A 263844-nucleotide genomic window follows, 5' to 3' on the forward strand; every position below is an offset into this window, starting at 1 on the left:
TAGCCATTCCTAAACCAATTACTTAGGAAAAGATAGAGAATTATCGTTAAACTAATTGGGCCGCATGGAGGCAGGATGATGCTGAAAAAATATTGGTTTCAGATTATTGGATAGGAAACAATATTGGATAGGAAAACAAATAGCAGATTGGCTCTTTGTTTTCCTCTGGTTGTTGGCTATAAATGAACAGTAATGGTCATTGCAACCAAGATATCAATAAAAGGCAAACACAGGTGTGTCCAAAGTAGGTGTTCTTAATTAGTGAATTCTACCATATGGTTGGTTTATGTTCCACTGTCCAGATAAACCAGGGGTCTTTATCCCAGTACTATCAACCCAGAGACACTGCAAAACTCCTGTTAACTGGTCATCTTGGGAGGCAATCAGTGCTTCTAGACATAGATCCGACTGTGTTAGCCTTCAAACTGAACTACTTGCTTCTGTTCTTGCCACCTTCCAGTCTGTTTCTCATCATGGCTCAAGGGATCTGATTCAAATATAAACCAAGTCATGCCATTTTATGTTTAAAATCCTCAGCAGATATCTATAGTTATTGGGATAACGGCCAACACCTTGAACGTGGCCCACAACCATGCATGTTTGCCTCCTGCCTTTCTCTCCAGTAGCCTCTCTCTGTGCTCTGGCCACATTGGCTTCTTTCACACCATCCTCTCATGATTTTCACATGCTAGTCACTTTCTTGGGAATTCTTCTTCTACTCTCTTTAGCAAATCGACTCATTCTTCTGATCTGGGATAAACCATCTCTTCCTCAGAGAAGCCTTTCCTGACCCTTGATAATATCAAATCGCCATCTTAGAGCCTCTCATAGCACCACGTTCACCTGCAGCGAACTTACTACACTCAGCGTGAACTATTATACTCACTTACCAGTTTCATTTTCTATTTATTTGAGAGGTTAATTGATTAATCATATGTGTCCATTAGTCTATAAGCCCACTGTCTTAGTCCATTTTGCGTCACTATAAAGAAATATCTGAGGGTGGGTAATTTATAAACAAAAGAGGTTTATTTGGCTTGCACTTCTGCCAGCTGTCCAAGAAACATGGCATTAGCATCTGCTTCTGGTGAGGGCCTTAGGAAACTTCCAATCACAGCAGAAGGCAAAGAGAGAGCAGGTGTGTCATGTGGCAAGAAAGGGAACAAGACAGCAAGGGGAGGAGAGTGCCAGGCTCTTTTTAACAGTCAGATTTCACAGAGACAAAGAGTGAGAACTCACCCAATCTTATGAGAATGGCACCAAATCATTCATGAGGGATCCATCCCCATGACACAAACACCTCCCCACTTGGCCCCACCTTTAACATTGGGGATGAAATTTCCACATGAGATTTGGAAGGCACAAACATCAAGCCATATCACCCATGAAGGCAGGGATGGATTCTGTGTTTGCTCATTTGTATCCCTGGTTTCTAGCACATTGCCTGGCATACAGTGAGTGCTCAAGATATACTGGTTAAACTAAAAACAAACTAGAGAACCTAACAGTCCCACTCTCTATTGCCTTAGCCTCTTCACTACTGTAATTCATCTCCATTCATTCTCCCTCTCCACTTCCACCTAAGCAGATTCACATCTTGACCCCAACCTCCTCACTCCCAATCTCTCTCTGTCTTTTTTGGCTCTGCAAACTCTAAGGAGTTGGACTCACCTCCAGGATCTTTATAACTGATGCATGGTGTAGCCTGATCTCAGTAGCTGGATCTAGAAAGCAACTAAAATGTTCTCAAGTTCTTAAAATGAATAAGCAAACAAGTAAATAAATTAGCAGTACAGCGTATGATTAAAAGCCCAAGCTTTGCAACTTACAACAGTGAGAGATCTTAATATACTAAATGTATACCCAGGTTAGCTACATAACCTCTCTGAGCATCAATTGTTTCAGCATAAAATGGGGATAATGATATTGATTTCACAAGATTTTCATAGGTATTCAATAAGCTAATGTATGCAAACATTTAGCCCAGAAATGGGAGCTATTGTTAACAAACCGAATTTCCTATAATGACAAAAATGTTCCTCTCAGAAAATTTGTCTTTATAAAGAGCAAAACTCTTTCATAAAATGATGGAATGAATTAAGGAAAAGGGGGTTAAAAACTATCGCTATACAGATTTCAGGCAATGGATATAGTTAATATAAATTATTCACAAGGCAAAGTGCTTGACTTTTTGAACCCAGTTAGTCCATGCTGTGCTCAGAATCCCAACAAAACTTTTAGGTCCAATAGAGTACTGAAATCCAGGTCAATTGTTCTGTTTCCCAGAGTCCAATCCTAGATTAGATTCTCTGAATTAAAAATTTTTCTGTATTAATTAACTCACTCCCTTCTGCTCTGTTAAACTTGGTATTATTCTGCCACTTAGTTTTGACAACAAAGAGCAGTTGTCAACAGCAGTTTTGAATGTTTGCATATTCTAGTTGTCTTCTCTGTCACTTTAGCTGTATGTCAAAAGAAAAGGCAAGAAGAATGTTTTCCAGCAGCTGTGGCAGAGTCTATGGCATATAAACAATTCACCAGCATTCGACATCCACAGCAGACATCATTAATCAATTAGAATGTTCTTTCCCACTAAAACCCACATGGAGTTTCTTATTCCTTTTTAATGCCAAACTACAGAAGCTGCACCACTTAATTAGAGTTGATACGTAAGATATAACCTATTCTCCATGCTGGACTTAGGAAAATGTTCTACAAGAAACCAGAAATCTAGTTATCATACCAAGAAATGCAAGTGTAACCTTATAAAGGTATCACCCATGAGGAATAGCTTTGGAATGTTATTGCAATCAAAGAACTACAGCGTAGAAATAAAAAAGAACTGCAATTCAGAAACAAAAAATTATAATAATGGTAAAATTGCCCAAGTGCTTTACTTTATTTTCAAACGCCTTGAATGGAATACCAATGAGCTCGGACATACTCTATTTTAAATTTTCACTTTTCTTTCTTCTCCACTTCCTTTACACACTTCTTCCATGGCTCACGTGTCAAAATCCTCAAAATATTTGTCACCAAGCCCTATAACATCCCCTCTTGCCCTTGTTCTGCTCCCAATTTTCTCTAAATTTGTATCACTGAAGCACAAAAAGCTAGTCTGGAATTATATAGAAGGGGGAAATAGTGAAAAGGGTCATATCAGCATCATCTTTCACAGCAGGGTTAAAGAGAGGATTCAGAATTCTCACACATTAGAAATGTTTGGATAGACCTAGGCTGTAATTTGGGGGCCATTACTTCACCCTTCCTCCATCTTGGGAATCAACAGTCCCCATTACCAGTGCCGGCATTCGCAAAAAGGATCCCAACAAGCCAAATCTAAGTGCAGCTTTGACATAAGGAATGGCTTTTTTGAAGCTAATGCTCAGAATTCCCCACGGAGCTTGTGGAAAAAAAAAAAAAAACAGCCACTTCAAATGATGAGAGCCTATTTCCTCCTGTATAGCCACCTTCTGTCTCTCTCATCTCTTCATCATGTAACAGAAAATGTGAAATGAGAGGAGACTGCTAAGAAGGAGACAGCCTTGATTTCATTCATTAAAAGAACCAAAAATTAGAAACAAGTAACAACTTCATTGGCTTCTACCTCATCTCAAAACATAAAGGCCCTGAGCAATAAAAGATCCAATAAAAACACAAAAAAGGACTGACAGAAAATGCGACCCATCACCATCAATTCCCTAACTTTAAAGGAATCTTGATCTTTCCACTGAATGCAGAATTTTTCTTCTAGCTTTGAGTCATATAAATTTTCATTACTGACATCCAATTTTATTTGAATTATAAAACTTTTTTAGAATATATACCTCACACAGCTATGAAACCCAGGATAGCACAGCTTTCCCTAGGGCCCTCTGTAGTTCAGGACAACCAAGCACCTATGTTCTGATTCTATGAGGGATGAATAAGACAAAAGTCTGGAGGAAATAGAGTACCAGAAAAGCTCACAGAAGGTCAGAAGCAAGTCTTTAGAAGAGAGAGAACCACCTGAGTCAGAGATTCTGAAGTCCACCAGGCCTACTTAGAAAAGACATATATTCAAATCAGCAAAGTGCCCAGTATGCCTCTTCCAACCCAGGGGTTGAAGGCAGCCAACCAAAAGCCCCTATGGCTACACTCCAGCACCTCAGGAGATGGCTTTTAGGTATTAACTGCAGCAAAATGATATCCCATCAGCATCAAATTACATTAGATGTTCTGAGAGAGAGGAGGGAAGGGAAAGAAGGGATTGCTGGCCAACTTCATAAGTGTATGGAAGTATCAGGCACTATTCAAAACAGATAAATGTTTTGTATAAAGGTATAATAAGGGTAACCATTAGACAGAGCATCCAGATCTTCCTAAATGCTGATATACCAAGAAGAAAAAGGAAAGAAAAGAAAAAGAAAAAAAGAAAGCAATAAAATAAACCCATAGTGAAACACTATTGAAGTACACACACCCCACATCACATAAAATAAAACAACATAACACAACTGAGATCAAAGCTCTCAATCATATCAATAAATATAAATGGGCATAATAAATCTATTAAAAAAATTTTTGATTTGCTAGCAAACCAAAATTCAACACATCTGAGACACACATGCAAAACAAACAAATTATGAAAGATTAAAAGTAAAAAATGGATCTATAAATAAGCAAAATCCAATTTAAAGGCATCATTGGAAGGGGAAAAGCCTGTTTACAAGGACAATAACTATTATTATTATTACAGTAATAATAACACCCAAGTAAAATCCACATGAGAAAAAGTATAAAATATTTCTGAAAAACACAGAAGCAGACTTGAACAAATAAGAAGGCTTTCTTTCCATATTCTAGGCAAGGAAGTAACAACATCATAAAGCTGGCAGTGCACACAAAGTTAACTTTCATACTTAGTGAGTGCCAATAAAATGTCATCAGGTTTTTATTTTCCTAAATATAAAGTTGATTATACCATTAATTTGGAAAAACACCAAAAAATATAAGAAATACAAGGGGGAATCCTAGCCCTGCTTGGTATTAAGATGGTTTTTCAAACCTATAAAACTTTTAAAATGTGGTTTTGGTATTTTTTTATTATACTTTAAGTTCTAGGGTACATGTGCACAACGTTCAGGTTTGTTACATATGTATACATGTGCCATGTTGGCATGCTGTACCCATTAACTTGTCATTTACATTAGGTATATCTCCTAATGTTATCCCTCCCCGCTCCCTCTACCCCATGACAGGCCCGGGTGTGTGATGTTCCCCACCGTGTGTCCAAGTGTAAAATGTGGTATTGGTATTTGAACAGACAGAAGGACAAATGGAACAAATAGAAAATCCAGAAATAGATCTGATCACATATGAAAATTTAGCATTTAATAACTGAAAAGTGTAAAATTAATATTTTTTATTAATTCAGATTCAGCATCTGAAATTAGTTGGGAAAAGATGAATGTTTTAATAAGTGGTATTGAGATACCTGGTAAGTCATATGGAAAATGATAAAACTGGATCTATTCCTCACTCCATATACCAATATAAATTCCAAATGTGTCAGATTTAAATGTAAGACTATGGCCAGGCACAGTGGCTCATGCCTGTAATCCCATAACTTTGGGAGGCAGATGCAGGCAGATCGCTTGAGGCTAGGAATTTGAGACCAAAAGCCTGGCCAATATGCTGAAACCCTGTCTCTACTAAAAATACACAAATTAGCCAGGTGTGGTGGTGCACACCTGTAGTCCCAGCTGAAGCAGGAGGATCACTTGAACCCAGGAGGTGGGGGTTTCAGTGAACCATGATTTCACCACTGCACTCCAGCCTGAACAACAGAGTGAGATTCAGTATCAAAAAAAAAAAGATACAATAAATGTAAGACTACCACTATATCAGTACTATTAAAAAATGTTTGAACTTGGGAGTAGGAAACACTTTCCTATGACTCAAAATCTAGATGCAATAAGAGAAAAGTTAGATAAACTTGACATACAAATTAAAATTATAAAAACTATACAGCAAAAAATTCTTAATTTAAAATTTTTTAAACCCAGAAAAAAACACTTGCCACTTTCTGCAGGAATAATGAGTTAATATTATAAAAATAGAGGAAAGAATAAATCAATTAATTATAGTAAACTGGGCAAGAGATATAAAGAGATATTTCACCAAAAAGTAATGTAAATGGCTCTTAGTCCATATGAAAAGAGACTTAATCTTACTAATAATAAAATAAATGCAAATTAAGATTATATACGCTATTCACTCAGAATGACAAAAAATCTAAAAGTTCAATAATCCACTCTTTTGGCAAGGTTGGAGGAAACATTCTCATACACTGCTGGTACAAAACAGAACAAACCCATTGAGAAGAGATTGACACTATCTAGCAAAACTAATAAGCATTTACCCTTTGACTCAGTAATCTCACTTCTAGAAGTCCATCCCAATGGCAAAAATAGAAAAAGATGTATGCAGAAAATTATCTGTTACAGCACAATTTATTACAGTAAAAGTCTGCAAACACACCAAATAGCTACCAATAGAGAACTGGTTTAGTGGTCTGCAAACCACAGTGCACAGGCCAAATCTCCAGGCCTGTTTCTATACAGCCTAGAAGTTGAGAGTGGTTTTACATTTTTAAAGGATTATAGAACAAAAATGTGACAAATATGTTATTATCTGGTTCTTTACAGAAAATGTTTGCTGAACTCGGCTATGAACCAGCAAGGTACATCCACACAATGAAGAACTACACAACTGTAAAGAAAAATAAGAACTAAAAATAACAACTGCAATAGATTGAAACACAACAAATATGTGAGTTGATACCAATATTAAAAACAATAATGTGGGGCTGGGCGCAGTGGCTCACGCCTGTAATCCCAGCACTTTGGGAGGCCAAGGCGGTTGGATCACCTGAGGTCAGGAATTTGAGACCAGCCTGACCAACACAGAGAAACCCCGTCTCTACTAAAAATACAAAATTAGCCGGGCGTGGTGGCACATGCCTGTAATCCCAGCTACTAGAGAGGCTGAGGTAGGAGAATCGCTTGAACTTGGGAGGCGGAGGTTGCGGTGAGCCCAGATCGCACCATTGCACTCCACCCTGGGCAACAAGAGCGAAACTCCATCTCAAAAAAAAAAACAAAACAAAAAAACAATAATGTGGCTCACGCCTGTAATTCCAGCACTTTGGGCAGCCAAGGCGGGCAGATCATGAGGTCAGGAGTTCAAGACCAGCCTGGCCAACATGGTGAAACCCTGTCTCTACTAAAATTACAAAAAATTATCAAGGCTTGGTGGCAAGTGCCTATAATCCTAGCCACTCGGGAGGCTGAGGCAGGAGAATCACTTGAACCCAGGAGGTGGAGGTTGCAGTGAGCCAAGGCCACACCACTGCACTCCAGCCTGGGCAACAGAGGGAGACTCTGTCTCAAAACAACAACAACAACAACACAACTCATTGCTCACTTTTGGAGAATTCCAAGAAACAGGCAAATAAAATGAAAGAATTGAGCATTTAACCCACTTTTCTTGAGAAACCAGTTGCTACTATCATGACAGAAAGAGGGACAATAAGGGATATGGCTCCTTGATATAAATAAACACCACCATCCATGAAATAATGTGGAAAACAAATCCAATCTTAATCTGAGTAAGCTCTTAAATCTGGTTATCAATTTATAGAATATACAGAGGACAGAAAAAAATACTTTTAATAACACCACAGGAATAAAATTAGCAAAATTTAGACTACAAGAAACTCTACTGACAAAGTGACCAGATTTTTCAACAAATAAGTTGCAAAGAAAGAAAGAAAACCTTAGATCGAAGGAGGCTTAAGAGACCTATTAAACAATTAAAATATATGAGTCTTATTTTCATTACAAGTCAAACTAATTTTGAAAACAAATTGTGAGAAAGCATTTCTGTAGCAGCTGAGAAAATTTTAACACGGTGTAATATTTGAAAAAAATTAAGAAATTATAAATTATTTTAGTATAATGATTGTATTGAGATTATGTTTTTTATGTTTTTGTTTTTTGGTTTTGGTTTTGTTTTTGTTTTTTTTTTTTTTGAGACAGATTCTCGCTCTGTCATCCAGGCTGGAGTGCAGTGGTGCAATCTTGGCTCACTGCAATCTCTGCCTCCTGGGTTCAAGCAATTCTCATGCCTCAGCCTCCTGAGTCGCTGGGACTACTGCCGTGTGCCACCATGCCCAGCTAATTTTTGTATTTTTAGTAGAGACAGGGTTTCACCATGTTGGCCAGGCTGGTCTCCAACTATGGACCTCAAGTGATCCACCTACCTCGGCCTCCCAAAGTGTTGGGATTATGGGCCTGAGCCACCATGCCTGGCTGAAATTATGTTTTTTAGGAATTGTTATTTTTCAGATTGAAATATTAATGGAAGAAATGATATCAAGTCTTGGATTTTCTTCAAAATAATCTAGAGGTAGAGGGGTTAGCAAGTGCGGCACAGATGAAGTCGGCCAAGAATTGACCATTATTGAAGCTGGGTGACATATTCATCTAAACAGGCACAGGGGTTCATTGTGCTTTCTTCGTATATAATTGAACTTTTTCATAATAAAAGTATTATGTTTAAATAAAACCAGAGAAAAAGGAAATAAAAAACTGAAGCACCACCATTCACCTCAAGCACTGGGGATAAAGTGTGAATTATGAATTTTGGGGTCAGCAACTGTCTGTGGTTTCATTAAAAATTCACCACTGAGGCCAGGCACAGTGGCTCATGCCTGTAATCCCAGCACTTTGGGAGGCCGCAGTGGGTGGGGTGCATTTTACAGAAAAGGAGAAGTTGTGGGACAGGCATTCACATAGGTAACCATATATTTGTAAATCAATGCTGTGACATGGTTTTATCTTTTCTTGAGAGTCAGTGCAACATGCTAACTATCTATATGAGGGCAATGTCTGTAGAAGTTCACTCTTGCTTCTTGAAACAAATGGAATTCACTTGTGCTGTGTAAAGAGGACTAATGAAACTATCCATATAATCCAGGCAAAAACTTGATGCTGAGGGTAAAGAGGCTTGGGTTGTTCTGAACTAATTAGGCCAGCTAATATTATTCAAATACACAAGATAATTGCTTAGGCATCCTCGTGAAAGTATGAGTAAGATTTGGGCGGTTCTCACTGGCATTGAGAACATAAAACTACCTCCCTGTCCCATGCCTTTTCTGTACAGATGCCTCTTTGGTATCCCAAGGCAGAAGTGATCTTTCCCTCCTACAAACATCCAAAGAAATGCTTCGTACTTCTCTTCTAGTTTATTTAACTTCCTTATATTTGTTTGCATGCTTTTATCTACTGGTAGATTGTTGCTTGCACAGGACAGTATCTGTCTTATTTTATTGCTCCTAAGACTGATTATAGTGCTTTCCCTATACACAGTAAATTCCTAAATCATAACGCTAAATATGTAAGTCATTCAGTGACCCATAGTAAACCAGACCAACTTATTATGAGTTCAAAACTCTTTGAGCCAGAGGTTTTTCAACTGGCCAACTAATAAATAAAATAAATGTACTAGTACTGTCAATATACCCAGCACAGTGTTTAGTACCACTAGGTAAATGATTTTAAAATTCATTTGCTAAGACCTTGGGAAACCTTACACCGAGCCTCAATGTCCTATCTGCAAACTGGGGGGTCGAGGAGGAGTAATACTACTTCCTTTGTAAGATGATTATAGGAGTTAGAAATTATATGTAGAAAAGAGCAAGTACAGAGTAATCTTTTCTGTTTAATTGTAGTTATTATTCATTGTGGTGGGTATGAATTTTCAGGCATAACTCTCAAGTGCGAGAAAATTCACATTTCTTTATTGCTCATGAAATTCATGTTGTCCTCGCTGATCTCTCCACTTTCCTTGGACAGAAATTGAATTTCAGTTGTATTCTAGAGATCTCTAAACAGTCCAAAGATGTGGAAAGTCTCCATGTGTTTTATGCAGTCCTCTGCATTTGGGAAAGGCTCTCTGGACTTCAGTCTACTCTGCTTATCACTAATAAACTCTTCCAAGCCCTTCTTGGCCCCTTGGGATTGAAACTGTCTATCTTTGGTTCCCAGAACCATAATTTCTATGTTCCCTATTCCCCTTGGGCTGAGGAATCTTCCACTCCTTTAGTTTGAACTTTTCTGCCCCCACTCCCTAACTATAGAAGCCTGAGGCCAGGTGGGAGGGTTGTCATGTAGGAATCTGGAAACTTCTGCTTTAGTCTCTGAAACTCAAAAGTTGAGATGTCATTGAGTCTTAGCTCAAATGTTATCTCTTTGTAGAGATCTTTCTAGAATATCCCTTGTAAAGTAGAGTCCACACTCAATCCCAGCCAATTACATCACTCTATTTTATTATTTTCATAGAGTTCATCACTATCTTGACTTATCATAATCATTAATTGTCTTTGCATGCTAGGATATAGTCTTCCAAGGGGTGGATATCTTATTCACCATTGTATCCTTAGCACTATGTCTGGCACATATCAGATGCTCAGTAAATACTTCTTAAATAAAATAATTAATTATCCTGCCAAATTGTGAAGCTAATGGTGATGAAGTTGATGAAAGAAATATGACATAGTACTTATTTTAAGGTTGCTTAAACTATTTTGAGTTAATAATCAAGAAATAATTTGAAGGCTGACCCAATGCTTGAGTGGAGAGTTTGGAGAGGTGAGGTAGTTAGAATAAATATATATATATATATATATTTATATATTCATTTATACAAATTCATAATACATTTATACAACTAATTTTATACAAATAATATATAAAATATGTAAAATGTATACAGTACACATTACTTATAAATATGTATAAAATAGAAGCTTTCTATATAGTTAGAAAAAGTTCTTAAAGTTCCAATGTTTGTATTAATAATATGAAAGGTAGATACAATATATTTATGTTTAGCAAAAGGGGACATGGATTATAAAAGCTTGAGCAATATTGGTTTAAATTTTAGTGCCACAGTGAGTCGTGAGCTAACTCCACCTGAATCACTGGAGCATTTAAAAAATATAGAATCGAGGGCACTACCCATAGAGGTCCTGGTTCTGTAGAACTGGGATGAGACTCAGAAATTTGTGTTTTTAAAAAAGAATCTCTAGATGATTCTGCTTCTTAACCAAACTTGGGAGCCAGTGATTTATGTGAAAAGTCTATGGAAAGGAAAGAAAAGGAAAGTGAATTTAAAGAGGGATATCTTTGTGGATGATGTAGAACTTCAGCTCAAACACTGTGCCCCCTAGGGGCTGGGGAAAGAATAAGGGCCTTTCTCTACTACCTGATCCCTGCCACAACCACAGCTGATTGGACCCAGCCTGGAATAAATCAGGCTTCTCTCTCCCAGCAGTAGAATTGGGATCCAGTGTGAATTTCTTTTGTTAGCTCAAACTGAGAAGACGGGTATTTGGGCGCTATGGAAAGCCGTATTCTGGCATGAATCTGTGAGAACAGACAATTTGTTAATAGGGAAAAGTAGACAGAGATGCAAAAACAATCAGAAACACAAGTCCATGTAATTAAGAGAGAGAATTGCCAAGAGGGTAATTAATTGCCTTGGCTTCTGATGTTTTTGGTTCCTGGGTGTAGCCCCTGAGATTCTTATAATAAATTCCCTTTTATTTGCTTAAGATAGTTTTAGTGCTTCTGCTACCTGCAACCAAAATACATTTTCAGGAGGCCAGAAGGGAAAAAAAAAAAAGCGTATAACAAGACTGGGTATGGGAGAAAGTACTTTGTTCCATCGCCGAGGAAGGCTATGGTTCATGGGATGTCACGTTCCGACACTCAGCAGAAGGCCCTGTGCTGTCTTTATGAGGAGTTCTGACAGCCTGTATCCAGCCAGGGCTGGGAAGGCGCTGTGACTTTCACACCCTCACGACCATGGCAATTTGACAGCAGAGGATAATGAACCCCACAGCTGGGGTTGGGATGCTTCTGTCTGCTTCGGCAATGGCCTCTTCACTCCGGTACTGGAAAAAAGTACTCAGGGGGAAGCTGCTTCCCAGGTCAAAAATGATCCTTGAAAAATGCTATCCAGGGGCCACTTCCAAAATCATAATGTCCACAGTAGGCAGGAAACAGGGAGGCACGAGCGAAAATGGAAACCAGTGCTCCTCTGAGGATAAAATTTTCTCTCTACTGAGATGGAAATTTTTCTCCCTTTCCTTTGCTTCTGCTACCATGGAATGGCCCTCTATTTTTCTTTTTTCTGAATTATCTTGGCTACATGATATGGTTGTTTGTCTTCTCTCTCTTCTACAGGAAGATAAACACTCTGAGAGTAAAATCCAGGTCAACTTCATTTCTAGACTTACACAGTGCCTCACACAGAAAATGTGCTCCAGGATAAATGTTTATGAAGGCTCTGCCACTTACTACCTGTGTGATCTTGGGAAACTTTCTTAACCTCTTCAAGTCTTATTTTCCTTACTTATAAAATAGTGATAATATTCCTTTGCTTTCTGGATTATGTGTAAGTGAAGATTAAGACATCCGTAAAGTGTCTTGCATGGGATAAGCACACCATAAACGGTAGCTATTATTTGTAAGCTCTGGGCATGAGCAGTGGCAAAACCAAACTGCACCCCCTTCTCTTCTGCCTTGACTATCCTATCTGGCTTCTGTTTCAACCCCAGTGTGCCCCAGTAGCAATAGTGCATCCATTCATCCAGCAGAGGGAGCTAGGCTAGAAAGTAACTACACTAAGTGAACCATAAGTACACAGTAAATATTGCATCATACCCAGCTTTGAAATGTGCAAAAAATTATACCTGCTCATGCCAAATTAGAAATGGCTTTCAAGTGCCTGATGCTACATTCATCACCATGTCCCAGAAAGATGCTGACTGAAGGTTTTCAAAAACTTCAAAAGACTCTTGCAATAATTGCATATTCATTAGACAAATTAGTTCTAGATTATTTTTAAAACCATAACTTGGAGAAAAGAAAAGACCAACAAAGAATTGAATAAAATTATGCAGGAGTGGTGTTTAGAATATAAAAATGTAGAATACTATTCATTCTGTATGAAAGCATTAAATGGAAAAAAGTGGGGAGAGGGAGGAGGAAACCTAAAAATAAAAAGCCACAAAGAGAAAAATAATCTGTCTTTACAAAATTCAGTCCTTGGGAAGTAGATAGAATTTTTCTATTAGTTTTGGTTGGGAGGAAAATGTACAGTTTCCACCTCTGATGGGGGAACCTCATTGGGAAAATAATAACCACTATCATCATAATACGACATTGGCTGAAGTACGTGATTAGCACAGTGTGACGTCTACAGTAAGTATCTGCTGGGATCTTGTTCTTTGAGGAGTCACAATCTGGTATAACAGACCTGGCTTCATTTTTTGTAGGCTCCGTTATATCCAAAATAAGCTGCTGCCACTTCGCCCAGATGTATTAACAGGGTAGAAGGTCAGGAAAAGCAGAGAAAAGCCACCAAGGGTGCACCCAGTGGCTCACAGCTTCCTGCCTTGAAGTGCATTTCTAAATGGAAAAACAAGTCCGAGAATGCCAGACCAGGCAGGGCTCTTCATGACAGCAGCCATGAGGAGGGAAATGCTGGTATTCACCATGTGGGAAGGTTAGGTGACACGCTCCCTTCCTGAGGCCACATGTGTACAATATCAAGGTATAAATTAAAGAGCCCAGCAGCGGTTCCTGTTACTTGCCAATGACCATCGAGGTTGATCATTTCACCATATGCAAAGGGCTGGCTGGCTTTCACTTGGCATAAAAATCAAGAAGCTTTTCAACACCGCTGGTTCCAAAACTAACATCATCTTCATGATTATAAGCACAGTGTTACATCATGGGACTAGCAGGGGAGGAAGGCATTGAGAAAATAATCACATAATTAATTTATGATTCTAAATTGTAGCTCATGCTCCAAAGGGGAAAAAAGACCAGAGAGCCATAGAGAAAAATACAGAGCATTGTTTATATTGGGTGAAAGCAGTCAGAGAAGACCAGTATTTCTAGGTAGTATAGAACAGTTAAGAACCTAGGTACTGGTGTCAGAAAGATTTAGATTTGAGCCTGAATTTGTCCTTTACTAGCTCTGTGACTTTGACTTTAGGTAAGTCATTTTCTTCTTCAAGCCTGAGTTCTCCCATTTGCAAAATAAGGATAATACCTAGATAGTAACTAAAGATGTAATGATGTGTTCTATACTACCCCTAGGATAGATTCAGCAATCAACAAAACTGTTATTATTGAACATGATAGTCCAAAAAATATCATAACCAGTATACTAGTGTGCTAGGGCTACTGCACCAAATACTACAAACTGGATGGCTTAAATAATAAAACTTTATCTTCTCATAGTTCTGAAGGCTAGAAGTCCAAAACCAAGATGTCAGGATGTTTGGTTTCTTCTGAGGACTCTCTCCTAGACTTTCAGATGGCCACCTTCTTGCTATGTCCTCACATGGCCTCTCCTCTGTGTGCATGCATCCCTAGTATCTCTCTGCATATCTACATTTCCTCTTGTTAAAAGCACACTAGTCACATTGGATTAGGGCCCACCCTAATGCCCTTATTTTACCTTTATCACTCTTAAAAAGCCTTATCTCCAAATACAGTCACACTCTCAGATACTGGAGGTTAGGGCTTCAACACATGAATTGTAGGAGAGAGGGAGAACACAATTCAACCCATAACGACCAGTATGGCATGGAGCTGACCAATCACAAAGGGGGCTGCTTGGTCACTGGCCAGTAGAATGAGCTGCTGATTGTACAGAAGAGCGGAGTGCACTGATGCACATTGCTTATTGGTATTATTATTATTACTGAGTTTTAATAGCACTGCCTCTACTCAGGGATATACCAGGTTTGTAAGCAGAGCAACACAAAGTTTTCTAGAGGGGAGATTCCAGGAAGCAAAACAGTCTCCAACAAATGTTAACTTCTACATCCTGCCATGCCTGGAACCGGACAAATACAGAGATGCTTTAGAGCTACCTTGTGAAAAGAGACAAAAGGGGAAGAGCAGGAGGGGGAAGGATAAGAGAGTTAATGGTGACTGAGATTTGAACAAAGACAATGAGGAAGAACATGTATGTAGAGGAGAAAAATGACATGAAAAGAGTCAATAGTCCAGGGGTGAAAGAAGCCTCGATGGGCTGGGCCCTAGCTTTGGTTCTAGTCCAGGCTCAACAAACCAATCTGAACTTTTACGCAATCAGAATAAACTCTTCTTTGCGGACCTCCTTCATGAAATCCTGCTAAAAGAGATTCTTCCTCTTCCTCTCTATCCAAATGGATGCTTTTGCTATCCTGTGTTGTTTCAGACTGTAGGTCGTGGGAGGGAAAGGAAAAAAACCCCACTAAAACCTATCAATCTCTTCTTAGTGTTTCCTTGTTCCTCTCTTTGGTTAGCTTTCATTTTGTGCTTGCCCATGTGCAGGCACTGTGGTTCACATTCACGCTTTCATTTAATCCTCATAGTTGTTCTGTTATTATTTCACAGATGAGAAAATGTGAGGTTCAGAGATGTTTAGTGACTTGCCAAAGGTCAAACTAAGAGTAAGTGAAGAGCTGGGACTTGAACTTAAATCCATCCCACTTAAAGTCCCTGCTCTTAACCACCATTATCATCCTGTGGCTGTATATTCAGGAAGCAAACACATGGATGAACCAATCCTGGGGGCAGGTAATGACCAGCACCAGCATTTGGAGTACAGATTGTAGTCATGGGTGCTGTTGGCACCACTAAGGCAATAACAGTCATCATGGAGTCTAAGGTCAATGCCAGGATTTGAGGTCACAGCTTTAGGAAAAACTGAAGATGGAGGGAGGCTTCAAAGTCCAGACCAAGGTTGGGGTATAAGACAGATATGAAGAAAGTTGGGCTGTTGGTCTCTGATTTCTCTTCCTCCCTCACTGTCCACATCCAATTAATCATCAAGTCTTGTTGCTTCTACTTCCAAAATATTTCTGCCATTCTTCTGCCTGTCCCCATCCTGACTGCCACTATCCCAATACATTGAGAGAACCAGTTGGTCTCTCTGTTTTCAGCTTTGCCCCTAAACCTTTTATTCCACTGCAGTCAGAATTCTTACTCTGAAATATAAATCTAATCCTACCACTTCCCCACTTATGTGGCTTCAGTAGCTTCCCATGGCCTCAAAGGCTTCCAAAGCTTTCAATTACCAAAGCCACCTCTTACCTCCCTGTTTTCACTCTTCCATAAGGCATACTGAACAACTTCCGGTTTCTCTGATGTAATACGCCACGTTCTCTCCAGTCGCTAGGTCTTTGCAAATGTTATTCTTGCTCTCTAGAGCCCAGTTTCTACCCTAATGTTTTCAAGTCTCAGCTTGGACATTGCTTCTTTGCAGAAGCCTTCTCTGGCATAGATAAGAATTTAGAGGACAAACCTAAACCTCATCACATTGAATTTCCTCCATGACCATTTTTTTTCTACTCTCAACACTCATTACAAAAGCAAGTATAATGCTTCATTGCAGTCCCACATCTGTTTCAGGAGTGCTATAAAACATTGTCTATGCGTGTAGAGAAGGAAGTTCTATATATTAATCAGAGAGAGAGACAGAGAGACCAGAAAACAATTGCCTGTAGTAAATATTAAGTCAGTACCACTGTAAAAAGCAGGAATCCCAGTGTATAGAGAAACGAGGTAGAAAGCCGCTGACCCACAGGAGAAAGTAGCCTTCCTCTGCAGAGGGCCACCTAGAAGAGAAGGTAAACAAACTTCAAGCTCTTCAGCTTCCCTATCCTGGACAGTTTCTGTCTCTGAGTTCTGTGAGGAATCTCCTCCAAGATTTTCTGAGGAAGGATCCAAAAAAGCTGCTTGACTTCTCTGTTCACCCTGGTCCCTGATATCGCCATTCTTTGAAAAGCCCTTTGTCATGGGTTTCCCATGTTACATGGGAATGAACAGCATGGTGATGTATAAATTGTTCACCAAATCAAGCTTTTCTCTTCTGCCTTTGTTCTTCATCATAGGTAAAAGTGTCTGTTACAGAGGAAATTACACATGTAAACCCACTCACTTTACCTCCCTCCTAAGTCTGTTACATGCCTTCCTGTAGCATCCTGTGCTCAGCCAATAGAATTGCCTCACCCAAACCCTACATACACAAGATTATAAACTCCCTGTAGGTAGGGACCACATCTGAGTTATTCATTTTAAATCCACTGCCTAGCACAGTGCCTGGCTTATAAGGGGGATTTTCAATAACTAAATTTGAATGAATATTTATAATATAAATAAACAGTCTAACAATATGTATGCCTTCTCATTAATAAGATGCATAATAGATGAAATTTCCCCTCACCACCCAGCCCCACCATGCCCTTAGCAACAAGATCTAAACAGGGGAAGGGTCTTTCCCCAGCCCCATCTAAAAACGTCTTCTAATCCCACTTTTGGAACAGCAGAAGAAACATTCAACCAGAAATAAGAAAGCTGTGAAAAGGCAGAGTCATTTAGGGTTAGTTTGAAGACTATTTGTGTGCGTGTTTTTTTAAAACAACATCTGGACAAATTTTAAAATGTACTTGTGGTCCCATTCATGAAACGGGAAGCAGACCATGGGCTCAGAGCACCAATTACTTGCCCTTTTGTTTCCACCATTTCTTGGAGAAAATTTAGTGAGCTAACTTGCAGCTTGTCAATATAATAAAGTACCCAACATCTGGGTAAATTATAGGTTAGCTGCAGTAATTGTTCAGCTTTTAAAAAGAATTTTCCAAATAAAAAATTTTTTCTTTAATTTTAATGCATTTTGTTCAATGTCCTATAGTTTTGAAAAATGCATCATAATAGAACTGAAATGATCTTATGGCATTTTACCCACATTTGATCTAATTTCCCTAATGATTTTTCCAGCTCTTCTATTAAAGCAGGACAAATTGTCATCTAGAGAGATGATGACAAAAAAGTACGAAAATAATTATAGGTTTTTTTTAATTTGTCATTCAGACTTGGAGATGCTAAATGATGACCAAGAAGATCACCAGGTTAACCTGGAAGAAGGTGTTCTCTCTGGTTATTACCATGTCAATACTGCTGTTATTTAACAACCTGGCAGTGTTAATGGGACTCTTCTTCTGGGGATGAAGCTATGGGGGGTCTTCTGACCTCCAAGTCTCTTGGCAGCTTTTAAGAGAAAAATGCACAAGACATGCGGTCAGGAAAGCCGGGTCCCAGTCTTAGCTCTGCCATTTGCTTCCTGCATGGCCTTAAAAAGCACATCGTCAAAAGACAATCAGACAAACCCAGGTTGAGATTCAATCTACAAGATAACTGGCCTGGACTCTTCAAAAATATCAATGTCATGAAAGTCAAGGAAAGGCCTAGGAACTTATTCTTGAATAAAGACAAATAAAGAAATATGACCACTAAAATGCAACATGTGATCCTGGACTGGATCCTGGATCAGAAAATAAAAGTGCTATAAAGGACATGATTAAATCAACTAACAAAATTGTCATTCTTTTGTTTATCGATGTGTTACCTCTTAGATTGTCTCTTTCCAGTAGAAACTCCATGACAGCATGGACATTTTCTAATGTATTTGCTTATGTATCACTAGCATTTAGGGGATGCTCAATGATTTTTTTAATGACTAAATGAATAAATGAGTAGAATCAGATCTGTCAATCCAATCATTGTCCACAAACTACCAGTATTTCCTAACCTTAAATCAATTAAATATTTAGATGCTTTAAATCAATTACCTCATTTAAATAAATAAAGTCAGTGCTATTAGTCCCATTTTACAGATTAATAAACTAAGAATCTTATCAAGGTTTCTATCTCCCAGTGAAACTAGAGGCAAAGCCAAGATTTAAATCAAGTTCAGACTCCCAAGTCTTTGTTTCTTCATTGCATGGTGCAGCCTCAGAAAAGTACTCACATTCACAATCTTCTCCTCTGATCCAATGCCTCTCATTGGCATCCTGAAATCATATATGCAAGGGCTTGACAAGGTTTCATTTTCTTCTGCCACTTGTCTTTGACACGATGCCTTCAGCTGCTGTGGGTGATGGGAAGGCTTTTAACCTGGTGAATCAGTAGCTGATCCCTGTCCACCTTCATCAGTGGTGTGACACATGGCAGCCTCAGAGACATCTCAGGTCTTTAAGGCATCTTGTTTGTTGCCCTCCAGTCTGACTTTGGCAATTTTCACAACATTAACTTGTCCTTTGGATGAAAGATAAAACCCTCGGTAGTCACTTAGGGCGTGACTTGCATCAGCAGTAATGGTAGCTGGAGTTTTGTCCTTACTTCATAAAAGTAAAAAGAAAGCATGGAAATTTTCTAAGGAAGTCCTCGTCAAATATTTATTCAGCTACCTATTGAGTTCTAGGCATTGCTCTCAAGCAGCTTGCAGTCCAGTGACAGAAACAGATAATCAAACAATATATGCCATCAGAAAGCAAGTACAGCATACCACAGGAAAGGGGGAGAAGCCAAAAAAGGTTTGGGACATGACATCTCTGCTGATGCATAAATAATACAGAGTTACCCAGTTAAAAGGGTAGAAGATGTCAATGTTCTTAGCAAAAGAAACTGTACGTTTAATGGCCTGATCATGACAGAGCATTACACATTGGAAGAACTTAAGGAAGACCCATGTACCTAGAGCATAAGGTGCAAACTTGCAAACGACGCAACTATAAAATCAGGCAGGAGGCAAAGGTATGGACCTTCTTCTAAAGGCAATGGGAAGCCAATACTAATTTTCTATCAGAATGATCTTCAGGCTTCATTGGAATAATGGCAAGACAATTCAGGTAGACTGAGACTGTTTCAATCAGTCTAGTCAAGAAATAAAAACTGCACCAGTTATTTTAACAAAAATAATTGAATGTAAAGAATTGTTAGCCAGGTATTGGACAACTGGGAGATCCAAAAGGAGATACTGAGATATCATAAGCATAGCAACTACAGGAAGCAGCTACTACTTCAATGGCTGGGAAAACAAAGAGAAGAGGTTGGTATTATTAAAAAGTACAAATTTGGAAAAGGGCCGCTGGAGAGATCGAGCCCAAACCTCTGAGGAGAGGAAGCTGCCTGGCTGGTGCTTATTTCCCAGGAGTTCAGAGGGTCCAGCAAAGCTGGGATTTAGGCTTCCCAGGAGAGGCCAGTTGGCAAGAGCTGATGTCTCCAAGAGACCTCCGTGAGGCAGGTCCTTAGAGTGCTAAAAAAAAAAAAACTGCAAATAGGAACCAACTGCTGCTACTAGAAGCAAGTGACACTGCCAAGGAGAAGAAGCATTGCTACGTTACAGAAACAGAAAGGAACAAGGCCCTGTTCCTCCTCTAGTTTCACATCTTCTTCCAGCTTCCTCTCTCTCATTGGCAAAGCCTACCGGGGAGCCAACCAGCAAAGGAGAAATGTGGTTTGCAGAGTTCCAGCCCCAGTATCAAAAAGCCAAGTAACAAAGATGACTTTGAGCTGAGAAACAATAGTTTAGTATTCATCTCATCAGAGGTTTGCAGGCTTCTGTCTCCATAAATACCTTCCTGACAGCTCTGGGGATAGGACCAAACTGAGAGCCATGGATTTAAGCAAGCTCCAGGGAGAGGGGAGCAAAAAAAGGAGATGAAGCCCACCCAACAGTCAGAATAAGAGGGAGGAATCTGAGCATTCAGAAGATCATGGCAGCCCTATTTCTACTGCCCACTGGAAGGGCACAGCCCAATCGGGGGCAGCCTGAGGCCACATAGAGCAAAGGACAATTTATCCTCAGGGCCTTGCATCTCCATTTACAACTCCCAGTGTGGGGCCCCTTACCAAACTCCAGCTTTTCTAAACAATGGCTCTTTGGTAATCCTGGAATACTTTTAAGTGCCGTTCACCTTACTTCCAGTTTCCTTCTGTGGGGGTCTTTTTTTTTTTTTTTTTGAGACAAAGTCTAGCTTCATGGCCCAGGCTGGAGTGCAATGGCGCAATCTCCACTCACTGCAACCTCCACCTCCCGAGCTCAAGCAATTTTCGTGCCTCAGCCTCTTGAGTAGCTGAGATTACAGGTGCACACCCAACAACGCCCGGCTACTTTTTGTATTTTTAGTAGAGATGGGATTTCACCATGGTGCCCCCGGCCGGTCTTGAACTCCTGAGCTCAAGTGATCCACCCACCTTGGCTTCCCAAAGTGCTGGGATAACAGGCCAGAGCCACCGCATCTGGTGAGGGGATCATCTTCCCTAACCCTTCATGCTTAGGGTGAAGTTCCAATTCAGTTTAGCAGTGGAATATATGACAGCCTTGAGCCAATCAGAACGCCACGTGTTTCTGGCCACCGTGATTGGTTCAGGGTGTTTAGGTGATCCAATGAAACCCAATGAGACTAAGAAAGGGACTGTTCTCCATCTGAAACTTAAACTGGCATTAAAGAGTAGGGGAACTCCTGCAGCTACATGACAACCACAAGAGGCAAGCTTGTTTGAATTTAGGGATGCTACATCAACATGGAGAGCACAAAATCCAGAAATGGGTCCTGGTGCCGTCATTTGAACTCCAAGCTGTAACTGAAGCCAAACGTACTGTCAGGCCTTTTCAGTAGGGTGATTACTGCATTTCCTTTTTTATTTAAGCCACGTGAAGTGAGATTTTCTTTCACTCACTATGAAAAGATGCAGTCCAAAAAGATATATCCCCTGTTTCTTGCACTTGTCTCTCTGCTCTTTCCCTATGTGCAAGATAACCTTTTCTTGCCCTGCTTTTAGATCACAGTGCTAGCAGGAACATGACTTCATGCAATAGGAAATAACAATATTAAGCAAATGAAAATTGTTCAGCCTCACTAGCAATCAAAGAAATGCAAATTACAATGATCTCATCCTGATCAGATTGTCTCCCTAAAAAAAAAACTTTAAAAATTATAATAGCCAACTCCAACAAAGTTATGATGAAATAGGTACATTTATGCACTGCATGTGATGGTGTAAATTGTGACACCTATTTTGGAAATTGTTTATAATAATCTTGTCAACTCTCTTTTGCCTATAACTGTTACTTAAATCTTGCACTGTGAGTTCTTTACATGTTTTTAGCTCATCTCCCCAAAAAGACAGGAAGTTCCTGGAAGCTCTCATTTTTATAACCATTCAACAACATTTCAGCCAACAAATATTTACCACCAACTAGAAAGTGGAAACTATGCATAGCAGCTAACATAGGACCAAGCACAGTTGCTGGTGGTCTTGCTGGGAATATATACACTTAAAGGAATGAGAAGTAGAGCCAAGGCTAGCCACAAATGAATCAATCAAGCCTAACTGTAGAATCCCACACAGCTTCAGTAATTATCTAAGACTCGGCCGGGCGTGATGGCTCACACCTGTAATCCCAGCACTTTGGGAGGCCAAGGCAGGGGGATCACGAAGTCAGGAGATCGAGACCATCCTGGGTAACACAGTGAAACCCGGTCTCTACTAAAAATACAAACAAACAAACAAACAAAAAATTCCAGGCATGGTGGCACGTGCCTGTAGTCCCAGCTACTCGGGAGGCTGAGGCAGGAGAATTGCTTAAACCTGGGAGGCGAAGCTTGCAGTAAGCCGAGATTACGCCACTGCACTCCAGCCTGGGCAACAGAGTGAGACTCCATCTCAAAAAAAATTACCTAAGACTCCTGGGTTTTCACAGAATCCAAAAATCTTAATCAAAAGACAGCCAGTGGTTGGCCTCAGTTGTCCGTTCATGGAGCCCAAGATTGACCAGAAGAAGGGCTACTTCTCTAGCACCTCAGGATCCTCTGTCTCCAGCGGCACAGAACACCCTACTGAATACCCTGAACACTCCATGCTGTTTCATGCCTCTGTGCCTTTGACCACTTTCTTCTTTTGTCTGGAATACCACCCTGGCCACCTGATGAATGCATCCTTCAAGACCTATCACAAGCGAGTCCTTCTCTATGAGGCTTGCTTGAATCCCCTCCCTCCCTGATTGCAGTTGATGCTGTTACCTGCTCTTATCGTTATCTGTGACACTATCTCATGATTCCAAATACTCATTTACCTGGCTCATATTTTCACAATGCCACACACTCCTTGAGGTTCTCATTCATCTTTCTATGCCGGCATTCAGAACAGTGCTGAGCACATAGTATGCTCAATAAATGCTTATTGAGTTGATTGGTAAATAGATTTTAAACTGATCGTACTTGAATGTTTTTGAGAGTTGCAGTCGATGGGACAGGAAAGGTTTATATGTATTTTTGTCCAGCCAATTCTACAAGCTTATGTGTACATGGAGGTACACACAAACACACAAACACACACATACCCCCTGGGCCTCATGTGTAACCCTGCTGTGTGTTTCTGAATATTAGCAAAGGGAATACTTGACCAGCTGGAGCCTTTCTCCAGGAACAGCTCCATGCATCAATCAGAAGAGTCTGAGTTGACACCAAGAGGTAAAAATGCTCAGTGTTCTCACCCAAAAGGTGACATTTTGTCTAATGATGTTAATTTTGCACCATAAACACTTTTTATACTACAAAAAAAATCAAAGTAAATGCCTGTCAGGTCGACAATTACAAATGGCAAAGGAGAGATTAATTCCTGCGAGAGTGAACTTGAATTATACCAAAAGACAAGTATTTAAAAAACAATTTGACATAGATTAATTAGCTCTGTGTCTTCATAAAGCAAGATCTTTGTTTGGCTTCAAATGCACTCCAGTTTCTTTAATGTTAAGTATACAGATTTGCTTTATTTTACTTGCTCAGTTTTTGCCTGAATTTTTCTCCTGAATTTTCCATCATTATTTATAGCTCTTCCCACAGTCAAAATGCCTCAGTTTAGGAACGCATTTTCACTCATACACGGTTACCAAGTGGATTTCTAGCAGAAGCAACCATTTGAAAATAAGAAGGGAAAATACAGGTGTACGTCACCTAAAGAAATTCATGAAGGTACTGCCTCAAACTACAGCTGTACAGGACTAAAAAATTATGCACTTTTAAAAATTGTTCCTCATAAATTCCTTAAATTACCTACTTTTGTTGAACTTTGTTCCTAGGGAAAAAAAATACATAAATCTTTTTTTTTTTTTTGAGACAGGGTCTGGCTCTTTTGCCCAGTCTGGAGTCCAGTGGTGTGATCTCAGCTCACTGCAACCTCTACCTCCTGGGCTTAAGTGATCCTTCCATCTCAGCCTCCCAAGTAGCTGAGACCACAGATGTGTGCCACGACACCCAGTTAATTTTTGTATGTTTGGTAGAGATCGGGTTTTACCACGTTGCCCAGGCTGGTCTCAAACTCCTGAGCTCAAGCAATCCACCTGCCTCGGCCTCCCAAAGTGCTGGGATTGCAAGCATGAGCCACTGCACCCAACCAGAAATAATTCTTAAAATTAAAAAAAAAAATAGACAAATTAGCCAGGTGCAGTGGCTCATACCTATAATCCCAACATTTTGGGAGGTCAAAGCTAAAGGATCACTTGAGGCCAGGAATTTGAAACCAGCCTGGACAACATAGAAAGATCCTGTCTCCAAAATAAAAAATTTTAAAAATTTGCCAGGCCATGGTGGTGTGCACCTGTAGTCCTAGCTACTCAGGAGGCTGAGGTGAGAGAATGGCTTAAACCCAGGAGTTTGGGGCTGGAGAGAGCTCTGATCATACCACTTCACTCCAGCCCAGTTGAAAGAGTGAGACTCTATCTCCAAAAAACTTAAATTAAAATTATAAAAATTGAAAAATTAGAGTATCTATGTACTGAAACACTATATAGACTTTACAAATGATGTTGGAGAAGAATATATAACAGTTGGGAAGATGGTCTTGATATAGTGATAGGGAGGGAGCAAATCACAAGCAATATTTTGAGGCAGCAAAAACCATGATTATGAGCATGAATTCTCAAGCCACACTGCCTTGGTTGAGATCCCAGTCCTATCACTCACTAGCTGTATGACATCAGGCAAGGTAGTTAATCTTCTAGTGCCTCTGTTTCCTCCTCTGTAAAATGAGGGCAAATACTAGGACCTAGAGCATAAATTTGTTGTGAGAATTAAATCAATATAAATAAATACACACAAATAAAGTACTTAGTACCCGAAACATAGTAAGTGCAACAAAACTTTGGTTCCTGTTAACATTTACAGTATATTTCTGTTTTTAAACACAGTGTATGAACATATTGTACATAAGAAAAATATGTTGGAAGTATATGCCTCAAAATATTAGCCAAGATTGTCTCAATGGGATTAAGGGTAATTTGGGGGAGGGGGCGGTCTTTATGTTTATTTTTCACTTTTCTAAAATAAAGATGCATGATTTTTAAAATATTTTAATGTTGATAATTTTTAATGAAATTTATTTTTCTTATGTGCTTTTGCTTTTAAAATATGTTATTAATAAAACACCATGTTTAAAAAGATGTATAATGTATTACAATAAAATATAATGTACAGCTTCAGACTTTGCTGGAAATTAAGTACAAATTTATTGTATTTGAAGAATTTGAAGTCCACGGTATGATGTAAGGTATGACTGTAGTTTTTGACTGTTGTTTTGTTTTGTTTTTTAATAATTTATTTCATGGATTCAACTTTCCTATATGACATTCAGAAATGTCATTCGTTTGTTCACTTCACAAATATTTTTAGTGACTACTGTGTGAATAGAATGCACAAAAATCACGCTTTCATATTATGTAACATACTAGAAGACAATAATTGGGTCCAAAGGAAAAAAAAAAAAAGGAAAGAGTGGCAGGAATTGGGCAGAGGGACAAAGGGGAACAGAGAAGAGCCAGCTACAATGTTTAAAGGGTAGTCATGCTAAGCCTCAGTGAGTACTCACTAACGCCAGAACTGATGAAAAGCCCTTTGAGAAACACAAAGACAAGTATTCCATCACCCCCCACATAGTTATTGGACACTTAGAACATGTCAGGTCCTCGGCTGGTTACTACGGATTCAGTAGTGTCCTAAAAAGTCATGGGTCATGCCTTACTTTGCAAAGTATAAAATCTTATGGTCAAACATCACTAACAAGTAAAGAAAAAGATATAAATAATTACAGATTATCCTAAGCATGTTGAAGGAAACAAAGAGGTACAGGGAGGGGAGCTACACCTTTAGAGCAGTTGGAGATGCTCTCTCTGTAGAGGTGACGTGAATGCCAAGACCTGAAAGATGAAAATAAGTCAGTCACATCAAGAGCCAGAAGAAGAGCTGCTTAAGTACAGCAAAGAGCATGTGCAAAAGCCCTGAGGCAGAAAAGAGCTTGGTGCATTCAAAGCCCTGAAGGAGGCCTGAATGACTAGAGGCTAGTGGACTAGGAAGCAATTGGTAGGGAAGGGAGAATAAGGTAGAGAGAAGCCAGCTAATGCACAAAATCAGACTATATCACTTTTTTAGAAGAGAAATGTGGTCTTGGTCAATTTCCAGTGCCACCTCCAACCTGCTCTTCTTCCTTGAGTTGTCCCATGACATCACCCTTGCCCAGGAGAATTCAGGTTCTGGCTCAGAGTCTCTTGTAGAATTGCAGTGAAGCTTGCAGGTAGGCTGCAATGATCTGAAGGCTTCACGGGGTCTTGGGCATCTGCTTGCAAAATGGCTCGTTTACACAGCTGGGGGCACAAAGTCTCTGTCCCTGCTTAGGTGGGCCCTTCCACAGGACCCTCACAAGATGGCAGCTGGCTTCTCCCCAGAATGAATGACCCAGAGTGAGCAAGGAGGAAGCTGCAATGTGTTTTATAACGTAGCCTCAGAAGTAACATATCATCACTTCTACCACAGTCAACTGATCACATAGACTGACTCTGATATAATATGGGAGGGGACCACACAAAAGCATAAATATCAGAGGGGGGAGAATCACTGGGGTCCATTTTAGACCCTGGCTAGCTAATTAACTATGTTAACATATGTGAAAGTTTAATCTTCAAGCTTATATGTATGTGTGTGTATGTGTATCTCGATATAACTCTTTCTAAATATGCATATATAAATATAACTCTATATATATCTAAAACTTGAAAATCATGTATATATGGCTTAGTATAGTTTCTGGCACATAGTGAGCAATAAATAATAGCTATTTTTTTTTTTTTTTACCAGTGTTGCTCATAAAATAGCCATTTGCCAGTTTAGCAGCCACTTCTGTGCCTCTCCCTTCTCAAAGTATTTCACCTCTTTAAGAGGGCTCCTGAGACAGGCACTGCTTGACACAAAAATATCACACATCTAATGGTGAAAATTTCACAATTCCAAGATTCAGGAATTATGGTCCCTTCCAAGCACATACCCCTCAGAGACACCTTTCATTCGTTCATTCATTCATTAATTTATTCACCAATATGTCTTTGACCTACCTAAACATTCCAGAATTACTTCCTTATCTCTAAAATATCTTTTTGAGATAGGGTCTCACTCTGTCACCAAGGCTGTATTGCAGTGATCTCTGCTTACTGAACCCTCGATCTCCCAGTCTCAAGTGATGTTTCCACCTCAGCCTCTTGAGTAGCAGGGACCACAGGGGCATGCCACCACACCTGGTTAATTTTTTTGTATTTTTTGTAGAGACGGAGTTGCACCATGTCGCCCAGGCTGGTCTGGAACTCTTGAGCTCAAGTGATCTGCCCACCTCGGCCTCCCAAAGTGCTGGGATTACAGGTGTGAACCACCACACCCAGCCATCTCTAAAATATTTGAAAAAATCATTACAGTTCTTAACATTCCCAGCAATTTGTTGAGAACTCCAAGACTCATCAATAAAAGAATTAATTCTTTAATTTTAAAAATAGAATGCATACAGTATGTACTAAAAAATAGTATATATTCAGACCACTTTTGGTAATAAAGGCTGGAAGAAGCCAAGACAGGAAGAATAAATCAGAGTAAGCAAATGATGGAGGCAGGGGGTACTGATTAAGCAACAAAGTGGATGTAGGAAAGAGAGGAAAATTATATATATATATATATATATACACACACACACGCACATATATATATGTGTACATATACCTGACATATATATATACACACACATAGGCACACATACAATATAAATAAATACCTGATCAATAATATAAGACATATATTTGACTGGTATGGTATACATATGTGTGATATATGTAGATAGATAGAGACATAGATACAGGCATCCCTGTGTGCAAGTCTTGCCTGGAGTGCTATTCATGCTTCTCCTCATTTAATCTCACAGCAACCCTGGGAGTCAGTGCATTCACAGGTGAGCAAACTCAATGAGGCTAAGAAACTTGCTGAAGGTCTTATAGCTTGGATTTGAACCCATATATGTCTGGCTCCAAAGCCTATGTGTACCAGCAGGGGTCAGCAAACTAACCATCTATGGGCCAATTCTCTCTGCTGCCTGCTTTTATAAATAAAGTTCAGTTGCAACAAGCCAACAGCATTTCTCTACGCCGTGTTTATGCTGCTTTTATGCTAGCAGAGTAGAGGTCAGTAGTGACAACAGAGACTCTATGGACTGCAAAGCCTAAAATATTTACTTTCTGCTTCATTACAGAAAAAGTTTCCTGACCCTCTACTCTTTATCATCATCTTATCTGAAAAACTAACTTGAAGATTTGGGGGAAATTGTCATAAATGCAGTCCATTTCAATAAGAAAAGTCTCTTAGGTGTGGTTGTGTCTCCTTACACAGTTTAAATCTATGGTCAGTTGGGAAATGGAGACTGTGCCTTTAAGGTTTAAAGCATTTAATGCTTGAGAATTACAAGAAGACATTTTGTGACATTTGAAGCTGTTTCGATTTCAGCTGCCTGTTATCTGACACTCCAAAATAAAATCACTAAAAATTTGCAGCCTACTTACTTCAAAGCTTACATATGAGAACTGTGATTGTCCTAATGTCCCTCAAAAAAAAAAAAAAATATATATATATATATACATGAAGTTATGGTTTGCAAGGCAATTCAAAACATAAATGCAAGATCTTTGGTATTATTATTAACTAAAAATATCATTCAGTCCTCTTTGCAAGCTCCAAAATATGAATTTCTATTATAAAGCTATAGAAAGTTTAGATTTCAATTCCAATTCATAAAACCTCATATATTTATTCATTCAGAAAATTCTGACTGAGGACCTACTATATATCAGGCAATGCTATTGTTTACAGAATGGTTATTTGTCAGGTACCAATTGCCTTACCTGTAGTATACATTCATCACCAATGATATTTTAACTTTTAAATGAGATTTAAGAACAGCTATGTCCCTCTTATCTTGGTGCTTATAGTCTACAGGAGAAGAGAGAACTCAAATAAACACAAGTAACTAAATATATCATTACAAAATTGTCTTAGTCAGCTTGGGCTGCTATAACAAGTACTAGAGATGATTGGGTGGCTAACAAGCAACAGAATCTTATTTCTCACAGTGCTGGAGGCTGGGAAGTCCAAGATCAAGGTGCCAGCCAATTTATGTCTGTTAAGGGCCCACTTCCTGGCTCATAGAACAGTGCCGTTTCGCTGTGTCCTCACCTGGTAGAAGGGGCAATGCAGCTGTCTGAGCGTTCTTTTATGATGGCATGTATCCCATTCAAAGGAGTTTCATTCTAATGATCTAATCACCTCCCAAAGGCCCCACCTGTTTGTTGTTTGTTTGTTTGTTTGTTTGTTGAGATGGAGTTTCACTCTTGTCACCCAGGCTGGAGTGCAATGGTGTGATCTCAGCTGACTGTAACCTCTGCCTCCTGGGTTCAAACAATTCTCCTGCCTCAGCCTTCCAAGTAGCTGGGATTACAGGCATGCGCCACCATGCCCGGCTAATTTTTTTATTTTTAGTAGAGACGAGGTTTCGCCATGTTGGCCAGGCTGGTCTCGAACTCCTGACCTCAGGTGATCCACCCGCCTCAGCCTCCCAAAGTGCTGGGATTATAGGCGTGAGCCACCGCACCTGGCCAGCCCCACCTCTTTATACCATCATCACCTTGGGGTTTAGCAATTCAACATAAGAATCTTGGGAGAAACACAAACATTCAGTCCATACCAGCAGAATGTGTGAAGAATAGAGTTCTAAGAAAGATAGTAACAGCATACCTAGTTCCTTTTGGAAGACTGGGAATGCTTCCTGGGGTAAGAGACATCTGAGGTGGGACCCAGAGACGGAGCAGGGAAAAGCTATGTGAATCATTTGAGGAAGAGGAGCCTTGCTGCAATGTTCACATGTCAGAACGCTGAGGATTTGGGAAAACTGGGACCAGTGTATAATACCTAACATTTCCAAGTTGGATATTAGTATTATTATTACACTTCTGTACACACACACATCACACACGCACACACATCCCAATTTACAAATGGGCAAACTAAGGGTAGGAGAACTGCAGAGTCATCCATTTGCCAGGTAAATGACAAATCTGAGGGTCATACCTAGGCTGACTCCAGGGGCCAGAGCTTTCCACTGACCCATGATTTGCATCTCTTCCCTGCTCATTGACATTGATGAAATAGGAAAACCCTTGCACCACAGCCTTCTTCCCATTTCAGTTTGTGTGACACTGGGGTATTTTTAAAAGAAACTGATTTCAGAGCCATATGATTTTGCTTTAAGATTTCCAAATTCAAAGAGAAGAAATGTCAAAAGCTGTCATTTAAACTAAGCGTGGCCCCAGACTCTCCAGCTCTCCAGCAACCCACTCACCCTACCCTTAATAGCACAGCTGCCGCACAAATTTCTTTTCTGGAAAGAAAACATCACCATCAATCCTTTGTATTCTTGGGGATTCCAAAAACAGACCCTGGTGTTTGGTGTTTCTCGCTTCTTTTGGTTTCCTGGTCCCAAAGGGGTCACTAACTTCCTGGGGATGTAACACCAAGTTCGGAAAGCTGAATATAAGTTCTGCAACTTCCTGAAATTTCCCAACTGAAAAACAATTTTCCTTTTAGAGCAACCACAGACATGGATAAGCACAGTCACATATCTCTCTGTGGTCACTTAATTCCCTCTTAATAGGTGAGGAAAAATGGTTGGAGTGGAGTGATGTAACCTCTGCAAGCCTAACAGACATTTAGACTATATTCTCAAAGTGTCATCAGAACCCAGTGGTTTTTCTGGTCATCAACAGCATCCCCAACTTTCCATCTCCTCTAGACATCAACCTGTAATGATTTTAGGACCCACAGACCTAGATTCAAATCCCCAATCCTCAACACATGAACTACATGACCTCGGGCAACTTCAGTGATGTATGTGAATCTCGGTTTACCAAATCCATGTACTCAAAAAAATATTAACTTACTTTCCTAAATCCCCCTTTCCCCCCCACCACTCTCAACATGGAAGATTGATATGCTGCTGGTTTTCACCAGCAAGGTAGAAGCATTTATAAAAATATTAAATATTATCTGTAGTTTTCATAAATAGCCACTGCCAATATCACCAGAATCTCTCCATAATCTAGCAACAAAACGGTTAATAACTGGCACATCTGGGACCTCTAGGACCCACAGCTGGTATCATTTCTTATTGGTAGATGCCCAAGACAGTCAAAGTACCCAAAAGTATCTGTCCTTGCTGCCCACCACAGGTTCTCCCAGGGGTCCCCAAGGACCAGCCACGCTCCCTCTATGTATTCCTCTCGGCCCTGGGGATCCCTGAGTGAACACTATCAGACTATATGGGAGCATCCAACTCACTGTAGCTCACAAACACCAATATCGGTTCCACCTGCCAGAGTGTGTCCTAATCTGGCAAAAGCAGTATGGGGAATACCTTTGGCAGTGCATCTAACACCCAGGTGAGCAAGCCCCTCCATGGCCATACAGACCACAGAGACTATGGCTGCCCATCTCAGGCCAGCATGCCATAGAATTATCTCTGTGTGACCACTTGTGGAAATTACAGCCACTGGGAGCCAGGCTCTGAGAGGACCAGAGAAAGATGAGGACAGCAGATGGTCAAGTCAGGAGATATTAGGTGCCACTGCAGGCTCAGGCCAGTGGCCGAAGGCTTCAACTCCATGGATGGCAATTCCAAGAGAGAAGAGTACTTTTTGAGAGTCCTATAATTACTGTGATTCTCCCCATCTCACAGACTAAGAAACTGAGGAACAAAGAGATTATTTAAAATGTAGGTGACAGAGTCTGAATCCAAACCCAGGCACCTTGGCAACAGAGGAAGCATGCTTAACCTTCACACCGACTGCACTGCCTCTCATTTGACCCAAAGTATACTTTCAACTTAATTAAAAATGACATTCCAGTAAATGATTTTCATGGCATAGTTGATAAGAGAGAATTTGACCATATAAAAATTTTAGACAACATTATAAAATCTAGAAAAAAAATTAGTGTAATTGCTTAGTTCAGCAGAAGCTGAAAAAGGCCTCAGGACCCTGAACAATAGTATTGATTTTAAAAAGAAATTCTCTATTTTTTGAGAATGCAAGTCTCCTAATGACTATCGACCAACAAATGAGCAAAGAGGTTGGTGGAGGAGTTTGATGTAATTCCCTGTGTCAAACCACAAAGTGTCACTTAGCATTTGACAACTATGCCATCAACAAATCACAGCAACAATTTCTAAAAATCAATAAATGACCTGTAAATCATTATCTTTTTAATGAACTATGTGCATTTCAGCTTGTATCACTTGGTAAGCAGTTTAATAATTTAGATTAGAGAATTATAAAATATACATTGAAGGCCGGGCGCAGTGGCTCACCCCTGTAATCCCAGCACTTTGGGAGGCCAAGATGGGCAGATCACCTGAGGTCAGGAGTTCAAGACCAGCCTGACCAATGTGGTGAAACCCTGTCTCTACTAAAAATACAAAATTAGCCGGGCGTGGTGGCACATGCCTGTAATCCCAGGTACTCGGGAGGCTAAGACAGGAGAAATGCTTAAACCTGGGAGGTGGAGGTTGTGGTGAGCTGAGATCATGCCATTGCACTCCAGTCTGGGCAACGAGCAAAACTCTGTCTCAGGAAAAAAAAAAATATATATATATATATATATATATACACACACACACATATATATATATATTTAATGTTTTTATTAATATATTGATTTATACATTAGCATATTACTGTAATGCTTATTAAGTATTTTTAATGCCATCCCTATAAACACTTATAAAAAGGATATTTTCATAAGTATGTATGAGAGTGAGCTAGCAAATTTATGATCATCTGAGTATGGTGTTCAAGCACCACTACTTTGCACAAAACAGCCCTTCAAATCTAGTAATCACACAGACCACTCCTTGTCTCATCTGTGTCTGAAGGTAGAATCATGCACAGAGAAATAGGACATCAAGATAAAAGTAAAGGAACTATAGTAGATGGGTTAAATGTGTTTTTCTTTTCTCTGTTTCTTTTTTCTTGTTTTGGCTCTTGGATCCCTCCTTGGGGAAATCAACAATTCCCTACTTCATGTGGTCCTAGCAAAATGCATCAGGATGCTTTCTTTGACATAAATTAAGAAAGAAAGAAAAAAACTCGACAACTAGCTGAAAATCTCACACAAGAAGGCAAGAGGTAAAGCAATTCAATGACATTCGGGTCTCCTGTTTTCTAACTAGTTAAGAAACTTGCCTGAAGCACCCCCATGCCCAGCAGACTTCCAATTCATGTTTTGTGTCAATTGGCCAAAATGAGGTCACAAAAATTTGGCTGCTTCTAAACCAAGGAGCACATAGGGAAAGGAATTATCTTAAGTGATACAGACTAATCAAGACTCCCTACCTACCAGGGCACCCCTAATAAAACTTCAGCAGCCAAAAGTCAGAGAAGATACCACTTCTATGTGGGCTTGAGTTCCACAATCACTAGAAAAAAATGTTAAAGGTAGATCTTAAGGAGGAAAGAAAGTCATCTAGCAGATTGATATATAATTATTTCCCTTTCTATTAAAACACAGCAAATACTATCAAATAAAGCAATTACTCAACTCTCAACCCTAACAAAAATGTACACTAGACATGCAAACAGAAAGCTGGGTCCAAGTTGGAAGCTAGATTCACCATTTACTGGTCTGTGCAGCACCCATTGGCCATCAAGTATCAAGTATACTAAGTCTTTGGAAGAAGCCAGACAAGTTACCAAGCAAACACAATCTATTCAGAGCAGAGAGTTAATAATATTAATTGTATCAGATAGGAATTTTTATGCAAATTATTTAAAACTCAGCTGAAATGCCTTAAGCAATTGATCCAGAGTCAGAGTGGGCTTTAAATGAACTTTGTCGATTCAGCAGTTTAGACATTATTACCAAATACCCTTGATGTCTCATCTTCCTTCTGTCTCTTAGCTCTCCCTTCCATAGGGATTGTTCCATCATCAGATTCCATGTGGTAGACATGCCCCCAAATACACACAGTAGCTTCAGCTTTACTCTTATGACAACCAAATAGCTGCCCCAGTTTCAAGCCACACATGCTAACCCTAAATGCTCCAGGGAAAAGAAAATGTCAGTTCCAATAGCACATAGCCAGGTCTTGGGATCCCTTTCATTGTCTTGAAATGGGACATTTGACTAAACCCAAACTAATAACTGCAGCTAGGGAAAGAAGATATAATTTGGCTTAGGTCCGTTACAGTCTAATCCTTGAACTTTGTGACAGATCAACTCCACACCAAAATCACATAGAAAAGAGAGATGTTCAAGATATAGTTAGAGGGAGAAAGGGAGAAGACAGGAATGGGTACTGGAGCATCATACAACAAATTTTCCCTGCACCTGTCCTCCACACCTGAGTGCATAAAGAACTCTTCCCAGCAAGCCTCAAATTTTCAGGTCTCTTTCACAGCTACATTTTACAAAATCACATGACTCATTTTACTCATGCAACTTAGAGAGAAAATAAATCCATAAAGTCATGGCATATTTTATTCAACAACTGCCCCAGAATTAGAGTCACAGTACCTGAGGTGTCTTCCTCAGTTGGTTCAGAAGCAGGTTTTGTGGCTAAAGTTCTCCCTGATGAAACATCATGTCAAGGGGGTTTCTGGATTTGAGCTCACTGGGCTGTAACAATTGCTAATCGAGCTTGGAGATTTAGTTGCTGGCATTACACACAAGATGTGAGACAAACGCTGGGCTAAGCGATGAGATGCCAGCCCAGATTGGCATGTGGATCATTTTCACTCAATTTCCCTCCACTGATGGATCAAAACTCTAAGCACAGCAGTCAACCAGGAGAAAATTCCAAAATTTGCATCTGTCCATCCAGCTTCCAGCTGCAACCTGGAAACAAAGTAAAAGACACAGAGGAAATTCCCAACTTCCAATGATATACCAAGCAATGAGATGAGAAATGAGCAAAACACAATCTGCAGCCCAAATATGGTGTTACTGGGGTAACATCCCAAGTCCACAGCAATCCGTGAGCAACAGTCTGGTGTACTCAAAACACACTTGAAATCTGGAGTCTGCATACTCATATTTGACAAAGTACTACTTGAGAATCACTTGGTGTTACTAAGGTTTAATTTCTTCCTCTGTAAAATAGGAAACAATATAATGAAATAGATAACTTTTGAAATATCTGCCTAAGCCACAACTGTTCCTCTTAATGTCCCCCAGTGTATAGAGGAGCCATTTTGTAAATAGTTTTCCGCAGGAGCCATTTTTGACAATGGCTGCAGTTGATTGAACCAGGAGTGAAATCTGGAGAAAGCTGGGCCACCTATGTTTCTCTCCTAGATAAAATTTAGAATTGGGCCCGAAAGGGAATATAGTCTCCTTCAGAGTGGTGGGACCAGTAAAACAGAGAATTGGGCTGTTAGCAGCCAGATGCACTTGTACTGACAGGCAGAGGCAGATGAGCTGTGCAAAGAGATTAAAAAGCACACACAGGAAGGAGCTGAGAGTCATGGCTGCTTTCCAGGCCCTTTCAGAAGCCCAGCTGAGCCCAGGGGTTGCAGGGCAAATCCCCTATTTTTAAAGTCAGTCTTTCTCAATTCCATTTTCTTGTGTAAGACACTCAAGGTGGTTTCCGTTACTTGCAAGCTAAGAGTATTTATGAACATATAATGTCTAACTCACTCGGAGGGTCTGAGAATTAAATAAAATAACGATGCTTTACAAATGGAAAGCACTCTAACAACTGATAAAAAAAAAAAACAACAGATCTGAACCCAAAAAGTACCTTTTTTTTTTTTTGAGATGGAGTCTTGCTCTGTCACCCAGGCTAGAGTGCAGTGGTGCAATCTCAGCTCACTGCAACCTCCACCACCTGGGTTCAAGCAATTCTTCTGCCTCAGTCTCCCAAATAGCTGGGATTACAGGTGCCTGCTACTATGCCCAGCTAATTTTTTTGTGTGTGTGTGTATTTTTAGTACAGACGGGGTTTGACCATATTGGCCAGGCTGGTCTTGAACTCCTGACCTAGTGATTTGCCCGCCTCGGCCTCCAAAAGTGCTGGGATTACAGGCATGAGCCACCTGCCCAGCTAAAAGTACCATTTTTAATGAAAGACTAAGAAAGATGATTTTGGAGATGATATTTATTGACATAGAAAGATGTTTATCAATAAGCAAATAGTTAGGCTACCAAAATAGAAATTGTTTATACCGGGGTCAACAAATACTTTCGGTAAAGAATCAGATAGTAAATATTTTAGGTTTTGCGGGCCATATGATACCTGTCACAACTAATCCATTTTACTGTTGTTTTGAGGAAGCAGCTATAGATAATATGCGAAAACAAAATAGACTTGCTTGTGTTCCAATAATATTTTATTTATGAACATTGAAATGTGAATTTCATATAAATTTTACATGTCACCAAATAATATCCTTCTTGTGATTTTTTTCTCACCATCAAAAAAATATGAAGTATAAAATCCAATCTTAGCTGTGGGCCATACACCACCCATGCACACATGTGCGCCTACACACACACACACACACACACACACTCCCCACAACTTTGATTCAAAATGTTAGAAAGAAAAAAAGTTTATCTTAAGGTAGTGGATTTCAGGATACTTATTTTCTTGTTTTTGTAGCATAGACATATATTACTTATGGAATTATTTTTAATTAAATGGGAAAAAAAAGGTTAAGTCATAAAGTGTAGATGAAAGACAAAGAAGGAGGCAGGAAAAGGGCAAAGTTGGAGTGCACAACTCCACCAAGGTCCCCTGGAACTCTAGCATTCTTCCTGCAAGCTAAGCTAGCTCCGGGTCGCACTGGAAGCCACAACTACGCCACTGGCACAAAGCAGGAATACTGTCTGTATCATCACAGAACCACCTTACGAAGGAACCCAGCATCTAATTCCAGAAGTTATAATAAGAACCACGGTGTTTTCCAGAAAGAAAGAAACAAAAATTGATGAGCGTAACTCCTTTTTTTAGGACCCAGTTGATCGATGGATAGTTGGTTTTCCTTTATAGAAGGGAGTTCAAGGGAGCGCCCACTCAAACTGTAACCACGGCCTGAATATTTCTATGGAGCAGCTCTGCCCGGTCTTCATCTAGCCTCCACCCATATGAACTTCATAGGGGAAACACAACTCAATGTCTATGGGTCACCTCCTGTGCACTAGGCACTATGCTAGGTGATGTTCGAAAGATTTGCTCACTCTGCCAATAGCTGCAGTTCACTATCTCAGTGTCAGCATTGTTCAGTCTAATATGACTGAAATATAAAATAAAATAATAATAACAGTGTTATACTTGTGGCACCATTAAAATATTGTCTCATTTTAAGTCTTCATGTTACCTATGAAACATAAATAACCCCAGTTGAGAAATGAGGCTCAGAAAGACTCAGTGTCTTAATGAAGATCATCCACCTGGCAGCTGGCAAAGCCGAGATTCAATCACATGCCTGGACTTCACAGTGACTAAACATCCTTTCCTAGGACCTTGCATGCAAGTTAACACTTGGAAGCCGGTTGGAAATGCAGTGTCTCAGGCCTCATCCTCAGGCCTGCTCATTCTGAATCTGCATTTGACACAATCCTTAAGTCACTCGAGTGTCCTTCAGATTCAAAGGAAATGAGGACGTGAAAAAATTTATTAAGCATCTGTGGGTGAGGCACTGTGCCACTGTGATACGATTATTTTTCTTTTAATCTCCACAATGACTCTGATTTTATACTCATTTTATTAATATATTGGTGAAGAAGCTGAGGCTCAGGGAAGCTAAATAATTTGCCCAGGACCCCTAGCAAGCAAGTTGCAGTGAGTGGCAGAGTCAGGATGTGACCCCAATGATCGTGACTGCACTCTCCCTCTTGATTTTGTGTCAGGACTGAAGGAAGTTGAAGGGCCAAGTGGCCAACCTGCAAAAGGCTCAGCTGACCTTTGGAATCTGAGTGCGCCAGTAATGTCGGAAAGAAGATAATTTCTGTATTATGAGCTCCAAGCTTATAATAAACCACAATAGAGAATAAGGTATAGGATCCTTAAGTGTGTCCACCAGGAATGAGACTTTTAAAAAAATCTCCGCTAAGTTAGTATGTTTAGTTTCCTTAAGAAGCTTATCCATAAGGTACTGAAATGGTGGCCTTTAGAATTGACAATTTTCTCCTCTCTGATTCAACTGGAAATAGAAATTAGTCTCAGGGCAACTACCAAGTCCACTACCAGCTGAGCAGAAATAAAAGGCTCTGAACGAACACTGAGAAATATTGGATCTTTTCAAAATAAAGACAGACAAAAAAAATTACTCAGATCAAGTCAAATCCAAATCTTCCTGATTTGGAAGTTCCTGGGATTGTTTACATTGTGTTGTCCCTATTCAAATTATGAAGTACTGTATACCCAAAACCACAAGGAGAGCATGCAAAAGGCTGCCACAGACAAGAAGGAGAGAGAGCCTGGGAGACACCCAGCATGCTGCGTGACCTCAGCCCCCACCCCACACAATCTTGCCTTGTTCAAAGCTGTATTCTTTTCACCTCAAAAGATGCCTGGCACATAGCAAACACTCAATAAATACCTGTTGAATAAATAAATGACTGAATAATATAATGCAATGATTATTCCATGTATCTGATGTTGCTCTAGGAAATTTGAGATGTGCTATTGAGGTGTCTCCAAAGCATTCTTGGGGTGGTTGGGGGTAGAGAGAACAGGCCCACTCTTCCCCTCCCCACCAGCTTCCATCCAACTGGAACATCCCTGTTTTATATGTTGGGCTTCAGAGTAATATTTGACCTAAAGAAACAGTCTCATCACTAAAAAGGAAAAACTAAATTTTGGAAAACCAGTAGTACAGTAAGAAAATGATGAATCAAGAAAAAAAAAGGATAGATTCTAACTATTATTGGCTGTGTGACCTTAAGCAAGTTGCTTAACCTCTCTGGGAACCAGTTTGATCATTTATAAAATAAAATAGTTTATTGAGTTAGATTATTTCTAAGGTCCCTTCCAGCTCTAATGTAATTTTATTACATCATTTTAATTGTCATCCAATTGTATTGTTTTTTCTTGTATGTATGTTTTCTGATTTATTCTAATTTCTTTACAATAAGCATTATTTTTGTAGGAAAAAAGATTTATTTTCAAAGACATATAAATTAAACAGAAAATTTTTTTCAACTATTCTCTACATTTGCATTGCTTTTAACAAAAGCTAGAAGATGTGTTTTCCCCCATTCTTGCCTGGGGAGAACAACATTTGAAGTCATGCTGTAGGGAGAGCTGAGCCTTCAAAAGCAAATAATGCTTAATCTGTTCTATTTCTGAAGCACAAAATAAAACCAAACAAAAAAGAAAAATAAGCTACCGCTATGCCAGTGCCAAGCTTCCTCATGCATAAATAGAGATCCATCCAGAAAAACAGCATTCTCAGTCGGGTGGGACAAATCCTCGTGTGCTTTTGTGGAAAATTCCCCCAGCAAGCTGGCATCAAAGACACTGTCTACAGCTGCCTCTATATATGGCCAGAAAACTACACAAAGGTTGTGAGATGCATGAGCTTTGCTGTGGCAAGCACCTGGGTGAGAAAGCTGCTCCAGCCCTGATCCTATGGCGTAAACATGGCTGACAGCCCTAGACCTGATTGCAAGACCACCTTGAGCAAAACTAGCATAGGACAAGACCTACAGTTGCTATTCTTGCGTCTTTTCCTGGACCGCCTACCAAACCCTACCGAAGCCCACCCACTGATTATCTCAGTAGTGCTCAGCTTCCCTTCCCCAGGGACCTACAGTTAATCCTCTCTTCTTGCTTCTTCACCAACACCTCTCTTAGGAAGGGACCCATAGCCACAATCATTTCAAAGTGCAAATAATTAAGTGGCTTTCTGTGCTATCTCCCCCAGGTGATTACACTTTAATGGAAACCAAGGAATAGTTTTCTACTTGTGGAGTTTCTGACTTTGGTGAGATTGGTGGGAGACAGCAGGAGCAGGGGGAGCTTCCAGATCCACCTGCAGTTATACATCAGAATTGCTTCATCATGCAAGTGCAAGACTGGCCTTCGCTAATCGCGTTGTTGGATTCCATCAGGTGGAATGAACATTCTGATGGGAATAAGAAAAAGCAGGTTCTAGTCCTTGATCTGTATTTAAAAAAACAAAAAACAAAATGAAGTGTGTCTGCTCTGTTTGGGCTAGACCATTTCTCAATTTTTTAATAATAACAAGACAGGAATTTTAGAACATCAAGAGATAGGAGCCAATCATCAAACTAAAGATTTTCATACTTCTTATTCTCTTTCAAATACAATGCTCAAATAGTATGTAGATAGTAACCATTGCCAACCCCATTTTTAGCTCCTCATTCAGAAGGCCCCAGATCCCAAAGCTGTGGTCACTCCCTTAGAGACTGGAGCAGATGAGATCGGAGGAATTGAATGTGATCTTGCAATAAAACTTCTGGAGGTCAATTCCAGTTTTCTTCTAATAAAGAGGGATTATTCCAACCCATTTAATTTCTGTCCCTGGAGAAGCGAGATCTAATATTTAAATCTATTTATGGGGTTTTTTAATTGCTTTTTTGGGGAAAGGGACAAATTTCTTGCCAATCTATTTCAGAATCTATACTTACTAAAAGGATGATGGAAGAGGATTTCTAATCCAAAGGAACTTTTTCCAAGCAATTAGTAGGTACTATTAATTTTTCCTCCATGAAGGTTTGGACGTGTGCCAAGACACTGTCTACTTTGCTTAAGGCATAATATTTTACTTATCTCTGATATACATAAATATGTTATATATATGATAAGTATAAAAATACTTACTATCTTTAGTACTACTTATGTTTCTATAAGAAGAAAATTGTGTTACATAGCTGTACTAATGAATCCTAGAGGTCTATGTGGGATATTTTCCCAAGTGCTATCTAAAGCAAACTGTCATTAACCTTGGGAAAACAATTAACCTTTCTGGGCCTCAATTTTTCCCTTTTTTATAAAAGTAGGAAATGGAATTAAGTGCTATTAAAAGATTCTTCTAGCTCTAAGATTCTGATTGCATGATTCTAGTTTACCTACCAAATCAGTCAGACATAGGTTTAGCTTCATATCAGAGGAATTCTTCTCCCCTGAACTATGGCTAAAACAGAGACTGAACTATTCTCTCCCATAAAAGAAGTCAGGAGGCAGGCAATCCAGACATAGCGTAAGTGTCCATGATGCCAGGGCTCAGACACTTTTGTTCTTACTGTTCTACGAGAGTGACACTCACTCTTAACATCACTGCCTGGTCCAAAATGTCGCTGAGGCTCATGCCATTTCATCTGCGTGCCAAGTAGCAGAAATGAATAAGGGATAAAAAAGAAGGTTCTTTACAGAGGTTTCCCAGAAGCTGTCATAAGACATCTCTGCTTACAACTCATAGACCAGAACTTAAACACATTGCTGCACCTCTCTGCAAGGCAGGTTGAGGAACAGAGAATTTATTCAGGTGGCCATGCATTCAGCTAAGCACACAGGGTTCTGTTTCTAAGAGGATAATATTAGAATAGACAATAAGTAATCTCTGCCACACATACCATGAAGCTATACTCTGCAATTTCACTTATCTTTGTTTACACCCCTTGACCCTCAGCTCAAACCCTTTTAATTTCCTGAACCCAAGCATTCAAGAGGATCGATGTCTACTATCTGCCCGCTTTTAGAAGTAATTTTCCAACTACCAGTACACAATTTAACAGAACAAAAATCATGCTTAGAATTTGAACCAAAAAAATTTCATTTTCACTTAGAAAGTAGGAGGTCATAGAAGAGTGTTGTTGCCATTCTAACAAAAAGAATAGGACAGTGACCTACAAAATCGCAGTTTTGTTGAGGCCATTAAAAATCTTGGGTTGCAAAGAAATCCAGAAGAACCAAAGTCCGGAAAATAGTGAGCTCCTGCTAGGAGAGAACATACCCGTGGCTGCTTTCATCCTTGGTGAAGTGGAGAAATGAGGAGGAAGCTGCCATTGATTTGGATAAGACCATCTGAACCATTTTAAGTTGTGAAAGGCTAAGTGAGCGCTATCATGACTGCTTAGTATCTCCAGGAGCCCCAGCCACAAATCTGCAGCCACCTGCCAAGTCTCTCCCACAGACCTTCACTGGGTGCTTACATGGAAATCTGGGGACAGAGTGGAGAGCTGTGAGAGACTTTCCCTGAGTTTGCAGGTGTGTAGTGTTTGCTGAAGGCTGAGGGCAGAGTAGGAGAACTGAGAGAATCCCTCCAATGCACTCCAGTCCCTGAGTACTTACAGCTGTGTGTTGGGTGGGTTGGGGGCGGGGGCAAGAGGACTGAGAGAAATTGCTCACAGGCACTCTGGGCTTCACTGAGTGCGCTACCACAGGCAGAGGCAGGGTAGCACAGTGGGGCACAGAGAGCCAGGGGCAGGACTGAAGACCAAGGAGAACGCCCCAGTGACCCAGTAAGTTGGCAGCCAGACTGCAAAGCAAAGTGAGCTCTCCAGTGGTTGAGAACGCTGGTAGCTGCAATACAAAACACAAAGATATCTCCAGAAATTCCCTCTACTCAAATCCCAAACCCTACTGAAGGGAGACTCCTGATGCTGCCCATAGATCATCTGAATCCAGTGGTGAACAAAATCTAACTAAAACAGCAAAGCCCTGATACAATCAGCTAACGCTGGTGTGCTGGAGCCATCAGGTACTGGCTTGAAAGAGCTGATTGTCAAATGTTCAGCAATTTTGTGAGTCAATGTTAAATACTTGCACTATTAAATTATATACACTTAAATAAATGAATTACATTTTAAAAGGTAACAAACACTTAAAACTCATCACTTCCTAATGATTTTATGGTATTTTATAATTTTATATATATTCTTGAAGTTATAGCTATTGTATTTGTATATTAGAAATATTACATAATAATATATTACTGTGCTTCTCCCAACTCTCTGTTCTGTGACATCATGTTGATAGTTTGAAATTGGCAAGGGTAGAAATCAGTAAACGCTGTAAGCCAAGACTTTTCTTTCCAAAGATCCAGGTGTTAAACATCAACTAGCACGCCACTGATAAATTAGATTGACCAGCCCTCTACACTAGCAGCCTAGCATACAAAGAAGCAATACCCTTTTTTAAGGATAAATAGCATTTATTTCAGCTGCTACTGTTCTTTTATATATAATATCCAGCATACAATTTTAAAAAATACAAGGCATGTGAAAAAGCAACAAAATGTAGCCCATCAAGAGAGAATATAGTATATGGAAGCAGACCCAGATATGGCTTACATGTTGAAAATATAAGACAGTAAATTTGAAAGAGCCGATATAAATATGTCAAAGGACCTATGGAAAAGGTAGACAACAGTGGGCTATTTCAGCAGAGATGAAAGTTATTACTTATATATATAAATTCAACACATATATGAAAAAATGGAAACATGAAAAGTGAAAAATGAAATATCAGAGATGAAGAAAATATTTGATAGGGTTATCAAAAGACTGATCAAAGCAGAGGAAAAGGTCAGTCAAGCTAAAGATAGGTCAATAGAAACTGTCTAAATTGAAATACATACAGAAAAAAGAATGAGGGGAAATAAAGAAGAACAACATAGAACTGCGGGACAATATTAGATTAACAAACATGTAACTGGAGTTCCAGACAGAGAGAATGAAGCAAAAGAAATTAATATAATGATTACAATCTTCCAAAATTAATGACAAATCAACTACAGATCCAAGAAGCTTACCTAACCCTAAACAAGCTGAACAAAAATAAAAAACATACCTAGACACATTATAGTTAAACTACTAAATGCCAAAGATATAGAGAAAAATCTTAAAAGCAGCCAAGGTGGTAAGTGAGAAGGGGAACATTGCATACAAGAGAACTCTAAGAATGATATCTGACTTTATATATATATATATAATATATATTATATATATATACTTTACATTATATATATAATGATATCTGACTTTCATATATACTTTATATATATCTGACTTTATATATATACATATATATGTATACTTTATATATATATACACACACTATATATATACTATATATATATGCCAGAAGACAATGGAATTACATTTTTAAAGTGCTTTATATATATATACTTTTTATATATACTTTATATATATACACTAAAGTATATACTTTATATACAAAAAATATATATAGTATATAAATATATAATATATATTTATATATTATATATACTATATATAAAGTATATATAGTGTGTGTATATATATACACTATATATATATACACACACTATATATATATAAAGTCAGATATCATTCTTAGAGTTTGCTTGTATGAGAGTTCTTCTGGCACATATATATATGCCAGAAAACAATGGAATTACATTTCAAAGTGCTGAAAGAGGGGGAGAAAACCTGTCTATATTCAGTGAAATTGTTCTTCAAATATGTGTTCTATATTCAGTGAAATTGTTCTTCAAATATGCATGGGGAATAAGCACATTTTCATATAAACAAAAACTAAAAAAAAAAAGTCTATAGCAGACTAAGAACTGGCTAACTCTAGAGCCAACATTTTAGGACAAGAACTGAACTGAGCTCCTGATGACTGCACCTGTAAACAATAAACCTTTATTTTTACCCTCTCGTCACCCCCCCCCCCAACTCCCAGCAAGATGTCCTCAGGAAGAGAGCATGAATATAGTAATGAAATAGGCTCCTCTGTGGTGTTTGGTCAAGTTTTAGGCACAACACCAACCACTTTTAGCCTCAATCCACTCTGTTTATGTTAGAATTAAATAAGTGTGACAGATTGGCATGAAACTTCATGACCGAGATTTAACAGGCACAAATGCCCAAGGAACCAAACAAGAGCTAAGAAGAACTCCCCATGGGACTTCAAGGGAATAAGCTTGTATTAATATCCTTCTTGGACAGAAGTAACTTCCCTGAAGTATCTTCCCTCCAGGTCAATAAACCCTATTCCCTGCTTTGAAAATAAGAATCAAATCGTTTTTGAAGCCGGAGCTTCAAAAACAAAACACCAGGAAGCTAGGACCTCTTCCCTAGAATATTTCAAGAATTCTGCCTTTCCAGGAAATAATATGTGTTAAGTTCCTATTAAGTGCTAAGTAATTTCATATATTTTACCTCATTTAACCTTTATAACCGATCTTTGAAGTTCAAATTCAAATCCAATTTTGTCTGATTCTAATATCTGTGTCATAAGTTCACAAGTCTCCTTGTTGCCAAATCCAAACTCCCTTTCTCTCCTTTCATTTTACCAGGCCTTTCAATAAGCACTTAACAGTTAACTCGCCTGCACTCTTGAAGCACTTTCTTCTTGTTGCTTCTGTGCCATCCCTCTTTCCTGCTCTTCTTTCTACTTCATTATCTTCTCTCAGTCTTTTTGCTGGGCTCCGCTACTTATTCCTAACCACTCAGCAGCTAATCCTGGGCCTCTTTCTCTATTTTATCTACATACTCCATCTAGGAGTATGTCGATAACTTAATCCTGGACCTCTTTCTCCATTTTATCTACATACTCCATCTAGGCAAGCCTTCCCAATGCCATGGATTTAAATACCACATCTGTATTGAAGACTTCAAAATCTCTCCTGGAAATCCACACTCATAAAATCAACCCTTTATTTGTCATTTCTGTTTGTACTTCTGATAGAAATGTTTGCTTTTTTATTATCGAAACAGAACTTTTCTATTCCCCAGGAATTCTTCAGTCATCTTCAGAATAAATAGCATCTCCACTCACCGAATTACTCAAGACAAAAATCTAGAGGTTATCTTCAGTCCCTTTCTTTCTTTATCCCCCAAAATCAATGCAATAGCAAATCTAGTTAACTTGTCTTCAAATGAATCCCAACAGCCATTTCTCCTCTTTACTTCTACTACCCTAATCTGAGCTGCCATCACCTCTTGCCTAGACCATTGCTATACTTTCTAACTGATCTCCCTGATTCCAATCTTACTAAAATCCATTTTCTGCAGAATACCCAGTGAACTTTTTGGAACTTAAATCCAATCAAGTTACTCTCCTACTTAAAAATCATCCAATGCTTCCATCCCACTTAGAATGAAATCCAAACTTCCCACCCCAGCTTACAACCACCCACATGATTGGATGCCTGTCTTCTTCTCTGACCTCATTCTGCTCCCACTTCACTCACCACTGCCCATCCACACTGGTTTCTGTACTTCACACCCACCACACTGGCTTCCACCTTAAAGCCTTTGCGTGTGCTAGTCATGCTCCAGAAATGTTTCTCCCTATGAGTGTCCCATGGATGGCTTCTTCTTGTCATTTAGGCCCAGTAGATAAACTGTTACTTCTGCAGAGAAGGCTTTCTTGACTATCGATCTAGAGTAGTCACCAAGTAAAATATCATCACATCATTGTATTTTAATTATCTCCATGGCAAGTATCATTGTCTATTTTCTTGTTTATTTATTTGTTTAGGTCTAACCAAGCTTGTCCAACCCATGGCCCTCTGGCTGCGTGTGGCCCAGGATGGCTTTGAATGTGGCCCAACCCAAATTTGTAAACTTTCTTAAAACATGATGAGATTTTTTTTGGCGATTTTTTTTTAGCTCATCAGCTATTGGTAGTATTAATGTACTTTATGTGTAGCCCAAGACAATGATTCTTCTTCCAATGTGGCCCAGAGAAGCCAAAAGATTGGACACCCCTGGTCTAAGTCTTCTGTTAGAATGTAAAATCCAAAACCTATCCTGTCTTGTTCGTCATTGTATATGTAGCGACTAGAATAGTGCCCAGCACATGGTGGGCTCTCAACAAATGTCTACTGAAAGGATCAGTCGATGAATAACCAAGGAGACAAAGCAAAGATGTTTATCATAAAGGAAGAGAAAACCACCAGGAATCCTTCACTGAGAAGAAATCGTGGTGAGCTACCATGTCTTGACACTTCTATATCAGAGCCACCTTGTTTTGGGGTGGGTGCTCAGAAACCTCTTTCTCATCTTCAAAGGCAAGTCAAGATTTCTTCTTCTATCTATATATTTCTTTTTAATTTTTTACTGTTATAACATTAAAGACATTTTGAAAACATAAAAAGGCAATCTATGATACCATCATAACAAAGCAGCTTTCATGTATTAATCTTTCCTTCGAGTTTTTATTCACAAGCAGACATAGTTTTCACACAGTTGCAACCAAAGTATATATGCTATTTTACTGGCTTGATTTTTACACTTACTATTATAACCATTTTCTATGCTACTGAAGATCTGAATATTTTTGTAATATTAATAACAGCTAGCATTTATTGAGAGTTTGCTATGTGCCTGGCATTGCTCTCAACACTGGTATTGTCTTGTTTTATCTGCACAATAACTTTTTAGAGTGTGTCCTATTAAATTATTTCCATTTTGTTCTATTTTCTCTTCTGGACAAGGCACTTGCACCCGCACACTATATGTATGAACACAAAGTTGATTGTTGATATTGACTGACACAACTCATATACCCATCAATAATGGAATGTGTGAATAAAGTATGATACATCTAGTCTGTGTGCACTATACTGCTATTAAAAATAAGTATGTGAAACTATATAAGAAGATATGGAAAAAATATTAAGTGAAAAGAGAATCAGAAAAATATGCTTATTATGATCCCATTAATGCTTATTTTAATAAATCATGCATACCTACATTAAAGAAAGTCACATATCATTTTATTCTATTTCTCTGAAATGTCTGGCCCACACAAATCCCTATTAATGGTTGACAGAGGCTGGGGAGAAGGGGAAATGGAGAGTGACTACTAACAGGCATGAGGTTTCTTTGAGGGTGATAAAGATGTCTGAAAATTAGACAGTAGTTATGGCTGGTTGCTCAACTTTGTGAATATACTAAAACCCACTCAGCTGTACACTTTAAAATGGTGAATTTTATGGTATGTGAGTTATGTTTCAATAAATAATATGTTTTTAAAATAACTGAAGAAAAAAGTCTTATCATATATACGCATGTATTTGAGTAAAGAAAGGGTATAAAACGATGCACAGAAAATTGGTAGTGGTAGAAGAAAGATGAGGTGGAAATATGTAAGACAATAAAGGGAGTTTCTTTCTGCCTAGTTCTATTTCATTTGAATCATATGATTTGAATACAATTACAATTTTATTTCTTGTATTATTTAATATAATAAATTAGATTTAAAATAATTATAATAAAATTTAAAACTTCAAATCAAGTAAGTAAAATTATAATAAAATATTATAAATTAAAATCAAGTAAGTAAAATGGGCCCTAATATTTAATTTTTGTTAGCTAACCAAAGTGCTAAGATCAATACTATCAACAGATGTAATATAAATGAGAGGATTGCAGGGTAGTGTTTCTCCTTCTTAGTTCATTTGTCCTTCAGAGGCTGAGTATTTTCTTCTCCATGGTAAGAATAACTTTTCTGGATTCATAATGGGTTTTGACATTATACTACATTAAAAATATATATAGCTACTGTCGACTCTTAAATAGTCACCCTGGAGAGTGACAGTAAGGATAATTGAAGTTCGTGGAAAGCAAAGAACAAATCTGACACTGCTATATTTTATTTTTGTTTCATCCAAGAATGCAAAGTAAAATGCTCAAATGCAACAGTGAAAAAGTAGAGGCATTATCTGTAGATTACATATGGTCATCTACTTAGATGATCTACTCAGAATCTAGAGACAAGCTATTAGAAAAAATAAGAGCTTAGCAATGATGCTGATATATGATTGACCTACAAAAATCAATAGTATTCCTCAACACCAGCAATAACTAATTAGAAAATATAATAAAAAATAAAATAAGCAACAAACTATGAAATATCTAGGAATTAACCTAAGTGACAAAACTGAATATCTCTCCAGAAAACAATCCTAAAATCTAATAAAGAATGTAAAAGATGATTAGAATAAATGGAAAGATCTTCCATGACTTGAATAAAATTAATAATAATTTTAAAGACATAAATTTTCCCATAACTAATGTATAAATTCCCAGTCAAATTTCAACTTGAATGCATTTGAGAAATTTATCATATTTGCTCTAAAATTTACATGGAAGAATAAAGACCCATGCTTAGCTAAGTAAATCATAAAACAAAAAACTAAAAAGCAAGCTTCTAGATATTAAGATATATTTATTAAGCCATAAAAATTAACAAATAGACCAACGGAACAGAATAAATAGCAGAGAAACACACTAGTGTGTTTGAATACTTGACATACGACAAAATGCAAATAATTAAGAAAAGATTTGATTGTTTAAGAGAAGGTATTGGAAAAAATGTTTATTACATGGAGAAAAATAGAACTGGTTTCCTCCATAATATTACATGAAAAGGGCCACTCTTGATAAGTGTAAGATGTGAGGGTAACAGGTAGAACCATAAAGTTAACTGAGGAAAATGTCTTGGACTTTATAAATAAATAAAATAAAAGCATACACTATATGGGAAAAAGAAGGTGACTGATTTGATGGCATCAAATTTAAAGAGTTCTGCTTTCTGGGTATCCTGAGGATAATGATGGCCATCTAAATCTGAATCACTTGACAACATTTCCAAACCATAAAGATTAACAAAAGTACAAATAAAACCACAGGAGACACAAACCTTCAGGATAACTGGAAGATAGAGAACACTAGCTCCCCCTGAAAGCATTTGTAGAGAATGTGGGAAGTCCAGGAAAACTGTGGGAAGAGAAAAGGGGGAGTAGCATGTCTAAGATTAAATTAAAATCACCCTGAGAAAGAGAAGGCCTACACTAATCATGAAAAAATTTAACAAGAAGAGTGACTGCAGGCTTTAAGATGTGTAGGACTCAAGGTGGCGGCCTCAGAAGGGCACAATAACTTGAGAAAAAGACAGTATAAAGAAAAACACTTCGGAGTCTTGATGGTGAAGAGAAGCATGTAAAAGAAACAAAATCCTACAAGACAAAAGGTAGTAAAAATATTGGGAGATAAATGGTAACTTTCCCATTACGAGAGAGAGAGAGAGAGGGAATACATACATATGTGCATGCATATATATATTTATACATAATGACAGATTGATATCCATTGAAGAAGCTCCACTTCATTACACAGATAGAAGAGGGATCTCTTGAATTAAATGCTTATAATCTCCCCGGATTGCCAACCTGATACACAAAATAAAGACTGAAAAAGAATCTACATTTATACAAACCTACCGGAAGGATAAAATGGAAACTTAAAATTGAAACATTCAAAATGATACAATTCCTCCCCCTCCAACCTCCAAAACAACTACAAAGCCAAAGAAACTATAGTGCAATACCCCAAACTAAATCCAGTGTCTTCAAACAAGTATGTAGGAATATGAAAAACACCTTAAATCAGATCATCAAAATCTAAGAACAGAAATGTACATAAAACAGAAAGAAATTAAGTAAGAGTTGATTGAAAAAAAGAAATCTTCTCAGAAAAATGAAAAATTAAATTACAAATTACCCAAGGAATATTATATGCAAATGAACATGTGATAAGAGGAAATGAAGAAAAGCAGAAAAATGAGACAATAAAAATAAAACATTAAAAGGGTCTAAAAGGAAGTGATTTAAATGAAGGACAAGCAAAGAAGATCCAATTACATGTAATTGAACTCTCTGAAAAAGAAAAAAGAATGTAATAGAACTAATATTTTAAAATATAATTTCAGAAAATGTTCAGGAAATTACAGAAAATCTAAATCCACATACTAAATGGGCCCACCAGATACTTGAGAAAATTCACCCTCAGTAGTCAACCCTCAGATATATTCCAGTAAAATTATGAGACATTAAAGATAATTTAAAAAAAAAAAACCTCAGGTCTCCCAGAAGGGAAAAAAAAATCTTACAATGGCAACAGAATTGTTAGCATCAGACTTCTCAAGAGCAACATACAGATCAAGGCAAGAAGCAAGCAGTATTTGCAAGAAATTCAAGAGGAAAAAAAATGTGAACCAAAGATTTTATATTCAGCTAAGCTGTTCTTCAAGATCAAGGTCTAAAAAGATAAATAAATAAAAACTAGTTTTACATATGTAAAAACTTGGAGAGTCCTGTATTCATGACTCCTTCTTGAAGAAACTACTAAAGGACTAGTTTCATCCATCCATGTTATCACTGTGAAAATTTAGGTAAAAGGGTTAATAGTGAGGACTTAATACATATAATTTTAGATTTAAGACTAAAACAGAAATAGAGACAAAGGTAGAAAAATAACATAAAATGTCAAATGCTCCCATAAAATAAAAATAATCTGAAAAAAATGTGAAAGAAAAGGGAGAGGGGAATTGGAAAGGAGAATAAATGCATTGATTGTTGTATAGAAGCAGTTCTCAAATGTTTTGGCCTCTGAAATCTTTTACGCTTCTAAGTTTTTGAGGACCTCAGAAAGTTTTTGTTTAGGTGAGTTATATCTATTATGAAGTAGATATATCTGCCATATTAGAAATTAAATTTGAAAGGTTTTAAAATATTTTTTTATTTTAAAATAATAAACCCATTACATAATATAAAACTTTTTCCAAAAAATATAGCAGCAAGAATTATTTCATATTTTTGCAAATCCCTTTAAGGTCTGCCTTAATAGAAGACAGCTAGATTTTCATATGTGTTTCACACTTTCATTAGCCATCAGAGCAATGATATCATCACTTACCATATAGCCTCTGGAAAACTTTCACACGCATTCATGAGAAAAGGAGAGTAGAAAAGTGAAATGATGTCTTAGTATTATTATGAAAATAGTTTTGATCTCGCAGATTCCATGAAAGCGTTTCAAGGATCCCCTACTGAACATTTTGAGAACAGCTATTGTATAGATCAAGGGGAGGAGTCAAGGGTATGTCAGAAACTGACAAACCAGAGAATAAAGGCTAACCAGCAGACAAGGGAATTTTTAAAAGGTGTAAATACAAATGTTATCACTAAATACCTAATCCTAATACCAAAAGAAATTTTAAAAATTAAAGAGCAAAGCAAACACATCATATAGAGGAACAGAAAATGTAATAAAATCACATAGTAATTTTATAAAAACTACAACTGAAATAAAGTGACAGAGTATAGATCAAACATAACAAGGATATTAGTTAATTGTGGATTGGCTTAACTCATCTTCTAAAATAAAAATATTTCTGAATCAACTCACCAACAGGTATCAAAGCCAGGATGTATATAAGACCCACACCTAAAAACAGTGATTCAGAAGAGCTAAATCTAAAGGGATGGACACAGACTTAACAGGAAATAGAATTAATAAGAAGGCAGGGTTTGCAATCCTGACATAAGACAAGGTAGAATGCCAACCAGAAAAACCTTTTAATGTAACAAAAAAGCACTTTAATGTTAAAATCTGTAATTCAAAATAGAGATAAAACATTTAGGAATATTTATGCACCAAATAATAGAGCAACCACCTGCATAAAGCAGAAACTGTAGGAGAAGCAAGCAGAAATATACAGAAGCACGCTAAAAATAGACTTTAGTATCCTACACCAGGTCAAGTAGACAAAACACTGATAGACTTAAACAGCATTCTCAATAAGACAGATCTTACAGATCTTATAGAAATGTATCAAACATTAAACCCTGATAATAGAAAATACATTTTCCTCTTTAGCACACATGGAGCATTTACAAAATTGATCAAGTATTAGGTAAAAAAAAATCGGCAAGTCACAAGAAGAAATATTACCGACAACACTCTCTGATTATAATACAATAAAATAAGGAATATGATAATTCAAAATTTAAAAACTCAACTGAAAATAATTTGGGATTTTTTCTGAGACAGAGTCTCGCTCTGTCTCCCAGGCTGGAGTGCAGTAGCACAATCTCAGCTCACTGCAACCTCCGCCTCACAGGTTATAGCGATTCTCCTGTCTCAGTCTCCAGACTAGCTGGGATTACAGGCGTGTGCCACCACACCTAGCTAATTTTTGTAGTTTTAGTAGAAACCAGTATCAAATTAATAATTTTTTTTTTGAGACAGAGTCTCACTCTGTGTCACCCAGGCTGGAGTGCAGTGGCACAATCTCTGCTCACTGCAGCCTCCACCTCCTGGGTTCAAGCGATTCTCCTGCCTCAGCCTCCTGAGTAGCTGGGACTACAGGCACAGCACTACAATGCCCAGCTAATTTTTGTATTTTTATTAGAGACGGGGTTTCACCATGTTGGCCAAGCTGATCTTGATCTCCTGTTCTAAGCTGATCCGCCCACCTCGGCCTCCCAAAGTGCTGGGATTACAGGTGTGAGCCACCACACCCGGCCCCAAATTAATAATTTATTTTAAAAAATACAGTTTACCAACATTGACTAAAGTAGAGTTTAGAAAACTTAAACCAACTTTTATAGAAAAAACATTGTATCAAGGCTATACCCCCCAAAAAGGTACCAGGAGCAGAAGTTTTCACAAGGAAATTTGACCAAACTATCAATAACCAGAGAGACCCGATGTTACAAAAATTGTTTCAAAACATAAAACATGAAGGAAAATTGTCAAAAATCATTGTATGAAGCAAGTATAATATTGATACCTAAATTTGATTGTCAAAAATTTAAATAAAATTACAGACCAATATAGCTTATAAATACTAATGCAAAAATAGTAAATATTTACAAGCAAATAGAATTCATCACCATACTGTGAAAATAATACATAATGACCAAGCAGAGTTTATTCCAGGAATGCAATGTATCATAAATATAAGAAATTCATGAATATAAAGTAAGCACACAAACACACCATGATTCTGTAGCCACAGTTTTATTTTATACAAAAACACTACAGAAACGTGCAAGACTTGTACCAAATATCCTATTGGGTGCACAGACCAGGACTATTCAATGTAGAGAGGTCTATACAAAGGAGTAATTACATGGAGATGGGATTATTGAGACCATTTTTGAACGTTTGCAAAACGTATCACAGATAAAAAGCTATTATCTTTAATATATTTAACAACTTAAAAGGGGGAAATAACTAAAGCCTTAATAAAACAATGAGTTAAAGGCACAAGCCAAAAATTCATTAAAAAGGCATACAATAGTCCTTAATCATATGAAACTATTTTAATTTTACTCATAATAAGAGAAATGCAAATAAAATGACACTGAGATACCATTTCTCTTCTATCACATTGGCAAAAAGTTTAAAAGCTTGGCAACACATTCTGTTGGCAAGGCTTGTGAGGCACTCTCATTCATTGCTGGTGGGAATGTAAATGACACAACTCTTACGTTGGGGGAATTTGGCAATCTCTAACAAATTGTATGTGCATTTTTCTTACAACTCAGCAATCTCAAATCTAGAAACTTACCCTGAATATATATCTCCAACAATAAGAAAAGACATTTGCATTAGGTTATTCATAGCAGCCTTATTTATAAATGCAAAATATTGGAAGTGACCTAAATATCTATATATAAAAGATTGATCAAGTAAATTCTGATGCATACACACAATGGAATGCTATGCATTTGTAATAAAGAATAAAGGATAGCTCTATGAGCTAATATGAAATAAGTTCAGCATATATTGATAAGTGACAAATGCAACATGCAAATATACATATATTTCGAACATGTCTATGTAAAAGTAGTTAATTACAAAGGGAAAAATGGTTATCGGCAGACTCGCCTTAACCAAGTGACCTAGGTTAACAGCTTCAGTAACGGTATAAATTGGTATCATGGTCCCCTTGATATGATGTTCTGAGACCACAATATTATCTTTATATTTCTGCCAAAAAATTATGATCATAAAAAAATCAGACAAACCTAAACTTAGAAGCCATCTACAAAATAAAACATTAAAGACATGAAAAATAAAGAATCCTGAGGGTCTGAGATAATGAAAGGAAACAAAAGAGGCTTAAGCAGAATCCTGAATTGAAGGGAGAAATATCAATCTATAATACCAATATTAAGGTGATTGGCAAAAGTTGAACATAGATAGTGGATTAGATAATAATACTGAATCAATGTTAAACATCCTGATTCCATACTTATACTTTTGTTATTCCTCGTTGATGTTTTTAGGGAAAACACTGAAATAACAAGAAGTAAATAAATAAATAAATAAATATATATATATATATATATATATATATATATATATATATAATGCCTGTAACTTACTTGCAAACAGTTCTTTAAAAGTATAAAAAATGAATGTATGTGTATACATATTACATATATAATATATAATATAAAATATTATATATTATATATATATGTGACAGGGTCTTGTTTTGTCACTCAGGCTGGAGTGAAGTGGCATGATCATGGTACACCATAGCCTTGACCTCCAGGCTCAAGCAATCCTCCCACCTCAGCCTCCAGAGTAGCTGAGACCACAGATGCACACCACTAAGCCTAACTAACCCCTGGACCAAAATGATCCTCCCACATCAGCCTCCCAAAGTGCTGGGATTAGAGGTATGAACCACCACTCCCAGCCAACAAATACTTTTTAAATGTGGATCTCTGTTTGACAATAATATGAACAAAGTAAAGTACTTGAAATGTCTAAAATTCATAAGTTATTGACTGTATGTGAAAGGAATTCAAAGCAACAAGAAAAGAGCAATCCCAGTAGAATAAAAGACAAAAGCAATTTACAGAGGAGGAAACCCCAAAAGTTATCAAACATAATAAGGTGCTCAGAATCATCATTAATTTGATAAATTCACATTTAAAAAACAATGAGACAGCACTTCACCTCTAACTCACAAACATTAGAAGTCTGAATAATTCTTGGAGTTGGTAGAAATGTAGGGATGTAAACCTTTAAGCATTGCTAACAGGTATACATGGAATAGAAACCAGTATAGCCATTCCAGATAACAAATGAGCACTACTTCATTAACTTAAATATATGTCTGCTGTTAAAAAATAAAAAAGTCACTGGATATATTTAAAATGGCAAGAAAGACCTTATTCAAGACTATTGCAATAGCAGAGAGAGACTGAATTCAACTCCACTGAAACAAAAGGCAGTAAGATTCTTAAACGCTGGGAGGAGCTAATAGAAAACTACTAGAGAGTACTAAAGGACATGAGTGTAGGGAGGGTGGCCAATGTGATTAGGTCATCTGTGTTTGCTAATTGTCACTTTCCAAGGGTAGGCTTTTCAAGAGTAGGCTTCTACCCTCCCATAGAGACTGAGAAATGTGGTTCTATTGCCTTCAATGATTATATCTCAACAGGCTGACTCCAAGATCCTTGAGCAAGACTTTTCTGGGTTGTAGAAGATTTACATATTCTATAGGGAAAAACTTGATAATTAGAATTAAGAATTTAAACAGAAAGAATTTACACGTGGGTGCAGTAGCTTATGCCTGTAATTCCAGCACTTTGGGAGGCCAAGACAGGTAGATCACTTGAGCCCAGGAGTTTGAGACCAGCTAGGGCAACATAGTGAGACCCTGTGTCTGCAAAAAAAATTTTTTTTGATAGCCAGAGTAGTCTCAGCTACTCCAGAGGCTGAGGTGGGAGGATTTCTTGAGCCTACAAGATGGAGGTTGCAGTGAACCCTGATCCTGCCACTGCACTCTAGCCTAGCTGACAGAGCAAGACACTATCTCAGAAGAGAAAGAAAGAGCAAAAGAGAGAAAGAAAGAGCGAAAGAGAGAAGAAAGGAAGGAAGGAAGGAGGGAGGGGAGGGAGGGAGGGAGGGAGGGGGAAAGAGAGAAAGAGAGAGAAAGAAAGAAAGAAAAAGAAAGAGAGAGAGAGAGAGAAAGAAAAAGAAAGAAAGAAAAAAAAGGGAAAGAAAGATTTTACAATTGCATATTTTCTCAAGTAAATGCTCTAAGCAAAAGGAGGTCAGGGAGAAATCAGTCTAAATTTTAGTCAAGCTGAGAAGAACATTAAGTCTGTCTTGGTCAATGCCTATTAGCAATTTCATTCCTGGAGATGGATGAATAGATGGATAAGTAGATGATTAACAGATGGATGGATAGATATGTAGACAGGTAGGCGAATATGTACAAGTATGTTCACTGGCACTATTTTTAGGACCAGGAGCAGGAAGTTGGAGTCCACCAAGGTGCCTATCTCTGGGAGAATGGATAGGCAAAGTATGATGGATATACAATTATGCAGGTTAAATATAAATTGCCTTGCATCAGTTCCCTCAGCCCAGTTCTGACACCAGCTGTAGCTTTTCACACTGACAGCTTTCCACCTCAACCTTCTGTAGCATGTCTATTAACTTTTCACACTTTGAACTTTCACTCAAACTGTGGGAGCTTGCTCTGCCCACACAAATTGTACACTAGCTCTTGAAGCTTCTGTCTGGAAGTAAATTATAACATTTCATTGTGGTAGGGTGATCAGACCCAACACCAGGTCATTGGGGTGATGAAGTCCAGTGGAGTCAAAGGAATGAGAAAAGACAGTTTGAGAGATAAAGTGGGTCCAGGGGGCCAACGTGAGTATGGAGGCTGTGAAGGCCCAGAGTTCTGGAAGCCCAGACTATTTATTGGTGATCAAACAAAGAAACAGGTGGTGAGAATGTGGGGTTGAAAGGGAGCACTGCGTTAAGCACCTGATTTACAGTTGTGATGGTTTAGCATTTATATGGCCAATTCCAAGACACAATCAATCTAGGAGACTGGGAGGGCTAGAAGTAAGGAGCCAGCAAGTCTAGACACATTCCAAAGCCATGAGGGGGTTCATGCCCTGAGCCCTGGATTCTATCCAACCCACGAGGGGTTTTATGCCCTGGGCTTAGATTATGGTGCATCAGGGTAGCCTTCCACCCTTTAGCACAGAGTTTGGTGTTCCAAAGGCCACGAGGGGTTTTAGACCCTGGACCCTGGACATGTTCCAAGACTCTTTTACATTATGTCAGACATGCAAGCCCTGCCTCAGCTTCTCCCAATACTCAGCTTTCCTCTCAACATGCCCCCCTTTTCTTTTTCATAAAACCGCCACAGCTATCATTGCTTGTTCTTGATGACGGCTTTCTCTTCAGAGGCAGCTTCCTCTTCAGAGGTGGCTTCTGCGTCTGTAGACTAAAAGGAGACAGCACAAGCACACAACCACCAGAACAAAATCCACAAATGTAGAGGCTCAGTTACAATACAAATAGATGGTGATGTCTCCCATGGTCTATTTAGAGACACAGGGATCCAAACTCCTTCCCTGGCTTTAATTATCAAGACAGTTTGATTCTTATCAAAGGTTGAATCAAGGCAGGTAAACAAGCAACATTCAGGGCATGTAATAAAGTGTGTATTTATATAAAGAGTAACATTTCTTATTGCTAGCACAACTTTGAATCCAAAAGGTCCCATTGGAGAGAAAAGAAAGAGCATTTTTATCCTTACCTCGCTCCCCTGTTCATTTTATATTTTCCCTCTCAGATTTTGACTGGACTTTGAGCCATAGCTAATTTCCATAATTCAGAATATTCCTGTCTGCCCCTGCAAATCTCTGCTAGTCTTTGCTAGTCTCTACATTTGTACCTCTTTAGGGCACTGACCAGTACCTCTCTAGGGCACTGACCGTATATTGCTAGTCTTTGCTTTTGTACATCTTTAGGGCACTGATCAGTATCTCTTTAGGGCACTGACCTTATATTGTTAGTCTTCATCTATCCCTGCCTGTCCCTGTCTGTCCCTATGATACCTGTTAGTTCCTGTGAGTTCCTGCAAGTCCCTGTCTATCTATCTCTATTTATCTCTATCTCTACTTACTTATCTCTACATCTTCCTGGAAACCTTTTTTATGGCCCTGGGTAGAGCTCAGAAATCCACACTTTAAGCTTCAGCAAGAGACAAAACAGGGACCCCGGATCTGGAACCAGATTGAAGGGAGCAGGAAGTGTTCTCCCCTCCCAAAGCAGGAAAACCAGAGTTTGGCCCTTGCAAATTTCTACTCCACATCAGCATCATCCTCAATTTCCTGGAATGAATTGTTGATCATGGCAATTAACACATTTAGCAAAACAATGACCACTGTAACATTATAGACTCCATAACGAACATAACCAATATTTTCAATGAATTTGTGGTTATAGTTGATGACCACTGATTTCACTTCAGCAAGTCCAAATATAGCCCAGAACAGTGTCTTAAAACTCTCTTCAACTGTTGTGAAGGCTTCATTTTGTTTTGCACCAATGTAGTAGGAGTAGAAGTTGAATGTTCCAATCATAAAGGCCACAAACACCATAATGAATATGACCACGAACCTGAAGATGTCTTTGACTGCTCCTCCAAGTGACATCTGCAGAGGTCCAAAGCTTTCATTTGCTGGCAAAATACAAGCTATCCCAGAGAAACTCAAAACCACAGCATCTGCACAAAGACCTTTAGACACAAGCTGAGGATCAGAGGGGTCCCACTCCCTCCTGGCCAAATTGTAGTATTTCACATTATCTCCCAATGTTACTTTTGTCAAGTCCTTCAAAGTATCATTTGTATCAGTGATGCTCTGGGTTTCGGAAGCATGCCAGAATGCCCTGAATCTTACAATGAATGATGCTGCAAAAATTGCTAACATACCAAAATCAAGCATATTCCACAACTCAAACAAATATTCCTTGGGGCCTTGAGTCCAAATTTCTTTACATTTAGCCCATATCATGCCTCTGTTCTCATTAAATCTGTTTTTCTCTAGCAGAGGCAGGTTACCCATGAAACTGAAGCTTCAAGATGACTTTACTTGCCCAGGTTCCTTCTAAGTCCTCACTTTGTCTTCTTTTTCTCTAAGTGGGGCCCTCTGAATAAACAAGCCTCAGATTCCACTGGGTCTTACACCCCATGCCTCACCCTCTACATAATAAATGCCTTAAGAAATTCAAGTAAACAGAATGTTTGCTTTCACTTCGTCCCATTGTTACCCTGGTTCTTCCGAGTACTCAGCTTTCCCACTGAGCTTCTTTCAGTCATCCTCGGGTGTCCGTTGACGATGCGTCCTCTGCCTTTACACACTCTAGCATTCCTTCACCGGGGTCTTTCTTGCCCCATGTTGGGCAGCCAGGAATGTTGGGGTGATCAGACCCAACACCAGGTCGTGGGGGCAATGAAGTCCGGTGGAGTCAAAAGAATGAGAAAAGACAGTTTGAGAGATAACGTGGGTCCAGGGGGCCAATGTGAGTATGGAGGCTGTGAAGGCCCTGAGCTCTGCAAGCCCAGACTATTTATTGGTGATCAAAGAAACAGGTGGTGAGAATGTGGGGTTGAAAGGGAGCGTTGCATTAAGCACAAGATTTACAGTTGTGATGGTTTAGCCTTTATATGGCCAATTCTAAGACATAATCAATCTAGGAGCCTGAGAGGGCTAGAAGCAAGGAGCCAGCAAGTCTAGACACATTCCAGAGCCACAAGGGGATTTATGCCCTGGGTTTAGATTATGGTGCGTCAGGGTAGCCTTCCACCCTTTAGCACAGAGCTTAGTGTTCCAAAGGCCATGAGGAGTTTTAGACCCTGGACCCTGGACATGTTCCAAGACTCTTTTACATTATGTCAGACATGCAAGCCCTGCCTCAGCTTCTCCCAACACTCAGCTTTTCTCCCAACACACTGGCCAAAGTAATTCTCATAGCCATGCCCAATTTCAAAGAAGAGAAGAGAAGTGTAATTCTACCCCATGCCCGTAATGTAGAAAGCAGGTAATATTTAACAAGCAGCACTAATAACTAGCACACTCTCAAAATGCCGAACTAAGGTGATTTTGACTATTCATGCATGGCATGAAGATCCATGACCAGGAGTCATTTGTAATTTTGCTGAGGCATAAATTTGAATCACCCATGCTAATGAGGATGAGGTTGGTTGGAAGAAGTACAAAAGCAAGTTTGTTACCTATGAGTGAGCCTAGATAACTACTCAGCATCCACATCACATCATATCACATCGCAACTTTGTTCCGACAGAGCAGGAGCATCGCCATCTTGGACAAGCCCCTCATTCTAAAGTTCACCTTAATAAAAAAAAAACTGCCTAAATCCAAAGGGCATCAGTCTAATGACTAAGGTCGGCATGACCATAAACCACAAATAACATCTCTAACCAGAAACATTCCAAACTCCTCCCCAGCCAGAGACAGGCTAGCCCCGAGATAAACCCCCTCCAGCTGGGAAGATGCCAGTCTCGAGATGACATCCCTCTGGCCGGAAAGATGCCTGCCCCAAGGCAAACTCCCCTCCACCCAGAGACATTCCAACCCCACCATAAAACTTCTCCCTCAAACAGGAACATTCGAAGCTTCTGATAAGCCCCCTCACCCTAAAACTAATACATACTCTTAATCTGTAAGAGAAAGCACTCCTGATAGAAATTGGCCAGGAGTGTCTCTCAGGTTTTAACTAAAGAAAACCTGTCTTTAACTGCCAGCTGCATTTCGTGTTTCTTTCCTCTTTAACTCTTACATGTTCTACATTGTTGCATGTGTACTAATGTTTAAAGCATATATTTGCATTTCACAGGGGAAATTATCTGCTGGGATTCCCAGAGTTCTTGGAACACACTCAGTTTTGAACATAAGGATCCTTTCATTGATCCATTGATCACAGCTATGGACCAAGGCAAATGTTAATATCGGCTTCTATTCTCAGCCATAATCCTGCTCCATTCCTAAAATGCAGAGTGACTAAGATGCATACTGACAGGGAATCCAGTGAGTCCAATGTGTCAGAGAGGTATTCACCCATCAAAGTGGTCTGAACACTGTGGAACTCTTCGTTCCAAATTGTTAGAGAGTACGACATGGGAAAAAGCACTGGATTTGGAGCCAAACACTTACTATCTGAATAATCTGGGGCATGACATTAAACCATTCTTAGCCTTACTGTCTTCGTTAGTAAAATGAGGCTAATTACAACATGGCAGGTCATTTCTCCCTTCCTCACTATACTTTGTTCCTTCTACCCCGCACTACTTTTGAAATTATGCTATGAGAAGTTGTCAAATTTAGCAAAGAAAAGAGTTTTTGTCTCCATTACGATGAATCAGAAATACCTGCGCCTCTTTCTATAAAAGGAGGCACAGGCCATAAAGATCTACCTTTCCCTCTCAGCAGGGACCAGAATAGAGGACTTCATGTCCCTGATTCCAGGGGGAAATCTGAACCCTCAGGAGTAGAAGGGAGATAAGGAGATTAAAGACAGCAGAAGCCTCTGAATTATCTCCTAGAGTACACTTTTGTAGACCGAAGGATAGTTCAATGAGGAAAGTAAAAAGCTGCTATATATCACCTTCTGTGTTTTCCTCCTGGTAATGAGCTATACCTGCATACCAGTCTGGACATTCTGTGACAATGGTTACAATAATTACAATAATAACACTATCACTAAAGGTAGCTATAAATAAATAGGTGCTCGAAATCTGAAGTGTTATATTTAAATTTTGGGGATTATACTTGTGGCCTCCTTGATTACAGTTTATGTCACTGTAGAATTCCACCAGAGAGCAACTGATTAGGAACACATTTTGCAGTCCTTTATCTTGCTGAATCTAGAACCATTGCTTACAGTTTTCATGTCCTGAGCCTGTCTCCCATCTACTTTATCAGAGACTCCCTAACACACTTTTGAGAAATGAGTTACTCCACACATGTAAAAAGGCATGACAGATAGAGAAAAGTTTTCCAACCAAAACTAATCATTAGTGCTAGAGGTGGAAGAGTTCATATAGATCACTAGCACAGTGTTGTCCAATAGAACTTTCTACATTGATGGACATGTTCTATATCTGCACTGTCCTGCACAAATGTGCCACTAGACACGTACAACTACTGAGCACTTGAAATGTGACTAGTGAGACCTAGAAACCAAAATTTTAATTGGATATAATGTTAAGTAATTTTAATTTGAATTTAAATAGTCACATGAGCCTGACATTCACTGTACTGGATAATTCAGATTTATGACAAAGTTTCTTGACCTGAGGCCTATAGATCCTCTAGTATCCAAAAATAACCTTCAGAGATGCATAAAATTACCAAAATTGTAGATGAAATGTTGAGTATGCAAAACAATACTAATTGTCTTTCAATGATACATAACTATCCAAGAGCAAGTATTAAATAAAACAGTGGGTATCTATGGGGAGGATAGTACAGGGGTAGGAGTGGAAATGGGGATGGGAAGTGAAGATTAAAATATAATAAATACAAGGACTAAAAGTGACAGTGGACCAAGAATTGAAGAGAATAATAACTCAACTCTTCATTATCCAAGGCACTAAAAATAAAGGAACACATTATTTGTATAGGTGTTTTTCAAGGTCAGTCTTAGCTTTCATCAAATTCTCGGTGGAAGAATGGTTGAGCCCAGGAGTTTGAGATCAGCCTGGGCAACACACTCAGACCCTGTCTCTACAAAAAAAAAAAAAAAGAAAGAAAAACAGCTGTGCATGGTGGCGTACACCTGTAGTCCCAGCTACTCGCTACTCGAGAGGCTGAGGTGGGAGGATCACTTGAGCCCAGAAGGTCAAGGCTGCAGTGAGCTGTGATCATGCCATGGCACTCCAGCCTGGAAGACAGAGTGAGATCTTGTCTCAAAAAGAAAAAAAATCTCAATGAAATCCAAGACTCCACCAGCACGTGAAGAATCACCAACATAAATCCATTCTCTAGCCTCAGAAACAAAAGGGATGGGAATGGATGTGGGTTGGATTAAATAATATAAAATCTGCACAATTAAGATTGGCAGTTGGCTGGTTAACTGAGAAAGTGAATAATTTTATCTAAAGTGGAAAAGCTTTAAAAAACCGCACTCATATTACTCTGCATTATCTTCCTTCCATAAATCAAAACCATACTGTACCTTCTGATTTACCATTTGTTTCTCTAGATGAAGCAAGGACATTAACATATTTCTGAAGCAATCTGAGTACAGAATCCTTCTAGATTTTCACAAGTGTCCTAAAATTTTACACTTAGCCAGCCCACATCTAACTCAAAAGCAATCTTTTTTCAATTTAACTTAATTAGTTTTTCAAAAGCAAGAAAGTAGGGTTCATAAAAATATCCTCTCTCTCCTCTCAAATGTCACCAGTTGTGGTGAGCAGAATAGTGGTCCCTGAAAGATGTCCATGCCCTAATCCTTGGAACCTGTGAGCCTTTTACCTCACATGGCAGAAGGGACTTCGCAGTTATAATGAAGTTGGGAATCTTAACATGAAGATACTATGCTAGATTATCCAGCAGGCCCAATCACAGGGGCCCTTATAAAAGAGAAGTGGAGAGCCAGACTATAATTTAAAGATGCTATGGGGAAGGACTGAAGATGGAGGTAGGGGCCAGCAACAAGCCAAGGAATGCAGGTGGCCTCTTGAAGTTGAAAAAAGAAAGGGGACAGATCTCTCTCCCTTAGAGCTTCTGGAAGAATGCATCCCTGCCAACATCTTGATTTTTTTTAATTTTTTTAAAGATGGAGTCTCACTCTGTCACCCAGGCTGGAGTGCAGTGGCATGATCATAACTCACTGCAGCCTTGAACTCCTAGGTTGAAGCAATCCTCCCACCTCAGCCTCCTGAGTAGCTGGGACCACAGGTATGAGCCACTGCACCTGGCTCAAAAACTTGATTTTAGTCCAGTGAAGCCCATTTCAGACTCCAGTACTTTGGTAAGGTATTACATTTGTGTTGTTTTAAGCCACTAAGTGTGTGGTGCTTTGTTAAAGCAGCAACAGAAAACTAGTGCACCAGTTTACATAATAGGTGATTAAATCAAATTATTATAAATGCAACGAGCATCAACTGGTTTGGGAACTAATGCAAATTATCCTTGGGAAACATATAACTCAACTTTTGAGACCAAAAGTCTACCAATGAATAAGTGAGGTGTACTAGCAGTGATTATTCAGGATGCTGTGGATATTAATTAGCATGTTTTATGAAAAAATTGAGATTACTCACTAATCCAGCCAGCCAATCTCTTAATCCAGAAAGAGACCATTTATTTTCATGGCTAACTTTTATTGAATCACTACCTGCCAGGGACTATGCTAATTATTTTTACAATGACTCTATAAATATATACCATTATCAATTATATTTTACCAATGAGGAAACTTAAATTCAGAGTGATTAAATAACTTGTCTCATCACATAGTAAATGGCAGACTAACTAAGGAACACATGAACTATGATCCACTAATGTGAAAGCTTAGGCTTTTAAGGCTCCTGCTGAATCTGAGTTTCTCTATTTCCCAGAAGCTAACGGAAATGTTTCATTTCACAGATAAAAAGCTACAGCTGGGCGCAGTGGCTCATGCCTGTAATCCCAGCACTTTGGGAGGATAAGGCAGGCAGATCATGAAGTCAGGAGTTCGAGACCAGCCTGGCCAACATGATGAAACCCTATCTCTACTAAAAATACAAAAAATTAGCCAGGCATGGTGGCGGGCACCTGTAATCCCACCTATTCGGGAGGCTGAAGCAGGACAATCGCTTGAACCCAGGAGGCAGAGGTTGCAGTGAGTTGAGATTGCGCCATTGCACTCCAGCCCGGCGACAGTGTGAGACTCCATCTCAAAAAAAAAAAAAAGCTACAATTAGTCTAACTCATCTTAACTCCAACAATGTAGTAGTCAAGATCACAGCAAGAAATAGAATAGCCATACCAGATAATTGGGAAGGAGTTTAATAAAGGGCTTTTACAAAGATGCATTTTTATACACACTCAGAAACACAAGTGAGTCATAACATAGTTTACTCCACCTCAGAGAAAGAGGGAAAATAAGATTTGTGACAATGACATGACATAGTGTAAAGAACATAGTTTGTGATAAGGAAGCATAAATCAAGAAGTATACAGATATTTCATGACTGGAGAAAAAAAGAAAAAGAAAGAAGTATAAAGACATTTATCTTTGGTGTATTTAGCATTACATGACATTACTATGCAATTACATTTAAGGCGTGATAAATATGTGGCCATGTAGTGATTCCTCTTTAGCCACTTAGTACCTGTGTGCTCCTGGACAAGTCACTTACCCACTGTGAGCCTTTGATCCTTCATCTTAAATCACCTGCTACCATCTTCACACGGTTGCTTCGGGGATTAAATGAGATAAGGCATGTGGAAGTGCTTAATCAACCAAAGCACCCTCTACAGATGTAAGGGATTGCAATTACGTGTGAACTAAGTGAAATGGATGATCAGCATGACCGACCACATTGTGAGACTAAAACAATCTTACTCGGCGCTCTCTCTGAAGTGAGTAGAATTTTAGCTCATCAGAGAAATGCCAGATTTTGTTTAAAACCTTGCTGATATTAAAGGTTTGTCACCCAGGACCTCTCATCACTGCCTCTGACATCTGGGAAATGCAAATTGAGCATCATTTTAAAATAAAACAAGATGACAAATTAAAGTCTGGGCAGGTTCCTTTGCAATTACAACCTAACACTGCAACTGGTTCTTGTTAAAATGGTTTCATTAAATCCAGCTCTTCAATTCCCTCTTGCAATGTATAGTATTTAACTGTTGCTATACAGTGGGATCACATATTTGTTATAAAAATAAAGTGCTAAAAATCACAAGCCTTTGGTCTTTGTGCTCTTTAATGTTTCAATTGAGTTCTTTGCATTTGTCAGCCTGTCTTATTTATTCTTCATTGTCAGAATGATGAGGAATCAAAGACTCACAGAGGGTAAGTAACTTTCCCAAGAACACACAGCTCTATCTAAGACAGTGACTACTAGCCTCAAGTGACTATTAGTCTCAAGTGACTATTTGAATTCAAATCTGAATTACTTAAGATTATATAAAATCAGTCATAATGAGTAGACTATTCAGACTTGTTCTTTGATGAAGAGGTTTTTGTTTGACTCTATGATCTATCTGGTGAGCCAGAATACATGCTAACTGAATAGGGGAGAGGATTTTTAAAATTTTTCATCTTCCATACTTCTGAGCAAAATATTTGTTAAACCCTGTAAAGGAACAGAGGGCAGCAGATAGATGAGCAACTGATGTGGAAGGTAATTCCCAAAAAAAATATGTAAATGATCAATAAATAGATGAAAAACTCTTCATCAGCTTCATGGGAAAACAGACTTTGTTTTGTGAACCCAGAGAGCTTGGCACATAGGAGATGCTCAATCGTTGTGGATAAGATGAATAAACATTCCTAGTATTCAAATAAGTGCAAGATAAAACCATAATTAGATGTCTTTATTCATCTAACAGATGATCAAAATTTCAATTTTGCTTTTCATGATAAAATCTAATGTCAGAGCTCAGGAGAAGACTTCAGGAACAATTTTATTTTGGGAATTATTTAGAGGGTGGTGGAGAAAAAGAGAAGAGAATTGAAAGAGGATACATGGGAGAGAGGAAGAGATAAAAGGAAGAGAGAAGGAAAAGAGGAGAGAAAGAGAGACCGAGACTTTGAGTTCATCTATTTCAATTGTCTTACTTTACAAATGAAGGTGTCACTCATTTATTCAAGTTGGGACCAATTCTTGCCCTCACGGAGTTTACAGGCAAGCAGACGAGACAGGCTCTGAACAGTTATTACAAGAAGAAGTATAGGGTGCTAGGGGGGAGTATAACAGGGGACCCAGACTCGTGTGCTGGCTCAGAATGAGCATCTCAGAAGAAGCAATGCTTCCGCTGAGAAATAAAGGAAAAGTGGAACTTAAATAGAGGAATGCACACAAAGATTTCAACTTACAAAAAGTCAGTGGTGGTACAACTAAAATCCCTGGGTGTTACTTATTTAAAAAAAAAAAAAAAAAAAAAAGAAGACTGTGAAATGTGGAGCGAAGAAGCTAGGAAACTTGGGACCCAAAGAACAACACTGCTGTAAGTTCCTTGAGTTTTATTTTTGCCTCACATATCCCAGGTACTAGAGAAGCTGGCAGCCTGAAAACAGCAACAAGCACAGATAATTTTTTAAAAAGGATGGTCTCTCCAGGCAAAAGACCAGGAAAGGAGCAGTCTCGCAAGGCAGAAATGTTTAGAAGATAACCTCTGTACTCCAGCTAAATACCATAGAAAAAAACTGACTCACCATAACCCACACTGGCAAGGGCTGAGTGGGGAGCCTAGACTTTCACCCTCACCAGGATGTAACGTCGGGGAGGGCGGGGGGCCAATCCTCCTGCCAGGGTGTTGCCAGAGAAGACCTAGTAGGCAGTTGGAAGTGTCATCCCACCAGCAGGTAATGAGCCCCACTGGAGACTCTGTGAGGAGCCTGGACTTCCACCCCACCTGGCAGAAGGAGATACCTCTTTCCTGCCCCACTGAGGTAGTTCTGGGAAAAGCCTAGTGAAGAGTTAAGACTTTCCCCAAACCCATACTGACAGTGGAGGCCAGATAGGGAGCAATAATAAGACACTTCTACCCTTCCCAGGGTGATACCAGTGGAGTCTAGTGGGAAACCAGAACTCCCACTCCCATCAAGTGGTAAAAGGAGAACCCACTGCCTCAGATGTCAACAGAGACTGCGTGGGAACCTTTATCTCCACATCTCAGTAACAACGTATTGCCCACCCTTCCCCAGCTGGAGTAATGTCACAATAACCGAGCTAAAACAGGTCATTTAAATAAGATTCATAACATAATACCCAAAATATCCAAGTTTCAATAAAAATATCACTCATATCAAGAACCAGAAAGATCTCAACCTGAAAGAAAAAAGGCAAGCAATGGATGCCAACATTAAGATGACAGACACGTTAGAATTATGTGGCAAACATTTTTAAGCAGCCATCACAAAAATGCTTTGGTAAGCAATTACAAACACACTTGAAACAAATGAAAGTAGAAAATCTGAGCAAAAAAATAGAAGATATAAAGAGCCAAATGGAAAATTAGAACTGAAAAAAGACAGCCAAAAATTTTAAAAACGCAAGAGATGGGCTGAACATCAGAATGGGGAAAGGAAAGAACTGGTAAACTGGAAGATACAACAATAGAAATTACTCAATCTGAACAACAGAGAGAAAATAAACTGAAAGAAAAAAGTAGACAGAGCTTCAAGATATGTGGGACTAAAATAAAAGATCTAACTCCTGTCATCATAATTCCAAGAGAGAAGAAAAAGGGTGAGGCTCTTTGAGTGAGTACTCAAAGAAACAATAGCTGAAAACTTCCCAAATTTGGCAAAACACATACCTTTACAGATTCAAGAAGATGAGTGTTTCTAAACAGGACAAACCCAAAGAAGTGCATATCAAAACACATCATAGTCAAACTTCAACAAAAGTAAAGACAAACAAAAAAATCTTAAAAAACTGTGAGAGGGAAACATCACTTTTCCTATAAGGGAAAAACAGTGGATTTATCATCAGAAACTATGGAGGCTACAGGAAGTGGCAAATTTTCAAGTGCTGAAAGAAAAGAATTATCAACCCAGAATCCTAAATATCCAGTAAAAATATCCTTCAGGAGTTAAGAGGAAATCAAGACACTTTCAGATGATGAAAAACTGAAAAAATTAGTCACCAGCAGACTACCCTAAAAGAATGGCTGAAGTAGATTCTCTAAACATAAAAACAATTTAAATAAGAAATTTTGAGAGGGGCTGGGTGCAGTGGCTCACGCCTGTAATCCCAGCACTTTGGGAGGCTGAGGCAAGGGAATCATGAGCTCAGGAATTTGAGACTACCCCGGCCAACATGGTGAAACCTCATCTCTACTAAAAATACGAAAGAATAGCTGGGCATGGTGGTGGGCGCCTGTAATCCCAGCTACTCAGGAGGGTAAGGCAGGAGAAGCGCTTGAACCTGGGAGGTGGAGGTTGCAGTGAGCCGAGATTGCACCACTGCACTCTAGCCTGGGCAACAGTGTGAGACTCCACCTCAAAAAACAAAAAGAAATTTTGGAACATCAACAAGAAAGAAAAGAATAAGGTACACAAAATATAAATAAATATAATAAACTTTCTCTTCTTGAGTCTTCTAAATTATGTTTAATAATTGTAGAAAAAAGTTACAACATTCTCTGATGTGGTCCCAGATGAATGTACAAGAAATATTTAAATAATTGATTATAAACAGGAGAGGGTAGTAATGCAAAGGGAGGTAAGGTTTCTACATTTCACTGCGAGTGATAAAACAACCATATCAATAGGCTGTTTAAAGTTATGTATATATAATGTAATATAGAGAGCAACCACCTAATTTTTTTAAAAAACTGTACAAAACAATTTACTCAAAAACATTATGTAAATTAATCAAATTATAAAATGTATCCAAATACCTAAAGAAAGTTTTTTAAAAAGAAAACAAAGAAAAAAATAGGACAAATAGAAAAATAAAAAACATAAGCCCTATGTCAATAATTACATTAAATGTAAATGGCCAAAATACACAAATTAAAAGTCAGAAACTGGAAGAGTGGCTTAAAAACCATGACTCAATCATATGCTATTAACAAGAAACTCACATCAAATATAATTACACAGGCAGGTTGAAAGTAAAAAGATTTAAGTGTATATATCATGCAAACACTCATAAAGGAAGTAGGAGTGGCTATATTAATACAGTTAAAGTAGATTTAGTGCAAAGAAAAGTACTAGGGATAGAGTCATTATATAATAATCAGAGGATTTATCAAATATATATATCTCTATCTATATAAATTCTAAATGTGTATGCACCAAACAACAGAGCTGCAAAATATGTGCAGCAAAAATTTATAGAACTGAAAGGAGAAATACAGAAATCATTATAGGTGGTGACTACAATAACATTCTCTCAACAATTGGTACAACACCTAGATAGAACATCAACTAGGATATAGAAGAATGCAATAACACTATTGAAAAACATCTAACTAGCATTTATAAAACATTTTACCCAACAACATGAGAATAAACATTCAAGTACCCATGAAATATATATATTATATATAAATATATATATTTTATATATAAATAAAATAAATATATATTTTATATTTAACATATTATTTATATTAAATATAATATAAATATATTACATTAAGTATTATATATAAATATATAAATATATTATATATTTATGTATTAATATATTTATACATATATTTCTACATATATGTATACACATTATACATATATACAAATATAAATATATTTATCTATAAATATATGTATAAATATACATTTATGTATAAATAAAATAAATATATATTATATATTTGTGTATAAATAAAATATATATTATATATTTGTGTACAAATAAAATATACATTATATATTTGTGTACAAATAAAATATTTATATTATATATTTATGTATAAACAAAATAAATATATATATTTTATATTTTATATATAAGTATATATAATATATAAATATATAATACATAAATATATAAAATATATAATATATATTTTATTTATATATAATATATATTTTATTTATATATAATATATAATATATAGATATAAATATATATTTATATTTTATTTATGTATAAATAATTTATATATAAATAAAATTTATTTATAAATAATTTATTACATATAAATAATTTATTTATAAATATACAAATATTTATATAATATATAAAAATTTTTTATAAATAATTTTAATTTAATTTAATAAATAAATTTAACAAATAAATAATTTAATTTAAATTTATATATAAATAAACAAATAAATTTATTATAATAAACAAATAAATTTATTATAAATAAATAAATTTATTTCTTATAAATAAATAAATTTATTAATTATAAGTACATAAATTTATTTATGAATAAATAAATTTAATTAATTTATTTATAATTACATAATTATATATAATTATATCATTATATATAATTATAATTATATCATTATATATAATTATAATTATAATTATATAATTATAATTATAATTATATATAATTATAATTATATATATTTATAATTATAATTATAATTATATATAGTTACATATTTATAATTATAATTATATATTTATATTATATATTTATAATTATAATTATATATTTATAATTATATATTTATATTATATATTTATAATTATAATTATATATTTATAATTACATATTTATATATAAATATATAATTATTTATAATTATTTATAATTATATATAATTATAATTATTTATAATTATATATAATTATAATTATTTATAATTATATATTTATAATTATTTATAATTATATATTTATAATTATTTATAATTATATATAATTATATATAATTATAATTATTTATAATTATATATTTATAATTATTTATAATTATATATAATTATATATAATTATAATTATTTATAATTATATATTTATAAATATTTATAATTATATATAAATAAAATTTATTAATTATAAATAAATTTATATATAATTATATATAAATGAAATATACATTTTTATATATATAAATAAAATATATTTTTATATAAATAAAATATATATTTTTATATAAATATTTATATATAAATAAAAATAGATATAAATATATGTTTTTCTGGCTACATCCTATGCCAGAAAACAAAGCTCAACAAATTTAAAGACTTGAAATAGTACAGAGTTTTTTCTAACTCAGTAGAATCAAACCAGAAATCAATAACAGAAAGACAGTTGGGAAATCTCCAAACATTTGGAAATTAAACAACAAACTTCTCATTAATCTAGGAGCCAAAGAAGTCTCAAGGGATACCAAAAAAAAAAAGAAGAACTAAATTTAAAAGAAAATATACCATATCATAATGTGTGGAACAGAATTAAAGCAGTTAGAAAGAGAATTTATAGCACTATATGCATACATTATAACAGAAAAAAGTCTCAAAACAATAATCTAAGTTCCCACCTCAAGATCTCGAAAAAGAAGAGAAAATTAAGCCCAAAGCAAGCAGAAGACAGAAATAATAAAGATAAGAGCAGAAATCAATGAGATATAGCAGAAAAGCCATAGAGAAAATAAAACTAAGAACTGCTTATTTGAAAAGATCAATGAAATTAAACTTCTAGCAAGACTGACAAAGAACAAAGACAGAAGATACAAATTGCCAATATCAGGAATAAAATGGGTTATCACTAAAAACCAGGCAGATACCAAATGGATAATAAGGAAGTACTATTTGACCAAAACTTGACAACTTAGATGAAATTGACAAATTTCTCAAAAAATATAAATTACTTCAACTTATCCAATATGAAATAGAACATTTGAATAGCCCTTTCAAGTATTAAGAAAATTAGGGGGCGGGGCTAAAATGACAGACTAGAAACGGGGGGTGATAGAGGCTCCTATGCAAAAGAATCTGGCCGGGCGCGGTGGCTCACACCTGTAATCCTAGCACTTTGGGGAGCCGAGATGGGCAGATCACCTGAGGTCAGGAGTTCAAGACCAGCCTGGCCAACATGGTGAAACCTTGTCTCTAACAAAAATACAAAAAATTACCCAGGCATGATGGTGCATGCCTGTAATCCCAGCTACTCGGGAGGCTGAGGCAGGAGAATTGCTTGAACCCAAGAGGCGGAGGCTGCAGTGAGCTAAGATTGCACCATTGTACTCCAGACTGGGCAATGAGAATGAAACTCTGCGGCAAAAAAAAAAAAAAAAAGAAAAAGAGAAAAGAAAACAACCATAATAGGCATGTGAATCCTTCACTGGCAACCAAGGTATCCAGGTTCTCTCATCAGAACTGACTAGGAGGCTGGCAGGATCCATGGAGAGCAAGGAAGAGCAGGGTGGTGTGGCGGACCACCAGAAAGCCACACGGGGAATCCCCACCCCCCCAGCCAAGGGAGGTAGTGAGTGAGCATGCTACCCAGTGTGGAAACCAGGCTTTTTCCACAAAACTGTGCAACCCGTGGGTCGGAAGATCCCACTGGCAAAACCACGCTACAGAAGCCTGGGGTCCCAACCCTGGAGCCATGCAGATTCTCAACAGCCTCTCAGCCACTCAGCTGGAATCTGCTTAAGCCTACCCAGCTCCCAGGGGGAGGGACAACCAGCATCATAGCTGCAGCTGCCTGCTGTCTAAGCCATTTGAGCTCCTTGGGGGAGGAGCAGTGGCCAGCATTGGGACTCACAACTGCCTAACACACTAAGCTCCCTGGGCCGGGGAAGGGCAGTGCCCATCTCCATAGCCCCAGGCCATGCTTTTCCCTGCTGCAGCCAGGGAGGCTGGACAGCTTGGTCCCAAGATGTATCCCCCATAGCCCAACACACCAGCTGTGGCAGACTGTGGCCAGAGTGCCTCTTCAGGCCTGACCCTGACTCATCCTTCCTCATTGGGCAGGGCTTCCCTGCAGGAACTCCAGTAACTCCATCCAGAGGCTCAGGGACAGAACCCAGATCTCCCTGGGCCTGAGCCCCTCAGGGGAGGGGTGGCCACAGTCTCTGCAGACCAGGAGACTTAGCCTTTTCTCCTGCGGACCAGCAGACTTAGTCTTTCCTCAGACTTAGTTCTGAGGAATCTGGGCAGACCAGACGAGGGGTTTCCCCCCAGTGAAGCACATCCACTCCACCAAAGGACAAAGTGCTTCATTAAATGGGTCCCGTTCCCTGTGCCACTCAACTGGGTGAGACCCTCCAACAGGGGTTGTGAGACACCCGGTACAGAAGGAATCCTACTGGCATCAGGTTGGTGCCCCTTGAGGTCAGAGATCCCAGAAGAAAAAGCAGCACCCATCTGTGACATTTTCCAGCCTTCTTGAGTGACATCGCCAGGCGCGGTAGTGAACCAGATGAATAGGGCCTGAAGTGAACCCCCAGCAAACCACAGCAACCCTACAGAAGAGGGACCTCACCATTTAAAGAAAAACAAACAGAAAGCAACAACAACAGTATCAACAACAACAACAGAAAGGCCGCACAAAAACCCTATCCAAGGGTCAGCATCCTCAAAGATCGAAACTAGACAAACTCACAGAGATGAGAAAGCATCAACAAAAAAACACCAAAAATCCAAAAGGCCAGAGTCCCTGTTCTCCTCCAAATGATTGCAACGTTTCTCCAGCAAGGGCGCATAATTGGACAGGGGATGAGATGGAAGAATTGACAGAAGTAGGTTTCAAAAAATGGGTAAGAAAAAACTGTGCTGAGCTCAAGGAGCATGTTCTAACCCAATGCAAAGAAGCTAAGAACCTTGATAAAAGGTTAGAGGAGCTGCTAACTAGAAAAACCAGTTTAGAAAGGAACATAAATGATCTGATGGAGCTAAAAACACAGCATGAGAACTTTGTAAAGCATATGCAAGTATCAATAGCTGAATCGACCAAGCAGAAGAAAGGATATCAGAGTTTGAAGACCATCTTGCTGAAATAAGGCATGCACACAAAACTAGAGAAAAAATAATTAAAAGGAATGAACAAAGCCTCCAAGAAATATGGGACTCCATAAAAAGACCAAACCTATGATAGATTGGAGTATCTGAAGGAGATGCGGAGAATGGAAACAAGCTGGAAAACACACTTCAGGATATTATCCAGGAGACCTTCCCCAACCTAGCAAGACAGGCCAACATGAAATTCAGGAAATAGAGAGAACACCACTAAGATATTCCATAGCAGATCAACCTCAAGACACATAATTATCAGATTCTCCAAGGTTGAAATGAAGGAAAAAATGTTAAAGGTGGCCAGAAAGAAAAGCCAGGTCACCTACAAAGGGAAGCCCATCAGACTAACAGCAGATATCTCAGCAGAAACTCTACAAGCCAGAAGATACTTGGGGCCAATAGTCAACATTCCTAAAGAAAAGAATTGGGCCAGGTACGGTGGCTCATGTCTGTAATCCCAGCACTTTGGGAGGCCGAGGAGGGCAGATCACCTGAGGTTTGGAGTTTGAGATCAGCCTAGCCAACATGGTGAAATCCCGTCTCTACTAAAAATACAAACAATTAGCTGGATATTGTGGTGGGCACCTATAATCCCAGCTACTCAGGAGGCTGAGGCAGGAGAATCACTTGAACCCAGGAGGCAAGGTTCCAGTGAGCCAAGATCACACCATTGCACTCCACCCTGGGTGATAAGAGTGAAACTTCATCTCAAAAAAAAAAATGAAAAAAATGAAAAGATTTTTCAATCTAGAATTTCATATCCAGCCAAACTAAGCTTCATCAGCAAAGGAAAATAAAATCCTTTCCAGACAAGCAAATGCTAAGGGATTTAGTTACCACCAGGCCTGCCTTGCAAGAGATCCTGAAAGAAGCACTAAATATGGAAAGGAAAAACTGGTACAATCCACTGCAAAAACACACCAAAATATAAAGACCAATGACACCATGAAGAAACCACATCAACTAGTGTGCAAAATAACCAGCTAGCATCATGATGACCAGATCAAATTCATATATAACAATACTAACCTTAAATGTAAATGGGCTAAATACCCCAATTAAAAGACACAGACTGGCAAATTAGATAAAGAGTCAAGACCCGTCGGTGTGCTGTATTCAAGAGACCAATCTCGCATGCAAAGTCACACATGGGCTCAAAATAAAGGGATGGAGGAAAATTTACCAAGAAAATGGAAAGCAAAAAAACAAACACAAAAACAAAACAGGGATTGAATTCCTAGTCTCTGACAAAACAGACTTTAAACCAACAAAGATCAAAAGAGACAAAGAAGGGCATTACACAATGGTAAAGGGAACAATTCAACAAGAAGAGCTAACTGTTCTAAATATATATATGTACCCAATACAGGAGCACCCAGATTCATAAAACAAGTTATTAGAGACCTGCAAAGAGACTTAGACTCCCACACAATAGTAGTGGGAGCCTTTAACACCCCACTGTCAATATTAGACAGATCAACAAGACAGAAAATTAACAACGATATTCAGGACTTGAACTCAGCTCTGAATCAAGTGGACTTAACAGACATCTACAGAACTCTCCACCCCAAATCAACAGAATATACATTTTTCTTACTGCCACATGGCACTTATTCTAAAATAGATCACATAATTGGAAGTAAAAAACTCCTGAGCAAATGCAAAAGAATGGAAATCATAACAAACTGTCTCTCAGACCACAGTGCAATCAAATTAAACCTAGGATTAAGAAACTCCCTCAAAACCACACAATTACATGGAAATTGACTGACCTGCTCCTGAATGACTCCTGGGTAAATTACAAAATTAAGGCAGAAACCAAGAAGTTCTTTGAAACCAATGAGAACAAAGAGACAATGAACCAGAATCTCTGGGACACAGCTAACACAGTGTTAAGAGGGAAATTTATAGCACTAAATGCCCACATTAGAAAGCTAGAAAGATCTCAAATCAACACCCTAACATCACAGTTAAAAGAGCTACAGAGGCAGGAGCAAACTAATCCAAAAGCTAGCAGAAGACAAGAAATAACTAAGATCAGAGCAGAGTTGAAGAAGATAGAGACATCAAAAACCCTCTAAAAAAAAATCGATGACTCCAGGAGCTGTTTAAAAAAAAAAATTAACAAAATAGCAGCTAGACTAATAAAGAAAAGAGAAGAATCAAATAGACACAATAAAAAATGATAAAGGGGATATCACCACTGACACCACAGAAATATAAATTACCATCAGAGAATACTAAAAACACCTCTATGCAAATAAACTAGAAAATCTAGAAGATATGGATACATTCCTGGACACATATGCCCTCCCAAGACTAAATCAGGAAGAAGTTGAATCCCTGAATAGACCAATAACAAGTTCTGAAATTGAGGCAGTAATAAATGGCCTACTAACCAAAAAAAGCCCAGGACCAGATTGATTCACAGCCGAATTCTACCAGAGGTACAAAGAGGAGCTGGTACCATTCCTTCTGAAAATATTCCAAACAATTAAAAAGGAAGGACTCCTCCCTAACTCATTTCATGAAGCCAGCGTCATCCTGATACCAAAACCAGGAAGAGATACAACAAAAAAAGAAAACTTCAGGCCAATATCCCTGATAAACATCAATGCAAAAATCCTCAATAAAATACTGGCAAACCAAATCCAGCAGCACATCAAAAAACTTATCCGCCATGATCAAGTGGGCTTCCTTCCTGGGATGCAAGGCTGGCTTAACATATGCAAATCAATAAACAAAATCCATCACATAAACAGAACCAAAGACAAAAATCACTTGATTATCTCAATAGATACAGAAAAGGCCTTTGATAAAATTCAACATCCCTTCATGTTAAAAACTCTCAATAAACTAGGTATTGATGGAACATATCTCAAAATAATAAGAGCCATTTATGACAAACCCAAAGCCAATATCATATTGAAGGGACAAAAGCTGGAAGCATTCCCTTTGAAAACTGGTAAAGACAAGGATGCCCTCTCTCACCACTCCTATTCAACATAGTATTGGAAGTTCTGGCCAGGGCAATCAGGCAAGAGAAAGAAATAAAGCGTATTCAAATAGGAAGAGAGGAAGTCAAATTGTCTCCGTTTGCAGATGACATGATTTTATGTTTAGCGAACCCATCATCTCAGCCCAAAAACTTCTTAAACTGATAAGCAACTTCAGCAAAAATCACAAGCATTGCTTTACATTAACAATAGACAGAGAGCCAAATCATGAATGAACTCCCATTCACAAATGCTACAAAGAGAATAAAATACCTAGGAATATAGCTAACAAGGGATGTGAAGAACCTCTTCAAGGAGAACTACAAACCACTGCTCAAGGATATAAGAGAGGACACAAACAAATGAAGAAACATTCCATTCTCATGGATAGGAAGAATCAATGTCCTGAAAATGGCCATACTGCCCCAAGTAATTTATAGATTCAATGCTATTCCCATCAAACTACCATTGACATTCTTCACAGAATTAGAAAAAACTACTTTAAATTTCATACAGAATCAAAGAAGACCCTGTATGGCCAACACAATCCTAAGCAAAAAGAACAAAGCTGGAGGCAACACACTACCTGACTTCAAACTATACTACAAGGCTACAATAACCAAAACAGCATGGCACTGGTACCAAAACAGGTATACAGACCAATGGAACAAAACGGAGACCTCAGAAATAACACCACATATCTACAACCATCTGCCCTTTGACAAACCTGACAAAAACAAGCAATGGGGAAAGGATCTCCTATTTAATAAATGGTGCTAGGAAAACTGGCTAGCCATATACAGAAAACAGAAACTGGACCCCTTCTTTACACCTTATACAAAAATTAACTCAAGATGGATTAAAGACTTAAATGTAAAACCCCAAACAAGAAAAACTCCAGAAGAAAACCTAGGCAATACTATTCAGGACATAGGAGTGGGCAGAGACTTCATGACGAAAACAGCAAAATCAATTGCAACAAAAGCCAAAATTGACAAATGGGATCTAATTAAAGAGCTTCTGCACAGCAAAAGAAACTATCATCAGAGTGAAGAGGCAACCTGCAAAATGGGATAAAATTTTTGAAATCTACCCATCTGACAAAGGTCTAATATCTAGAATTTACAAGGAACTTAAACAAATTTACAAGAAAAAAACAACCCCATCAAAAAGTGGGCAAAGGATATGAACAGATACTTCTCAAAAGAAGACATTTATGCAGCCAACAAACAGAAAAAAATCTCATCATCACTGATTATTAGAGAAATGCAAATCAAAACCACAATGAGATACCATCTCACACCAGTCAGAATGGTGACTATTAAAAAGTCAAGAAACAATAGATGCTGGTGAGGCTGTGGAGAAATAGGAACAATTTTACAGTGTTGGTGGGAATGTAAATTAGTTCAACCATTGTGGAAGACAGTATGGCGATTCCCCAAAGATCTAGAATCAGAAATACCACTTGACCCAGCAATCCCATTACTGGGTATATACCCAAAGGAATATAAATCATTCTACTATAAAGACACAGGCACATGTATGTTTATTGAAGCACTGCTCACAATAGCAAAGTCATGGAACCAACTCAAATGCCTATCAATGATAGACTGGATAAAGAAAATGTGGTACATATACACTATGGAATACTACACAGCCATAAAAAAGAATGAGATCTTGTCCTTTGCAGAGACATGGTTGAAGCTGGAAGCCATCATTCTCAGCAAACTAACACAGGAACAGAAAACTAAACACCGTATGTTCTCACTCATAAGTGGGAGTTGAACAATGAGAACACATGGACACAGAGAGGGGAACAACACACACCAGGGCCTGTTGTGTGGTGGGGGGCAAGGGGAGGGAACTTAAGAGGATGGGTTGATACGTGCAGCAAACCACCATGGCACATGTATACATATGTAACAAGCCTGCACATTCTGCACATGTATCCCAGAACTAAAAAAATTAAATTAAAAAAAAGAAAAATATTCCATTTATAATTTAAAATCTCCCCAAAACCGAAATCGCCAAGCCGAGATGGTGTCACTGGAGAATTCTACTAAACATTTAAGAATCTATACCAACTCTGCAATCCTTCTAGAGATTGCTGAGTGTTTAACTATGTGCCAGGAACTGCTCCAATTGTTTTACATGTCTCAACTCATTTAATCCTTTCAACAACCCCATAAAGTAGGCACTATTGTTACTCCCTCACATATGAGGAAAATGAAATCCAAACAGCTTAAATAACACAGCTAGTACACAGCACTTCCAGGATTCCAGTTTAGCTGCTGGCTCCTAAGCCCTTATTCTCACCCACCACATTATGCAATCCCTAAATTTCACAGAGCTTGGTTTATGGCCATTGCTCAAAAAATATTGGAATCAAATCAGATGCTAAGATTTCTTAAGTTTTCATCTTAATCTATTGCCAAATTTTCAAATTTCACTTTTATAACATGAAATTCAGATCTGACCAGGATATACTATTTCAACAAAGTTGGGATACTACCATATTTGCCATTCTTAATAGAAATATGTGCATTTTGTACATTTTTTAAAAGGTTATTCCTGCTGGCAACTGCCATACAATTCCCATTTCAGATAACAGTTAAAATATATCTGAGAGAATAAACCAGAAAAGAGGTGTTATTGGAAATGGTAAGAGCATCACTAAAGCAGAACCAGCTGCACCAATATAATTACAAGAATCAAGAATCACAACACAGCTTCATTAGTTTTTTCCATTGTGTTTGTTACTTTACCCCTTCAAGATTAATTATACCAATTCCCATTGATTTTAACAAGCACCCTGGATTAAACACTGTAGACTGACTGGTTAGAGATGTTGCGGTATATAGGTATATCTGAACTGCCTCCATTTAGGAAAAACTGGTATGTTACAAGCATTATATTGACAAATTACATTTTTTTCTGACCAGGAAAACAAAAGAGGAAACAGCGTTTCCCAAACACATACACTACAGGGAAAATCATCTAGAATTTAATGTTCGATAAATGCTCATTATACTGATATATAGGACTTCTTTCTCAACTAAGAGCTTTAGTAACTAAGAGCTCTATATTAACTCAGTATTCAAAATAACCCATGATGCTGCTGATGGCAAGGCTTACCCAGGCTTCCCGGATATGCTGCAAGAACATAGGCTGATTCTGCAGAACATGGAAATTCTAGGAGTTCCAGTGATTGGGGGTGGCCTCAATCACGGCTTCTCTAACTTTTCCAAGAGACCCCAGATCCCTACCAGCAGAACAGGGCTCTGGAGCATTTGGCAATGTACTGATCGCAAGTAATTGTATTAGGCTGAACCATATGCAATTGCCATTCTTTGGTATCTCCGTTACATTCAACCAACTATAACACTTACTGTGTGTTAGGCAGCATTCCAAGCATTTCCAGTGCCCCAAACACAATTAAGTCTCACTTTTTAAAAATTAACAATCCATTCCAATTTTACTTTCTACAAAGTTATTTGCCTGTTGTAATATAAAAATACCATTTTTCCACAAAGCTTTGAGAAAAATTAATGCTCCAAAAGAAGAGTTTTTGGGCCAGGCACGGTGGCTCACGCCTGTAATCCCAGCACTTTGGGAGGCCAAGGCGGGTGGATCACCTGAGGTCAGGAGTTTAAAACCAGCCTGGCCAACATGGTGAAACCGTCTCTACTAAAAATACAAAAATTAGCTAGGCGTGGTGGCGGGTGCCTGTAATCCCAGCTACGCGGGAGGCTGAGGCAGGAAAATTGCTTGAACCCAGGAAGCAGAGGTTGCAGTGAGCTGAGATCGTGCCACTGCTCTCCAGCCTGGGTGACAAGAGTGAAACTGCATCTCAAAAAAGAAAAGTTTTTGTCGGCCTATGCTGTAGCTTAACACACCCCTCACAGAGATGACTGCAGATCCCTAAGAGAACAAATATCCTGTTTTGAGAATTGCATGCAATACCCCCCAGAAGGAGGTTTCAGAGGTAGACCAGCAGAAAACTAAATGTCTAGCTGACTCCTCGCTCTTCCCCAATACTTCTCTGCAAAACCCTTTCCTTTAATAAGGCTCAAAAAAACATTGTTACCATTTATTTTTCCAAGAAGAAATGGTTCTCATAGCACTTGACAGAACAATTAACACCTAAAGAAACAAGTTACAATGCTGGCTTCTGAGTTGACACGTACAGAAAGACTACTTTCCATACTGGAATAGCTCCAATAGTAATCTGATGCATACTGTTTAATGCAATCTGAAACCATAAAATTGTGGCCATCTAGTGCCACCAATGCGACTCCAAGATTTTTAAGGTCTTTATGTCCAATCACCAAGAAACTAGCAGAAAAGCGTCATTAAACTTTCTTGCCATACCTAAAGATATGTTGGGGGCAGGGTTCGGGAGACGGATTGAATTGAACACTATAGACCTCCATGCTACATCTTCCAATTCTCCAAAATGTCATTTGTGAAAGAAAATATCAGACAATAGAGGTTTTCCTCCATCACCCTCATCTAGTCAGTGACAGCTATGACCTTGGTAGGGTTCTTAGTTTCTTTCTTCCTCTCCTCACCCCACATCCTGTCGCCATTTACAATAACTATATTTTGGGGTGATTCATTCATTAAACCCTTCCTGCCTGCTTTCTGTGAGCCTCCTGTCCTGGGGCCCAGGGAATTGTTTTTTGTTTTTTGGATTTTTTTCTCTGATTGACAAGAATGACTTTGGTTTCTGCAAGACTAATGACTACCTTCTTAAATAAACACAAATGAAAGAAGGGGCTTCAGCCCAGAAAATAATTTCCCTACAAACCACTGAAGAAACTGGCAGTGCAGTAATTTTAAAGTTTAAACAATTGATGAGTTTTCAAATGTAGGGAGACACCTAAACTTAAAATGGAAAAACAAAAACATGCAACTGGACAAGTTCGCATTTTCTCCTTTGTCATCGGATCTAAAAGTTTATCCTGGCACCGGCACAAAGAAGTAATGATTCCATCAGCAGCCTAACAGATGGCAGGCACGAAATGGCTCTAACCTTCTCTGAGAATGCTGGAGAATAGCTCCGTGGAGTTTAATTTAACAGGATAGTGGCCGCTATTTTCTCTCTGCTGCCTCTGGCACAGCATGCAGTCCACAGCTACATCTTAAGGTCCGGCCCTGCAGTTACTCAGGTTAACCCTTCAAGACAATCAAGTGTCTGGAGTTACTGTGGGATCCTTTTTCTGCAAGGGGTTGTTCCAACAAATGCAACTTAAACTTTTGATCATAACCAAACAGGCTGTGCACGAAGTAGTATTTTTAGAATCTCTTTTCTTCTATTAGCATTTAAGAGGCACTGAGGCACTTTTTTCTAGGACAGTGAATTGTATTTTTCTGAAGGACTTGAGGTAAAACACTAGAAAGGAGAGATCTTTTGTCTCAAACTTCCTTCTCCAGCAAGCTTCCTAAAGGTTACTACTGATAAGAGAACATCATGACTTCTGGCTTTGGTAGGAATAACTGCCCATGGCTTCAGGATCACCTTGGGAGCTACATGCAACCCTGATGCTGGGGCCTGCATCGGGCCAGCAACACTGACCAATAAACCAGAAAGAATCTCTGAGGGTGAGACCCTGGCATCGGTGTTTTTTAAAGTTCCCCAGGTTTTACCAATTGGCAGCTAAGGTATAAAATATTGCATTTAAAATTTTGAAGACAGCATTTCAAAATTCTGTAAGTTAAGCTTCTTTCAGTTAACTTCTGTCCTGAGTCGCTACCACAGTGACTTTGCCATTCTTAGGACTCTCCCTTTCCACCTTCCTCAGTCTTTCCAAGGCTTGTGTTGAGGTTCTCAGGCTCGCAGGACTAGCCCACACAAGTCAGCATGCTACCCTCCTGCCCTGAGACATCAGGGAAACACTGTGCTGATACTGCAGCCTGAATTCAAGGATGTCCTCAAACCAGGCTGTAACCATCAGAACAGCTTGAAGGTAAACATTTACACCTCAATGTCCTGTACCTTGCAATTTGTGTACTGCAGAGCTCCTACCTGACTCAGATGAGGTGGTCTCATGCAGCCAGCTCCACCCTTCTGTATATAAGGCTGGGCTAGAGAGAAGCTATTATCTCACCAAAGGTATAACATGCCCTTCTCTCACTCAGACATTATCATTCACAACCGTGCATTTGCTGGTGAGCTTTGGGGCCACAAACCTATGTGTTTCTGCTGATCTCTCCACTGTGCATCCTATGCTAATTTTTCTTCTGCATCCTTTAAAGAAGTAATCATTGTTTGATATACCCAAGAGGTAACTGTGTCTGGTCTTACCATCAATTGGTTCCCACTACTGCCATCTGTCAGTGCACGGAATCTTTTAAAAATTCATGGAAAATGCATATGATGAAAAACTATGCATGAATTTCAATTTTTTTCACCAAAATAAACTCATACTAAGTTGTTATAATATGTCTAAACAGGATCTGGTTTGAGGTACTAAGGAAGCTAAAACATTAGTTTGAAAAGAGCCCCTACCAGAACAACATAAATTTTGCTAAGATTGAAACAAAAACATCAAATCTATGGTGAAGCTTGGGATGAATGATGAAATCATTGATGTCTTACAATTCTGCAAAGAAATCAGCAGTTTACAAATGCATAGCTCATTTTAAGAAGGGACCAGATGATGCTGAAGATGAACCCTACAGTGGCAGGCCATCCACGTCAATTTCTAAGAAAAAAATTAATCTTGTTTGTGCCCCAGTTGAAGAGGATGGCAATTAGCAGAAGCAATAACCAACACCACAGACATCTCAGTTGGTTCAACTTATACAATTCTGACTGAAAAATTAATGTTGAACAAACTCTACACTCAATAAGTGTAAAAATCATTGCACCCAGATCAGGTGCAGACAAGAGTGGAGCTTTCTATGGAAATTTTAAACAGGTAAGATCAAGATCCTGAAGCATTTCTTCAAAGAATTGCACAAGGAGATGAAACATGGCTTTATTAGTACAATCTTGAAGACAAACTACAATCATACCAATGGCTACCAAGAGGTAGAAGTGGTCCAGTCAAAGCACAAGCAGACTGGTCCAGAGCAAAGGTCATGGCAACCGTGTTTTGGGATGCTCAGGGCATTTTGCTTGTTGACTTTCTGGAGGGCAAACAACAACATCTGCTTATTATGAGGGTATTTTGAGAAAGTCAGCCAAAGCTTTAGCAGAAAGACACACAGGAAAGCTTCCTCAGAGGCCTTCTCCACAATAATGCTCCTGCTCATTCCTCTCATTAAAAACAATTTTGTGAGATTTTTCATGGGAAATCATTAGGCATCTACCTTACAGTCCTGACTTGGATCCTTCTGACTTTTTTTGTTTTCTAATCTTAAAAGAAACCTTTAAAGGCAACCAATTTTTCTTCAGTTAATAATGTAAAAAAGACTGCATTGACCTGGTTAAATTCCCAAGACCCTCAGTTCTTTAGGGATGGACTAAATGGCTGGTATCATTGCTTTAAAAAGTCTCTTGAATTTGATAGAACTTATTCTGAGAAATAAAGTTTATATTTTTATCTTTTAATCCCATTTTCCTATGAACTTTTTAAAGCTCCCTCATATAATGATACATGCCTCCTAGTGACACACTGGATCAAGTCAAAAGAGAAAACAAATCCTGCCGTATTCCTGCACACAGCAGATGCTCAATAAATGCTGGCTGAACTTAGGGCTCTACCCCTAAAGGAAGGATCATCACCATACCTGGGCTCTAGCAAAGGAAGGGCATTAACAGGGTGTGGACAAGACATTCTGGTAACAAGGCACGGAAACCCACCCAAACACATTCAAGTAAAATGAGGACCAATGAAAGGATAAATACGAAACATAGAAACAAAGTACAGAAAATAGAGCTGAGCCTCACAGGCCAACAAGAAGCTACACTCTCTCTCCTTCACCCTTTGGAAACACCTGGCTTCATTCTGTTTGTCCATGTTGGGCTTCATTACTTCTCCCTCTGCAGGTCCTGGTCCTTCGTTCCATTAGCACCTGGCCCACCCAGGTCACTCAATAATGGTGGCCTCTGCTTATTTCTGGAAGAAACTCTAATGTCTCACCTTGAGGGAAGGCAGGGAGCTAACATCGTATGGTCAGGATAACACCCTCATCTGGGGCAGCTGAAAAGGACTAGGATTATTACTATAAACGATAACCACAAGCTTGGCTGAGAGATGGGATACCCCCCAAAATTAGAATGCACACATAAATATCAGCTGTAACAACTTTATTTCAGAATGACTGCAGGAAGGAATTTCATAGGTAAACAACTAATTTATAGCTCTATATCACAATAACACTGAATCAGAAACACTTCATCCCACATAAAAATTTGGCCTGATCATTTTTTGAGTTTTAATCCTCTTAAGTTTCACATTATAGAACTGAATACACAAAAACACTAACACAGCTGGGGGAGACAATGGTTTATTGATCAAGAGAAATTATTTCTAGCAATATCTCACTTGCCGCGAGGTCACAAATATGACAACTGCAGATGAGGATAAAGAAGTAAGTTAGAGGAAGAGAGTTGAGCCACTGAAATAATGTCACCAAGTCAATGTAGCAAAGTACATTCATTTTTATTGCTAGAACAGCCTCTCAAAACCTCATTCAAATCCTCTCTACTCTTATTCAACATATAGTATGCAGTTACACAATTTCCCAACCCCAGGGCAAATTAGAGAAAGCTTCCTAGAGGTAGGCACAGTAATGGGAGAGATAAATGACAGATAAAAGTGAGGGAAAAGAAAAACTCTAAAAACCATGGTAGAACTCAAAGAGCAAATGTATCTGGAGCCTTCAGTGTAGGGACTTTAACAAAACTAAGTAGGACCTGAAAGAATTAAAAACATATATGACGACTCTGAAAAGATTTAATTATCCCCAGTAGACTGTGTTTGCAAAAGCAGAGAAATGTATACTAAATTAAGAAATAGTTTGATGTAAATGATTGAAATAAAGTAAAAAAGATGTGCAAGTTAAAAGAATAACCTTGAGTTTTCTACACCATGCACCGCACAATGTCTGATAAACGAGTATCAGTACATATATACTGCTTATAAAATACACAAAGTAGTTCATAGAAAAAGAATACAGCACCTTTTTCATCCATATATGACTGAAACTATAAAAGCCCCTTCCTGGTAAAAGCACCTCAATCATATAGGGATAGTTCAAGTCAGCTTCTCTCTGCATAAGAACTTTATACTGTGTCCTGAATGATCAACTGAAATTCCACGAATCAGAATCGCTGGGGAAAGGGACTGAGAACCTGCACGTTAGCACATTGCCCTAAAGATTTCTGGTACATGTGAAGTCTGAGAATCACAGGGTAAATCATCGCCTTGAAGACAGGAGGAGACTAGCCAGGTCTGTGAATTAACCCTTTTCCACTCTTGTTTCTAGTGTGCCCAATAAGGCTGTACTCCTGGTTTTGACATTTCTTAAGCTACACAGTACAGAATAAAAAACATGGACTTCTAAATGTTCTATCACAAAACATATAATTAAAAAAAATTAACAAGCCCTAATTAATTCCAAAAAGAGGACAGACACAGTGGCTCAAGCCTGTAATCCCAGCACTTTGGGAGGCAGAGGCAGGAGGATCATTTGAGGCCAGAAGTTCAAGACCAGCCTGATCAACATAGTGAGACCCTATCTCAAAAAAAAGTAAATGAAAAAAAAAAAAGACCATAAAATTTCTAAGCCATGTATGTGAAGCTGGAAGCAATAGCTGCCTGCAGGGGGAAAATTACTGAGTGAGGAAAAGTAATCCCTGAGGATTATTTAGGAATGAGGAGGAAGATACATCTAAAGGTAGTCTTAGAGGAGAGGCAGAATACAACGTACATCCAGAGTACAAAAATGCAAATCTATTAAAGCTTGGCCAGGATGTTCAGGCCTGTCCTTAACACTCTGGAAGCAGAGGCTAAAAACTACTGGCTGGCAAACATATTTTTTGTTTTGGCCAGCACAATGTTTTAAACAATTCTGAATTGGTTGCCAATAAAAAACTAGGAGATTTTTTTTTTTAATTCTGTCTTTTCTTAGAAAATTGGAAATAGGAAATACTAAAAAAGACCAACGACACAACCGCACTGTGCTGGAACCGGGCACACAAGGCAGAAATTCAACCTCTCTGTGCCTCAGTCTATTTCTAATAAAAAAAATTCCTGCTACAAAGATCCTTTCCAACCACAGAGATATTAAGAAAAAAATTAGATAATGTCTGCAAATACCTAAAAGTCACTGTAGTGTTCTTAGCTGCCCACTGGAACTACCAAAGGAGGTTTTTTAAAAGCTGATGCCTTGGTTCCACTACCTGAGATTCTGATTTTTGGTCTGAGAAGCAACCCAGGCATCAGAATTGCAGAAAGCTCCCCAAGCAATCCTAACAGACAGCCGAGGTTGAGAACTCCTGCCTTCAGAGGATGGGAGTTGTTGAGTGTGAAGGGTTAAACTTACTCTAATGTCAACCTCCAAATACAAATTTCTTGCCTCTCACTTCCACAATAATTTGCATCACCCCTTATTTTTTGAAATAGGCTATTACTCCAAAAGCCTACCAAATGCCACTTACAAATTGGAAAAAAAAGGTCAAAGTGTGTTTTAGTTTCTACCATTATTTTTCCCTCCAACACAATTGAAGAATGAAACACTATGAAGCTGAAAAGAAATTAAGAGACAAAATTCAGGCAGCACGAAGAGCTCAGATACAATAAGAACAGACTCACAGTGGCAGGCTTGTATGAAAAAATATAATTGCTTTGAAATTCATCAACGGATTAAGTGGAAAATTTTTCAGACATTTTTAAAAAAAATTTCCCAAAGACTCTCCAGTAACGGCCTGAATTTTTTTTTTTTTTTTGTGATGGAGTCTTGCTCTGTCACCCAGGCTGGGGTGCAGTGGCACAATCTCGGCTTACTGCAACCTTCACCTCCTGAGTTCAAGCAATTCTCCTGCCTCAGACTCCCAAGTAGCTAGGATTACAGGCATGCGCCACCATGCCCAGCTAATTTTTTTGTATTTTTAGTAGAGACGGGGTTTCACCATATTGGCCAGGCTGGTCTCGAACTCCTGACCTTGTGATCCACCCGCCTCGGCCTCCCAAAGTACTGGGATTACAGGTATGAGCCACCACACCCTGCCCTGATTTTTATCTTAAGAAGATGAATTTCAAATTATTACCTCTCTTCAAGATTTTTTAGGTAGTATGTATTTATATTTTGGCTTCTGATCACGAGAAATGCAAACTACTGCCATCTAAGTTTCAAACAGTAGTACCACTTTACGTTACAGTTAAAAAGTACCTTTGCAAAATGTTTTACATAATAATGGCTTCCATTTCCTGGACTTCTACTATGTACTAGGCAGCGTGCTAGGTACTTCATAGGCATGATCTCAAATCAGTCCAACAATCTCACAAAATTAATTCTATCATCTTGTTTCACAAATTTTTTAAAATGAGATTCAGAAAGATTTAAAATTGTGTTCATGATCACTGAGCAAGTAGGTGCCAGCACTTGGATTCAAACCCAGGTCTGTCTGTTGACTTAAAACCCTGCACAAAATTACCTTCTTTAATCATCATAACGCATTGGCGGAAAGACCTGTGCCTGATTATCCCCATTTGCCCAATAAAAAACAGAGAGGTTAATGATTTGCTTGCTCACCATCACAGAACGAATTAGCAGAAAAGAAACTGCCTTCCCACTCTTCATTTCATTTTTTTTTTCAGAGGACCAAATCACAGTTTACATATTACATTCTAAAAGCTATACTTATGGCAGTTACATATTACTTATGGATAGGATAAAAAATCTCCTGATTTCTGAGAATCTTAAACATTGTTATAAATATGGCTTAGCTTCAACATAGGTCTGGTAGATTCCTGTTTGTTCCAGTCCACCCGTGAATCAGGTACCAGTTCAACTCCCTTATTGGTTCCAGAATCCCCTCACAAATCCTATGAACAACGGTGCTGATAACATAAGGGCACAAGCACCCTCTCCGGCCTTTATCCTGTCCTTAGCTGCCCTGACACCATCACCAGACAACCAGCAGAACACCCTGAGGAAGGGCACACATATCTTACATGGGTCTTTTTTCCTTTATTTGTAAAATTATAAAGAGATTGTGTCATAAAAATCCAGCAAGAAGGTCTTATCTCCCTGAGTCCCACTATTCGAAGCAGGCTCCCAGAGGAGGGTATCATTTTATGTCCTGGCAAGAAGGTCTTCTCTTCTTGAAGCTGCCAACACTGTATCCTCAAACCTGCATTCCAGAAACTGTGTCTGTGATATGCTGTGGCCAAGAAGTGATTCTCAAAAAAATAAAAATAAATAAAAAAGTAGACACGGATACAGCTCTCCTGCAAGAGAAAGCAAACAGGCTTTATCACCTCATAAACATGTCTCACCAATCAATACTTATTTGCCCTCTTTTCTGAAGCAACTCTTCAGAGTCCACTTGAATTCTATCACTACGGATAATTCTTGAAATTGCATTTCTCCCTCCTAATGATCTTCGAACAAGGCAAGCACCTCATTTTATTAAGTCCAACTACCCAAAGGAGCTGGTTCAGAGAAGAGTTAAGATATAGCTAAAATTGAGGTCTTAATCATTCCAGTGTGATAGAACTCTGCTATGTTGTCAAATCTCACCAAGTCTGATCTCCCAACTGCCAGTGGCAAGAACAGACAGCTGTCAGGGTTATTTGTTTTATTCAAAAATGACAGGAAATCAAAAATCTATCAAAGGGATATGTCAACAGCAATGCCACAAGCATATTGGTTAGTGAGATTTATGTGTCTCCATTTTGGCTCATGACAAAAGTCACCTTCTAAGCTTTCTCATTTTCAAATGCCCACTTGGACATACAGGTCAGAGAGTTCTGTGAAGTATCTTTAATGTTAGGTACAATGTAGAACGTAGTCACTTTCTAGGTGAATTTAAATTATGCAAATTTAAAATGTGGTATGATATAAAAATATTAAATACTGTCTCCTTATGCAGATTTCTGCAAATCCCACAAAACGTCTTTTAAGTATTAAAAATTGCAAAATTCCAAAGCTGAAAAAATTGAGTAAATTATAAATAGCACCTACCCTCTAGCCTCATCACAGTGCCACTTTATGTGCCAAACTAAATGCCTATATGTCTACTCCATTGTGTACGCGCATTGGAACTTTATGAGCAATTTTAGTGACCACTGTTGCTGGTATTTTAACTTCCTGTTATTATCATTTTAATACCTTTTTATGTCTTAATACAAAATCAGCCAAGTCTTCACAAAGTGTTGACGTTAGAGCTAATGCAAGAAAAACAAACTGTCAAACTATAAACTTTAGGGGTAAGACGTGATCAAACACTATATTTTGAAAGGCCAAACAAGCACCACAACACTCCTTGATGTTAATTTAGGACACTCAATCAGTAGGCAAAAATTTTCTTCAAGGACCAGACAGTAAATATTATAGGCTTTGTAGCTATAAGGTCACTGTTATAACTATTCAACTCTGCAGTTGTAGCTTTGAACATAGTTAGAAGCATAGTTGTGTTCCAATAAAACTTCGTGTATAAAAGCAGGCAGCCAGCTAAATTTGGTTTACAGGCTGTAGTTTTATGACCTCTACTTTATTATAGCTATAGAGCTAATTTCCCCCACTTCTTTTAATGTAGCATTTTACAACGAATGAAAACAGTAGTACCCCCACCTACAACCACCCCCTCCATTTTCCATACAGTTAATTCTGAGAAATTAAAAAGTTCCATTAAAATAGGCATATTTCAAACTTGACAAACTTTGTAAAAATAGTCAAGAAAATGGGAGAAAAGGAAAGGAATAAGCTGGCAGCATTCGATGCAACATCAAATTGTAGATTTATGTGGTAAGAGTACATACATACATATACATATATCCCCTACTTTACAGTTACTCCTCTGAGAAAACTGGTCATGAATTTTGAGAGTTTGAATTATATAAATCCTTCAGGAAATTTCATTGCATTGAATGCATTAAATGCAACTGTCCTGTACTAAACTCCTGGTTATATTCAGACCTCGACCATTTCACTTAAGAGAGGAGAGTAAGTTGCTTTTCACAAATACGATGCCCTGAGTTCATGGCTTAGCCCTCAACCACAGGACAAAAACACAAACAAACAAACATAAAAAACACACCAGCCTGGGCAACATAGGGAGACTTCACCTCTATAAAAAAGGAAAAAATTAGCCAGGTGTGGTGGTGCACGCCTATGGTCCCAGCTACTAAGGGGGCTGAGGTGTGAGGATTGCTTGAACCCCAGAGGTCAAGGCTATGGTGAGCCGTGATTGCGCTACTGCACCCCAGCCTGGGCGACAGAACAGTGAGACCCTGTCTCAAAATAAAACAAAACAAAACACAGAACATGGGTAACAAGACAATAGGTAATGCTGTAAACTTGTTTAATTTGCTCATCTTCACTACCAACAATTTAAATGCAAACTGATTTAAAGTACGAGTTGATGTGAATCTCACTTCCCCTCTTTTCAACTGCATTTGCTCCAGGGTAGAGCCTGGCCACATTTAAGCAACAAAAAAGGGGGCAAACAAGAAGCTGAGATGCTAAAATCAGGGAAAAGCCATACAAATATCATCCTTCCTATTAATCAAAAGTTGACCGAATACATGACAATATCTAACTCTTAGCTATTAGTTTTCTCAGTGCCCTGGCATTTCATCTGTCTCCACCCAAAGAAGTGAACTCATTTAAAACTGCCATTCTCAAAGTGTGGCCCCAGGACCAGGATCACCATCACCTGGAAATCTGTTAGAAACACAAATGCTCAGGCCCCATCTCAGACCTACTGAATCAGAACTTGGGGAGTGGGGCCCACCAATCTGTGTTAACAAATCCTCCAGATGACTCTGATGCTCAAGAAAGTTTCAAAAACACGAATTTGAAGTTTGAAGACCAATAGGTGTATACCTTTCCCATGGAAATGGAGACCCCTCATTCCCTCATTTACCTTGGAGCTGACTCGAGATCCCACCCTCCAGAGTAAGATGGGATCTGTGCCTAAGCATGCAAGTACAAGAGGTGCTTAGTGAGCCTCACAAATATGCTAGCCGAGAAAAACAGGGAGATGTGGCCAAGTTGTTCTCTATAATTTTTTAAGGAACAGGGTGGGTGTAGGAGTAAACCATATTTAGATTCAATTCCAACATTTATGAGCACCTGCTATGTGTATGCCTATGCTAAGTGAAATTATCTTGTTTAGCTTTTCCAGTAATAAAGGAGTCTATTAATATGTATTAAGTATACAGAGGTTTAATATTAATCAAAATGGAGTCCAACCTGCAAATAAGCAGAAAGACTTTACAATTCTCCAAATGATGTTCATTCACAGGTCTGGACAGCATGCTTTACACGCCAAGGTGCTTGTATATGATGTTCCTTTTGCTTCTTTTTGGTTAACTGCTCTCACACTTTATTGTTTATCACAATTAGAATACCAGGTTGCTTACACAAGACCATGTGTCTCAACTTTTAAACCAACACAAGAAAACCTGAGGTAATTCTACATTACCCAAGGCAAAGTTTGTTTTATTCAAAGGTTTCAACTCTCAGATGTTAAAAACCTAAGGCCTGACCAGGCACAGTGGCTCACACCTGTAATCCTAGCACTTTGGGAGGCTGAGGCAGGTGGATCACGAAGTCAGGAGTTCAAGACCAGCCTGGCCAGCATGGTGAAACCCCATCTCTACTAAAAATACAAAAATTAGCCGGGCATGATGGTGCACACCTGTAGTTCCTGCCTCTCGGGAGACTGAAGCAGGAGAATGGCTTGAACCTGGGAGGCGGAGGTTGCAGGGAGGTGGGGGCTGCAGTGAGCCGAGATCACACCACTGCACTCCAGCCCAGGCAACAGAGCAAGACTCCATCTCAAACAAACAAAAACAAAAAAACCTAAGGCCTATAAATTCTGTAAGATGTAAACATATCATACTCATTTATTTTGGGCTTTGATTCTTTCTTAAATAACTCTGCCCTGCCCTTTCCACTATAAAGACCATTCTCCCTGATTCAGACAATAGAAATTTAGGAGGTGGGGGTAGGGAGTTGAGTAGTTCTGCAATCCCCCACTATCTGTTAACCCTATACCATTTGCCCTAAACTAGATGTGGCACGTGCTTCAGCATGAGTGCTGTCCTCCTTCCATCCTGTGCCCATGGCAGACACTGTTAACCACCAAGGCACTCTTACCCAGAGCCTGGGAATTACTCTCAAGACTTCAGAATCCCTTTCAATAGCATTTCAGGCAGTTACCCACAATCAGTGGAAATACATATGACTAATAAGAGATATTTGTTTCACTGGCCAATCAACATGCCCCTTCCTTGTTTCTCTTCCTGCTCCAATTACACTTTTAAAGCCTTCCTTTGATTATTTTCAGAACAAAAACATTAAGCCTCAGTTAATCTGAGCTGCAGTCTTTACAAATCTATGACACCTTGAGGCTCTCAATCATGGTAGATTGTGCAACAGTTTTAACAATTTGAATAGAGTTGTAACCCAGCATGTAATACAAAACTGCTCTGAAAATCAAAGAACCAAGTAAATAAAAGTACTGAAGAGATAAAACACCTGTGAAATAGTATTCTGTGCATATAACTGGGAAATGTGCAGCGCGAATAGCCCAGGGAGGCTGCTGTAGAATACCAGGCTGATAAGCATGAAAATATGGCTTGCGTAAATAATTCTGACTTTGCTTTTGGTACTCACTGATGATTCTTTATTCAGCTAAGGGGGCACCACACTGTTCCTTTAGCAGCATCTCCATGATTCTAATTCCCTATAGAAAGAAGGAAAAAAAAATTAAAATGCCCTATTTCACAGACAAGTACTTTTACATTTATCACAACCTTTTCCCTTCAAAGAATCCAGGTCATGGCCATATATTCATTTCAACAAAGTAGGCTCATAGCCATACCTGACATTTTTATAATATTTTACTCAGCAATTTCACATACATTATCTCCGCATGTGCTCAGAACTACTCAGGGACATAGGCAGAACGGAGCTTATGATCTCCATTTTAAACATAAGAAAACAGCCCAAGAGTAGTTAAATAACTTCTTGAAAGTGGCCCTGCCAGAGCTAGAATGATAATGGCAGTAGTTAATATTCATTGAACATTTACAAATATGCTAGATTCACTGCTGGGGTTTTATGTGCATTACCTGGGGGTAGCGAGTGCTATGGTGTACCACTGAGACCCCTCCCAGAACTAAAGCACTCCTTCCCTTTCCACCAAGACTGTAGGCTGCTGCTGGCACACAGCCACCCTCTGCCAAAGGGAGCTGCCTTACCTGAAGTCATGTCCCTCCAGGGGCAGCATACATCATTGGATGACTGGTATGTACAGGGGTATAAAGACCTGGCCCCCTTCCCTTAATTTGGGACAACTCGGAGGAGCATCCAACCCTCAGCTCCCCAAGGGATCAGCTAAGACCTTTGTTGCAAGTGCATTGCAGTTCAAAAATCCCTTCCCGTACCCCATGACAAGAGTTGTTCCTGAGTGCGCTCTCCAATACCGCCTGCAGGCAAATCTCAAACTAAGTCTGTGCCCCAAGAGCTGACCTAGGACACCTTAATACACATAAAACCTCCAAATAAGTACTATCCTTACCCACATGTTACTGACGAGGAAACAGAAACTCAAAGAGGTTTAAATAATTTCCCCGAAGTTACACAACTATTAAATAATAAAGCCAGGGAAACAGCACAGGCACCCTCTTCCTTTTCAAAGGCCTCCATGAACCTTCTTGCAATGTTCATTCTGCTACTGTCCATACCCACCTGTCTACTCGGCATCCTGTCCAGAAAAATTCTACCTTGGAAGAAAGAAGAAAGCATAAATTCCTTTCCTCCTTAAAGGACAAGTTTTACAGACCAGAGGATAAACCTTCAAGTGGGAAGACAGGGTTATGATGCAATTATAAACTGAGGTCTCCAGGACATCAAAGTTGGATCCATGGGAAAGGGAGCTGCTATTTTCAGAGACCTGAGCCTGAGAATTATTGCAGAGAAGAATAATGATAAGGGGAACTTAAAATACAGATCCCCAGGCCCCTCCCAGGAAAATTCTGATTTAATGGGACTCAAGCAGGCACCAGAGTTCTATGCCCTTAAGAGGCACCCATATGATCCTCTTATGATTAGGCAGGGCTGTGAACACCACGTGGGCCTGCAGGAAAAAGGCAGGGACTTCCTACTTGGGATCTAAGCCCAGGGATGGGGACGGAGGGTAATCAAAGGCATCGCTAGAGAAGACAATAAAATATATTTAACATCAAAGTAGACTAAACTAAAGTTAGTGTTTCCTTGAGGATTCAGAAGGTCCTTCAGATTCTGCCTGGCCATCACCACAAATACTACCGTTATCTTGGAAGGAAGAAGTATTACTGGATCTTGAGAGAATGCTGAGTAGTAAGGAGTGTTTGCTAAACCAAAGCAGCAAACCACAGGACCAGGAGCACCACTGTCAGAGGTAGGAGACCTGAGTTCTAGTCACAGCTCCACCAATCATTCTGCTAGGTACCTCAGGCTGATCACTTTTACTAAGGAGTAACATAGACCACAGAGGTCAGGGCACTGAGAGCTAGATGGGATTAGTGCTTTCTATACCCAGCTGCACTCTAGCATTACTAAGGGGAGTCACAAAAGAAAACAGACTCCCAAGAGTCTACCCAAGAGTGTGTTTGACTCAGTCAGAAATTTCAAAGCTCAGGCCTGAGTCTGTATGTGTGTAACATACTTCATGTTGATAAGGACAGGTGGCAGGAAAATACTGGGTAGAAAAGGGCAGTCCCTGGTGAGGGCCACACCCTCAAGCCTGGACCTGTGGCCCAAAGTCAGAATATACATTCCTGTTTACCCATATGAATGTTGCCTTTTCCAAAACCACCCTGGCCCACCCCACCCCCCATCCTGTACCCATAAAAACCCCAGTCCCCACTGGTGGAGTGGCAGAGCTGCAGAGGAGAGAGGAGAAGAAGCAGCTGAACATTGGAGAGAAGCAGCTTGACTTCAGAGGGATGGCTTGATGGCAGGACCTCAGAGAGGAATTCAGCCAAGGACAGCCAAACTCTAGGGGACAATCACCTTTCCACTCCATCCCCTTTCCAGCTCCCCATCCCGCTGAGAGCCACTTCCACTGCTCAGTAAAATCCTCCACATTCACCACCCTTCAGTTCGTTCACGCCACCTGATTCTTCCTGGATGCAGGACAAGGAGCCGGGTGCAAGTGCAAGAGGCTGTCACACTGACCCTCCACTGAGCTGTTTAACACTTAAGCCATCTACGAATGACAAAGCTAAAAGAGCACACTGTAACACACACTCTCTGGGGTTCTGAGGGTCAAAGGCAACCTCTAGATGCTTCCATAGGCCCGCACAGAGTTCTGCTCCTGCTGGTTGCCCAAAAGCACTCATCCTGGCATCTGCACCTGCTCACCTGTGTGCTCCCCCTTTTGCAAGGGTTTGAGAGCTGCTTGCTGAGTAAATGAGGCAACCCCTTCATAAGTCATGGGAAGGGGTCAGGGAACTATCCCATTTCAATGTGATTCTGAAACACAACCAGTTCATTTACTAGAACTTGTAAATAGCAGCTTTACACCATCTCTTCCAACTCTGACAGTCTTGGAATTGATGAAACAGGTTATCCTTAATCATTTCTGAAGATATAGTATATACTGCACTCTTAAGAGGTACCTGCCATTTAAAGAATTAGGGGAGGCCAGGCACAGTGGCTCATGCCTGTAATCCCAGTACTTTGGGAAGCCGAGGCAGGTGCATCACGAGGTCAAGACATGGAGACCATCCTGGCCCAACATGGTGAAACCCCGTCTCTACTAAAAATACAAAAGTTAGCTTGGGCGTGGTGGTGGGTGCCTGTAGTCCCAGCTACTCAGGAGGCTAAGACAGGAGAATTGCTTGAACCAGGGAGGCAAAGGTTGCAGTGAGCCAAGAGCACGCCACTGCACTCCAGCCTGGTGATAGAGCGAGACTCCGTCTCAAAAAAAAAAAAAAAAAAAAAAAAAAAGAATTAGGGGAAAGAGGATTGGGGACAAGGGACGAAACAACCAGTGAAATGAAATTTAACTGAATTCTTAACAGAAAACCTGCATTGTGCCCCTTTTTGTTCTTATTCCCTTAACAACAGATCCAGTTAACAAATATGTACTATGCACCTACTACGTGCACTGGGGATTAAATGGTGAATGAACAAGATAGTTCCTGCCCCCATGGAGTTTACAGTCTAGTAGATTCCAGAAAATTTTCATTCCCTCACTTCACTTTTTTATTCTAACAAATCTCTGGACAATAATTAAATGTCTTCTTTCTATTTTCAGGAAGAATAAAAACTATCACATTAATTCTCTTTCAAGCTTCTATTTACAGAGTAGAGCATAAATCCAGACGGTATGACTTTAAAATAAGAAAAGCACACTCCTTCCCTAGGAGGTGAGGACCTGCAAACTTTCCCATCCATCTAAATTAAGACCTCCACCACTTATTGAACTGAACACTAATTGACATAAGTGAAGACTGAGGTTTTCCTTGGGAATTGAAAGATGTTATTTATTGAATCAATTAAGTTCACAGGGTGACAGTTGATTTTTCTTTCCCTTCCCCCCCCCCCCCCCATACCACTTTAGTCTTTTTAAGCAGAACAGTTAGAAATGGAACATGGAGAATGGGGGCAGGGAGAGAGAGGCCTATAAAATAAACAAAAAAGAAAAAAAACACCTAACAGGGAAGCTAAGCCATGATTTAGTACCTCTCTTTGGTAAAGAAGGACCAAATCAAAGCCCAATCAATAGAGTCCTTTCAAATAAAGTTCCAACGCTTAAATCTCAACCCCCAGGAGATCAGGCTTAAAGGGGCTAAATTTATACCACTTATCACACAATGATGCCTGAAATGCAGAACAAACATTAAGTGGATCTACCTTTATAGATAAGGCTTAAAAGCTTTTTGGACTGACAAACCATAAGCCAGCTTGATTTTATTATTTCTTTCCCCTCTGAGATTTTTTTTTCTCTATTACAAGGCTATCTTTCTCTATTTGCCAATGTACAGATAAGTGAGCTATCTCGCAGGTTCATTTCCCTAATACCAGAGCTGTGCTGGCCAAATGTATCCCCACAAAGGAGTCTCAGAGTCAGATTCAAAACACTTCACAAATTCTCCACTCTAAGAGTCTCTGAGAAATAGCTGATTATTACTAAAAACACAAACTTGTCTTAAGAGGAGCAGGAATAAGTTGAAACTAAAGGTGGCTAAATTCAAACAGTATATTTACTTTGCTATAAAACTGATCCTTCCTTGAGAAGCTCTGATTTATGTACGAGGCTTGGAAGAGAGTAATATTAGACCAAACAAAAATTTTCTAAAGCAGTTCTCAAAAGGTGCATCCACAGGGAGCTCTTAACAAAACAGAATTGCTCATTCAATTATCAGTGATAAAAGATTGGTGTTAAAGACCCCCACTGGAAATAATGCTTTCTTGTGGGTCATGGCTTTGGAGTAAACGCCATGAACTGATGCGCCCACTCTGTGTAAGGAAGGGCAGGGACGCTACGTGGAACAGGGATGCAGATAAGACAAGAAGCCTCTACTCAATGGACCATTGGCCTCTTCAGAGGAAATAGAGGAATTAAAAATAACTGAAAGGCAACACAGCCTCTGAAAAACACTATGACTTTTAAAAGAAAAAAGTTCAGTAATGTGCTGCTTGATGACATTTCAGTCAATGACAGATGATATATATGATGGTGGTCCCACAGGACAGTATAGGAGCTGAAAAAATCCTATCACCTGGTGACCTTGTAGCTGTCATAGCCCAATACATTCCTCATGTGTTTGTGATGACGTTGGTGTGAACAAAACTACTGCACTGCCAGTTGTATAAAAGTATAGCACATATAATTATAATATCATAATACTTGATAACGATGGTAAATGACTATACTACTGGTTTACATATTTATTATGTTGTACTTTTTATCATTTTAGAATGTACTTCTACTTATGAAAAAAAATTAACTATAGGGCCAGGCATGGTGGCACTTTGGGAGAGGCTGAGGTGGGAGGATTGCTTAAGGCCAGGAGTTCGAGATCAGCTTTGGCAACATAGTAAGACCCCTTCTCTATTAAAAAAAAAAATTTAATTAGCCAGTGCAGTGACATGAGCCTGTAGTCTTACCTACTTAGGATCACTTGAGTTCAGGAGTTTGAGGCTGCAGTGAACTATGATTATGCCACTGCACCATTATGCCACTGCACTACAGCCTGGGCAACAAAGTGAGAGACCCTGTCTCTGAAAAAAAAGTTAACTGTAAAACAGCCTCAGGCAGGTCCTTCAGGAGGTATACCAGAAGAAGGCATTGTTATCACAGCAGATGACAGCTCCATGTTACTGCCCCTGAAGACTTTCCAATGGGACAAGATGTGAAGGTGAAAGACAATGAGATTGATGATCCTGATTCTGTGTAGGCCTAGCTAATGTGTGAATGTATATGCCTTTGCTTTTAACAAAAAAGTTTAAAAAGTAAAAATTAAAATTAAAAATTTTTTAAATAGAAAAAAGTTTCTAGAATAAGGATATAAAGAAAAAATACTTTTGCATACCTGTGCAATGTGTTTGCGTTTTAAGCTAAGGGTTATAACAAAATAGTCAAAAAGTTAAAATTCACAATTTTATAGAGTAAAAAATGTTAAAGCAAGCTAAGGTTATTTTGTTATTGAAGAAACAAAAGTATTTGTTTATAAATGTAGTGTAGCCTAAGTGCAAAGGGTTTATAAATCTGTAGTAATGCACAGTAATATCCAGTAAAGTCCCATGCCTTCCTACTCACCACTTACTGACTCGCCCACCCAGAGCAACTTCCAGTCCTGCAAGTTTCATTCACAGTAAGTGTCCTATACAGGTATACCCTTTTTTTAATCTTTTATACCATATGTTTACTCTACTGTTTCCTATATTTAGCTATGTTTGGATACACAAATAGTTATCGTGTTACAATTGCCTACAGTATTCAGTACAGTACATGAGTACAGATTTATAGCCTAGGAACAACTGGCTGTACCATATAGCCTGGGTATGTTGTAGGCTCTACCATCTAGGTTTGTGGATGTGCACTCTATGAGGTTTGTACAATGACAAAATCGTCTAATAATATATTTCTCAGAATGTATCCCTGTTGCTAAGTGACTGTATAATAGAAGAAAGGAAGTAGAAACTAATGTTGCAGGAAGGAAGGACTTGCAGAAGCCACTTGAAGAAGAGGGATTTGAGTAAGACCCAAAGTCTAGTCGTAAGTATGACACACAGAGATAAAGGGAAAGACCAAGCAGAAGGAGGCTTAAGAAAATGGATGGGAGTGGCCGGGCGCAGTGGCTCATGCCTATAATCCCAGCACTTTGGGAGGCTGAGGCAGGTGGATCACCTGAGGTCAGGAGTTCAAGACCAGCCTGACCAACATGGAGAAACGCCGTCTCTACTAAAAATACAAAATTAGCCAGGTGTGGTGACACATGCCTGTAATCCCAGCTACTTGGGAGGCTGAGGCAGGAGAATTGCTTGAACGTGGGAGGCGAAGATTGCGGTGAGCCGAGATCGCGCCCCGGAACTCCAGCCTGGGCAATAAGAGCAAGACTCCATCTCAAAAAAAAGCAAGAAAGAAAATGGATGGGAGTGGGAACTGCATGGGAGGAAGGAAGAGATGAAGGGAGGAAAGGGGGAAGAGATCTACATCCAGTTTTCTCATCAAAAGGTAAGAGAATACTGCATGACACTTCTCCATGAAGAGATCTTCTACCACAATAAAGCAACTTTTATGCAACTTTTAATCTGATGCTGTCTAATCCTTTTAGATGCAGAACTTTATCTAGAAAGTGGAATAACACCTAATAATAATCTAAAATAAACAGTTAAAATTCATTGGCACATACAGTGTGCCAAGCACTTTGCCTGCAATCACTTATTTTACCCTCCCATCTCCCCTTTTTTTTTGGATGATACCAAGGCTCAGAGAAATTAAACAACCTGTTCAAAATCACACAGTAACTAAACCTCAATTTGACAGGAGGCAATCAGGCTCAAGAATCCAGGACCCTGAATCTTACTACACTGTGGGGATGGGAAGTTTAAATGAGAATGCAAAAGTGAAAAACCCCAACACACTGTTGGAACTAGTCTGTGTTGTGCTGCTGTAACAGAATACTATAGGCTGAGTGATCTGTAAACAAAAAAAAAGTTTATTTGGCTTACAGTGCTGGAGGCTGGGAAGTCTAAGATTGAGGGAGTGCATCTGGTGAGGGCCTTCTTGCTGTGTTATAACATGGCAGAAGGCACTACTTGGCAAGAGAGCATTACAAGAAACCAAGAGACTGAACTCACAGTTTCAAGCCCTTTTATAATTGGCATGAATCCATTCAAAGGAGTGGAGCCCTCACTATCTAAACGCTTCTCATTAGGTCACTTCCAACACCATTGCACCAAGGATTAAGTTTCCAACACGTGCCTTGGGGGGACACATGCAAACCATAGCAGGTACATAGCAAGAGCTTTTCTTCCTTTCTTTATTGGCTGTATTCAAAGAGCCTAATAAATAAGTCAGGTATTTTAGTCCTGCTCCCAAACAAAATAACATGAATCTTAATATATGAATCAATATCTAATCCCATCTACAAACTGTTTTAAAGACAATGTTTTTTCAATTAGAAATAGCCTGATAGAATGTATGGCTTCAATACAATTTTCCCATAGTAGCTAATAAACTCTTGAGTAAGATTCATTTTTATTTTTATAAGTAACCCAAAATCTTTAGGTGTAACTGCAGAACATTAAACTGATACAATAATTCAGATGTCTTTGCTTCACATTATAAAGCTTTCTCTCTCCTTAAAGAGAATATTTAATTTTCACAATTTATAATGGAAAAGAATATATCCTCAAATAATAAAGTCTAAAAATTGGAAAGGACCTTATATTTTCTAGTCCGGATAGGAAACTCTAAGCAAAGAATCAAAAATGGTCCATCTGATTTAAAGAGATTTCCTGCAATCAAATAACAGAAGATCAATTAATAAATCATGTTGCTGATTTTCAAATAAACCCTAACCTAACATGAAGATTTAAGTCGCTGGTGTTTTTCTATTTTACAAAGTTACTTCCGCCACCTTCCAATGTGACTCAATTAATCTATTTTCATTTTGAATTTTAAAAATTTGACCTGCATATAATTTTATTTTTCCTCACTTGCACTTCATGCAAAATATGGCCTCTCCCCCAGTGCCATGTCCATCCATGACATTTGTAACAGTTGATCATCTGTTACCTGCTGGAAACCTCCATTCATGGGAAGCATACTGTTCCTTAGTCCATCTGTGCTTAATTATGAGACAGTGCTTCCTCACATTGAAGAGTAAAGAACTGTTTTAGTGGCTGGCACCAGAGCATCCCAGTACCAACTCCTGTACTCTCAACTGTGCCCAAGTGAAAAGCAACAAGGTTCCTATTATTTCCCCTTTATCAGCCATTTTTTCACTATTCATCAGACTTAAGCTCAGTCATAATTTTCCCTTTTTTCTTCCCTATTCTGAGATAAAGTGGTTACCAGCATGCTTGTACATTTTATCAACAAATTGTCTTTAACAGAATAAATGAATCCAATTGACGCTCAAATAATAAATAAATCTAACAGCTGCCCAGATAATTCTGCTTTTATCTTGTATCTCTACCCTTCTCCTTCCCCACAGGTTCATGCAATTCTATAAGTCAATGATCTTCTTTACATAAAAGGTCAGTCTACTGTGTCTTAAAGTCAGGTGTTTCCTTTCAACAAAATAGAATTTTTCAAAGCCATATTTCAGTCAAAAACCAATCTCACCAAATCTCAATATTGAATCTAATGATAATTTATTATGGGGTTACTGTATGCTGACATTTTACTTACATTATCTCATTTAACCCTCTCAATAGTCCCGTGAGGTAAGACAGTTCTGCTCTCACCATTTCCAGGTAAGAAAACTCAGCCTCGGAGAGGTAAATGACTTGTTCAAAGTCATGTAGCTAGCAAGTGGCAGACCTAGGATTTAAATCTGGATTTCTCCACCTCATTCCACAACGAGTGCTTATTTACCTCACTGAATGTGTTTCTGTGCCTGAAAATGTGTAGAGGGAAGAGAATAAGTACACTTCCCTGCAGGATCACTCCTGAAGATTAAATGAGGCAATATATAAAGCTACTGGCACACAACAGACTTTTGTTAACCATTACCTCCCATTCTTCCCATGTCCTAAAAAGTAGCTACTGATTTATATATGGACTCTATCTGACTAGGAGCCCCTCATAATGGGCCTCCCGCAGTGAGGCACCTCCCCACATTCAGCTAGAGGCTGATGACCTATAGGAAATACCAGCAGGGGCTCACCTCATGCTTGCTCACATTTTTCTCGCCCTTCACATCACCTCTAAGAGTCACTAACACTTCTGTTTCACACTATTAGGCCCAGCAGGGTAAACCAGGTTTCCTCAGGTCATAGTGGTCATCAAAGACAGAACTAGGATCCAGTTCCAGGGAAAGAACTAATTAGCAAGCAAGCAAGCTAAGGCCTCTATCTACTAGTCTGTGCTGAGCACATTACATGCCTTCACCCTCACATCCTACCTACAAGTCAATTACATAAGAAAAATGAAGTTCAGCTAGGTTAAAAAAGGTGACCAAAGACACTTAATTAATAAATGGCAAAATCAGGCCAGGCACAATGGCTGACACCTATAAACCCAGCACTTTGGGAGGCTGAGGTGGGTGGATCACTTGAAGTCAGGAGTTTGAGACCAGCCTGGCCAACATGGTGAAACCCCATCTCCACAAAAAATACAAAACTTAGCCAGGCATGGTGATGTACGCCTGTGGCCCCAGCTAGTCAGGAGGCTGAGGTTGGAGAATCACTTGAACCTGAGAGGTGGAGGTTGCAGTGAGCCGAAATCAAGCCACTGCACTCCAGCCTGAGCAACAGAATGAGACTCCATCTCAAAAAAAAAAAAAAGAAAAAGTAGCATAATCCAGCTTCACATCCTGATTTTTGTGACTCTGAGCCTTCCGTATACTATCTCCTTGAAAAGATGTGTTTATAGGGTTTTCTCAAATTACCAAAAAATGACATGTCAGCTTCGGCACATTCCTTCCTACAATCAAAAAATAATTTCCATCTACATCTGCGTGGTTTTAATTTTATTAATTTAGAAGAGGCAGGGAACATGTAGTTCTTGAAATTGCCATAAGAAAAAAAGCACCTCCCCATGTATGCAAATGAATTTTGTTTTGAGCTGACACTAAGTGAAGCTCCCTTGTGCACTCTGGAGAAGCCAGAAGAGAAACATTCCACAGGGAAGCATTTCTGCTTTAACACAATATCTGCCTATTAGAAGCCCATTGTGTAATGCCAACATGGAGGGCCCTTCACTTCCCACTAAAAGCCTTTCAGTACTGAACAAGGTCATCATTTCTTGGGACAAGACCCACAGTGGGTGAATGAAGTACAAGGTTAGCCAGAGTGCTGTCATTAACAAAAGCAACATAAATATGATAGCTTGACTTCACTCCTCATCCTTTGCACTGCCTGTGGAGTGAAGGAACAGTAAGTCCATGGCAAGTTTAGGAAGTGACGTTTGTGTTTTAATTCCACACACTTAACATTACAAATTAAAAAGAGTAATCAGAAAAAAAAAAAGCTACATACAGGAAAGCTACTAAATGATTAAAAAATAAAATATCTATATGCAGATAATAGCCTAAAAATAAACCATGGGCTGTTTTTAAGTCAACTATTTGCAAAGAAAAAAAATGCCTGCAGTGCTTATAGTCACCCCTTATCTGTAGTTTTGTTTTCCACAGTTTCAGTTACCCACAGTCAACTGTGGTCCAAAAATATTAAGTGGAAAATTCCAGAAATAAAAAATTCATAAGTTTTTAAGTGCATGACATTCTGAGACATGTGATGAAATCTTCTGTCCTGGCACATGAATCATCTCTTTGTCCAGGATATCCACACTGTAGACACTGCTGGCCTATTAGTCACTCTGTAGCCCTCTGAGCTCTCAGATCAACCGTTGCAGTATCACTGTGCCTGTGTTCAAGTAACTCTTATTTTACTTCATAAGGGCACCAAAGTGCAAAAGTAGTGATGCTGGCAATTCAGATATGTTGAAGAGAAGCCACAATGTGTTTCCTGTAAGTGAAAAGGTGAAAGTTCTCAAATGAAGAAAGAAAGAAAAAAAATCATATGCTGAGGTTGCTAAGATCTATGGTAAGAACAAGTCTTCTATCCATGAAACTGTGAAGAAGGAAAAAGAAATTTGTACATAGTGTATGTAGAGTTCCATACTATCCACCATTTCAGGCACCCACTGGGGGTCTTGGAACATATCCACCAAAGATAAGGGGGACTACTGTATATACAAATGCTCTTTCAAGCTCCTAAACCCTGTAATAAACTGGTAAGGGGAAGGAGACACTGAAGAAATAGATGTCATAATGTTGATACTTCTTTAAAGTTGCTCTACTATTTCAGTTGCTAACTAAGTGGGGAGTGTTCTTGGTTAATCCCTAGGATATTCGTTGTATGATTTGGTTGAGATATCCCTGCATGGATTATTATCTCCCACATGGATGATGTTCCAAATCTACCATCTGTCTTTAATGTTAAACAGTCTAATAAAATTATTCCTTTCAATAAAAAAATTAAGGCTTGTATTTTTAAAAAATTCACAAATCCTTCACTTGGCGAACTGCAAGGGTGGGATTGTTTTAAAAGACCAAGTGCTGTAAAAGCAATTCTGGCTCTTGTTTGGAGACTGATGCAAAATTCCCAAGACTGAGGGACAGCTCTGATTCACATCTTATGTGGAATTTGGCCAACAAATTCAGGTTCTCTAGAAAATAGTTTGTTACAGTGGCTAAAGTAAAGAAGTAAGCTGCTGGAAAAGTAAAATGAGGGGGAATTTCCTTTTTTGTTTTAGAGATGGGGTCTCACACTCTGTTGCCCAGGCTGGAGTGCAGCAGTTCAATTGTAGCTCACTGAGGCCTTGAACTCCTGGGCTCAGGCAATCCTCCCACCTTAGCCTCTTGAGTAGGTGGGATTACAGGCATGCATGAGCCACTGCACCTAGCATGAGAGGAAATTTTCAGTACCTTAAAGCCAGGCAGCCTAGTAATTATGTGCTCAGTCTGAGTCCCACTGTCTAGTTTAAATCTGGATTCTACCACTCACCACCTGTGCGATCTTGGGCAAGTCAACTCACTTCTCTATGCCTCCTCAACTATAAAATGGTAATGATAGTGATGGCAGCAGCTGCTCCAAATGGCCTGCCACTGCCATCACTGCTGGCTGCAACAGGGAGGCAAGGCCAGGGCTGCACACTCCATGAAGCTGGCAGGAGCCCAGGGGCAGGTGGGAGCCCCGCCTGCCTGCGCGCAGCTACAGCCACCCAAACGGCAGCTGCAGACCCAGGCCTCCTGCTCCACGGAGCAGGTAGAAACCCTGCCCCCATGGGCACAGCTGCAACTGCCCAAAGCACACTGCAAACCAAGGCTTCCCTACACTCTTGGGGGCCGGGGGGTGGGAAGGGCCCCTGTGCACTCACAGGCTTGGAAGTGCCTGTCCCTGCTGCCTGGCTTCTCTCAGCTGTCAGGAACTGCTCCAAACTCAGAGCAACATCAGGGCCGAATCTGGACACCATGAATGGCAGCAGGAGGCAGACAGGTTCCTGGATGGAAGGGAGCAGGTCCTCGATGAAGCCCCATCTTCAGGCCAGGGAGGGCCTGAAGGCTGGGGGCGGGGCTGCCAGTCCCACCAGAGTGGGAATTTGTGTGCCTTTTCTGGGCCTGCCTATGGCCACCCAACTGGTGCACACTTTCTCCCCTCTGAGGCCCATAAAAGACCCAGGCTCAATCAGAGCTGAGCAGATGTTGGGACAACCAGCCACAGAGAAGAGCTACCCACTCCAGGGCCTCCTCTCTGCTGACAGCTCTAGAAATAGGATTATCAGCTGCAGAGGGGAGCAACCCACTCCAGAGCCTCCTCTCTGCTGAGAGATACAGGGACGACTGGACGACCTGCCTGCAGAGAGGAGCTTCTCACTCCAGGGTCTCCTCTCTGCTAGGGGCTGCACACTCTACGGGACACCCTGGATGTGGAAAGGGGCTACACACTGTGAGTTCCCTCTGAGCTGTTCTATCACTCAGTAAAGCTCCTTTTTGTCTTACTCATCCTCCATTTGTCCATGCATCTCAATCTTCCTGATCACAGAACAAGAACTCAGTACCCGCCAAGCTGAAACAGCTACAACACAAACAGTGCCAACTGGGGAAGCTGCTTGTAGTGCGCCTGGCCCAGCCACAGCTTTGCAGAGAACTGGCACCCATGCCAGCACCTAGAGCTGCCTGTCCCACGGCAGCAGCTGGTGTGTCCAACTGCTTAGTGGCTGTACTCCACGCTTGCTCACACACCCCTCGCTGCTCCACGCCTGACTCACAGTCTCCCTTGGAGGCGTGGAAGCCAGGGCGGTAGTGTGAACTAAGCACAGCCTGCCAGGCCGACTGGGTGGAATGAGCCCAGCAGGCCCAAGTAAAACTCAGGCAAAGGTGTCACCAGCCACAGGTTTCCAGCCAGAAAAATGATACCCCAAAGATCCTGTAACAATAGTACTCACCATAGTGAATTGTATGGTGGATGCTAAGCAAATTGGATGAGGTAATACATGCAACATACTCAGGATGATTGATGTCTGGGGCATAAAAAGTACTCAAAAAATACGACCTGTTACTGTTACCTTTCTGATTACTCCTGTGTCATATAGAAAGCGCCTCTGTTTTTAAGAGTTTTGTTAAAAGATAATAGAATGAAAACATAAAGTCTAACCCTTTTGGAAAATAATATTATAATATGTTCATTTGTTCATTAATTCAATAAATATTTATTGAGCATTGATGATGTGCTAGGTACTAAGGATAAAGTGGTAAGCCTTAAACAGAAGCCTATCTTTCAGTGAGAGAGATAAAAAACATATTCAAAGGATCATGAAAGTAGTCACATACAGTTAAGAGTGCTTCAGGGAATCTTTTCTAAGGCAATGGTACAAAAATATGAAAGGTTATATGTATAAAGTTGTTTCACATGGTGTCATTTATAATGGTAAAAGTGGAAATAACCTGAATGTTCAATACTAAAGGGCAATATAAATTATTATATAACTATTTAATGAAATATTATATAATCATTAAAATGATGAATTTGAAGTTTATGTAGTTACTGTGAAAGGGATTTATTATAAAATATTACTTGAAAAAAGCAAGAAATGAAATTGTACTAACACTGTTTAATTATGACTGTGTTTAAAATTTGCGTATGAGACTAGAAGGAAATACGCCAATTTGGGTAATAATGAAAAGAAAACAGTTATCATTTATGAAGTATTTATTGTGTGCCAAGGTATTTTAAGTACTTCCTTATACTACCTCCTTCACTCTCATACTCATAAGATGATAGCATTATTCATATTTCACCCAGAGAGAGGTTAAGTTCATCCATACTCTATGAGGGAGGGCACTCTGATTTAAATCCACATTGGGTTGATTCCAAAGACAGGCTCATCATAACCACTAAACAATTATTTATAATGTCATAATGGGAAAAATAAGTTATTGTTTTTAACTATCTTGCATTTTACTTTTTAAGTAATGTTAATAACAACAACTAGCTTGAGCCCAGGAGTTCGAGACCAGCCTGGGCAACATGGTGAGACCTCGTCTCTTAAAATAACAACAGGGGCCGGGCATGGTGGCTCTCGCCCATAATCCCAGCACTTTGGGAGGCTGAGGCAGGTGGATCACCTGAGGTCCGGAGTTCAAGACCAGACTGGCCATCATGGCAAAACCCCATCTCTACTAAAAATATAAAAATTAGCCAGGTGTGGTGGCAGGTGCCTGTAATCTCAGCTACTCAGGAGGCTGAGGCAGGAGAATCACTTGAACCCAGGAGGTGGAGGTTGCAGTGAGCCAAGATCCAGCTGGGCAACAAAGTGAGACTCCGCCTCAAAACGACAACAATAACAACTGATCATTTGTTGTTGCCACATCCTATCCTAAGAGCTTCATGTATATAGCTCATTTACTCCTCACAATACTCTACAAAGTAGGTTCCAATATTGTCCTCCTTTTATAGATGAGGAACATGAGACACAGAAAATTAAATAGCTCAGCCAAGGTCATACAGCTGGTCAGGGTAGAGTATTCTGTTGGCTTCAAAGGGAGCTGAGGAAAAAGAACATAAATGGCTCTACTGGAAATATAATTTAAAATATTTACATGCAGGTAGTACCTATTTAAAACATTGTTAAATAAGTTTTTTTAATTTTGTTTAAAGATTTTAAAAGTCTTTTTAGGAGGAGTATAAGTTTTTAAATTTTGAACTATTTCAAATGTATCAGGAAGTTCAGAGAATAATAGAAAAACCAATAGGTTTTAACAAATGTTAATGTCTAAAAATAACAAAAGCTACACTCCACTAAAGGCCCCTGATTGAGGAAATTTTAATTATAGCCTTTAAATTCTACTTAAATTGGGACTCAATAAGAAAGGAGTTACTTAACTCTCAAAAAGCCACCATTTTCCTTTGGAAATTCAGAGATGGTGAGCTGGAATCTAAGGAAAGAAGCTAGCCAAGGAAAAAGGAGTCAAATCTCAGACAGCAAATGGAATTCAGAAAAACTGAAAGTGACAAAGAAATGTCACTCCAACAAATCCCGCTTCACTAGACACAATGCTTCCTTTTCTCCTAACAACAGGCAGACACTGCAGCCTCCTCCCCACCGCCTTCCTGGGTCACTGCCTGCTGCCCATTAGGGGTGGCTACAACCAAAGGGGTCTTTCAGGAAGGATGAAATTCTACCTTAGAGTGGGGAGCCAGGATGAGAAATCACAATAGACAAAGGGAGGAAGAATGCTCCAGGGGAACAGCTGGACACCTCAGAGAGCTCAAGGAGCACTGAAGTAGCATGCTGCAGGGCTGAAGGACACAGCTGTTGCTAAACTAGTAGATGTATCCTTAAATGAAATTACATTTACAATTCAAGTAGCTCTGCCCAGAATTCTGTATTAGTCCCTCAGCTGATATGTCTGAATGACATTTTCCTGGTCTTTTTAGTCAAACTAAAAAACTTAATTCAACACAAAGAGCCTAGGAAAATCCAAGCCCAATCCTGTAAGTAATGATGTCTTTTCTTGATTTACAACAGATGTGTTCCTAAAGGCACTTAGTCCACACAATGTGCAGATGCAGCCCCTATATTTATATTTTTATATATGTATGTGTGTGTGTATACAGATATACTATATATCTATATACACACTATATATACTATATATATACACACTATATATATACTATATATACTATATATATACACACTATATATATACTATATATACACACTATATATATACTTATATATATACACTATATATACTATATATATACACACACTATATATATACTATATATATACACTATAGATATATATATATACACACTATATCTATATACACACATACAAATACACAATTTGTTTTTTGATATTTCAATGCAGCCTGGCCAGAGCTGTAGCAGCTTTCAATTCTATGCCTGCCATAGGTTTATACGAGGTACATGAAGATTTATAGTGGCCACAAATTCCTATTTTCTCATTGTCTTTGTCTTTGAATTTAGCACAAAAGAGTGAGAGAACAGGTTCAGAAAACTAAGATTGGTTGGAAATTCCATCCAGCACAGCGGAGAGAACACAGCTCCCAAATCTCTTTGGAGAGATTAGAGGAACTAGTGGGTGTGAGAGTAGAGGAACACTAAGAAAGCAAGTCTCGTATTAAGTGTTTTGAAGATGAGGACATTTTTCCCTATAGTCTAACAAGTATCTACTTCAAAGTCATATGTACACCCAGTGCTGATAGAGACAAGCCATGCATTTGTCTTGTCTCCTTCATCTGAACTCTTTGGGACTCTGACCTCCCTTGTCAGGGAATCAAAGTGAATGGCGGTTGAGAGGATGGGCTCTGAGGTCAGACCACCTGGATTCAAATTCCAGTTCTACCACTTACTGGCTGATGACTTTGTGCAAGGAATTGGACCTTTGTGTGCTTCTATTTCCTCATCTGTAAAACAGAAAGGTGGGAGTAACCACAGTCTCTGTTCCAGAAGGTAACTGGGAAAACTAAATGTTCATACAACAGTGTAGCACTTGGCTCATGGTAAACACTCAATAAATTACAGCTACTATTATATTATATCTGGTCTTCCCCAAAGTTTCCAAAGGCTGTGTTTATAGAAGGTATAGATTAAAAATAAGCCAACATATTTATGTTAATAGAATTATAAAATGAAATTTTAACAACCCTACCACATGCTTACCATGGCTTCTGCTAATTAGCATTTTATAAAATTATGTTTCTTATTTTTAAATATTTTATTGCCATCTCAACCCTTGACTACAAACTTGTTTGAATTACCTCTGATGCTCTTAAATCCCTAGTTAGCTTAAACTACTGCATTTTGATGCAGGGCTTAAAGACTATTTGTCAGACAGAAAAATCTTGGTTAGACACTGAAGGAAGGGAGAGAGAATTTTTTTTAAAAAGTCATACAATTGCCTAATTGAAAATGACCTACCCAGTTAAGTCTGATTTTACAGAAGATGTTAGTGAAGCTCAGAGCAACTAGCTCAAGCAACACAGCCCTCAGAGAGCGGCCAAGACAGGGCCAGAGCCCAAGTCTCCTGACTCCTGGCTGGGTTGACAGGCTCCTCACTGCACTGTGTGGAGAGGCCCTTTCTCCCATCACTGTGCTGTAACACATCTGGAGCTCAGGAAACCACTTACTTCATTTCAGGCAAGAGCTTGACTTCCGAGATTTCATCTAGTTTCATAGAAGGCAACGTCCCAGAATTTCAGCTGGTAAACCAACCAAGAATTCCCAAAAGCTTTACCACTGAGCAAAGTCTGTTACAACCAGGATGAATTCAAATGAGCCATCAAGGGATTGTGGATTCCCAGGTTTCACAGTCAAGGTAAAGGCATTGATTTAAACTCAGTAGAAGGAACAAAAAAATGTATCACTTACAGAATACTCATTTCCACAAAGCTGTTTTCCCTGCAAAAGCTATGTTTCATCAGACGAAAACTCTAGAGGTAATAGTAGTAGCAGGGCTGATGGGGAAGGAGATGTGTAAGAATGCAGCAGCTACTATGATATACCTGGTCTAGAAATAAGCTGTTAAAAATCAGAATTCTTGGTAATATTCTCAGGACAGCTAATGAATAAATATCAACTAAATCAATCTATCTGAGCACTCAAGGGTGGGATTAAAAAGTATTATCAACAGAGGTAAATTTGAACTGGGAAATAAACCCTCTGGAATAGGGAAAAAACATTTCATCAGTTTTTTCATGTGGTTCAAGTAACAAAGAATCTTGAAAGGGTTCACATGAACAAGCAGGAAATGCCAGTCTCCGATATATAGTCAGTATACTATCACACCCTGTTCTTATATCACACTTGTGACTTCTCCTTATTCTTTTGAATGACGGTTTTATGCTCTTTTCCTCTGTCTTGGAATTACTGAATTTTGAAATATCCACTGTTTTTTAGAATTGTGACTACCCGTGTATGTGTGTTTCCTGAACAGTAAGTTCACAGATAAAGAATTGAGCACCTCAGAGCAACTGGTCCAAGGTAGGATATATGAAAAGCTTGGAGGGGGGCTGGGGCATGGTGGTTCACACCTGTAATCCCAGCATTTTGGGAGGCTGAGGTGGGCAGATCACTTGAGGCCACAGGTCCGATACCAGCCTGGCCAACATGGCAAAACCTGGTCTTTACTAAAAATACAAAAAAATTAGCCAGGCATGGTGGTGCACACCTGTAGTCTCAGCTACTTGGGAGGTTGAGGCACAAGAATTGTTTGAATCTGAAAGGCAGAGGTTGTGGTGAGCTTAAAAAAAAAAAAGAAAAGAAAAGAAAAGGAAAAAAAATTCATGGAGGTGGACTAAGGTCAAACAACTAGTTAATGGCAGAATCATTAACTTTCAGTAGTCTTCAAAGTAGATATCAGAAGACAAGACCTAACAATTTTGTTTTCTTCTCAACAATTTTATGAAGTGAGATTAGCCTAATTTATTAATGATAAATGGAAGTTTTAAGAAGTTAAGTCTTTCATTCAAGTTATACAGCCAGAATATGGATGATATCCAGTGCCAAATTTGAGGAATTCTCTTGGGAGAAAATTTGGCAATAAGCATGAAAGGTCTTAGCTCAGAAAGCAACAAGAAATGCACACAAATATTTCTATGGCATTTATATTCAAAAATTTATTCCAATATTATTCATAATAGTGAAGAAAAATAGAAACCAACAATAACAGCTATTATGCTGATGGAATATTATGCAGGCATCAAATATCATGTTTTCAAGGAATACGTAATGACACAGAAAAAAATGTTTATAAATACGTCCACAAATGAAATAGTTGGGCTAAATAATCCCAACTTTGGTTTTTTTTAAAAAAAAAACATACATATACATACATATGCAAACATGAACAGACATATAAAAAGATCTACGTCAAAATGTTAAATGTGAATACACTGAGTATTAGAATTATGAATGATTTTATCTTACTTGCACTTTAATTAAAAATTGAAAATGAATATTTAGTAATTTTATAATTCAAGAAAATGATAAAAATATATCATTTTTAAAAGAAATACCACAAACTTGCCCTGTACCATGGTATATCTAAAATGTTTGTATTTAAAAGGCTATTACCTATAAAAATATACTTCTTAGCAGAGAATGTCTCTTAAAGCTAACAATGATTGAGGTTTTACTATGTGCCAGGCATATTTCACATATGTAACCTCACTTAATCCTTTAAAAATCCTGTAAAATGGGGTTTATGATCACTTCATTCTAGAGAGAGAAAGTTTAGGGTCTGAGAGAGAAAAGTGTGACTTGTGGGAAGTGAGAAAGCCTAATCAAGGGCCAAGAAGCTTTTCTCTAAAGCTTCATACACAATCCCTATGTTAAACATACAGACAAAACTTTGTTTCACACTGAACAATCTTTCTAAAGGCACAGCATACTATGCTTTTAGTTCAGAAGTTGATATTTGGTATACGATTGTTAAGATGTCTATAATTTGCTTTAAAATACTTCAGCACATAATGTATACTATGACAGTATGAGTGTTAGTTCAAGTTATACACTAGGTACAGCTAGATGCCCTAATGCAGGCCTCACATGCCAGAGGCTGTCTGTGAGCATTCTAATCAGCAACCTCGCTCTCCAGAAACTTCAGTCAGACACCAAAGGCTTTGATTATTAGCACAAGGAATGTTAAAATTGCAAATTTTCACCAGTAAAAATAATGGCTTGTTAACTAGCATAATGGATATTAGAAATGGACTGTCATTAACTCAATGAATGGAACTTAAGATACGTGGATTAGCTCAAAATTCTAAATGAGCACCCATCCTTGTGCCATCAGGGTGTAAGTCTCTATCTAGCAAGCCCTTCACCCTCCAACTTTAGGGATGGCATCCACAGTTTATGCCTAAATGGTCCCAGGGCCAGCTACTACATCAGAAGATTCTGGTTACCTGATGCTCTCTATAAAATAGCTGAATCCTGCCTTGGAATATTGTCTGCTCTGCCTTCAGTGAGCTGTTCATGCAATTCATGGCCTGAGCACCCAAAAGGATGAGGACTTAATCAAACTTACAGAACAGGTCAACTATTTTGTGCCTACTTATAAATAAATAACTAATAAATGTCACAATATATGTGTCACAGAAATTTCCATAAACTGTTAATGAGGTTTCTGGGATGCAGCTGACCCCCAGCAACCTCTCATTATAATCAATACCCAGTATATATCAAAAAGAACTTAATACTTCTGCCTACAACTCAGCATACAGGTTGGATAAGGTCAGTGTGGCAGGCAGCTTCTGATGTGGCTCCTAGTGACCTGTGCCTCCTGGTATTTATGCCCCTGTGTAATCTCCTTCTTTTTAGTGTGGGCTGTGACTTTCTTCTAATGAAAAGAATACAGAAAATAAAAGGATGTCACTTCAATTAGTTTATAAAAAACTGTGATATTTCACCTTGGTAGCACTCTCTTGCTCTCACGCTCACTGCCACATTCTGAGATCATCTATACAGAGGCCCATGTGGCAAGGAACCAAGGGAGGCCCGCTGAATCCTACCAGCAACCATGTGAGTTTGGAGATGAAGCTTCCCCACTGAGCCTTCAGATGAGTTTGCAGCCCCAGCTAAAACCTTGATTACATCCCTGTGAAACCTTGAAACAGATCCAACTAAGCTGTGCCTAGACTCCTAATCTACAGAAACAGAGGTAATACATATGTGTTGTTTCAAGCTGCAAAGTTGGGGCAATTTGTTACACAGCAATAAATAACTAATACAGTTACTTTACAAAAATAATGCCACCAAATGTCTCAAGGTTTTTCAAATGCCTACTTGAACTACATTTGTACTATCTCCACTTTTTTCTTGAGTCCCAGGAAATTATCTCCCACTACTAAAATGGATTTCTATAAGGCTAAAATAACAAGCATACACCCCAAGGAAACCGCATATTCTGATTTCTTTAGCTGTAGCATGTCTAGGCCAGACCTTCTTCAAACGATGTTCAAATTGTTTGACTTGCCCGCATTGTTTCAGTGACAAATATTTCACACACTGTTGAATTCAATCGTTCTCTGCTTCAGCCTCCTGATCACAATAAGAATAATGATGGAACTAATAATGGGGCCTTGCCAGGAGAGTGGCTGAAATAACAAATTATTTCATCACACATTGAAAATGTATTTCACAAACTCAAAAACAAAAAACAAAACAAAACAAAACAAAAAACACGTCTATGCGATTGCATAATGAGAGCTCTGCATTTCCACAGCATTTGTAGTACTCTCTAAAGATTCAGAAAAACTACGCTAAAAAAAGAATGCTTGCATAACAAGACTGTTATCACCCATGTTATCTCCTAAGCCTCCCCAGAGAAGCAAAATGTGGAATTTGTAAGCAACTATGTGGGGGTTCACCAAAACGTTCTTTTGCTTTGCGTTTGGAAATTTTTGGTTTGAGATTTTTGGGGAGTGGGAAGCTAGCAATTTTTTCACTTCACACGGAAGATGTCAATTTGGAGGAGTAGAGACAAAAGCTCCCTAAATAGTATGCCCAAAATAGTAAATGGCATGCTGTCTCAACAGGGCAATATTGAAAAGAGGCAACAATTTTTTTTTTTTTGACATAGGGTCTCACTGTCACCCAGGCTAGGGTGCAGTGGTGCCATCACAGTTCACTGCAGCCTTTACCTCCCAGCTCAAGCAATCCTCCCACCTCAGCCCCCGGAGCAGCTGGGATTATAGGCACGCAACAACATGCCCAGATAATTGTTTTGGTTTTCTGTAGAGACGAGATCTCCCTATGTTGCCTATGCTGGTCTCAAACTCCTGAGCTCAAGTGATCCTCCCACTTCAGCCTCCCAAAGTGCTGGGATTCCAGGCATGAGCCACCACACCCTGATATCTTCACTTTTTATGTATAAATTGAACATAATATAGTATATGAACAAATAATCAGTCTATCTATGGTCTTAAAATTTCATGGTGAAAAGAGCAATTAGGGGGAAATTGTCTAAAAAGGCTCCTGAAGGGAGTAATAATGAAAAAAGGGTTGAGAAACACTGACCTAAGGAAAGCCCTCCCAAACTGGTGAGCACCTGCAGAGCATCAGTGATGTCTCTGTTTCCTCCTCTTTGGGTCCCTGAGGTCTGAGATCATGACTTGACTCTGGCCTGGGTGTCTTCCAGCTCTGCTTCACACAGTGGTTGGGCCATCTCCCAAGGCTGTAGAAATGTATATGAAGCCTTTCATGTGTCCCAGATTTCCACCAACCACTATTTTCCTTCAGATCTATCTTTTTGATCGGCTTTCTGAATGTACTTACTTATCTCAAGGCCTATTAAAAGCTAACTACATATTTTAGCATGACTTGAGATAAGCAAATACTTGTCTTCAGCATGTTTTTGGCACTTCCAACATACTATCTTCTATTGGCCACCATGGGTCAAAAGTGTCCACCAGCACATGAAATCTAGGCTGAGAGAGACTATGGCACGGTCAAGAGATGAGTGAATGCCTCCCAGATTGAGGAACACACTGTATGGCACACCCACCAGTGCTCACTGGCTGATGGTATATATTCATTCTTCTGTATAGAATTGAGAAAAATTCACAGAAATGGTATACCCCATTGCTGTCATGCACACAGATAGACAACTATCTCAAAAGAAGTGGCCCACTCTCACCACTTCTATTCAATATAATACTGGGAGTTTTGCTAGAGCAATTAGGCAAGAGAAAGAAATAAAAGGCACCCATGTAGAAAAGGAAGAAGTAAAATCATCTCTGTTTGCTGGCAACATGATTTTATATATATATATATAAAACCCTAAAGACACCACCAAAAAATGGAACTGATAAATGAATTCAGTTAAGTTGCAGGATACAAAAATCAACATACAAAAATCAGTATCATTTCTATATACTAACAACAGACTATCCAAAAAAATTAAGAAATCAATCTCATTTATAGTAGTTACCAAAGAAATACTTAGGAATAAATTTAACCAACGCAGTAAAAGATCTCTACACTGAAAAGTATAAAACATGGACAAAACTGAAGACACAAATAAATGGAAAGACATCCCACGATCATAGCTTGAAAGAATAAATATTGCTAACTTATCCATAATACCCAAAGCAATCTACAGATTCAATGCAATCTCTATCAATATTCCAACAACATTTTCCACAAAAATAGAATAAGCAATTCTAAAATTCACATGGAACCACAAAAGACCTCAAATAACCACAGTAATCTTGAGTAAAAAGAACAAAACTGGAAGCATCACACTACCTCTTTTCAAAATACATTACAAACCTATAGTAATCAAAATGGCACAATACTGGCATAAAAACAGACACATTGAATAATGGAATAGAATAGAGAGACCAGAAATGAACCTGCGCATTTACAGTCAATTGATTTTCACGGAAGATGCCAAGAACACACAATGGGAAAAAAAACAGTCTCTTCAATAAATGGTGCTGGGAAAACTGAATATCCACATAGAATAATAAAATTGGACCTGTATCTCACACCATATACAAAAATCAACTCAAAATGAACTAAAGACTTAAACATAAGAACTGAAACTATAAAATTACTAGAAGGAAATACAAGGGAAAAAATCCATGACATTGGTCTGGGCAATGATTTTTTGGATTTGGCCTCAAAAGCACAGGGAACAAAAACAGACAAATAAGATTGCATCAAACTAAACAGCTTATGCACAGCAAAGGAAACAATTAATGGAGTGAAGAGACAACCTGCAAGTTGGAAGAAAATATCTACAAATCACACATCTGATTGGGGTTAATATCCAAAATATACAAGGGATTCAAACAACTCAATTGCAAGAAAACAAATAACCCAATTAAGAAATGGGCAAAGAACCAGATAGCTATTTCCCACAAAAAAATATACAAATGGCCAACAGGTATATGAAAAAAAGAAGGCTCAACAGCACCAATCATTAGAGAAATGTAAATTAAAACCACAATGAGATATCACCTCATACTTGTTACAATGGCTGATATCAAAAAGATGAAAGATAAAAAGTGTTGGCAAGAATGAGGAGAAAAGGATGCCCTTGTACACTGTTGGTGGAAATGTAAATTGGTATACCCATTATGGAAAACTATATGAAAGTTCCTCAAAAAACACAAAATAGAACTACCATATGATCCAGCAATCCCACTTCTGGGTATTTATCCGAAGAATTGGGAAGCAGTATGTCAAAGAGACAGCTGAACTCTCATGTTCACTGCAGCATTATTCACAGTAGCCAAGATATGGAATCAACCTAAGTGTTCAACAATGGATGAATGGACAAAGAAAATGTGGTATATGTACACAGTGGAGTACTAGTCAGCCTTAAAAAGAAGCAAGTTCTGTCATTTGTGACAACATGGATAAACCTGGAGAACATTATGTTAAGTGAAATAAGGCACAGAAGGACAAATACCTCATATGTAAAATCTAAAAAAGTTAAATTCATAGAAGTAGAGAGTAGAATGGTGGTTATCTGAGGCTGGGGGAGGTGGGAGAGAATAAGGAGATGTTGGCGAAAAGGCAAAAAGTTTCGGTTAGACAGGAAGAATAAGTTTTTGAGATCTATTGTATAGCATATTGACTATAGTTAATGAGAATATATTGTAAATTTCAAAATTGCTAAGAGTAAACTCCAAACGATCTCACCACAAAAAATGTTAAATATGTGAGGTGATAGATATTTTAATAAGCTTGAATTAATTAATAATTCCACATTGTGTGTGTGTGTGTGTGTATATATATATATCAAAATGCCACATTGTATCCCGTAAATATATACAATTATAATTTGTCAATTAAAAATAAAAAATTAACTTAAAAATTTAAAAAACCTTTTAAATGAGTCCTCAAAATATTAAACATATAATTAATCCAGCAATTTCACTTCTGGATATATATACATATATATATATATATATATATACACCAAAAAGAATTGAAAGCAGGGACTCAAACAGATATTTATATACCCATGTTTATAGCATATTATTCACAATAGCCAAAAGGCAGAAGCAACCCAAGAATCCACCAATGGATAATGTCTGTTTTCACACTGCTAATAAAGACATACCAGCCACTGAGTAATTTATAAAGGAAAGAGTTTTAATTGACTCACAGTTCCACATGGCTAGGGAGGCCTCACAATCATGGCAGAAGGCGAATGAGGAGCAAGTCACGTCTTACATGGTGGCAGGCAAGAAAGCTTGTGCAGGGGAACTCCCATCACTACCAAGAGAACAGGATGGAGGAAACAGCCCCCGTGATTCAATTATCTCCACCTGGCCCCACCTTGACACGTGGGGATTATTACAATTCACGTAAGATTTGGGTGGGAACATAGCCAAATCATATCAGATGACTAGACAAACAAAATGTGATATATACAAACAATGAAATATTAGCCATAAAAAGAAAGGTAAGTCTGACACATGCTACAATGCAGATGAACACTGAAAACATATGCTCAGTAAAATAATGCCAGTCACAAAAAGACAAATACTGTATGAGTCCACTTATATGACATAACCAAACTAGCCAAGTTCATAGAGACAAAAAGTAGAATGGTGGTTGCCAGGGGCTAGGAGGTGAATGGGATAGGAAGTTATTGTTTAATGGCTAAGGAGTTCCTGTTTGGGAAGAGAAACAAAGTTATGGATGATGGTGATGGCTGCACAACAATGTGAGTGTACTTAATGCCACTGAACTGTACACTTAAAAATGGTTAAAATGGTAAATTTTATGCTACGTATATTTTGCCACAATAAAAAACAAACTTTAAATATTATTTTTAATACAAAGGTATTTTCAAAGCAAATAACAATACATCTGCAGTACACAGAAAAGCAGAAAAGAGGATACGTCATTACAGTAAAAATGGGAGAAACGTCAGCTAACACACTGTCAACCTGCATGGCACTGTGGAGTTTAGGTCAGCTGTAGTGTAGACGACAGATGCTGAGGCCTCTGAACAGAAGGGAAGATATTCACTTGCCCCTCATAGGCCGTTTCAAGTAGCATGGCCCCATTCCTCTGGCCCGTTCCAAGCTCCTCTTTTGTAACTGAGCTCCCTACGTTTGCATTCCTCCATCATTACCGTGTATCACATCGCCTCACTCTGGTTATATCAAGAACACCCAGCTTGCCCCACGCAAGTGGCTTAAGTGCACAGATCATGGATGCAGCACTGTGATGCAGAAATCAAGAGCACTCTGGGGTCAGACAAGCTTGGGTTCAAATCCCCGGTTCACAATTTACTAATTCTGTGACCTTGAGAAAACTACTTTGCCACTTGGGACCTCAGTTTCCCTATGCATAAAATGAAAATAATTCCTATTTCATTATGTTGTCCAGAAAATCAGATAAGGTAATGCGTGCCAAGGACAGTGCTTGGCATCTACTAAGCTCTTGCAAGCACTGGCTGTTATTTTAATATGCTTCCCAGCACTGATCATAGTGCTGGCACTGAACACCAAACAAGGCTCAATAAATTTTCTGCATCAGCAGATGTTTATTCATTGTCTGTCCTGCTTTCCACCCTGAGCTAGATGTCCCAGAAGTAAAGCTGCTTAAGGCACAATCTCTATCTTGTGAATTATGTCTTAATTCTTACTTGTGTCTCCAGCATTCTACCCAATGCCTGGCACATAGGTGACACCCAAAAAGTGCTGGTGGAATTGAACTTAAAATCTAGTTGTCTAGACTGTATGTGTTTACATGAATTTGAGGGAGAGAAAAAAAAACATATAACCATAAAAAGAAAATATGTTAAAGAAGTATGTGGCAGTGATTTTTTTTAATTCTTGAAAACTAAAACATATTTTGTATATTTGACCTGTGTTTACTAAGTTACAGAAAGTTATCAAACTTAGTTTTCACATGTACCTGTGGGAACACATTAAAATCCCCATTTTGCAGACAATTAAACTGAGAATAGGGAGGGCCAAAGTGATTTGTGCTGGGTCACAAAGGTGAGGAGAGCGAGTCCAGAGGACTGTAAGTTCAGAACCACTCCTGTTTCAAGGATACATCTGTCAACTTGACTCCCAAAGGGAAATCCCAGTTCTCCTGCCCACAGATTTCCACTCCAGGAGGAAGGAGGGGTCTGACTGGTGTGTGAAAAGTCAGCATTTGTGACACAAAGGCTCCCAAATTCCAAGTTACCTCCCTTTAAGAGTGATGAAGGAAGGAGAAAAAAGCAATTGAGCCAGTCCCCAGAGGCACAGAATACGTATGACCTCAGCTTGGGGATCCATGGCTAAAGCCAGCTTTTAATTTACAAACATAAAAATATAAAGTTTGTGAGTACCTAGTTTTGATTTTTCTGGAAAAAAATAGATATCAGATCCCATCATTACCACTACTAAACAGACTCAGCAATAAGTCCTAAAGTGAAAATAAAGTCACCTAAAACACTCTTATGGTGACTTCCACAGAAACCATTTATGCAGGCTCAGCTGTGAAGGTTTATCAGGAAGTCAGGCTGATACCAGAAAAAATGACCACTTGGATAAAACAAAAAAGACACTCAAGCATAAATGGCTCCTAAAATCAAAAAGCTAATTAAACGTGGCCTCTTCAAAAAGAAAAAGTAAGTCAGAAAAGGCAAAAGCTAGCAGGAAAAATATATTCTTACTTCTAAGCATAATAAATGAGAATAAAAAGGAATCACTTTAAGAAGTTGAAGTCACCTAATTATTTCCAGATAATATTCATCAGAAACCAACTGTGAACCTCCCTGGGCATTTCCTTTCTACTCATTCCCACACGAATGGATGGAACACTGTCCAAGGTACTATAGGTTGGGAGAAGGGAATAAGAATTAAGGTGAATGAAACCACTTCTGCCATCAAGGAACATAAAATCAAATGTGGGATCATGATAGAAACTTTGGGGAGTATATATCCGCCCCACAACCCCTTTCCCTGAGAAGTGGCCCCTAACCCTGGTCCATGTGGTCATGGCAGAGAATGAGCCATAACTGGACAACTTGACTTCCACCTTCCTGGTGGTGCCTGACCTATAGGAGGCCAACGAGAGTCCCTCCCAAAGAATTAATAAAGAAAAGAAATAAGCTATTTTGTTATTAGTGAGAATTCTATTAATATATAATATGTATGCTTGACAGTGGAGGCCCATGTCCCATTATATAGCCTGGGGAGCAGAGAAAACCAGACTACACAGAAAGAGTGGAATAAAATAGACACATAGTCTTACAGACAAGAGCTGAAGAAGGAATACCACTTGGTTCCTGGCAGTGTTCAGTTCCCAGTGAAGACCTTTCTGAAGGCTGCCAGCCTCACTACCCTTGTACACTTAGAATGAGCTAGCCTGAAGTGGTTTCTGTTACTTGCAACCAAATAGTACTAATAAATCCAAAGAGAGTAAGACCACAACACAAATTCATCTAACAAACACAAGTATTAGTGAAGTTCGTGATGCTAGGTAGGCAAGGATTTCAGTTCATTCATCTGAGGGCTGCACAGTAAAGTGGCAAGAGGGAACTCTTACTGACAAAAGATAGGGATTTAAGTCCAGACTCCACCCTTTGCTAGTTCTGTGACCTTGAAGAAACACATTTAGCCCACACTTAGCACAGTGCCTAGTGCAAAGCAGGTACTCAATATATATCTGTAAGAGGAAGGAAGCAGGGAAAGCAGTTACCACATATCGGGTATGCTTATCTTTTAAGTCAAGTCATTTCTCATTAATGAAATGGGAATTCTCATTCTCATTAATAAAATGGGAATAAAAATTTCACTTTATGTGTCTCACAGGATCAGAATGCACATAACCACTGTGCGATTAAAAGTCATTATTAGGTTCATCAGATTAATCGATGCATCAAATACAGACCAACCTCAGTTAATGAAATAATATTTATCTGAAATAGGGGTTAGCTACACCCTACAAGCCAAATCCAGCCCACCACCTGTATTTATATGGCCTGCAAGAATGGTTTTTATAAATGAACATTTGCAATCAATTTGATAATAGGGAACACGAATTTTGAACACTGCTTCACCTAAATGTTATCTCTCTCCCTCAAAAAAATCCCATTCTTCTAGTGAATATACCTGTATTATAAAAAAATTCAATTTATTATTACTATTATCATCATACAGAGTTTAAAGGATGCACAAGAAGTCAACTCAGTAAGAAACATGGCAATGAAATTACTTTTCTCATCAGTTCCACTATTTTTAGAGTACAATGCTGCAGAACATGGGAGTTTTTACAAATGCATAAATTGCAATATAGCAGAAAAAATTGCAATAATGTCTGAGTGAGTAAAGGTGACATAAGATCTTCCGGAAGTTCAACTACTCCCTTCAAGTCCAGGTTTAAAGAGGCTGGACCAGTCTGAATATATGCCAGGAACCACCTCAACTGGAGCAAGAACACATCATCAATCACAACAGTATGTCTATGGTGTACAGAACAGTACTGAATATTCATTCACCACCCTCAGCCTCCCAGATGAACACCTCCTAGTACAGGTTCATCCTTGAACCTAGACATGCAAAAATGAAAACAAGGGTCCATTGCCAGGAAGTCTCTGAGGGTCATAACAATGGTTCTTTACACCAGCAGTTAATTCTATCCCACAAAACAAAATGAGGTAAACTTATACAAAAAGTCCTGAGTAAAATCTGGAAATAAATGAGTATAATTATCATCGTAATTAATAACAGTAATAAAACACTTTGGAGCAACTGCTTTATACTGAGCACTGCAATAAGCACATAAAGATGCATAAGCAATGGGTTTTGACATGAAGTTTTAAAAATAATGCTATTAAGGAAAGAAAATAGACGATATAAATGTTATATGGAATACCATAGAGGACAGATTAAAATGGAAAAGCTCTACTTAAAATAGAGCACACAGGACCTTAGAACTCCAACGTGGCTTCTGAATCACTTTCATGGAAGCCTAAGCTCCCTTGAGAATAGAGTTTGAAAACTATAAGAATGGACAATTGGGGTCTCTGTATTTTCCTCATTCACAATATTAGGACAACAATAACAGCTCCTGCAAAGGTTTGTGAGGATTCAATGAGTTAATAATACAAATTCTTTTAGCAGTCAGTAGTACATAGTAAGTGCTCAATAAATATTAACTATCATTATCTTTATTAAATAGTTGTCATCATACTATACATTATTATTCATTCTGATTATTTCTTTTAATTAGTTTATAAGTATGCTCCAAATTTTCACATACTCTTCATTGGCATATTTTTAATTTAATGAGCCATAAATGCCACTTTAGTTTTACTTTGATTTGAATTTATGTAATAATTTTGAGGGTGATTATTTTTGCATATATTTGTTTATTAACTATATGTTTTTCTCATTATGTCTGCTCATGAGTCTTATTCAATAACCCTATTGGAACTCCTATTGTTTTTTAAAATTAATGTTGGTTCAAAGCAGAAATATGGTTACCTTCTGGGCTCCCTGTCTTAAGAATGTGCTGGCAAAAGTTTCTAAAACACAGTTGAGAAATCCAACTCCTGTGATTGAAATCCTGCCTCTTTGAATGAACTCTGTCCTGCAAAAAAAACAAAAAACACATCTTTGATGTCATTCTATGCTTGGATATGTAAACGACAGACATTTCTAGCTGCATAATTACCACTTATAATCAATAAAAAATAATATCCTTAATAATTCAATAACTACCTGTTATAAGAAGATTTTGTTAAAAGTAATTTATAGTTTATATAATATTAACAACAGTCTTATTCAAATTAAAGAATATTCATTTCATGCTGCAAAATCTCTTTTTAAAAATGAGTCTGAGGTAATTATCAATGATATGACCTTAGGTAAATTATTTAGACTCTCTATAACTCGGTTTCCTCACATGTAAAATGGGAACGACCATAGTATCTTTCTTTTACAACTACTGTGGCAAGTAAATGAGTTATCACACATCACAGGAATATGAAGAGTTCCTAACACATAAGCATTTACTAAATGTTAGCTACTATTACTAAAGAGAGTCAGATAGAGACAAGATTGGAAAGCCAAACACCTGGAATGACTTTTTCAATCCTTGATTGGAGAAGGGGGTGAGACAGAAGAGATATGTCACCATCTCTACCAATTTTAATTACCAAAATTATATCAATATTAATTATCTTCATGTCATAAAACAGAGATCTAGATTACACTTAAGAGTGATAGAAGTAAGATGGCTGAATAGGAAGTCCCAAGCCTTCATTACCCTGAGAGACAATGACTTAAGAACAATATACAAACCAAATTGCCTTTATGAGAACTCCCTCAAGAATTAGCAGCACCCCAGGTAGGTGCAAAGCCAAGAAGAGCCACATCAAAGCAGATAAGAAACTTTGTTGCTTTTACCTATGATAGCTCCCTCCCACCCAGCATAATGTAACGCAGTCAAGAAAAAACTCCCAGCTTCTGGCTTCTCCCTCAGTAGGGATAGAAAAGTGCTAACTGTGCATCCAACATCCTGTCTTTAAGAGGGGCATGACTCAGAGTGCTAAAGGAAATGGCAATATACTTTCAAAAGCAAGCATGGTGGCTTGTTACACTAGAGAGCCTGCAGTACCTCAGACAGACAACAAGGGTAACAAAAGATCATGGGCTCTTGAGAACAGGGGCAGTCCTCTGTGACTGGGAAATTACACACAAGTCCAGAGAAGATGCATCCCTCAAAAAGGTTTGAGAGGCCCCCAGAATCTCAAGCTAGGCTGACTAGTGAAGGTCTTCCCTGTATGAAGCCAGTCCATAAGACTGGGAGAAGTGGCTGTTTTTTTATATACCCAAACCTCAACAAAAGATCACAATGCATGCAAAGAAACAAGGAAACATGGCCCAATCAAAGAAACAAAATTAATCTCTAGAAACCAGCACTAAAGAAACAGAGATCTATGAATTACCTCACAAAGAACTTGAAATAACCATCTTAAAATGCTCCATGAACTAAAATAGACAACTAAATGAATCAGGAAAAATAAAGGGCAAGAATAAAATGAGACTATCAACAAAAAGAAACTATGAGAAAAATGAGAACCAAGCAGAAATTCCAGAGTTGAAGAATACAATAATGGAACTAAAACACAATTCACTAGAGTGGCTCATTCAATAGCAAACTTGATCAAGCAGAAGAATCAGCAAACTTAAAGATAGGTTATTTGAAATTATTGAGTCAGGAACCAAAAAATAAATAAAAAGAATAAAGAAAAGTCAAGAGAGCCTAAGGGACTTATAAGACATCATCAAACAGATCATTATCCACATTACAGGAATCTCAGAATGAGAAGAGAGTGAGAAAGAAGCAGAGTGAATGCCTATTTGAAGAAATAATGGCTGAAAATTCCCCAAATTTGAGGGAGGAAATTGGCATACAAATTGAGAAAGCTCAATGAACTTCAACTAGGATAAATACAAAAAGACTCACATCTGTGCAAATTAGTTCAACCATTGTGGAAGACAGTGTGGTGATTCCTCAAGGACCTAGAACTAGAATTACCATTTGACCCAGCCATCCCATTACTGGGTATATACCCAAAGGATTATAAATCATGCTACTATAAAGACATGTGCACACATATGCTTATTGCAGCACTATTCACAATAGCAAAGACCTGGAACCAACCCAAATGTCCATCAATGATAGACTGGATTCAGAAAATGTGGCACATATACACCATGGAATAGTATGCAGCCATAACAAAGGATTAGTTCATGTCCTTTGCAGGGACATGGATGAAGCTGGAAACCATCATTCTCAGCAAACTATCATAAGGACAGAAAACCAAACACCACATGTTCTCACTCATAGATGGGAACTGAACAATGAGATCACTTGGTCACAGAGTGGGGAACATCACACACCAGGGCCTGTCAGTGGGTGGGGGCCTAGGGGAGGGATAGCATTAGGAGAAATACCTAATGTAAATGATGAGTTGATGGGTGCAGCAAACCAACATGGCACATGTATACCTATGCATCAAACCTGCACGTTGTGCACATGTACCCTAGAACTTAAAGTATAATAATATATAAATATATATATAAAAGACTCACACCAAGACACATTATAATCAAACCGTCAAAAGTCACAGAAAAAGGGAGAATCTTGAAAGCAGTAAGAGAAAAGCAACTCATCACATTAAGCTCCTATAAGATTTTCAGTAGATTACTTGGCAGAAACTTTGCAGGCAAGAAGTGAATAGAATGACATGTTCAAAATACTAAAATTAAAAAAAAAAAAACCTACAAGACAAAAATACTACATCCAGCAAAACTATCCTTCAAAAATGAAAGAGAAATTAAGATGTTCCTAAATAAACAAAAGCTAAGGCAGCTCATCACCACTACAGATTTGGATTACACTTAACTTTGCCTCATTCATTCATTTGTTCAACACACTGACTGCATGGCTACTATATGCTAAGTGCCATACTGACTGCTAGAGGCCCACAGAGAAGGAGATGGTCTCTCTCCTCCAGGATCTCACTGGCTGGTGGAAAAGACACATAGGCAAGTGGGAGAGTGTCAGCAATTGGAGGTGAAGCATTCCATCAGAGGAAAACCACAAGGACCCAGGTAAGGAGGCGTGAAGGAAGAGAGATGTCTGAGGAGCCACAAGTTATCTAAAAATGCCCAGTACATGGTATGGGGCTTGATAAATTCTTCCCACAGGAATGACTGGAGCATAAAGTGGGTGTGGGAGATGTTAGGGTATGAGGCTGAAAGGATAATTGAAGACAAGATTGCAAATGGCCTCAGGCTGAGAAGTTTAGGCTTTCCCCTGAAGGTAATGGTGGCTTGTCTTCTGAGGACACCAAGTACCCGGTATAGATTAATAGTCACATCTGTGCCACTGACTAAAACGCTCATTGCCATTCCTTAATGCTTTTAGGCAATCTCCTATTCCCCATTTTCACCATAGTGCTTACACTGAATGAGTTCAATGAGCATTTGTTAAATGAACTAATTCAATTTCTTTGTAATAAAAAATATTCAAAACAGAAAACATTTTCTCAACCTTACATCTCTGTGGAAAGGAAATGAGAGCCACGTCTCCTGTATGTATAGTTGGCATGTGTTTATATACATGCATACATGAGCACATGCACTGAAGCAATCAAAAAAATCTGAGAAAATACTGGATCCAACAAACTGTCATTTTGGTCAAAATGGTTATTAAAACCTCTTAATTAGACCTCACTAATAGCAGTAGCCTCTATATTTAGATCATGCATACAATAAAAGGAAGCCTTCAGAATTCCTCTCTCCCTCTCCCCCTTCCCTTTCCTCCCCTTCTCTTACACACACACACACACACGCACACACACACACGCACACACACAAGCGAGTTATCCCATCCACTCTGACATAAATACCTTCCGTCTAAGCAGTTTTCACCCCTTAGATTTAAGCCTATTTAAAATGATTTGCTCATGTAAAACTATATCCTGGTGACACTAATCTTTCCTGTCTTTATTCTGGATTAGTCAGAATAGAATTTTACAGTGATTTTAATATTGAGAAATGAAAAGTTGAGCAGTCTCACACTCTTGGGAGAGATGAACTCTTCAGTCCTCAGTCCTGAAGGCAAATGTAGGTGAGGGATTAATAAGAGTCTCTTACATCATATTCTAACCAATATTTCTTTCTGCCACTTTTGGGAGAAGTAAGTCCTCAGAAAAGCACTCTTGGGTTTTGTCCACATATCAGAGAATAACAGAGCAGTAAAGCAGGGTCATGCCCTTGCCATCAACGAGATGAGAGTTTATCCTATTATATTTTAAGAGTGCCAGAGAAGAAAATATTGCACTTTCCCTCAATAACTCATTGATAAAGCACATCAGACACTCTTCTTACTACAAACAGCTAACCTAAATCCCTCACACTGGAATTAATCTCCATCTAAGTTCTGTGCAAAACACAGCAGTTTACACAACACATGGTTTAATTTCAGCTTCATTTAAAAAAAAAAGACGGATGGATGGATGGATGGATGGACAGACGGACGGATGAACAGACGGACAGATGGACAGATGAGTAAGTGAACAGAGCTAAAATGTTAACATTAGGGCATTAGAATTATATGTTATTTACTTGCTTTGTTCTTTTTAGTGGTTTATAAATTTTCTATTTAAAAAATATGTATTCCTTTGGCCATCACCAAAAAGTCTATTGAGTAATAAGACCCTGAGTATCACTTTTATATAAATAAATAAAGCATTTTATAAATGGCTGTGCCTTTTAAACCATTTTCAGCAACAGTACCTGCTAACTTCTGGCTTGCTCTTCATTTAAAGTCTTGTTAAATCACCTCTTGGCTTTCGTTTTCCCACGTTATGTAATCTCGTTTCTTTGTAGCTTGTGTCTTAAGACTTTCTCCCCACCCTGTACTTGAAGTACATAGTGTTTCATCATCCTCAAGACATATAAGGATGACTCAAGTTTTCCTTCACCTGTCTTTCATCTCTGAGAAGCCTACAGAGAGGACTCTCCATCACATTTATGATATTACAAATTCAGGGTCATACTTACTCCTGGAAACCCCGTATCGTAACAGTGTACATTCTATATCAGACATTGTATTACCTTCTGAGGTTGCTATGCTTTGAAAATTATTTTCTCTCTTTTATACATGAAGAAACTATGGTAAAGAGATGTTAAATAACTTGCCCAAGGTCACATAGCTTAATGTCATGAGGATTCATTAGCTATCACCTCAAAATCCTAGTCTTCCTCTGTTCTTAGTGAATGACACAACTGTTCTTCTAGTCCACGAGATTAGAAATCTTAGCAACATGTTAGATGGTCCCCTCTCTAGAATCAATCTAAACATCCAGTAAGTCACCTGATTGTGCTTATTTCGCTTGTAATGTCCCTCAACAATCCATGTTACTCTCTTCCTTGCTACTGCTACTGCCTGGGCTTGGCATAGAATTTTCTCTCTCCAGGACCATTGCAAAGTGCCTCCCAATGGGGTCCCTGTCTCCAGCATGAATTCCCTAAACTCCGTACTGACAAAAGTCAACTTCCTAAGCACACACTGATCATGTCACTGCCTATTAAGGCAGGGTGAATAATGCCCATGTGCTCAGTCCTATGTGTATAAGACTCATCCACAATGTTGCATGTAGTTGTTGTTTGTTCATTTTCATTGCTACATAGTGTTCTACTGATTGAAAACACTCCAAATTATCCACTCTACAGAAGATATTTAGAATGGACTCAGTTTATGGCTATTATCAACAGTGCTGTTATGAAAATGCTTATAATGTAACCAGATATATATGTGCACAAGTATCTCTGGAGTATCCAGCAGTCAATTACCTGGGCCATAGCACATGCACAGTTTCAACTTTAACAGATCAGGCCAAATGTTTTTCTAAATGGTTGTATCTATTTTTTCTTCATTGAATCCTCAATTTCAATTGCAAAGACTAGCGCATGGTAGGAAATCAATAATACATTTAGGAAGGAAAGAATGAAGAGATGGAGGGAGTATAGGGAAGAGAAAGTGAAGAAGCAAAGGCAAGAAATATATAATACATCTCAATACTTGTGTCATGGAAAATGAACCAGATATCATAGGAGTTCCACCGGCTCAGGTCAACAGAAGACAACCTTCACCTGACTGTGGGATGAGCCACCTACAAAATCTGAGAGTGAGGCTCACCCACTCAAGCAGTGCCTGTATCTGAGTCCCATCTCTTGCTTTGTCCACTTAGTGGGTATAATTCAAGACAAAAACCAATGGAACTGTGACAGAGCAAGCACAACTCAAATCCCAGAACACCTTTGTGAAAATGAAGGGCAGCTTATACAGTCATTTAAAAATTTGTTTTCTTCTGGATTTGAGAAAATAAAAAAGTTCAGGGGAAATATGGATCAGGAATTAATCCCCAGAGCACGCAGTCACCAGTGCTGAATCCTCAAAACGGCAGTTTCCGGGAAAGCAAAAGCTCTTAATGAGATCCTGTCCTTGAATTATTGACTGGTTAGGTATGGCAAATCTTGCCTAATTGTTTTCATGATGGGAATCTAATTAAAGTGTCTTTGAGGGGGATAAAAAGCTTCCGCAGATACTCTTGTTGTGATGACCTCAGTTCTAATCATGTTTTTAGCATTCTCCTGTAAGCACACAGAAATAACGGTCCCAAAGGAAACACGGGTCTTCAAGTCAGACTGCTCACTCACTCCTGACCAACTCCCTGGCTCTGCTGCTGCTGCAGAGACTTCTTGACTCACTGCTGCTCCAGGATGGCAGACTATGTAGTCTCTCCCATGCTGTCTGTCTGAACCCATTTACATAACTGCCTCCACAGAAAACCAATGCAATTTGCAGAGCTCTCAATACACGCTATGTAGTTTCAGCCTTAACACGAACATGTGTATTTATACGTGTAAAATCACACACACACACACACTATATATACATATACATGCCTTTAAGACAGGGAACGAAGGCGCGGCTCCTGGAATGAGACCATTTACATTCACATCTTGTTTTAGCTTGCCTACCCACCCACGTAGTAAGTTCCTGAAGCTCTGTGAAGTTTGCTCTTCTCTAAAATGGGGTTAATAATACCTATTTCATGAGTTCTCACAAGGTTGAATAAGGCAATATGCGGAAAGCACTCAAAGTACTATGTGTAAGCACTCAACAAATGTGAGTAAACAGTACTAACATTAGTAATAATTATGCTGTTCTACTACAACCACCATTATTATTCCAATTTAAAGTAAAAAAAAAAAACAAAAAGCACAGTGGCTGAGAAGTCAAATAACCACTGTGAAAATCCAGCCCGAGGCAACTCCAAGACTCTGTAATTCATTAACTTCTAGGTGGAACTCAATCACCATAAACCACTTGGCAATTAAGGGAATGAACCCCTTCCCCACCCCAGTTTTAACATTCAAAGCTCTTGGAACAGAAGCCTCCCAACTTCCCAGACTCCTGTCCCACCCTGCTACCCCACACTCTGCACTGTGAAACCAAACATTCTACCATCCTTCTCTGACCTCCTCTCCTAAGCGCTTTCCCTCTGAGCTGTTCTGCTAACCCATCCCAGAAACCAACAGGTTGTTACCTAAATTATTAACAATGAGTATCAACAGGGTATGCCATAACACTAAGAAATAAATTAAATGATAGAATCTCAGAGGCTCAGCAGGTTAGTACAAGTATACATTTCAGGACAGTCTGGCTCTGTCCCTTAAAACATGGTATTTAATAATTGATCATTAATATGCCTCACGCCTGAAATCCCAGCACTTTGGGAGGCTGAGGCAGGCATATCATGAGGTCAGGAGTTTGAGACCAGCCTGGCCAACGTGATGAAACCCCATGTCTACCAAAAATATAAAAAATTAGCTGGGTGTGGTGGCATACACCTATAAACCCAGCTACTCGGGAGGCTGAGGCAGGAGAATTGCTTGAACTCAGGAGGCAGAGGTTGTGGTGAGCCGAGATCACGCCATTGCACTCCAGTCTGGGCAGCAGAGCTAGACCCTGTCTCAAAAAAGAAAAGAACTGATTATTAATAATAACAGTTAACATATTTTCATAGCCTATTGTGGTAAAGCATTGTATTAAGTTTTTTATATACATGCTTTTCAGTTAATTCTCACAACAGCCTTATAAGGTATATAATATTAACCCGAGTTTACAGATTAAAAAAACTGAGGTTCCAAGAGGCAAACTTACTTATGGTCATATAAAAATAAGTGACAGGGCCACTATTAACACAGTTAACCTCAGATCCCATGTCCCTTCCCACAACCCTGTTACCTAGAAAAGTGTCTATTCAGTGAAAGCTTACGGGCATCCTGAGTTGATGGCGAAGCTTCAAATTACACAATGGTTTGTAAACTAGCTTAGGTGGAGGCTTGTCTTGGGATATCAGGCCCAACAGTGCATGCATCCCACTCACAGCTGGTGCTGATTGTCTGCCCAGTGGAGGACGTAGACCCTGAGTCTAGATTGTCACCAGGTTCCTCTCTATTGTCTCGAGATCTTTAGGTTATTCTGCATTATCTCAATGCCTGGTTAATAAAGTATCATAATTTTTAATACCAAAATTCTTTATTTCCTATAGCTACAAAAGCTAACCAAACAAAAGAAAAAAATTTAACTGGCATCTGTGTTTCCTAAGAGCAGAAAATGCAATATAGTTTTGACACTAATCATACTTACTGAAGTCTCCCCTCCTCATCCCTTATTTCCATTCTTCTTGCATAAATTCAGTAGAGCCTTCATATGAATTTTGACTTTTCAGCAGGTGTTTCCACTGAAAAGTGTTTAGTGTTTGCTAGATAGCCAGAATATTAACCAATCATGCTTTATAAGATTAACAAGAATTTTGCAAAAAATGAAGTTCCAAAAGGGCTGCCAGCTGTATGTTTGCTTACCGCTGGGACCATGGGATACTTACTATTTATCAGGGATTCCAAATCTAGCTACTCAACAGATTCATCAGGAGAACTTTAAAAATGTCGATTTTCATGAGCCAGCCCAGGGATACAAAACTAGAATTACCAAGGTGAATCTACATTTTTAACTCCGCCCCTGAATCTTGGGCCAATATACAACTCAAAACAACTCAAAGGAAAAGGAGGATGAAAAACAATGTCAGCAGGCATCCACTAAGATACAATTGTGTATCACCTAACAATGAAGATATGTTCTGAGAAATGCATTATTAGGCAACTTCATCGTTGTGCAAACATCATAGAGTGTACTTGCATAAACCTAGATGGTATAGCTTACTACACACATAGGCTAGATGGTATAGCCTATTGTTCCTAGACTACAAACCTGCACATCATGTCACTATACCGCATACTGTATGCAACTTCAACAGTGGTATTTGTGTATCTAAACATATCTAGACATAGAAAAGGAACAGTAAAAGTACAGTATAAAAGATATATACCATGTTTATACAAAATGATACACAGTTACCATGAATGATGGAGCCTGCAGTACTGAGGTCACTCTGCATAAGTCAGTGAGTGAGTGGTGAGTCAATGCAAAGGTCTAGGATATTACCGTACACTGCTGTAGACTTTATAAATACTGTACACCTAGACTACACTAAATTTATTTTTAAAATTTTTCTTTTTTCAATAATAAATTAACCTTAGCTTATTGTAACTTTTCTACTTTACAAAAGTTTTCATTTTTAACTTTTTCACTCTTTTGCAATCACACTTAGCTTAAAACACAAACACATTGCATAACTGTACAAAAATATTGTCTTTTATATTCTTATTCTATTAACTTTTTTCAATTTTTAATTTTTTACTTTTAAAATGTTTTTGTTAAAAACACAAAAACACACACATTAGCCTAGGACTACACAGGGTCATGATCATCAATATCACTGTCTCCCACCTCCATATCTTATCCCACTGGAAAGTCTTCAGGGGCAATAACACACATGAAGCTGCCATCTCCTATGATAACAATGCTTTCCAGAATACCACTTAAAGTACCTGCCTAAGGCTGTTTTACAGTTAACTTTTTAAAATATTTTATAAGTTAGGAGTACACTTTAAAACAACAATAAATGGTATTGTAATTACATAAACCAGTAACACAGTCATTTATTACCATTTATATGGTTTGGCTCTGTGTCCCCACCAAATCTCATCTCAAATTGTAATTCCCATGTGTCAAGGGAGGGACCTGGTGGGAGGTGATTGGATCATGGGAGTGGTTTCCCCCATGCTGTTCTCCTGACAGTGAGAGAGTTCTCACGAGATCTGATGGTTTTAAAAGTGGCAGTTTCCCCTGCACTCTATCTCTCTCCTGCCACCTTGTGAAGAAGGTGCTTGCTTCTTCTTCACCTTCCGCCATAATTGTAAGTTTCCTGAGGCCTCCCCAGCCATGTGGAACTGTGAGTCAACTAAACCTCTTTCCTTTATAAATTACCCTGTCTCAGTTATTTCTTGATAACAGTATGAAAATGGACTAATACACCATTATCAAGTATTATGTACTAATACACCATTATCAAGTATTATGTATTGTATACACTACACATTTACACAACTGGCAGCACAGTAGGTTTGTTTACACTGCCATCACCACAAACACATGAGTAATGCATCACGCTATGATATTAAGATGACTATGACTTTACTAGCCAACAGGACTTTTTCAGCTCCAATATAATCTTATGGTACCTCCTTAATATATGCGGTCTGCCATAGACTGAAATGTTGTAGGCAGTGTCGGACTGTATCTCAAAAGCTCCTACTTATGTCATCGAATGCTCTCTTGGCTAAACATGATTGTTTCTAGCTCAATTATCATTTCCCTTTTCAACAAAACAGCTTACTCTACTTTTCAAAATTAGTAACTTTAAACAGTCACCACACTTTGAAAACAACATTTAATCCCATTAGTTCTAACAACTTACATTTATTCGGTGCTTCATAAATGCGCAGAGCATGTCTATTTTTTATCTTATTAAGTCTTCACATCACTCTGTGAGGGAACTCAGGCCAGCTTTATCCCTTTTCCCAGAGTCAAAGAGCACATAAAATGACCAAGCAGAAACAAGAAGAGAAGCTCCCATATTACTGGCTCAATGTAGAGATTCTCTCTACATGGCATTTCCTACCAAATCCTACTGGGCTTCCCCCCTGCACTTACCCTGCAGCAAATTCCTTCTCTTTTCCTTTCCTACCCACAACCCCCTGACCCTGCCATTCCCATTTCACCCCACAAGTACTGTCTGCATCCCCTTTACAGATTTTCATTCATCATTCATTAGACAGATGGTGATGAAGCATCTTCTGGGAGCCAAGCACTGTGCTACATACAGGGGATACAGTGGTAAACTGTGACCTCAGTGCACAGCCACCACAAAACAATTAGTACAGGATACAAAAACAGAGGAGACTCTGATTATATGAACACAAACATCAAATGGCAAATGAGTATCTTTTGGAGGGCAGTCTTATTAAGCCAAAAATAAAGCTCCAGCCCAGATCATTATATTTGTATAGAAAAGGCCTCACTGCTTGGCTCTTCATAATTGGTGGTGCTTTCTGCTAATTGTTTGATTATCCACTGGTGCACTGGAAATCAAGGTCAATATGAGCAGAGGGAGTCATGTTTTGGGACGAATACAGTAGTATTTATTTAGGCTATTAGTTAACTACACCCTCAAGCCCTTTAGCTCCAGGACTGGGCTTAGAAATAATTCCTAAGTCAGCAGAGCCAGAGTGTTTTAATACTTCAGTAAAAGCAGGTATGGAGGTCAATCAAAAATGCCAGTGCCAATCTTAAAAACACACAGAAGTCACCAGACTACCAAATTTACTCATGGAAAAAAAACCAAAAAGACTCTAGAGCAGGGTGAAAAAATGGGACACACCAAAAAATATGCCCAATTAGCCCTCAGCACATGCAAATTATACTATTTGTGATTTTTCAGATGAACACTTGAGACTTAGGATGTTTTAATCCAGAAATTCAAAAATAAAACATTTAAAAAGTTGTATCCATATCTATTAGAGAGTGAAGAATATTCATGAGTAATTTCAGTAGTAATGAAAATGTATTGACCCAACAATAGTGGTGGTCAGGCGCAGAGACTCACGCCAGGAATCCCAGCACTTTAGGAGGTCAAGGCAAGAGGGTCACTTGAGGCCAGGAGTTCAAGACCGGCTGGACAACACAGTGACACCCTGTCTCTACAAAAAAGAAAAAAAAATTAGCCAGGCATAGTAGCACACACCTATATCTCAGCTACTCAGAGGCTGAGGTGGCAGAATTGCTTGAGCCCCGAAGTTCAAGGCTGCAGTAAGCTGTGATTGTGTTACTGCACTCCAGCCTGGGCAACAGAGGGACCCTGTCTAAAAAAAAAAGGAAAAGAAAAAAAAAAGAACAGTTTCTCATCTTATTAATGTAATCTGTGTTTAAGTTTGATTTTGACTTGTTTTTTACTATATTCCACGAGGGATATATTCAAATTATTAACACACACTTCACTAGGCTGAGCTTGTTTTTGCTTTTTTTTTTTTTTTTTTTTTTTTTTTTTTTTGAGACATGGTCTTACTCTCTGTCACCCAGGCTGGAGTATGCAGTGGTGCGATCTGGGTTCACTGTAATCTCCGCCTCCCAGGCTCAAGCAATTCTTCCACCTCAGTCAGCCCCACCAAGTAGTTAGGACCACAGGCACACACCACCACACCCAGCTAATTTTTGTATTTTTAGTAGAGACAGGGTTTCTCCATGTTGCCCAGGCTGGTCTGGAACTCCTGGGCTCAAGCAATCTGCCTGCCTTAGCCTCCCAAAGTGCCGGGATTACCGGCATGAGCCACCGTGCCCGGCCCCTTCATCAAGTCTTGACACACTGCCATGGCCCAGCTATGCCCGACCACTCTGCCCAGGAGAGGGTGGGCCAAATGGGGCCCTAAAATGGTTTTCATGCAATGAGGCTATAAGCACCTGGAGACAAAGAGCCAGCCTCCAACCTGGCCATGGGCCTATGCAGGGCCCTGGGAGAGCTTTTGCTTTTCCACCTTTCCCGGCCTCCCGTAGTGCTGGGATTACAGGCATGAGCCACTGTGCCCAGCCTGGCTGAGCGTTTTTAATGTCAAAAATAAGCAGCAGAGGATAAGCAGAAGCTTTTAGACATAGAAAGCTGAAGACATGGCCATTGAGATGCTGTGCTAAGTGTAGAAGAATAATCTTGTTACTCAAATGCAGGAAAAACCCGGTTTGACAACATCGTGAATAGGTCTCCATTGATGGTAGTAACTTGAAGATACCAGAAAGTTTTTACTTAGCATAAAAACACATATGCTGGAAGAGTAAAGCTGAAGAAAATGCTTTTACTAGGTGATTATCTTCCAGAATTACATTGCAGTACTCGGATAAAGCAAATGTCAATTACTAAAACCAAATCAAATGCATGTCAATTATATTCCCACATGGCATAACAAATACCTATTAAGAGGAAAAGGGTAATAAATAAGAACCAGAAACTCACAAATACATATATTTTAAAGAACAGACACAAACACAAGATAAGAAATTAACAAACCTATCTCAGAACATAAGGTTTTGGAGGGTAAAAACCATGACTTTTTTCTTCCTTCTGAAAAGTCTAAAACAATACACTTCAGTCTCCATTTTCCAAAGTAAATGCGTGTGTCCTGCTCTACATAATAAAGCATATTCCCACAAAAGCTGACTTTAATTTTTTCCTCTTTTCAGCTTAAGATTCACTTTTCTTTTTTCTGATTTGGCCCAAGTGTCTTAAGGCAAAATAGAGCATGAGCATGGCATCTCTCATTCTACACATTCAAGCAGTGCATCAGAGGACCCTATGTGATGCCCCTGAATCTACAACTGCCAAGATCACTGCATGAACCTAGAAGAAAACCAGAAATGTGAGCAGATTCAGTCCACGCCAATTGCTTGCATTGACCCTGAATACTATTCTCTCCAGAGCTTAAATTTCACTCCGAAACTAAAATACAAGTTTCCCAGTCCCATGCCTCTCAAATTGAGGCACTCATAGCCCCAAAGATGTGTACTGAGGGAATGCAAAACTCCAAAATGAACATATTTCTGCAGTGTAACAGTAAATCATTACAAACACTGTTTCTATATTAAATACATTCTGAGAATTAGAATCAAAAGTTATCAGAATTTTTATTTGAAAATAACAACTGTAAAAGTAACAATACAAAACACTAATATCTGCTGACCACTATGGGCTGGCACTATTTTAAGCTTTCTCTATGTACGACTTCATTTAATTCATACAACCACCCTCTGGGAAAGGGTTATCATTCCCATCATACAGATGAAGAAACCGAGGAGTAGAGAAGTGACACAAATTGTACAAGGGCACATAGTTACAGTTTCAGAGGCAGAATTCTTCTTTTTCCTCTTTTTTTGTTTGAGACAGAGGTTGTATTAGTCCATTTTCATGCTGCTGATAAAGACATACCTGAGACTGGGTAATTTATAAAGGAAAGCAGTTTAATGGACTCACAGTTCCACACGGCTGAGGAGGCCTCACAATCATGGTGGAAGGCAAAAGGCACGTCTTACATGGCAGCAGGCAAAAAAAAAAAAAAAAAAACAACTTGTGCCAGGGAACCCCCCTTTATAAAACCATCAGATCTCGTGAAACTTATTCACTATCACAAGAACAGCATGGGAAAGACCTGCCCCCACGATTTAATTGCCTCCCACTGGGTCCTTTCCATGACATATGGGAATTGTGTGAGCTACAACTCAAGATGAGATTTGGGTGGGGACACAGCAAAACCATATCAGGGGTCTTGCTCTGTTGCCCAGGTTGGAATTCAATGGCAGGATCACAGCTCACCGTAACCTTGACCACCCAGGCTCAAGCGATCCCCCTACCTCAGCCTCCTGAGTAGCTGGACTACGGGCATGTGGCACCATGCTCGGCTAATTATTTTATTATTTGTAGAGACAAAGTCTTGGTATGTCACCAGGCTGGTCTCGAACCCCTGGCCACAAGATACTCCCACTTTGGCCTCCCAAAGTACGGGGATCATAGGTATTGAGCCATGCCTGGAGCAGAGGTAGGATTCTAAACGCAGATGCCTACTCAGTTACTGTGGCATAGGACATGAGAGGAGAGACCCTGTGCAGGCCTGGAGGGAGTCAGGTTGGCTGTGTAAATAAAGCAGATCTGTAAATTACTAGACAAAATAGCCAGACACAGAAAAATAAGAGACTATGAGGCTGCCTTAGGCCTTGCTGGCTTTCCAATTCCTGGTTCCTATCCCTTAGGAGGCCTGATCACTGGTACAGAAATATCCCTGTAATCATCTGCAGTAGTGAGTTTCCATTACTTCCAAAGCAAAATAAAGACAATGGGCAACATAGTGCCAAGAAAACATGAAGAGGAAAAAAGGTGTGCTGAGTCCCCTTCTACTATGTCCCAATTATTTCTGTTCAGGTGCCTACCCATCCCCCATGCAGCCCATGTGCTTCAGAGGGAGATGACCTCATCCCCAGCTCCAAGGGCAGATCTTGACTGGATCTGCCAATACACCTATATCATTCCTCTGAACACGCTGATTGGTCTGGGGGAGCAGGTGTTCTAAGTTGACTCAATCACCATCAGGTGAAGGGCTTTTTTCCTCACGGCTAGGAGACAGGTTCCCTCCTCTACATAGCTCTTTCTCTCATTAAATGTGGACAAATTAGTATGCTGATCCTAGATGATGTTGACAGTCATGAGGAATCCAAACTTGAAAAAAAAAAAAGTGGACATACAGAGAAAGGTAGAGCCAAAAGAATAAGAGCTATGGAAATACTGCCCACTTGGCTATGAGATAATTCAGTTCCTTAGTGAGAGGAAGGGCAGTGTCACTGCCAACCGCTCAGATTCTAAAGCTAATCAGCCCATGTTTGAATCTGGTGCTGCCACTTACTGGCCATCTTACTTCATACAAGTCACTTGACATCTCTAGCCTCAGTCTGTAAAACAAAGATAATAGTTCCAACCTCACATGGGTATTATGAGGATTAAATATAGACACACATTTACACACACACATATACATACATACATCAAGCACTTAGAGCAGAGCCTGCACATAGTAAACACATGTAAGGGATGGCTGGTATTGTCTGAGTCAGGGTTTCTGCTACTTGCAGCACAAGGCAGCCTAACTGATACAGGAGGAGGGATAAAGTAAGTACAGGAGGGCTTCCCTGAGGCATGGAGTGCCAATCTGGGTTCTGGGAGAGTCAGATGAGTGAGAAACAGGACATCACCCTATCTTCCCATACCTATTATGGAGAGAATAGAAATTCCATTCCATAAAAAACTACAGGAAGACAATGTCGGATAAAATCAGTGAAGGAAGAAAGCATATTAGAGCTATCCAGTTGTGTGACAGTACAGATGGGGGAAAGCCCAATGTAGTTCTCTCACCCAAGAAGATGCCACAACTGTAGAGATGTCAGTGGGAAGCCAAAATCAGATCTATGTAAAGAGGACATAGAGCAAGGCTTAGTTTCTAAAGGAAACTTATTCTGAGCCCATCTCTGAATTGAGCCAACAGGCCATGCACAGGGACAGAGTGACATCTGGTTTCTAGTCACACACCCACACCTGCTAACCAACACACAGCTTGAAAGTCTAATTTTACACTTAGTAGCCCTGACAGCTTTTTTATTCCCTTTAAAAAAAACTTGTCCCTATTCTGGGTGCAGTGGCTAGCCATTACTCTCATATTTCCTTAGCAAAGGGAAGAAATTAAAGTAATAATGAATCTTTCTTAGATTCCCCCCCCCCATCCCATTACCCATTTATTTAGAATGTCTGCCTAAATGCCTTTCTAAATCCATGTCAAGAGCTAAGGAAACATAAGTTCTCTGGAATGTGGATCCCAGCTTTCAGCATATCAACCCCTAATCAGAAACCTTTTTGTGGCTGCTTGTTGCTGAAGGGACAAAACCCATTCTTCATACCTGGGATCCAAAGCACTCTACAGAACAAGATAAACCCATCCTTTGTAAATGTTCATATTCCTGCCTCACCACTGTGCTCAAGGTGGAGTCTACAATATCTGCATTCGTATCTTGGCTTAGCAATCTACTGACTGTATCACCTTGGGCAAGTTATTTAACCTAAGCCTCCAAAGAATACACATGAAGGATATAGCTTTGACCTTGACATAGTAGGCATCAATAAATGTTAGCCTGCTGTGTCAATGATAGAAAAGGTAGTGTTTTGGAGAGGACTGGAACATAACAAACCAAAGAAAGAAAAAAAAAATTTAACTGGTCAAACCTTCTTATACAGAAGTCTGGTCATATGTACCAAAATATAAAATGCATACAACCTTTGACCAAGAAATCTCACTTTGCTCAATCTACCTTAAATGGTAACAGAATAAGTGGGAAAATATGTAATCATAGAGACTTTCATCACAACACTGTTTGTAAGAGCAAAAACAAACAACCTAAGTTTCAATTAGGAACAGACCAAGAAAATCATGTAAACAAACAATATCTCCAGGTATGATTAATTTTCCTTTTTTTCTCAGAACTGGTTTTCTTACAAGACACATGCATTATTGTTTCTAGAATCAGAATGACTATTTTAAAATAATTTTTGAAAAACACTCAAAGGAAAATTGTTCCTAAAGGATGTCCTCCCTGGATTTTCAGAGCTAATTGTCATTTTACGTATCACAGATGAAAGTTTAGTTCACCTTTTAAGACTAGCTAATAGCTCAAATATGTGCAAAAATTAAGGCTAACACGAAGTAGATGAAATGATTTTTTTTGCACAAAATCAGCCAATTCCATCCTTTTGCTATTTCTACATACAAAGAAAGGAGCTCTATTCTCTGGCCACAGCCTTTACACTTAATCCCAAACATCTATGCCCTATGTGAAACTCTTATCATGAGAGAGACTAAGAAAGAAAAACTAGCGGGTGGTTCAGAGCAAGCCCACCTCTGATGCCAATAAGACATGGCTTTCACACCCACTCAGCGGGCTGCTGCAGCATCCTAAAATTATCACTACAGGACCAAAGTTATGGAGAGCAGTAATGATTTGGACAAGGGTTTGGGCTTAAGAATGGATTTTAAATTTTTGGTTTATAGTTGTTTGGGCTTGAGGGCTTTACTATTTCCATAAAATGATACGTATATAATAAAAAATTCAAACCACACAGAATAATAACAAAAAACACAGATAATTATCCAGTTCACAGCAACCACAGTTCACAGCAATAATCACTATTAACATTTAGTGCTTATATTTTACTTGTTTTTAAATGTATCTCAAAAAAATTAATCATTTTTCACCCATTATACTGGCAAAAGTTAAAAAGCATGTGAATAAGTGCTGACGCTGTTGTAAGGGAATGAATACGCTCATGCGTTGTTGATCAGTGTAAAATGTGCATATTAACACATTGGAAGGCAAAGTGACAGAATCTGTACGTTACGACTGCATGTCGGTGCCCTCCCCTGCCACCCCCAATTCGTGTGCTGAAACTTTAACCTACAACGGGATGGTACTAGGAGACTGAGACTTTGGGAGGTAATTAGGTTTTCATGAGGTCATGAGTTAGAGACTGCATTTTGGGATTGGTGTCCTTATAAAAAGAAACCAAGACTAGAACTCACTCTATCCACCATGTGAGGCAATGATGAGGAGGCAGCATCTGCAAACCAAAAATATGGCCTTCACCAGACACTGGAAAGGCCAGTGCCTAGATGGTGGATTTCCCAGCCTCCAGGTCTGTGAGAAATTAATGTTTACTGTGTAAACCACACAGTCTATGGTATTCTTGTTATAGCAGGCAAACTAAAACACTATATAAACTAATAAAAGTATGCATGTCTTGAGAATCAGCTATATCGTTTTCTGTATTGAGATATAATTCACTTACCATAAAATTCACCCTTTTAAGGTACACAATTCAGTGAGGTTTAGTATATTCGCAGAGTTCTGCAACCATCAACACTAATTCCAGGACATTTTCATCACCCCAAAAAAGAAACTCCGTACCCACTGGCAGTCACTCATCACTCTCCTCTCCCTGTAACCCATGGAAACTAATAATCTACATTCTGTCGCTATGGATTTACACATTCTGGACTTTTCAAATAAATGGACCCATACAATATGTGGCCTTTTGTAACTGCCTTCTTTCATTTAGCAGATTTTCAAAATTTGTCCATGTTTAACCATGAATCAGCACTCCATTCCTTTTTGTAGCTAAATAATATTCCATTTTGTGGATACATTACATTGGGCTACATATTTATCAGTTGATGGACATTGGCTTGTTTCTACATTCTGGCTATTATAATGCTATGAAAGTTTTGTACAAGTTTTTGTGTGGACATATATTTTCTCATTTTTCTTGTAGTATCTAGGAGTGAAATTGCTGGGTCAAGTGGTAATTCTACGTTTAACTTTTTGAGGATCTGAAAAACTGTTCTCCAAAGCAGCTGCACCATTTTATATTCCCATAAGAAGCATGTAAGGGTTCTAATTTCTCCACATATCCACAACCAACCCTTGTTATTGTATGTCTTTTTTTTTTTTTTTTTTTTTTGGGACAGTCTCGCTCTGTTGCCCAGGCTAGAGTGCCGTGGTGCGATCTCGACTCACTGAAACCTTCGTCTCCTGGGTTCAAGCTATTCTCGTGCCTCAGCCACCCATATAGTTGAAACCATAGGCGTGCGCCACCACACCCGGCTAATTGTATTTTTTAGAGACGGGATTTTGCCATGTGACTAGGGTGGTCTCAAACTCCTGGACTCAAGTGATCAGCCCGCCTTGGCCTCCCAAAGTGCTAGGATTACAGGCAAGAGCCACCACGCCCAGCCTGTTTTTCACCTTCTTGACAGTGTCCCTTGAAACACAAAAGTTTCTAATTGATGACATCAATTTTACCTATTTTTAATTTTGCTGCTTAAATTTTTGCTATCATATCTAAGAAATTACTACCTAACCCAAGATGACAAAGATTTATACCCATGTTTATTTCTAAGTGTCTTATAGTTTTAACTCTTTCATTTAGGTATTTGATCTATTTTGAGTTAATTTTGTATTCTACATGAAGTAGGGATCTAAATTCATTCTTTCATATGTGGATATCCAGTTATCTCAGCACCATTTGTTGAAAGAAATATTCTTTCCCCATTGATTGGTCTTGTAATATTAACTGTTTTAAATCTATCTAAAATGTTCTATAGTTTAATTGTGGCAGTGGTGGCACAACTATATATTTGTCAAAAATCAAAGAACTATACACTAAGAAAAGTAAGTTTTATTGTATGCAAATAATATCTCAATAAACCTGATATTAAAAAATTCTACTCTAGGCCAGGCACAGTGGATCACGCCTGGAATCCTAGCACTTTGGGAGGCTGATATAGGAGAATCACTTGAGCCAGGAGTTTGAGACCAGCCTGGGCAACATAGTGAGACCTCGTATCTACAAAACAAATTTTTTAATTAACAAGGCATGGTGACACATGCCTGAAACCTTCATCTCCTGAAGCACATGCCTGTAGTCCCTGCTTCTCAGGAGGCTGAGGTGGGAGGATCACTTGAGCCCAGGAGGTTGAGGCTGCACCGAGCCATGATTACACCACTGCACTCCAGCCTAGGTGACAGAGCAAGACTGCATTTCAAAAAAAAAAAATGTATATATATATACTTTAGATAAACAACTCATATATAACATAAAGGATCATATACAAGGAAGATATGCTTCACAAATATTGTAATATTGTTTGTAAAAAAGAACTTAGATACCATCTGTCTATCAAAAAAGTAGTAGCTACATAAAATGTCATATAGTCACAGGATTGAATTATATGCAATAAAGGAATAAGCTAGTTTTATATATATATATATATATATATATATATATATATATATATATATATATATCTCACATGGTTTAAGCTCAGAAACATTCCATTAAGTAAAAAAAAAGAAGTGCACAATTTAAAAACTCACAATTTACAAACTAATTTATAACTTACAATATATGTTTTAAAATATATACAAAACCATACTATACAGCCTCTATGAGTATATATATAAGGATCTAAAGGTATCTCTTTAAGGTCTGGAAGAATATTCAGCAAACTGATAACACTCACTACTTCTCAAGAGGGTGAAAAAGACAACAGGATTGGGGGAGATGGTGAGACAGAAGGTGAACTCTATCATTTCCTGACCTCCCTTGCAAAAAATTCATTAATTACTGTGATTAAAAAATTAATAATGTGGAATTTGTATGAGTTATAAACAGTGGTCGTAAGTATAGAACCACAGATTTTTAATGTATGTACTCATGTGTCCATCCCTGCAACCAAAACACACACACATACACACACGAGTCTTACCAATTTGGGTTTTCCATACTTTCCCGGAAGACAGACTCTTCCTTCATGGATGCATACTGTGTCCACGTAAGGCAGTGACTCCGTATGGCCATGTTTCTTTCCCGAGGATTGAGCCATGACTCCTCTTCTAATTGAATATTGGGTACTTTCAAAATGCTCACCTGTCCAACAGAAAGAAAATGGCTTTTTCAATTTAGGAAGAGCAGGCAACATAATGACTGCATCCAGAGTTACTCTCAGTCTTGGATAACCAAGAGGACAAGTAATCCTGATACATGGATGATGGCTCACCAGTGGCTGTACGTTTTTGATAATCAAACATACTATGACCTTACTAAGTGCTGGTGAGGACATGCAAATGACCCAGGATTTCTGTAGGCTATACAGTCTCTGGCCTAATTTACCTAACTGCTAAACACTAAGCAAATTATCAGCCTCCTTCGCGTCTCCTCTAAGGCTGGTTATGGCCTTCTTAAATTGATGGATTCTAATCGAGCCCACTTACAAGCTCACATGCAGAACAATATCAGGTAAAATATTTTCTTCATTTTAAACTCTGTCCAATACCTAGAAATGTATGGTTTCCTAGGTGAAGACATGGAAAACTACAAAGGCAGAATTGTACAAGTCAGAGGTGTCCTTAAATTATTTAAGAATTGAGATACAAGACAAAGTTGAATGCCTTTTTAAATAATAGATTCAGAGTGAGTATATAGGGCAAAGGCAGGGTACACACTCTGGAAAAAGCCAGTAATAATTTGCTGCTACACTGCAACAAGTTTTACCATCTGGAAAATAAAAGAAAGTTCATTTTCATTGTCATATCAGCTTTATTACACTGAAGAATGTGACAGTCTTTTAATTCATGATAAGGAAGTGATGGAAGCTGCCATTTGTTCCACATACAGCACAGCAATTTGCAAGCTAATCAGCAGGAGCCAAGCTGGGTTCCACATCTGATATGGTTTGGCTGTGTCCCCTCCCAAATCTCATCTTGAATTGTAGCTCCCATAATCCCCACGTCATGGGAGAGACTCAGTGGGAGGTAATTGAATCACGGGGGCGGGTTTTCCTGTGCTGTTCCCATGATAGTGAATAAGTCTCACCAGATCTGATGGTTTTATAAAGGGCAGTTCCCCTGCACACGCTCTCTTGCCTGCTGCCATGTAGCATGTGTCTGGGCTCCTCCTTCACCTTCCACCATGATTGTGAGGCCTCCCCAACCATGTGGAACTGTGAGTCCATTAAAACTCTTTTTATTTATAAATTACTCAGTCTCAGGTATGTCTTTATTAGTAGCCTGAGAAGGGACTAACACAACATCACACACAGAATCTCTCTCAGGTTGAAACTACCCTCTGAGACCTGTTTAAAGGGCGTATCCAGATGCTTTCCTCTGACTTCCTCATAGCTCTAAAAGGACTCCCACTGAAAATCCCTCTATGGGTCAAGCAATGTGATTAAAAATTTCCACTCACCTTTTTCCAACAAAGAATCACCAGAGTGCTTAAGGACTTCAAAGAGAGAAAACAATTTGCTATCATGAAGATTTCATCATCAATGATATTACTTTAGAGAAATACACATAAAGACTTACAGAGGGTGTGGAGAACATTATACTCTGGGAAATAACTGTTATCTCTGATAGTGAATTAGAAACTGAAGTTTTTCTCTTTCTTATTAAAGATGAGACTAAATATTTACATTCTTCCCATTTCTGATCATTCTCACCTAAGAGTAATTTCTAATCATGAACAGATTGGATAGTCACTTCATGCAAAATGCCAAAAGTATCTTTAAAGTAACTGCACAATATCTCTATGTCCATTAAGAGTTCTTCACAAGACAGAGAGACAAAGTATCTCCAGTGGCATCTGCTAAAAGTCAGGTTGGATAAGAAAGAGCTTTCTTCCTCAGAAGGTTCTGAGGTAAAAGGAGTAGGAAGTTTCTAATGCTCCTTTACATCAGAAAATGCTGTTCCTTTTCATGACTATTAAAAATTACTCAATGTTACAACTGTGATTACATTTTAAAATGAACTTACCTTCCTTAAAATTTCTGGAACCACGTTCTGACAGATTGCAATCCTCTTTCTGTAGATGACCCCTGTTGATTCATCTAAAAAAGAAATTTTTTTACACAAAAAAAATTAAAGAAATGTGTTCTTTTCTTAGTGTCAATAAATCTTGCGGGGGTGAGGTTTTTTTTGTTTTTGTTTTTGTTTTTTTGAGACACCCAGGCTGGAGTGCAATGGCACGGTCTCGGCTCACTGCAACTTCTACCTCCTGGGTTCAAGGGATTCTCCTGCCTCAGCCTCCCGCAGTGAATCTTTTAAAGTCAGTATCAATTTTCTATTTGCAAGATTCCTACAGAAAATGTTTAACTCAAAATTCAGTTTCCCTGACACTTTTCAGGGCCGAATCAGGTATTCCTTATCTGGGATGAAGGAATAAAGGTACAACAGTAACTCAGAATGCACACTCCAATGTCAAGGATGAAAGAATCACAACCTTTCGCTGCTCTGGACTATCCGTGTCAGTACTCCAATGACGATGACCAATGGGACTCCTGCTCAACTCCAAAGCGAATGTTTCAACAAAAAGGGGGAGAACCTGATGCTGCTACCTTTTGTACCAAACTTTCAAGCACAGATTTCTGGCTACAAAATTTAAACCCATAATTAATTATATTAGACACATTTCTCTCTCATAAGGGAGTAGACTTCCTATTGTTACCGGCAGCAAACCTGTACGGTTCTGCAGCAACCTCAATTATGGCCTCCTCAGAAGAAGAAGGAATTCGACTGAGGGGCATAAGGCAGAAGGAGGGACCAAGACAAGTTTTAGAGCAGGAGTGAAAGTTTATTAAAAAAGAATAGGAAATGGCTATTCCTGTTCTTTTTATAAACTTTCCTAAACAGGAAAAAGCTATTCTGCTTCCTTTAGAATGGGAATGAAAGGAAGGAAAGTACCAGTTAGAAGATAGCCAAGCGGGCAACCTGAAAGGCAAGCGTGTGGTCTGACCTTTCGACTTGGGGTTTTACGCGCGTTGGCATATATCCGGGGTCTTACATCACATCTCCCAACTCCTGAGATCTTATCAGGAAGCTGCTGATCATCAGTTTCAGGTGTTTTCTATCTATTAGGAGCGTGCCTTTGCCTGGTGCCAGCTGTGACCAATTATTACTTTAGAGAGACAGTTAACAACCGCCTGACCGTTACCTGATGGTCATCCAACTCTCCTGGGTGGGTGGGTGGGTGTGTGTGTGTGTGTGTGTGTGTCCTCTTCTGTGTGTGTGTGTGTGTGTGTAAGTCCTCTTCTGTGTGTGTGTGTGTTTCCTCTTCTGTGTGTGTGTGTGTGTGTGTAAGTCCTCTTCTGTGTGTGTGTGTGTAAGTCCTCTTCTGTGTGTATGTGTGTGTAAGCCCTCTTCTGTGTGTATGTGTGTGTAAGCCCTCTTCTGTGTGTGTGTAAGCCCTCGTGTTTGTGTGTGTGTTTGTGTGTGTGTAAGCCCTCTTCTGTCCTGCTCATACCTGACTAGCTACCTACTGTAACACTAGGACTGCAACCATTTTGTTCGGCGGTAAAGTTTCCAGAATTAAGCCAGGGATGTAAAAAACAATGTTAGTTAAGAAAAAGAAAGGCAGAGAAAAGAATAAACTCTGAAGTGCAGTCTTCTGCTTTGTGAATCACTGTGACTTAGCCATGCTGTTACAGGTTTTCTCAAAGCTCTGGCTATAGTAGTCCCAACCCTTGATGTAAAAACCCTGACTGCCCAGAAGCTGTTGATAGGGTGCAAACCCCTCTGCCCATTGGCCCTCCCTTTGGCCATCTCATCCGGTGTTTGCTGCACACATACTCGAAATGGATTAGCCACTCCCAAAGGCAAAGATGCCCCTGACAATGACAGAAATTATAATTAACATTTCAATTTAGAATATGCACAGTGTTCTCTCATTTGATCTTCATAACAACCTAAAAACAAGATTATTTTCCCATTTGACAGATGAAGAAACTGAGGCTCCAAAAAGTTAGGTCACCAAGGTAGTAATGAAATCAAGATTTGAATCCAGTTTGTCTCATGACAAATAACAAGTTTCTCTCACACTGTAGGTACATAAGAAAATATTTTTAATATATCTATATGGTTATAGAATTACAGAAAATGCATACACAAGCAAAAGGCAGTTATGTTTACCAAGCACAGAGAGGGCTTCAGAGTCACACACAATGAACAGTAGCATCTCATGATTCCTAAGAAGGGTAAAGAGCATGCTGGACCTAGGCCCCAGTGTCCCCAAAGCTTTGTACATTGACTATGTGCATTGTCACAGCTTCCTGCATTGCCCAGTTCTCAAGTTTAAACACTGACACTGATAATGGTTTTTGCTGGAGATGGGGATAACACAGAACAGAAGAGATTCCTATGCTCTAGACCAGGAATCAGTAAACATTTTCTGCAAAGAATGAGATGCTAAATAATTTAAGTTTTGTGGGCAATAAAGTCTCTGTGGCAACTGGTCAACTCTGCTGTTGTAGTAAGGAAGCAGTCATAGATGACATGTAAACAAATGTGACTATGTTCCAGTCAAACTTTATTTACTAAAACAGGCAGCATGAGCCATAGCTTGTCAACTCCTGATTTAGTCAATGCTAAACCACACTGCCAAGTAGTTGTGATTCCATAAACCATCACTTTATAGTCATATCTCGTATTTAATCATATGCATTTTGCCATCTACAAAATGATATAATAGGCTACAGCCATGTGACCTTGAGCAAGTCACTTAACTTCTCTGTATCTCAGTTTCTCCATTCATTAAATGAGTAGTCTAACACCTATCCCAAACATTGTTCTGAATATTAAATGAATTAATAAAAGTAAGAGTACCTGCCACATATTAAGTGCTCAAAAATGTTAGCAGTTACAATTATATATAGCTCAGTGTTGTCATCAATTATTAGTTAGAAAGTGACAAAAAGCATCAGCAGGCCTTTTACTATCATAAATCCTGCCACACCTTTCTAAGTCACCTCAAGTACAGAAATATACCTGTTTAAAAACTAATAATGGAAGAAACTGCAGGTGAACAATTTTTTAAAAAAAAACCTAATAGGCCACACACACACATACACACATCTTTACAAAAATCACTATCATTTAATGATCATTACTGAAAAAACTGTAGAGAACTTACCTCTTTTTTCCTCCATGATTTTTACTGAGATGACATTTTTATCCATGGGGTTGGGGTACTAAACAAAAATATATAAAAAAGAATTACCATTAATCTTCTACCAAGGTGAATTATTTAGAAGTAACCACAGCTGTTTGCAGGACTAGCAAATATTTTCCAAGAAACTTCTAAACAAAGCCCAGTTTTGAATCATGGATCTTAATTTTATAACTTGGGCCTAGATAAGTGAGATGCTATCATCATCTTGACTTACATGAAATCTGGGGAAAACCTTCTTTAGATCCAACTAGCCCTGAGGGGGATGAGGTTAAGCTAATCAGTAAATAATAATACTATTAATATTGAACCAGCCTAACATAAATCAAGAGTGTTCTTTGTGCTAGGCACTGTACTAAATGCTTTCCTTGCACAATCTTGTCTAAATCCAACAGCCTCTCTGTTATAACTGATTTATGTGATACCACCATCCCCATCTTTCAGATACGGAAACTGAATGAAGACTGGATTGCTTAGGGCCACCCAGCTGGCTCCTGGTGGAGCCAGGGAATTAAACCAGGCCTGTTTAATACAGAGTGGACCTCTTCACTGTGGTCTAATATCATTGTCTGGTGGCTGGGTTAGCATCACAGTAGCATACTCATAGAAGTATGCTTTGCTAGGCACATAGTAAATACTCAATAAATATTTAACATGTTAATTTAATTCCCCTGAAAAGCAATTTGGCTGTGACAAGGTTGATAATAGACACTGCTTTTCTCTTAGGCAATTTTCATACTTTAGATACATTAGCTCAGTTAATTCACAAAACCATTCTATAAGGTATGTGTTATTTTTTCCACTTCATATATGAAAAATAAGGCTTAGACAAATTAGATAATTTGCTCAAGTTGTCCAGCTAATGAATAGTGTATCTGGGAGGTAACATAATTTACCCCCGATACTTTCTGCCAGCCTACAAAGCCTGCCCACCTAACCTACCACCAAATCACCTAAGAGTTAAATTAACACAATCCTTCCCACTACTCAGATGTGAAAAGAGAGACACTGGGAGCAGAAGTGACCTCCTAGAAGCCACAGGACAAGGTAGCTGCTGACCCGAGCCTACTGAGCCCCCTTGGACTCTCTTCCCTGAGGTTTACCAATGTATCATGTGATCAAATCTGAAAAGAAAATTGGCAGGAAGTCTTATCCATGACATCACAAAGTGCTGAGCAGAAGGCAAAAGCAGCAGGCAGGCTGAGGGGAGAAAGAAGAAAGGCCCCTCACTTTGCAAACTTGAGCTTTAAGTTTTCCGAACCCTAGGAAGTGAAATACAAAACTCTGACTGTGGGTCTCCACCCACAGCAGGCATGTGTATGTGTGTGTGTGTGTGTGTGTGTGTGATATTGATTAATGGATTTTTCAGGGAAAAGGGTTCATCATTTTAACACATTCTTAAAGATATCTATGACCCAAAAAGACAGTAGATTAGAACACAGGCTCTCTGAGGGCAGGAATACTGTCTATTTCAGTTACTCCTGTATCTCCAACAGCCAGCATAATGCCTGGCACATAAAAAGCACTCAGTCAATATTTTCTGGATAAATAAAAAATTGGGAATATAAACCTCAATGACCTCAGGGATCAATTTGGAAATTGAGCCTGCCTTCAGTCAGAAACCAATCTATGAAGAGAGCAGTGGCTCAGCTTTCAGCAACCTCAATATCTCTTCATGTTTCATGTTGGTAAACTCTGTCATTCACACTTCCATCCTGGAAACTGAAATCTTGATAACTGATGAAAAACTTGGTTTTTAAAAATCTATTTATTTATATATTCATTCATTCATTCATTTTAGTCCTAGAAAAAAAAAATGCTTGGCTGGGCATGGAGGTTCATGCCTGTAATCCCAGCACTTTGGGAGGCTGAGGCGGGTGGATCACTTGAGGTTAGGAGTTTGAGACCAGCCTGCCCAAAATAGTGAAACCCTGTCTCTACTAAAAATACAAAAATTAGCCAGATGTGGTGGTGCAGGCCTGTAGTCCCAGCTACTCAGGATGCTGAGGCAGGAGAATTGCTTGAACCTGGGAGGCGGAGGTTGCAGTGAGCCGAGATCATGCCACTGCACTCCAGCCTCGGTGACAGAGTGAGACTCTGTCTCAAAAAAAAAACAATACTTGGAACTACAGTGATTGCTTTCTTGAAGTTCAGCCCTTCCGAGTTACATGCCCATGACAGAGGGTCAGGTTTAGATACTCTGCTCCTCAGCAAAGGAGACTTTCGCTTACACAGTACCCCTAAAGCAAGGGAGATATTTGAGACTCACACAGGTCCTCTGAATTGTGATTATATGTGTATAAATTATAACTTGTACACTAAAGTAAAATGTGCTTATCTCATTTACTACAGTTCTAGTTTGTTCATTACATACCCATAAATATATATTGACTGAATATTATAAATTCAACATAAGTTGTAGAAAGATAACTAAACTATAAAAGACGTTGAAAATGTAATCACCAGGGAGACATGATGATCAAATTTTTCAAGTTCTGATTACTTCACTAAGCTATCGGAGAAATTCTTAAACATTATAAACTCAAATACTTCACACTTACATAATTTTTGGAGTTGAACAGCCAAGAGCCTCAAGTTTCCATAGAAGAACAGTAGAAGAAAGTAGGGGTTTATTTGCAATAGCTAACTACCATACTATGAAAGGCACATATTTCAACCTCTTTAAAGATTTATTGAACTGAGGCTCCCCCTACCTGGCATTACTTGAAATGATCTGACGCCATCTTGTGGTAACTTGAATATTCATGTTTTAATTCATGAAAATTTACCAAAACTCCCATGAGAAAAAGTTGAAAGAGGGAAGGCTTCTCAGAGGTCAATACCAGGAACACTTACCTGGGAAGACAGGAGGCAGATGGCCAGGTTTTTCTGGACACCTTTTCAAACACAATCCAGTATGACTGCAGAATTGATCAAGCTAAATCAGGATCACACCCATCAAAGACTGAACTGAGCAGCTACTGTGTTCATGCAGGGTGCTATCCTAGAGAAGCTGCCATGCACATGATCTCATTCAGTCCTTCTCAAAGCGTGGAAACCTATCAAGTATTAATATACAGAGTATTTCTGCTATAAATATAATAGTGTAAAGCCCGCAGACAAGCAGGTTCACATGGGATTCTTCAATCCCCATTTCATACTAGAGACTCTCATGAAAGCAATGTGATCTGAAGACCCAGATATCTGCCAAAAGCCCTTGTCTTTCTTGAGCCTGGCTTAGCTGATCACAAACTGCAGTGTGCATGAGAACGATCCCACAGGCTGCATACATATGCCATGTATGCTATACTACTTTATGGATGATTTAAGGGATTTTTAAAGGTATATTTGACTTCATTTTGCATTTCCTTATAATTTTTAATTTCTTCACAGAACGTGTAAACTAACTCCTTTTCCTTTCCCCAAGACATGAAACTATTACAAATACCACTGTATATATCATATGTATGTAACAGTCTAACAAGGGTAAAATGTAGACGTGCCTAAAGCTGTTGTATCTGCTTGCTTTATTTTTTACATATTAAAAGATAAGCCAAGAACTCCATAACATTGCGGGGGAATATGCATTAAAGCAAACACATACATATAAAAAGTTAGAGGCAAGAAACTGAACCCATCTAATTACAGAATATTCAATATGTTTCTGGGAGAAGCTTCATGAAGATATAACATTTTGCATTCATATTTGCCGAGGGAAAAAAAAAAACCCATAAGCTTTCAGAAAGCCTACTCTTAAAAGAGTTATTAAAATATGAACTTTCCAAAAAGCTCAAAAGCCAATGCCTTTTTTAAATAACATTTGCTTCCCCTCTCAGAAACAGTCAATGACATCCAAAGGAGTCACTGTCTACCAATTTACAAATGAGGTTACCGGAGAGAGTACAAGGAAGCAGGTGAGTGACAGATCTGTCTGAAGAGTCCTTCAAAGAAGGCAAAGAAGACTTACAGTAAGTCTGGTATATTAACATACCCGTGTTATAAGCATTAAGGGAATCTGTCATCTAGGCTGCTGCCAAACATGTACATGCAAAGAGATGGGGCTGCTGAAAAGAGATTTGGTGTTTAGCAGCAGAAAGAAATCACCATGAGCTATGCCAAACTCCTTTTAAGAGCTCCACACCATAGTCTATCTCAGAAGAAAAGCAAAGTTGATTTTATACCAAGACGAAACAAGTTATAAATTAATCAAAATTTCAATGATCGAGGACAAAACATACTTAAGTTGAAAAGTATTTGGAATGGCTGTTCATTGGTCTTTCAATAGGATGATGAAATAGAAAGGACAAAGGGCAACGAGCCAAGACATGCAGACTACAACGCTGCCATCTGTGAGGTCAGGGTGATGAACCACCAGGTGATCATCCAAGATCCTTCTGGCCAGGAAAAGCTATGGTTCCAAACAAAGGCCAACCAACAGCACATCAGCCTCTTTCTTTCAAAAATGACCCAATAATCAGCAATGACATAGCGAAGGTTTTGAAAAGACAGTTTTTCATTGTAACACAGAGGAAAATCCTCTTATCACAACATCAAATGTATGCATAAACCCAGTGCAGCTAAAGATACACTACAAATAACTGCCCAGCACTCTTCAAAATCACCATGGTCCGGAAATGCAAGGAAAGACTGAGGAACTGTCCTACACTGCAGGACACTGGCAGCTAAATGCAATGTGGGGTCCTGAATTGGATGCTAGACTGGAAAAATGATATTAGTGGACAATTGACAAAATCTAAATAGGGTCTATAGGTTAGTTAATAGCATTGTATCAGTGTTAATTTCCTGGTTTTAAAAAGTATACTGTGGTTTGGGGAAGCTGGAAAAAAGTATGTGGGAATTCTTTGTTTCTGCAATATTGTTTTTGAAATGTTTTATAAGTCAAATTATTTATAAATGAAAAGAAATAAAAAACAAAATTAAAGACACGATGTTAGAAAACAGTGAATTTTAGAGCCCAAGAGATCTGAATTGGAATCCTATCTGTGAGAAGCTTGGACAAATCACTTTAATCTGCCCTAGTTTCTTCATCTGTAAAATGAGAATAAATACTTACCTCAAAGAGTTGTTATAAGAATTAAAGGAAACAATTTAATTACAGTATAATACCTAGCACTGTGCAAGTAGAAAATAAATGTAGCTGGTTTTGCTACTAACAAATGAATCAACACTTTTGAAAACTTAAAAAGTTTCAAGATTTTGGTTTTTATCTTGCAATTTACTGTGGTGTGGCATTAAATACATTGCTGGCATCTATCTGCAATCCAAAAATACTTACACAATGATTTTAAAATGATTAGAAGATAATATATCTGATTTTCCTAGACTAATAAAAAACTCACAAGCTCGTGCTTTACCAGTTCGGAATTTGTGTAAGATACAAGGCCTCCCTGACACTTCACTCCACACTAGCATTAGGGAAAGGGCTGCACCAGAGAAGTAAGAGTTCTGGAGAGAATATTTACTTGTTTTTAAAAAGACAACTGTTTCTAAATAGTTTAAATGCTTTCATGGATTTATAATTAAAATATAAATCTTGCCCCATACTATAATGTAATGTCTGCCATATGCCCCCAAGAAAGCCTTTATCATGAAAATTAATATATCCTCCTCTGTCCCTTTTGACAGTGAACTCCTTGAAGACAGGTCCATGTACTTAGATAGTGAAAAAAATCTTTTTTTTTTTTTTTTTTTTTTTTTTGAGACTGGGTCTCACTTTGTCACCCAGGCTGGAGTGCAGTGATGCAATTACAGCTCACTGCAACCTCTGCCTCCCGGCTCAAGCGATCCTCCTAACTCAGCCTTCCGAGTACCTGGGACTACAGGTGTGTGCCACCATGCCCCGGCTAATTTTGGGGTTTTTTTGTTTTTGTGTCTGTGTGGTTTGGGGTTTTGGTGGTGGTGGTGGTGGTGGTAGAGATGGGGTTTTTGCCCTGTTGCCCAGGCTGGTCTTGAACTCCTAGGCTCAAGTGATCAACCCAACTAGGCCTTGCAAAGTGCTTGGATTATAGGCATGAGCCACCATGCCTGGCCAATATCTTCTGTCTTTTATACACTGATTAAGCCACAATCTCCATTAGATAAGTTTCTAAGTGTACTTTACAATTGTTCAAATGGCATTTAGAAAATATTCCTAATTCAAATGTGTACCTTTATTCATGCTCACTCTCTCCTTTATTACTCTAAGTTAGTAATGATTTCTGAGGCCACTTCTCTCAGCTTTTTATTTTCAGGCTCATGAAATAAATGCAACAAATTATTGTTGTTGTTATCATTATTCAACAAGTACTTTAAAGGAGCCTGCTGTGTGCTGAAATTAAGCTAGGTATATTACATATAACTGTAAGCACTATCCAATTTAATTTCTCCAACAACTCCAGAAGACAGTGATTATTATTCTCATTTTGCAGATGAGGAAATCGAGGCACAGAAAAATGAACTGACCTGTCCAAGCTCACAGGGCTAACAGCGCTCCATCCCTGTCTTCCCCACCCCATCCAATGTCAGAGCCCACGTTCTGCACATCTGCACCATTCTCCTTTACATCATGCCTAATCTTCTAGTGGAACTGAGGACAGGAAGATAAAAGTGAAGAAAGACTAGTACAGCATGTGACAAAAGATAACATGTAAGTGTCAGATTTGCAAGGGAGAAAAGATAGGATCAGAAATGGAAACATTATTAATTACCCAATCAACTTTCTACTCTAAATGGAAATAGCCATTCATAAATCCCCTTTATGAGCTTAAGAGTAAACATTCAAACCATTTTGTTCAGCACACCAGGCTCCCAGCCAAAATAAATAACACCCAGGGTCATTCTGTCAAAGCAAAGAAATTATCAATATTTTAATCTGTCCATTTTATTACAGTATCCAAAGTAAGGACATGTTTCTGAATCCCATACTGACTTCAATCTAAAATTGCACAGGGCTAATCCCCAAAAGAGTCAGTTCATTCATTCATTCAACAAGGATTTGCTGAGTACCTACTATGTTCCAGGATCTCTTTGGGTAATTGGGATACATCAGAAACAAATGACAAAAATCACCACCTATGAAGGTGATATTCTATTCACTATGACTCTTTTGACCACAGCATAAAAAGAAAGTCAACCTTCTGAAGGTAAGAAAAATCTTTACTTCTCTGGCCTCATTTAGATATAAACAAGAAAACCCAGTCAATATAATAGCTCTCTGGATCCTTTTTAATGACTTTAAATTTCAGGCAGATGAAATTTAAGAAGTTCTCTGAATCCAGCTCATGAAAGGCAAGCCCATTAAAAAGGTCTAAGTGAGATTCCAGAGAAGACCCATTTTCTACACTGCTACATTCATCTATGCAACTTTGTGTTCTCTTTGTAGATGATTTTAAGTAAAAGGAAGGAAACAGTGGTAAGTGATAAGAGCTAGAAAGCTAAGAATCACACAAAGAAAGAAACCAAAAAAAAAACTGTTAAGTGCATTGACACTATAGTTCTTGGAAAGTACATACAGTTCAGCATCCAATGAATAAACTATTTTGGGTTTCATAACATTCCTCCATGAAGAGTTTATTGAGAAATACTGTATTTTACGAACAAAGAGTATCATATTGTTTGTTTTCACAGTGTCACTTAGCTTTGAAAGCATGCAGCTAATATTTTGCCTGTGGTATTCAACAGGCAGATGTAAGAAGAGCAAACATTCTTCAGGTTTTAAAAACAGTAGTATATTATAACTTGGAAGGCAACTCCTAACAAACCAAAAGCCATAGATCAGTAGATCTGATTTAAAATAGAACTTCCTCAGTGCTAAAGCAGCTTCAAACATACCATTGTGCAAAATCAGATTAAATGCTTCCCAGCGTTCCTCATATGATTGTCCCTTCTGCCAAGTGCTTTCCTTTGAAAAAAAAATCATAAAGACTGAAAGAAAAATAAAAGTGTATTTTGCCAAAAAGATAATTCTTACTACCTTAGGCTTATAAAAAAGCTTATGCTTTTCAAACTGTTAACACATGTGACATCCTCACAACAACCCTGGAAGGTAGGTGGGGTAGGTGGCATTACCATTTTCACAGAGGAGAAACTAGGGCTTACACAGTTGTGATGCTGCTGACTACACAAGGGCTCCTGGTCAAGTGGGCCTGTGGGCACAGGACTGCATCCACCTAAAGGAAGGAGTAACTTTTTCTAATTTGCATAAATAGTCTCATTTGCTTTCCCCTAGCCCTATGAACTGTGAGCTTATGGAGTGGACCCCTAAAAGATGCCTTTTCTAATTTGCACAAGGACACAGTATAGGATGGTGAAAATTGTTTCCCATGGCCACCCAACCTAACAGTGAAAGCATAATGATCAAGATCCAGGTCTACTGACTTCCAGTTCATGGCTTTGAATAACATAAGGGGAAAATTCACCCAGCAAATGGGTTTACTGACATCTTAGAAATAGTCACATAGTTCCTCCCAAGGAATCTCTGAAGGATTCCTTTATGAATGAATAGAAAGAAAGGAAGTACAGTGACATGCATGATGTTAACACTGTCCCATCACTAGACCTTTAGTCTCCAAATGTTTGTCTCTCATTTCCCCAGTTCTGCCTTCCATTTCCCAGTTCTGACATCCCCAGTTCTGTTTCCCAGTTCTGCCTTTCCCAGTTCTGCCTTTTCATAGTACTTATTCACTATGTACCAGGTACTTTGCTAAATATTTTATAAGAATTACAACAGGTTCTAACTGAATACAGCTACATAAGTGACCTCAGCTATACCACACAGCACACAACAATCAACCACATGAGTTTAGTCAACTCACAGAATTGTGAAAATTAAAAGCCTGTCATTGGTTTAAGTCACTACGTTTTGGAGTGGTTTGTTACATACCAACAGATAACTTAAACATTCTGTGTTCTCACCCTAACACACATCAAAGTTATATCTTTATATCAGGGTCAACAGGTCCACTTAGCTGAGCAAACCCTGAGAGAAGACTGTGAACAAAAGAAAACAGATTGAGCACAGCAAAGTTTTTTGGGTTTTTTTGTTTGTTTTTGTTTTTGAGATGAAGTCTTGCTCTGTCACCCAGGCTGGAGTGCAATGGCATGATCTCGGCTCACTGCAACCTCCCTCTCTTGGGTTCAAGTGATTCTCATCTTAGCCTCCCGAGTAGCTGGGATTACAGGCATAGGGCACCACACCTGGCTAACTTTTTGTATTTTTGGTAGAGATGGTATTTCACCATGTTAGCCAGGCTGGTCTTGAACTCCTGACCTCAAGTGATCCGCCCGCCTCGGCCTCCCAAAGTGCTGGGATTACAGGAGTGAGCTGCCGTGCCCAGCCGGCAAAGTTGATTCTGAAACCCTGTATTACCTCAATAATCGTTGAAGTGCCTATTATATGCAATGCAGCACAGCCGGGTGGCTAAGGGTGTGAGTTTCGGATCCATGTGTTAAAATCCTGGCTGTCCTACCTGCTAGCTGTGGGAACTTGAGGAAGGCACTTGGACTTCTCTGGTCCTCAGTTTCTCTATATTGTAAAATGGAAATTAATCATAACTACTTCCTGAGGGTGCTGGCAGCAGTAAACATGATAAAGTATGGAAAGCACACATGAGCGCACATACACACACCACATCACACCACACACACCACACTACACACCACACACCCAGCCTTCCTAGGAAACTTCTATTCATGCTTCAGCCATCATTTCACAAGTGCCACTTCTTCAGGAAAGCCTTTCCTAAAGATCACCCTCTCTGACTTCAGCAGGCCTCCCTGCTATATTCAAGCACCATGTATTTTCCTTTCATAAGTACACATCATCAATTTGAATTTTGTGTTCATTTGCGCATCATTTATTTATGTTAATCTCACCCACTACACACCATCAGTTCCATGAGAACAGGGTCTGCGGTGACCTCCCACATTTTTCTAGCACTTAACACAAAGCTTGGCACACAGAAGATAAGTATTCAACAAAAGAAAAGCATTTACCAAAAGCTCACAATGCGCCAGGACCTCTGTAAATAAGAGTTTGGCATTGTGTTATGTGCTTCTGCAGGAGTGAGTCTCGCCTTTAAAAACCTTAGAGTCTAACGGGAAACACAACACATACAGAAGTCACCATCTGACACTGCAGACGGTCAGCAACGCCTAGACAGAGTGCCCTGTGAGTTCTGAGAAGGTGGAGATCAACTGACTCTTGATGATGACAATCCAAAAAGACTTTACAAAGGAGCAGTGGCTTAAGGGTACCCAGACTCCAAAGTGCCAGTTCTAACAAAAAATTGGGTGTTGGCTGTTACTTTTTGGGCCCAGAAGCCTGGCCTAAGGAAAAGTCTACAACAGGTCTGTAAATCATTCTTTCATTCATTTATTCATTGCTCAGGTTTTTATTAAATACCTAGTAGGTGCTAGGCACTAGTCTAGATAGTGAAAATCAACGAACATATCAGCAAGCTGACATTCCTTCCAAAGAGGCCCCCCATAGCAACAAAGTGTTAACCAGTGTTCTCCTCACTCCTCTGTGACCAGGGCCACCGTGTCACCTCCTCTAACGGAGGCTACACCTTATCGTTTAACAAATGACCTTCATCTTCCCAGCATCTCCCTTAGTTTGGCTTCCGGGTTGCATATGGAGTTCAATGTCCTGTGGCTGCTAACCAAGGCAAATTGCAACTGTTGCAAATTTTGCTTATGAAAACCGAAGGGGACCTTCAAAGATCATCTGGTACAACCCCTTCATCTTATAGATGTGGAAACTAAGGCCTAGAGAAAAGACCCTCAGCCAAGGTTACCCAGAGAACTAACCACGCATAGAACCAGATCAGAGTCCAGGAGTCCCGCCTCCCAGGCCTGGGCGCTTTCGATTTTTCAAAGACATTTCCCATTTTCCTATTATCAGGACCCACAATCCTAGAAACAGTCTTTGGGATTCAGGGCCCCTCAGTATTGAGGAAGAGTTCATTATCTGTATTGAAATCGGTTGTAGTAATACAAACAACAGTAACATTTTAGAGCCCTAACTAAACATCAGTAGCAGTGAGAAAAAGAAAAATAGCTCAGAGCAGATTGTGTGAGTTACAGTGAAATATGCAAAATCAATCAAGCCCAGAGAGACAAGAGTATAGGACTTTAGTGGTCCCCTCCTCACCCAACCCATTCCTGGGAGCAACTGGTTAAAGGCATTTTGTTCCTGACCAGCTGCCTTACCCATTATCTTCAAGTTCCTGGAATTTGTGATACAAAGAACAATGTACAGACAATCAATAGTTTATGTTATTTTAATATAAATTCTTGGTAAACAACTTAGGAAGTGCTTCTTATTCTCCTTTAAAAACCCACTTTCGACTTCTGCTCATCAGAATGTATACTCAGGGCACCTTCACTCCCAGGATGCAGCCCTCAAACTTGGCTCGAATGAACTCTCTTTTTATATTGATTTTGCCTCAGTTTCTTCATTTAGGTCACAACTGTGCTAAGCACTTTACACAAGTTACCTCATTTGGATCCTCACAACAACTCTATGAGTCGGTACTATTATTTTCCCCATTTTACAGATTAGCAAACTAAGGCACAAAGAGAGTAAGCAACCTGCACGATGTCCCACAGCTGTTTAATAAGGGGCAGTGGATGGGGCAGCAGAACCATCATGCTGAGTAAACCAGGATGACTGCCCAATGGCCTCCCCTCGCTTTTAAGGGGTCAGTGATGAACCGGAAAGCTCCACACGTCGGTCATCTGCAACTCCACGGAGCTCACGAGCTGGGATTCCCGGAGGCTCTTCCTAAAAGGAAAGCCTCTTCTTTCAGCTGGGGCAGGTGTGAACGTGATGCCAAGCACGGCTCCTTTTCCCGCTCCCTGTAAGGGGAGTCTTCGAGGAAATCCCTCTCGACCCACACATCCCTGAAGCAAAGCCCGCAGCTGGAAAGAGACACTGGCGGTGCCAGCTTCCGCGTGGATGAAGGAGAGGAGAGAGGGGCAAGCAGCGGAGGCAGCGCGGGATACGGAAGGTGGAAGCGGGGCGGTACCTTTCGGAGAAAGCTGGCGACCACCTGCTCGAAGGGGTACTTGTACACCTGGTGCACATCCACCGAGACCCCCATCCCCGCGCGCCGCGGGCCCCGCGCACCGGCCACGCCTCCGCGAGCTCAGAGCCGCCCAGGGCTCCGCAGAGGCCCGGAGGCGCCCACACTCGGACAGCCACATGGGCGTGGCCTTTTTCCTCCGCTTTTCAAACTTTCGAAACTTTATTGGCCACTCGGAGAAACACGCAGTCGGCCACGCCCACGCCCCTACTGCCAGAGTCCGGGGCCTGGGGTTACAGAGCGCGGGAGGCGCTGGAGCGCTCCCAGAGCACCCGGGGCCCCGCGGTCTCCACGCTGGCGGCGCCAGAGCGGCCCTGGTGCCCTCCCGCGGCCGCGCCTGCCGAGAAAAGCTTCTCTGCCTGGGAGCCATCACGCCCCGCCCCAGGAAACCTGGACCTTGGGCTTATGCGTTTATGGTATCACCGCCTGGAGTCACAGAATAAGCCGTGGTTGGCAGCACGGGAAAAAAGTATTAATAAGGAAGGCCTGGTGTGACAAAGGCCAGCATTACTCATGCCACCAGGCAGCTGCCTCTGAGGCTTGGGTTTGGGCCTCGTGTAAGGTAAAGATTGCCTCGGGAATAAGAACCGCGTTTTAGTGCACCAAACCCTGCAGGTAAGTTCCTTTCCTCGCTAAGGTTAAACACCACGGAGCAAGGAACTAGAGGATACAAAAGAGTTGCGAGTATTATTATTTACTGCAACCAACAGATGTTAGGAGAACCAGCACGTTAATCCGTGTATTCAGCACGGTTCTGAGGCCTCCTATGCCCCAGCGCTGTAGTGGGCACGGCGGATTCCGCAGGGAGGAAACACCAGCTCTGCTGATGAGCCGGCTGATTTCACACCCAATCAACAAGCTGGGAAAATAAAAACAATAATCGGTTAAAGTGACACGGGCGCGGACATGATTTTAGTGAGGGTGATTATGGAGGGTCTCTGAGGTGATGACTTTTACGATTTTGCCATCTCGCTCGCCCCTGCCATACGCAGTCACACTGGTCTGGCAAAACCCTAGCCTTGTGTAAATCTAGGTCTCCTCTGACTGTCTCTACCCAAGCCACCAGAAGGGGCTGGAGGAAAATACACACCCACTGTGACAGGCATCTTTTAAGTTCATAACCACTAACCCTATGGCACCTTTTAATGGTGCCAGACAAATACACTATGAAAGTACTGAATTTCTGGCTGGGTGCGGTGACTCACGCCTGTAATCCCAGCACTTTGGGAGGCCAAGGTGGGCGGATCGCCTGAGGTCCGGAGTTCCAGACCAGCCTGGCCAACATGGTGAAACCCTGTCCCTACTAAAAACACAAAAATTAGCCAGGCGTGATGGCGGGCGCCTGTAGTCCCAGCTACTCAGGAGGCTGAGGCAGGAGAATCGCTTGAACCCGGGAGACGGAGGTTGCAGTGAGCAGAGATCGCCCATTGCACTCCAGCCTAGGCGACAAGAGCAAGACTCCATCTCAAAAAAAAAAAAAAAAAAAAGACAGAGAGTACTGAATTTCTCTAATCCACTTACTCTCCCGCATTCCTCCACACCTCTGACACCTTTGTTCCCAGCCTTATACTCCAGTCATTACCTTACTTCCATTTTCACTTAGTCAATAGGTCACATCGCTCTGCCACCTCTCTACCCACCAGACCAAATGCCTTACCTTCACTCTTGTTCCTGTGGGTGAACTGTCAGCACTTTGTTTTAGCACCAGTGTCTCCATTTGTCCACTGAATCCTGAGGTGAACTGAAAAATGTTTAACAAATAGCTGTCCTTTAAAGTATAAATCAAGCAAGGCCCTGATTTCCAAAGGTTGCTGATTCCCGTGGTGTAAATACTCCTACCATGTTTAAAGATGCCAACTCGATGTCACTAAACACAAGTTGGGGATTTAGCAACATGGAGTTGAGTGAGGAGTGGGAGTTGGGGAGAGAAGCACAGAAGCACACCATCACATAGTATTTCCACCACCCACATACGACAGCCATAAAGAACCAAGAACATAAATAATGGAAAATGTAGCAGGAAGGGATGAGTTTTCAATGTTTATTACTCTTTGGCCAGGCTCCTATGGTTCATGCCTGTAACCTCAGCACTTTGGGAGGCCAAGGCAGAAGGATCACTTGAGGCCAAGAGTTTGAGGCCAGTGTAGGCAACATAGTGAAACCCCATCTCTACAAAAAATAAAATAAAAAATTAGCCAGGTGTGGCAGTGCACACCTGTAGTCCTAGCTACTTGAGAGGCTAAGGCCAGAGGCTCTATTAAATCCAGAAGTTCAAGGCTGTAGTGAACTATGATCGTGCCATGCACTCCAGCCTGGGCCACAGAGTGAGACCCATCTCAAATAAATAAATATTTATTAATTTTTATATGTGATTGTAAATTTATATACTTTAATAATAGCTGTGTTGAATGGCCAGCTCTAGTACATCACTAAAAGTTCCTGTCCTCTTTCTTGTTCAAGGCCATCTCTCTAGCAATATCCCCCTTCCTTTCTGTATCATCAGCTTTTGTCTCTACTGGGCCATTCCAGCCAGCACAACAAGTACACTGTAATTTCTTCCATCTAAAACAAAAACAAAAACAATACAAAAAAAACAACTCTTAACCCCCTATCTTCCTCCAGCTGTATTCCAAGTCTCTGGTCCACTGATGCTCCTCAAAAGAGCTGCCTGTAATCTCTTGAGCCCATTCCAATCAGTATTTGTCCCCACCACTTCACTGAAACGACTGTTTTCAAGGTCACCAATGACCAAATTGCTAAATCCAATAATTAATTCTTAATCCCCACCTTACTAAGCCTGTAAGCAGCATTTCCTTGAAATACAGAAGGAGGAGTGGAGAGGAGAATGAGATGCAAACGCTCTTATATGTGTTGGATGCATATTTAAAAGCCACTCCACTATATCACCAATCCCTCCTTACAGGAAAACAAAAAGCAGTCTTCCAGGGAGACTACACAGGTCCACAAAGGAGAGATCAATTACCTGCAGAGTTTATGGTATTTTGTATCTGCCTCTTTTACCAGAGTAGCTGGAGACCAGATGTGACATACAAACCCCCTGCTAGCGTAGGTCCTGGGCCCTGTATCCTCAATCCACTCTGACCATCAGTTTCTCCCAGAGTGTATCTTTAAGCAGGGCTTAATCTCCGGATTAAGTAACCATGAAAGGCCAATGGTGTGTCCTGAAAGATTAAAGGCCCCACCACCTGCAACCTCTACTTGGGGCTGGTTGGCTGAGTGACTTGTGTAAGAACAAATGTGACCTGCCCATTCCAAGGACGTTGGGGCTTTCTGAAACGTGTGCCAGACTTCACAACATGAGCCTATTATCTTGTAGCTCTGAATCACAGCCAGTTTGCACAACAGTAATCTTACTTGCTGGGTCCTCTGAGGGAGCGAGAAGGAACTGAAACAAATTTCCATTGCTTTGAAATTGGTTGGCTTAACTGGGCAGGGACTTGAGGATGGAAATTTGCTGGCAAACCTTAGAAGTTCATGACCTTATTTGGTCTTTAAGATACCAAATATCTTACTAAAGAACTTTCATAAGATATAAAATACCTTTTGTATCTTCACAGGGAGGCACAATAGTTTAAACATGGTAGACATCCAATACATTTAGGTTGAATGAATGAATGAATGAATGATTGTAAATGCTGCAAGATTTAAGTGACACAGAACTCCAGCCCTGACCCTGTCTCTCTGCTTTTCTCACCTTCTTCATGTTGGTTCAATTCCCTCTTCTGACCATCCTGACCATCTCTCTATCACTGATTTTTTGTATCCAGTCTTATAATTATCTGTATATATAAATCACTGTTACTGTGACATTCTCAAGACTGGAGGAACTGCATATATTATTCACTCCTCTCTATCCAGTGCCTAGTAAAATGCTTGGCACCTAGTATATGTTGAATAAACTCACGAATGTACTTAATATACAATATGACCTTGAACAAAATCCTTCCTGCCCCTGCAGCTCAGTTTTTCCGTCAACAAAAACTGAAATGCAGGGGCAGAAACTGAGTGGGCCAAGACTGTCTCTAAAATCCAGCAACCTGACATTTGAGATGTGAGCTAGAGACACAAGCCAAGGCAGGGAACAGGGATATAGTTATTGAAACCAGGGTACAGAATGAGAATTTGCAAGGAAAACAAAGCAAAATATCAGAATAGATTCAAATATGTAAAATATCATGTATGATAAGTAAGTGTGGGTACTAAGGAGACAAAAACTGGAGAAGAAGGATGAGAAGTGATGGCAGGGCAGGGGAGAGAGGAGCAGTGTTAAAATTTTTTAAAAGAGCTAAGGAAGACCTCTCTGAGAAAATGACATTAAAGTAGAAAAGTCGCAAGAAGAGGAGGTCAAGTCATTCTCGTATTTGGAGGAGGATCATTCCAGGTAGAAGGAATGGCAGGTTCCAAGACCTGAAACAGGCATTCTCCTGATACATTTCAGAACTACAAGGAGGCCAGTATGGCTGTTGCAGAGTTCCTGAGATATAAGGTCAGAAAACATGAATCTAGGTCACATAGGGTCCTCCAGGCCATGGTAAAAATGTTGGCTTTATCTGTATGAGATGGGAAGCCATTGAGAGTTTTGAGCAGAGGAGAGACATGATCTCAACTGTATATTTTAACAGAATCACTCTGGCTACTTACAGTTTGGAGAAGTGACTATGGGGAGGCAAAGCAAAGAAAGAGACCAATTAAGAGGTATGATATTTTACATATATATATATGTAAAATTTCCTCCCCAACTCCCACTCCTCACTACACTCCACTCTTCCATGTATAAATATAGATTCATGGTTCCTGGCTGATAACTCCCATAGCCCTTGCTACAGTCTTTTGCTATAATATTGGGACACTTTAGGCCTCAGAAGCAGGCTTTTCTCTCTCCGACCTTCTCCTGACTTCCCTTCACCTGCCCAAGGCAGGACTCTAATCTTCCCTGGCTTTTCTGATTGATTTCTCATTCCAGAGAGTGTCCCACCCCATACCCTGCAGGAAGAAATGCTGCACAGGAAGGCCAAGAAGAATCTAGACAGGCGGGCCTTACTAGGTTTCCTGACTCAGTCTGTTAGTATTATATCATATCCTTTTTTGCCTAATCGTATTTCTACCTGGTTATCTTCAATCATGTCTATCCAATGGAGTCTTACTAAGAGACCCAAAAGAACAGGGTTCAGAGAGCTCCCAGCTAGCCAAACATATGGAGATTCCTGGAGGATGGTGCACCCAGGGAGGGCATGGAAGCTCCATGCCTCTTCCCCTATACCTTGCCCTATGCATCTCTTCAGCTACATCCTTTGTACTATCCTTTATAATAAACTGGTAAATGGAAGTAAGTGTTTCCCCGAGTTCTATGAGCTGCTCTAGTAAATTAACTGAATCCAAAGAGAGGATCATGGGAAGCCCATCTTGAAGTGGGTCAGTCAGAAGTTCTGGAGGCCAAGACTTGCAACTAACATCTGAATGGGGGATGGTGGGGACAGCGGAGTGATCTTGTGGGACTGAGTCCTCAACTTGTGGGATCTGAATTATCTCCAGGTAGTGTCAGAATTGAATTGGAGGACACCTGGCTGGTGTCCACTGCAGACCTGAGTGCTTGCTTGCTGTGTGGGGAGAAACCACACACACATTTGTATGTGTGCTGGCAAACCTTAGAATTTCATGACCTTATTTGGTCTTTAAGATAGCAAATATCTTACAAAGATATTTCATCATACATGAGGGCCAAAAATTGCAGTTGTGATGGTACTGCAGATAACATTATTAATAATATTATGTATTAGTTTATTTGACTCTCACCACAATTGCCATTACTGAAGGAGGGCAGAGGATCTCGGGAGTTTCATACTGACCTAGGCAACATGGTGAAACCTGGTCTCTACAAAAAATAGAACGTCTTCTGTGTTGATGATTTTTGTGATGTGAGAGCACAGGAAAAAAACATGATTTGAGCTTGTTCTCCCCTCAAGAGGTGATTGCCATAATCTAGATAAGAGGAAATGATGGCTGAGACCACAGTGGTATCAGTGGTGATCAGTTTTTAGATTCTGGATCCCTTGTGAAGGTAGAGCTGGAAAGGTGTGCTGAAAGATCAGAAGTGGGAAGAAGAAGAGCCAAGGCCCAGTCTGGCCACCATCTGGAGAAAGCCTGTCTGACTGTAGAGGGAAATAAAGCCAGATGTGTTCATTTTCAAAGTGCCACAAATGGATGGCTTGAAAAACATAAATTTATTGTCTCACAGCTTTGGATTCCAGAAGTCATAAATCAAGGTGTTGTTGGCAAGATGGATTCCTTCTGAGGGTTCAGAGGGAGAATCTGTCCCATGCCTCTCCCCTAGCTTCTAATAGCCCCGGGCATTTCTTAGCTTGTGGATGGTCTTCTTGTGACTTCACATTGTCTTCTCTCTACACTTGTCTGTTTTTGTGTCCAAATTTTTATAAGAACTTTAGATTAAGAGCCACCCTAATGACCTCAACTGTTATACACAAAATTGTGTCCCTAAAATTTATATGTTGAAATACTAACACCCTGTACCTCAGGATGTGACTGTATTCAAAGACAGGAGCTTTGAAAGGGTAACTAGGTAACTAACATAAAATGAGGTCATATTGTTGGGCCCTAATAACCCATATGATTGGTGCCCTTATCAGAAGAAGAGCTTAGGACACAAACATGCGCAGAGGGAAGACCATGTGAAGAAAGAGAGAGACGAAGGCCACCAACAAGGCAAGGAGAAATCAATCCTGCTGATGCCTTCATCTCAGACTTCTGGGCTCCAGAACTGTGAGGAAATGAATATCTGTTATTTAAGCCAAACAGTCTGTGGTACTTTGTTATGGAAGTCCTAGCAAGCTAATACATCATTTTAACTTGATCATCTGATAAAACTTTCTTTCCAAATGAGACCACATTCATAGGCACTGGGGGTTAGGACTTCAACATCTTTTTGAAGGACACAATTTAACCAATAATATCAGACACAAGCAGAGACGAAAGATGAAGAGAGATTCTGGAGGCACTGGACCTCCAGTTCTGGTCCCTGAATCCCATGAATTGCCATGTTTCCTGCAGCTCCTTCTTGGATTATCTGAACTTGGTCAGGATCCTTCCAGGCAATCTCCTTTTGTGCTTAGCTTAATTTGAGTTGAGTTTTCTAGCACTTTGAACTGAGACTCCTATCTAGTATGATGTGGAAGAAAAATTTAGCTGCTGTTGAGTTCATGTGCCCAAAGAAAAAGAAGAGAAAAGGAAAGAAAAAAGATTCTTTATTGCCCACTCTTTTTCCATCTCCAAATCAGCCCAGCTCTTGAGATCTTTGAAAGTTGAGCTGCCTTTTACATTGATGTTTTCAACTCTCCATATTTACCCTCTTCACCTTGATTGTTTAGAAATCCAATAAGAATTTTATTCATCTTGTTTGTTTGGTAAAATTGCATCCTTTAAGGCCAACTCACCTCACCATATGAGTACAAAAGGGGAAATTTTCTTTGTAATAGCAGGTAGCAATTAGTGGCATGCATTTTATTTTATCTTAATGGCATGCATTTTATTTCTTTTTTTTAAATTTCACTGACTTGAAGCTCATAATGGCATGCATTTTAAAAGCATCTATTTAAGATGCTTCTTATCTGGGAAGACCAATTTTTAAAAAATGATCTCACAACAGACTGAAGGCCAAAAATTACAGAAGGGCAGTTGTGGTACTGCAGATAATAATAATAATAGTAATAATAAAATCAAAGGCATACAGAGAGAATTTCAGATGAAGTATAACTTAGAAAGTTAAGGGATAACACATTGAAACTCCAATGTGAGTAAGTTTAACAAGTCCTTTCCTTTCCTACATATTTTTCCAGTGGGGGAGGCCATGAGCAGACACTGAAGGGTTGGAATGGGTAGGAGAAGGGGAAAGGAGAGAAGGGGCAGGGAAGGCGGCAGCCATGAAGGGCCCCAGGGCAAAGGAAGAGTAAACTAACAGAAAAATAGCAAACTTAACAACTTTCCTTGGGCTAGTTATTACATTATTTTTCCAAAGGACTATCTGATTGATGAGATAAGCAGAAATGGTAATGTTATCAATCAGTGAAGTACAACCCAAGAATAATGACAGCTATCAAATGATAAATTATTCCCAAACCCAAGTGCTGTCTGAAGGGCTTTATATAGACACTCAATCTTTACAACAATCTGAAGAAGCAGGTATTTGTCTCAGATTGGGTTCCTTGGAAACAGACTATGAGACAAGGATTTATATACAGGGATGAGGATGGGGGTACTTTAGAGCGATACACCCCTGAGGAAGTGAAGAATGGAGTGTTGGACAACAAGACAATCTGCTCCAAAATTTGGTGCCAGTTGAGTCCTCAACCAATCCTATAGAAATCCCTGGAGCTGGGTGGCCCCCAATGAGGTAAGGAGGCTGGGTGACAAGCCTCAGAAAAGAGCACAGCTTTGAGGAGGGTGGGGAGCACAGGCCCTAAAGAGGGGGCATTAGTGAAGCACTGCCACATTCATTACCATTATTATCCACAGTTCACAGATGAATAAACTGAAGCATGGAGGGGCTAATTAACTCATCCAAAGGGATAGACTCCCATTTCACTAAACTTTTATTTGCAAAGATGTAAACTAATAGATTCAAAGTCAGTACATGAAAACTGGAATTATTTGAAACCACAACACACAAGAGTATCCAGATTAAAGACACTGATGTTTCCTTAAAAAAGAAAAGGCAGTCAGGAGAGGTGCTGGCCACTATGAAATAATGGGAAAATAACATTCAATAGGTAAACATGGATATTGGGGAAATTATACCTAGAAATAGAAGATTCAGGTAAGGACTTTCATTATTTTCCCATTGAAAAAAAAATTATTTTCCTAAAATGGTCACATCAAGATTAATGAAGCCATTCTCATCTTAATCTGTTCCAGAATTAAAATAATAATAATAATAAAAGATTAACCAGGCGAGCTTGGTGGCTCACACCCATAATCCTAGCACTTTGGGAAACTGAGGAGGGCAGAGGAACTCGGGAGTTTCATACTGACCTAGGCAACATGGTGAAACCCGGTCTCTACAAAAAATAGAAAAATTAGCTAGAGATAGTGGTGTGCACCTGTAGTCCCAGCTACTCAGGAGGTTGAAGTGGGAGGATCACCTGGGCCTGGAGAGGTCAAGGCTGCAGTGGCTGTGACTGTGCCACTGCACTCCAGCCTGGGCGACAGAGTGAGACCATGTCTTAAAAAAAAAAAAAGATTGACCCATGCGGATGTGCCTTCAGAGCAGTAAAACAAATAAGTGAATACATAAGATTAACCTCATTCATCGTTTGGAGCTTGAGATAAAACAAAATTTTTTTTAAAGATTTACCTCAAGCAACCGCCTGATTCCTGTCTTGGTCAGCTCACAAAAACAAATGTTCTTATCAATAAGAATGTTGCTAACTGGTAATTGGTACAGTAGTAATGCCTCAGAATGAATAAAGTGGTTCCTGATTTTGCTTCAGCTTCCCAATATCCTGAATGGCTATTGTGTGTGATATTATGCATTGATTGTATGTACTTGGTTTTCCTGCATCTACTCCTAAGACATAGACCCTCTCTTAGAAGTGAGAAAAAACAGATGCTGAGCATGACAGTCGAAGGGTTAACTTCTGAGAAGTTACAACTTTCCTGTGTCAAATGCACCCTACCATTATCATCCTACCATGACCAGACATGACAAACTTGCTTTTCTTTACTATAGCTATTGCCATTGTGTTATATATGGTGACCAGGAGTCAGGCCAGCCTGTAGTTCTGCATGAAATAATATTCCAGTGATGCTCTAAGAATCTCCCTGAGACAACTGCTTATTCAACTGTTAAAGGATAGGAGATCATTCTTAGTCCCCCTAAAATGCTAATTAGTCCGTCAATAGCTGTTTCCCTAACCTCGGAGCTGGAATAAAGAGAAAGCTTAAATGCCAATTTTTCTGGGCACAAATCTTAAAAGATTCATTCATCTACTACAACATATGATACCAAGCAGCCAAAATGTGCCCCTTGACTTGGGAATGAATTACAAATATCACAGCTTATGATCAATCAACAAGGGGGACTCCAGAAGAAAAGGGCAATCCCAACTGCCCCTCCAGCACTCTTGGGACCAGATGGAGTCTACGGTCATGTTGCTGAGAGAGAGGGCACTTAAACAAGAAAAAAACTGGTAGTGCCAATTCCTAGGACAAATATTTCTGGGATTCAGAGACTTATGTAAGGTGGATAAATAATTCTTTGGTAGGTCTATTTACTCTCCACTCTTTCTGTAGTATTTATTAAGCATTTTCTGTACACTTGGCTCAGAACATGTTAGAACATAAAAGTAAGAGATCATTCTCCCCTCAAAGAGTAGACTGGGAATTGTTGATTATCTGGTCACCATTCATTCTGCCTTCAAGTTTTTATCGTAGCCCTAATAAGCACTAGCACAGGGACCTGAAAGGTGGTTGACTCACTCCCAGTTTCCAAGGTGGGCCTGATTGATCCAAGGATAATCTCCACTCCTAGGAACTGGCAATAGAACAGGCATATGGCACAGATTGGACCAATGAGACATGAAGAGAGGTTTACTGGGGGATTCTGGAAATTAGCTCCCCTCCCCTAGATATGAACAAGGAAATGCCCCAAGCTGAGGCTAGTAGACATCCTATGGGTAGATAGCCTTGGTTTGATGTCATCCCTATGATGAGAGAAGCCAATAGCTGGGGAAAAGTTGGGCTTTCAGTGAACACTGTGGAGATCCTGGACCCACCATTCCTAAAAGACACACTCTTTCCATTGCCCCATACTAACAAGTCCACTTTGTTGTTTAAGCTACTTTGAGTTGGATTCTGTTACTTGCAACCTAAAGAATCCTAATTGGTAAAAAGCTAGCAGTCTATATTTAGCTCCCCTGGAGATGTATTTTCTAAAATCAAGCCATAGCAGGAAATACTGTTGGAACTATGTTGCAAATTTCTGAAAGACGGAACTCGGTCTCATGTTTCTTTGTATATCTAGCACTCAACAAATACTAAATGCTTAACACCTCATGCAATTCAGATAAGATAATGTGAAAGTAAGTGTTCTGGCAGTAGAAGCTGCTACTCAAATAAAATAATAAAGGAAATAAGCTCTTAATAATAACAGCTAAAATTTATTGGGCACTTAATATGTGGCAGGCACTGTTATTTGTGTAATTGCTTTGAGTAATTTATGTGTATTAGTTCATTTAACTCTTACCACAATTGCCAGGTATAGTTATTATCCATAGTTTACAGGTTGGGAAGCTGAGGTACAACACATTTACTAAGATATAGAACAGTTTGCTTGTTTAAGATAAAAGGTCTCAGTAGTTAGATAACTAATGACTTACAAAAATAGAATTTTAAAGTCTCATGCCTCAACCAGTAGGTCTTATTTAAGCCAGTTCAAAACAAGATTGTGTTTCATCTTCTAGACAAAATAAGAGGGTGAAAAATATAGATGTGCTTAGTTTTTTTACAACATTTTAATATGTCATGTTGATTTATAGATTCTTGGAAACCTATTTTTTTCATTTTGCTGCAGTCTAAAGGTTATTGTAGAAGCATTTAATAATACATACTTTTATTAGCCGAATCTGTTATCTTTACTGTCTTACTAAAATTTATCTACTTGTTAACCTAGACATACTATGCCATGTATCTTTGAGCTAAAACCCCCAATATTCAAATCTGTATTAGTCAGGGTTCCCCAGAAAAACAGAATTAATAGGATATATAGAGAGATACATAACAGGGATTTATTTTAGGAATAGGCTCATATGGTTATGAAGGCCAAGACGCCCAATGACCTGCTATCTGCAGCTATGAGCATCTCTTAATCCATTTAAGTTGACACATAAAATTAACCATCACATGTTCCCATCTTTATCTTAAAACCAGTAGATATCCAAAATAGGTAGTATTTATTGTTGCTTCTTTCAATAAATATTTCCTGGGAGCCTACCCCCTTCTAGGCATTTTTCTAGATGCTGAACAAACATCAATGAACAAAACAGGTAGAGTTATTGCCCTTAAGGAGCTTACCTTCTAGTGAGGGAAACAGACACTAAACAAATCATCACACAGGTAAATACAAAATTACATATTTTGCCTTGAAAGAAAAATAAAAGGAATGCTGAGAGAGAATAAAAGGTGTATCTAATTCAGTTTCCGTGTGTGCCCAAGGAGGACACCTGAGGAAGTGACACTAAACAGAGACTTGAAAAAAAAGACCCATAGATGTCTTGTGTTTTGTCTTATCCAACAGCCATTCACATTCTTCTATAACCATAGCCCAAGTCTTCCTGGAGAAAATACTCTACCACATTCTCAGCCTCAGTGTTTTGGAGCTATTTCTTCCATCTCTGGCTGCTAGGGTGGGGCCAAGACCTAGGCTCAGCCAATCAGTGTATTTCCTCTCCCTAGCCACAGTAATGATTCCGTTGATTCAGGGATGACCATATGACCTCTGTTAGGCCACTAACAGCAGCAAGGTTCCGTTTAGAATCTTTGATCTAATCTATCAGGGAAGCAGATTATCTTCTTCACTGCACTGAGTCTTGTAAAGATACAACCTTGACACTAAAAGAAAAGATTGACATGTAACTGAAGGACACCTTAGTCAAGAAATATATCCTCTTGCCATCATTTAAACTCTGATTTAAGTTCTGCCTGACCATATCCACCCATGAACTGTTCAGTCATGAGTCACCACACATTCCCTTATGCGTAAAGCATGGTGGTCATTAGTGCTAGTCATTTTTTTTTTCTTCTGGTTCTGCTCCTCTGGACATATGGTAGGACTGCACTTCCTCAGTCCTTGAAGGTAGACGTGGGACTTGGTTTGGCCAATGAAATGTGAGCAGATGTAATATGTGTCACTTTGGGGCAGAAGCCTTTAAGAGCTGGGGCACACTCCACCATGTTTTCCACCCCTGCCATGGCAATCAAATAGATTCCAAATGGTGGGGATTCAGTCAACCTAAAGATCCTGACTGAGCGTGACATGGAGCAGAGTTCCCCATCAACCAAGATGCAGAAATGAAAGCACTGACATTTTAGAGTTGTTCTTTACCACAACATAACCTAGCTCATCCTGACTTATATTTACCAGTTTCAATTGTTTTTCTGCCTTTTGAAGCAGAAAAAGCCCTAACTCATATAATGAGTACAAGGAAAGTGGTGAAAAATAAAAGAGAAAGCATTCCAGTGAAGAACTTATGTGAAGGGAAGCAACTGAATTGGAGGAAGAAATGGAATTGGAGGTTGAAATGGAGAAGACCTGTTTTGAGGCTATTGCAGTGGTCCAGGTGGTGTTGATTATGTCTATAGTGTTAGGAAACATAGAAAAGAATGGATAGATTCAAATTTTATTTTAGAGAAAGAAAATGATAGGAAATTATTTTTCTCTGCCAAAACCCATTGTTTCTCACTTTGACTTTATGTTAAAAGGTCAGGGGGCAGAATGGATAAGGCATAAGCTGTGAATAAGGAGACTCCAGTTCTGGGACTAAGTTGCTTAATAAGTAGGATGTGACCTTGGACAAGTCTTTTGCCTGCTCAGACCTTCACTTCTTCAGCTCTGTGAGCAAGGGGGAACTTAACTCCCCCAACTTTAGAGGTGTCTCTCCTTTTCCTTTAAGCACTGACATTCTATGGAGGCTAATCATAGGAAGCTACCACATCAAAACAGTTGAATGGGATACATGTTCCTGACTCAATTAGGGAAATACAGGAATGATAACCCACAAGACCTTGCCATAGTCTAGTCAATTTGTGAATGAAGAGAGTAAAATAACACTCACTGACATGAGGACTAGAAGCTTTTGATTATGATTTTGTAGTGGTGGTTTCTTTAACAAAAGCGTCTGGAAAATGGCCAAGATGGTATATGTGACACATTGTCAATGTGACTCACTCTGACTTGGATTCAGACAGACTCTTCTACATCAGATCTGTTCCTCTATATATAGCAATCTGAGATGCAGAAAAGGTACCCAACAATATTTGACAAGGTGAACTTCACAGGCACTTTATCATAGCACTGTTCACTATAGCAGAAATTCCCAAAAAGTATGCTTGAGGTGTTTTGACACAATAAATGAACAAACATGTATTCTTGGTAGTTATTCCCTGATTTTGCATTTTAACTACTGGAATGTTCATTAGCTTAATGTCACACCTGCCCAGTTGGTGAGTTTGAAGGAATAACTAGATGTGGCCATCAGTGGATGAATAGATAAAGAAAATGTGGTATATGTACACAATGGAATACTATTCAGCCTTAAAAAAAGAAGGAAATCCTGTCATTTGCAACAACGTAAATGAAACTGGGGGACAATATATTAAGTGAAACAATCCAGGGATAGGAACATAAATGCTGCATGATCACACTTATATGTGGAATCTAAAAAAGTTGAATTCATAGCAGAGTAGAATGGTGGCTAGCAGGGGCTAGGAGTGAAGGTAAGGATTAGGGAGATGTTGGTCAAAAAGTACAAAATTTGGCAACATGGTAAAACCCCATCTCTACAAAAAATTTTTAAAATTAGCCTGGCATGGTGGTGCATGGCTGTAGTCCCAGCTACTCGGGAGGCTGAGGCAAGAGGATCACTTGAGCCAAGAAACTCAAGGTTGTAGTGAGCCATGATCCCACCACTGTACTCCAGCCATGGCAACAGAGTGAGATCCTGTCTCAATTTTTTTTAATGCAAAATTTTAGTTAAACAAGAGAAATAAGTTCAGGAGATCTATTGTACAACAAGGTGACTGTAGTTAATAACACTGTGTTGTATACTTGAAAATTGCTGAGGATAGATTTTAAGTGTTCACCACCACAAATAAATGATAAATACACGAGGTAATACATATGTTAATTAGCTTGATTTAGCCATTCCACCACGTATGCATATTTCAAAATAACATATAGTACACCATAAACATATATCATTTTTATTTGACAATTAAAATAAGTTAATTAATTGATAATAATAACAAAATTGAGTATAGTAGTCAGTCATTCACTCCCTGTACTTTTTGACTCTATATCTCCTTCAGGAAGAACAAATTCCGCACTGTTCTTGGCTGTGAAATCAATAGCACTCCACTTCAGGGAAGACCTACGGGTGTACATGTCTGTCCACACCTGGGGTTTACTCTTAAGGAGCCCATAATTGTCCAGCACCTAAGCCGCATCCCCCAATCCAACTTTCACTAGTAATGAAGCTACTATTTTGAGCTCCACCTTCCTGATTCTCATCTATCTGTCAGATGGTGCAGAGCTTGAGTGAGGGAAAGTAACATTTATTGAGTCTATTCAAATCTCAATACTTATATATTCATCTTAATGTGCACTGGAACAATATATGACCAGTTAATTAAACCCTGCAATTTCACAGAGATTATTGCTTAATAGGAAGCTAAGTATTTTAAGAGGTTCAATTTAATTGATTAAATAAAAATATTAAGAAAACAACAATACAGGTGGTACAAAATTAGAAATTTGGCAAATATGGCAAAAAAAATATGAATTATGTGAATGACAGCAGTTTATGAATTACTATACCAAAGAGGAGAATTGATAGAAGTCATGTCTTAGCTCAATCCAGGAGTTTCATCATACTGAAAAGATTGTCAATTCAGGAGAAAGATCTGTAGTTGATGAAACCTTATAAAGTATAAAAAAGTATGGAATAGCAACATAGTAAGTTAAATTGGAAATATCAGTGTGAAATAATAAGCTTAAGAAGTATTTTTTCAGCTCTGAGTGGCCTAACAGCCACATCAATAGCATTCTGGCTCAGCACACATTCTCAGGTGCAACTCCCAGAGCCCAGCTCCTGGACTTTACAATTATTTCCTGCTAAAAGGAAAAAGAATTCCTTGGAGAATAGCGAATTTCATTATTTAAGATGGAAAGAAATCAGAACATTTCTTCAATCTTCTATTGTTGCCAAAAAGCAAGAATGTTTTCAAGAACATCAGGGACAATGGTTAAAGAAAAAGGGAGCCAGCATACAGGGCCCCTCACTAACTATATGGTGACAATTTTTAAAAATAAAATTTGTATTATAAAAAGAAAGCACATATGCCCCCAAAAAAGTCAAATGTAGGCCCAGGTCAAAAATATAGAACTTTGCTGCCCACCCCATAAGCCCCTTCCCTGAGCCTCATCCCAACCACATCCCCATTTCTTTCTGCATATCGTCACTCAAATAGTAATGACTTCATTGTCGTTTTTATAGTATTATCACCCAAATGTGCACTCCTAAACACTGCAGTTTAGTCTCTCCAATTTTTTTAAAACAATAATACGCCTTTTAAGATTAAGTTACAACGTGAGCATCAAAATCACTATTCCCACCACCATCATCATTACCACCACCATCATCATCATGAATTATAGGAAAAAGGTGAGTCTTATCAAAGGCCATGAGTTCAAAATAACTCAAAACAGAAACGTTAATATGAAGTCTGTGCAAAACGTCACTGTAATAGAAAACAGTTAATATAATAGAGCATACTTATTTTCTTACTGATTTTAACAATGAAGAGGGCTTGATATTTCTTCCATTAATTTTATGTGTTTATGACACATAGTCATCTGTCTCTCTATGTCTGTTTAAGGAGAATAAATGTTGGGAACTGTAAGCCAAAAAGACTATTCAGTTGGAGTGAACACTGACAATAACCCACCAGAAAGAAGGTTTTGCAGTGTTTGCCAATGTAATGAATTACCAGACGACCTCTAGAGGAAGGCTAACTACTCACTCAATCCTCAACTCCTAGGAGATTAAATCGCAGTGCTAATAAGGAAGTTGTCAGTTTTTAATGCTAAGAGACCAAATCGATATTTGATTATGACAGGAGAATCAGTTATGTAAGAACAGCCAAGTGATAATTACAAAAACAATTTCAGGGGTAGATAGTAGGTTGCAAAATTAAACCCTAGGCATAAGATAAGGCCTGAAATACTCTTGCTGACATAACAGATATCATTGAACTATAGAAAAGCTTACTATAAAAAGGTGGTTTAGGTTAGAATCACCTTGGGAGAAGCAACAAATCTAACCAAGAATTAATCAGTCAATAAACCAAGTCTTGCAATCTAGGCTGTTCTGATAAGATAATCTTTCCTTTGGGCCTTCTAACAATCGTGTGACCCCAGAAAGAAATAAAAATAACAATACTGAAATCCTGAGGGTATATCAAAACAAGCATAGAAAAACAAGCACAGAAATAAGAAAAGCATCAAACCCATGATATTGATGCCCTAAAGTAGATTTATGTGAAACTATAGCAATATATTCTGTAGTCTTTGTTTCTATACATTTGTGAATTACGGTTTTGAAGTGTTTAAAAGGGTTAGCCATTCCAAATATATAATTGCAGTTTGTTTAAATTGTTTACAGTGGTTTGCTTAATAAATTTGTGATCAGTATTTAAAGGCCCCAAGAAAAATTGGTTGTTAGTTTTTGGTGTTAGATTTATGAGCTTAATAAACTGAGCATTAAACAAAGAACAAATGGTTGCTAGTATTCTTCTCCAAGAGAAAAACCTTCAGATATATAAGGCTACATCAAAAAAGACCTGGACCGAAGATGGTCTTACCTTGTACTGGTTATCTTTTCTTATGTAATAAATCATCCCAAAATTTATTGGCTCAAAACAGCATATATTATCTCACAGTTTTGTATCCCACAGGTCAGAGATTTGGGCACAGCTTAGCTGAATGGTTCTGACTCTAGGTCTCTGATGGGCTGCAATTAAGTTGTCAGCTGTGGTTGCAGTCATCTCAAGCTCAACTGGGAAAGACCCTGTTCCAAGCTCACTCATGTGGCTGTTGTCAGGATTCCCTTCCCAGCAGGCGGCTGACTGAGGGCCTCAGTTCCTTGCTGGCTGTTGGTTGGAAGCCACCTTCTGCTCCTTGCCACGTGGACCTCTCCATAAGGCACCTTGCAACATGGCAGTTGGCCTCAACAGGTGAGCAAGCAAATAGCCAGAGAAAGAGTCATGATCTTTGACAACCTCATCTTTGAAGTGACATCGCATCACTTTTGCCATAGCCTATTGTTAAAAGTAAGTCACTTGGTCCAGTCCACACTCAAGGGGAAGGGATTACACAGGCCAGGAATACCAGGAGGTGGGGATCATTGGGAGGCATTTTAGAAGCTGCCCACTGGTGAAATTTTCACAAGGCATTGGCCCATAAGACAACAATACACTGAGGGCTCTGTATGTGCAATTAAGTATCATGTCTCTGCAAACACCAAACCACCACATATTTATAGAACACCTTCTATGCACCAAGCACAGTGTAGATGCTGGGGATACAATGATGCATGGCCACAGTTCCTGCCCTCAAGAAGCTCACAGCTGAATGAGGGAGACCAACAATGAAAGGAGAGTTAACCAATCTTTATTCTCTTCCCCTCCTATGGCATGTATTATTTTATTTTGCAAATGTTCGTTTAATTCTCTAATTCCCTGTGAGACCATGATGTCCTTGAGAGAAGATACTATGTCTCTTTCATCTGTGTGACTGCTTGGGACTTACACATGGCCTGACACATAGGAGGCCTTCAAAAATTATAACACTTTGAACCTAAGAAAGCAGGCACGGTCAATTATCTATTAGTCATCTATGCCTTAGTGTGAATTAATGGCCCTGATCTTCTGGGAAATAATCACTGATGGAGGAAAATGTGTCTGGGAGCTGGATAATAGGGATGCTAAGGGGACTATACACAGAGGAAACTCATAGTGTAAAAGGAGATAAACATAGATTTTCATTTTGTCAAGGTCTGATTTAACTGCCCCTTTCCTCCCTCCTTTCCCCAACTCTCAAGCAATAAGAAAGTTCTACTGTATTATGTTTCTAGGTCTTTTCTTCTCTTGGTTTTATGTGTTCTTTAACACACGCAGTAATTATATGCCATAATTTTGACACTGACATAACTCCATTTCTCTCTCACATAATTGCATGAATGTGACTCTCTATAATTACTGTGTTTAATTAGAAAATGAGGACATGCGACTAATGAGGACAGGTGATTAAAAAACAACTGCGAACATCTCTTTCAAATTTACCTTTAGCATAAAATTCACTCCACTTTAGCATAAAATTTAGCATAAGCTCTAGTGAACCACAGAATTTTTTTTATAAATGTTGCCAGCACTCATCTAAATGAATATATTACCAGAGCAATTTATATTTGTGGAAGAGTTAGACTAGGAAAATATCATCTTACCTATGAACTGAAGCTTAAATGATGTCTTTGGCCAGTTAAATTTGGAAAAGTAAAGTATGGATCACAAAGTAAATAGTTAACTCTGTTTTCAAAAATTTTTAAATGTACTATGCGCTCTTTAGCAGGGATCTTACCTGGAAACCAACATGAAAACAAGGAAGAAAAAGTAGAGTTGCTATAGGGGCAAAGGTTTAAGGCCTGTGGACTCTGCCCTTCCCGCTGCACAGAGCCCCTTAGACAGGTAGGGAGGGGAACATATTGCCATTTCAAACCACAAGTGTCCTTCAAGGAGGGTGGAGTCTGTGAAAAAGAAGCTTCCTGGTCTCTGCAGATCTTTGTGTGTGAAGAGTAGATAAGCCTTGAGGCTGAGCCACAGTTGGAAATAGGAGCCATAAAGATGAGTCATTCTGGCAACAGAGTAAGAAGAATAAGGGTCAGCTGGGATGGGAAGGCAGAGAGGGAAGGAGGAACCAGCAGAAGGGTGCTAAGTGGCTGGCACAGTCTGCAGAAGTCTTGTGAAGTCCTCTCATTACTATGATGCAGTGTCAGTCCCCTAGGTAGATCCCCAGTTTCAGTACAGTTTGTTGCACCCACAAAGGCCTAGTAAGGCAAGATGTTTGTGAGGATCACAGAAAGGGCCTGTGTATTTATTCTGGGTGAGCACGGCATGGAAAGGAACAGTATGAGTGAGACTAAGAGATGGTCAGTAAACTGAATTAATTCAACTTTAAGACGATTTAGGAGCTGATTAAGTGTGAACTGCTTAGAGCAATGCCTTACGTGCAGTTAAGGCTAATATGTGCTTGTTAATTTAAATAAATGCATACATAACATTCTTTAACAAACACAGCCCCCAAACCAGGCCGATCTAACTTGACCTCAAGCAGACAAATGAAAGTTACTAGAGTAAGTAGCAAAGGGTAGCTATAGTGTCCTCCCCAAACTGTGGGCCGAAATTCAGTTACTATGTGAACTAGAGGCCCAAGACTGTAATTTCATTAACGATAAATACTAAATCCTTTTTCATCTTTGTCTTCTGAGGACCTAGTACGAATGTCCAGAACATACTAGAAATCTAACAAAAAATTATTCAATGAATAAATGAATGGATAAATGTTACATTTTTAAGACATGTATTTATTAAAAACTTTTTTGAGCTTTCTAAGGATATAGTATTATTTTAATCACAGCATCATTATGATGATATTTTTTAACCTTCGTGTTTGTTTCTAGCTCTGAAGGGATTCTTGTAGTCTTAGTGGAGTACCAGTTGGCTAACCTTGTTTAAACTTATTCCTAACCCTGCCCAACCCACTGGCAAATACTTACAGTTCACAAATCAGGAAGTGGATGTTTTGGTGCAAACTTGTCTCCAGTAATAGGCAAAGAACTCAAGTATGTATGTTTTGCATACAAGGGGTCATAGCAATATTCCTGAGTTCAAAGGACGGTAAATAGAGCTTGTGGTTCTATCTTCACAATACATCCATTGTCTGACCACTTTTTACCACATCCACTGATACCACACTGGCACTATTAGCTGCCACCAAGATTATTGCAATAGTCTCCTAGCTGGCCTCCCATTTCTGCCCTTGCCAGTGGTGTCTCCTCTCAACACAGCAGCCCGAGTGGCCTGTTAAAACATAAATCATCAGACCATGACCCTCCTCTGTTCCAGTCGGTGCCCAATCAAGAAAACAGAAACCATTCCAGATATTTCCAAGAGAGGAAATATAGGGAATTGGTTACAAAGATTAGTGACTGCAGGTAGCCACTACCACCCCTAGGAAGGAGGAACAAAAGGGAAAATGGTGTTTCAGCGAGCCCACAACCAGAGCCAGTAAAGCAGCTACTGGTGGAAGCAAGCAGCCGGCCAGCATTCCTAGCTGCTGCTGCTGCTGCTCCTGCAGCTGCCCTATGGGAAGGCTGCCGGGAACCCGATTCAGAAAAAGGAAGGCTCTTCCTCCCTCTCCTCTCCCAGTGTCCTGGCGCACCTAACAGGAAGCCAGCGGGCACGGGGGTCCGGAAAGTGTAGTTTGCACGTCTCCTGCCCCAGCAGCAAGGGGGCGGGGGGTTGAAAGGGAGTGGGGAGGGCGGTAACAGAAAGCAGGCTCTATCCACAGCAGGCCCTCACTCAGAGTAAAACCCGAGTTCTCATCGTGGCATCTGAGGGAGGCGCCCCCGCCGTGACACACAAGAACGAACTTTCCCTTCAGACGTCATCCCCGCTGCTGTCCTCATGCTCACCCAGACCAGCCACGCGGGCTCCTTCCCTGTTCTTCAAAGGTGCAGGCGCTCTTCTTCCCGACTCTAGCATTTGCTGTTTCCTCTGCCTGGGATAGTCTTACTCCAGACACCTTCCCAGCTCACTCCCTCAACTCCTTTAGGCCTTTCTTTAAATGACACCTTTTCTTATTTCTTAATTTTTAATTTATATTCCTAGACATCAGTCTCAAGCTGATAAATGGCACCTTTTCAAGGAGCCTCCCTGCAAGCTAATTTAAAAATTGCAACCTATTTTTTTTTTTTTTACACGGAGTTTCGCTTTTGTTGCCCAGGCTGGAGTGCAGTGGCACAATCTTGGCTCACTGCAACCTCCGCCTCCCGGGTTCAAGCGATTCTCCTGCCTCAGCCTCCCAAGTAGCTGGTATTACAGGCATGTGCCACCACGTCTGGCTAATTTTTTGTATTTAGTAGAGAGGGGGGTTTCACCATGCTGGTCAGGCTGGTCTTGATCTCCCGACCTTAGGTGATCCGCCCGCCTCAGCCTCCCAAAGTGCTGGGATTACGGTGCGAGCCACCGCGCCCAGCCTTTTATCCTTTTTAACACCACTATACGTTACATATATGTGTGTGTGTATATGTAATGTATGTGTTATATATATAGCTTACTATATATAATTGTATATATTTTGTTCTATAGGCTATATTTATTGCATAAACATATATATTATTCCCATAAATCTATATATTTAGTTGTCTGTATTCCTTCACCAAAATTTAAGCTCGTAGGAGCATTTAGTTTGTTTTGTCTACTGATACGTCCTCGGTGCTCCATAAATACTTGTGGATAGTCAACAATAACATACTGTACACTTAAAAATTCATTAAGAGGGTAGTTCTCATGTTAAGTGTTCCTACCACAATAATAAATGAATACTTGTGAAATGAACACAATAAATGTGATCATTAGTAGGTTATTTATTATGTGATGAAAAACATTAAAGGCTCTTTACAGAAGCTGAGGTTGCTCACACTTCTTCCTCTGGGCAACCTGCATAACCCCACTAAGGCTTAAATTAGATGCCCCTTCTGCATGCTCCAAATGCTCCCTGTAATTATCCTATCCCAGCACTTGTCACAGTGCATTGCAATTATCCATTTATGTATCTATCTCCTCCTCTAAAACTAAGTTCCATGAGATACCAAAGGGATGATGCCTCTCTGGATAACATGATACATCAAGCACTTTGGAATACTGTCCTGTATGCAGCGGGGCTCAAACAATATTTGTGATGGAATATTCCTGTCGAAAAGCAGAATAGGGCCAGGCGTGGTGGTTCATGCCTGTAATCCCAGCACTTTGGGAGGCCGAGATGGGCAGATCACCTGAGGTCAGGAGTTGGAGACCAGCCTGGCCAACATGACGAAACCCCGTCTCTACTAAAAATACAAAAATTAGCTGGGAGTGGTGGCGTGTGCCTGTGATCCCAGCTACTCAGGAGGCGGAAGCAGGAGAATCACTTGAACCCGGGAGGCAGAGGTTGCAATGAACCAAGATTGCACCACTGCACTCCAGCCTGAGCAACAGAGCGGACTCTGTCTCCCACAAAAAAAAAAAAAAAAAAAAAGCAGAATACACTCTCAACATCCCTCCTTCCTCTAGTATTCTGAAAAGTCAGAAGAGCCAACAGCTGTGAGAAAACATAAACAGAGGCAGGAGGTATAACAGTTACGGACAGAAGCAAAGAAAGCTGGTGAGCAATATGGTAACTCCTGAGTATGAAAGGACAGGCAAAACTATCATGGCTTCAAAAATATTTTAGTCTTTTTTATTAGAATTATTTATATTGCCTGAAAAGCATTCCATTGTTAAATTATGTTAAACGCTGAATATTAGAGAATAACAAACAAATCTTGAGAAATTATTAAGTTATGAAATCAAAATTATTATCACAGAACGCAGCAGGTCTCAAGAGATAAATTTTGCAGTGTTATTCTTAAGGGGCTTGGGGAGTGGGTGTTAGAGCTATAAAAGTTCATTAACAAAAGTATGTTCTAGTTTTATAACCAACCTCAAGAGGAAAGAATCATCCTTACTATGCATATTCATGGATAGTAGAAACATTACTGCTAAAAATCAGCCTTGGTTAATTTTTTTCTTTTAGAGATTTCCAGTAGGTAATCTATAAAATACCTGCAGTCCTTTATGAACAGATCATGGCTAGGTTCTAGACTTAAAGTGGATTTATTTATTTGGTAGTAATTCAGGGGCTCGAAGAAGTTATATCATACACACATATTTGAGCACCAAATTTATCATAAATAACTTTGACTTGGCTTATAACCTCAGTAGCTAGAGGCACACAAAAATGTCTTATCTCATCTTGACTTAAGAAATAGTATTGCTCACTGTCTGCATAAATATTATCCAAACACACCACATGGAAGAGGTTCAGGACTTTGAAAGGGAAGGCTCCTTGGCTTGCCTGTCTCCACAGTGAACATCCCATTTTGCTTGCTGCGGCCTGCTAGTGCATTCAGCGTTGGCTGTCCCTTTCCTCTTCTGCTTAATCAGAAATTCAGTTTGACTAATAATCACATGAGATGCATTATAAGCAACAAGAAATCAGTTCATCAGAAACCTGCCTTTTTTACTCCTTTCTCACCACATAATTTTGCAAAATAACTCCCAACCTGATGCCTGAAGTGTACATGTATTTGCTCACTGAAGCAAGGAGAAAACTGAGCTAAGTCAAGTGAGATACACTCACACCATCCTGGAAGGATAATTTTAGAACCAGTTTCAAAGCAGACTATAATTCAGAAATGCCCCTGCCACTTAGACCCACACAGAGATGTTACCGGCCTCACAAAATGTCATCAGATAATTGAGTTTTGCCAGCAGTGGGAGTGACTGCAGCCACTGTGGCCTCCTTGTTGGGAGAGGCAGGAGGAGGAGAAGGGGGCGGTTTATTAGAAATAACTTTAGGGAGGGTAAGATAACAGTGGACATGCAAAAGCCATGGGCTATTGATTGCAAATCTGGCAAGGCTGTAGGCCATTCTCATTGCAGGCAGGGCACCTCAGGGCCCGATAGGACTCCTTAAATCTGTTGGCCAGCATCGAGAACTTGCTGCCGTGGCACAGAGAGCAGGTGGCACTGCCCGACCCTCGGCAGTGAAAACAGCTGTCCTCGGGAATATCCCCTTCCTGCAAGAGACAGGTTAGGGTTTAGTCAAAGCAGCAGTTCAAGTCCGTTGTTCACATGCAGGTCAAAACAGCACTAGACTACAGCAAAGGCTGGGGCAGAATAGAGGAAAATGCTTCCCACGAATGTCAGTGAGAGAATCATCTGGGACCCAGAATAGTCACAGCAATTTTATCAGAGAGGATTCCCCTGCTGGACACCTCTAAGACAGCATCCTGTGCCACCACACTTCGCATTCCGAGACTTCATGATCTTCATTGCCCTTGTCACTATCTCTGACCTGTTTTTTCTGTAAGCTCCATAAAGGGCAAGGACTTTATTTTCCTTATTGCCAAATACTACAAGTGAACCCTTGTAGCATGCCTGATAGGTGCCAGGTGCTGTTCTAAGTGCTTCCTATATATCATCCATCTAATCCTCACAAAATCCCAGTGAGATAGTGTAAGTATTATTATCCTTGTGTTGCAGATGGGAAAATGAGATACTGAGAAGTTGTTTGCCAATGGTCACACACACAGCTTGAAAAAGGAAGAGGTGGGTTCTCATCTCAGCGATTTGAGCACCAGAATTCATGCTCCTAATGCCTATGTACACAGCCCCTCATTGTAGTTGTCCATAGTAAATGCCCAAGACTGTTCTGTGTGACTGAGAGACTGAGTGGAGAAATGAATGAATCGATAAATGTTACAATCCTTCAAAGCTTAGCTCTGAATGCTTGCAGTACTTATATCTTTATTCTCTTTGAGAGCTAAGGCCCAGTGATTAAGAGCTCTGTACTTTGGAGTTAATAGACTAGGACTGAGGCTATTGTCTGCCATCAGCTGTGCAACTTGAATAGTTCCCTTAGCCTCTCCCAATCTGTTTCTTTATTTATAGAATTGAATAATAATGCTTACCCTTCTGAGTAGCTGGAACATTAAATGAGAGAATATATGTAATGCAATATTATCTGTCAGATCATAGGTGCACCTTCTCCTAAGCCTTGCTAACAAATCTCCAGTTCTTGACTCCCACTCTTCAGAAAATGTTCCTTGGCTATTTTCTTGCTCTCCCCCTTAAAGCTATCTTAAGGAAATTGGTGATCTTGGTACTCCTTATAGACTATGAACCTTCCCAGAAATAAGGGGAGATACTAGATCGAAACCTGCTAAATTCAGTACCAAGTCCTGGCCATTTCAGCTTCTGAAAATCTCAAATCCATCCTGCTTTCTTCACCCCACAACTGCAATCCCAGCCCAATTGCCCACTGACTCTGGCATGAACTGAGTGTGGACCCATGCCTCTGGTCTTGTGGTATGTTCTTCCCACTGATGCCAAGCTTATTAAGTTGCCTGCAGTAGTGATTGTCACATAGAAAGCAATCAGGAAACCTTTTTAATGAACACTTGCCCTCCAGATAAAACCTCAGGATAAAACCCAGTCTCCTTAGCCGATTTAAATTTTTTGTCACTTCTTTCATCAGGATCTTGTTCATGGGCCTCTCTGTACTTGGTCTCCAGGGACCTTTCCCCAATCCCAACGCAGCCAACTCCTGCTTGTCCCCAGAAGTCAGCTTAGCAGCTCTTCCTCCAAGAAGGCTTGCCCACCCACAGCTCTGAACCAGGAGTTCCCCCACCCCCATGGCCACCTGTACTGCCCCTCGCATGACAGGTATCCCATACTCCAATGAAAGTTCCTGTTGATTAGACAGGGAGCTCTCTGGACTTGTACCATTTCATGATCACTTCCCAAACATCTAGTGCAGTGCCTGGCACGCTGCTTATGTCAAATGAATAAACAAATGAACAATAATATCTGGAGAACCCTTCCTGTTCTTAAATTCTAGGGACCAACAAGACAGCAGGAGTCCACTGGGTAGCTCTACCCAACTCATTCAGCTTTCTTTTATAACCTAAGAATAAAAATAATCCCTGAAAAGGGAGGCATAAGTTTTGAAAATAGCTCCATCATGCTGCAAATTGCCTAAGAAGATACTAAATTTTATTTATTCTAGATTTAAGGAATGAAAGTAATTACCCAATTGACAAAAACTCAAATCAGGTCTATGTACCCTTTCGTTAATATTTTATTGATTGCTACCATATTTTAGTATATTAACAATGGAGAATTTGTTTTCTTAAAGTATTCAAAATAATACATATTTGCAAAAATATTCTTAAAGCAAATTGCCACGATTCATTTCCTGCCAAATCCATTAGGTTTTATGTTTTGTACTTCATCCCAGTGAGATTTTAATAACATAAGTCCACACTGCGAGGGAAAGTACAGTAAAATCCTACCATAATGCTATACATGTGATCCAAAAATTCATTTGCATAAAACGCCAGATCAGATATTGAAAGATTAATGAAATGACCTAGTAAGCCTTCTGTAGAGAATAAGAACACGTCTTCCATCAAATTATATCTAATGTCATATAGTTCTAGGGTGCACTACATTGTTAGAAGTTTCACTGGAGTTTCCATTCTTATTCTGGGTTACCACTCTCTGACCACGTACCCTCAACATGCTCTTTTTAATCATTCAACTAATTCAGCAAGTATTTAATAAGCACCACTCTATACAAGACTTGTATACTATAAGCCTCTTTCTTCCTTTCTCTGTATCTTTTAAAATTATTCTCAGAAAATATTTAGCAGGATATAGAACATAGTTGCACAGCATAGCTTAGGTTCTAGAACCCAACAGACCCACCAATCCACCTCCACTAGCTCCATGACCAAGAAGAGGGGCCTGATCTTTTACTGCAGACTCCAAGGCTTGTAGAGCCCTGAAGATGGTAACCAGTGCCAATTGAGACTGCATAATAGGGTGGTTATGGTCAAGAGACTGTTCAACAAATGGACCTAGGTTTGACTACTGGCTCTAATGATCTCTGGCAAGTTACTTAACCTGAGCCTCAGTTTCCCTAGCTGCAGAATGTGACTATTAATAATATCTACCTCACAGGGTTCTTGAAAAAGTTAAATGAACTGTTGCATGGAGCATTGGTCATGGTGCCTGGCTATCATGAGTCCTCAATAAATGGCAGCTATTATGATTATGATTATGATGAGATGATTATTGCTATTATTTCAAAGTGAGATCACATAAAGCATAAAGAAGCCCAGATGATTTATGGCCTCAAATTCACTGAGCACAAAGCCAAATTTTTCCCTTTCCACCTTTTGCTGTGGCTCGATTCAATTATTCCTATCCACTTCTTTGATAGTTAATACAGAAGCTCAAACCTGGCTGGGCTTTCAGCCTTGCCCTACTCTTTCATCAGATTCTCACTGCTGCCCCATTCCATCTAACAGAACAAAGAGGCTCTTGGTCAGAAGGGGCTCCTTGATGTTCTTTGACCTTCTCTTTTAAAATAAAACTTGTCTGGGCATTTACTGCATGAGGGATTGGGCAAACAAATAGCAATTTAAAACAGAGTTTAAAGGACAGACAAGTGAAGTATAACCTTTCACAGCAAACTTCTGCTGCACACCTCTGTCCTAGTTTATAGCATTACAGCTAAAAAACACAGATCTCTCCAAATTGAACTTAAAGGTAATTGTCATATCAGGCTTACTCTTGCTTTTTTATTCAGGCCTGCAGTATGACCTGCCTTTTATCATTTCTGGTCCTCTTCTGAAAATACATGTTCCTACAACTTACAATATAGTAAGATAGATAATAGAATTAAAAAATTTTATAGTGGGAAGGTAGCGCTTTGGATCAACATGTTCGGTCATCTGCCTGCTGCCAGGTTAGGTTCTTTTTTAAAAATTTTTTTGTAAAGACAGGTCTCATTATGTTGCCCAGGCTAGTTTTGAGCTCCTGGGCTCAAGGGATCTTCCCTCCTCTGCCTGGGATTACAAGCATGAACTACCACACCCGGCCCAGGCTAGGTTCTTAATAGTTCTGCATAGAACATGAGAGAAGGTAATGGCCAAAGACTTCTTACCAGCTGGCACTTTGGTCTCAAATTCCAGTATTCTTTCCACAAACATTTAACTAATATTCACTGATTACCTGTTATATGCCAGGCTGTATTTTTCTGATACTGGAACTACAATGTTGCACCCAGCATAAACATGGCCAGGCCTGACCTCATGGAGACCTAATTGGTAAGAGCAAACACCAACCAAATAATCACACAAATTAAAGTAAGATTGCAACTGTGATGAGGGGTGTAAGGTGCCCTGACAGGTCAATCCTAGAGGATTTTTTTCCTCATGGAAGCCAGGGAAGATCCCTCTGAGGAAGTGATGCCTCCTCTGAGATCTCAGAAGCTGAAGGCAAGGTGGTGGGAGTCTGGGGACATTCCAGGCAGAGGGGATTGGCCTCTGGTAGGAAAGAGAAAATAATATATGAGGTATGGAGATAGGGAGATGGGCAGTGTGCCTGGGGCCAAGAGCATGAGAAAAGATGTGTAAGAGATGATGCTGGAGGGGCCAGCAGAGGCCAGGCTACACAGAGCTTTCTAGGACAAGTAAGGAGTTTGCGGTTTTATCCCAAGCAATGAAAAGACACTGAAAGCTTAGAGGGGGTGACTGATATGGTTTGGCTCTGTGTCCCTACCCAAATCTCATCTTGAATTGTAATCTCCATGTGTCAAGGGGGGAACCTGGTGGAAGGTGATTGGATCATGGGGGCGGTTTCCCTCATGCTGTTCTCGTGATAAGTGAGTTCTCACCAGAGCTGGTGGTTTTAAAGCATGGCACTTTCTCAAGCTCTCTCTCTCTCTTTCTCTCCCCTGCTGCCATGTAAGATGTGCCTTGCTTCCCCTTCACCTTCCACCAAGATTGTAAGTTTCCTGAGGCCTCCCCAGCCATTTGGAACTGTGAGTCAATTAAACCTCCTTTGTTTATGTATTACTCAGTCTCAAGTACTATCTTTAGAGCAGTGTGAAAATGGACTAATACAGTGACAAAGGGGGTGACCTAATCAGATTACATTTAAAAATATCTTTTTGAGTGTGGGGGCAGGTTGGAAAGGTACCTGAATGGATGTGAGTGGAACTTTCAGAACCTTTTGCTAGAGTCCCAGTTGCTTATGCTCTAGGGGAAGGGAAGGAGAGGTAGAAAGGAAGAGAGAAAAAAGTAGATTTTAGAGAAACTGTAGAGAGGTAGATAGACTTATGATATGGGAGAAATGAGATAAGAAGGAGCCTTTGGTGCCTCTTGTCTAAGGCCATTACTCAAAGCCCAGTCATGACCTTCTTGTTCTCATCAACTGAACCCTCCCAGAGTAGAGACATCACTCAAGTTCCAGAAAGCCCCTGACCAATTTTTTCATAGCAATCCCAGGAGATTACAGTGAATCCCACAGAAAACATCAAGTCCCAGGAGATGGAATCTAAGAGAGAGAAAATTCATTTATCCAGCTACCCAAGCTTTTAATCTTTTGGCTTAAATGCATCAAAATTGCTTCCTCCACCCCCAACCTCACACTGTGAATTAATGAATATCAGCCCTCCTCCCCCTGGTCTGAGCATGTCTGAGCTATGGTTTCCAAGGTGGTGTGTGCACACTTCTAAGGGGTATGAGAGGAAAACATTGGAATATTTATATTTACTTTTTATCTACAATTAGGCAGATATTAAGCTTTATTAACATTTTTAAAAGAATTTTTATACTAACTTTTAATAAACTTGTGGACACTAACAGCCATATTAGGTCAGGCAGTCACTAGACAAGTGTGGTACCCAAGGGACCCTGGAGTAAGAGTGATGTTCAAATGTTGCTGACAATAGCGTCCAGCTCACTTGTTCACTTTCAGCACATTGCAACATGTTGCAGTTTACTTGTGCCTGGTCTAGTGGATTTACAAAGGATACTCCTTAGTTTTAGCTAAACTAATCTGCCAAATGGAATCATGACTTTACATGATGTCTTCCAGGAGACTATGGATCAAGGATAACACCAATAATAGAAGAACAAGTGAACCCATAAGAAAAGATAGGGCCAGGCCAGGCACGGTGGCTCATGCTTGTAATCCCAGCACTTTGGGAGGCCGAGGCAGATGGAGCACTTGAAGACAGGAGTTCGGGACCAGCCTGGACAACATGATGAAACCCCATCTCTATTAAAAATTAAAAAAAAATTAGACAGGCATGGTGGTGGGTGCCTGAAATCCCAGCTACTCAGGAGGCTGAGGCAGGAGAATCACTTATCCAGGAGACAGAGGTTGCAGTGAGCCAAGATCACGCCATTGCAATCCAGCCCAGGCAAAAAGAGTGAAACTCCTTCTCAAAAAAAAAAAAAAAAAAGAAAGAAAGAAAAAAGAAAATATAGGGCTGATATTTTTTTCCACCTCTAGAACCAGCTGTTCATAAACCACACTGCACAGTGAAAACAATAAATATTTAATCAGATCTAAAAAGAAGTCAGCCAAAAAATTAAAAATTTAGAGTATCTGAAATATGGACTTACAACTGCTATTGCTAACAATGTACCATTAAAATATAACAAATGTTAAAATTCCTCATATCTTCAAGTTTAGGTATCTTAAGTATTCATATTCAAAAGGTTTTACTTAAGCAGTGCACAGTCAAGCCAGCTTGGAGACCATTGCTGTAGGGCCAGCTCTGAGCAGGACAGTCAAGCTCCCCAACGCACCTGTGTATACCGGTTTTGGGGGAATGTGCTTTCTGCCTCCACCAAAGGTCTGTCGTGCTGGTCCCTGCCTCCATAGCTTTCTTCTTTGTTCATCAGAGACTCTTCCTCAGCCTCCTCTTCCTTCTGGAGAATTTTCCTCACAAAATCTTTTTTGTCCATTGGGGTTCGAATGATTTTCAGGTTATTAGTGTAGATGATTATCTTTCCAAAATCTATAATAGGTAGGGGCTAGAGAAATGGAGAATGAGCATGGAAACTTTACCACCAATCACCAAGTAGAGGGCTGCAGAACCTGTCCAACATACCAGGAAACAGCAGAGAAGGAACTTCTACCACCCAGCATTTTTGATCCCATCAGACCCCAAAGTCACAGTTCATTCCCTGGTCTGTTTGCTCTCTCTAAAAGCCATGAAAGCCAGTTTCCTTCTTCCTGTTGATGGTGACCAATCAAAGCTGAACTACTCAGAGTATGAGAGTCTGGAGGGCAGGGGCTAGAGCTTCTATTTGTACTGCATACCCCAACAGCCAATGCAGGGCTGGGTACAATGAGTGTTTAATAAATACAGAGGGACACTTTTTCATTTTATATAAATATCTCTCCAATTTTTTATCAGCATAAATAATAATATTAGTAGATACCATTTACTGAGCACTATTTGTGTCTCAGGCATCATGCTAAGCATTTTACCAACATTGCCTCAGTTTCTCCCCAAACATCCCTATGAGGCAGATGCTATAGTTTCCACATTTTAAGGTGAGGAGACTGAGACTCAGTGGGGTTAAGTGCCCCACCAAGGTGACAGAGTTACTCGGGCACTGTAACTAGAATTGGAACCCAAGTCTGTCACCCTAAAGCCCATATTTTTACTACCTATATCACACTATTTAAAAGTATTTTCCCCCCCCAAAAAATACGATCATAATATATACTCTGTTGCAACCTATTTTTTCATTAGCTATATAATATGAAAATCATCTATGCCAATAAATAGACTTCTAAAGCATCATTATTAATAGCTTTTGTTCTCTTGCATGGATTTGTCATGTGTTACTTAATCATTTGCTCAGGAATAAACCTGGACAATACCACAATGCAGTAGAGAGGACTGGAGGGTAACTGTTTAGAAATTACTTTAAATAGAAGACTGCCTGACTGCAGCATCTAAACAGATTTGGTTTATACAGTTCTGTAAACAGGGCAGAGTATTTCATGCTGAGATATTTAGTTGCGTAGTATGATTGTGACATACGGGAAAGTCATGTAACCTCTCAACTTCAGTTTGCTCATTTGCAAAGGGGCTGATATCCAGCTGGTAGGCATCACCACAATCAAGCTAGTGATTAAAATACAGAAATGCTTCCATACTGAGTGGTAAACATGTGTTGTCCTGAGACTCCTGGGTGCCCTCCAATTAGCCCAGCCTCCCTTCAGGGCCTCTAACATCCCTAAACCTAGTGATGTAAGAGTTAATACTTAGGGACCCAAGTCTCAGTACTCTTCTCCAACACTCTATTGGCTTCTCTGCTGATTGAGCAATGTTCCTGTGGTTAAATATGTTTACTTTCATCCCTGAGGCTAATTATATCAACTTCTGGTGGTGGGAGGTACCACGAAAAACATATAAAATAGTGTTTTTATTTTATATGTTGATTGTCACAATCTGCACAATATGCAGATTGTGAGAACTGTTGCCATTGTTATTATTTAAAATTATTCTTCGGTAGTGCATGCACAATCATACTACACAACTCAATACCTCAGCATGAAGTATTCTGCCCTGCTTATAGGACTGTATAAACCAAATCTATTTATACGCTACAGTTAAGCAGTCTTGTATTTAAAAGATATTCAGCCAAAACCTGGCTTGAGCAAGACTTCAATATTCAGGCTCTCTTTCTTGAAACACCCATGGAGTTTTCAATAATTATTTATTAAGCCACAAGCTTCCTATCTGGCCCAATTTTCTCTCCCTTTCTTCAAGGGATCGTGTAGCAGCTTCCATTTCCTATTGTTTTATGCAGGCTGGATTCTTATTTCACACTCTGGACTATCAGTTTCTGAATATCAGAAGATAAGGATGGTGGTACTTTTCGAAGGTTCCATTTCTACTTCCAGTAATAGCCAATGAGGTTCAGTTACTAGGAAGCTTTTCATCTCTAGAGCTGATTTTTTTCAAGACAAAACTCTCAATATGCTAAGAGAATCTGAGATCACCTACTCCAAACCCCTGTTTCTGAGCTGCTCAATGTCTGAGACACCCAAGATAGCAAGTTTATTTTTTGATGTACCCCAAAGATGGAGGGTCTCAAGTCACTTTTAAGGTGTGTTTAAGTTTTAGTTACCCTGATAGGCAAATTCTTCCTTGTGTCTAAGGAAACTGTCTGGGTGTAATGAAATTTCACGTTCTGTGGTTACATCAAATGTCAATGGGGAACACCCACTCCTACATGATAGAGGGCCAGGACAAAGCCAAGAATTTTTCATTTCCTTTCTAGTGCACAGAATGGCAACCTGTGTGATTGAGCACTTGTAAATACTCTTTTGTCTGTGGCAACATGACTAGAGATTATTGATCAGGCACTATTAAATCTTTCCACTGCTCTGTTTTTAAATGCAGAAATGCCTTATTGGGTACTAGAAATTCAGTGGGCTTTGGAGATAGACAGACCTGAGTTCAGATTGTATTAAAATGTTGTTTGATAACTGTATGAGATTTGCAAGTTAGTTAATCCTTATGAACTTCCATTTTTCCAATCTGTAAAACTCTCATAGAAATGTTGTGAAGATGAAATTATGCAATATGTATAAAGTAGGTGTTCAGTAAATGTTACCTCCCTTCCTTTTCCCTTCCATTTTCTTTGAACCTTATAAACTTCAGTTTTAATTGCTTAAAATATTTTTATTATTTATAACCTTTTTCTCTACCCATCACATAAAATTTAAAAGACTCAACATTTCTTTGATAAGAACCTGCTCGTTATTACAATGGTGGGTAACATTCGCTAAGCACATAAAATGTGCCAGGCACAATGCTAAGAGCTTCTTTTCTCTCTCTCTCTTTTTTTTTTTTTTTTTTTTTTGAGACAGAGTCTTGCTCTGTCACCCAGGCTGGAGTGCAGTGGTGCAATCTCGGCTCACTGCAAGCTCCGCCTCACGGGTTCACGCCGTTCTCCTGCCTCAGCCTCCCGAGTAGCTGGGACTACAGGCGGCTGCCACCACACCTGGCTAATTTTTTGTATTTTTAGTAGAGACAGGGTTTCACCGTGTTAGCCAGGATGGTCTCCATCTCCTGACCTCGTGATCTGCCCTCCTCGGTCTCCCCAAGTGCTGGGATTACAGGTGTGGGCCACCGTGCCTGGCCTGAGCTTCTTATGTGTTATCTTTCAAAATCATCACAACAACTCTTAAGCAACTCCTTTGATTACCCTCATATCACAATGACGTTGAAGGTCAACAGGGTTAACTAGCTTGTTCGAGCTTACGCAGTAAATGGGTAGGACTGAACATGAAGCTCAGGTTTGACAGGTATCAAAGTCCTTGTTTTTTAAAAAGATATATATATCTTATCATGGTAATCTGTACATAACATAGAATTTACCATTTTAACCCTTTCTAAGTGTATAACTCAGTGACATTAAGTGCATTCACATCACTGTGCAGCCATGACCACCATTCATCTCCAGAACGTTTTCTTCTTCCCAAATTGAAACTCTGTATCCATTAAACAATGACTCTTCTTCTCCCCTGCCCCCAGCCCCTGCCAACCACCATTCTACTTGCTGTCTCTATGATTTTGACTACTCTAGGTACCTCAAATAAGTGCAATCATACAGTATTTGTGTTTTTGTGACTGGCTTATTTCATTTAGTATAACGTATTCAAGGGTCAACCATGTTGTGCATGTGTCAAAATGGCCTTCCTTTTCAAGACTGAATAATATTGTGTTGTATGTACATACCGCATCTTGTTTATCCATTCGTCAGTCTATGGACATTTGGGTTCTTTCCACCTTTAGGCAATTGAGAATAATGCTGCTATGAACAATGTTGTACATATATCTGTTTGAGTTCAGAGCCCTTGCTTTGAATTATTGCACTTAATTGCTACCCAATGTGGTCTCATAGCCAATATTTACTAGGAAGTGTTTTACATTTGGATTCGTTATTGAAAAGTCATGACATTAGCTCTCATTTTCTTCTTTTTCATAAATACCACATTGACAAATGATTCCAGGGTGTGCAGCTACATGAATCCATCCTGGCCACTCTCATGCTCAGAAGCTGGCTATGATTGGGATGGGGCACTTGATCAGGAAACAAAGAAAACAGAGATAATGAGGCCAAGCAGGAATCAGACCTTCAATGTGGCCTCTAAAACACATAGAGTACTGTGTTTTAACCAACTGAGCCATGCTGCCATGAAGACTCATTTACCTAGATATATAAATTCTATAGTCCTAGCTACCAGAGAGGCTGAGGCAGGAGGATCCCTTGAGCCCAGGAGTTTGAGATTGCTGTGAGTTATGATCATACCACTGCACTCCAGCCTGGTTGACAGATGAGACCCTGTCTCTAAAAAAGAAAAAAAAATTATACATTTTCATAAATGCTAAATTTAGCACATGACTTATGAAGATCAAGCAACCCAAAATTTATCTACTGTGGCCTTGTATAAGGTTTGCATGAACTGTGACTTTGTAAATTCTAAATCTACAAATAAGACATAGTTAAAAAGAAATAGTATAAGTACAAGACTAGCCAAGTGCCTAGGACCTAATAAGCACTCAACAAATGGTAGCTATTATTATTATGTAATAATATGGTTCTCTAAAAAAAGGAACATGCCCTAAAGCAAAACATTTGTAGAATCAGAAGATCTGGATTCTTATTCTGACTCTGTACCCAATAACCCTGTAGTATCAGATGGATCCCTTAACAACTTGGCACTCAATTTTTCTCTCTGCAAAATGGGAATGACCATACTTTGGCCTTTCTCCCCAAGGTTATAGTAAAGACCCAATGCCATAGATATAGACAGAGATAGTATGTGAGGACACTTTGTAATGCATACGTCACCCCATTAAGATAAGAGGTCATTCATTACAGCCCCTTTTAATATCAAAAACAAGCCTAGTGTTATCTTTGGTAATTGTGAACATGCCCATAATTATACTTTTACCAATGCCAGTAAAGCCAGTAATACATTTGTCTGCAATAGATGTGTTATCTATTCCCTTAGGAAACTAACAATAAAGATAATTCAAGAGTAATTATCTGGCTTTCACACTTTAAAGATGAGAACACATCCTGGTGTGCTATTCATTAATAACATGGATACATTATATAATTGTATTTTATCTTTTTTAAAAAGGCATTCATGGTCCCACTGACAGCATATATACATCTCCTATGAATTTTTGGATACCAGTGAATGTTTTCCAGGTTCCACCTTAAAAGAAAATCATGTATGGACTTTTGATTATCCATGGTACTGGGAAGTAATTGAAATTCATAGATTAAACACATTTTTCAATCGAACCATTAGCTCAAACTTCTTCCTCACATAACATATCCTCTGGCTGATTTGCGTTTCACCATCCCTTCCCAGGACTCCAACTACCCAGAGCTTATGCTAAGGAGCAATGGAAAGGAAAAATAAATAGACAAAGCAGGCAGTAGGAGGAAGGCAATAGGGGTAAAAAACAAGACATGGATAAACTCCAAGCTGAGTAGTTGGCTGGAGTACAATGAGCACTTTCAAATACTCAGCTCTTTCAGGAAACAAAACGACTGCATAATTGTCTAAAACTGCAGTCTGACAACCTGAAAACCACTGCACCTCTATTTAATTTACATTCCAGGAAAACTCAGTCAAAGATCCAATTACAATGTATTACCTTGGATGGAATTTGAATACTATATATGCTCATTGCACTTTCCAATTAGTAGTCAACAAGCGTGTTATTTTTACCCCAGAAATATTCGTCTAATAACAGCTTCCCATTTGGTGCACCAACAGTTCTGGTTGGTACAGGAGGGGGAGCAAGACACAAATCTGAACCATTTAGGAGTTTCTCTAAACACGTTTAGGAAGCCCTACCCTTAAAGCCTATATGCCATGCACAATACCAACCTTATGGTCATTCGCCTTGTAATCGTTGAACCGAGGCTGGCCGCCTGCCAAGGTGTAGGCATTACCCTCTCTAAACACACTGATCCTCTGAGCAGTCAGCTTAGGGGAACACAGCTGGGGCCTGGGGACTTCCCCAGACCCATAAACACCATCCATTGGTTCAAGAGACTCTTGCAGAAAACTGTGAGGGTATTCCTCCTTTGGTGACTCTAATTCCTGCCCATCCTCAAAGACCTGCTTCAATACTCGACCGCTGTAGGAGGAGGAGATTTTAAATCGTACTTTCCGGGGTTTGCCATCACTCTTCTGATTCAGCTTTTTCTCAGGGTCCTCCATCAGCAGAAAGTTGACCCTGTGGTCTCCAGCCTTCCGTGCAGCCGGTGAAACTTGGGCCTCTGAGAAAAAGGCATTTTATTTTCTCTCCTCCTGCATATAATTAATTCAAGTTGTTGCTGGGGTATGGTCAGTTTACAGCAACTGACACCCATACATTAAATATTGATAGACCCTCATGAAAAGGCAGGTGATTCTGGTTTGATGGAGTGGATGGAATATAAGACAAGATTGATTCTTCTCATAATCCCAAGCTCACCATGACTTCACCCCAACCCTAACCTTTCTTAACCTGAGGATGAAGAAGTTTATTTAGACTGAACATGTGCCAATTCAATAAGGATCAGACACTCAATTAGTTAACAAGTGTCTTCTTATTGTTAGCAATGACAATTAAAATCTAGTGAGCATTTCATAAGTACCAAAGATTGTTACATGCATTATTTTATTTCATCCTCACAATAACCCTACAAAGAAAATCTTATCTTTGTTTTACACAGGGGAAAGTGAGGCTTAGAGCCACTTGTCATTTATCTTCATCATTTGTCTGCTCTATTACACCTAAGTAAGTGACAGAGCAGGGATTTGAACCCAGATCTATCTGACTCCAAAACTCAAGATCAGCCCACATAACCAGAAGTTTTCCAGTTCTGGTTCTAGAAGAGGGAATGAGGTCCCAGATACAGTGGAGGTTCTTGGGGGCTGCTGCTAAGAACAGGAGAAGGCCGAGGGTCCTGGATTCTGGGCCTTCTCCCCCTACGCTAACCAGAGCACCTCCACTTGGTATGTATTTTATATTTAAGATTTCATTTGCAAGCACAGCACAAGTCTCCATTGCCTGTTGGACTTCGTAAATGCCTGACACTGAACTAGTGGCTGGGGTGAATAGCACAGAAGCGTGTGACCTGGGCCTGAGAACAGTCCTACAATCCCATACAGACCTAACACAGGTGAAATAATAACCTCATGCTTAGAGAGCAAACTGCCCACAGCTGAATCCCAGAATAGCCACTCTGGGAAGGAAGTGGTCTCTAAGGAGACAAGGATGGAAGAAGGTTTGTAAAGAAAAGGGCCCTTGGGCTGGGTAGAAAATGGTAGGTTGGATGTGAGGAGCTGAAAGTGGAGTAAAGCCTTTCTCCCTGTCTTTGCTACCAGCATCACCATTTACTGAGTTACCCAAATTGACCCCTCCTATTCCCCTACAGCCATTCGCTTGGATTCTTTTTTTTTTTTTTTTTTTTTTTTTTTTTTTTTTTGAGACGGAGTCTCACTCTGTTGCTGGGCTGGAGTGCAGTGGTACGATCTCGGCTCACTGCAACCTCCACCTCCTGAGTTCGAGCAATTCTCATGCCTCAGCCTCCCGAGTAGCTGGGACTACAGGCACACGCCACCATGCCCAGCTAATTTTTGTATTTTTAGTAGAGATGGAGTTTCACCATGTTGGCCAGGATGGTCTCAATCTCTTGACCTCGTGATCCGCCTGCCTTGACCTCCCAAAGTGCTGGGACTACAGGCATGAGCCACCGCACCCAGCCCATTCACATGGATTCTTTCACCACTGCCTTCTTTCTTCTACCCCTATCACCCTGGCCCTAGGGCAAACCCTCATCACTTTGATTTTTAAAGTTGCAGCTGTCTCCCAAGGACTTCCCTACTCACCCCCAATTCCATTCTCCATATTGATGTGAGAGCAATAGTCCAAAACAACAAATCCACAGGTGTCAGTCTCTTGCTGAAAAATCTTTTCTAGTGCATCAGGGCTTAAGTCTTAACTGTTCCATGTGACAGGCAAAGCCCCTCAAAAACCAGCCTCACCTTCCTTCCTTTCCAGCCTTGCCCTCTGTCACTCTTCCAGGGGCTGCCTGGGATTGGTGTTCCAGTTACACCAACAAGCTTACCCATTTCTCAAACCCACAAGTTTCTGTCTCTTATCCAGTACTCTGTCTCCTGATTTAAGTGTCAAACTTCCATTCCTCCTTCAAGTCACACCTCAAATGTCACTGCTTCTGGGCAGCCTTCCCACTTTCCCCAGGGAGAGTGCCATGGGACTTTCGGACCTACCGCCATTCAGGTGCTTCTCACTTTCCCTTGCCCTTCCTATTTTTCCCTCCATTCAACTGTGAACATCTTGCAGTCAGAAGTTGTCCTTACCATCTGTCTATTCCCAGTGTTTATCAAAGTGTCCAGTACATAATAGAACTCAGTAATTGTTGAATGAATGACTTCAAGTGAGAGAAACCAAATACACAAAGCTTTTCAAAAAGGAATTGAGCATATTTTGTATAGAATAGTGAAGAGGTGGCTGGGCGCGGTGGCTTATGCCTGTAATCCCAGCACTTTGGAAGGGCCGAGGCAGGTGGATCACGAGGTCAAGAGATCAAGACCATCCTGGCCAAGAGAGTGAAACCTCATCTCTACCAAAAATACAAAAATTAGCCGGGCGTGGTGGCAGGCACTTATAGTCCCAGCTACTCGGGAGGCTAGGGCAGGAGAATCACTTGAAGCCAGGAGGCAGAGGTTGCAGTGAGCCAGGATTGCACCACTGCACTCCAGCCTGGTGACAGAGCGAGACTCCATCAAAAAAAAAAAAAAGAATAGTGAAGAGGTAGGATCAGAAAAAATTTTTTTTAATCTACCTTTCTACTAAGGAGAGGTGTCACAGTTGTAAATTCCCTGTGTAACTGGTACAGAAATAGGTGGGAGAGAAGAACTAGGGAAACAATGTTTAAAGAAAAAGAAAGATACACTTTTCATAACATTGTAACTCCCCCAGGATGCAGAGTTGTCTGGGACATACCATCAATGAATCACAGGAGACTGAGACCTTGAACTCTCAGCCCTCATGGCAGCCAGGTGTCCCCCAGGACTACATTAGCCTTATTCATTTACTTCACTGTATAGAACAATATCAAGCTGGGCATGGTGGCCCACATCTGTAATCCCAGCTACTCAGGAGGCTGAGGTAGATGGGTTGCTTGAGCCAAAGGGTTTGAGACCAGCCTGGGCAACAAAATGAGACTTTGCCTCTACAAAATGTTTTTTAAAAATTATCTGGGCATGGTGGTGGATGTCTGTAGTCCCAGCTACTCAGGAGGCTGAGGCAAGAGGATTGCTTGAGCCCAGGAGTTTGAGGCTAAAGCTGGCTACAATTATGCCACTTCACTCCAGCCTGGTTGACAAAGTGAGACCCTATCTCTTAAAAAATTGTATGTATATATATATATATACACACACACACACACACACACACAAACACACACATATAAATGTAACAATTATTATTTTCCTTTTTTTTTTTTGTGAGACAGGGTCTTGCTCTGTCGCCCAGGTTGGAGTGCAGTGGTGCAACCTTAGCTCACTGCAACCTCTGCCTCCTGGGCTCAAGCAATCCTCCCTCCTCAGCCTCCTGAGTAGCTGAGACCAAGTCATGCAACAATTATTATTTTCTATGTGTGCCATGCCATGAAAAAGATTGGGAACTCCTAACTAGAAGAATATTTTCTTCTATCTCTCCCAGGAAACAAATATTAATAAATAACCAATAGCCTATCTTCATCTAGAAAAACCAGTGAGCTGACTTCCACAACTACTTGTCAAGTAAACATTTTCAATTGCCCCAAAATGAATGTCAGTAACAACAACAAAAACAAAGCTGGAGGTGAGTTTTCCAAGTAACATTTCTTCAACACTTTTTTATGCCATTTCCCATGTTCACAGACAGATTTTCAGTGAGCCAACCTAAAATCATGGGAAGTTTTGAAACAACCATGTTCATCTGAAAATTTTCAGATGTTGGTGTTTCCAGAATAGTCACAAATACACTTCAAGAAGAAGAACAAATTGATAAATCGAAAGCAGTTTTGGCAGTATTATCAAAAGCCTTAAAAATATTTATATCCTTGAAACCTCCTAAGAAAGAAAATACTGTAGCTCCATATATCCAAAGAAATCATGGCAAAATGCTAATATCAGTTGACTCTGGCAACTGGGTGGAGGATTTTGAGTGTTTTTTTTTTTCTTTCCCAGTTTAATCATATTTTACTTGTCTGTGATAAGTTTGTCTTACTTTGATAAGCAAGAATAAAATAAATGAAAAAAATCCATTGTTTTCTACCCAATTATTTCTCTTCAGAAAATCATTTTAAAGAAAGAAAGATATTTATTTAAAGATACTCCCCTAAATATTATTCATACTGGGAAAAAAATTGAAAACAACTTAAATGTTCAACAATAGGAATGTCACAATATGAAAAATTATGTAGACATTTTTAAAAGGTTAACAAAAAAAAGGAGAGGAGACACTTGTCCTTAGTAGAAAGGTCGATTAAAAAAAAAATCTTCTGATACTACCTCTTCACTATTCTTTTTTTTTTTTTCAGACAGAGTCTCACCCTGTTGCCAGGCTGGAATGCAGTGGTGCAATCTTGGCTCACTGCAACCTCTGCCTCCCAGGTTAAAGTGATTCTCCTGCCTCATATGGAAATAATAAGAAAATAATATGGAAACAGATTTATGATACAAATTAAGTAGGAAAAGATATAACAGATTTTATGTTCTGTGACATAGAATTTATATTATAAAACTGTATAGAAGAGATCTGTTCCAAGATGGCCGAATAGGAACAGCTCCAGTCTGCAGCTCCCAAAGTGATCAACGCAGAAGACATGTGATTTCTGCATTTCAAACTGAGGTACCTGGTTCATCTCATTGGGACTGGCTGGACAGTGGGTGCAGCCCATGGAGGGTGAGCCAAAGCAGGGCGAGGCATTCCCAGTAGGGGCCGACAGACACCTCATATAGGTGGGTGCCCCTCTGGGATGAAGCTTCCAGAGGAAGGATCAGGCAGCAATATTTGCTGTTCTGCAATCTTTGCTGTTCTGCAGCATCTGCTGGTGATACCCAGGCAAACAGGGTCTGGAGTGGACCTCCAGCAAACTCCAACAGACCTGCAGCTGAGAGACCTGACTGTTAGAAGGAAAACTAACAAACAGAAAGAAATAGCACCAACATCAACAAAAAGGACGTCTACACCAAAACCCCATCTGTAGGTCACGAACATCAAAGACCAAAGGTAGATAAAACCACAAAGATGGGGAGAAACCAGAGCAGAAAAGCTGAAAATTCCAAAAACCACAGTGCTCTTCTCCTCCAAAGGATCACACCTTCTCACCAGCAACGGATCAAAGCTGGATGGAGAATGACTTTGATGAGTTGACAGAAGTAGGCTTTAGAAGGTTGGTAATAACAAACTTCTCCGAGCTAAAGGAACATGCTCAAACCCATTGCAAGGAAGATAAAAACCTTGAAAAAAGGTTAGACGAATGGTTAACTAGAATAAACACTGTAGAGAAGACCTTAAATGACCTGATGGAGCTGAAAACCATGGCATGAGAACTTCATGACACATGCACAAGCTTCAATACTTGATTCAATCAAGTGGAGGAAAGGGTATCAGTGATTGAAGATCAAATTAATGAAAAGAAGTGACAAGACAAGGTTAGAGAAAAAAGAGTAGAAAGAAATGAACAAAGCCTCCGAGAAATATGGGACTATGTGAAAAGACCAAATCGACATTTGATAGGTGTACCTGAAATTGATGGGGAGAATAGAACCAAGTTGGAAAACACTCTGCAGGATATTATCCAGGAGAACTTCCCCAACCTAGCAAGGCAGGCCAACATTCAAATTCAGGAAATACAGAGAATAACACAAAGATACTCCTCGAGAAGAGCAACCTCAAGACACATAATTGTCAGATACACCACGGCAGAAATGAAGGAAAGAATGGTAAGGGCAGCCAGACAGAAAGGTCAGGTTACCCATAAAGGGAAGCCCATCAGACAAACAGTGGATCTCTTGGCAGAAACCCTACAAGCCAGAAGAGAGTGGGGGCCAATATTCAACATTCTTAAAGAAAATTTTCAACCCAGAATTTCATATCCAGCCAAACTAAGCTTCATAAGTGAAGGAGAAATAAAATCTTTACAGACAAGCAAATGCTGAGAGATTTTGTCACTACCAAGCCTGCCTTACAAGAACTCCAGAAGGAAGCACTAAACATGGAAAGAAATAACCAGTACCAGCCACTGCAAAAACATGCCAAATTGTAAAGACCATCAATGCTATGAAGAAACTGCATCAATTAACAGGCAAAATAACCAGCTAACATCATAATGACAGGATCAAATTCACACAAAACAATATCAACCTTAAATGTAAATAGGCTAAATGCCCAAATTAAAAGACACAGACTGGCAAATTCGATAAAGAGTCAAGACCCATCAGTGTGCTGTATTCAGGAGACCCATCTCACGTGCAGAGACACACATAGGCTCAAAATAAAGGGATGGCGGAAGATCTACCGAGCAAATGCACAGCAAAAAAAAAAAGCAGGGGTTGCAATCCTAGTCTCTGACAAAATAGACTTTAAACCTACAAAGATCAAAAGAGACAAAGAAGGCCATTACATAATGGTAAAGGGATCAATTCAACAAGAAGAGCTAACTATCCTAAATATATATGCACCCAATACAGGAACAACCAGATTGATAAAGCAAGTCCTTAGAGACCTACAAAGAGACTTAGATTCCCACACAATAATAATGGGAGATTTTAACACCCCACTGTCAATATTAGACAGATTAATGAGACAGAAGGTTAACAAGGATATCCAGGACTTGAACTCAGCTCTGCACCAAGCGGGCCTAATAGACATCTACAGAACTCTCCACCCCAAATCAACAGAATATACATTCTTCTCAGCACCACATTGCACTTATTCTAAAATTGACCACATAACTAAAGCACTCCTCAGCAAACATAAAAGAACAGAAATCACAAACTGTCTCTCAGATCACAGTGCAATCAAATTTGAACTCAGGATTAAGAAACTCACTCAAAACCGCACAACTACATGGAAACTGAACAACCTGCTCCTGAACAACTACTGGGTAAATAACGAAATGAAGGCAGAAATAAAGATGTTCTTTGAAATCAATGAGAGCAAAGACACAACGTACCAGAATCTCTGGGACACATTTAAAGCAGTGTGTAGAGGGAAATTTATAGCACTAAATGCCCACAAGAGAAAGCAGGAAAGATCTAAAATCAACACCCTTACATCACAATTGAAAGAACTAGAGAAGAAAGAGCAAACAAATTCAAAAGCTACCAGAAGGCAAGAAATAACTAAGATCAGAGCAGAACTGAGAGAGATAGAGACACAAAAAAAACCCTTCAAAAAATCAATGAATCCAGGAGCTGTTTTTTCGAAAAGATCAACAAAATTGATAGACCGCTAGCAAGACTAATAAAGAAGAAAAGAGAGAAGAATCAAATAGATGCAATAAAAAATGATAAAAGGGATGTCACCACCAATCCCACAGAAATACAAGCTATCATCAGAGAATACCATAAACACGTCTATGCAAATAAACTAGAAAATCTAGAAGAAATGGATAAATTCCTGGACACATTCACCCTCCCAAGACGGAAGAATCTCTGAATAGACCAATAACAGACTCTGAAATTGAGGCAATAATTAATAGCCTACCAACCAAAAAAAGTCCAGGACCTGAAGGATTCACAGCCGAATTCTACCAGAGGTACAAGGAGGAGCTGGTACCATTCCTTCTGAAACTATTCCAATCAATAGAAAAAGAGGGAATCCTCCCTAACTTTATTAGGCCAGCATCATCCTGATATCAAAGGCTGGCAGAGACACAACAAGAAAAGAGAATTTTAGACCAATATCCCTGATGAACATGAGAGTGAAAATTCTCAATAACATACTGGCAAACCAAATCCAGTAGCACCTCAAAAATCTTATCCACCATGATCAAGTCGGCTTCATCCCTGGGATACAAGACTGGTTGAACATATGCAAATCAATAAATGTAATCCATCACATAAACAGAACCAATGACAAAAGATACATGATTATCTCAATAGATGCAAAAAAGGCCTTTGACAAAATTCAACAGCACTTCATGCTAAAAACTCTCAATAAACTAGGTATGGATTGAATGTATCTCAAAATAATAAGAGCTATTTATGACAAACCCACAGCCAATATCATACTGAATGGGCAAAAACTGGAAGCATTCCCTTTGAATACTGGCACAAGCCAAGAATGCCCTCTCTCACCACTCCTATTCAACATAGTGTTGGAAGTTCTGGCCAGGGCAATCAGACAAGAGAAAGAAATAAAGGGTATTCAATTAGGAAAAGAGGAGGTCAAATTGTCCCTGTTTGCAGATGACGTGATTGTATATTTAGAAAACCCTATTGTCTCAGCCCAAAATCTCCTTAAGCTGATAAGCAACTTCAGCAAAGTCTCAGGATACAAAATCAATATGCAAAAATCACAAGCATTCTTATACACCAACAACAGACAGAGAGCCAAATCATGAGTGAACTCCCATTCACAATTCCTACAAAGAGAATAAAATACCTAGGAATCCAACTTACAAGGGATGTGAAGGACCTCTTCAAGGAGAACTACAAACCATTGCTCAACGAAATAAAAGAGGATACAAACAAATGGAAGAACATTCCATGCTCATGGATAGGAAGAATCAATATTGTGAAAATGGCCATGCTGTCCAAGGTAATTTATAGATTCAATGCCATCCGCTACCAATGACCTTCTTCACAGAATTGGAAAAAACTACTTTAAAGTTCATATGGAACCAAAAAAGACCCCACATTGTCAAGACAATCGTAAGCAAAAAGAACAAAACTGGAGGCATCATGCTACCTGACTTCAAACTATACTACAAGTCTACAGTAACCAAAACAGCATGGCACTGGTACCTAAAGAGATATATAGACCAATGGAACAGAATAGAGGCCTCAGAAATAACACCACACATCTACAACCATCTGATCTTTGACAAACTTGACAAAAACAAGAAATGGGGAAAGGATTCCCTATTTCATAAATGGTGCTGAGGAAACTGGCTAGCCATATCTAGAAAACTGAAACTGGATCCCTTCCTTACACCTTATACAAAAATTAATTCAAGTTGGATTAAAGACTTAAATGTTAGACTTAAAACCATAAAACCCCTAGAAGAAAACCCAGGCAATACCATTCAGGACATAGGCATGGGCAAGGACTTCATGACTAAAACACCAAAAGCAAAGACAACGAAAGCCAAAATAGACAAATGGGATCTATTTAAACTAAAGAGCTCCTGCATGGCAAAAGAAACTACTGTCAGAGTGAACAGGCAACCTACAGAATGGGAGAAAATTTTTGCAATCTACCCATCTGACAAAGGGCTAATATCCAGAATCTACACAGAACGCAAACAAATGTACAAGAAAAAAACAAACAACCCCATCAAAAAGTGGGCTAAGGATATGAACAGACACTTCTCAAAAGAAGACATTTATGCAGCCAACAGACACATGAAAGAATGCTCATCATCACTGGTCATTGGAGAAATGCAAATCAAAACCACAATGAGATACCATCTCACACCAATTAGAATGGCAATCATTAAAAAGTCAGGAAACAACAGATGCTGGAGAGGATGTGGAGAAATAGGAACACTTTTACACTGTTGGTGGGACTGTAAATTAGTTCAACCATTGTGGAAGACAGTGTGGCGATTCCTCAAGGATCTAGAACTGGAATTACCATTTGACCCAGCCATCCCATTACTGGGTATATACCCAAAGGATTATAAATCATGCTGCTGTAAAGACACATGCACACGTATGTTTATTGTGGCACTATTCACAATAGCTAAGACTTGGAACCAACCCAAATGTCTATCAGTGATAGACTGGATTAAGAAAATGTGGCACATATACACCATGTAATACTATGCAGCCATAAAAAGGGATGAGTTCATGTCCTTTGCAGGGACATGGATGAAGCTGGAAACCATCATTCTCAGCAAACTATCACAAAGACAGAAAACCAAACACCATATGTTCTCACTCATAGTTGGGAATTGAACAATGAGAACATTTGGACACACGGCGGGGAACATCACACACCAGGGCCTGTTGTGGGGTAGGGGGAGGGGGGAGGGATAGCATTAGGAGAGATACCTAGTGTAAATGACGAGTTAATGGGTGCAGCAAACCAACATGGCACATGTATACATATGTATCAAACCTGCATGTTGTGCACTTGTCCCCTAGAACTTAAAGTATAATAAAAAAAAAAAGAAAAAGAAAAAAAACCTGTATAGAAAAGAGACTAAAAGTAAATATACTGAAGTGCTAACAGTGGTTCTATTTAAAAGGGAGATTAGGAGTGATTTTTATGCTTTTTCACATTTTTCTGTATTTTTCTAAATTTTCCATAATGAGCAAGTACTAATTTTAATATTAAAATAATGGTTTTTGTTAAGTAAACTGTACCTAAAACTTATGCAATTGGTGGGAAATACTTAAATCCTCAACATTTTGCATTTTTACTTTGGCTGAATTCAATAATAGGAAATCATGTAATTTTATTGTAAAAGATATATTTTGGGTGCCATTTTAATGCGAAAAGAAATGACTTTAACATAAGCCAAACTCATAGAGGAACTGATTACTCAGGATTGTACCCAGCTGCAAAAAAATTCAATGGGTTATTGAAAGTAGAGGTGACAGCCAGGCACAGTGGCTCATGCCTGTAATCCTAGCACTTTGGGAGGCCGAGGCAGGTGGCTTGCTTGAGCCCAGGAGTTCAAGACCAGCCTGGGCAAGTTGGTAAAACCCCATCTCTATGCAAAATATAAAAATTAGCCTATCATGCCTGTAGTCCCAGCTATTCAGGAGGCTGAGGTGGAGTGAAAGGATCACCTGAGCCCAGGAGGTCACAGCTGTAGTCAGCCGAGATCGCACCACTGCACTCCAGCCTGGGCGACAGAGTGAGACCCAAAGTTGGCTTATGTAGTAGTAAAATCCCTCATCATAAAATCTCAGTATGGAGCACAATACTTTTGTAAAACTCTGATGGACATTTAAGCAAGTGATTAAACTTGACATCACTAATGGTGGGACAAACGTATTATGTCTCCTGATGTGATGCTTCATTTACAAACACATAAAAATCTTGATGGTGAGAGGGGTGCTATTTACAATTACAGCAGGACAGGAAGCAAAGTGGAATAAACCCCACCTATGAAGTATTCTGGACAAAAATCTTCAATATTTAAGCAAGCTTAGGTTTTGGTTTACAAGAAGTATAGAGAATAGAGGAATGGTTAAGTGGCCCAGAAGGAAGCAACCACACAAAACCACTCTGTGGGACATCCTACAAGACACAGGTCTCATCAAAAAGTCAATATATCAATGAAAACATGTTGCAGATAGAAGAAGCATTCTAGATTTAAAGAGAATAAGGAAACATAACCACGTGCAGTATATCAACCTAGATTTCTTCCTGGGGAAATTTTACTCTAGGGTTGGTATTAATATCAGAAGGAACTAGAGAATTATTGTTAGTTTTCTTAGGCAAGATAATGTTATGTAATTATATGGGAGACTGTCCTTTTGTAGGACATACATGCTGAAATATTTAAGGTGAAATATCTATGTCTGTAATTTATTATTAAAAAGTTTATCCCCTCAATATATATGCCTATTTAAATAAGGTATGCATATATGGTACACAAAGTAAAAATGAAAAAAAAATGTTCACAATGCTTGATGGCTGCTTATTTGACTATTCCTCCAATTTTTGTATGTTTGAAATGTTTATAATAAAAATTGAAGAGAAATTATGCTCTTTTAAAAAATTTACATTCCAAGCACTTGGGAGTTGGGAAAAAAATATTCACAGACACCTAGGTTTGCTTTTTTGCATCTTCACTTAGACCCTAGTGTATTCTGAATCTTTTTAGGAGTAGAATTTATATCCTATCTATCTGATGTCATTTACTGGACGTTATTTTTATGTGTATTTTGGGATTTAGGAGATTATATTAGATATGTGTCTTGATGAAAGAAATGTGCAATTATTGCAAATTGAGTATGAACATTATCCTTCAGCGATCTTTCCACGTCTAACATTTCTAATCAGAGTAGGGCTTATAAATTAAACATATCTTTTTAATCTGCTCATACATTATCATGCAGCATGTGTGTGTGTCTGTGTCTGTGTGTGTGTGTGTGTGTGTCTGTCTGTCTGTCTGTCTGTGTGTATTTAAACTCCAGCATGGCATTTTTCTTTGAAAATGGCAGAAGGTTATTATAGTTATTGATCATTTGTAGAGAGCTGTAAGAGTTCATAGGACTTTATTAAAATATGAAGAACAAAATCTAAGTTTATAGTCTGCCTCTATTCCACCACCACCACTTAGAAATTTCTAGGGCAACGTTTCAAGAGACTATTATATTTCACCACCACTTTTTTTTCTCCCAAGGTTGTCTAAGCTCCCTCCAGAGTGGGTGTTCCATTGTGGTCCTGGGTGTCATGGGAGAGAGTCTGCTGGCTTGTTCCACGTTTCTCCCTCTGATGAGGAGTCCAGCCCATCTAAAGTGTAGGATCAAGGGGCTCTGCTTAGAAAGTAAGACATTTTCTCAAAGTACAACTTACAGAGCTAGTAGTTATTTTGGGGTGAAAATGCTAATAATATAAGTTTGGAAAATGCTGAGTTAAGCCACATTAAACTGGTTTCTTTACTGCAGGACTTCTTAGAATGTTTAAGATACTAATCTACTTTGTCAATCTCCACTGAGGAATACACCATTTCCAAAATGCAGTGCACATAAAACTTTTCTTCTTTTTGGAATTTGATTTCATGAGGTCAGTATTCTGAGGAAAATAGTCTAGGAGATGCTGTTCTGAAAGGCTTCCCTCTTTAAAAATTCCCTCCACCTCCCATTCATACCCCTTCATAATGAAAAACAGCTACTGCTTACTGGGCATGTTCTACATAAGAAAAAGGTATTTCACAGTCAGGAAAACTGAAAACCGAAGTGCAGAGAGGTTAAGTTATCTGCCAGGCATCCCACAGTCATGAAATGTCAGTCATCTGAGCCCAAAGTTCATGCTTCTCATCATTAATGCTTCTATCTCACATCATGAAATTGACCACTTGGAAAACAAAAGATAATTCTTTTAAAATGAGGCAGAAAATGATTTTAACTAGTTTCATCATATTCTAGAATCCATAACAGGCTTCTGAATATACCAGCAGTGCAGCCTCTTGGTGGCTGGGTGTCACTTAGCTACCCATGGTGTTGGTTCTCTAAGCTCTGCCTCAGGGGATAACCCATAGTTTGCTTTGAACGGTAGCACCTGGAATATCTGTAAATCTCCAGAATGGAGAGATAGGCCAGTTTCCTTGTACCTTGAAATGCCTTTTCCTCACTGCCTCTGAGCAGAGCTGGCAGGGGTCTTTGCATCACAGGCCAAACTCCCCACGTCAGAATGTAAAGGGAAGGTTACCAGAGGACCCAGTAGACGAGGAGTGTGGTGGAAAAACATCCACCCTGCCAGAAACCACAGGCCAAAATCTGGGACTTCATTAAAAAATAATCATCACTTGAGATTATTCTACTATTCAAAAACCCTGTCCTGGGGGCCCCTGGTTTGCCCACTAGAGAACAAGGGACAAATTTTTCTAACTCCTCCTTCATTTCTAACTTACCATGCATTCCTATCACGCAGAAAAGCAAAAAGAGATCTCAGAGGCTGAAAAATGGCCCTGAGTTTTCTCTATTCCAGCACTCTCCAATAATATTATAATGTAAGCCACATACATATTTTTAGATTTTCCAGTAGTAACATTGAGAAAGCAAAAATATACAGAAGAAATTAATTTTATTAATATTTACTTAATCCAATATATCCAAAATGTTATCAATGCAACATGTAATCCAGTATAAGATATTCATTAGCTATTTTAGGTTCTTTTTTTCCTACTAAACCCTTTAATTCCTATGTGTATTTTACTTAGCATCTCAATTCGTTTACTAGACTTTCTGTTAGAAGTATTTGATCTCTATTCAGATTTCATAAAATTTATATTGACACAGTAGATTCACATACCCAAGTTGTTCCAATCATATTTAAAAGTTTTTCAATAACTGAACTGATCATCAATTTTAAAATTTATATGTAAATCAAATCAAAATTTTATTTTAATTTTTTCTTTGAGACAGGATCTCACTCTGTTGTCCAGGCTGGAGTGCAGTAGCACGATCGTAGCTCACTTGCAGCCCTGAACTCCTAGGCTCAAGCAATCTCCTGCTTCAGCCTCCTGAGGAGATGGGACCACAGGTGTTTGCCACTAAACCTGGCTATTTTTAAAATTTTTTTATAGACATAGTGTCTCCCTGTTGTCCAGGTTTAAATTAAAATTCTAGTTATTTAGTCCCACTAGCTACATTTCAAGGCCAGTAGTCGCTTATTACTTGTCACTACCCTATTAGACAGCTAGTCAAACGTTCTTGATGAGGCCAGTAGTGCCCCCTAGAGGACATTATAGAACTTTGTGGAAACATTTATTTTTTAGTACTGTACTCAAAATGAATGAACACCACAGATATTTCGTGGGTGAGAGGCTAGGGATGTTAGACATTCTCCAATATGAAGAGCAATCCTACACAACAAAAATTGTCCCTCACCTCAGACTTCTGAGAAGATAAAACACCTGTTTATAATTATCTGTGCCTAGAACATAGCTGTTTCTCTATTTATTTTATTTTATTAGTGGGAGTGGGGAACTTAGCTTTGATATACAGCACATTTGGGGGAACTGAAAATGCACATAAATTAAAGACATTTTGTACTTTGTCTTGTTCAGTTCTACCAAGAGTTGTCCACCATTTTGTAAAAGTATTTCACTGGTTGAAATATCATAACTGTTTCAGAAAGCGTTCGTAGCCATCCCAATCACAGGAATCCTAGACATACACAGAGCGCCTATTTTACAATAACTTCTAGGGAAATCACATCCAAGCATTTGTTTTTAAAATATGTAGTATTTTATATCAATTACTTTCCTTTTATTTCTCTTTATATTCGAGCAAGGGCATTATATTGGTTTTTTAAAGTTATATTTGCAGGTAATTGTTTAATTTATTAATTTTATTCCAGAATAGTGCAGAGGGTTAGGAAGTAAGTGTTACTGAAAGCATGCATTATGTCTGATGGATTAAGAGCCACTGCTCTAGTAACCATGGCTAGTTAAAGCTGATGAAGACTCTGCCACCTGCAGGGAGGAGAGGGAACTCAGGCTGCATCACGGAATGCACTAGGAAAGGATGTGATTGTGTGGCTCCAGAGGACAGGAAAGAGCTGTTTCAATTAAACAAATACATACTTCGTATCTACTAAGTCTAAAGCATGGGGTCCTGGAAGACAGGGCTACAGCAGCAACCCAAACAATGTAAGCCTTCTCCCGAGGTGCTCAAGGTGGAGCGTACAAAAATACGTGGGTCTGGGGAAGTAGGGATTGGGCCAAGTGGGCGAGAACAATCCACTGGTCAGAGACCCTCGATCCATTTCAAACCTCTCTGCTAACAACCTGTGCAGGTTACTTGATCTAGGAGAATGTAACAAGGGTGTCAAGGTTTTGGCACATATGCTTAATTTTTTTCAAAATTTACACCAGCTTAGAAAATCTACATAAAAATATAAAAGTAATACACGAATACAGTGTTTTGTATAAATTCAAAAACTAGAGATGCAGGTAAAGAACAAAAAAGTCTTCATTTTTCCTAAAAAAAAAAAAAAAACTATTACTATAAATCTAGAATACGTCCTTCTCAACATTTTATGCATTTATATACATATGTATGCAAGACACAAATAATTTTATTGGGTTTTTCTTAAAAACATAAGTGAAGTTATACACTCTGTGTGTGTATAGCTTTACAACTTCATTTTTCCTTTTATTGAAAAATAGGTCTTGGCACAAAGGCATAAGAATGACACAATGGGCCGGGTGCAGTGGCTCACGCCTGTAATCCCAGCACTTTGGGAGGCCGAGGTGGGCAGATCACTTGAGGCCAGGAGTTTGAGACCAGCCTAGCCAACGTGGTGAAACCCCGTCTCTACTAAAAATATAAAAACTAGCCGGGCGTGGTGGCAGGCGCCTGTAATTCTGAGGCAGGAGAATCGCCTGAACCTGGAAGGTGGAGGCAGAGGTTGCAGTGAGCCGAGATCGCACCACTGCACTCCAGCTTAAGCTGGGTGACAGACCGAGACTCTGTCTCAAAAAAAAAAAAAGAAAGAAAGAAAGAAAGAATTATGCAATGGACTCTGGGGACTTGGGGGGAAGTGTTGGGGTCAGGGGGCAAGGGATAAAAGACTACAAATAGGGAACAATGTATACTGCTTGGGTGATGGGTGCACTAAAATCTCACAAATCACCACTAAAGAACTTGCTCATGTAACCAAATACCACCTGTGCCCCAATAACCTATGCAAATACAGTACATAAATAAAAATAAAAATATGTCTTAGAACTCCCAGCTGTCATCTGCTGTTGCATCTCCAAGCTTTTGGGAACTTCTGGGCATGTTTTGCTCTCCACATCACTCACTTTTTGAAGGAAAGAAAGAAGAGGAAAAAATCTACCCATAGAAAAATAAATACAAAAATTAGAAGTACCAGTGTCTCCAGATGAGAAGGAACTGGCACAAGAATTCTGCCACCATGAAAAATCTGAATGTGGCAATACCACCAAAGCATTGCATTAGCTTTCTAGCAATGGTCCCTACACAAAATGGAAACTCAGAAATGACAGGTAAAGAATTCAAAGCATGGATTGCAAGAAAGCTCACTGAGATCCAAGACAAGGTTGAAAATCAACAGAAAGAAACTTCCAAAGCAGTCCAGAAAATGAAGGAAGAGATAAACATCTCAAAAAGAAAGCAATCTGAGCTTCTGGAATTAAAATACTCATGTAAGGAGTTTCAAAATACAATTGAAAGCTTTGTCAATAGACTGGACTAAGCAGAAGAAATAATTTCAGAGATTAAAGACCAGACTTTTGAACTAAACCAATCTGACAAAAATAAAGACAAAAGTTTTTGTTTGTTTGTTTTGTTTGTTTGTTTGTTTTTTAAAAAGACAGCGTCTTGTTCTGTTGCCAGGCTGGAGTGCAGTGACATAATTGTGGCTCACTACAACCTCTGCCTCCCAGGTTCAAGCATTTCTCCTGCCCTCAACCTCCTGAATACCTGGGATTACAGGCACGTGCCACCATGCCTAGCTAATTTTTGTATTTTTAGTAGAGATGGAGTTTCATCATGTTGGCCAGGCTTGTCTTGAACTTCTGACCTCAAGTAATCTGCCCACCTCAGCCTCCCAAAGTGCTGAGATTACAGGTGTGAGCCACTGCACCTGGCAGGAATTTTTTTAAATGAGCAAAGACTTCGAGAAATATGGGATTATGTGAAGTCACCAAATCTATAAATTACTGGCATTCCTGAGAGAGAAGCAGAAAAAGAAAACAACCTGGAAAGTATATTTGAAAAAATAATTCAAGAGAAGTGAAGGAGAAATAAAATATTTTCCAGTCAAGCAAGCACTGAGGGAATTTGTTACCACTAGACCAGTCTTATAAGAGACCTTTAAGGGAGTTTTAAACATGGAAGCAAAAGAATGATACCTGTTACCACAAAAACACAGCTAAACACATAGCCTGCAGACCCTGTAGAGCAAAAACACCATAGAAATACAAAGCAGACAACTAACAACTTCATGATATGCTCAAAATTTCACATGTTAATATTAATTTTGAATGCAGATGGTCTAAACACCCCGTTTAAAAGTCACAGAAGGGCAAGTTGAATTAAAAAAAAAAAAAGACTCATCGACTTGCTGTCTTCAAAAGACCTATCTCACACATAATGACACCCATAGGCTCAAAATAAAGGGCTGAGAAAAGATCTGCCACACAAATAGAAATCAAGAAAAAGCAGGAGTCACTATTCTTATAGCAGATAAAAGAGACTTTAAACTAACAACAGTAAAACAGGACAATGGGTAAATGACAAAGGGTTCAATTCAACAAGAAGACTTAATTACCCTAAATATATACACACCCAACATTAGAGCACCCAGATTCATAAAACAAGTACTTCCAGACCTATGAAAAGACTTAAGGGGGAGGAGCCAAGATGGCCGAATAGGAACAGCTCCAGTCTAGAGCTCCCAGTGTGAGCGATGCAGAAGATGGGTGATTTCTGCATTTCCAACTGAGGTACCAGGTTCAACTCACTGGGGAATGTCAGACAGTGGGTGCAGGACAGTGGGTTCAGCGCACCGAGCATGAGCCAAAGCAGGGTGAGGCATCGCCTCACCCAGGAAGTGCAAGGAGTCAGGGAATTCCCTTTCCTAGTCAAAGAAAGGGGTGACAGACAGCACCTGGAAAATTGGGTCACTCCCACCCTAATACTGTGCTTTTCCAACAATCTTAGCAAACGGCACACCAGGAGATTATATCCTGTGCCTGGCTCGGAGGCTCCTACGCCCACGGAGCCTTGCTCACTGCTAGCACAGCAGTCTGAGATCAAACTGCAAGGCAGCAGCAAGGCTGGGGGAGGGGCGCCCGCCATTGCTGAGGCTTGAGTAGGTAAACAAAGCGGCCAGGAAGCTCGAACTCGGTGGAGCCCACTGCAGCTCAAGGAGGCCTGCCTGCCTCTGTAGACTCCAACTCTGGGGGCAGGGCATAGCCAAACAAAAGGCAGTAGACACCTCTGCAGAACTAAATGTCCCTGTCTGACAGCTTTGAAGAGAGTGGTGGTTCTCCCAGCACGCAGCTGGAGATCTGAGAAAGGACAGACTGCCTCCTCAAGTTGGTCCCTGACCCCCGAGCAGCCTAACTGGGAGGCATCCCCCAGTAGGGGCAGATTGACACCTCACATGGCCGGGTACTCCTCTGAGACAAAACTTCCAGAGGAACAATGAGGCAGCAACATTTGCTGTTCACCAATATCCACTGTTCTGCAGCCTCCGCTGCTGATACCCAGGCAAACAGGGTCTGGAGTGGACCTCCAGCAAACTCCAACAGACCTGCAGCTGAGGGTCCTGACTGTTAGAAGGAAAACTAACAAACAGAAAGGACATCCACACCAAAACCCCATCTGTACGTCACCATCATCAAAGACCAAAGGTAGATAAAACCACAAAGATAGGGAAAAAACAGAGCAGAAAAACTGGAAACTCTAAAAATCAGGGCGCCTCTCCTCCTCCAAAGGAATGCAGCTCCTCACCAGCAACAGAACAAAGCTACATGGAGAATGACTTTAACGAGTTGAGAGAAGAAGGCTTCAGACAATCAAACTACTCGGAGCTAAAGAAGGAAGTTCTAACCCATGGCAAAGAAGTTAAAAACCTTGAAAAAAAATTAGATGAATGGCTAACTAGAATAACCAATGCAGAGAAGTCCTTAAAGGACCTGATGGAGCTGAAAACTGTGGCACGAGAACTACATGACGAATGCACAAGTCTCAGTAGCCGATTCAATCAACTGGAAGAAAGGGTATCAGTGATGGAAGAACAATGAATGAAATGAAGCGAGAAGAGAAGTTTAGAGAAAAAAGAATAAAAAGAAATGAACAAAGCCTCCAAGAAATATGGGACTATGTAAAAAGACCAAATCTACGTCTGATTGGTGTACCTGAAAGTGATGGGGAGAATGGAACCAAGTTGGAAAACACTCTGCAGGATATTATCCAGGAAAACTTCCCCAATCTAGCAAGGCAGGCCAACATTCACATTCAGGAAATACAAAGAATGCCACAAAGATACTCCTCGAGAAGAGCAACTCCAAGACACATAATTGTCAGATTCACCAAAGTTAAAATGAAGGAAAAAATGTTAAGGGCAGCCAGAGAGAAAAGTTGGCTTATCCACAAAGGGAAGTGCATCAGACTAACAGTAGATCTCTCAGCAGAAACTCTACAAGCCAGAAGAGAGTGGGGGCCAATATTCAACATTCTTAAAGAAAAGAATTTTCAGCCCACAATTTCATATCCAGCCAAACTAAGCTTCATAAGTGAAGGAGAAATAAAATCCTTTACAGACAAGCAAATGCTGAGAGATTTTGTCACCACCAGGCCTGCCCTACAAGAGCTCCTGAAGGAAGCACTAAACGTGGAAAGGAACAACCGGTACCAGCCACTGAAAAAACATGCCAAATGGTAAAGACCATCAAGGCTAGGAAGAAACTGCATCAGCTAATGAGCAAAATAACCAGCTAAAATCGTAATGACAGGATCAGATTCACACATAACAATATTAATCTTAAATGTAAATGGGCTAAATGCTCCAATTAAAAGACACAGACTGGCAAATTGGATAAAGAGTCAAGATCCATCAGTGTGCTGTATTCAGGAAACCCATCTCACGTGCAGAGACACACATAGGCTCAAAATAAAGGGATGGAGGAAGAACTACCAAGCAAATGGAAAACAAAAAAAGACAGGGGTTGCAATCCTAGTCTCTGATAAAACAGACTTTAAACCAACAAAGATCAAAAGAGACAAAGAAGGCCATTACATAATGGTAAAGGGATCAATTCAACAGGAAGAGCTAACTATCCTAAATATATATGCACCCAATACAGGAGCACCCAGATTCATAAAGCAAGTCCTGAGTGACCTACAAAGAGACTTAGACTCCCACACAATAATAATGGGAGACTTTAACACCCCGCTGTCAACATTAGACAGATCAACCAGACAGAAAGTTAACAACAATATCCAGGAATTGAACTCAGCTCTGCACCAAGCGGACCTAACAGACATCTATAGAACTCTCCACCCCAAATCAAGAGAACATGCATTCTTTTCAGCACCACACCACACCTATTCCAAAACTGACCACATAGTTGGAAGTAAAGCACTCCTCAGCAAATGTAAAAGAACAGAAATTATAACAAACTGTCTCTCAGACCACAGTGCAATCAAACTAGAACTCAGGATTAAGAAACTCACTCAAAACCGCTCAACTACATGGAAACTGAACAATCTGCTCCTGAATGACCACTGGGTACATAACGAAATGAAGGCAGAAATAAAGATGTTCTTTGAAACCAACGAGAACAAAGACACAACATACCAGAATCTCTGGGACACATTCAAAGCAGTGTGTGGAGGGAAATTTATAGCACTCAATGCCCACAAGAGAAAGCAGGAAAGATCCAAAATTGACACCCTAACATCACAATTAAAAGAACTAGAGAAGCAAGAGCAAACACATTCAAAAGCTAGCAGAAGGCAAGAAATAACTAAGATCAGAGCAGAACTGAAGGAAATAGAGACACAAAAACCCTTCAAAAAATCAATGAATCCAGGAGCTGGTTTTTTGAAAAGATCAACAAAATTGATAGACCGCTAGCAAGACTAATAAAGAAGAAAAGAGAGAAGAATCAAATAGATGCAATGAAAAATGATAAAGGGGATATCACCAATGATCCCACAGAAATACAAACTACCATCAGAGAATACTATAAACATTTCTATGCAAATAAACTAGAAAATCTAGAAGAAATGCATAAATTCCTGGACACATACACCCTCCCAAGACTAAACCAGGAAGAAGTTCAATCTCTGAATAGCCCAATAACAGGCTCTGAAATTGAGGCAATAATTAATAGCTTACCAACCAAAAAAAGTCCAGGACTAGATGGATTCACAGCCGAATTCTACCAGAAATACAAGGAGGAGCTGGTACCATTCCTTCTGAAACTATTCCAATCAATAGAAAAAGAGGGAATCCTCCCTAACTCATTTTATGAGGACAGCATCATCCTCATACCAAAGCCTGGCAGAGACCCAACAAAAAAAAAAGAGAACTTTAGACCAATATCCCTGATGAACATCAATGCAAAAATCCTCAATAAAATACTGGCAAACTGAATCCAGCAGCCCACCAAAAAGCTTATTCACCATGATCAAGTCGGCTTCATCCCTGGGATGCAAGGCTGGTTCAACATACACAAATCAATAAATGTAATCCAACAAATAAACAAAACCAACGACAAAAACCACATGATTATCTCAACAGCTGCAGAAAAACCTTTGACAAAATTCAACAACGCTTCATGCTAAAAACTCTCAATAAATTAGTTATTGATGGGACGTATCTCAAAATCATAAGAGCTATCTATGACAAACCCACAGACAATATCATACTGAATGGGCAAAAACTGGAAGCATTCCCTTTGAAAATTGGCACAAGACAGGGATGCCCTCTCTCACCACTCCTATTCAATATAGTGTTGGAAGTTCTGGCCAGGGCAATCAAGCAGGAGAAGGAAATAAAGAGTATTTGACTAGGAAAAGAGGAAGTCAAATTGTCCCTGTTTGCAGACGACATGATTGTATATGTAGAAAACCCCATTGTCTCAGCCCAAAATCTCCATAAGCTGATAGGCAACTTTAGCAAAGTCTCAGGATACAAAATCAATGTGCAAAAATCACAAGCATTCTTAAACACCAATAACAGACAGAGAGCCAAATCATGAGTGAACTCCCATTCACAATTGCTTCAAAGAGAATAAAATACCTAGGAATCCAACTCACAAGGGACGTGAAGGACCTCTTCAAGGAGAACTACAAACCACTGCTCAATGAAATAAAAGAGGATACAAACAAATGGAAGAATATTCCCTGCTCATGGGTAGGAAGAATCAGTATCATCAAAATGGCCATACTGCCCAAGCTAATTTATAGATTCAATGCCATCCCCATCAAGCTACCAATGACTTTCTTCACAGAATTGGAAAAAACTACTTTAAAGTTCATATGGAACCAAAAAAGAGCCTGCATTGCCAAGTCAATCGTAAGCCAAAAGAACAAAGCTGGAGGCATCACACTACCTGACTTCAAACTATACTACAAGACTACAGTAACCAAAACAGCATGGTTCTTGTACCAATACAGAGATATAGACCAATGGAACAGAACAGAGCCCTCAGAAATAATGCCACATATCTACAACCATCTGATCTTTGACAAACCCGACAAAAACAAGCAATGGGGAAATGATTCCCTATTTAATAAATGGTGCTGGGAAAACTGGCTAGCCATATGTAGAAAGCTGAAACTGGATCCCTTCCTTACACCTTACACAAAAATTAATTCAAGATGGATTAAAGACTTAAATGTTAGACCTAAAACCATAAAAACCCTAGAAGAAAACCTGGGCATTACCATTCAGGACATAGGCATGGGCAAGGACTTCATGTCTAAAACACCAAAAGCAATGGCAACAAAAGCCAAAATTGACAAATGGGATCTAATTAAACTGAAGAGCTTCTGCACAGCAAAGGAAACTACCATCAGAGTGCACAGGCAACCTACAGAATGGGAGAAAATTTTTGCAACCTACTCATCTGACAAAGGGCTAATATCCAGAATCTACAATGAACTCAAACAAATTTACAAGAAAAAAACAAACAACCCCATCAGAAAATGGGTGAAGGATATGAACAGACACTTCTCAAAAGAAGACATTTATGCAGCCAAAAGGCACATGAAAAAATGCTCATCATCACTGGTCATCAGAGAAATGCAAATCAAAACCACAATGAGATACCATCTCACAGCAGTTAGAATGGCAAACATTAAAAAGTCAGGAAACAACAGGTGCTGGAGAGGATGTGGAGAAATAGGAACACTTTTATACTGTTGGTGGGACTGTAAACTAGTTCAACCCTTGTGGAAGTCAGTGTGGCGATTCCTCAGGGATCTAGAACTAGAAATACCATTTGACCCAGCAATCCCATTACTGGGTATATACCCAAAGGATTATGAATCACGCTGCTATAAAGACACATGCACACGTATGTTTATTGTGGCACTATTCACAATAGCAAAGACTTGGAACCAAGCCAAATGTCCAAGAATGATAGACTGGATTCAGAAAATGTGGCACATATACACCATGGAATACTATGCAGCCATAAAAAAGGATGAGTTTATGTCCTTTGTAGGGACATGGATGAGCTGGAAACCATCAATCTCAGCAAACTATCGCAAGGACAAAAAACCAAACACCACATGTTCTCACTCATAGGTGGGAATTGAACAATGAGAACACATGGACACAGGAAGGGGAACATCATACACTGGGGCCTGTTGTGGGGTGGGAGGAGGGACAGCATTAGGAGATACACCTAATGTTAAATGATGAGTTAATGGGTGCAGCACACCAACATGGCACACGTATACATATGTAACAAACCTGTTGTTTGTTACATACATACATACATACATACAAACGTTGTGCACATGTACCCTAAAACTTAAAGTATAATAAAAAAAAAAAACTAAAAGACTTAAACAGCCACACTTAATAGTGGAGAACTATAACACACCACTGACAGCATTAGACAGATAATGAAGGCAAAAAACTAACAAAGAAATTCTGGACTTAAGCTCAACACTTGACCAACTGGACCCAATAGATATCTGCAGAATACTTCACCCATTAATCACAGAATATACATTCTTCTAATCTGTACATGGAACATACTTCAAGATTGACCATATTCTCAGCCATAAAGCAAGTCTCAATCAATTCCAAAAAAATCACAATTATACTAACCATACACTCAGACCACAGTGGAATAAAAATACAAATCAATACCAAGAAGATATCTCAAAACCACATAATAATATGGAAATTAAACAACTTGCTAGTAAATTACTTTTGGTAAGCAACAAAATCAAGGCAGAAATCAAAAAATTATTTGAAATAACTGAAAACAGAGACATAACATACCAAAATCTCTGGGATGCAGCAAAGGCAGTGTTAAGAAGAAAGTTTATAGCACTAAATGCCTACTCAAAAAGTTAGAAAAATCTCAAATTAACAATCTAACATCACACCTAGAGGAATTAGAAAAACAAGATAAAACTAACCCCAAAGGTAGAGGAAGAAAAAACTAAAATCAGAGCAGAACTGAATGAAATTGAGACCCAAACATTCTTACAAAGAATCAAGGAAACCAAAAGTTTGCTTTTTGAAAGGATAAACAAGACTGATAGACACTACTAGCTAGGTTGACAGAGAGAAAGAGAGAGAAGATCCAAATAAGCACAATCAGAAATGGCAAAGGTGACATTACAACTGATCTCACAGAAATACAAAAGATCCTCAGAGACTATTATGAACACCTCTACACACATAAACTAGAAAATGTAGAGCAAAGGGATAAATTCCTGGAAACACACAATCTCCCAAGATTGAATCAGTTCTGAAATTGAATCAGTAATCAAAAAAAAAAAAAAAAGCCTACCAACCAAGAAAAGCCCTGGACCAGATGGATTCACAGCCAAATCTACCAAATGTTCAAGGAAGAGCTGGCACCACATCAATTCTACTGAAACTATTTCAAAACATCAAGGAGAAGGGACTCTTCCTTAATGCATTCTACAAAGCCAGGATCACCCTGATACAAAAACCTGGCAGACAAAAGAAAACTATAGGCCAATATCCCTGATGAATATACATACAAAAATCCTTTAAAAAATACTAGCAAACTAAATTCATTAACATGTTAAAAAGTTAATCCACCATGATCAAGTAGGCTTCATTCCTGGGATGCAAGGTTGGTTCAACATACACAAGTAATAAATGTAATTCACCACATAAAAAAATTAAAAACAAAAACCATATTATCTCAATAGACAGGAAGGACAAAAAAATTCAACATCTTTTCATGGTAAAAACTCTCAAGAAACTAGGCATCATAGGAACATACCTCAAAATAATAAGAGCCATCTATGACAAACTCACAGCCAATATCATACTAAATAAGCAGAAACTGGAAGCATTCCCCTTGAACTGGAAGATGTCCACACTCACAACTCCTATTCAACACAGTACTGGAAGTCCTAGCCAGAGAAATCAGACAAAAGAGAGAGATAAAAGGCATCGAAATAGGAAGACAGAAAGTCAAATTATCTCTTTTTGTGGACAATACAATTCTAGACCTTGAAAATCCTAAAGACACCACCAAAAGGCTCTTGCAACTGACTTCAGCAAAGTTTCAGGATACAAAATCAATGTACAAAAGTCAGTACTATGCATTTCTATGCACCAGTAATGTTCATGCTGAGAGCCAAATTAAGAACACAATCCCATTTACAATAGCCACACAAAAAATAAAACACCTAGGAATACATCTAACCTAGGAGGTAAAAGACCTCTGCAAAAAGAACTAAAAACACTGCCAAGAGAAATCATAAATGACACAAGCAAGTGTAAAAACATTCCATACTCATGGATTGAAAAAATCAATATCACTAAAATGACCCTATTGCCCAAAGCAATCTACAGATTCAACACTATTTATAACAAACTACCAACATAATTTTTCACAGAATTGGAAAAAACTATTCTAAAATTCATATGGAATAAAAAAAGAGCTCAAATAGCCAAAGCAATTCTAAGCAAAAAGAACAAAGCCAGAGGCATCACATCACCTGACTTCAAACTATACTATAAGGCTGCAGTAACCAAAACAGTAGGTACTGATACAAAAACAGATACATAAACCTATGGAACAAAATAAAGAGCCCAGAAATAAAGCAGCACGTCTACAGCCATCTAATAATCTTCAACAAAGTTGACAAAAATAAGCAACATGAAAAAGACTCCCTATTCAATAAATAGTGCTGGGATAGCTTGCTAGCCATATGAAGAAGAATGAAATTGGACCTTTACCTTTTACCATATACAAAAATTAACTCAGGATGAAGACTTAAATGTAAAACCTCAAACTATAAGAATCCTAGAAGAACACCTAGGAAACACCATTCTGGACATGGGCCTTGGGAAAGAATTTATGACTAAATCCTCAAAAGCAATTGCAACAAAAACAAAAACTGATAAATGGGACCTAATTAAATTAAACAGCTCTGAACAGCCAAAGAAACTATCAATAGAGTAAACAGACAGCCCCACAGAATGGGAGGAAATATTCACAAACTCTGCATCCGACAAAGTTTTAACAACCAGAATCTATAAGAAACTTAAACAATGGAGCAAGCAAAAAACAACCCCATTAAAAATGGGCAACAGATATTGATATGGTTTGGGTTTGTGTCCCTGCCCTAATCTCATGTTGAATTGTAATCCCCAATGTTGGAGGAGGGGGTCTGGTGGGAGGTGATTGGATCATGGGGGCGGATTTCCCTCTTGCTGTTCTCCTGATAGTGAGTTCTTACAAGATCTGGTTGATTAAAAGTGTTGATTCACTCTCTTCCTCCTGTTCTGGCCATGTAAGATGTGCCTGTTTCCTCTTTGCCTTCCACCATGATTGTAAGTTTCCTGAGGTCTCCCCAGTCATGCTTTCTGTACAGCCTGAGGAACTGTGAGCCAATTAAACCTCTTTTCTTTATAAAGTACCCAATCTCAGGTAGTTCTTTACAGCAATGTGAAAACAGACTAATACAGATACAAACAGACACTTCCCAAAAGAAGACATACAAGCAGCCAGCAAATATGTGAAAAAATGCTCATTCTCACTAATCATGAGAGAAATGCAAATCAAAACCACAGTGAGATGCCATCTCACACCAGTCAGAATGGCAATTATTAAAAAGTCAAATAACAACAGATATTGGCAAGGCTGCAGAGAAAAGGGAATGCTTATACACTGTTGGTGGGAATGTAAATGAGTTCAGCCACTGTGGAAAGCAGTTTGGAGATTTCTCAAAGAACTTAAATCAGAGCTGCCATTGGACCTGGCAATCCCATCACTGGGTATATATCCAAAAGAAAACAAATCATTCTACCAAAAGACACATGCACTTCATCACACTCAATGCAGGGCTATTCACAATAACAAAGTCATGGATTCAACCTAGGTGCCCATCAATGGTGGATTGTATTTTTTAAAGGTGGTACATATATACTGTGGAACACTATGCAGCCATAAAAAAGAACCAAAGCATGTCCTTTGCAGCAATATGGATGCAGCTGGTGGCCATTATCCTAAGCAAATTAACACAGAAACAGAAACAGAAAACCAAATCCCACATGTTTTCACTTGTAAGTGGAAGGTAAATATCAGATATTCATGGGCATAAAGATGGCAACAACAGACACTGGGGACTACTAGAGGGGGGAAGGAGGGAGGGGGGCAAGAGTTGAAAAAATAACTATTGTGTACTATGTTCAGTACCTGGGTGACAGGATCATTTATACCCCTGACATCAGCATCACATAATATACCCAAGTATATTATGCACATGTACTCACTGAATCTAAAAAAGTTGAAATGAAAAAAAAAAGTCTTGAAGAGTTTTCCATGTTAATATATATAGATCTCCTTCATTGATTTTAAGGTTTGTTTACTAACCCATTATAAAGAATTCATTCATTTATTTATACTTTTAGAAAATATTTATTAAGTACCTACTATGTGCTTGAAACTGTGGTAGGTGTTAGGAATACAGCACTAAACAACAAAAGCAGAGGTAAAAACGCAGAGATTCTTGCATTTGTGGAGCTTATATTCTAGTGGAGGGAAACACAATATGTTAAATAAATCATAAAAACAGAGCAGGGTAAAGGGGATTAGGAGTACTAAACTCAGAGTGGGGTAAATTGCAACTAAAAATGAGGTGGATAGAGCAGGTCTCACTGAGAAGCACCCTTGAGTAGATGAGGGAGGGATCTAGGAGAACATGGAGGGAAGAATGTTTCAGGCAGCAGGAACAGTAAGAACAAAGGCCCTGTGGCAGGAATGTAACTAATAGGTTCATGGAACAGCAAGGATGCCACTGTAGCTGGAAGGAGCAAGAGTGGATACAGGGGAACCAGGTGGAAGATGATTGCAAACATCTGCTGCAGAAACGACAGTGTCTCAAGATCAGGAAGGGAGCTGTGGAGGTAATGAGAAGTAGGCAGATTCTAAACACATTTTGCAGGTAGTCAACAAGATTTACTCATGGTATTCATGGAGGGAGTGAGAGAAGAAAAGAATTGAAGATGATTCGGAGGTTTTTGTCCTAACAGTTGAAAGCACTGTGCTGCATTACTGAGATACACCATAGCAGATATAACCAGTTTTCTTTTTTTTTAGAGAGACAGGGTCTTGCTCTATCACTCAGGCTGGAGTGCAGTGCTGTGATTATAGCTCTCTGCAGCCTTGAACTCTGACTCAAGCAATCCTCCCACCTCAGCCTCCCAAGTAGCTAGGACTACAGGTGCATGCCACCATACCTGTCTAATTTTTATTTATTCATTATTTTTTGTAGATACAGTGTCTCACTATGTTTTCCAGGCTGGTCTCAAACTCCTGGCCTCAAGTGATTCTCCTGCCTTGATTTCCCAAAGTGCTGAGATTATAGAATGTGATCCAATGTGCCCGGCCAAACTAGTTCTTTATAAACTAACATATAGATGACCTCTGGGTTTTCTCTACTATGACTAATTCTGCAAAAACTATACTCTTATATGCATCTTTGTGCACATCTGATTGGGTTTCCCACTAAACAATTTCACCTGTCTCTCTCCTCTGGAATGAATGAACTGAGCTGATCTAATCAAACCAACCAGAGGGGGTAGATATGTGCTCAAGACATGCAAAGGAATCAGTGAGTGACGCCAAGTTAAACATGAAGAAGAGGTTGTCTTTTCTCTTTTACATTTTCCCTTCCTGATTCATCCTGCTCACCAATTACACTGTGCATTACAAAATCAAATAACAGCAAACATTTTTGAGCATTTAAGTGTCAGGCATGATGTTCAGTGATTTGTAAGCATTATCTCCCTTTTACCCTCATGACCACACTATAAGGCATATGCTAAAATTATGTCCATTGTATAGATAAGAAGTAAAAGGAGACCTTGGAGGGGTTGAGTGCGCCCCCAAGGTCACAAAGGCATAAGCGACTGAACTTGGATTTGCACTGAGACACTCTAACCTTATAGAGCTCACATCCTCAACCAGATGCATTATGCAGCTTTTAAATAAAAATCAACTCCTACATATCCCTATGATTTTTTGCCTTAGAACAAATAAGCACTGACTAAATACTTTCAGTTGCATTGACAGCAAAGATTGTGCCTAGCCCCCTAAAAGACAGTACAGGGTAATGCAAAGGTCACAGGCTTTGAAATCAACTTTTAGCTGTGTGATCTTGGGTAACGTGCTTAACCTCTCTGAATCTCAGAGACACATATCAGGGCCCTGAGAAAATGAGACATAGCACGGCTAGTTTCCTATGGAGACTTGTTTAAAAACTTCTTCAAGATGTCATATCCAAGTGTCCTGCTGGTGGCTGAAGACGGGTAGTGCAGTCCCCAGTCTCTATTGGAGACATCTAGATCATTCTCTTCACTCTCTGGGGCCTCCCTGCTAAGAGGCAGTTTCCTCTGAAACTCAGTTGCTTCCCTATGTGTCTTCCTCAAAACTTACTCCCTATCCTTCATCAGAGCTGCCACTGAAGTCACCAAAACATTGCAGCGCTGTGGAAAGAAGATTTGATTCAGAGTCAAAAAAAAAAAAAAGAGCTCAGATCTCAACTTAGTTCATGAGAATTACTGTGTGACTAAAACAAACCTCTAGCCATCTCTGGGCCTCTGTTTCTTCATCTCTAAAATCATGGGTTTGAGTAAATAAACTCTGAATTCTGTATCGAGGATGAACATCCTACAACTCTAACTCTGGAAGTTATGGGAAGGAAGAGAACGATGGATACAGTGAAGACAAAGAATCTGGCCCCTACCAATATTTATTGATGTGTCAGAGGCCACAATTGATTGTCTTTTTCTGGAGCAGGCACACAACTGTTGCTGATGCAGTGAAAGTCATTTTTTGCCTGAGGAAACAAAATGTTCTGGGAAATTTCACAAAAATTGCTTTTGAATTATCTAAAGAGCCACAAATTCACACCAAGCAGGGTGTTACATGAAGCCTGAGGTCCCAAATGTTGACTGTAAATACTCCTCTCTGATGAAAATTTCACAACACTTTAGAGACATGCCCTGAAGTGGTTTAACAATCAGTTGTGTCAGGAAAGGCTGAGGAGGACTCCTAACTGGAGCTGAGTGGGGTCTGACTAACCCCAGATTTGTGTGTGAATGTGGGTCTCTGCCCAGAAGGGTGTGAAAACAGAGCTCTGGGAGGATGACATCCCTCACGCCAAGGATCCTCCATCCCACCCCAGGGCAGACACTAGGAAACACACAAATGTGCACACACGTACATCCTCACACCCCACCTCCACCCTCTCCTGAGAACCAGCATCGCTGAGGAAACATGGGATGGTAGATCCAGAGTAGGGCCCACAGTAACCCGGATCTGGCCTGACGGTTGATGGGATCTTGTCCCTGGAAATGGTTTTCCCTAGGCCTTAATTTTACTATCTGTAAAATGAAAGACTTGGACTTGAAGTTTTTAACCTCTGACAATCTACGGTTCCTTAATGAGATGAACACCTTCCTAACCCACTGAGGAGGTAGGTTGCCTTCCTGCAGCCTGGACTTGGCTCTGGAGCCACCAGTTTTATTTGTCACACACAAATCCTCATACCCCTTCCTTGAGAATCTCTTCCCCTGCTCCGTGTGGTCCTGGCAGGAGCCAGAAGACCCCACAGTCACAGCCACAGTGATTGGTTCGGGGTTGGACAGAGTAAGTCAGATGCTGGCCTGATGTTTCTGTTACCTATTTTTGAGTATCACACTGCTCTAAAACCTAATGACTTTAAATGACAATCATTGTATTCCCTCTCATGGTTCTGCAGCTGGAGTTTCAGCCATCTAGAGGCTGGACCAGTTGCCTCCAGATGGGATGAGCCTCACATGCTCTGTTGGTGCTGGTAGCAGCTGAGGACTTAACTGGGGCTCTTGAAGGGCACAGGTTCTTCTCCCCTCCGTGGCTTGGGCTTTTTAGGGTGTAACAGCTAGGTCCAAAAGGAAGCAGTCCAAACAAGCAAGTCCGCATGCACCGTGACTTATCCAGCTTCTGCTTACATCATGCTGGCTAAAGTCCTATTGGTCAAAACAAGTCACACATCCATGCTCAGAGCCACTGAGAGAGGGAACGACCCAAGAGAGTGATTACCAAAAAGCATGGTTCTTTGACTACCACCAATCACCAATAAATTACTTTTTGTGCTTACACAGTCACCAAAATACCCTTGACTGATATAGAGTCAATATTGGATCTGAATTCAATTCTTATCCTTACCACTTATTAGCTATGCAGCCCAAAAGTTGCCTAGCTTATCAGAGATTCTGTTTCTTTATCCTTAAAATAGAGATAATACCCAGTAATACTGTTCTGAAAAGTAAATAACATGTAAGGCCTGAAAACACTTTATAAATCCAAATGTGTGCTATACAAATAAACATACCACAGTGACGAAGAGAGAAACTGTAAGTTTAAGGCAATTTGGTTTGTTATTCATTCATTTTAATTAGAGATGTACTATGTACACAATATATTTTAACTGCCTGTATGGTGTAGAGGGGATGCCTAAGCCCTCAAAGAATTTAGAGTCCAATAGAGGAAATTGGTATTTACATATATAACATTAAACCAAGGCACCTTCAAAAATGCTGCTTCAAGAGAGGAAATAAAGTATTATGGAGAGAGATGGAGGGAATAAATAATTCCGGGTTGCATGGAGGGGGTAGGAGAGGAATGAGGACATCTTCAAGAATGTGGCACCTAACCTGAGACATAAAGAGTGTGTTGGCTTTTATATGCATAGAGGAGGCGAAATGCATTCAGGAGAGCAGTCACTAAATGAACAAAGGCTGGGAGGCATATAGTAAGTGCTTAATAAGTGTTATAGATGTATGAATAAATAAATAAATGAATGAACAAATAGTGGTCCAAGAATAGCACACAGTCCAGCGTTTCCATAGCAAAGAGAATGTGGGAGTGCTTGGTGAGAGAGAAAACCAGAGGAATAGATTGGGGCTACATTATGATGAGTTTTGAAGGCCAGACCAAGAATTTCAGCATTTATTTTAATCAGGAGCCATTGAGGATTCTGGAGCATAACAGTTACAAGATCATAACCATATTTTACAGAAATCACTCTGTTGGTAACGCAGGATGAGCCTGGTAATGGCACCTATGTATGTTTCTCCCTACAGAGGCATCCCTCCTTCCCTTCTCAGTCTGTGGAGTGTGGGTGGGCCTGATACCCCCACTCTCTCACTCTCCTCTGGGGATGATCAGATGATTCGACTGGCCAAGGGGAGTATTTCATTCCTCTGCATCACAGGGATTGGTCCAGGGATGGGCACCTGACTTGAGCCAGGCCAGTGAGATGGTGTCCTTGGACTTTAGGGGAAAATGTTTAAAAAAAAAAGGGGGTGCTTATCTTCCCTCACTGGCATTGCTTATCCGATAGCATGTATGTCTGAAGTTGATGGGGACAATAAAAACCTGCCTGAGAATGAAGCTAACAGGGCAGAAATTAGAGACAGCAGAGAAAGGAAGTCCCTGACTGATGGCTTCATTTGAGTTCCTGGGTAGAGCTGCCCTGAAAGTAACATTTCCCTGAATTTCCAACAGCATTGGAAGTAATCCAATCACATTCCTTTCTGGCTTGAATTGCTTTTCTGCCTTTTTGTCATGGAATGATTCCTGATTAGATAGAGTTGGGCACTGTGTTAATCCCTAAACAGTCATTCACTCACCTAATAAATATGTTTCAGTGTCTGCCAGCTGCCAGCTACTCTTCCGGGCACTGGAAATAGAGTGAAAAAATAGACAAAAGTTCCTTCCCTCATGGAGCCTACATTTTAGTTGAAGTTGTGGGGGACAGACAATAAACAAAATCAGTGAGTTAAATGTATAGTATGCAAGATAGTGATCCGAAATGAAACAGAGGAGGGAACTGGAAGCATGGGCTGGAAGCAAGTTTGCAATTTTATATAAAGTTATCATGGGAGGCTTGGCTGAGAAGGGACTTACAGTTGGTGAGGGGGTCAGCCTTGTGGAGAGGAAAAGCTTTCCAGCAAAGAGAACTTCTGTTGCCAAGGCAGGACCGTGCCTGGAAGGTCCGTGGAGCAGCAAGGAGGCCGGGGTGGCTAAGGCATAGAGGACAGGGGGTAGGTCAGATGAGATCAGAGTGATAATAGGGGAAGGTGGGGATCTTGGAAGCCTTTTTAAGAATTTGCCTTTCATCCTGAGATACAGAAGCTATTGGAGAGTTTTGAGCAGAGGAGGGGCATGTACTGATGCAGGTTTAAAACAATCGCCCTGGCAGAATGCAGTGGTTCACACCTGTAATCCCAGCACTTTGCGAGGCCAAGGCAGGAGGATATTTTGAGGTCAGGAGTTCGAGACCAGCCTGGCCAACATGGGGAAACCCCATCTCTACTAAAAATACAAAAATTAGCCAGGCATGGTGGCGGGCAACTGTAAGCCCAGCTGCTTGGGAGGCCAAAGCAGGAGAATCGCTGGAACCCAGGAGGCGGAGGTTGCAGTGAGCTGAGATCGTGCCACTGCACTCCAGTCTGAGCGATGGAGTGAGACTCCCTCTCAAAAAAAAAAAAGTAATAATAATAATAAAATGATCACTCTGGCTGCCACATCGAGCATAAAGAAGGGAGACCACAGAAACCAAGAGAGAGGGTGGTGACTCGGCCTGTGATGGGAGAGATGGTCAGCCTCTGGATCTGTTTTGAAGGTAAAAGCCAATAGGAGTTCCTGGTGAATCCGACACGGGGTCCTGGAAGAAAGAGAGAAGTGTTGGGGAAGAAGAATAGGTACTGGGGACAGAGTGATGGAGGAGCTAGGCATTTTTTACTTGAGCAACATTTTTGCTTGAGTGCCTCAAAGGATAGAGTTGTTATTAGCAGATGTGGGGAAGACAGACAGGAGCAAATTTAAGGATGAAGTTCCGGTGTTTGTTTCTATCATGTTAGATTTGAGGTGCCTGCTAGACTTCTAAGTGGAGACACGGAGTAGGTGGTTGAATATCAGAGTCTCACATTAAAAGAAAAGGTCTGGACTGCAGCTGTAAGTCTGCACCAACCTCAGAGAAAGATCAGAGGAAGCTCCAGCCTTATCAGTTCTATGAGGAAGATGCTCTAGCTGTTTTACCTCCCCAATGTCATGTCTTCTTTGTCCTATTTCCAACTGTAATTGCCTTGTAAGACAATGAGATGAGATGCACTTTCCTCCAATCTCAGAAGTCGATTCTAAATTCCGACAATCCTAACCAAAAAGACTATTTTTAAAAAACAGTTTTCAAGTTTAAAGTTCAGCTCTAGGAATCCAAGAGAACAGGAATGACCATGTACAAGAAAATAAAAGCAAACTCCCCAGGAACAAAGAGTCCTACCTATGAAGTCTCAAGAAAATCTGGAAATTCCTAGGATGTACACAAGGAGGAGCAAGGCAGGCAAAGAGAGTGATGCTGGGGCTGACAGGTGGCAGATGAGGTGTTGATTCAGAATCCTGGTGGGTTTCATCAGCTGATGAATACTGAAAGGCTCTGACAATTTTATTTCTGGCTTAAAATAGGAACTATGAATATGGAGGGATCTTTTAAATGTTAATAGAAGCAGTATTAAGGAAGAAAATTGGACCTATTGTTTTGCAAACAGCTGGATCTACTGAAGCAAATTCAGTGTGTATTTCTGAGGATTCCTTTCAAAATATGCTCAATTATAATAAGCAAAAACTCCAGGGATGCTCACTGTAGGAAAAAGACCCTGGGGATTTGGAATCAGAAGATCTGGCTTCCAGCTCCAGTTCTTTGGCAATCATTGACTTCTGAATGTCACATTCTAAAATGCAGATTCCAAGATTACTCAAGGCTGCTGGGAGGTAGAAGAAAGGCAATGTACGTAGTAATGATAGAGCTAAAAGCATTGACGGCTACCACTGCAGGCACCGGGCTAGGTAACTGATGGGCACTGACCCAAGACTTCTGCATCTGGAAGATGCGGGTTAAGGTTGAGGACTTTGGAAGAAGATCTGGGTTCAAATCCCATCTCTGCCACTCATTTGCTGGGTGAGCTTAAGCAAATTATTCATCCTCTCTGTACTCAATCACCTCATCCACAAAATGGGGATTATAACACTTCTTGTCTTCTTAAGGACATTATCAAAAAAATAAATGAGCTATTATATGTGAAGCACTTAACATAGTACACAGCACATCATACTCACTCAACAGCTATTGGCATTTATTGCTATTATATGTAATTCATAACAGGCTATGAGGCGCGCAGTCATTACTACTGCCATATTATAGCTGTTGAGTTAGAATGATCAAATAACTTGTCCCAAGCACTTAGCTGGTAAATAATAAACATCACTAGTAAATAGTAAAGAATGTAGAAGTGGTAATTATTTGTATTTTTGTATTTAGAAGGATTCGTCAATCTTTCTATTTTTCCCTAATGTTGAGCTGATTTCAGCTTTTGCTCATTCTGTTTCTCAGCTGAGATGCTATTAACTTCCATCTCTCTGCAGTTGCCTCTATCCAAGTATCCAGTTATCACTCACATGTCACACTTTCAGAGAAGACTTTCCTGACCATCAAACTAAAGCAGTCTCTATTGTCCCCCTCAGTGTAACTGCCTGTAATGTTACCCTGTTTTATATTCTTTACAGAAGGTATCCATTAGCTTGCTTGTTTGGTTGTGGTCTGTCTCCTCCTGCCAGAATATAAGCATGGACTTTGGCTTCTTCATCAATGCCTAGAACAGTGCCTGGCACATAGTAGATGTTCAATAATAGAATGATTACTGACTAGTAACAATTCTCTCACCACCTGTCTGAGCCTTCTGACCATGACCTCATTTTACTTCTCTTATAAATCTTTTTAATCAATTAGTCTTTCTTCAGATCCATCAGAAAACAATCAAAAAGTTGGGATAAATATTGCTGCTCTCTTGATTTATATATTCTACCCCCCGCCCTCACCCCTCGCTTCCCAATTCCTCTCTCCTGCACATTTACAAGGCTAACAGGACAGTACGATCAGACATGATTTCTCCTCTCCTGAAGGCTGGCGCTAAACTGTGAGGCTTAACGAGATTCCCATTGCTCTTATTCATTGGAACAGTCACGCTGTGGCTGAACCAATATTGGGAGTCATATTGTACATCGAAGTTCATTTTGTTCCCACGCTATTGTACCTGCAAGCGGAGTCTCTGTCACGTTTGTTTTAATACCAGGGTTCCAGAGGGAAAATGCCAACTGAATTCATTACTAAAATAAATCGAAACTACATGAGTAGGCTGAAATGGAAGAGATTTCTAAGACACTTTAACTTCTGAAACTCGGGGTCCAGTCATAAACTGACAACCTCTGAAACACATGCCACCTCTCATTGGAAGCTAAGAGTCTCTTGGCCAGGACCAAAGACCAGTTTGACCTTTGCGAATCTGCATTACCCTTCCCCATTAACCAACAAAAAGGGACCTTCTTGCCCAGAGACTTTCTTTTTCCTTCTTTCCAGTAATTTCCCCACTGTTCATAAAAATAATGAGAGCATTAATAGTAATATAATTATATACCAACTGTTAACCTTTTAAAATTATTCATAATTATAATGAATAAGTATATACTTATAATAGTATAAGTATAGCTACTTCTACTTTGTATATACTTTCGTAGTACACATGATTACATACTATCCACTATTTCAATGTCTGAGATACAGTAGTGACACATAGCTGTACCTCCTATCTGCAGTCTCATGGGGAAGACAACATAAAAGATATATAAATCAATTAATTATACATTGTGGTAAGTGCTATGAAGAAAACTCATACAGGGTTGAGACTGAAGGAGGAAATCTACTTTAGATGAAGCAGATAAGATTTAAGCTAAAATCAAAGGGTAGATAAGAAGGGGAACTATGTGAAGTGTGTGTGTGTGTGTGTACCCGTGCATGCACGCACATGTGTGTACAACTACAGGCACATCCCCACTCTGTGGATGAGGACACCAAGGCCCTGAAAAGTTAAATTTCTTGCCCAAGATCACTCCCATGTTATGAGGCAGGGCTTCTTTTGTATTTTTTTTTGAAGCAAATTTAAATGTGTCATTTACTTTTATTTTCATTTTTAAAAAGGGGTTATATTATTTTTATTGAAAATACTTAATTGGCGAATTAAAATTTTGTATGTTCAAGGTGTACAGCGTGATGATTTGGTATATGTTGTGTACTGATCACCACAAATTAATGAACACATCTATCAGCACCTCGAGTTAACATTTTAGGAACTAGTTTGGTCAAACTCTGAATTACACACCCTTTCCACAGTTCTATGCTGTTTCTTGCTTAAATCAGAGAAGATAGAGGACTGGTGCTTAGTCAGAGAAAGAGGTCAGGTGTCACAGTCTGGCGTCCCCTGTGCATTGCAGTGATGGCTGAGCAAGGTTCCCAGGGCAGCTGCAGTTGCAGCTATGGGTCTGCAGAGTGGAAAAGGCTCTTGCTCTGCCACAGAGGGAGAAGGAGTGAAAGGTACTGAAATGAAAGGAAAGCAGCAAAGCCGAGAACACTACTTGTAGAAAATGTGGCTGACAAGTGGTCCAAGAAAATATCTAGGAGGTGAAAACTTTGGAAGAACTGACCCGAAGCCAAGACAGATGAACTTGAGTCCCCAAATTCACACTTCCTTTGGGTCCACTGAGCAGGTGGAACTCAGATATTGGTCAGATTTCAAAGTCCATTTCTGAAATCCCCTTCAGATCCCATAGCCAGATTACTTTTCCCATTTCCTCCTTTAATTCGTTCAGAAGGGACACATAGAATGTATTCTACTCCTGGCACTGACAGCACAAAGAGAATGAAGTGGCCAGTGACTGGCCTCCTCTAAATAGGTTCACCTGACCAGGCACTGTGGCTCACACCTGTAATCCCAACAGTTTGGGAGGCCAATTTGGGAGGATCACTTGAGTCTAGAAGTTCGAGACTAGCCTGGGAAATATAGTGAGACCCCATCTGTACAAAAAATACAACAACAAAAAAATTAGCCAAGTATGGTGGCACACCCCTGTGGTCACAGCTACTCAGGTAGCTGAGGTGAGAGGATTACATGAGCCCAGGAGATTGAAGCTGCAGTGAGCTGTGATTGTGCCACTGCACTCCATCCTGAGAGACAGAGTGAGACCCTATCTCAAAAATAATTAATTAATTCAGGTTCACCTGACACCCAGAAGGCAATCAGCAAGTGTCCAGGCAGCAGCCCTGATGAGTTCCCAGGCACTGAATGCCAGCTTTGCTCCAGGTGTTCTGCCAGTGCTGGGCGGACAAAGGTCATAATATCATTTCACCCCACAGAGCCCAGAGTCCAGTGGAGAATACAGTGGGTCAACCAGCAGTTACAGCTTGTGGGGCAGGAGCTGTGGGAGAGGGAGGTTCAGGAGGCCATGAGAGCTAAAAAGGGGGTTATTAGCCCTGACCAGAGATCAGGAAGGCTTCCTGGATGAAATGACCCCTCTTTCATTCATTCAGCAAATAACTACAATACCCCTGTTATGTGCCAGACACTGCTCCGGGTGCTGGAGTTACAGCAATGAGCAACAAAACCCCTGCCCTCGTGGAGCTGACATCCCAGGGACAGGGGAAAGACCACACACAGATACATAATAAGCAAATAAATAGTGTAAACCATTTGATAGATGGTGGTAAGTGTTTTGAAGAACACAAAACAAAGCGAAGGAGAGCGACAGAGCAGGAGAGCTACTGTGGAGTGGGTGGGCAGTGGAGACGCCATAGAAGAGCTCTAAATAGCAAGATGAGGCCTATGAAGAGGAGGTATGAGGCGGAGTGCTGTGGAAAGGCCTAAGGTGGCACCAGCCTGGCCTTGTCAACTGTAGGAAGGCCAGTGTGACCTGAGTAAAGTGACCAGTCACTCACCAAGGGCAGCTTGGACAAGCAGAGATGAACTCAGAGACAGAAGTAGGGCCAGCTCATGGGGGCCTGGTACAGGTTTTGGATTTAATCCACAGTGCAATGGAAATCCACTGAAAGGTTTTAAGGAGGATATGGAAACGCTCTGATTTACATTTTTAAACTGTAACCCTGGTCAAATGGATTGTTGAGTGCATAGATTGTTAGCATCTATCCTTTTTTAACAAAATTTTATTTCAGAGTAATTTTAGATTTACAGAAAAGTGACAAAAGTAGTACAGTAGAGACTTCCCATGCCTCTCACCCAATTTCTGCCATCGTTAACATCTACATGGTACATTCATCATAACTGCAACATTAACGTGGGTAGATTACCACCAACCAAAAGACAAACTGTGGACTTCACCTGTTTTTCTACTAATGTCCTTTTGTGGTTCCAGGATCCAACTCAGGACAGCACATTGCATTTAGACCCATGGTCTTCCAAATAGTTTTTCTATATTTGAGGAAAGGCCTGCATCATCTAGGATCCACTTCTCTTTCTTGTAACTAAAAGTCCTGATAGATAAGGGGGAAAGAGTGGGCTCAGGAACTAGGCAAGAGATGAGAGGGCCCACTCAAAAAAACGGGGTGGGAAGTCAATTTAGTTTATACAGTCACATCAATTACTATAAAATAAAGGTATTTTAATACCCCAAATTAGAAAGAACAGCCTCAAAATAAAAGTCTTTTATGCTGGATAAATTTAGCTTTATGAAAAACTTAATACATTGCCGGAAATTTTCTCCTTTTTCTGAGAAGAATGAAAATTTATATGAACTTACATTGGTCCAGCCCACAGAAGCTTTTCTGGGGACAAAGATCTTTTCATTTAATTTTAAAAAATTTTTTAAATAAATAGAGACACCGTTTCATCATGTCGCCCGGGCTGGTTAGGAACTCCTGGGCTCAAGTGATCGGTCTGCCTCAGCCTCCCAAAGTGCTGGGATTACAGGCAGGCATGAGACCATGCCTAGCTGGGGACAATAATCTTTAAAAAAATAAAATAAAAAGTGGATTCGCAGAATTACAACTGCTTAATCAGCAAATACTGACTGAGCACCTTCTATGTGTCAAACACTATGAAACACACTCAGGAGTTTTGATTTTAGAATCATGCTGCAGACCAAAGAAAATCAAATGTCTAATAGCAGAGGATATTTGTTACAAAGCTGGTGGAGCTGGTGAGTAAAGGCAACTCAACATTTCTGTGTTGGCTGTAAGATGAGCGCAGCAATTAAGGAGTGCTGCACAGGAGATCATCCCTGGGATGGGACGGCTGGCCACTCCTCTTCTTATTGAAAAAAAGCCTCCTATCAAAGTTGGGGCTTCCAGTATAATTTAGTCAGAGGAAACCAAGTTTCAGAGCAACTTCAGTTGTGTCTACACCTCAACAAGCAGCTGTCTTTATGGTAGTATCTCTTCCCTACTTCTTCCTTATCATTTCACTTGGTCTAAGTTGGGATCCTTTGGTAGGAAATCTTAGGGCAAATGATACAAATCTTGATCCTCATTAAGAAGATTAAAAAAAAATAACAAATCTGGCCAGGCATGGTACCTCATGTCTGTAATCTCAGCACTTTGGGAAGCCGAGGCAGGTGGATCACCTGAGGTCAGGAGTTTGAGACCAGCCTGACCAACATGGTGAAACTCTGGCTCTACTAAAAATACAAAAATTAGCCAGGCATGGTGGTGTGCGCTTATAATCTCAGCTACTCAGGAGGCAGAGACAGGAGAATCACTTGAACCCTGGAGGTGAAGGTTGCAGTGAGCTGAGATGGTGTCATCGCACTCCAGCCTGGGTGATCGAACAAGACTCCATCTCAAAAAAAAAAAAAAAAAGAAAGAAATCTGATTGAGTTTCTACAATAAGCACAGCAGATAAAGATGGGCAGTACCTCCACTGCCTTCTCACCAGCAGCAGAGTGGTCAAGAGAAAAAGGCCACTGCAATTGAGTAATGCTGGGGTTGTGGAATTATGTCCTTGGGCATCTGTGAGAGACTGCCAGAGGCAACGTCAGGCCACCCGACAATGGAGCTTTTTACTTCCTTTTCCTAATGCTATAGTCTTAGAAGCAGAGGTTACTTTCAAAGAGTGGCATTGGGACTTGCATTAGGATCACCAGAGGTTCTTGGTAAGAATGAAAAATCCTGGATCTCTCTTCCAGGCGTCCTGAAGTGGAATATCCAGCATCTGTACTTTAAGTAAGTCCGTTAAGTGATCTTAACCTACCTGAAACCTTGAGAGCTGCTGTCCCACAGGCTCCCCACCCATCTATGGATGGCTGTGGTGAGAGTGAAGGGTGGGGAATATGCAAATGATCTGGGAGGAGGTTCTACAGAAGGTGAAGGATGGAGCAGGTGCAGGGGGCCATGTCCTATTAGGCCATTCCTGTGCACTCATTACAGGTAGAGAATGGTTATTTTTGGGTAGCGTTAATCAGTCTGTGGATGTTTTGCAAACCCTTCTAGTTATTGTTCCTGCTTGGCCTGACCTTTCCTGAGGCTATTGTCCACCTTGATTCTGTAGGGCCCTTTGGGCTGAGAACTTCAAAACCCAGAGATTATTCTCCACATTCTCCAACTTTCATGTGGTAGATTCCAGAACAACCTCAAGCCACTGAATCCTGCTGGTTACAAATGTAGGCTCAGGCCGGGCACAGTGGCTCACGCCTGTAATCCTAACACTTTGGGAGGCCGAGGTGGGTGGATCACTTGAGGTCAGATGTTCGAGACCAGCCTGGCCAATATGGTGAAACCCCGACTCTACTAAAAATAAAAAAAATTACCTTGAAATCACTTGAACCCAGGAGGTGGAGGTTGCAGTGAGCCCAGATCATACCACTGCATTCCAGCCTGGGTGACAGAGCAACACTTCATCTCAAAAAAAAAAAAAAAAAAAAAAAAAGAAGAAGGTAGGCTCTAGGATCTGCACATTAGAAGGCTGTGTGTCTTTGGACATTTCCTTGTGCCTCAGTTTTTCTCATCTGCACAGTGGGTTCACCTCTAAGACTCAGCTCATGGGTACCAAATGAGATAACCTATTCAGAGCTTTCAGCACGGGCCTGGAACAGAATTAATGCATGGTAAATATTAGCTCAAATGCACAACTGGTCAACAATGCAGGGTACCCATGCACACCCAGCTGACACAGAGTCACCATGCAGGGAGGGAAGAAAAGAAAGACAAGCTTATTCATGGGGAAGCAGATGATGCTCTGCAGAGAATTCAAGGAGCTGTGCATGGTTGTGTGGGAGGCGAGGAGGTGGAGGAAGGTGGGGGCGCTGCTCAGAGCCCCTGCTTCTGCTGGGGTGGAAATCATGTGTGACGAGAAAGAAAAAGAAAAGAAGGGAAGTGACAAACTGACTGTACGTGTGTCTGTCATCGTGGATGAGCAATAAAGATGATAAGAATCCTCAAGACAAGGCTGCATCATTAGATGAGGAATAAAAAAGCTTATTATTAGGGGAAATTGATGCTCTGTGGAACCAGAGCTTTTAGAACAAAGAGCATCAAACTGACATTTTTCCAGGCTGGGGAAGTGTTATTTCATTCATGATCAGTTACAGGCATTAGGGTCTGCTGCTTTCTTTTGTTTTATTGTTCTGTTGCCCCATTTTCTCCACCAGGCCCCAGGCTGAACCCTGAGGGGAGTCTATGAAAAAGCTCTTGAAGGAAGGCATTGGGAAGGGAAAGTCCTCCTTGTCACAGGGGGCAATTTGTATTTTGAAGAGTTTCATTTGAATTGCCTAGAAAATACTTCAGAGACAGATCTATATAATCTCATCATAAATTCAACCTTATACTTTTCAAAGGAGGCAAAGAAGGATATAGACATAGCTATCAGGCCTGGATTCAAACAAGGTTCAAATTAAGGTGACTTCCTATATTAACTTGAGGAAATCACTGAACCCTCAAAACCTTAGTCTCTCAATCTGTAAAGTAAAATTGAGATTATGATCAACTTTAGAGGGTCATTGTGAGATAGGAAACAAGCATGAATGGTGGTCTAGAGCAAGCCCTTGACCACTGTCATCACCTTTTTTGTCATTGTCATTGTTGTCACACAGCTAAGAGGTTATAGGAGCAAGCGTGGAAACTAACTTAAAATCAAGAAGTTCCCTGACTTAAAATCATAGCCACATACAGAAAACATACAGATCATGCATTTCAACCCTAATAACAATGGGAGCCATTGCCAGATTTATTTCCCAAGCATCTTTTTTTTTTTAAAAAAAGCAGTTATTTCCAGGGTGGGAAACCTCCAGAATCCACATCTCCTTTTAAGATACAAAACAGCATTACGTCAAGATGGACACGTTCTCCACAGTATTTGCCTGTTACTCCCACTCGCCCCCCGAGATTAATTTGCAAGTCTTCTTTCTTCCCCAAAGTGGATTCCAAAGGCACACACGGCTCAGGAAGGAAAGCAATTCTTGTTCTTTCTCAGGCTTTCCTGTGTTTTAGACCCAAATATATGAACTTTCATGTTCTGGTCTCCCCACAGTTGGGGATCAGTGTAAGGACATTTCAGAAATAGAAGAAGTGTGAGAATGAGAGTAAGTGCGCAGAATATAGACAAGGACCATGATCCAAAAAAAGAAAACACACCCTCCCACTCACTGAATCATTCTGTAAACACCATCAGAATGTCTGCTGAGTGCCAGGTCCTGTGCTCAGTGCTGGACAACAAGGAGAAGAGAATGCAGACCTTCATCTAGAAGTTCACAGCCTGGAAGACAGTGAGGAATGACCCCAGGGGTGTGGAGCAGGGAGCGGCACCTGTCACATCCTCAAGATTGTCCCACTGACACCTTCTAATGAGATTATTAGGTTCAGGTGCCATGGACCAGCCTCAAGAGTAGGTGGTGAACACCCAGGAATAACCCAAATACCTCCCCACCCCTCACCTGTCTCCATGGCTGAACTCTGTTTTGTTTTGTTCTGTTTTGAGATGGAGTCTCACTTTGTCACCAGGCTGGAGGGCAGTAGTGCAATCTTGGCTCACTGCAACCTCCGCCTCCTGGGTTCAAGTGATTCTCCTGCCTCAGCCTCCCAAGTAGCTGGGACTACAGGTGCGCACCACCATGCACAGCTAATTTTTGTATTTCTAGTAGAGACGGGGCTTCACCATGTTGGCCAGGATGGTCTTGATCTCCTGACCTCGTGATCTGCCCACCTCGGCCTCCCAAAGTGGTGGGATTATAGGCGTGAGCCACTGTGCCCGGCCGGCTGAACTCATTAGTCCTCATTATTTCAGAAGAAGGGAATGCCAGTTCCCGTGATTGCCACTTTTCGGTTGAATGCTGGTATTCCTAGAAGACCTCGTTATCAGCCATGACAAACTCCCTTTCCCTAACTCCTTTAACAGAACTTTACAACTTACAAAACATTTTCATGTTTATGATCTGGTAGTAGGGCAGGCAATTTCATTCCCACTTTACAGAGGAGGAAGCTAAATAATTAGCCTGTGGTCTCACAGCTCAAAGGCAAAATAGCTGGGAGGTGAACGGGGTCTTTTGACTCCAAGTCTACAGCTCAGCAAAGCCAGCCAAAGATCATTGCTATCCCCTAGTAACTTAGACGTAAGTTACTCTTTCCTCTTAAAAGTAAATATTTTGTAGTTCCACAGAAGGAAGGACTGAGAGTTCTCACATCCTTCGATACTCACAGCAGAGACTGCCCAGTCCTGTGGGCATGGGGAAAGGTCAAAGTGTCCAGGAAAAGCTGGTAATTATGACCAGTTCCTGGGTGCTTCCCATATGCCCAGCACTGTGCTGCAAGCAGGCTTCAGCTGTGTCACCTGAATGTCCCTGACTTCACCTGCTCCCACCTGTGTAACTGTAGTCCCTCCCACCCCATTACTTAGGGATTTCCCCCCATCTAGAGGAAGAAGCTCAGGAACAAGCCCCCTCATGCTCTCTATTAATATTTACTGCCCATTTACAAGTCCTTATGGGAATTACCTTGGCATCCCTGTGATACAATGGCCTCCATTAAAACACTACCTTCATGCCTGGGACCTCACACCCTGGAAAAGCCAAACAGACTCGGTTCCCTTCTGTGCTCAGTGCATGCCTAGTGCTGTGTGTGAGCCCCTCCCCAAATGCTGCATTGTATTTTGTCCACTTGGACTCTGAGCTACTAAGTTTCCCGCATCACCTAGGGAGAACAGATCATCCAGTTTATGGCTCCTGCTTCACAGGGACTGAGCATCTGTTCTTGCGGTCAAGTGGGGGCAGACTCCTCATTAGAGCTTGCACTGTCCCTGTCTCCTCATTTCTTTCCCCAGGTCCCACTCCAAAGCCCCCTCCTTTCTCCTTCAGTCCAAAGTCACATAGACAAATCAGGGAAAGTGGAGAATCTGGACCCCCAAAACCAACTGAACATTGCTGGATAATTCTGGAAAAGTGACAGCCCTGGGAGGGCATGCAGAAGAGGATCCCAATGAGGAACTCTTAAAAATCCTCCATAGAAACCACAATTGTTATTTATTGAGACCTTGCATGCATATCTAATTAACCCTCACAAGAACGCTGTGATGCAAGTAGCCTTACTTCCTTCAATTTACATAAGAAAATGGTAGCCTCATTCTCCAAGCTAACAAGTGAGGAGATGACCCCAGCCCCTCCACTCTTAACCCCAGTGCAATGCTGAGTCCCACTCCCCGAGTTTCAAGGGTTTGCAGATCCAGGTGGTATTTTTTGCGAATCAATTGCTCGGAGAAACAATGACAAAGAAGGGTTTAAGTACTGGGTAGGCGGGTGAGTAGGAGGGAGGAGGAGAAGCCCTGTTAATTTTAGATGTGTAATTCAGACTGATCATTAGGTGACAGAGGTGTCACCGTGCCCCTTATCTTTGTCATCCGCCTTCTAAAATAAGGGTCAGGGCCTGTGATTTCCGCAGGAGGAAGATCCATCCTTTGCATGCTTAAAACCCCTAGGGAGGGCAGGACCAAAGAAGGCAACAGAGGAGAAGACTCTGGGCTGTGGAAGTCACTTGTTTTCTGCCCCAACCTCCCCAAAACATGTCCTCAACACATAGTACAGGGTCTTGTGAGGTAGGAGAATGTTCCAGAAATTTGTTTTTTAGTCTGTTCTAGGCTGACAAAACTACATTGAAACCGAGGCACCCAGGGCCCTGATTCCTGTACTTGGGTCACTTGGATGTGCGGCAGCGATGACTTGTGGATCCTAACCCCCTAGAACACTGAGTCTCTCCTCCTCACTGTTTAGAGTAGTGCTACAAAAATTGAAAATCAAGCAATTATTGATGTAGTCAAAATAAGGACCCTAAAATTAGAATTGCAGCCAGGTGGGGGTGTCTACACTATTACTCCTGCTCCAAAATATAAAAGTGATAGTAACTCACATCTGCCTGGTGTTTACTGTTGCCAGGCACTGTCCTCAACGTGTGGTCCTGGATCCACATCAGCATCGCCTGAAAACTAGTTAGAGATGCATAGGCCCTGCCCAGATTGAACTAGAAACTGTGGGGATGGGCCCAGCAATCTGTGTCTTAACCAGCCCTTCAGGTGATTCTGATGCTCTCTAAAGTTTGAGCACCCTTGCCTTACCTCACTGAATACTCACAATGACTGTGGAAGGTATGGAAATTATTGGGCATTATTGTTTTCATTTTATAGAGAAGGAACCTGAGTCTCAAAAATATTGAGTGATGGTCTGAAATGAGTACTTATACCAGGATTGGAATGCAGGTCATTCTGCCACTCAAGTTCCCTCTTCCCCAAACATGTTTCCTTACTGGTGAAAACCAAGCATGACAGAGGGTGGGGGTGACAAACAATCGTTCCTATGGAAACCAGAAAAGGTAGCTTCAGTTCCAGGTCAGGAAAGACATGCTGAACATCAGTTACAGGTTAGTCACCATGTGCTATGGTCTGAATGTTTCTGTCTCCTTAAAACTGATATGTAGCAATACTAACCCCCAAGGTGATGTTATTAGGAGGCAGGGCCTTTGGGAAGCCATTAGGCCATGAGGGCAGAGACCTTATAAAAAAGGCCCAAGAGAAACCCCTCACCCTTCTCGTCATGTGAGGACACAAGGTAAAGATGCCATCTATGAACCAGAGAGCAGGCCCTCACCAGACACCAAATCTGTCAGCCCGCTGATCTTGGACTTCCCAGCCTCCAGAACTATGAGCAATAAATTTCTGTTCTTTATAAGCCACCCAGTGTTGGGGATTTGTTATAGCATCCCAAACAGACGAAGACACTAAGCATAAATATCTTATCTCATTTAATTCTCAACAAAAACCCATGTCAGGTAGGCATTCTGAATCACATATCAGGTAGGTAAGCAATTTTTCTAAGCTGTCAACACTCAGTAAGTTGCAGGGTAGTATTTAAATCCTGTTTAGTCTGTCTTTAAAGTCCTCACAGCCTCTCTGGGGCACATTTACACATTCAGCAGATATATATGTGCTCATGGCAAAAAGGCCAGGAAACCAAGGGTGAATGCACATGTAGCAGCAAATGAGGTCACCCTGCTCCAGGGCTGAAAATCCACCTCTACAGCAATTGTGGGACTTTGACAGCATCACCAGTCACCCCAGTCTGCTCCTCCCTCCCCTCCTTCCTTCCCTCTTGAAAAACCACTGACTTTTCCCTTTCTCCCTGTGAGATAAAGGAAGACAAGTTCTTACCAAACTGAACACGTTGATTCAATTCCTATTAACTGAGTATTCACCCAACTTTCCGGAGAAGCAAAGCCCTTAGTGGGTAATGATGCCAGGAATGGGATGCATTGCCAGTTGGAGACCTAGCAACATTCAATGAGGATTATAATAATGTTATGAATGCCTTTAACCAGCTCCTCACCCAAAATACATACACACCCTTGAAACTGGCTTGGGATTTACCAGGAACCTTCCAAATCAATAGCTTAATTAACCCCCAAGCTGTGTATGACATGTCATGAAACATCTCTAAAACCAAGTAGCAAAGGAAAGTACAAAACTTAAATCCATGTTTGTATTAAGTTTCCCAGCCATCATTTTGTAGATTTTATTTTTTTAAATAAGTTGCTATTTATTTTCACTTAAAGGCATGGTATTTTTAAACCTTAATTTATAGATTCAAGGAGACATAAAATGATCAATGAAAAACTCTGGGTGAAAACATTTGTTGTCAAAAATATATAAACAGCCCCCAAATCTAAAGGGAATCTCTGTCACTCCCTAAGTTACAGCTTGCCATTGTCTCTCTCAGTTGCTTTTTGGATGGAGCCCAGGCATCCCAGACTGCTTTGCCAAGCATTTTGTGATCATGCGGCTGCCCATACTCCAGCCCCAAAGCCTGACACTCCTGCCACACACCCTCTGCCCAGGTTAGGCAGAGTACAGGCATTTCCCAGAAAGTCCTGGGTCCTCCCACCCTTTGTGTCTCTGCATCTGTTTGGCTCTCAGCCTGGAATATCCCCTCCCTTTCTTTACCAAGCTGACTCCTCCTCATCTCTTCTGCTCCTGCTTATCTCTCAAACCTCAGCCAGATGCCACCTCTTCAGGAAAGTCTTCCCTCATATCCAGTGGGGATTTCCAAGGCATCATGTGCTGACCCTCATTACATTATTTTTAACACTGGTTCATGATGGTCTATTTACTTCTGTGTCACCTCCTAAGCTGGGAGCTCCATGAAGGTATTTCAGTGTCATCAGGCTTAGCACAATGCCAGGCACATAGTAAGCACTCACAACATCGTTGTTGAATGAATGAGTGAATGAATCAAAGAATGAATGGTTATCACCTAGGTATTTATTTTCCCCACAGGCTCCAGGTATACCATGGAAATGAGAGATGTAATTTTTCTCTCTCAACACCCTTAAAAAGCTGTTTCTACACCCAGGGACTCATATGGTCCAGTATAGCCAGAAGCATTTCAAGGCTACAGAAACCTTAGTCTAAAACATAGTCTAGCTGAGCCCAGAAGACTGGTAACGAAACCAAAGCTAGGCCAAACTCCCAGAACTAGCCCTAGTCTGTAATGGTCTGGAAACTCACTTTAGTTCCGACCTGCCTAATGTAAGGCCAGTGTAAGTATGTCCCGTGTACCTGTGGGGTTTGCAATTATAAAAGCGGTGCAAGCATTGCAGGACCTTCAAACATAAAGCAATGTATAAAATAGACAGTTCTCAAAAGGTGGCCCTGGATCACCACATCAGTGCCACCTGGAAACTAGTTGAAAATGCATAAGCCCCACTCAATCTCAAATTTTAGAATGCATCAGAATCACCTGAAGCACTTGGGGAAACACAGATTGCTGGTGCCATCCCCAGGGTTTCTGATTCAATAAGTCTGGATGGGGCCTATGCATTTCTAACTGGTTTCCAGGTACACTGATATGGTGGTCCGGGACTACACTTGAGAACTGTCTACTTTACATATAATAAGTGTCATACCCTGATATTGGCCTATAATAAGATTCTCCAGAGATAGCCCTTGCTAAGAGTATTTTAGAGGGTGATAAGCAATGAGCCTGCAAGAAAAAATGCAGCTAACAGATGACTATATGCAACATATTTCTAAAATATTTTTATTTGTTGTCTCAAAATGAAAATCAAGTGGTTTCACATGACTGGAATACTTTCATGGAGCTCCCAGCTTTGGAAGTGACAGAGAAGTAAATAGATGCCACAAACCAGCATAAAAAGTACTCTGACTCCCAGCTTTTCTTGGAAAATCCAAAGACCTGCCACCAGGTTAGCAATGATTTGCTGAAATTGAGCGGTGCTAGTTGCTTAATATGAGGCATGCTCTCAAGGTTGTCACAGTCCCTACTCAATAAGCCAAAATCTGATCCCCTGCATGCACTTAAGTTTGTGTATCACTGGTATGTATCCTTACAAAATCCTTCTATAATGTTATGAGTATTATGAGCACTGCCTACCATCTTCTTTTTTCCATTATATCCATATTGATATATACTAATTTACCTAGGTATTCCTCTGTATGATTACCTTATAGTATATATAACCAATCCCTTCCTGGTGGATATTTAAGTTAGTGCTATTTATTCTCCATTACAAACAACAAAACAGTGAATGTCCTTGTATATATCCCTTTGCATACTTTGTGAGCATTTCTCTTGAATGAACTTCTAGATGTAGAATTACTGAGTGAAATGGAATGATACTTACAATTTTGATAGATAATGCCAAAATGCTGAAGTTAGTTAGGATACAAGCCATGTTTAGTACCAAGCAGGGGGCAAGGAATGGTTGAGTTTGGAGAGTGGCATGGAGAGATGAACTGCCCATGATCTGAGCCTCTTCTTCAGCAACCACACTCCTGTACTCCTAGTGTACCTACAGTTGATTGCCACAAAGGCAATATCTCAAATGGCAGAGCTAGATCTAGCAAGGCAAATCTATTTTAGAATCCTAGTTGAACAGTTAATTAATCATCATAAATTGAGCATAAAAACGAAATGAGATAATTCTGGTTACATTACAAAAGTCTCCATTCGTTACTGAAAACCAAAGGGATTTTTATCAAAATGTTTATGTCTGGTTTGTTGACATTTCTCTCACTATTTTATCTCAATAATAATACTAATTCCCCCTATGCTCTCTCCCTTTCTGTTTCAGGCTTATCTCCCTTTGTGTTTCTTGGAGATTAACCTGATGTTACTGTGAGAAGGCTCTGTATGTTGCCAAGTTTTGAACTCTACTGAATGGAACCAAAAATAAAAGTCTAAGATCAAAGTTGCAATAAAGTATTGACGTTTTTATTTAATAAATGTGGCAAATGGGATGACACGAAGATTAAGAGCACAGCCTGCCTGAGTGTAAGTTCCGAGTTCCTCATGCACTGGCTGGGATAATACATAACCTATCTCACCCTCTGTTTCCTCATCTGTAAGATGGGGGTAATTAAAGGGCTATGGTTCTTTGCACAGAATCTTGCACAAAACAATGTTAATTGTTATTATTTATTCTAGCACAGTAGCCAATCCCACCCCCTCTTAAAAGTTTTACAGGGTGTGGCAATGCCCAGACCACATAAACCTTCAGGCAGCCATTCTGTGAGTTGACAGTCATGAAATGGCCAAATCAGAATAAATAACTGCTTCAGGAAGAGAAGCCAGCAGTTGGGCTCAATTTTAAACTGTGCTTTAGATGCAACACAATAGATAAGAGGCCTGATAAGGAGAAAATGGCTAACCTTTACTGAGCACTTACTCCTGTCACACTCTTTGAAGCATTTACAAGCATCTTCTCAGTGTGTGCTCACAATAATCCTATGGAGCAAGTGCTATTATTACCATTCCGGTCTCACAGACGAGAAAACCAAGCACAGCATGTTTAAGTAATTTGCTGTAGGTCACACTCTTATTTAATAAGATGGCAATGGCCATCTGACTCCAGAGTGTATGTTCATAACTACCATAAGTTAGAAATGATGCCAGAAAAAGATAAACTATAGCTAAAACAGAAAGAATTCAGATATTGTCAATTAATATCTATATCTTTTGAGCACTTTCTATGTACCAGACATTGTTTTACCAACATGTATTAGGAAATTTATTCCTTATGACAAGCCTGGGAAGTACTTGTTACTGATTGCATTTTTATGGATGGGGCCTAGAGCTTTTGAACACAAAGGGTCACAGAGCTGTTACTGGTGAAGCTAAGTTTCTAAAGCATGTCTCCAGGTTCCAAGTCGCAAGCTTTCTCCCTAGGAATGCAATAAGAATTCCAAACACAAATGAGTCATCCTTATCACTCAGCAAATATTTTTTAAGCACCTACTTGTGTCAGACACAAATTAATGACACAGACATGGTTCCTGCACCATGGGATGTAGATTGTGTGAAAGAGAGACACAATTTATAAGGACAAGTGAGTAAATAATGAATATCATATAACTAATACATAATTAGCACCATCACATGGCACCCTAAAAAATGTCTAATTGCTTTGACAGATGTTATTTACAGTCAGTTATAGAAAATCATTCTAATTCTTTTTTAATAAGGGAAAAAAATTTTATTTCTCCTGTATTTCACATTATCCTGGAAGGCCTACTCATAAAAAGAGACATCTTGCACTAATCAGAGCACTTGGGGAATTACTGAATTTTGCAACTTTCTCACTTGTGTGACAAAAAAAAAAAAACAAGATTGTGGTTACCCAATTGTCTGAGCAAACTGTCAGCTTTTGCACAGACTTGCCCTGAGTTTAATAAGAATTAAGGTTGCATCCTGCTCCTGGTTTTGAATCAAAACATTTACTGATTTCATCAGAAAGGAAACAGTGAAAGAAAGGGAGAAAGACAGGTTAGGAGTGAAATGATTTATCACTTACTTTTCTTTAGTAAGGCACAGTATCTGTCATGGATTAACGTCTAATTACAGCAGTTTCAGAGCTGTGAAGTTTATTATTTTTTTAATGGCTATCTTATCAACTGTAATGCATAAGCTATTAGGGTTATAGGATTTAACTCCCCCTGTTGCAGATGTTTTAGTAAATCTGTAATGATTTAAGCATTTTTAATATCTTTTAAAAATGTATTACACTTTAATCCATCTTGAATTAATTTTTGTATAAGGCGTAAGGAAGGGATCCAGTTTCAGCTTTCTACATATGGCTAGCCAGTTTTCCCAGTACCATTTATTAAATAGGGAATTGTTTCTCCATTTCTTGTCTTTGTCAGGTTTGTCAAAGATCAGATGGTTGTAGAAACGCGGCATTATTTCTGAGGGCTCTGTTCTGTTCCATTGGTCTATATCTCTGTTTTGGTACCAGTACCATGCTGTTTTGGTTACTGTAGCCTTGTAGCATAGTTTGAAGTCAGGTAGCATGATGCCTCCAGCTTTGTTCTTTTGGCTTACGATTGACTTGGCAATGCAGGCTCTTTTTTGGTTCCATATGAACTTCAAAGTAGTTTTTAGCAATTCGGTGAAGAAAGTCATTGGTAGCTTGATGGGGATGCCATTGAATCTATAAATTACCTTGGGAAGTATGGCCATTTTCACAATATTGATTCTTCCTACCCATGAGCATGGAATATTCTTCCATTTGTTTGTATCCTCTTTTATTTCATTGAGCAGTGGTTTGTAGTTCTCCTTGAAGAGGTCCTTCACATCCCTTGTAAGTTGGATTCCTAGGTATTTTATTCTCTTTGAAGCAATTGTGAGTGGGAGTTCACTCATGATTTGGCTCTCTGTTTGTCTGTTATTGGTGTATAAGAATGCTTGTGATTTCTGCACATTGATTTTGTATCCTGAGACTTTGCTGAAGTTGCCTATCAGCTTAAGGAGATTTTGAGCTGAGACGATGGGGTTTTCTACATATACAATCATGTCATCTGCAAACAGGGACAATTTGACTTCCTCTTTTCCTAATTGAATACCCTTTATTTCCTTCTCCTGCCTAATTGCCCTGGCCAGAACTTTCAACACTATGTTGAATAGGAGTGGTGAGAGAGGGCATCCCTGTCTTGTGCCAGTTTTCAAAGGGAATGCTTCCTGTTTTTGCCCATTCAGTATGATATTGGCTGTGGGTTTGTCATAAATAGCTCTTATTATTTTGAGATATGTCCCATCAATAACTAATTTATTGAGAGTTTTTAGCATGAAGGGTTGTTGAATTTTGTCAAAGGCCTTTTCTGCATCTATTGAGATAATCATATGGTTTTTGCCATTGGTTCTGTTTATATGCTGGATTACGTTTATTGATTTGCGTATGTTGAACCAGCCTTGCATCCCAGGGATGAAGCCCACTTGATCATGGTAGATAAGCTCTTTGATGTGCTGCTGGATTCGCTTTGGCAGTATTTTATTGAGGATTTTTGCATTGATGTTCATCAGGGATATTGGTCTAAAATTCTCTTTTTTTGTTGTGTCTCTGCCTGGCTTTGGTATCAGGATGATGCTGGCCTCATAAAATGAGTTAGGAAGGATTCCCTCTTAAATGTTAGACCTAAAACCATAAACACCCTAGAAGAAAACCTAGGCAATACCATTCAGGACATAGGCATGGGGAAGCACTTCATGTCTAAAACACCAAAAGCAATGGCAACAAAAGCCAAAAGTGACAAATGGGATCTAACTAAACTAAAGAGCTTCTGCACAGCAAAAGAAACTACCATCAGAGTAAACAGGCAACCTACAGAATGGGAGAAAAATTTTGCAATCTACTCATCTGACAAAGGGCTAATATCCAGAATCTACAATGAACTCAAACAAATTTACAAGAAAAAAACAAACAACCCCATCAGAAAGTGGGCAAAGGATATGAACAGACACTTCTCAAAAGAAGACATTTATGCAGCCAACAAACACATGAAAAAATGCTCATCATCACTGGCCATCAGAGAAATGCAAATCAAAACCATAATGAGATACCATCTCACACCAGTTAGAATGGCAATCATTAAAAAGTCAGGAAACAACAGGTGCTGGAGAGGATGTGGAGAAATAGGAACACTTTTACACTGTTGGTGGGACTGTAAACTAGTTCAACCACTGTGGAAGTCAGTGTGGTGATTCCTCAGGGATCTAGAACTAGAAATACCATTTGACCCAGCCATCCCATTACTGGGTATATACCCAAAGGATTATAAATCATGCTGCTATAAAGACACATGCACACGTATGTTTATTGCGGCACTATTCACAATAGCAAAGACTTGGAACCAAGTCAAATGTCCAAAAATGATAGACTGGATTAAGAAAATGTGGCACATATACACTGTGGAATACTATGCAGCCATAAAAAATGATGAGTTCATGTCCTTTGTAGGACACGGATGAAGCTGGAAACCGTCATTCTTAGCAAACTATCGCAAGGACAAAAAACCAAACACCACATGTTCTCACTCACAGGTGGGAATTGAACAATGAGAACACATGGACACAGGAAGGGGAACATCACACACCGGGGCCTGTTGTGGGGTGGGGGGAGGGGGGAAGGATAGCATTAGGAGATATACCTAGTGTTAAATGACAAGTTAATGGGTGCAGCACACCAACATGGCACATGTATACATATGTAACTAACCTGCACATGTTGTGCACATGTACCCTAAAACTTAAAGTATAATAAAAAAAGTATTACACTAGAATATACATTCATTATAGAACAATTACAAACATACATGAGCAAAATTTTTAAAAATAAAAATCAACTAATAAGCCCAGTGGCTAGAAATAACCATTGCTAACATTTTGGCATACATTCTCCTAGTCTTTATATTATATATATGTATGTGTGTGTATCATTTTTAAATAACCTGAACTCATATAACTTAAGTTTCAATATTCACTTAATTGTGAATGATCCTTCACATCATTAAATATGCATCTCCTTACCATTTTTAATAGTTGTATAATATTCCCCCCTATATATATATATATCACCATTTATTTACCCACTCCCCTATTTTTGGACATTAGGCTGTTTTTCTTTAACTTTTCACTTTTATAAGTAATGCTATAAGGAACACACTTGGATACGTATCCGTTATGTTACATAAATTTATAGAAGTGGTATTTTAGGATCAAAAGGTGAGAAGTGAGACCATATTTTTAAGGCTTTAGACTTAAACTTTTTTTTACTTTTCATTTTGAAATAATTACAGACTCATAAGACATTGCAAAAATGTTACAGAGAAGTCCCTTGTACCCGTCACACAACTTCCCCCAATCATAAGTTTTCATATAACCATAATAGATTATAAAAACTAGGAAACTGGCTTTGGCACAATACAATTAACTAGAATACAGTTACAGTTTTACCAATTACTTGGATTTTACCAGTTACTTGGATTTTACCAGCAGAATTATTTTCTAGTAATAATAGAATGGAAAGATGCATTCTTACTTTCCTACTTTCTCCTCTCACAAATCTGCCTTTAGAACTTCCTTCTAATCTGTAGAGGAAAGAATACAAACATGCTTGGTAGACTATTCTTTTTTATTGACAATCAAGAGGAAGAAATGCACTTAAGAATCTCTCACCAGATGTAGAGTGGGTAAATCCCCATTTATGGCACAGAAATGGGGAGATTTCTGTCTTTTGGTTCTTCACAATCACTTCCGTTTCTTTATGATACACTAGATCAGAGTCTCCTATAGCCTGGGGTACCCTAACCCAAAAGGAATAACACTGAATCACACCAGGAGAAAGTTATTCTCTTTTCATTTTTCCTTCACTTTTCTGATAACACCAAGGAGAAAGCCTCAGTTTTGGGCTAGTCTTTATTTATTTATTTATTTATTATTTAAAAACAATTTTTTTTGAGACAGAGTCTTGCTTTGTCACCCAGGCTGGAGTGCAGTGGTGCAATCTCAGCTCACTGCAGCCTCTGCCTCCCGGATTCAACTGATTCTCCTGCCTCAGCCTCCCAAGTAGCTGGGATTACAGGCATGTGCCACCACACCCAGCTAATCTTTGTATTTTTAGTAGAGATGAGGTTTTGCCACGTTGCCCAGGCTGGTCCCAAACTCCCGGCCTCAAGTGATTCGCCCACCTTGGCCTCCCAAAGTGCTAGGATTATAAGCATGAGCCACTACTCTCTTTTTAACACAAATTGCTCAGGTCTCAAGTTCAGATCTAGGCAGGCAATAGCATTTAACTGGGATTCAGTGATATTTTATTATTTTAATCAAATGTGCCTTTACTTTCACCTTCAAATTGCAGCAAATGAAACTGGTTTCCCATTTATAGTAGTATTTTTTAAATTTCCCTTTAAAATAAATTATTTCAATTAAAAACTGATTCGACATTTTTAAAAAGTACATGATTATGGCAAAAGGCATAAAGATAAAATGCAAATGATGGAGGTTAGGAATACATTGTGTAAGAGCATTTTGATCAATAAAGAACTGAGCAATCACATGGCCTAGCATGTTTTTCTTTGGATTAGTCTGCGTTAGAATGAGAACCATCTGGCATCTGGTTCTTTTATGAGATCTACTTACAGAAAAAGAAGAAAGAAGATAAGAAACCTACATCTATTAAGCACTATTATATACATCATCTCAACTGACTCTTCAGAACATCTCAATGAAGTAGGTGCTACTAGCATCCTCACTTTATCCATGAGGAATCCAAGGAACAGAGGAAGAGAGTAATTCGCCTAAGTGATCTATCTGTCTATCTAGCAACTGGCAGAGCTGGGATTCAAACCGGGTCTGTTAGACTCCAAAACCATAGGGCTTTTTGTCTGTTTGTTTTGTTTTGTTTTAGACAGGGTCTCACTTTGTCACCCAGGCTGGAGTGCGGTGGTGCAATCTCAGTTCACTGCAGCCTCAACCTCCTGGGCTCAAGTGATCCTCCCACCTCAGCCTCCCTAGTAGCTGGGACTATAGGCATGTGCCACCATACTCAGTTAATTTTTGTATTTTTTGTAGAGACAGGATTTTGCTATGTTGCCCAGGCTGGTCTTGAACCCCTGAACTCAAGCCATCCACCTGCCTTAGCCTCCCAAAGTGCTGGAATTACAGGCATGAGCCACTGCACCTGGCCCAAAACCATGCTCTTGACTGCTGGTTCCAACTGTTTCCTATTAAATTTAAGAACAATAAGTCACCTCCAGAAAATTTATAATGCCTCTTTGTCCTGGCCAGCAGTCTGGTTCACTTTACTGTGGGCCTGGTGATTGCATGAGAATATTTTAAAGTACACTCCTCACCTGCAAACATCCCCTCAATTGGAGAGGAAATCTCACATCTGACTTCATCCTGGGTCTGTATCCTTTAAAGAAAGAGTGTTAATAGCCACTCAACCCTGTCAGTCTGATTTTCTTCACATTTCTACTGCTGTCCTCCAGTCATGCCTCCTCTTGAATTGTCCCAAAGGTTTCTCAGTATCACTAGAAAAATCAAATCATATGAGCAAGGTCAACATCACAGAAACAGATAACATAGGTCTATTTAAATATTTAAAACATATCTAGATTTATACTAGGTACTAAGCGAAGAGAGCAAAGATGTACAAAACATGGCCTTCAGCAACAAGGGTCCAGTGATGGTCAAGAGAGGTTTCATGACCCTGCAGCTCTAAAACTTTAGATTTCCAAATACCTCAACTCCTTTGATGGATTTAAGGAGTGCCTTACAAATGAGTAACTTTATGGCAGAGAGCCTGCGACCAAGTGGCTAAGAGCCAGTCAAATGAAAATAGTACACCTCTAAAATCATAATTCCAATAAGTAAATTTGATTGACAAAACTTATCTGCACACTTGTTTGTGATTTAATTTTTAATTGGAAAGAAACTGTCTTAGCCTGAGACAAAGGCTTGTTTCCTTGAAAGTGATTTATTCGGGAGCAGGAGTTAGGATAGGGGAGTGAAACGGAATGAGAGAAAGCTAGCACAAAGATGCATTATTGTGTTAGCCCCCTATGGATGAAAGGTACTCATCCCACGAGACCTTCTGAAGAACTTTATAACATCTCAAGACTGCCTGCCCAGAGGATAAAAGGGGAAAATGTATCCACAGACTTTCCATTAGTCAAAGACGGTCCACACTTCTGGATCATGTACATGTGTGTGTGAAGCAAGTTCTCATGTGTGTCCCATGCTGCAACATCAGAGAAGCTCCAAGGCAGGAGGCAAGAAGTATGTGGCTAGATCTTGAGGATAGACACTGCCAAGTAGAATCTCTGCATGTGGCCTGAATCTGGGAAAACTTCTTAGCTTAAATAAGAGGTGTGGTTGAGAACATTCAAAGTGACACTCAAGAGGTGTCTAATATAAAACCATTATCAACCATTTGGGGTACACCTGCTCAAACACAAATTTTTAAAAACATCATTCATTCATGTAGTCATCAATAAACCCATTCAACATTTAGTGAGTATCAACCACATGCCAGCCACTGTGTTAGATACAGGGGAACAGAAGAGCAACAAGACACATAAGGTCCTTCCTCTCTTGGAGTTTACCGTCTATTTGCAGGAGTTGGGCACTAAATAAATCATTATAAAATAATTACTGAGTTACAGCTGTGATAGCTGTTATAAAGGAGAAGTGTAGGATGACAAACTTTCTACTCATGAAAATCAAAGAAGTCTTCCTGGAGGAACTGACATTTTTTAAAGCTCAAATTTGCAGAGAAGGGCATTAAAAAAGCAAAGCAGGGAGGAAGAGAGTAACTAGGAAGAGAGGAAGGGGAAGAGGGTGTGTTGAAGACAGAAAGAAGATCATGAACAAATACTTGATGACAAAAACGCTATCCTAAGAGTGAAGAGAAATCCAGTGGGTCAAGAGTGTGCTGAGTGAGGGGGTGATGGGGGTATAAGTTGAAGCAGGAGAGGTGGGCATGAGCCAGATCACGCAGGGCCTGACAGCTCGGAAGAAGGATTTGATTTTATCCTAAGGTCATGGAAACCTACTGAAGAGTTTTGACTAGGGAAACAATAAGACCAGGTTTGCTTGTTTGTGTGTTTTACATACATAAATCTAAATGTACTCATAAATATGCACAGCAGAAGGTCAGACATATCATACAGATTTTTTAAAAGAATGCAGCCAATCATCACCCCATAACTATACAGATAGAAACAGGAGTGTTGGTGGGGTGGGAACA

The 263844-nt window shown here is 39.6% G+C and overlaps 3 protein-coding genes and 1 long non-coding RNA gene across 9 annotated transcripts; 1 reads left to right on the forward strand and 3 right to left on the reverse strand.

Annotated features, from left to right (window-relative positions):
• Positions 1-34824: 34824 nt before the first annotated feature.
• Positions 34825-165822, reverse strand: PRELID2 (PRELI domain containing 2). 5 transcript variants are annotated; one of them, XM_009449882.4, is made up of 8 exons: positions 165625-165822; positions 153560-153617; positions 150409-150482; positions 149843-149878; positions 148365-148525; positions 126903-127008; positions 95359-95428; positions 34872-35197 (listed from the first exon to the last, which is right to left on the reverse strand). In XM_009449882.4, exons 1-7 carry the CDS (start codon positions 165697-165699, stop codon positions 95369-95371), a joined length of 570 nt encoding a protein of 189 aa, XP_009448157.1. In that variant the 5' UTR covers positions 165700-165822; the 3' UTR covers positions 34872-35197; positions 95359-95368. The 5 variants fall into 5 exon arrangements, 4 of the variants coding, with proteins under 4 accessions (XP_063667620.1, XP_009448157.1, XP_001155985.1 ...); XR_010157355.1 differs by lacking the exons at positions 34872-35197; positions 149843-149878 and adding exons at positions 86801-88172; positions 89735-90962; XM_001155985.6 differs by lacking the exon at positions 34872-35197 and adding an exon at positions 86801-90962.
• On the reverse strand, positions 57113-63682 carry LOC107974893 (short transient receptor potential channel 6-like). The gene has a single exon (XM_024356769.3). It carries the CDS (start codon positions 60010-60012, stop codon positions 59248-59250), a length of 765 nt encoding a protein of 254 aa, XP_024212537.1. The 5' UTR covers positions 60013-63682; the 3' UTR covers positions 57113-59247.
• A 23204-nt stretch (positions 165823-189026) lies between the features above and the next one.
• GRXCR2 (glutaredoxin and cysteine rich domain containing 2) lies at positions 189027-250833 on the reverse strand. 2 transcript variants are annotated; one of them, XM_001142483.6, is made up of 4 exons: positions 250663-250833; positions 203146-203540; positions 197013-197240; positions 189027-190421 (listed from the first exon to the last, which is right to left on the reverse strand). In XM_001142483.6, exons 2-4 carry the CDS (start codon positions 203479-203481, stop codon positions 190239-190241), a joined length of 747 nt encoding a protein of 248 aa, XP_001142483.3. In that variant the 5' UTR covers positions 203482-203540; positions 250663-250833; the 3' UTR covers positions 189027-190238. The 2 variants fall into 2 exon arrangements, with proteins under 2 accessions (XP_001142483.3, XP_063667621.1); XM_063811551.1 differs by lacking the exon at positions 250663-250833 and having other exon boundaries at positions 203146-203558.
• Positions 250834-251121: 288 nt separating this feature from the next.
• Positions 251122-255004, forward strand: LOC107974897 (uncharacterized). Its single transcript, XR_001717973.3, has 3 exons — positions 251122-251169; positions 253871-254007; positions 254896-255004. It is a non-coding gene; the product is annotated as an uncharacterized LOC107974897 (long non-coding RNA).
• The last annotated feature ends 8840 nt before the right edge of the window (positions 255005-263844 follow it).

This window comes from Pan troglodytes, chromosome 4 (assembly GCF_028858775.2).
Source record: "Pan troglodytes isolate AG18354 chromosome 4, NHGRI_mPanTro3-v2.0_pri, whole genome shotgun sequence".
Taxonomy (NCBI): domain Eukaryota; kingdom Metazoa; phylum Chordata; class Mammalia; order Primates; family Hominidae; genus Pan; species Pan troglodytes.

What these genes read in the sequence shown, in the direction of transcription:
- LOC107974893 (XM_024356769.3), bottom strand. Translation starts at nt 60,012, where the DNA reads ATGGGTAACCTGCCTCTGCTAGAGAAAAACAGATTTAATGAGAACAGA.
- PRELID2 (XM_009449882.4), bottom strand. Translation starts at nt 165,699, where the DNA reads ATGGGGGTCTCGGTGGATGTGCACCAGGTGTACAAGTACCCCTTCGAG. An exon ending in TTCCAGAAATTTTAAGGAAG is followed by an intron (nt 149,879 to 150,408) that starts GTAAGTTCATTT and finishes CTCTCTTTGAAG; the next exon opens with TCCTTAAGCACTCTGGTGAT. An exon ending in AGTATGGAAAACCCAAATTG is followed by an intron (nt 127,009 to 148,364) that starts GTAAGACTCGTG and finishes TTTTTTTTGCAG; the next exon opens with GACAGAGTTCATTCAAAGAG.
- GRXCR2 (XM_001142483.6), bottom strand. Translation starts at nt 203,481, where the DNA reads ATGGAGGACCCTGAGAAAAAGCTGAATCAGAAGAGTGATGGCAAACCC. An exon ending in ACAAGGCGAATGACCATAAG is followed by an intron (nt 197,241 to 203,145) that starts GTTGGTATTGTG and finishes CCATTTCTCTAG; the next exon opens with CCCCTACCTATTATAGATTT. An exon ending in CCCAAAACCGGTATACACAG is followed by an intron (nt 190,422 to 197,012) that starts GTGCGTTGGGGA and finishes TGTCTCTTGCAG; the next exon opens with GAAGGGGATATTCCCGAGGA.